The sequence below is a fragment of the Triticum urartu genome, chromosome 7A, assembly GCF_056163025.1.
Source record: "Triticum urartu cultivar PI428250 chromosome 7A, HENAU_Tu73, whole genome shotgun sequence".
NCBI lineage: Eukaryota > Viridiplantae > Streptophyta > Magnoliopsida > Poales > Poaceae > Triticum > Triticum urartu.
In genome coordinates, this window is record NC_141879.1 from 750,356,684 (window position 1) to 750,645,041 (window position 288,358).

The window sequence follows — 288,358 nt, forward strand, 5'->3', positions numbered from 1 at the left end:
CATAGATCCCAGGCTCCAGAGGGCGCCGGCGGATCTCCCCTCTCAACGCGCCAGACTGGCCAGGGATAACGCCCCGCCGCCGCCTTCCTCGGGGCCGGCCCGGGCTTCGCCGGCGAGCGCCCTCTGGCGGCGGCGAGACAGGTGGGGGAGGGGGCGGGGACTGTGGCGGTGCTAGGGTTTCTACCCCCGGGTCGCCAGAGCTAGGCGACGCGGGGGTCACACGGGTCTTTTGTCCGTTTCTAGATGGCTCTCGACCTTACGCAGCTGATTCAAACTTGTAGTAATCCAACATCCATGAGAACACATTTGTTGTTTATGTTTGGGTTTGCTTATGGCCCAATATAATAGTTATCTAAAAACAATCCAGACTAGTAACGTGCATGTAGTTATTTTAGTTCCATTTTTTTCCATCGATAAGCCAGCAGGGCACGAACGATCCAGGCCCAAATATGCTGCCGTGCTCCATGCGTGCGAGCGAAGAAAACACACTACGATTCAACCCTACATCGATGCCTCCATCCCCACATCTACTCATGACCGGTGGCGAGCAATGATTCCCCATCGCGGCTGGTCCCCGGTGGCGCTGGAAGATGATGACCTGCTGGGGGAGATCCTCCCCCGTCTCCCTCCTATGCCGTCCTCCCTCCCGCGCGCCTCCAATGTCTCCAAGCGCTGGCGGGGCCTCGTCACCAACCATGGATTCCTCCGCCGCTTCCACGCGCACCATCAGGAGCCGCCCCTCCTCGGCGCCTTCTTACATCATCCCGGTGATAAGCTCAAGTTTACTCCTATCCTGCCCGCTCCGGACCGCATCCCTCCTCCGTACCTCGACAAAGGGTCCCGCTTGCTCAGTTTATTTCCATTTTTTTTACTTTTATTTCCGCCAAATCCTATTTGGCGCTTAAGCGCCCGATTTAGTTCATTTTACAATCGGGCGCATACCCCCTTGCCTTCCTTCGCTACTAATGGGCCCGGCCCATCCCCCCCTTCGATTATATGTTTATAAGGCAAAAAAAGGGCGCTGGAGGAGAATCAAAACTGGGACCTTCAACATGGAGGAACGATGCAATTACCACTGCGCTAGCTCTCCTACTGTAATCTTTTACATCTTTTTCCTGCCTTTCTTCTTTCATCTTTCCTTTTCCCCTTTTTCCAAAGTTTATTTTTCAAATTCGAGAATTTTTATTTTTCATCATGTTTTTTTCTGCAAAATGGATGAACATTTTCTGTTCAAATTCAATGACCTTTTTTCCATTTTTGATGAACTTTTTTCAAAGTCGATGAACTTTTTTTCAAATTTGATGAACTTTTTTCAAATTTGATGAACTTTTTTTCGAATTCGATGAACTTCTATCAAATTTGATGAACTTTTTTCAAATTTGATGAACTTTTTTTCAATTCTGGTGAACTTTTTTGAAATTCATTAAACTTTTTCAAAACCGATGAACTATTTTCAAAAGTCGATGAACTTTTTTCCGAATTTGATGAACTTTTTTCAAATCCGATGAACTTTTTTTAGAATTCGATGAACTTTTTTCAAATTCGATGAACTTTTTTCAAAATTGATGAACTTTTTTTCAATTTTGGTGAACTTTTTTGAAATTTGATTAACTTTTTTCAAAACCGATGAACTTTTTTCAATTTCGATAAAAAAAATTTAAAATTCGATGAACTTTTTCAAAACCGATGAACTATTTTTCTAAAAACTGTAGTACATACTGTAGTAAACCGGTTGGGTTTTTGTAAGAAAATCAGTACCTAATGTAGCAGTTTTTGGCGAGAGGAAAAAAATGATCGAGCTGGGACCAGCGATCGAGCGGGAGCCAACGAAGGGAAGCGAAGAGGGAGCGATGGTTTAATGGGCCGGCCCAGAAGGAGGCGCGCGCGGGCGCCACGATAGCTTGCTGGCGCTGAAGGCGCTGACGAGGAGGACTCTTTATTTCCATCGTTAAGCTAGCAGGCGACGAACGATCCAGGCCCGTTCTGTCAAGGCCCAAATATGCTGCCGTGCTCCATGCGTGCGAGCGAAGAAAACCCACTACGATTCACCCCATCCCCGTGCGTCTGTGCGTGTTGCTATCCGCCTTCAACCCTACATCGACGTCTCCATCCCCACTTCTACACAAGCCCGGTGGCGAGCAATGATTCCCCACCGTGGCAGTTCCCAAGAGACGGCGCTGGAAGATGACGACCTGCTAGGGGAGATCCTCCTCTGTCTCCCTTCTTTGCCATTCTCCCTCCCGCGCGCCTCCGCCATCTGCAAGCGCAGGCGAGGGCTCGTCATCGACCACGGATTCCTCCACCGCTTCCGTGCGCACCATCGGGAGCCGCCCCTCCTCGACGCCTTCTTACATCATCCCGGTGATAAGAACATCTCCACCCGTTGAGCCCCCAAGGAGGCATTTTTTTTCGCCTCCTCGGGGGCTACCGACGAAAAATATAGTCTGGGAGTGGAAAGCTATCCACTCGTTGCGTCCCCCCCAACCACCACGCGAACCACTAGTGGCTAGCGAAGCCGGACGGGGCGAGCAGGCAGGGAGCAAGGTGGGCGCTGAGGAAGCCGCGGGAGGCGGAGCCGGCGCGAGCCGACCAGCCGGCGTGCGGGAGGCCAGCCGGGTGAGGAGGCGAGCGGACGGGGCCAGACCCGGCGCCACTGCTGGAGCCGGACAGGGCGATGGTGAGGTACGGCGCAGGCGCGCGCACCACGGTGTCCCGCGAGGTCTCGGACGAGCGGAGACGCGGTGTCCTCCCCGTGAGCTCCGTCGCCCGCCCCGTCCTTCCTCCTCCGCCATGGCCGTCGGGGGCACGAATACGTCGACACCACCCTCCTCCTCGTCCGGCTCTTCCTCGTCGGCGGGTGCTTCTTGGGCGGGGGCAGGAACTCCAGTGGCCGCGCCCTCCCGTGGCCGCCCCGGCCTTGCCTGCTCCGGCCTCGCCCGTCGCAGCCTTGCCTTCTCCGGCCACGGCCCCGCATCTCCCGCTCCGGCCAGCGCCCGCCCCGGCCACGCACGGCGAGCTCCGGCCTCGCCCGCCCGTACTACATGGAGAGTAGAACCGGGAGAGAGAGGGAGTGTGGGCGTGGAGAGGAGATAGGGAGTGTGCTGCACGTGGGTGGGCCTGGAGAAGAGAAAGGGGGGAGAGAGAGGCTGGCAAGTGGGGCAGCACTTGCAAAAAGCTAATGCCGGCGTCCCCAGCTGCCCTCGGCGGGCTGGGTGTGCCGGCGCTAACTTTTGCAAAATCTGGCGCAAAACAAAGTCTTGGGGGCCTGGTTGGGACGTTTTTTACCCGCCGGTGCTAAAAAAAGGTGCCTGGGGGGCATCCTGGGGCCCTAGTGGAGATGCTCTAAGCTCAAGTTTACTCCTATCCTGCCCGCTCCGGACCGCATCCCTTCTCCATACCTCGACAAAGGGACCCGCTTGCTCAATTGCCGCCATGGCCGCTTCTTCATCATACACCGGGAGCGCGTGGATGCCTTCCTATGCGCGACCACACCACCAGCAACCAGCATCGTTTGCTAATACCACCCGGGTTCAAGGAGAGGTACATCAATGGGGCGGTGCTATGTGCTTCCCGCGAACCGGGCCACGTGCACGGCGATTGCCACTCCACCCCCTTTAAGGTGGTCTTGCTGCTTGTATGTGCTAAGAATGGTTGACCTCTCACCTCTGTTTATTCCTCTGAGACCAACACCTGAGCTGATCTCATCTCAACAGAGTTTCAATATCATGGTTGTTTTGACGATTATTTTAGCACCCTTGTTGGTAATGTACTTTACTGGTCATTTAAGTATGTGATGAAGGGTATACTTTGGTTTGATTTGGAAAGTCAAATCCTTGATGTGCTCGAGGGGCCTCCCCGTATGTATCATTCAGGCAACCATCAGATCATTCAGGCAGAGGATGGCACAGTTGGTCTTGCCACGATGTCTCGCCATTACAACAACATTCAAATGTGGCAGAGGAATATGAATTGCCACGGTGTATCCACATGGATGTTGTGGAAGACCATTGAGATGCATAACATTCTTGGGATCCCTCCTCAGGCCGAGGGACAGAAGACCTGGCTGAAATTTATACCAGGATATGCTGAGGATACCGATGGGATATTTTTATATATGAACAGGAGTGTCTATATGGTTGAACTAGAGTCTATGCAATCTAGGAAGCTTTGCGAAGCCCGTAATACTATTACTTACTGCCATTCTTTTAGGAGTTTCTATGCACCAGGTGATTGTTCATTCCTAGTCCTCATATTGTATGAGTGATCTAATCTTGCTATATTTTGTTTGTGGATTCTCGAATACCTTTACTAGATAGATGATTATAGCGACTGTAGTGTTTAATATATGTCATCATTCATATAAAATGCTAAATGAGTAACTGGAAAATCAGATGTCAAATGTTTAACTCATTAGGCATGTTTGAAACCTCGGAGCTAATTTTATTCTTCTATCCAGTATCTCTAATGTTGTTGTTCAGAAATTGTTTAATCCCTCGCTAATGTGTGAAAATACTTTGAAAGAAAGTGAGCTAATCGATACAACTATTAGTTATGTGTTGGTATTACCTATTGATTGACTGGCTGTTATGTAATTATTGATTTGGTTGTTCATTCATTCGATAGCATGGATGATTTGGACAAATAATTTACCAGCTATGCACAACTGTATACTCGATGATAGCAATATATTGTATAGCTCAATTGTATGAATGCATAATCGTATATGGTATCTCACATACATTAATTCTTGATGTGAGCAGGTGGAAGGGAATTAAAGTAGCCAGCAGGCCCTGTAGATTTAGAACATGGATCTCTATCATCCTGCTGCACAACTTGGTTACATCTGATTGCAAGCATGATTGCAGCGCAGGCCCTTGATGGCAGTGGAGCCAACCAAAGGCTAACATCTGTGTTGTTGCATATCCTGCAGAGACAAGTATTGTAGCTGTTGGAGGCAGAAGCGATGCTGGATCAGAAGTTTGTTTCTTAGAATTTTTTCTCTCCATATCTTTGGCAAGGACAAGTGGTGTGTATTTTATATCATTGCTACAAACTTTGATGCAGTTGATAGAATAATTAATGATGTATCCACATGGGGACTGCAGACTATTTGTGATTTCTATATATCTTCCAGTTGCTTGGTGTAACCTGAAGAATTCGCAAACATTCATTCCGTTGTAGGCTTGCAGCAGGTTAGTGATGTATGCATGTTTATACATGACATGGTGTCTGGACATATTCATTCAGTTGTAGCAGCTGTTAGTGTTGGTTGTGCTTAATGAGTGTGGACATGAATGTGTAGAGTGTTTGTGATAGTAGTTTAATTGATTTGGGACCTGGAGGAAAACCCAGCATTTTTTTACCTTGCCAAGTGGTTGTGGATGAGAATTGAGAACAGGTTAGTCCCGTCGAAAGTCTCATGCCAAGATCAGCTGCAGCAATTCGGACTAGTGATCCAGGTAATCCAACCTGAGAACAAAACCAAGGCTTGATGCCATTTGGCTTGCTGCAACTTCCTCGGATGCCAGAAGTCCTTATCACATACATTGCGTTGAACCTTATGGACATGCCATTCACTCTAGGTAAAGTTCTCGGCACCTCTTTGGTGTATCAATAAGACCCCAGTCACCATCGTTGTTAGCTTGATCAGGTACTGTTTTCCTTTTACATTTATGATATGATATATTCTTTATCGATAATGGTCATGACCGGTATTTTCCAGTTTCTCACTATGTATGGATGTTCACGACGAGTATTTGTCGAGAATTGTCACAACCAGTGTTTAGAATGAACTGGGTGATGCTGTTCAAGTTGGCATCTTGCTTGTTGGATCATATGGATGGAGACTGAATGTATGCACAGTTTACACCCATGGAACTGGATTCAGAAGAAAACACAACTCTTCCCTGAGGACTCAACTATGTAATAGTGCCATGAACATATGGCGTCGACCTTATTCCTCAATGGTCTTACTCTGAATTAAGCAAACTATATACTCGATGATAGCTATATATTGTATAGTTCAATTGTATGAATGCTTAATCGTATATATCTCATGTATATTAATTCTTGATGTGAGTAGTTGTAAGGGATTTAAATTAGCTGGCGGGCCCTGTAGTTTCAGAAGATGGATCTCTCTCATCCTGCTGCATAGCTTGGTTACATTAGATTGCATGCGTGAATGCAGTGCAGGCCCTTGATGGCAATGGAGCCAACCAAAGGCTAACATCCGTGTTGTTGCATATCTTGCGAAGACAAGTATTGTAGCTGTTGGGGGCAGAAGCAATGCTGGATCGGCAGTTTGTTTCTTAGAATTTTTTCTCTCCATATCTTTGGCAAGGACAAGTGGTGTGTATTTTATATCATTGCTACAAACTTTGATGTGGTTGACAGAATAATTAATGATGTAGCCGCATGGGGGCTATAGACTATTTGTGATTTCTATATATCTTCCAGTTGCTTGGTGTAAGCTGAAGAATTCGCAAACATTCATTCCATTGTAGGCTTGCAGCAGGTTAGTGATGTATGCATGTTTATACATCACATGGTGTTTGGACATATTCATTCAGTTGTAGCAGCTGTTAGTGTTGGTTGTGCTTAATGAGTGTGGTCATGAATGTGTAGAGTGTTTGTGATAGTAGTTTAACTGATTTGGGACCTGGAGGGAAACCCAGCATTTTTTTACCTTGCCAAGTGGTTGTGGATGAGAATTGAGAACAGGTTAGTCCCGTCGAAAGTCTCATGCCAAGATCAGCTGCAGCAATTCGGACTAGTGATCCAAGTAATCCAACCTGAGAACAAAACCAAGGCTTGATGCCATTTGGCTTGCTGGAACTTCCTCGGATGCCAGAAGTCCTGATCACATACATTGCGTTGAACCTTATGGACGTGCCATTCACTCTAGGTAAAGTTCTCGGCACCTCTTTGGTGTATCAATAAGACCCCATTCACCATCGTTGTTAGCTAGCTCAGGTTCTGTTTTTCTTTTACATTTTATGATATGATATATTATTTATCGATAATGGTCACGACCGGTACTTTCCAGTTTCTCAGTGAGTATGGATGTTCACGACGAGTATTTGTCGAGAATTGTCACAACCAGTGTTTAGAATGAACTGGGTGATGTTGTTCAAGTTGGCATCTTGCTTGTTGGATCATATGGATGGAGACTGAATGTATGCTCAGTTTACACCCATGGAACTGGATTCAGAAGAAAACACAACTCTTCCCTGAGGACTCAACTATGTAATAGTGCCATGAACATATGGCGTCGACCTTGTTCCTCAACGGTCTTACTCTGAGTTAAGCAAATTGTATACTCGATGATAGCTATATATTGTATAGCTTAATTGTATGAATGCATAATCGTATATGGTGTCTCACGTACTTTAATTCTTGATGTGAGTAGGTGGAAGGGAATTAAACTAGCTAGCGGGCCCTGTAGATTTACGACATGGATCTCTCTCATCCTGCTGCACAGTTTGGTTACATCAGATTGCATGCGTGAATGCAGCGCAGGCCCTTGATGGCAATGGAGCCAACCAAAGGCTAACATCCGTGTTGTTACATATCTTGCGAAGACAAGTATTGTAGCTGTTGGTGGCAGAAGCAATGCTGGATCGGCAGTTTGTTTCTTAGATTTTTTTTATCTCCATATCTTTGGCAAGGACAAGTGGTGTGTATTTTATATCATTGCTACCAAACTTTGATGCGGTTGATAGAATAATTAATGATGTAGCTGCATGAAGACTGCAGACTATTTAATTCAGAGTTTCAGACTGGTGATCTAAGTAATCCAACCTGATAACAGAACCAAGGGTTGCTGGAACTTTTTTGGATGCCTTGAGTCCTTATCACATACGTTGCGTTGAACCTTATGAACCAGTATTTGTCGAGAATGGTCACAATCATTCTTTCGAATGAACTTGGTGATGCCTTTGAAGTTGGCATCTTGCTTGTTTGCAAGTGCAACGGTTGTACATACATGCTGGTTGGATCATATGGATGGAGACTGAATGTATGCTCAGCATACAACCATGGAACTGGGTTCAAAAGAAAACACCCACTCGTCCCTGAGGCTTGAACTATGTGTAATAGTGCCATGGACATATGGCGTCGACCTTGGCCCTCAACATTCTGACTCTGAATTAAGCAAACATGCTGGCATGAAGTGTCTTACCGTCATTTGCCGACAGCTCTGCGATCGTGTTTGCACCGAAAAACTTCCTTCTTTCATTCATTCATTCAGAAGAAGAAACGAGATTGTTATGATCTCAGAAGAAAGAAGAGAGCAGAGTTGAAGTTGCCTGTTTACTTGCAGCTACACACATATTGGTGTTCTTCGCAAAACCAAACAGGGATTCAGTTGAGAGGAATACTAAGTTTTAGTAAATCTAACAATTTGCCGGTCGTCCAACCACAATTATTTATTCAGAGAGGTGAGATTAGCAAGTTCGTGACTAAGATGTATCTGTTCTTTGTGAAAACACTAAAGGAATTCAATTGAGAGGGAAGAGATGCTGTTGATTAATCTAAGGATTTGCCAATCCTGCAACCACAACTCTTAATTAATTCAGCAAGGTGGGATTAGCATGTTGATGACTAAGTTGACTCTGCTCTGCAGTCAGTACAACTCTTATTATTTTTAGACGTAACTAACATCGTTATAGCTCGCGCATTCTAGATGTGTCATCTTTATGGATGTGTGCTGCATTTTGCATATATGCTAAGTTCTGACTTTTCTCAAGTCCCCTGCATCCCACGTGTCAAAGTTAATTCCTTCATTTTATTTTTTTTCCAGAAAACGCAAAAGAGTTTGTGTTTCATTGCATTGAACAGGAAGATATCAGGGGTACAAGCTCCAGGAAGGAGGGACACATACACACACGACCGTCCTCACCAAGCGACGGCAACTAGGTAAGGAGGTGCCCTCAACAACAACACACAACGACATTAAGCCTCGCCCAGCAAGACCTCCAGCAAAAGATGGCGAGGCGCCGAGACTCGGAACAACATGGCAGCATCACCGCCATTGCTAGACACCACCAGGGACGATTGCAGCTCCAGAACTGCCCAGACCAACGTACCACACACCCATATGCCTAGGGTCGGCGGGTGAAAGGCAGGGCCCGATAGGAACTGGCGTAACATTCGTTGGGGGAGCACCGGCGATGGCATACGTTGTGCCCTGCTCCCTGTGCAGCTGTCGACGCCAGAGCGATGCATCACCAGCCACCATCTGTTGCCCGGTCCGGGAGGCGGGACCTAGGATGTCTCCCGGTGCTCTAGGAGGAGGTCCGGTTAGGGTCAAGCAACGCCTCCAAGGAGGTGACGGCACCCTAGGGCGTCGCCGTTGACAGTGCAGGCCATCGCCGCGCGGGGATTTCACCCCGCCCCATGAGCAAGGACCTCAGATGCAGATTCAGACTGGACATGGCAGAGAACGCCGGAGAAGACAGACACACATGGAGGAGGGAAGCCTAGGAACGTCGACAGTCGCAGAAGTGGGCACCAGCCAGCGCAGCGCCAGCAGGCCAGCCACCGCCGGGAGCTCATCCAGAAGGCCACAGCAGTCACCTGCACCGCGCCGCTGCTGCGACGGCGCGCAGCCTCCGTCACCAGGATCCGTCGGGGCACAACATCGCAGCAACCGTCAGGGTTGTCGCGCGCGTGCTCACCAACCCAGCGGCGACCACTGGCGGCGGCAGGGAGGGGTGGGAGGAGGGAGAAGGGTGGCAGGGGCAGAGTGGTTGATGCGGGCCAGGGCGGGCCCGCGCTGCCCAGATCTGGGCGCCTGCAGCTCTGCCACTCGCTGCAGCGGCCAGCCGTTGCCAGGTAGCTCCACCACGCGCGCGCACCGCGCCATCTCAACCTCCCCTGCGCGCAGACCGCCGTCCGCCGCGCCACCACACGCTCCCGCCGTTCCAGCGCGCCCAACACCTGCGAGCGAGCACACGAACAAGCGCCCTGCCGCCGCCATCCATCGACGTGGGCTTCGCCCGCCGGCATCCTCTGGCAGCGGAGAGGGGAGGGAGGGGAGGGAGGGGGCTTGGGTGGCGGCTAGGTTTTTACCACCCGAGTCGCCCCTGGGAGCTACGCGGGGGCTTGGAGGGGGGGGGTTAATTTTTTATATCACTGAGGATCAATATTGTCAACTTCTTTGGAAAGTAGTTGATAATACACGTAGATATACTTGTTTCCAGCTAGTGCTTCCACTTGTATGCATGATTTGGACAACTATGTTACTAGCTTTTCAACTATATGACACTTCTCTACCTGCTCGTGCACTAACATTTATATATAGCAGCCATCATCAGTTCATGGTCATCTCCAGCCTGAGTACTGTAGTAGCACTACCCAATGTTTCAAACTGTACTGGCACAAAGGTGCTCGACTAATGAGGCAGTCTACATGGAAAGTGAAGATATGTTGTGAGGAAACAATTTAGAGTATGTTGCAAACATGATGAGAGGTGAGTGAGTCTTATATGTTGTTTATGCATGACAGGTGTTCGGGCATGATTCATTCATTCGGATTCAGTTGCAGTAGCTGTTAGGAATGAAATTTAGAGAAGAACAGAGTTGTTAGCATGGATAGTAGTATCGATGTACTAGTGTTCTGTGACTGTTGAAGGTCAACTGATTTGGCATTCACCTGGAAGAGCAGCCAGGGTTCCGTTTTGTACCTTGGCAACTGCAGAGTGATCGGTTGCAAAGATGACTTACTCCCAGCAGCTGACGCTCTGAAACTTCCAGAAAAACCGGATGTCGGTGTCAAAACCGGCGGATCTCGGGTAGGGGGTCCCGAACTGTGCGTCTAGGCGGATGGTAACAGGAGACAAGGGACATGATGTTTTTACCCAGGTTCGGGCCCTCTCGATGGAGGTAAAACCCTACTCCTGCTTGATTAATATTGATGATATAGGTAGTACAAGAGTAGATCTATCACGAGATCAAGGAGGCTAAACCCTAGAAGCTAGCATATGGTATGCTTGTTGTTCTTGGTCCTACAGACTAAACCCTCCGGTTTATATAGACACCGGAGGGGGGTAGGGTTACACAGAGTCGGTTACAATAGTAGGAGATCTAGATATCCGTATCGCCAAGCTTGTCTTCCACGCCAAGGAAAGTCCCTTCCGGACAAGGGACGAAGTCTTCAATCTTATATCTTCATAGTCCAGGAGTCCGGCTGAAGGTATAGTCCGGCTATCCGGACACCCCCTAATCCAGGACTCCCTCAGTAGCCCCCGAACCAGGCTTCAATGACGACGAGTCCGGCGCGCAAATTTTCTTCGGCATTGCAAGGCGGGTTCTCCTTCAAATTCCATGTACCAGATAAATAATGTCCGGTTTTTTGCGAATACAGCACTCCTCGGCCTTTATGCCCAATAATGGTCGTCTTCCACGTGTCAAATGAATACGAAAAGTCTGGGTGTTTTTACATTCACACCCCCAGCCGTGTAGATGAGCCGCCTATTAAAGGGACAGGGATTTAGATCCAAGCCACACCTTCTCCCCTCCGCGAGTTTCATCAGAGCGCATCCGACAAAGTACCATCCCACCATGGCCAGCCGTCGCAGCTCCTCCTCTCACCCTTCCAGCCCTCAGCCTGGAGATTGGGAGAGATGCTCCATCCCGCACAGCGAGCTAGTGTCGCTTCAGACCAAAGGATTTCTTCCTCCGGCCTATATGGTCCCGGTTCGAGCCGGACTTGCCACCTATAATGGCGGAGAGCAAGCGGAGAGTGCCCCCAATCCCTCCAAAGGAGAGCGGGTATGCCTTGTCCCTTATTTGATAAGAGGGCTTGGATTTCCAATTCATCCGTTTCTCCGGGGGCTCCTGGAGTTCTATGGCCTCCAGCTGCACAACCTGACGCCTGCCTCCATATTGCATATCGCGGGCTTCGTAGCCCTTTGCGAGCTGTTTTTGGGTGTTAAGGCCCATTTCGCGCTGTGGAAGAGGTTATTCTGCCTTTAGCCCCGTTCTTAGGAGGAGTCAATATACACTACACCACAACACTGATGTAGGGACAAAAAAACTGCCGGGAGAAAGCACTTTATAGGGCAGACAAACTGCCGGGACAGGTTTTCTCCCAGCAGATAGAACCGCCACGAGAACGGCTGCCGGGGATTACTTCTCCCGGCAGATAAATATTTCCCGGCAGTTGCATTGCCGGTGCCCATCTATTTGCCGGCAGTCCACTTTCTCCTGGCAGTTTGGTCAAGGCACGTCTAACATTATTTACCGGCAGTCTTGCTGCCTGCAGAAGCTCATTTTCCTGGCAGTTCTTATGCCAGCACATAGATTTCACTTTTTATTTTTTTAGGCATCCCTTATGTAATATCCATTCATTCTGTTCAAACCATCAGTACACATCACACGATTTATACATACATTTCACTTCAATCAGAGTATTATGTAGCCCTCACCCAGAACCTTAAAGTTGATTCGATAAATTAACATAACAACCATATGTATAAGTTGGTCGCGCCACAAAAGGTACAGTACATCACGTTTCTAAATGTGTGCCACAAAAGGAGTACATATGTTTCTAGGGTGCGACACAAGCAAAATGAGCATATACTGGCTTAACAACCAGCAAAATGAGTAGAGCAGGTGTCATAATCACTCTACGAACTTAATTATAGGTCTACCAAATCTTCGCTGGCTTGAAGATCTTCCAAATCTCCCAACTCTTCAGCAGATTGAAGATCTTCCAAAGCTCCATCAACTCTGTAGGGAAATCTGCAACAAATAGAAAACTCAAAATGGAGTTCTCGTTTCAGATTTCAAATTAGCACATTAAAGATTTTGACATGCTTCAGTTTTTAACTCGTCGGCATAAATAAAACTCTCATCATCACAGCAAGCAAGGTTACATGATTAGATCAAGCAAGATTTGTTTGAAGTACACATACACAAATCTTCATGTGCAAATAAGCAAAACAAAAACCTGTACAATGAACTTGCAAAAGCTCCTTAGTCTAAAAAAATACAACTTACTAGTGAAGGCTATGACTAAACCTGAGTTAAACATGTATCAAACATGTATCTCTGGAGTTAATATAGTACTCTGAGTTCGAATCTTTTTTTGCACCGAGTTAAACTCGACAAATAGGCAAAACTCTATACAGTACTATATTGAACAAATAGTTAAAACTGTGTACACATAGGCAAAACTCTGTACTATAAACAGTACAGTAGTATACAAGTAGGCAAAGCTATGTACTATACATAGTACAATAGTACAAATAGGCTAACCTCTGTACAAATAGGCAGGGGCAGGCCATTGGTTATTGGTTTCTCTGTATCATAGGAAAAAAGAAACTGATGAAATAACCATTGGTTACAAATTTCTCTGTCTATCTCATGCATCTTAGCTTGTTTTTAATAGATTTCATTGAAGAGAATACCCTCTAGCAGACTAGCAAGCCAAAACTGGTATGAGGATCAGTTTTATACGCCAAAACAAGTCTGAAATTCTGTACCGTATAGTAGAGCTTAACACTGAGTTCTAACTCCAAGGCAAAAATCTTTCATGTGCAAATAGGCAAAACATGCTCAGTTTTAATCTTTCCTTTTTTTTACTGAGATAAACATTTGTACAGAGTCTCCAGGAATGACGTAAAAGATTTCAGCACAGTAGTTACTCTATGAAATATTTTTATTTTGTAAACTTTAGTGTTGTACAGAGTCGAGGGCATGAAATTTCTTGGAAACATACAAACATAAAAACAAAATATGATTATGTCGCCTACCACTCTACCTCAATGACCCACCTAGCATGCTAGAATAAGATTCTATCTCAAAGAAACATGCATATTACCTCAGCTTGCTTGTGGTCACATTCCTGCTTTCATCATGGACTTGTCCATTTCCAACTGCATACATAGAACGAAAGCTTCTTAAGCAATCAACCATGATAGTAATTGTTAAATTCAATCATAAGAACAAAAGCTTGCATGCTTGTATGGCCATGCGAGCGCTTCCCATTACCCAATCCTTCAATTTGCCATCCACAACATAGTGCATCTACTTTCAAGCAAGTGTAAATGGAGAGTGTAAGGGTGATGTATTAGATAAAGGGGAAAGTTATACTACAAGTCATCGAGAGATAAAGGGGCAAGTTATACCAGAAATCATACACATTGTGCATTCTAGTGCTTTTTCCCCCTTCTTCCCCTTCGTTTCTTGATCCAACTCATGGTCTAAACATGGAAAATAGTTACTAGGCTATCATCCATTTAACTAACAGTCTATATACATGGATTTTAGAGCTACACACCTTCATGCTCTTCAATGCTGTCACTTGGCATGTCATCAACATCTCTAGTCATTTGGGACCTAAGAACTCGAGCATCTCATCGTAATCTCATCTAGGTCGATCTCCTCTTGAACATCATCAGGTTGAACCTCATCATGGTCATTAAGATTGAGCATCTCATCGTAATCCCCATCCAACTCTTGTCCATTCTTGACCAATTTCACTAAGATTGCCTAACATGAGAAAGAAAGAATACTTCTATTAAGGAAAAAAATCTAGTAACAAAACGCATATCGTCCGTATCTAGTACAGGCAACAAGAAATACAATATGGTGAAGGAATGCCATCACACAACGGAATATAATTAACTGAAACATGTCATTTCAGAAAATACAATAACCAAAATAGCAGTAAGAATGTCATCATCTATATCATAAAAGCATAGCACCTATTCTGTCCACATATGGTATTTCACAAAACACAAACAAAGATGGTAGTAGGTGCATCAACTAAACAAACAAACACTTAAAATAATTAGCTTTGTTTCATCTCAAATTGAAATGACCTCCAAAGCTCAACTAAACAATCAGGTGTCAACGAATTTAATTACGTTATGCATTTGTTAATCACCAACAGTACCTGTCCTTTGATGTAAAGGGCTACTAACAGTAGTAGTGATTGTTTTTAGACAACCAAACAACCTTCAAACCTGTCTGGTTCATGGTTTTTTCGCTGTTATCATATCAAAGCAATTACAAATTGTTGATTTGTTCTAATTGCCGGAATAGTTCAGTGCTGAAGTACAGGAGGGCGCATTCAGAACAAAAAAGGGCACAAAAATTGCAACATCTCACCTGTCAAATGAAGTATAGGAGGCAGTAAAGTCCACAAAAAGGATGTTGAGGAGAGGGTCGATGACCTGCTGCTTCGGGGGCACATGTGGAGGAGGCGGACCCGCGGCTTGGTGCTCGGTGAAACTTCCGGGGAGGCCTGCTCGAGGAGTAAGTGCGCGAGTAGGTTGGTGGCAAGGATGGTGGCCGCCGGTGGGGTGGCTCCGCGACGACGGTGCTCCTCTGTGTCAATCAGGTGCTCGGCGGCGCCGCTATGGAGTGGGGCGACGACAGTAGTGGTCGACAGTAGTGGGTTGGTTGTTGGGGGCGGCGGAGGGGCGGAGGGGCGGCCGTGATGGAGGGCGACGGCGGAAGTGCTCGTTTGGAGAGCTTCCGTCGGTGGTGGGATGGTTGGGGGCGGAGGTCTTGCAGTCCTGTGGAGGGTCTCGATTTGTGGGCGACAGAGGGGTTGCGGTGGTGAGGGGCTATGCCGGCGGTGGACTGAGTGGAAGGCGGCTGCGCGGCGGCGGTGGGAAGCTTTGGGGGCGGCAGCGCGCGACGGCGGTGGGAAGATTTGGGGCGGCAGCGCGCAACGGCGGTGGGAAGGTTTGGCGGCAGCGGCGGTCTGGTGGAGGGGATAGGGCGTGGATTTGGGGGCGGAGATGCGGTCTGATTTTTTTAGGGTTATGCGGTCTGGTGGAGCAGGAGGGCTGGCGCGTGTATTTCTTCTTGGGCCTAAATTTTCACCAAAGCCACGCGCTTCTTTTTTCTCGTTGGCGTGCTCTTAGGGCCGATTTTTGGGTCTCGTGTCAAAGGCGGTCTCCGGCAGACTATGGGCCGAAATTTAGTTCTCCCGGCAGTTTTTGGGCCGACGGTTACAGTGCTGTTGTTGTTCAAGTTCTCCCGGCAATTCATCTGCCCTAATGTGATTTTAGCTGCAGAAACTGATGTCCCGGCAGATAGTTTGCCCTTAGATAGGTTTTTCTCCCGGCAGTTAACTGCCCCCAATCAAGTGTTGTGGTGTAGTGATATCAAGTGGGCGGAGCCGAAGTATGGCGCATCGCCGGGACCGGATATCTATCCGGAACCCCGAAGAAGGCGTCCGAGGACTGGCCTTCGGAATGGTTTTACATAGAGGACGTCCCGTTGCCGGATCCTGTTTGGATCGGCCTCCCTGAGTTCAGCAGTGCTCCCCTGAAGAAGCGCCTAAGCTGGCGCCCACGGAGCCCTCACAGAGAAAGTGACAAGGACGTCCTTTACCTGATGGGCTGGATAAGATTATTAGCTCATTCCGGACTAACCATGATCGAAGTCATGGCCGTATGCATCATGCGGGGGGTGCAACCACTTCAGTATAGAGGCCACCCCATGTGGGACTTCAACGGGGAGGATGACGCCGCCCGTCACGGCCGTAAGGGGCCGGACTCGTCTGCCGCTCTAATAAAGATCTTGTCCACTTTATACAAGGGAGAAGAGGAGGAATTTCTCCGCGTCAACCCACAGGGTGGATTTACTATGTACAATCCTCCAAGTTGGGTAAGTGGAAAATTTTGCTTGCCCATCCGTTTTATATTCCCATCATGAAATATATAGTCTAACGACTCCGACGTAGGAACTGCGCCAGGAAGTAAAGGAAATAAACAGCCCGCCTCCACAGCCCGGGGATCCGGAGCGGTCCCTCGATCCGGCCTCCGAAGAGGATCCGGACATATCTGTGGAGCTGATTGATGGGGGGTTTTATCAGTTGAGCAAGGACAATGCCTCGATGGCCATTATGGCCGATTACCCAGGGCTACTCCCGGCCTCCCCGGTAACTGAGACCGGAGTCCCAGCACTTCGAAATGGGATCCACCCTCGCATGTTTTCAGTTTCCTGACAACAACCGTGTTTTTGCAGGGGAGGTTTTTGAGACGGGAGGCCGAGCCCGCAGCAACTAGCCAACGAGGGGCTGCAGGGCCCCGTGGGATGAAAAGAAGTGCAGTCCGGACTGAGGCGTCGGCGTAAAGGTATAGCGCGCCTTCTTATTCCGGGTGTTATCCCTTCAAGGCATATTAACACTCGTGCTCTTTTCAGGACAAAAAGACCTCGTCGGACTATATCCGGAGAGGCTGCCAATCGCGCCTCCACTAGCCAGGCTCCAAAGCCTGGTCAGGAGGCGGAGGCGACCACGAGGCGCGCACCGGACGCTCCACCGACAGAGGATGTGGATAGGCTGTCTGCAGCCAATTCCGAGGTGGAGAGTGCCATGAACCACAGGCGTCGCCGGACAGTTCTTCGCGACGCTTGTTTCTCCCGAGAGGCATTGGACGCCTTCAATTCGGGAGATGTGTATCTCCGTGCCACTCAAGATGGTCTAGCCAGAGCCACGGAGCAATATGTAAAAGACGTACGGGTGAGAAAATTTAATGGTTATATATATCAGTAGCCCCCGAGACTTGAAACAGTTAGAAGAACTGATTTAAGGATCATTTATAATGCAGGTTCTTGGAGAAAAGAATACCCAACTGTCCCAGGAGCTAGGAGAGTGCCGAGCCCAACTTGAGGCCGCACTAGCCGCGGCAGGGGAGCCCAAGGAGACCCCATCTGGTAATCATATGCTTCAACAAGATAAGTTTTTTGTGAAGTGCGGCGTGTGCGCAAATCTGACAAATGAAATTGCAGATGGCGCCGGATTAGATCTGGAAAAGCAACAACTCCTACGCCAGCTAAAGGCTGGTGAGAGCGTGCTGACAAAGGTGAGACATGAGAAGAACGATCTCCAAGATGCCAACACCAAGATGGGCGTTGAACTAAAAGATGTTCGTGCCCAGCTGTCGGACTCCGTTAAGGAGAATCAGCGGCTTCGGCGCGGCATATTTAGTAAGTGCTTGAACGAACCTTTAAAAAAAGAGTTCGGCGAGGAAGTCGACTAACAGAGTAATGTCTGTAGGTATGCTAACAGGTCGTCCTGCAGAGGAGATGCCCGGTTCTACGGGTGACCTTCTTCCCGAGCTCTCACAATTGCACGAACGAGTCCGGCAGGTGATGCAAGGCGTCGCCCAGGCCTTATGGCCATCCGTCTCCATGCTCGTGGGCCTTGGAGAGCTTGCAGAGAAGCTGAAGGTTGCGCGGCGGCGCTTCCGTCTGTGGAAGATATCGGCTTGTCGTCAAGGCGCCAGGGAGGCCTGTGCCATGGTGAAGACGCGGTACACGAAGGCTGACCCCAACCACATGGTCGCGGTCGGACCGGTGGGGCCTGATGGGAAGGAGATCCTTGTAAGCTTAGTATACGGCCAAGTAGAATTGGCCGCAAAGTATTCCCAGCAGGACTGTAAACTAGACAGCCTGTTAGATGGTATTGAAGAGGAATACAGCCTGCCATGGTGCTTTGTTGGCAACTGTGTTAATTAAAGAACTCGTGATGTTCTTCCTGATGTTGGGGATGTCTTTCGGACCGAAGTTTGGCAAGTTCCTCGCTTCCCACACACTTGCTATTGTCGAAGTGAAAATGCCGCAATCATAACTCTCAAAAACATATAGAAAACATGGGTGTAAACTTCTGACCATTTTATGAAAAAGCATATATAGAAGTACGAAGAAGTCATGTTTCTGTGATGGAGACAGTGCAACGATGAAAGGAACTCACTCATTATCTTGTTTTGGAACATCAATTTCATTCAAGCGAAAATCATCCAAGCTTATGCGTGATTCGTGGTAGTGCTGGTCCCACAATGAACGCACTGTTGCAGCAATCAATCTAGCGTTGTCGTCAAGAGTTTTGCTCTGTGCCAGACTCCTCCATGAATCAAACACCTCGAACCTGCAGTCCCTAATATTGACATTGAAAAGCAAGTAGTGGTTCGCTGATACAAGATTTGCTCTGTCTAGATTCTCTAGAATAGGGAACATGATCTACATGACAAGTGTGTGATCAAAGAAAAAAGAGCAATTCAGGAAACATTTTGCTATATATATGCCAAATGTAAACAAGACAACAACATTGTACTTGGTACTGACCATATCCTTCCGATCCAAATGATTTGATTTGTTGAATCTGGCATTTATCTCTTGAGTGTTCCAAATCATTTCCTGCAGCCTTATCTGCCATAATTATGAAGAATAAAAATAAACTAAAAATGCAAATGCACATCGTAAGAGGGCAACTTGTTTGTTAATTAAGGTTCTAGCAAAATGGAGCTACCGGCCAATTTTTGTTGAGCTTGTTGGTGTTGTGGGCAACTTGTTAGTAAAAGTCTAGCAAAAAATGAGGGTTTTTTTGATATCCTAAGAAAATTGGATGGTGTATGTAAAGATAATAAGAAAGGGGTTATAGCACTTCTTACAAAAGAAAGGAGTTATAGCAATTTTTGTTTACTTGTAGAAATTCTTACAAAATGCAAAAAAAGAAAGGGTTATAGCAATTTATAATTAAAAAAAGTTGGTTTAAGTGGAAAAATGCTGCTCAAACTACTTAAGAGCAAAAGGTGGTAGTTCTACCAGCGAAAAGAAGAGAAAGATGTTATGTACCGAAAATCTGACGGGCATGATTATCTTCTTCGAATTTGCAGGCAAGTCCCACATTATAGCATTGATAATTAGTTCAAACACGTGCGACTTGACAGGACCGGTCTTATTCATTGAGTCAGCGATTTCTCTGAGTGAAACATGGTAACCATCGTAATCAACAATAGTAGGGCTGCATGAAAAAAAGCAACTCATATAAGTCATATAGAGTATGGGTAATTAGGTGTAGTAAAGAACAAAAACTACATAAGAATTGTGATTTCACTATCCCTTTTAGCTGCCTATGTTTCATTCATATATGGTGTGCATAAAAGTTGCCTACAGTTTACACATCACTTGCCTAGAATTTTGGTTGGTGTTTGATTGCAACATATATTTGTTTTGCTTGCCTTCCCTTAAAATAAAAAGGAATAGTGAGTGTAAGACAGGCAGTGATAGCACTGTACCTCATGTCTTTAAGTCCAGACTCCTCCTCACTCAATCTTGCGTGTAGAAGAACTGCAACATACAGCCTGTTTACTACTGGGGTGCAGTGAGACAGCCTATTCTCGTTGTAATCCACAAAAGGTGACCTCTTGCATGCTGGTGGCTTGATGATGCGTCTCTCAAATTTGTTCGTGATTTCTCCTGAGCTGCTACTGGAACCAACTTCTCCATCCTTCCCACATGTTTTCTCTGGCGTTTGGAAGTTGGTAGGTGATAAGTTCTCCATACTATACTGTGTCCTTCTGCCTTGAGCCCTTTTCTCTGCTTCTTCACACGCTAAGTCAATTTCTTCTGAGTCCCAAAGCAAATCATCATCAGGGATTTGGATGACCATGGATGTTTTTTCCTTTGCTTCCGGGTACATGTCAACAATGCTTCTGCTTGCCCTGTTGATTTGCTGTGACAGTTGAACTTCCAACACACCTTCATCAGGGATTTTGATGACCACGGGTGTTTTCCCCTTTGCTTCAGGACACGTGTCAACATTGCCACTGCTTGCCCCGATGATTTGCTTTGACAGTTCAACTTCCAACACACCTTCATCGATGCTTGTTCCCGGAATATCAACAGACCCCAACTCATAACCATTTGGTTGGCAACAGTCGTCAAAAATCCCTGCAGGCCTTGCCAATTCTTCAACCATGCTTGATCCAAAAATTTCATCAAGCCCTATACTGAAAGGAGGTGCAGGGCAATATTCATCCCACGAGCTTTGCGGCCTTTGAGCATGTGTTTGATCAGGTGCATCATGATCTTGGTGTGCAACTGGTATTTCTGGTTGTTGGCATCCAGATTTGCTATCCCCCATTCCTATGGTACTGCCCAGCTGACCTTGATCCAACTTGCTACTTGTAACAATGCACTTTGTACGGATATCATCGATTTTTGCTGCTTCACTCAATTCTACCCTAGGCATTTCTGGTGGCTGGTTTTCCTTGTTTGCTGGTGTTCTTGTAATATTCTTTTCCTTCTTCTCGATGGCATGTTGTTTTTGTTGGCCACAACCATTGAGATCCCCAAGTGTTTCCCTCTTGTGTACCATTGCTGGGTGATGCTTAGTGCTTGGTGACTTCTTCAAAATAGTAATTGGGGCAGAGGCAGGTTGTTTCACTGTGGCCTTTGGTTGAATGTGCCCCTCACTGGCCTCATTATTTCCCTTACTTTCCAAAACTGGAAGGAGTGTTTCATTTGCAGTTTGCTCTAATATATGTGTGTGAATTTCCCTTAAGTGTTCCTTTCCTCCATCATAAGGTTTGTTTTGAACCCCGTTTGCTGTAACAAGTGGGCCAGCTGACTTCCCTGGCAGACTTGCCTGTATATGGCAATGAGTTGCACTACTCTTGTTCTGCATTGCCCAGTCTGCACTCGTACTTGACTGCAACTGCTTTACATATGATTCCTTTGCATCAACGGACAATTTCCTTGCATCTGGTACTGAGTTTCTTGAATGTGCAACTGGGTCCTCCCTTGGCATGCTTGGTTTTCTTGAATGATCAAACCCAGGGGTTGTCTTGCTGTTGGTAATGGTTGCTTGCATTTCAAAGGTGGGTGCCTGATTCTCTACTGTAGTTGCCTTCTGACTTATACCCACCTGCCTGGTTCCTGACATTTGCATGCTTTGACCTCTTGCTTCATTCCTACTCATGTACTCAGCTCCCAGCTGATCCAAAACATCACATGTTACAACGGTTGGTTGATCTATGAAGGTCACCTTCCTTTGCTTCTTCGGTGGCTTTGGTGGGCGGCCTTTTGCTGCTGCTACAGCGACTTGATGCACAGGTCCGGCTGCTGTGGCCATGTGACTTAAACCACAAACTTGTTGCATCAGTTCGATTCGTGTCTTCCGGCGGCAGATATCTTCCAGTCTGAATTCAAATGTTTCGTTAAATTCCAGACTGTCAATCAGCTCTTTAAAAATCCATTTCATTTCCCAACGAACAGGTAAACCATCTGACACATAGGCAACTTCTAGCATCGGGATGTCGGGAGGGGTGCCCTCCTTTTTGACATCTAGCTTGACAAGATCCAACAACGAAAATGTTCTGGGCTTTCAATCTCTTGACTGTTTTGTTTCCTCTTAATCCAATACTGCATAGATGCACCCTCTTCGCTTTCGGAGTCGTTTTCAGCTGGCTCATGACTCCCATCCTTGGCCCGATCTTCATTAGTGCCACCACTATGACCTCTGCCAGTGGTCTGGTCACCAGACCCCCCATTCCCACCACCACCATCGTTGCCATCGTCGCCCTCCTTGTCCTCCTCATGTTTGTTCACGTCATCCTCCTCCTCATCTTCTTCTTCCCCATCTTCATCCTCCTTCTCATCTTCCGTCTCAAGGTCTCCAACATCTACCTCTGCTTCCTCCCGTCGTGTTTCTTCTTCCTCATCCTCCTGGTCCTGGGCATCATCGCCGCCACTGTTGGTCTCTCCATGCATGTTCCCATCACCATCATCATCATCGCTGTCGGGAGTCACCTTCAGCACCATCTGATTCTTCACTCTCGTCTTCTTGGCCATCGTCTGTGTCACTCCCTGACTGGTAAGATTCTTCATCGTTGGGAAGTGTGTGGGGGTCATTTCCACCGTCGTCGCACCTTTCCCGTGAACGTGAACTGCTTGGACGAGCAACATTGTCAGCTGCTGGCACACTAGTTGTGCCGCCATCGTCGTCAAGTTTCCCAATTCCCTGTACGAGCTTGCCCATTGAGTGTGATATTTCAGAACATATTTCATGCACCATCCCGACAAGCTTCTTTTGTTTATGCGCATACCAGAAGAGAGAGATAGAGGACATTGGGGTCACGTATATTAGAACAGGTACAAAAAAGGCAAGCGAAAAGAGGAATGTATAAGGCAACTCACATTTGAGTCATATGAGTTGGGGAGCCTTGCTGCCACGAACTTTGTGACGTGATCAAGACTGCCAAATAAGCTTTCATCGGCAAAGCGAGCGAACTCGGTCTTGAGCTATAATTTGAAGTGTGAGAAAAATGCAAACAAAAAGAAAAAGCCAAAAAAGGAAAAAAAACCTGGTGAGTATGCAACTATCTCTACTCAAGCTATTTGTGAGTTGCCAAGCATTACATGTATGGTTGCCTGAAAGTATAAGTCTGTATTGCCTATGATTGGTTTAACAAAATAACAACACATGTTTTTGCCTTGGGTAACACACATGTGGTGAGTTGCTTAGGAAGAGTTGCCTGCTAATTACTTGGCAAGTTGCCTGACTTCTATATGACCTCCTTACAAAACTGAAAGAAAACTAAAGTGATTGAATGATCGTGTGCTTCACAAACATAAGAGGAAACTTACCCGCAACTTCCCAAACTCCCCCCGGCCCTTTTTGTCCTTCTTAATGACCTTGGAAATAAGATCAGAATCCCAAACCGACACTCTTGGAACCATGCTTGCGATCGGTTCGTCCACATCCAAGGAGTCCAGGTATAACAGCTACATGAGGCAAATCAAACACAAAACGGAAAAAATGAGTAGATGAACAACAAGAGCAGGAAGATGAAAAACTATGGAAAAAAGGACAAAGAGCAAGATAGACTTACAACTAAATGCATGATGCAACAGCAGACTACGTTTTTATCACCTGCTCCCGCGAATGCCAATTTTAATTGATCAACTACAAACTGGCATACATTCGTCTCCGTTATCGCATCCACATGCATCACAGCAGGAAAACACCGTGGGGATATGTTCAAACTTGTGGTAGGAGCAAGGAAACAGGAGAAGGCGACTGCCAACCAAGCACGCAGGAAATTGTTATCTGCTGCCCCAGCCATATCCTTGATCATTTTGCACCAAGATGTTAGTGTTGGTGAGCCTTTCGTATTGATCTTGAAGATTTCGTACATTTTGGATGTGAAATCTGCTCTATTCTCATAGCAAACCTTCTTCCCCCTGTTTGGCAGACCCCATATCCTGTGAACACTTGCTGCATCTACTGGAATCTTGCCCCTCTCTGGGATGACAAGTTGGGAAATTTCGGGGTCGTAATGCTTCATAACCCACTGACTTAAGTCTCCTGGCATGCTACATGTTGCAATCTGCAACAGACCTCCAAACTCAATTCAAATTACCTCGTCCTTCTGAAATTGCACTAAATCCTTGTTTAGTTTGAACAACCTTGCTGGTGATGCCCTGTTCCTGCGACCCTACAAGTGTGTAAAAATGGGCTAAGTTAAACTTTGTGTGACAGAAATTAGCAAGTATCAATATTGTTTCCATGACGATGCGATGTTTGTCCTATACATAATACCATCATTTCTTCTTACAACTTCAACATGATCAAAACTGCTAGTGGCCTTGCATACGCACGATTTAACAGCCAAAAACCATACCTAGAATTGCTATTAAATAACACATTCATCTCGCAACTTCTAAAAAGAATGCACAAAATCCATACTGCCTTGAAAAAAATGGAATCTGAAAACTACGATTCATGATGAATGAATACCTCATTTCCGCATGTTTTTCGGCGTTTTGGCTTTGATTCACCCTCCACTGTGACCTCCTTGCCTTCTGTCTCATCATCTTGTGCACTGGCATTGCTGTCTATGTCTGACGGGCGACTCCCACGACAAATTATTCCTTTAGTGCGCATACGCTTGTAGCCAATTATAGTTGGGTTTTGTTGCTGTACTGAGTGTGCCTGCATTGGGGGGAAAATGTGTTCATCTGTTGCGCATTGGAAAAGGTCACGGAACTCGAACATGGCAAACATAACAGACACTCCACCGTGCCACACTCAGAACTCTTACCTCTGCTCCTCGTACACCCTCTTGGTTTGCTTGTAAACCCTGACCATCACTTTCCTTCCTTGCCTCGGACATTTTGGACACTGCAAACACATAATACAGTATTTTCAGGTTGCTGATAAAAAAGACATTGTAACACTGTAGGTTGCTTATAATAAACATGAAAAAAGACATTTCCTAGAGCTCGCTGATGAACCATTAAAGCAACACAAACTTGATTTAGGCAACGAAAACAAACTTACACAGGTGCTGAGTAGGCAACTTTGGTTCAGGCTAACAAACAACTTCTATGCTGATTTGTGGCAAGTTACTAGGAAAAAAAGGGCCTGACAAAAATCTAGAAAAACAAGTCCAACAAATTCTGTTTCAAATGCTGCCCCAACAATCTGTAAATTTCAGCAAACTACACAATCATTGATCAGACATCTTATATATTAAGAAAAGTTTGGGCATCTTAAAGCTTGTAATCCTCTTATATATTAAGAAAAGTTTGGGCATCTTAAAGCTTGTAATCCTCTTATACAATTGGCAATTTTGCAGTTTGGAAAAATTGTGATGGAAATATAAAACACAGTAATAGATGTCCATAAGAGATACATGCAGAAAACAACAAACAAAAACACTTGTCAAAACACAGCTATGAATTGTTATCATGAGTATAATGGGAAGACACGGTTCAGGGAGCACCATGTGTCGTGCCAAACACAAGGCTAAACAAAAAGCAAACAATCAGGCGATTCATATAGCCACAATCAGGCAACTCATGCACAAAGTCGAAGCAACTCGGTTAACAGCCCTAGTACAGGTAGTTCAGACAGTTCTAGCAAAGTTTTGGCGACTTAATCAACGCTGAACAGGCAACTCATGCACAAAGTCGAAGCAACTCGGTTAACAGCCCCAGTACAGGTAGTTCAAACAGTTCTAGCAAAGTTTTGGCAACTTAATCAACGCTGAACAGGCAACTCATGCACAAAGTCGAAGCAACTCCATAAGCTGTTCAAAGCAACTCTTCAGACAGCTCTATTTCGCCACCTCAAAATAGCCTCAATCAGGCAACTCTTGCGCAAAAATCGAAGCAACTACTCAAAAAATCCTAAACGAAGTTCACCAAACATCTGCCAAAAGCAAATGCCCATCTCAAACGAAACAGATCTGGCACGAGAACTGACAGCACACCACAAAATCCCTCACGGCATGACCCCGAGATTCAACACCACGAGGCACCACGATTCATCCCTAACTGAAGCAAAAACCACTACAATCTATGGGTGCGTGATTAAATCCACCTCCATGTTCGCATGAATCCCCGCTAAATCCAAACCCTCCGCAACCGAGCACACGAGAAAGCAGAGAGAACGGCGGCGATGGGTGCATACCTCAGGATTCCAGAATCATCCAGAACACTAGGCCACCGGACACGCAGCGCCGTCTGCGACCTTCAGCACGCACCCTTTTGGCCCTGGGCGCGACGAGATTGAACCTGTTCCGCCTTATTCTCCGGGGGCCGCGCGCACCTACGCACACTCGTGGAGCTCTGTCGCTCAAACACCGCCGCCGCGCACGCCCTCTGCTCTCCGGCAGCCATCGGCGGCTTGGGGGTCGCGGTTGAACTGCGGCTTGGGTGGCTTGGCGTCGAGGAGGGAGGGAGAGAAGGGGAGAGAATGGGGAGCGGATTGGGAGGATTGGGGCGGTGGTCTCGGCAATTTCGAACAGTGAGCCAACCCAACAGACGGGGCGTGTGAGTAGTGGTGGGCCTCCCAGGTGAATACGTGTCCGCGGGGGGAGGACGCACCGTTCGTCCCGACCAGGAATACCTGGGCTCGATTGCGCCGATCGGACGGTGATAAAAGGTGAGTGCTGAAACGTGACAACCAGCACTTAGTTACTTTTTAGCATTTAGGCACAAATAAACTTATGCTTTTGATGTTGCAATTATTTTATGCACATCCCGTGTAATATCATGAGTGAAAAGCACATTCCATTCATGTTCGACGAGACGGAGCTCGCGATCCGGTCGTGTACTTTCCGCTTCCGGCCGTCCACAAACTATACGTAGCTGGAGACGAAGGTGCGCACACAAGTACTCCCTCCGTTCCTAAATATAAGTTTTTCTAGTGATTCCACTAGGTGGACTACATATGTAGAAAAACGAATGAATCTACACTTAAAATGCATCTATATACATTCGTATGTGGTTCATAGTGAAATCTCTACAAAGACTTATATTTAAGAACGGAGGAAGTATTAAGCAGGCCCATTGGAGACATGTGACCCTGCGTCGCCTCCCTGGCGGCTCAGGACGAGAATCCTAGCCACTGCAGCGTCCTCCCTCCCCCCCCATTCCTCGTCGCGCCGTCACCGGAGAGCATCCCTGGGAAGCTCAGGCCGGCCCAAGGAAGCCGCAGGGTGGGCACTTTTTTAGGTCGGTGCTGCACGGTCAACTTGCAGAGAGCGATTTGGCTTGCGCTGCTAGGCATGTTGTGCGGGTGTGGCCGGCCATTATGTGGTGCTGCCCCTGCAAGCGACATAGTGCCGCTAGGCTGCGCAGATGACGCCTAGTCAGGACTTGTGTGGCGCCGAGTGGGTGCGGGCGGCCATGCCCTTGCACCCGACGCACTGGGTTGCGCGCGTGGCTGGGCACGGGCTAAGAGGCGTCGCGGCTTCGCTTGGAGGCAACATCCAGCTCCGGCGGCGAGATCTAGCAGGCTCTCTGCCAAGATATCTGCTCTTTGTTGGGAAGTGGACCGCGATGACATGATGCGGGCCTTTCGGACTGGCGGTGCTACGGTCCACGGCTTGGTGGTGGTGATCTAGATCCGGCCGGCCGGCTGGGGTGTCTGCAGACTTTGTTGCGGCGACCTCCTACGGCTTCACCGCGGCGGTGGTCATCGAAAAGAATTTTGGAGTGCCTTTCTCTCAAGATCTAGCTGTTGACTATGGCGGTGAGATGCAAATTATGGATCGGGATTTGAATCGGAGGGATGGTTGTGCAGCAGCGATGATCGTATCACATATAGCTGTTGGGATTGTGCAAAAGTGATGGTGACAACACTTGTGACTTTGACGATGGTGCTACCCGAGCACCTGGTCTCGAGCTCAGGGCAAAAGCCTAGGTCTAACTGAAGATGGTTATACCTAACAATGACAATGTTTTTTAGGTCATTATCTTGTTGAAGTCATTGTTCGAATACACTCGGTTGATTCTTCAGGGCGAAAACCTAGATTCTGACCTAGGTTGTTGAATCCAGTGATGACGAAGCTTGAATGTCACTCCCTTCCTATAGACGTCACTATTGAAGAATCTCACCATCAGTTTGGTGTCATGATATGGTTGGTGCGGATATGTTCATAGATCTAGTTGCCGATTGTGTATCTAGTCGCTTTAGGTTTTTTCCCACGGCTACGCAAAGCTTTGGTCTTATATGATTTTACTTAGTTGCCGGCGAGTTTTCGTGTGTGTGTGTTATGGGTTGGGTGCATTTTAATTATGCAGAGGCAGGATATGTGCTCATTTTGTTATGTACCAGGCAGGCACACTGACAGCAGGATGGATTGGCAGCTAGCTAGCTATGCACGTATAGCTAACGATCAGCCGCCGGGAGATTGATCGACTATAACTAGCACAACACGGCGGAACACACGGAACACATAATTGATGGAAAATAGGGTCGTGCCGGTCCTATGTTTCGTATTGCTTTGATCTGGTGATTACATTTACAGGGGGAGCTATGTACATATATATAGTATCTATAGTCTACCTAATACATAGCCGACTCGGCCAGGGCTACAAATGCATTCGGACTCTAATGGTCTAATGGTATCCGTGTTTACCGCGGCTGCACCATTGTCATGAAGAAAAAAATAAGTTCACAAAGTGGATGAAACCAACTTATTGAGTAATCCAAGCACCACTATATCAAGGTGGTAAATACTGTACATTGGTAACCTGCCCAACTCACTTGGCTAGGTAGCTAGTTACGAAAACACTTTCATACTTTGTAGGTGAGATGGCAGGTCGATCTCCAGCAACGCGGAGCACCATATATGCCTATGTATCTCCATCATCTCAAAATCAAGAACTACGGTACCTCGACCATGTACCCGCAACAGGACCACGTCAGTGCCCTTCTTCCCGGATGCCTTAAACTCGACTGGAACATCATGACAACCACTAACGGGGAGGTTTGGGTACAATGACTGCAGCTTCTTCTCTATGTCAATCACAGTTTCCAGTGCCCAGCCACCACCACCGGCCAGGACTGTAGGGAGCTGTAGCCACACGGATATCTTGAACCCAACTATGGCGAGGAGTTTTAGTAGTTTCCCGTCCAGCGATGTTGTCAAGTGGAGTTGGCTTGCATTGCAGTTGGTAGGTGGGAGCTTCACCAGTCCTGACATCCCCGTTCTCACGTCATTGGCGAGGATTTGGTTGCCCTGGTCCACTAGCCAGTGAACAATGCCACCATGGAGGATGGCAGGATCACTGTAGCGACCGACCGACCTCCATGGAGAGCTAGAATGGCTTGCACAAGTGATGGTCCTCCAACCTCCAGAGGAGGATGTGGTGGTGTGTACTTTGATGCTCCACATGCTAATATAGATGATAAGCAGCATGAAAGAGTAGTCGATGCCATCAGCGGCTGTGAGCAAGACATACTCATGGGTGTAGGGAGCGCTAGTTAGGACATCATGTGATTTTGAGAGGAAGGTCGGGTGACCTGTCATGGTATTGTACACACACAGGTCAAAATTGTGCATCTGTTTGGGTCGCATTACTTCTACATGTAGACGGCAGAGGACGATGAAGCTACCGCTTGATGTCACTGAACTGTACTGACGAAAGAGGTTGCCGATGCGGCGTGACATGAAAGGTGAGAGGTTCTCACGGGGGGTTACTAGTCCGAGTCTGGTGACGCGGCAAAGAAACGGCTGGCTTAGGATGTCACGGCGAAGGTGCTTACAAGCCGCAGCACAACGGATAAGGGTGACAAGGTCGGTGCGTGCCATGATCTCGAGCATGAGATCGGCCGGGAGCAACAATGGTGCCATGGTCCCTGGCGCTGGGGTGGCCGCACATATGGTGTTTCGATGGTGATTCTGTGGCGTAATCAATCGTGTCTATTTTGAGTTGGAGGCCTCGGGTTGGTATAACCAGATAGCTAGGAGCGCTTTTAATATGTGTTTAATATTACGGCTAAAGACCACGGCGTTGATATTGACAGAGATCCACCAAACCGACTTTGTGTGGACAAGGGAATCCGCTAGCAGCTGTGATCGGACACGGGAAGCCATATCAGCAGGATCGTGCTGCATGAATTGAACACGCGAAGAAGGAACCAAATGCAGTTCGAGTTTTAGTTTGCCTGAGAAACGATACAAAATCGACTCCGTTTGACTGATGCATCGTGCCGTGCGCGGATAATTAACTAAAATAACTTGAAGGTCGACTAAGCTGAAGGAAAGCCGGGGGTGTCACACGCAGCCATACTTTACAAACATGAAAGATCATTGGAGACCACTTCCTCCGTCATCGTTTGCGCCAACGTGTTTGCTTCCCGACTTACCCAGTCAACCTTCCATTCAAGCTGCTTGCTCAACAATAGCTTCATCTCCTAAACAACCGGGCCCAGCACAGATAATTTTTTTTTTGCGAGAAAGCACAGATAAATTCTTGTGTTGATCATTCAGCGGATAAGCTACAGCCATGCAATCCGTTTCCACGTGAAGTCGCTGAATGTCCAGCTCCTCTGCCAGTTATGCCGCACGTCTACACGCCATCAGTTCAAGAGTCTCCTGATTGGATATCGCCGGGTACCAGTGACATGCTGCTTGATGGGGACATGTACTAAGGGTAGGGTAAACATACCTAACCTACAGAGCCTGCCCTAGGACTCCATACACATTATACTGGGCCCCAGGGGCAGGCCAGCATTCAGATGCTCTATAACCAGACTTTCGTATAGTAGCTCACTGTACCAGTGATATAACGACGGATGAGAAGCTTTCGCCTATGTGTACTGGTTACTAGTACTACAGAGAGCCACTAACGCGTTCGTGTTGTACGTGCAAAAGACTGACGGTGAATGGCTGAACCTCTAAACAATATTCGTCCGATTCGAACAATCGTCGGATGCTTGACATGTACATCGTCTTCTATAACCAGCACATGATCCGGGTCCAACCCGTGCGAACGAGCGCCCGATGTATGTTCGTCCGGCCTTATTGAAGACGGTGTGCTCGGATGCTCCGGTGAAGAGGTAAATGGGGGATGTTGTTGGTGGGAGCTGGTTTATCCAGATGTTGTGCGCTGCTGGGGAGCTGGTTTATGGGGGATGCCTGCGTATTGTTTTCTTTGACGGATGCATGTATGTGTTACGCGGCTGGTTCTGATGGTTGAGGCCATTTTCCACGAGGAGTGTGGCTGGTTTTCTATAACCCGGCTATTGAGTTGTTCAACGGTGCCTCACCGAGCGATCTGGTCACCGACCACTGAAAATGCACCCGAAATCGTAGTGAGGTCGTTTGATTTTTGCATCGCGGGTATAAAGGAGTAGCATTGTACATAAGCGGGTGGCATGTGGTAACACTCTGATTTAAAGACAAGGTTATTTTCGTAGTTAGAAAAACAAAGAAAAGCTTGAAAAAATAATCTTAATAGTCCATTCACCTCTTCGGGTAGAGAGCTTTTGTATCGCCAAAGATATTCATGGGCAATGATCATCGATGTCTATCACTGGTACATAAAATACAAATACAAACGCCGTAGGAACATAATTATTTGCAGACCATTCAGAAAAAAAAACATCCTTCAAATAGTTCACCTAATTTCTCAGTTGCATTTGTTGTTGCCCCCTTGAATCATTCACAGAACATGTTGTACATATGTCTCAACGTGTCTTTAGTTGGTCTTTTGTTTTTGGTGACCTGTTGCTTACTTCCTTTTTGATGACCCATTGTCCGGCCTTTGGATACGACCGTGTTGCTTGCTTCGTCCAGTTTGGTGTTACCTTGGTAGGTATGAGGTCATGTGGTGCTCCTTAAAGGACTACCCCAACAAATGTTGACCGTATGAAATACATCCTTTTGTTCTTAAATATAAGACGCTTTGGCAACATCTTATATTCCGAAGCAGTAGCTTTAAATGAATGCAGCTTGTGAGTGAGGAACCAGACACACTTCAATTATATGTTACAATGTAATGTTCGTTTGGCATACCATCACTAGTTGGAGTGAATCTGGCATCACCATTGCTTTGCAATGAGGAAATTCATAACAAGAGGGGAGGCAAATGCTAACCTCTTCCAAAACATTTAAGGTGCTTGTTAATTTGACTAACCACGTCATCTGAATTTTCTATGTCACATGTCTGCAAACTCGATACTCATCTACCTGAAACAATGAAAGTTGAATATATAAGAAACATAAATAAGTAACCCAAAAAGAAGCTGGAGCCGCATGTATTCATCTTTCAAGTTTCTACCTAGGGACCCTCTCCCATGCTCTTCCTTCTATTGTTGCTTCTGGTTCCCTTGTCAGATTCATAACCAGTGACACCCCCGGAAGTGTTTTGTTTTCAGAACATACACCAGTAGATATCATTTCGCATCAACATAATAAAAGCAATAAGAAAAACAAGATAATGTTAACGGTGATGACGGAGTAGCAGCAGGAGAAATATTGGCTGGTGTGGGAGTGTTAGGAATGCCAATCCCATCAATGCTAACTGTTAAGACAAGAAATCGCATCTGCGCTTTCAGATTTATTGCATGGTATAGATAGGTTCCTGATAGGTTCAAAAACACCATTGATATTTTTCTCATAATACTGCCCAAGGTAAGCAAAATAGTCTTCGAAAAGAACATAATCAGATGTCCACGGCACCAGCCTGTGCCAGCCCCATGTGGCATTCACAAAATCTTAACAGAGAAGAAAGATAGGTCAGACGGTCAAGTCTAACATTAAGGTAGAGCAGAAAATCGCACAGAAAATCACAGGATCAGGTATAAAATTCCTAAATTAGAGTAGATCGCAGGCCTCAATCTTAACCCGAGGAAAGCATATAGATTCCTCTTACCTTTGTCCTTGTAGAGAATGACTGCAGCAAAAAAAAGAAAATAAATAATGCAAAAAACAAAACAAAAAAACTGGAAAAAAGAAATGCCGCCTACAGGGCCACCATGGCCTGAATACGACTAGAAACCCAATCATAAAGGTGGGCCAGGATTTAGGCCCGCAGAAAGCCTAATAGGCCCACAGGCATGCACAGAGAGGTTAGGCCCGTAAGTCTGCTTTAGAGAGGAGCTTGGCAACTCAGGCGCACCGCACCTTATAAACAGGTGCGGCTCTCTCTCAGCTAGCGAGGTGGGACTAAACTCCCAGCACCATGCTGCCGTTGGTCCCGATTGGTGGCACGAACCGGGACCAATGCCCACCTTTGGTCCCCGTTTGTGGCACCAACCGGGACCAAAGTTCTCTTTTCAGCAGCCCAAAGGGCGGGAAACAGACACACCAACCGGGACTAAAGGGGGGCATTGGTCCCGGTTGGTGCTACGAACCGGGACCAATTCTTCGTGTATATATAGAAAAGTCTTAGCCGTTTCTGCAGATCACTTCTTCTTGGCCCGACGCCCCAACGCTACTCCTCGTCGCTGTCGCTGCCGAGCCCTGCTCCACCGCGTCGTCGTCGATGCTGTCAGGCTGCTCCAGCGCGCCGCGCCCTTGCCCTGCCCCGCCGCCGCCTTGCTATTTTTTGTTATATATGCTTTTTGTTATATATGCTTTCTTTTTATATGTATTGATGTATGTATGTATGGATGTATTTTTTGTATGTATGCATGTATTTTTTAGACTTTTTATATGTATGAAATGAGGAAGAAGGAAGAAGGGATGAAAAATAAGGAGAGGAAAAAGGGGAGAAAAAAGAGAAGAAGAGGAGAAAAATAAGAAGAGAAAGAAGGAGAAGAAGAAGAAAAGAAGAGGACAGGAAGAAGAGAAGAAAAAAATAAGAAAAGGAAGAAGAAGAAAAAAAAGTGGAGAAGAAGGAGGAATAGAGGAGAAGAAGAAAATTTTCTTCTTCTCCTCTATTCCTCCTTCTTCTCCTTTTTTTCTTCTTCTCCTATGTTTTTTTCTTCTTCCTCTTCTTAATTTTTATCTGGAACGAGGGTGTCGAGGATCGCCGAGCGGTCGAGGGTCGGGAACTTGGGTAGAGGGTCGAGGGTCACCAAGGGGTCGAGGGTCACCGAGGGGTCGAGGGTCGCTGAGGGTTCGAGGGGCGATGGTCGTCGAGGGGTCGAGGGTCGAGGAACGCCGAGGGGTCGAGGGTCGCCGAGGGTTCGAGGGTCGAGGTTCGTCGAGGGGTCGAGGGTCGAGGATCGCCGAGGGGTCGACAGGTTGCCTTGTGTCAAAGTATTGAACAAATCCATGGCTTCATCATTAGCCAGAAGTAACCGGGGCAAGATGGTACGAAGTTCTCCAAAGTTATTTTGGAACGGAGTCCCGAATAGGATAATTCGCCTTTTGGTACGCATTTCAGCAAAGGCCTTCCAAATAGCGATATTCGGAAGGCTCTTGCTGAACTTTGTACCAAAAAGCGAATTATCCTATCTGGGACTTCGTTCCAAAATAACTTTGGAGAGCTTCGTACCATCATGCGCCTATTACATTCGCCTAATGATGAGGCCATGGTTTTGTTGAATCCTTTAACACTAGACAAACGTGACATATAGAAGGGTAGATGAGATCAGGAAAAATAGGGACCATTTTCTTCACATCTAGAATGGCGCCATTTTGTTAAATCCCTTGTCGGTCCGGACGTCGGACATGATATGAGGGGGGACGTCAGACATGACATGAGGGGGTCGAGGGTCGGGAACTAGGGTAGAGGGTCATGGATCGCCTAGCGGTCGAGGGTCATGAACTAGGGTAGAGGGTCGAGGGTCGCCGAGGGATCGAGGGTCGAGGGTCCCGATTTATCAAGAATGCCCCCATTATGGATGTGCACAAGTTGATCCAATTTTTTTCTGATCTCATCCAGAATGTCACGTTGTCTGTCAAAGTACTGAAGAAATCCATGGCTTCATCATTTGCCAGAAGTAACAAGCATATGATGCTACGAAGCTCTTCAAAGTTGTTTTTGAACGGAGTTCCTAATAGAATAATTCACCTTTTGTTACGAATTTAAGCAAAGGCCTTCCAAATAGCAATATTCGGAAGGCTCTTGCTGAACTTTGTACCAAAAAGCAAACTATTCTATCGGGAACTCCGTTCCAAAACAACTTCAAGAGCTTCGTACCATTATGCGCCTGTCATTTCCGGCTAATGATGAAGTCATGGTTTTGTTGAATTCTTTGACAGTAGACAGCGTGACATATAGAAGGGTAGATGAGATCAGGAAAAGTATGACCATTTTCTACACATCCAGAATGGCGCCATTTTGTTAGATCCCTTGTCGGTCCGGACGTCGGACATTCACGAGAGAGGCGGTCCGGCCCAAACCCTAGAAGTGTTGCCGAGGCCATCACAAATCCTAGAAGCATTGCCGAGGCCACCCAAATTTACCAAGTTAAAAGAGCGTTGTCGTTGAGGCCACCCAAAACCCTAGAAGCTGTTGGGGAACGTAGTAATTTCAAAAAATGTGCTACGCACACGCAAGATCATGGTGATGCATAGCAACGAGAGGGGAGAGTGTTGTCTACGTACCCTCGTAGACCGAAGCGGAAGCGTTGACACAACGTACAGGAAGTAGTCGTACGTCTTTCCGATCCGACCGATCCAAGCACCGTTACTCCGGCATCTCCGAGTTCTTAGCACACATACAGCTCGATGACGATCCCCGGGCTCCGATCCAGCAAAGCTTCGGGGAGGAGTTCCGTCAGCACGACGGCGTGGTGACGATCTTGATGTTCTACCATCGCAGGGCTTCGCCTAAGCACCGCTATGATATGACCGAGGTGGAATATGGTGGAGGGAGGCACCGCACACGGCTAAGGAACGATCACGAAGATCAACTTGTGTGTCTAGAGGTTCCCTCCTGCCCCCGTATATAAAGGAGCAAGGGGGAGGGGCGGCCGGCCAGGAGGGGCGCGCCAGGGAGGAGTCCTACTCCTCCCAGGAGTAGGACTCCCTCCTTTCCTTTTCCAAGTAGGAGAGGGGGAAGGAAGGGAGAGAGGGGAGGAAGGAAAGGGGGCGCCGCCCCCCCTCCTAGTCCAATTCGGACTAGAGGGGGAGGGGCGCGTGGCCTGCCCTGGCCGCCCCTCCTCTTCTCCACCTTAGGCCCATAAGGCGCATTAACCCCCCGGGGGTTCCGGTAATCCCCCGGTACTCCGGTTTTATCCGAAACTTCTCCGAAACACTTCCGTTGTCCGAATATAGTCGTCCAATATATCAATCTTTATGTCTCGACCATTTCGAGACTCCTCGTCATGTCCGTGATCACATCCGGGACTCCGAACAAACTTCGGTACATCAAAAAGCATAAACTCATAATGAAACTGTCATCGTAACGTTAAGCGTGCGGACCCTACGGTTCGAGAACAATGTAGACATGACCGAGACACGTCTTCGGTCAATAACCAATAGCGGAACCTGGATGCTCATATTGGCTCCTACATATTCTACGAAGATCTTTATCGGTCAGATCGCATAACAACATACATTGTTCCCTTTATCATCGGTATGTTACTTGCCCGAGATTCGATCGTCGGTATCTCAATACCTAGTTCAATCTCGTTACCGGCAAGTCTCTTTACTCGTTCCGTAATACATCATCTCACAACTAACTCATTTAGTTGCAATGCTTGCAAGGCTTATGTGATGTGCATTACCGAGAGGGCCCAGAGATACCTCTCCGACAATCGGAGTGACAAATCCTAATCTCGAAATACGCCAACCCAACATGTACCTTTGGAGACATCTTAGAGCACCTTTATAATCACCCAGTTATGTTGTGACGTTTGGTAGCACACAAAGTGTTCCTCAGGCAAACGGGAGTTGCATAATCTCATAGTCATAGGAACATGTATAAGTCATGAAGAAAGCAATAGCAACATACTAAACGATCGGGTGCTAAGATAATGGAATGGGTCATGTCAATCACATCATTCTCCTAATGATGTGATCCCGTTAATCAAATGAAAACACATGTCTATGGTTAGGAAACGTAACCATCTTCGATTAACAAGCTAGTCAAGTAGAGGCATACTAGTGACGTTTAGTTTGTCTATGTATTCACACAAGTATTATGTTTCCAGTTAATACAATTCTAGCATGAATAATAAACATTTATCATGATATAAGGAAATAAATAATAACTTTATTATTGCCTCTAGGGCATATTTCCTTCAGTCTCCCACTTGCACTAGAGTCAATAATCTAGATTACACAGTAATGATTCTAACACCCATGGAGCCTTGGTGCTGATCATGTTTTGCTCGTGGAAGATGCTTAGTCAACGGGTCTGCTACATTCAGATCCATATATATCTTGCAAATCTCTATGTCTCCCACCTGGACTAGATCCCGGATGGAATTGAAGCGTCTCTTGATGTGCTTGGTTCTTTTGTGAAATCTGGATTCCTTTGCCAAGGCAATTGCACCAGTATTGTCATAGAAGATTTTCATTGGACCCGATGCACTAGGTATGACACCTAGATCAGATATGAACTCCTTCATCCAGACTCCTTCGTTTGCTGCTTCCGAAGAAGCTATGTACTCCGCTTCACATGTAGATCCCGCCACAACGCTTTGTTTAGAACTGCACCAACTAACAGCTCCACCGTTTAATGTAAACACGTATCCGGTTTGCGATTTAGAATCGTCCGGATCAGTGTCAAAGCTTGCATCAACGTAACCATTTACGACGAGCTCTTTGTCACCTCCATATACGAGAAACATATCCTTAGTCCTTTTCAGGTATTTCAGAATGTTCTTGACCGCTGTCCAGTGATCCACTCCTGGATTACTTTGGTACCTCCCTGCTAGACTTATAGCAAGACATACATCAGGTCTGGTACACAGCATTGCGTACATGATAGAGCCTATGGCCGAAGCATAGGGAACATCTTTCATTTTCTCTCTATCTTCTGTAGTGGTCAGGCATTGAGTCTTACTCAACTTCACAGGCAAGAATCCTTTCTTTGCTTGATCCATTTTGAACTTCTTCAAAACTTTGTTAAGGTATGTGCTTTGTGAAAGTCCAATTAAGCGTCTCGATCTATCTCTATAGATCTTGATGCCCAATATGTAAGCAGCTTCACCGAGGTCTTTCATCGAAAAACTTTTATTCAAGTATCCCTTTATGCTATCCAGAAATTCTATATCATTTCCGATTAGTAATATGGCATCCACATATAATATCAGAAATGCTACAGAGCTCCTACTCACTTTCTTGTAAATACAGGCTTCTCCAAAAGTCTGTACAAACCCAAATGCTTTGATCACACTATCAAAGCGTTTATTCCAACTCCGAGAGGCTTGCACCAGTCCATAAATGGAGTGCTGGAGCTTGCACACTTTGTTAGCTCCCTTTGGATCGACAAAACCTTCCAGCTGCATCATATACAACTCTTCTTCCAGAAATCCATTCAGGAATGCAGTTTTAACATCCATTTGCCAAATTTCATAATTATAAAATGCGGCAATTGCTAACATGATTAGGACAGACTTAAGCATCGCTACGGGTGAGAAGGTCTCATCGTAGTCAATCCCTTGAACTTGTCGAAAACCTTTTGCGACAAGTCGAGCTTTGTAGACAGTAACATTACCGTCAGCATCAGTCTTCTTCTTGAAGATCCATTTATTCTCAATTGCTTGCCGATCATTAGGCAAGTCAACCAAAGTCCACACTTTGTTCTCATACATGGATCCCATCTCAGATTTCATGGCTTCAAGCCATTTTGCGGAATCTGGGCTCACCATCGCTTCTTCATAGTTCGTAGGTTCATCATGATCTAGTAGCATGACTTCCAGAACAGGATTACCATACCACTCTGGTGCGGATCTTACTCTGGTTGATCTATGAGGTTCAGTAGTAACTTGTTCTGAAGTTTCATGATCATCACCATTAACTTCCTCACTAACTGGTGTAGGTGTCACAGAAACCGGTTTCTACGATGTACTACTTTTCAATAAGGGAGCAAGTATAGTTACCTCATCAAGTTCTACTTTCCTCCCACTCACTTCTTTCGAGAGAAACTCCTTCTCTAGAAAGTTTCCGAATTTAGCAACAAAAGTCTTGCCTTCGGATCTATGATAGAAGGTGTATCCAATAGTTTCCTTTAGATATCCTATGAAGACACATTTCTCCGATTTGGGTTCGAGCTTATCAGGTTGAAGCTTTTTCACATAAGCATCGCAGCCCCGAACTTTCAGAAACGACAACTTTGGTTTCTTGCCAAACCATAGTTCATAAGGCGTCGTCTCAACGGATTTCGATGGTGCCCTATTTAACGTGAATGCGGCCGTCTCTAAAGCATAACCCCAAAACGATAGCGGTAAATCAGTAAGAGACATCATAAATCGCACCATATCTAGTAAAGTACGATTATGATGTTCGGACACACCATTACGCTGTGGTGTTCCGAGTGGCGTGAGTTGCGAAACTATTCCGCATTGTTTCAAATGTACACCAAACTCGTAACTCAAATATTCTCCTCCACGATCAGATCGTAGAAACTTTATTTTCTTGTTACGATGATTTTCAACTTCACTCTGAAATTCTTTGAACTTTTCAAATGTTTCAGACTTATGTTTCATTAAGTAGACATACCCATATCTGCTTAAATCATCTGTGAAAGTAAGAAAATAACGATATCCGCCACGAGCCTCAACATTCATCGGACCACATACATCTGTATGTATGATTTCCAACAAATTTGTTGCTCTCTCCATAGTACCGGAGAACGGTGTTTTGGTCATCTTGCCCATAAGGCACGGTTCGCAAGTACCAAGTGATTCATAATCAAGTGGTTCCAAAAGCCCATCAGTATGGAGTTTCTTCATGCGCTTTACACCGATATGACCGAAACGGCAGTGTCACAAATAAGTTGCACTATCGTTATCAACTCTACATCTTTTGGCTTCAACATTATGAATATGTGTGTCACTACTATAGAGATTTAATAAGAATAGACCACTCTTCAAGGGTGCATGACCATAAAAGATATTACTCATATAAATAGAACAACCATTATTCTCTTATTTAAATGAATAACCGTCTCGCATCAAACAAGATCCAGATATAATGTTCATGCTCAACGCTGGCACCAAATAACAATTATTTAGGTCTAATACTAATCCCGAAGGTAGATGTAGAGGTAGCGTGCCGACCGCGATCACATCGACTTTGGAACCATTTCCCACGCGCATCGTCACCTCGTCCTTAGCCAATCTTCGCTTAATCCGTAGCCCCTGTTTCGAGTTGCAAATATTAGCAACAGAACCAGTATCAAATACCTAGGTGCTACTGCGAGCATTAGTAAGGTACACATCAATAACATGTATATCACATATACCTTTGTTCACGTTGCCATCCTTCTTATCCGCCAAATACTTGGGGCAGTTCCGCTTCCAGTGACCAGTCCGCTTGCAGTAGAAGCACTCAGTTTCAGGCTTAGGTCCAGACTTGGGTTTCTTCTCTTGAGCAGCAATTTGCTTGCTGTTCTTCTTGAAGTTCCCCTTCTTCTTCCCTTTGCCCTTTTTCTCGAAACTAGTGGTCTTATTGACCATCAACACTTGATGCTCCTTTTTGATTTCTACCTCCACAGCTTTTAGCATTGCGAAGAGCTCGGGAATTGTCTTATCCATCCCTTGCATATTATAGTTCATCACGAAGCTCTTGTAGCTAGGTGGAAGTGATTGGAGAATTCTGGCAATGACGCAATCATCTGGAAGATTAACTCCCAATTGAATCAAGTGATTATTATACCCAGACATTTTGAGTACATGCTCACTGACAGAACTGTTCTCCTCCATCTTGCAGCTATAGAACTTATTGGAGACTTCATATCTCTCAATCCGGGCATTTGCTTGAAATATTACCTTCAACTCCTGGAACATCTCATATGCTCCATGACGTTCAAAACGTCGTTGAAGACCCGATTCTAAGCCGTAAAGCATGGCACATTGAACTATCGAGTAGTCATCAGCTTTGCTTTGCCAGACGTTCTTAACGTCGTCAGTTGCATCAGCAGCAGGCCTGGCACCTAGCGGTGCTTCCAGGATGTAATTCTTCTGTGCAGCAATGAGGATAATCCTCAAGTTATGGACCCAGTCCGTGTAATTGCTACCATCATCTTTCAACTTTGCTTTCTCAAGGAACACATTAAAATTCAACGGAACAACAGCACGGGTCATCTATCTACAATCAAACATAAACAAGCAAGATACTATCAGGTACTAAGTTCATGATGAATTTAAGTTCAATTAATCATATTACTTAAGAACTCCCACTTAGATAGACATCCCTCTAATCCTCTAAGTGATTACGTTATCCAAATCAACTAAACCATGTCCGATCATCACGTGAGATGGAGTAGTTTCATTGGTGAACATCACTATGTTGATCATATCTACTATATGATTCACGCTCGACCTTTCGGTCTCCGTGTTCCGAGGCCATATCTGTATATTCTTGGCTCGTCAAGTATAACCTGAGTATTCCACGTGTGCAACTGTTTTGCACCCGTTGTATTTAAACGTAGAGCCTATCACACCCGATCATCACGTGGTGTCTCAGCACGAAGAACTTTCGCAACGGTACATACGCAGGGAGAACACTTCTTGATAATTAGTGAGAGATCATCTTAAAATGCTACCGTCAATCAAAGCAAGATAAGATGCATAAAAGATAAACATCACATGCAATCAATATAAGTGATATGATATGGCCATCATCATCTTGTGCTTGTGATATCCATCTTCGAAGCAACGTCATGATCACCATCGTCACCGGCGCGACACCTTGATCTCCATAGTAGCATCGTTGTCGTCTCGCCAATCTTATGCTTCTACGACTATCGCTACCGCTTAGTGATAAAGTAAAGCATTACAGGGCGATTGCATTGCATACAATAAAGCGACAACCATATGGCTCCTGCCAGTTGCCGATAACTCGGTTACAAAACATGATCATCTCATACAATGAAATATGCATCATGTCTTGACCATATCACATCACAACATGCCCTGCAAAAACAAGTTAGACGTCCTCTACTTTGTTGTTGCAAGTTTTACGTGGCTGCTACGGGCTTAGCAAGAACCGTTCTTACCTACGCATCAAAACCACAACGATAGTTTGTCAAGTTGGTGCTGTTTTAACCTTCGCAAGGACCGGGCGTAGCCACACTCGGTTCAACTAAAGTTGGAGAAACTGACACCCGCCAGCCACCTGTGTGCAAAGCACGTTGGTAGAACCAGTCTCGCGTAAGCGTACGCGTAATGTCGGTCTGGGCCGCTTCATCCAACAATACCGCCGAACCAAAGTATGACATGCTGGTAAGAAGTATGACTTATATCGCCCATAACTCACTTGTGTTCTACTCGTGCATATGACATCTACGCATAAAATCTGGCTCGGATGCCACTGTTGGGGAACATAGTAATTTCAAAATATTTCCTACGCACGGGCAAGATCATGGTGATGCATAGCAATGAGAGGGAAGAGTGTTGTCTATGTACCCTCGTAGACCGAAGCGGAAGCGTTGACACAACATAGAGGAAGTAGTCGTACGTCTTCCCGATCCGACCGATCCAAGCACCGTTACTCCGGCACCTCCGAGTTCTTAGCACACGTACAGCTCGATGACGATCCCCGGGCTCCGATCCAGCAAAGCTTCGGGGAGGAGTTCCGTCAGCACGACGGCGTGGTGACGATCTTGATGTTCTACCGTCGCAGGGCTTCGCCTAAGCACCGCTACGATATGACCGAGGTGGAATATGGTGGAGGGGGGAACCGCACACGGCTAAGGAATGATCACGAAGATCAACTTGTGTGTCTAGAGGTGCCCTCCTGCCCCCGTATATAAAGGAGCAACGGGGAGGGGCGGCCAGCCAGGAGGGGCGCGCCAGGGAGGAGTCCTACTCCTCCCGGGAGTAGGACTCCCTCCTTTCCTTGTCCAAGTAGGAGAGGGGGAAGGAAGGGAGAGAGGGGAGGAAGGAAAGGGGGGCGCCGCCCCCCCTCCTAGTCCAATTCGGACTAGAGGGGGAGGGGGCGCGCGGCCTGCCCTGGCCGCCCCTCCTCTTCTCCACCTTAGGCCCATAAGGCCCATTAACCCCCCGGGGGGTTCCGGTAATCCCCCGGTACTCCGGTTTTATCCAAAACTTCTTCGGAACACTTCCGGTGTCCGAATATAGTCATCCAATATATCAATCTTTATGTCTCGACCATTTTGAGACTCCTCATCATGTCCGTGATCACATCCGGGACTCCGAACAAACTTCGGTACATCAAAAAGCATAAACTCATAATGAAACTGTCATCGTAACGTTAAGCGTGCGGACCCTACGGTTCGAGAACAATGTAGACATGACCGAGACACGTCTTCGGTCAATAACCAATAGCGGAACCTGGATGCTCATATTGGCTCCTACATACTCTACGAAGATCTTTATCGGTCAGACCGCATAACAACATACGTTGTTCCCTTTGTCATCGGTATGTTACTTGCCCGAGATTCGATCGTCGGTATCTCAATACCTAGTTCAATCTCGTTACCGGCAAGTCTCTTTACTCATTCCGTAATACATCATCTCACAACTAACTCATTTAGTTGCAATGCTTGCAAGGCTTATGTGATGTGCATTACCGAGAGGGCCCAGAGATACCTCTCCGACAATCGGAGTGACAAATCCTAATCTCGAAATATGCCGACCCAACATGTACCTTTGGAGACACCTGTAGAGCACCTTTATAATCACCCAGTTACGTTGTGACGTTTGGTGGCACACAAAGTGTTCCTCAGGCAAACAGGAGTTGCATAATCTCATAGTCATAGGAACATGTATAAGTCATGAAGAAAGCAATAGCAACATACTATACGATCGGGTGCTAAGCTAATGGAATGGGTCATGTCAATCACATCATTCTCCTAATGATGTGATCCCGTTAATCAAATGACAACACATGTCTATGGTCAGGAAATCGTAACCATCTTTGATTAATGAGCTAGTCAAGTAGAGGCATACTAGTGATGTTTAGTTTGTCTATGTATTCACACAAGTATTATGTTTCCGGTTAATACAATTCTAGCATGAATAATAAACATTTATCTTGATATAAGGAAATAAATAATAACTTTATTATTGCCTCTAGGGCATATTTCCTTCAGAAGCGTTGTCGAGGCCACCCCAAACCGTAGAAGCGTTGTGATTAGCTAGCTAGGTCTATGTTTGCCACTAATATATCCATCTGTCATGTTTGTATATTAATTGTCATGTTGTAATATTTGCAGAACTATGGAGCACCGAGACTTGGAAACGGAATAGTTGTTGGGGGACATAATCCGCGACGGAGGTGATTTCTCATACTATCTCAACGACACTGATGGTCTGAAAGGAGAGGGTGAAGTAGGCTCCGGTGATCGAACAATGGAGGAGGAAGGACATGATCATGATGGCTCCGATGACCGAATGCCGGTGGAAGAAGGAGACCGTGATGACGGCTCCGGTGACCGAACGGAGTCCGGCCAGGTATATATATTAATTAAGCCCGTGCTGACTAGCTAATTGATGCATTAATTGTTTTGGTATGTGCACATATTAACTCTCTTCTTTCTTCTTTTCTAGCCCTCTGGATCAAGCCAAACTTCTGTAACGAGACGAGGCCCGAAGAAAAAGTTACGCCAGGATGAAAGGTTCATGATCAGAGCAATCAAGGGCGATGGCCAACCGATTGAACCCAGCCGGACCAAGGAAGCATTTTCTGCTCAGTGCGGGGTTCTTGTTAGACCAAACTTGTCAATGACCGATTGCAAGAGCCTAGTGGAGAAGCGGCACTTGACGAACAGGTGGATGCCCGTTTCTTGCTCCCTTTTGCAAAGAGGGCAAAGCCGACAATTTTCCCAACCGCGCCGCTCCAACCGATCCGCAGTCCAAATCCGGTCTTGCAAGGCCAGCCAAGCGAAGAATTTGACCTTTGAGGGGGGCCAAACTTTCCATACCATGAATTGGATGGGCGAGTGTGTCAGACCAAGGAATTGCGCCTTATATGCGGTGGACGCTGAGTATGTCCCATCAACCGCATGTTTCCGGACAATGTCGTCCTCAACCTGGTCATCAAGATGGACGTTGCGCAGAAGTGTCCAAGGTGAGAAAAGCTCCTGGACATGGCCGGCGGAGACAACTGTGTCATGCTTGAGCTCCCACCCAACATTCACAATCCAAGAAAGCACCACTTGGCAACATCACCAGACGGGAACCTATTGAAACTGCTCGCCATAAAGGGGTTTAAGATATCAGTGTGGCTACAACTACCTGCGGTCCCAGCAAGTTTGGTTGGTCGCTGGAAACTGTGATCGACATTGAGCGACAACTACGATTTGTGTACCCATACATCCCCCCATGGAAGTGCCGATGTAGTTGTCCATTTCGAGGGCTCAGGGAAGAGGAGCGGCGATGTGTTGCTGCAGCAGGTATACAGGAAAAACGAATGTACTCAGCCTGTAGTTGTTGATCTGCAGACGAAAGAGATGCATACGCATAACTGGGGCTTCTCATTTGTGGAGATCAATCTATCATCACGCCTAGAATATATGAAAGTATTTGCTTAGCTAGCTAGCCAAGTAAAGAGAGCAGTATGCAAATAAACAGATGTCCACGTGACTAAATCATTTTTGGGCCTAAGCTGTATGGAGTTATTTTTGTTACGGTTGGTAACTGAACATACCGATGCCCTACCTCAACAAAAGCAAAATGCTATGACAGACCAAGAAATCCAATACTCTTTAATTTCTAAAATTTAAATACGTAATTGTTTAATGTTTAATTTTCTTGTTATTGTTCTTTATTGTTCTCCGATGCAATAGAGAAACAGGTGATGGGTCGTATTTTCGTTGCCACAAAAGCAACATTTTTTACACACTTGCTATATGTTTTTTCCCCTAATTATTTCGCGGGCGAGGGAAGCTCCCGAGCGCCAACCAACGTCTCGAGACAGGCATGCCCTGGCATATTAGTACACCAACTTCTTCACCGACTTAATTAAGACACAAGGCCGGCATGTCCATCTTCACCGGCGAGTTAATACGTATTCCGACGTTGGAAGGGGATATGGCGCGAGTCTGGTTTGGATTCCGTTCTCGAGTCCGATCCGATGGAGGAGTCCGATCCAATTCAGCTTGGCTATTATTTCCGCAATATTAACACGAGGGTTCGTGATGTTTGTGGGCAGCCGACGATCGGAACGAGTCCCGCCGGACGGACACGACGACGCACGTGCCAGCGTTCCCTACATACAGGGCTTATGGCGCCACGGAAGAGCCATCAGAACGCCGCTAAATCCCCCGGCACCGGCACCAGCGCCTACGCTCCCGGCTGATCTCCTACTTGAGATTGTGGCAAGCACCGACGACTTTTTCGCGTTGGTCCGATGTGCCGCTGTTTGTAAGCATCTTCGCCGTGACATCCTCAATCCATTGTTCATCCGCCGCTTCAGCCAGCAGGCAGCTTCCACCATGCTGGCCCACTTCACCTTCAACGAGCAGTTCGTGAATCCGGTCCACCCTGTGACGGACGCAACCATACACTTCTGCCACGACTACCTCTCCCTCAACATTTCACGTCACGCCGCCAATCTCTGAGGCAGTTACTATCCGGTAACATCCCGTGGCGGCCTTGTTGTCCTCAGCATGTATGGTCAACCTGAATACGATTGCTCCTCTGGCCTATGCGTATATGATCCCGTGACAGGCAACCACGCATTCCTCTCAAGACCGACCGGTATCGAGAGTACCCAGGACGATTGTCAGGCATAGGTCCTGCTCACCGCCGCGGATGGCATCGGCTGCTCCTTCATGTTGCTCTTCTTCGATGTCATCGGATGGAGCATCAAAGTACTGGCTGCCACATCTTCCTCTGGTACCTGGGAGCCTGTGACTTCTTATGCGAGACACCCAGACTTTCCATGGATGGACACAATTGAATATAGCAGCCCTACTATCTGCCATGGTGGTACCATCCACTGGCTAGTGTACTATAGTGACCAAATCCTCACATATGATGTGCGCACGAGGGTGCCGGGATGGGTGAAGCTCCCGCCCACCAGTCGCAGTCTTAACAAGCTCCACTTGGCAACATCACCGGATCGGAACATACTGAAGCTGCTCGCCATAGAGGGGTTCAAGATATCAGTGTGGCTACAACTCACGACGGTCACAACCGGTGGTTCTTGGTCACTGGAACATGTGATCGACATTGAGGAAAAAGTACGGTCAGTGTGCCCTGACATCATCCACAGCAGTGATGATGTAGTCGTTGATTTTGAGGGCTCCGGGAAGAGGAGCGGTGACGTGGTGGTGCTGCAGGTAGACATGAAATACCGCTCTAGTGTTCTAGTAGTTCTTGATCTCCAGACAAAGGAGATGCATCTGCATAACTGGGGCTACTCATTTTTGGAGATCAACCTAGCATCCCGTCTGGAAACTATGAAAATATTTTCCTAGCTTGCTAGCCTAGAAAAGAGGGCATTACGCAAATAAACATATGTCTGTCCACGCGACTAAAACATTTTTGTGCGTAAGAATAGAGAATGGTTTTCGTTAATGTCGGTTACCAAACTTGCGGGTGCCCCACCTCAAATAAAGGGAACTGTTGTGGTCGAAACAAGATATGCAGTGATCTTTAAATTCCAATACCAATATATAATTGGTTGCTATCAATTTTATTGTTTTTGGTTTTTATGGCTCGCCCATAGCAAGAGAGAAACAGGTGATGGATTGTGGCTATATATGCTTTAACAAATGGTCTTTGGTTAATACCACAACTCTATGGAGATACTACCATTTTTATGTTTTTAATGGAACTTTAAGTTTCTAATTGAGTTTTCTCAATGGATGCTAGTGCATTACTGATATAAGGCCTGCTAAGTATATTTAACAAAGAAGACACTAGTAACAAATAAGATAGATAAAGTGTGACATCCTCTGGTGGCGGAGGCCATCTCCCCCCTGTAAAACCCTACCCTCCACCGTGCATATAACGGAAGGCTAGATGTCCCTCATCCCCGGCTCTACTCTCTAGTAAAAAAACTCGTGGTAGCAATCTCATCTACATCATTGTAACCCCTTGCATGAGGTATCCCACCATGAGTAACAACAACAAGTGGGACGTAGGTATTACTCTTCGAAGGCCCGAACCTAGATAAACTCACTGTGCGACCTCCCATATGTGACTTCCATCTATGAATGGCACCCTGCCGAGGGATCTTATTGTTTTCTGCACCATCAGAAGGTGACGTGGGCGTCATTCGGTTTTCAAGGAGAGGGCTCCAGCTAGAAATGTCCCACTATGACGCGAAACCAAGCTGGAATGGATGGGCCTGGCAGGAAAAGGGAAGACTGCATGGTGGGGTGGGTTTTTTTGTGTTGGGACCACGTGTTGAAGAAAACATGACAGATAGTCGGCAGAACAACGTTTCTCCTCGACAAATAGGCTTGATTTGTGGTAGTCCGGACTGCCCACATGGTTACATTTTGGGGAAACCGCTAGACGCCCGTTTGATGTACGAACAAACGCGGACATATGAGGGACAAATAATGTTAGACCTTGAAGATGATTTTAATCATTTGTTTGACTCATTTATATGTATTGTAGGCCATAGCAATCGCATGGCCATTCTGCTAGTGAAACTTAACATGTGTGTGGAAGAAAAAGGGAATGCATGGAACCGGCCCCATGCGGAATTTATAATGGCATGCTAGTCACTGAACAGACCAACTTTCTGCTGAATGCACGAGCACTTGACCCAGTTTTACCTCCAGCTCCAGTAGTCAGCCTGAAGCAGGTTAACAAGTGCTTTTGGGTACTCGTCAATCGCTATGGATGAATCTATGAGAAATGCAACACACATCCATCATATCTTCAAGAAAAACACACACACACATATCCATCCATCATTTGGACTCCTGCCACCGAAAGAAGATTCTATTTCACAAAAAGAACACGTAAGTGCACCTCTGTGACGTAGCCGATCGAGACTAAACCAAATTAGCCATATTGATCTGTACGACAATAAGAAAAGAAATTTTCTATCTAGTACAAAAAAAATATTTCCAATGACTACCAGGTAGGCACCGTGTACGACGTCCACAATTTATCTGTCATACGTCGGCCCAAGCATATATAGCTAAAATTCTTCACCCTGTGAGGCACCCCAAATCAATGATGGACGATGCAAAAAACAAACAGATTTGCTATTTCACATCTAGATGTGAAATAGTATCTCACATCTACTTTTCTAACCACATGATTTAGACATCAAGATTAGTATTCTTTATTTTTTTATTGATTGATACTTTTCCTGTACGCGTTACTCGCGGGGTGCCAGTCGTGCCAGTAAGCCGCTGTACATCCATTTGATTTTGTTCCTCGTGTGTGCCTCGTTGGCTGTTGTGGCTACAAGTGAACATTTTTCAATTTTCTGTTTTCTTTCTTTTTCCTTTTTCTTTTTTTTCATTTATTTGTTTCAAATTCGTTAAATTTTTAAATTCATGATTTGTTATTTGTTATTTTCTTATTTTCTTATTTTTCAATTTAATTTTTTAAATTTATGATTCTTTTCATCATTGTTAATTGATTGTCCACCATCAAACATGGGTTGTCCTTTTTTTCAAATTGCAACTCTACCCTCAACTTGCAACTCGGGCCCGTCTTTCTTTTCTCATAGTTGCAATCCCCCACCCTCGACTCGCAACTGGACTTTAAATTTTATTTGTCTAAGTGGAAGTCCATCCTCGAACCGCAACTAGGGCTCGAAACTATTTTTGTCCCAGTTTTAATTCCACCCTCGACTTGCAACTGAGGCTCAACTTTTTTTTCCTAGTTGCAAGTTTACCCTCAACTCACAACTGGAACCTGCTCTTTTTTCGTTCCAATCTCAAGTCGATCCTTGACTCGCAATTGGGACCCAACTTTTTTTGTCCCGGTTACAAGTCCACCATCGACTCACAACTGGACTCGATATTTTTCCCTGGTTGATATTCCAACCTTCACTCACAACTGGGTCAACATATTGTCCCAATTGCAAGTCTACCGTCGACTTGCAACCGGGCCCAACCTTTTTTGTCCCAGTTGCAAGTCCATCCTTGACTCGCAACTGGGGGCCCGACCTTTTTTTGTCCCAGTTATAAGTCCACCCTCAGCTCGCAACTGGGTCTAACATTGTTTGTCCTAATTGCAAGTCCACCCTCAACTCGCAACTGGAGCGCGACCTTTTTTTGTTCCAGTTCCAAGTCCACCCTTAACTCGCAACTGGGCCCCGATCTTTTTTGTCCCAGTTTCAAGTCCATCTTTGACTCGCAACTGGGGTCCAACCTTTTTTTCCAGTTGCAAGTCCACACTCGACTCGCAACTGAAGCACGACCTTTTTTTTTGTCTAAGTTGCAATCCCACCCTCCACTCGCAACTGGTGCCCGACTTTATTTTGTCTCAGTTGCATGTCCATCCTCAACTCACAATCTGGCCTGACTTTTTTGGTCTCAATTGCAAGTCCATCCTCAACCCGTAAATGGGGTCCGGCCCTTTTTGTCCGAGTTGCGACACGGTGGGTGCCTGACTTTTTCGTGCGCGACAAACAAAAAAAAGTAAGAATATATTCACCTCGTCCTAAAGATATATTCACCTCGTTCTACAATTTATTCACTGTTTTTTTTAAATGTTTACATTGTGACTTGAGTGCTTGTTAACATGTTAAGTGATCCCTAGTACAGGACATGTAGTACGTCGTTGACGCAAAATTCCTGTAGCAAATCGCACACTGTAGAACTGCGGCTCAATCGGATTGCGCCATGCATCAGCGACTCAATGCAGCAAATCACACACTGTAGCACTGCGGCTCAATCGGATTGCGCCATGCATCAGCGACTCAATGCAGCCTAGCAGTGCAGAAAATTAATCTTACTCAAGTACGGTTCGTGCATGGATGACAAGGAAAAATTAGAGACAAACAAAAACAAAAAAAGGTTACAAACAGTTGATGATGCCATCTTAGATGTGACATAATATGTCACATCTAGATGAGCTATAGACACACCCATATATATATATACGGAAACTTAATTTTGATCGAGGCTCAGTTTGTGCGTGGAAATTTTTGTCCTACCTTACTTACATGGCTAGCTATCTAGGAGAAAACTTTAATTGTCTCTAGGAGAGATGGTAGGTCAATCTCCATCAAAGAGGACCTCCCATTTCGGATATGCATCTTCTTGGTCTCCAAATCCAGAACTAAGCGACCTCGCATACGTTGCAGCACAGCGTCACTCTTCCTCTTCCGGGATCTCTCGAACTCAACTTGTAAATCAGGCCCAGCGCGAGGAGGGATGCATGGGCACAATGACCATAGTCGCTCGTCTATGTAGATCATAGTTTCTAGCGGCCAACCGCCACTACTTGTTGATAATATAACGAGTTGTAGCCACATAGATATGATGAGCCTGTCTGTGGCCAATAATTTCAGCAGGTTCCCATTAGGCGACATCACTGCGATTGGTGAATGGGAGACTCACGACTGGCGACGACGCAAGCACAGAGGATGACAGGATTGTTTTATTGGGGATCGACCAGCACGGTGAAGTGGTTCGCACAAGTACTAGAAGAGGACGTAACGGTGTGTACTTTGATTCTTGATCTGTTCAAAACGACTAAGAGCAGCATGAAGGAGCAGTCGATGTCATCCGTCGCGGTGAGAAAGACATAGTTGTGGACATTGCAAATGTTAATCTAGATATTACATGGTTTTAAGATGAAGGGCAGGTCACAAGAGGACTCAAACCAGCAGCAAAGGACGATGAGGCCGCCGCGGGACGTCAGTGGATATTACTGGCCAACGAGATCAGCGGCATGGAGTGACATGAAGGAATAGAGGTCGTGGAAGAAAGACATGGCGGCATGCTTGACCGGGTGGACTAATGTCAGGCGCCAATCGTGATAGGTGGAGGAGTGGGCGAGCATGCAGGGGCCGCCTTCTGGGTGACTCGATGGATGAACAGTTGGCTTAGGATGTCACCACGATAGTGCTTGTATATGGCACCGCAGCGGATGAGCATGAAAAGATCAATAAGCAAGAGATCAGTGGGGAGGGTCATTGGGATCTCCATTGCCGCCAGACATATGTTCTTTCACCAGTGTTTCCGTGGCGCCATGGGTCGTGTGCGTTTGAGTTAGATGCCTAGCTATAAGTAGCTATCTAGCTATATGAACCCTTGAAAGCGTATGTGGTCTCCGACTGCAGGTCCATCCATTAATATTGTATAATTACCAAGGATAGTCTGTGTGGAGAACGGAATCGGCTACCTGATGAGACACACGGACCCAAATCGGGCCACTTCGTTATGATCGAGCTTTCTTGATGTATATAGAATGCATCTGGGTGGACTTTATTCAGTAGGCCATGCACTCGTGTGCTCGTGTGATACTAAAAACTACAAACTAATCAAGCACCACTCGATCAAGGTGGTAAATATATTTGAACATGCCCTACCTACTTGACTAGCTTGGTAGCTACAAGAAAACTTTCATGGTTTTTAGGTGAGATGGTAGGTCGATCTCCAACAACGGGGAGCAGGAGCCACACTTTTGCCTATGCATCTCCTTTGTCTCCATCTCAAGAAACGTGCAAGCGCGATTACGTACCTGCAATTCAACCACGTCACCGTTCCTCTTGCCAGATCCGTTATTCTCAACTTGTACATCAGGGCCACCTACAACAGGAAGGTCTGGGTTCAAGGACCACAACTTCTCCTCTATGTCGATCACACTTTCCAGCACCAAACCACTAGCATCACCACCACTTGCTAGGACTGTGAGGATGTGTAGCCACATGGTTATCATGAACCCATCTATAGTGATCAATTTAAATACATTCCCGACTGACGATGTTGCCAAGTGTAGCTGGTTTTCATTGCAGTTGATAGGTGGGAGCTTCACCGGTCCCGACATCCTTGTCCTCACATCGTAGTTGAGGATTTGTTTGCCGTGGTCCGCTAGCCAATGGAGAAGGTCACCGTGGATGATTGTGGGGTGGCTATAGTCACGAACTTACCACCACAGGGAGTCACGGTGGCGGTCGTAAATAGTGAGAGTCCTTTATGGTCCTCCACAAGTTGCGATCCATGAAGAGCAGCAGGAGCAGTCGATGCCATCCGCAGCGGTGAGCAGGACGTACTCATGGAAGGAGGTGATGCTAATATGGACATAAGGCAATTTTGAGAGGAAGGTGGTGTGGCCTGTCATGGGATTGTACACGCACAAGTCCGAACGGTGCTTGTACTTGTGTCGCGTATTGACACGTAAGTGGCGGAGGAGGTCGAGGCCGCCGCGGAATGTAACTGGACTGTATTGGCCGAGTAGGCTGGCCATGCGGCATGACATGAAGGGCGAGAGGTGGTCATGACAGAAAGACGCACTATGGGTAGACCAGAGTCAGCGTTAGGGGCCGTTTTTGATCGGTGGAGAGGTGGATAGCCAGTCTCTGCTACTTTTCGCCATCATTATTTTCTCTTTCGACCAAGTCCTAGATTCATGTAACAAATCTTCCCCCATCACCCACCCCCTTTCTTCCTTGTTTGAACCAAGTACTACTAGATTCGAGTGCATGAACTAGTTTTACCTCTTAACAGTAAAAAATTAGGTGGTTTTCGAATAGCCGATCGATCCTCACTAGTGCAGAACCGGGCAATAGCACCGTTTCGTAAGGCCCTTTAGTGCCGGTTTCGGAACCGGCACTAACATTTCGGCACTAAAGGCCCCCCCCTTTAGTACCGATTCAACACGAACCGGTGCTAAAGGGCAACCACGTGGCACGAGCCAGCTCCGGGGGCCGGGAGCCCTTTAGTACCGGTTGGTAACACCAACCGGTACTAAAATGTTTGGGGTTTTTTTGGTTTTATGATTTCTTTTTAATTTAATTTTGTGTTTTCCATTTTAATTCTTTTTCGTTTGTTGGTATTTTACGGTACTACAGATTGTACACGTTATGCATATATATATATATATATATATATATATATATATATATATATAAATAGAATTTCTAGTAGAACCAATCATATATATATCATCAACGTCTCACAAACCACCATATTAATTTACACATACACATATGTATAGCTATATACAATTTCTCCTACATATGCATGTTGCCTTCGGAGCCAGTGGCATTAGCCTAATTGGTGCCTTCGGAGCACGATGACAATTGAAAGTGGTTCATGACCTGTTCGATGGGGGCGGTAGCGGGTAATAGTATTCTCCCTTCGGATTTATGACCTGGCCGAGCAAAAATCCCGCTATTTCGTCTTGAAGTGCTTCTACGCGCTCCGTTTCTAGGAGCTTGTCCCGCACCTCTTTGAACTGTTAAGAAGGAGATCAATATGCATGTGTATTAGTTGTGTGACTAGATATCGATAATGGTGTAAAAATTGTGAATAGTGTTCTGACAAGCGTACCCATTCCTGTCTTTGAGATCTGCTCCTTTCGGACGCCATCATGCGAATGTTCTCGCAAACGCAGAATGCACACAGATCAGTCCCCTGCGCCTGCTTCAGGGCCTTTATTACGAGAATGGAATTTAATTTGATCAGATAATAATTAATCAAGCATGATAATTAAAGAGATGGCAGCTAGCTAGCTAGCTAGTAATACTTAATTACTTACCTTGGATCGAAACCATTTCAGCTGTGGTTTCCATTCGCGTTCCGTGACGCTGATGAACCTTGCCCAAGCCCTGCCCGCCGACAAAGAAAATGAATAAAGGGGTTATTAAATAGTTCATATCATGAAATGACGAACTAAATAGGCCGAGATATATAGTTAATAATGATTGAAATTACCTGTTGACTATCCCATACAAGATGTTGTAGTCACTATTTGCTTTGATTAGCGAGTCCAGTATTTCAACTGTTCCGGTGTCAACTTTAATGATACACAAGATCCAGTGAAATCTGCATGCACACAAGTTTGCATGTCTTAATTAAGCGGGCATATGTAAGCAAAAACATGTAGCTAGCTAGTAGGCAAAAACAGAGAATTTGTAGTACAAAAAAGTGTGACTCATTGGAAGTTGTAAGGAAGTAGTATATCTTCATTGTATTTGAGGCGCTTCAAGAACTCTAGCATGCTGTCCTCTACCTGCTTTTCATAATACTTTTTCATTTTCCATGTGTATTCATTAACGGTGTTTGGGTCAACGAACCCAATGCCATAGCGTCCACCTTTTCTCATTTCATACATCTTCATCCTGCATAATACCACAGAAAAGAATATAGTGAGGATAATTACAGGTACTGATTGATCAAAAGGATCACTACAGCTAGCTTGAAACTTAAATTACAGAAAGAAATCACTTACAGACAATAGCAACTGACGATAGATTTGTCGAGTGCGTATTGATTGTATAACTGAAACAGTTCAGAATACTCAACGGCCACAGCTTTCTCATGGTAGTAATGATCCTTCTTGACATACACCATGAGAGACTCTCGATCGGATCTCTTGATAATGTCCATGTACCATTGATGCAATTCATACATTCTCGTTGGGAGCTTCTTGACATCTTCTGGCTCGACCAAAGGTTGGCCCCGGACATATTTCCGTTTTATTTCCTCCTCTGTAATCACAGGCATGTCATCGATCTCGAGGAGTTGTCCAAGAGTGATCTTGAGTTCTTCAGCCTGCATTATATACTCCTAGGTTATTACCACATCGCCCACCTCGGGAACGTAAACTGTTTGGCCACAATAATATTGGGCGCGCGTACTGTCATGTGTTGTTGGCGGCACAATAAGCGGGGGGGGGGGGGGGGGGGGTCGATTGCGCCGCCTGTTCTCCGAGCTGGGCAACGGTTTTCCCGCATTTTTCGACAGCTGCTTGTTGTTTGCTCAAGCTCGAGCTCGCCTCCTTCTGTAGACGTTGTCGATGTAACTTCCTGATGTGGCGCTCATAGTCTGTGTCAACAGGCTTAGGAGCTGGTGGTTGAGCCATACGAATGAAGTGGTCAACTACTTCCACAGGCACTTTCTCCCTTGGCGGCGGTGGCGGTTTCGGTCCAAAATGGCCGTCGACTTCTGCCCGCACTATGACATAGAGTAATTGTGACCATTCTTACAGCGAGCACATGGACAAGGCATAAAACCATCCGCCCGCTTGTTTGCCTCAGTCGCAAGCAGAAATGTATGCACGCCCTCAACGAACTGGGGAGAGCATCGGTCATCGTACATCCATTGCCGGCTCATCTTCATTACACAACACCGAATAGACCAAATTAATACAAGTTCATACATAAAGTTCATACAACACTTAAATGCAACAAACAAATAACTCTCTAGCTAAAGCATTTAAATGCAACAACAAATACGATCAAGATCGCAACTAAGGTAACAATGGATCCAACAGCATAATGATACCAAGCCTCACTATCGATGGCATATTTTCTAATCTTTCTAATCTTCAAGCGCATTTTCTCCATCTTCATCTTGTGATCATCGACGACATGGGCAACATGCAACTCCAATTCCATCTTCTCCCCCTCAATTCTTTTCAATTTTTATTTCAAGTACTCGTTTTCTCTTTCAACTAAATTTAACCTCTCCGCAATAGGGTCGGTTGGAATTTCCGGTTCACATACCTCCTAGAAAAAATTTCTATGTCAACTTGATGGGCATAATTTGTCATAAACATGAAATGCAACTAGTTTTAAAAGAGAATATACATAGCACATCCAAATCATAACAAGGACAAGGGCCGACGGGGACGGATATCAAAACCATGGCACTATATGTATAACAAACAACGTACGGGTAAGATAATTATACGAGTAACTATATATCCAAATCACACAAACATCAATTTTTATATAAAATTTCATGAACGAGAGGCTCACCACAAGGTGGTGCCGGCGACGGGACGGTGCGGGCGATCGACGGTGGCTACGATGGAGATTTAGAAGGCACTAAGTAAACCACACCTACATATGCAAACTAAGTGTTATTTTTGACCTCTAATTGCATATAAATCAAATACTAGCACATATATATATCCTCCCAAATTACTAAACTCACAAATTAATCACTATATAAAGCATTGCAAGAGCTAATCTAGCAATGAGAGATGAAAGGACAAAGTTGCTAACCTTTGTGATCATTTGAATGGATGGGGGCCTTCGAATCTTGACAAATTTTGGGCAAAATGTGTGATGAGCTCGAGAGGAAGAGGGGAAGAACAGAGAGGAGAGGGGAAAGGGGAAGAACAGAGTGAGCTCGGGTGGACGAAGGGTCTATGTAGGACGACCTTTAGTACCGGTTCGTGCCAAGAACCGGTACTAAAGGGGCTGGAGGGGCACCTGTCTGACCACATCCTACCACCACTCTCATTAGTACCGGTTCGTGGCACGAACCGGTACTAATGAAAGCGGCCCGGCTAGCCGTTGGAACCGGCACTAATGTATACATTAGTGCCGGCTCAAATACAAACTGGCACTAATGTGCTTCACGTTTGACCCTTTTTCTACTAGTGCCTATCTACACGAGGGGGCCTGAGAAATAGTAAAAGATACAAATGCAGCGACGTCAGGAGCTCGGGAAGTAGAGCAAGGCCGATTTTGAAGGAAGTTATACTTGAGGGTCGCCGGGATGTCGCTAGGTGGGCGGCGGGAGGCTGGATCTGCCCACACTACGGCAGAGAGGAAGAAGGGGTGGGAGGCCCTCCCTCGCCAGCGATGCTTGGGAGAGAATGGCAAGGCACGCTGATCGGGACGAACCGGCAGTGGGTAAGAGCCCTCGCCGAGGACGACCGCGTGAACGTTGCACCTTCTCACCTTCCCCGGCGGAGAGGATCCGGCTGGATCTATGACCAGCGCTGAGTAGAGAGAGAGAGAGTGGCCACCCCTTCGTGTTTAGATCTGGAGAGGACGAGACAGTGTGAAGAGAGCAACACAAGCAAGCAAGCGCGGAGGCTCCTGCCTATATAGTGGAGTACTGGTTTTCTTTTGTCTACCGGCCGGAGCCGGCTTGACCTCGGCAATGACTGTCGAGAAGTCATCATGCACGTGCCCCGGAGGCGCAATTGTCGTCATTTTGATCTGAAGCACCGGATTATAACATATAACACGAAAAAATGCCACATGACAAGAAATCATAACCTCACTGCCCAAAGGAGACAAGATGAATCCCGACGGACAAACTAGACGAGCATCAAAGCTCAAATTAAAGATAAACTCGTAGAAAAGGGGTCCGTCGATAGATGTCCTAATTAACATAGCTGGCTTGACCTAGATGGCAGCCGAGTAGTCTTCGTGCATGTGCCCCCAATGACTAGCCCAACTCAGTTGTCACTGTTTAACCCTCGAAGTGATCTGAAGAACATGACACCTAATTTTGCGAGATGACAAGAAACCTTTTTTTTAGATTTCTCACCAGAACTACAGCCCTGTACAACACAGCTTGCACGATATGTAGACGATAGCCAATCCAGGCATGTCTGCTGGAGTCTGGTCACATGCATGGACGAACTGATCTTCCGTGTCTTTGAGGGATCGTCACGGTACCAACATATGTACTTCTATTAACTCACCCGACTTGCGGGGCCGGGGAGTGTGCCTATGGTCGGTTCTCAGTTGCGGTCCCACATGTGTGTGCAAACGCAATTTGACGCGTGTTCCATTCAGAGAGCGGCGTGCCAGACCGACCGATCATCTAGGGTGCGACGCGAACTCGACGGGTGTGCTGTATACTCCGTACATGTGTACCGCCGTTTTCTTGAGGCTTTTCTCCATGACCCTATCCATGGATAAAAATTAGTATACTGTACTATTTAAAAGTCGAGGGCGGGGCTTTTCCCGCGCGGTACGCGGGGCAGTTCCGCCTAGTCGGTTCGACAGAGACGCGAGAAAATGAGGGAGTAGGCTGCTGCAAACATAGGGCTGTGTGATTTGACTGTGAGTTACTGCTAGACAGGCGGGGCCCGGTGATTTGACTTGCCATTATCATTTTAACTGCGGCGCTACGACCGGCTTGAGTCTCCCGATTCCTGACCAGCTCCATACAGGTGCCTCTCCCGATGCTCCACCACTCCTCCACTTTTTCCTTGCCTCTTTCCCCCATATATGCAAAAATGCCATGTAAAGCGGGCTTATAGCCCACTATTGTACTTGATCCTACAGGTGCTAAGCCTGCCACATAGGCACAAAGTCTGATGTGGCAAGTTAATTAAGAAGAGAGAGACTAGTTTGGTGACCCCAGGAAGAAACGGTGACAAGCACGTGTACCTAGATGAAGCAAACTTAGCAAACAAAAAACTAAGCACCTATGCATTGGGGACTTGAGTTGCTAAGCCATTTAATGCCCATAGCACCTCATCTAAGCACCATTTCATTGGAAGAGGTCACTCCTTGTCAAATGCAATAAATACTACGAAGAAAGAGATAGAGAGAAGTTAACAAAAAATACTCTTATAGCCATCCTTATAGCTAACCTTGTTGTATGAGTGACTAAGTAATGACTATGTATGACATGCCAACATCAGATAGCCTAACGCGCCGTGTTAAATCTCCAAGGGCGCGACCACGCGAGCGAGGCGACGGTCGTGGTAGGCGCGACCATGATACGGGCTGCTAGCAGCCCTTGGATCTGAGATCGAACGGTCGCATGCTAAGTTGCTGAAAATTTGCAGAATAACCCTCCAGGATAGGATATTCACCCATAGGTCTAGAATCACGCCATGTAACCATTCGATCATAGATCCAAGGGCTCTCGGAAGCCCGTATCATGGGAGAATGGAAAGCTTCGTATCACCTGTAATTTTCCCGACGCTTGACATGACACCGAAAGCCATTTAAGTGGGCGTCGAGTAGACATGACATCTAATTAGGCCCCCATAGTAATGTGCATGAATCCATTTATCCACCAGGCAAGCCACTACCCTGCCATTCGCACGCGCCCCCCACTCGACATTTTTACAATCGATAAACCACTCCTAGTCGTCCCGTCCTTTCACATTACGGTAGTTCCACTAATCCTAACCCTCCTCCAATCCATGGCGTCCCAAATCTCCATGATCGGCGGTGAGTACAAGGTTAGAACCATTACCGGTGATGAGTTCGACGTCATCTACACCCGTTCTTCCGCAACGGTGAAAGAATGCCTTGCTCGCTTCAAACGCATGTTCGAAAACTCAAATGACGAGTGGGTCGCTGGGCTAGATGTTGAGTACACCATAGTCCTGGGAAGCGAGAACAAACTAAAGGAGGCAGAGAAGAAGAAGCCCGCCGTGATCCAGGTTTGCGTGCATTACTTATGCTTACCACATATGCCATGCCGACGTTGAATGCGAGGAATTTAAGAAGTTCCTCAAGGGCGGCCAAGTCAAATTCTTACTGTTGAATTTAGGAACGATAAGGAAATCCTGGGTCGGATAGGCCTCGTTGTAGGCGACCCCTTTGACCTCCAGAAGGAAGGGCTAGTACCCTCCCTTGATCAGCCTTCAATGCTGACCCTGGCAGGAGCCATGGTTCATCCTTCGTATGGAGAACTGAAGAAACGTCCGCACACATTTCATCGTGCATGGCAGTGGACTATACTAGATATAGACCACATCTACTATGCTACAATGGATGGCTACCTTTGTTTCAATATCTACAAGGGTGGATGAAGAGCAAGAGCCAAGTGTGCGGTTCAAGCAAAGAAGTATCACCCAAGAGGAAGAGGGACAAGGACGAAGTCGAGAACGTGGACGAGGACTCCGAGTAAGGTGGCAGTGTCGTTGCTCATGGTGGTTCTAATGCAGTGTCTACAGGATTAGTTGCTTAATTTAATTTCTGGTGTGCTTAGTTTTATTTGAGGGGTGTGTTGTGCTGAGCCCCCAGCAGAACTATGTTATGTTTCTTCTCGTTATATTTCATACATTTCATCTTTTAGTTGGTATAGTACTACCACTCGTTTCTTGACATTATATACGTACAATATATATGGCCAACATACTGCCACCCTGGAATTCTTTGACAATATCTAAGCACCCTGGTATAGCCAGCAGTTTAGTTGTCAAAGAATTTTAGGGTGCTTAGTTTTGTCAAAGAATTCCAGGGTGCTTAGTTTTATTTGAGGGGTGTGTTTTGCTGGACACCATTAACTTTTGGAATTATTCCGGGTTCGTTTGGCCTTTTTTATACATTAATTGAGTTTTTGGTCATTTAATGTGCATAATTCAAATTTGAATTACAAGCACATGCTCCTGTGCACCAAAGTTGACTGAAAAATCACATGTGTGTCCTCGGTGAATTTCTAGGTCCCATGCAAGAAATGGGAATGCAATTCAAATATCTGGGCATCGTGGTTCGGCCGAGAACATTGAGAAGCTTGGTTTAAAGTTCTTGTAAATCCAAAACATGCCTGAAAATCATGGCATGGTGTCATGTCATGGTACTACCATGCTGTGGTAAAAAAATTTGCAGAATAAGAACAAGTTTTGGTATAAGTTTCTTGCAAACCGGAGCTTCTCTCAAGAAGGCTCGTGGTTCTGAGAGGGAACGTGTCACCTTTGTGTGCATAATTCAAATTTTAAATACAAGCACATGCTCCAGTGCACCAAAGCTGGTTTAAAAATCACATGTGTGTCCTCGGGTAAATTTCTAGGTCCCATGCCAGAAATGCGAATGAAATTCAAACATCTGGGCATCATTGCTCAGCTGGAAACATTGAGAAACTTGGTTTTTTAATTCCTGTAAATCCGAAACACACATGAAAATCATGAAACTTGGCTTGGTGTCATGACATGGCACCAAGATGTTGTGGTAATTTTGCTGTCCGATTTGCGAAGGCGCACACATTAACATTCAACAAAGTCATTTTGGAACAAGTGCTGTCATGTTACAATCGGAAACACAAGTATTATTAAAACCATGGGCGTTCTACTTACCATTTACGTGTCGTCACGTGTCCCTATTTTTTATTAGCTAGGAGGCGCCGTGCAGGGTAGCTATTTGAGTAAGGGAGGCGTGCGATCAGACCCCTACGCGTGCTTATCGGGAGGCGAGCTCTTTGACCTCCATCTGCTGTCCACCTCTCTCCCAAGGTCTCCATTAATGGCGCCTAAGCCTCTGTTTAATGGCGTGGCAATGTCTCACTTGACTGAGATTTAAGAGAGAGAAAAGAAAATCTAAAAAGAAAATTTTGCACGGATCTTGATGTAAGATCCGACAGACCTATATAGCATCTACTGCGACTTATAGCAAGACTGATGAATATATATAAGGACGACGAGAGTTGATAATAATTGTCTTACATAACTAGGAAGATAATTAAAAAAGCCACATGCGGCTATGCCCGAAATACACAAGGGCAAAAGAAGAAGGAAGATGCATACAACGTTCTGGCTCGCTGATCTCTACTTTCTTTATGCGATGCTGGTCGCGGAGACTAGTTCTCGTGGCGGGCAATGATCTCTTTCATCAGTTTCATGTCTTTAATACGCTGCTTGGCAGCATCCATAGATTCCGCCACCAAACTGTTGCGCTCGATACGGAGCATGGCATTCTCGTCCATAAGTTTCTTGATGATGACGCCCGTCCTCTACAACAAGGCAGCGGTCTCCTCCTCCTGCCTCGTCCTTCCGGCGATCTTCGCCCTCAGCAGGTCGCGCTCGCCCCGGAGCTTCACATTGCCCTCCCCTAGTTGTCGGATGACGTCGGTAGCCTCGTCCTGCATCCTCGCCCAGTCGGAGATCTGATCCATCTGGCTATGGACTATCGCATGCATGCGCCTGTAAGAGTCCTCGCCTGCTCGCGAGAAATTTTCCCAGGCCACCGCGGCGTGGCGGGACCTCCCTGCTGCTTCGGCGGTGCAGCGGGACATCTCTGCTGCTTCCGCGGCGTGGCCGAACCAGTCTGCTACATCGACGGCCCGGCGGGACCTCCGTGCTACTTCGGCGGCGCAGCGGGACCTCTGTGCTGCTACTGCTGTGCGGCTGGACATGTCGGCTGCTTTCGTGGCGAGGCGGGACATCTCTCGTGCTTCCTCTTCCATGCTTACCTCTCCCTGGTGGAAATCTGTCGACCCAGAACTCACGCTGGCTATGGCTTGATTGACTTGATTGTTTTTTGTGGATGAGGAGTTGAGAAGGAATGTGCAGTCATCTTAGCATAGTAGTATTTATAACCGAGTACTACTAATACGCTCCTAAGTGGGAAACCGTTTAGGTTGTGATCGGTGTGAACAGATTTGCAATTAAATATAGCGTGGTAGTAGTAGTCATTTGGAATGTGACGAGATGCGCTCAAAATTTATTGACGGTTCTAGTTTCGAAGTGCGGCACTATTCCCGGATGGCGTAACGTCGGCACGTTTTCTCGGCCGTGGTGTAGCATATGCCATGGTATTAGTTCTTTTTCTGCGGCTGTGTACGTGCAAAAACTGGCACTGTCGGATACATATCTTACGCTTGGCGTTCGACAGGAATAGCCTCGTGGCGAGCTATAGACTAGTCTTTTTTTCAGACGCATTACACCTATCTCTTGGGACTTCTCGCACGCACCATCACTGCTCCCTAGGTCGATGCCACCCACATATAGTTGTACTCTGAGAAGAGGTGCACGCACACACTCGTCCTCTCTCACACGCGCATCTGTAGCTACGAATTGTAGTGTTCTCAACCATCTGATTGGCTCTATCATAGGTTTCATGTTGCTCCTCGGCCTTGAGATTGAGAAGTTAAAAACGCGGAGGTTAAGATGGAGGCGCGAGGTTTTGGTGAATGTGTGGGCCGCACAGGGCACTAACACGACACGAGCTTCATCTGCCTGGTGCGCATGCAGTCGGGTGAGTTGTCCAAGTATAGACACAACCATGCCCTCGTTGGTATCCGCACCTTGACTTTGGCTGGTCATAGTGGAGAGTAGCATAGACTAGTTACTAGTCTATGTTACTAGTACCTTCATAGTGGGTAGTGTCATATAGTATATGCATAATTTGGCGACAAGCGCTCTCTATATGTACCACCTTTTTTCTTTAATTACATCTTGTTAGTTTTGCTCCATGGCGCAATCCATCGATACTACTACTGTACAAATGTATACATTTTTTAAAAGGCTAGATGGCGGGGCAGTCTAGCTTGGTCCTTTTCACAAGAGGCGAGTGCCTTTGTGATTTGACGGCTCATTACTGCTGGAAGGCGGGGCCTTGTGATTTGACTGCTCGTATAAATGTGCCGACGACCTGAGGAGGAGCAAAGAACCTTGCGGTATACTCAAGTTTTCCACTGGAGTACGACGGAGGAGCACGAAACACGGCAGCCCAGTGCCATATCCTCTACTCTCTACTCTTATTACTATATTACTAGCAAGAGGCATTGTTCTACTGGCGATAAAGAATGATCTAATTTGCTAGTCATCTCATTTTTAGCATTGTTCTATTCATGCCTCGCAGAGAAGGTGACACGTGCGGAGAAACACCCGAAGCAAAATAAGAAACATAGGAGCAAAAGAAGGAGGATTATCACCCCCAAAAAAGAAGGAAGACGCACACACAAGTCTGGGGCGCTGCTCTCACTACATGAAGGGTTGCTAGCTGCGGAGTCGTAACTGCTTCTTCATCGCCTCCACGACCTCCATCTCCTTGCGCGTCTCCTCCGCCATCTTCATCATTGTGTCCATGACGCGGGATTTCTCGACGCGAGCCTTCATCATTTGTTCCACGGACGCATTACGTACCTTGACAGCAGCCGGGTGCTCGATGTCGAACTTCGTCAACTCCTCCTTCTGTTCCATGACGAGGGGCTGCAACATCTTCATCAAGGAACTACTATTCTCATGCAGCTTCTTACAGCCGGCGTTCTCCTCCTTCAGCAGGTCGAGCTCGTGGCAGAGCTCGTCTTGTCCTCCTGAAGTTGCAAGATTTTGTCGGTCGCCTTCTTCTCCGAGGCAATGCTCTTCTTTAGCAGCATCACCAAGCCGGCGGTCAACTCCCCCTGCTCATTGAGCTCAGCGGGCATGTCGTTGAGGCTCTCCTTCAGCAGCTCCACCAAGCCGTGGATGAACTCCTTCTGCTTATTGAGGTGCTTATTGAGCTGATCGGGCATGCCGTCGAGAGATAACGACTCCTGCGCCGCCAGCTCGACATGTTCGCCTCCGCGTCTAGGGCACTCCTGGGAGCCATCGCCTGCCCGTGAGAGATCTTTCGAGGTCTCTGCATGGCGGCGAGCCCTCTTTTTTTTCCGCAGCCTTGGTTGCCACTCCCTTGATACGAGTAGTTCTCGACCCAGAGCTCTGCACACCGGCCATGGCAAGGATGGACGAAGAAGGAGGACTTATGAGGAGGAAGGTAGAGTAATTTTTGGTTCGGTAGTACCCCTTTTAATAACCTACTCCTGCATAGTGGGAACACGTTCAGGTTTGGTACGTACTGGTAGGTGTGAGTAGGCGTGCACTTAATTGTAGAACTAGTACTTCCAGATGTGATGGGAACAAGGTAAAGATTAATTGATGGTTTTTGGTTTCGAGGCCCGAAACGGCTCCCGATGTGCTTAGTGGAACATAAATTTCAAGTAGACTACACTGCTCAGATGCGTAAATAATATGTTATTGTAAAAAATTGGCACAAAATACGAAGGAGACCAATGGAAGTACTACTAGCTACCCATGATTAACTACTCGCATGCGCGCAATGGAGTAGTAATGTCTTTCTTCCGCCCTCACGCCCACTCAATTTGCATGCGCTGTATTAATTGACCATCAATGAAGTGAAGGACTTTACATGCGTCAAATTATCACCTGGGATGGATCTTACTACAAAATTGCGTCCGCCCGTGTACCCGCATGTGCGTGCGAGGGAATGAGTGTGTGTGTGTGGCGTGCGTGCACATCTTCGCTTCGTGCATGTACCGCCAGTGCGGCTTAGGGAGGACGAGTACATTCTTCTGGAACCAGCAGCACGTCACTATGATCAATCCACACAAGGATGTCGCGACAACGCCTCCACATGTGCCATGGGGATTCATGAACTGTAAGAGAGACACTGTGTAGCGTGCCATTGTGTTTTGCACATACTCGAAGTATTAGTAAGGTACACGTGCATTGCACGCGCCAGATTTTGCAACCAAATTATGAATAAATACCACACTGTAGCATGTAAGCTTTGATTCATATATGCCTGATCTAGACCTTCGTTTAATTCTTATAGTTCATCTCATTCACAATCAATTAGTTTTTATAAAAAACCTAGGGCCTCTTTGATTCGTAGGATTTCCAAAACGCGGAAATAGGAAGAACATGGGATTAGAGTGGAATGTCGTCTTGAATCCTACAGGATGGTACAAGTGTTTGATTGTGCATAGAAAAAATGCAGAATTCTTTCAAAGAGGTTTGAGTGGATGGGATGTTTCCTATGAAATCTAGTGCAAATGAATCATATGGAAAAATTCCTATGGTTTACTATCCTACAAATCAAACAACCATGATAGGAAAAATTCCTAAGGATTAGAATCCTCCAAAATTCCTTCGAGAATACTTTGAATCAAAGAAGGCCTTAATTGATTTTATGATTCATGGAATTGTGCGTTGTAAAGAATAAAGTTAAAACAAATAATGACAATTCAACTAGAAAAAAAGTTTGGGCAGTTATGATACAGTAGATTCTAGAACAAAGGAGAACCACTGTTGTTTTGAGATTTGTGCATTATGCTTAAGTTCAACCATGGAGTCTGCTAGATTGTACATGTGGCAAAATCCGATGGGGAGCTAGAAGATGGTGCGAGGGGCCGAGTGGAGGGACACTATGAAGGAGTGCACAACTGCGAGATCGATATCTAGAGAGAGGGGGCGAGAACGTGTGCTGTTGCGCGCAGTGGCAGAGCCATAAAAATGTCCCATGAGCTAGGGGCCAAGCATTGCTAATCCTTTACAAGGAGGGCCAATTCATCAACTTAAACCATTTTTACCAGCAATTGTCTAATGATCACATTCATATTAGCCTCGATATATAGTGATGTTAGGGGGGGCGGCAGGGCCCTTGCTGCCCCTTGTCTTCGCCATCGTGAGCGCATCTGAGAGATGAAGCGGAAGGCATCGATGATGAGAGGGGGGGCGTTGGATATATAATTAATGTAGGTGTATTAGCTATATATGTAATCCTATATAGAGAGGTTTAGATTGATCGATGTGGATGTGGGAAAGAGGGTGAGACGTCACTAGATATATAGATTGATCGGTTCATGTGGAAAACTATGAAAGACCTAGCTATATACACACACACACACATAGAGGAATATCGATCGTTACGCATGCACGTGAGAGATAAAGAATGCCCGATATGATGGAGAGGAGGATGTGTGTGTGTGCCTTCATGGGAGACCGACCTGAAGAAAAAGATTGCATGTGTGCGATGGATAATACCGACTGGTAGTTTGTGTGCATGCATGCACGAGAAAAAATTAGTGGTACAATTATAAAGAGAAGACCAATGTGGGTGTAAAAGACTAGGTGAGGTCATAATAAATGAAAAGTTGAATTCAAATATTTGAATAAGAGATCATGATGTTTGAAACCCATGCATGCATGAATATAACGGAGATCTGCGCGGTGTGGTTTGGAAATGAGCATGTTGTAATGTATACACATTGAACAAGGTCAGACTGGTTTGAATTTGAGATACCGATGGCAGACATCGTTTGGCCACATTGCATCTGTGCATGGACACACTATTCTAATTGGAGATGATGGGTGGCTTTCGCATCACATATCTATATCTATACCCCTATATATATATATTATATTTTATATTTTTTATATAGTGTGCGGATAACTTTAACTTTGAAAGATGGTCGTTGGATGAGGCCAATCCGATGGTGCAGAGCTGGCAAATTTGAGCACTACTGGCCGTTGGATATCATCTAGATTCCACCAGATTTTGCCACATGTACAATCTAGAAGACTCTATGGTTGAACTTAAGCATAATGCACAAACCTCAAAACACAAGCACTTCTTCTTTGTTCTAGAATCTTCCGTATCAGAATTGCCCAAATGTTTTTCTACATGATTTGTTTTTACTTTATGCCTTACAACGCACAATTCCATGAATCTTATAATAGATTAGCTTTCTTATAAAAACTAGATGATTTTGAATGAAATGAACTATAAGAATTAAAGAAACATCTACATCTTGCATATATGACTCAAAGCTTACATGCTATAATGTGGTATTTATTCATAATTTGGTTGCCAAATCTCATGCGTGCAATGCACGTGTACCTTACTAGTCTAAATGGTGTTTGTTTGTGTGTTGTGCGTGTTAAACACATTGTACGTAGTATATCATACTAGTCTAAATTGTATTTTTTGGGTACATATGTTAAGCTTGTTCTCCCGAAATTTCAAGCCGCGACTTGTTATGCCGAAATTTCAAGCTAGCGTCTCTGTCTATCGTGCTGCGGAACTCCCGCCTCTTCAACCTGCGCCTCGTTAGCCCGAAATATTTAAGATAAATCTTTGTCTCGTTGTGCTTCGACAACTCCCTCCATCTCAACCCGCGCCTTGCTATTCCAAAATTACAATGCGCGCGAAAACTTCCACCTCATGTGAAATCCCGACACGCAAAATGCCTGTGATACCCCTGAATCAAAAGAACCGCCTCAAATCGGTGGTGGGACTTTCGTAACTTACCCCACATTTCGGACAAGCGCGTCCCTAAGGCATGGTTCCCCACTCCCATCCCATCCCATCCGCCCACCCATTCGTACACCGAGGTCGGGAAAACCCGCGAAGCCCCACACCCTCCTCCGTCTGCCACCCAGCCGGAGCCTCTTCCCCGACGACGTCGTCCACAGCAACACCTCGACGTCCCTCATCCACCGTACTGGATGAGGATCCGTCGTCGATCTGGTTGTCCCGCCGGTTCAGTCACCCGTCCATCACCTCCAAGGAGCTGCCCCGACGTTCCCCTCGTCTTTTGCGCCACCTCCATTCGCACACTGCCGTCTTCACCTGCACCACCGGAAGAGCATCATCATCACCATTTCCTCGGATGAAGCTGCGGCCTAATCGGCGCCACCAAAGAGGTTGTAAACTAATCGCCACATTTTCTTCTTGATTCGATCTCACGGTGCTGTCGGCGCTCGGTCCCGAGCCGACAAGGCGCGGCTCCATCCACGGCGGCGTCGCCGTCCACTTCCTCCACGATGTCGCTCCCTCGGCGTCAACGTCCACGTCAGTAGGAGCTGCTGCTGCTTTAGCTCTCGGTCGCGCTGCTGCTCTGCTCTTGCTCTTGGTCCCCTGCCTGGTCTGGTCTTGCTCGCAATGTTGCTCTCGCTCTTGCTCTTGCTTGCGATGCTTCTTCGATTTAGCTACACTTCAGGGGGTGGGGGGGCTCGCCGGAGTTAAGGAAGAACTAGCCGCAGTGGGGAGAGGGGCTCGCCGGAGAGGTACCCCACTATCTATCTTAGGGTTCAGGGTGGGGGCGGTGGTCGCCGGCGGTGGTGGGGCGGTGGCGTGGGGATCGTTGGAGAAAAAACTCGGCACGGGGGGGCCTAGAGGGATGGCCGGGGCGGCGGCGGACTGGCGGTGGGGAGTGTTTTCGGGGCGGGCAGGGTGGCGCACCACCGGCCGCGGGCGGCGGGTGGCGGCTGTTTGGCCGGTGGTGGCTGGCGGCTCAGGGGGGTGGAGGTTGAAGATGAACTGCAGGCCCTTGATTTCGTATCCAACGGTTGCAAAATCGACTGACCAGAGATGAAAAAGTCAGTCGACTGACGTGTAGCCTCACCCCTAGTGCGTTTAGTTTCGATAGTAAAATTCAGTTTCGACAGCAAAATTCAGTTTCGACAGTTAAGTTCAGTTCCGACAGTTAAGTTCAGTTTTGACAGATAAGTTTAGAGATGAGCGGCTGATGTATACATCTAGCACTTTGTGGTTATGTATTTTACATCATCTATTGGAGATGCTATTAGAATTCCACTCAGGTTAACGTTGCCTCTCTTGTCCTGCTTTAGCCTCAGCGTCGTACAACTCACCGGAGCTGCTCCAACGACAAAACCCTCCATCACAGAGGAGCAATACCTCGGGCTCCATCTCTAGACGCCTAAGATCTTCTTCCCCTCCTCCGACAGCCAAGTCAGCCGGAGCGTCCTCACCGGCCAACCCAATCACGCTGAGATCGACATGGCTTCCGCAAAGAGGTTGTACACTTCTTCTTTGCATCCTGTGATCTTCCAATTCTTGTGAACCAAACACCCAGATTGGCAGAAATCCTGTGTTTTTTAATTCTCTGTTTTGCACATGCATTATGATACGTCTCCAATGTATCTATAATTTATGAAGTATTCATGCTATTGTATTATCCATCTTGGATGTTTAATGGGCTTTACAATGCACTTTTATATTATTTTTGGGACTAACCTATTGACCCAGAGACCAGTGCCAGTTTTGTTTTTCCCCTTGTTTCAGTGTTTCGCAGAAAAGGAATATCAAACGGAGTCCAAACAGAATGAAACCTTCGGGAGCGTGATTTTTGGAACGAACGTGATCCAGGAGACTTGGAGTTGAAGTTAGGGAAGCTTCGAGGTGGCCATGAGGCAGGAAGGCGCGCCTGCCCCCTGGGTGCGCCCCCACCCTCGTGGCCCCCCCGTGTCTCCCCTTACCGACTTCTTTCACCTATATATAACCATATACCCTAAAATCATCATGGAACAGAATAGATCGGGAGTTCCGCCGCCGCAAGCCTCTGTAGCCACCAAAAACCAATCGAGACCCTCTTCCGGCACCCTGCCAGAGGGGGGATCCCTCACTGATGGCCATATTCATCATCCCGGCGCTCTCCATGACGAGGAGGGAGTAGTTCACCCTCGGGGCTGAGGGTATGTACCAGTAGCTATGTGTTTGATCTCTCTCTCTCTCTCTCGTGTTCTTGATTCGGCACGATCTTGATGTATCGTGAGCTTTGCTATTATAGTTGGATCTTATGATGTTTCTCCCCCTCTACTCTATTGTAATGGATTGAGTTTTCCCTCTGAAGTTATCTTACCGGATTGAGTCTTTAAGGATTTGAGAACACTTGATGTATGTCTTGAATGTGCTTATCTATGGAGACAATGGGATATTCACGTGTTCTACTTGATGTATGTTTTGGTGATCAACTTGCGGGTTCCGTTTGTGAACTTATGCATAGGGGTTGGCACACGGTTTTTTCTTGACTCTGCGATAGAAACTTTGGGGCACTCTTTGAAGTACTTTGTGTTGGTTGAATAGATGAATCTAAGATTGTGTGATGCACATCATATAATCATACCCACGATACTTGAGGTGACATTGGAGTATCTAGGTGACATTAGGGTTTTGGTTGATATGTGTCTTAAGGTGTTATTCTAGTACGAACTCTATGATAGATCGAACGGAAAGAATAGCTTTGTGTTATTTTACTATGGACTCTTGAATAGATTGATCAGAAAGGATAACTTTGAGGTGGTTTCGTACCCTACAATAATCTCTTCGTTTTTTCTCCGCTAATAGTGACTTTGGAGTGACTCTTTGTTGCATGTTGAGGGATAGTTATATGATCCAGTTATGTTATTATTGTTGAGAGAACTTGCACTAGTGAAAGTATGAACCCTAGGCCTTGTTTCCTAGCATTGCAATACCGTTTGTGCTCACTTTTATCATTAGTTACCTTGCGATTTTTATATTTTTAGATTACAAAAACCTATATCTACCATCCATATTGCACTTGTATCACCATCTCTTCACCGAACTAGTGCACCTATACAATTTACCACTGTATTGGGTGTGTTGGGGACACAAGAGACTCTTTGTTATTTGTTTGCAGGGTTGTTTGAGAGAGACCATCTTCAACCTACGCCTCCCACAGATTGATAAACCTTAGGTCATCAACTTGAGGGAAATTTGCTACTGTCATACAAACCTCTGCACTTGGAGGCCCAACAACGTCAACAAGAAGAAGGTTCTGTAGTAGACATCACATTCCTATCCTATTCCTGTCTATTTCCTATCCCTGCATTGTTAGAATCCTCAAATTCAAACAAGCCCTTACACAATTACTTCTGTTATAGATATGTGTCAAAGAAAACCTTGTGTGGTTTGTCCTGCTCCTGCGGTGCTGTGTTCCACCCTAGCTTAGCTGCTCCAACAACGGAAGGGTTCACCACAGCAGGGATCCACTCTCCAGACTGTCTTTCACCGCCTCAGATCTTTTTCCCCGCCGTTGGCAGCCACGACAACTGCATTACCATCATCAACTGAGCAAATGACCTTGAGGACTACATGGGTCCGCAAGAGAGGTCGCACTCTTCCGTGTATGCTTACGTTATGCATCGCTTAATATGATGACATGCTACTTTATCGTTGTGTTCACCTATTAGACTCCGACTCAGGTCCAAACTTATGCTGAAACTTGAGTTTTTAAATGGTTGTGGGGTACATATTGGGGCAGCAATCGTACTATCTGTCTACTATCTGGTTAATCTCGGGTGTCTACTATGAGTTTCATGTTGGGTGCAAACAAACATTAAAGGAGCCATTATCTGTATTTTCTAACTACAGCTATTATCTACCTGCTATCATTTGTTTTGGGTCTATCCACAGTTTGCTACCATCACTCTGGATTTGTGCACGCACTCCTTACATAGTCTCACTATGTTTTATTCCTATATGTCGGTGGGAAACGACACCTATGGGATCATGAGAATCCCTTTCTGCGGTTGTGGGGCGCGGGGGTCGTGAGAAGAGCGGATCGAGCAGGCAGTACACGATTCCTTTACCCAGGTTCGGGCCGCGAAGATGCATAAAACCCTACTCCTGCTTCGGTGGATTATATGTTTGTGTTCTTGAGCTAGCTATGGGGCGTGAGGAGCTCCAAAAAGCCGAATCCTCTTCCTGGTCGCCTGGGGCCTCCTTTTATAGGGAAGGGGCTGCCACAGTCGCACACAGGAGGTGGAAAGGGTACAGTGATGCGAGGTTATCCCTCGCATTACATGACAAGGTGCATTTAATGCGCCTTGCTTACGTGTCCTTGCTTTATCGGGGGCGAGGAAGAGCCCTGTCCCGTCCGTCGCCGCTCTCTCTCGCGTCGGCACGCGCCCTGGCCAGCGGTGCCTCTGATGCCATGTAGGCGGGCAGGCAGCTGAGGTGGCGCAGCGGCGGGTCTCCACGAGGATCTGCATGCCGCCACGCAGGTGCTTGCCCAGCTGGTTGGGTCGGCCGCTGCATGCGAACGGTGGTGGAGGTGTGGCTGGCGCGGGTCCGATGGTGGCCCCGCGGGTGTCCTTGGCAAGGGCCTTGCCGCGGCCCCGGCAAGGGTCTTGCCATGGCGCCTGCTGTCATCCCCGACAAGGCTCTTGCCGGGGGCCTTGTGGTTCTCCTTGGCTGGGATCCCGCCAAGGACCATCATCTTCTACAGTGTGCATCTGATCTTGAATGTCTTCACAAAGATCTGCATACCACCATGGGGATGCCTCCCGAATCCTTGCCCCATCGGGGCAGTGGACTCAAGGGTGACCCGCTCCGTAGGTGTGGGGCGAGCTGCCACGGCAAGGGTCTTGCCGGGTTGGCAAAAACCGCCTCCCGGCAAGGATCTTGCCGGGGGGCCGCTTCGTCCCCTTTGCTCTTTGTGGTCTTGGTCTTGGCGTCGTTCTGCTCCTCTTTGGCTTCGGCCTTACCTTGGCTTACCTCCCTTACCTTGCTCAGTGTGGTGGTGCCCGTGGCTCAGACTGCCCGTGCACAGTTATAGGGGTACAAAAAGTGTACCCCTCTTTTTGTACACCGACACTATGCATGTCAGTTATTGTACATAATGGAACTGAACATGTAGAGCAAAAGAGACGAGCCTTGCCTGGCAATAAAATTTCATGCAGACGTCGCTCCATGGTGGGCGCAAAGGCAGCCCCCGCTCCACCCATTTCGGATCGTAATCAAGAGGAAGATAACTGTTTTGAGGGGGATTCAGAAGCAGAAGACCACTCCTATTTACCCCATGAGGTCTTCGCTCTAACTTGGCATGCTGATGTTGGTAATATCATGCATATGGTTCCTTGCATTGCTTACTGTATACATCAAAGATGTCATCTTCTTATTTTAGACATGCTTTGTGTCAATGCCATCTGTTTAGTTTCTTTACCGTATATGTGAATCATGCAATGCCATCTTGTTTAGCCAAGCATCATATATGTGAATTTTGCAATGCCACCATGGTTAGCCAGTCATCTTATATGTGAATTATATCATGACATCATTTTTTTATTACGTGTTAAATTTGTCGACAATTTTAGTACATTCAATTACTCTCCCTATGCATCAGCCGTTCTGCACGGTCATGGAAAAATCTGGAGTGGAAACAAGGTCTTCAGAGCAGACAATGCTATCTGACGAAGCGCATGTCTTGCTGGTTACAGATAGCTCCTCAGAGGAGGATTCAGAGACAGGTGACCATTCTGACGAAACAAGGTCTTCAGAGCAGACAATGCTATTCCCTCCCCCCCCCCCGATGTGCATGTTCTAACTTGGCAGGGTTATGTTGCTCATATCGTGCGTATGGTATCTTGCATTGCTATGCCATTTGCTTAGTTTAGACATGCTTTGTGTGAATGCCACTTGTTTAGTGGCTAATTACAATATATCACTAGTAGAAAAGGGGCAACGGTCCAGGCCGGGTCGGCCCATTAGTCCCGGTTCAATCTAGAACCGGGACCAATGGGGGCATTGGACCCGGTTCCTGAGCCCAGGGGGCCGTCGGGCCACGTGGGCCATTGGTCCCGGTTCGTCTGGACCTTTTGGTCTCGGTTGGTGGGACAAACTGGGACCAATGGGCCTGGCTCCTGGCCCACCACCATTGGTCCCGGTTCGTGGCATGAACCGGGACCAAAGGCTGCCCTTTAGTACCGGTTCATGCCAGGAACCGGGACTAAAGGTTTGGCCCAGAGTTTAGTCCCACCTCGCCAACCGAAGGGCGCCCACACCTGTTTATAAGCCCGTCCCTCTCTGCGTTGTTGAGCTCCTCTCAAAGTGAAAATAGATGCACCTATAGAGGAAATTGGACCTAAATTCATAAATAGAAATTAATTATGAATTTATGTTTAATTTTCTCTATAAGTGCATCTATGTTCACTAAAAGAGAAGTTTTTATTTTTTTTGACCTAAAAGAAAAAAGAAATCACTAAAAAACTATAAGTATTTAGTTCTAAGTAGAAATGAAAAAATAAATAGCAAAAAAGAAAAAAAATGCCTATAATATTTGTTATGACTAACTAAAATTACCAAATTGAGTAAAGTTATTCATAAACTAGTGATTCACACAAATTTTCAAAAATTCAAATTTAAACTATTCAAATTTTAAAACTAATGGCACTAACAGAAAGTTTATAATTTTTATGACGTAAAATAAAAAAGAAATCACTACAAAAAAAAGTGCCACCTACTATTAAATAGCCGGAAAAAGATTGACTCAAAAATCAATTTGAACTATTCTAATTTGACACTAATGGCACTAGTAAAGTTAATCACAAACTTGAGATTCACACAAATTTCATAGAATTCAAATTTTAACTATTCTAATTTGAAAACTAATGGCACTAGCAGAAAGTTTATAATTTTTGTGACCTAAAAGAAAAAAGAAATCAATAGAAAACTATAAGTATTTAGTTCTAAGTAGAGACAAAAAAATAAATAGAAAAAAGAAAAAAATGCCACCTACTGGGCCAGCACGGCCTGAATACGACTAGAAACCCAACCATGGGCCAAGATTCAGGCCCGCAGCAGGCCCAGTAGGCCCACAGGCATTGCAGTGTCCAATCAGGCCCATAAGCCTGCATTTCAGAGGAGTTCGAGAGGGAAGAGGCAGCGGAGCTTATAAACAGGTGCTGGTCACTCTCAACTAGCGAGGTGGTACTAAACTCCCACCACCGCGCCAGCGCAAGGCCATTGGTCCCGGTTGGTGGCACCAACCGGGACTAAAGGGTGGAATTGGTCCCGGTTCGTGACGGAAACCGGGACGAATGCCCCCTTTAGTCCCAGTTGGTGCCACCAACCGGGACCAAAGGCCGCCGCTTCCCGCCCTTTGGGCTGCCAAAAGGTGGCCTTTGGTCCCGGTTGGTGGCACCAACCAGGACTAAAGGCGGCATTCATCCCGGTTTCTGTCACGAACCGGGACCAATGCTTCGTCTATATAAGTAGCACTTGTGAAATTTTTCATTCTGTTCGTTCTTCCCCACCCCACGACGCCGCCAGTCTGCGCCTTGCCGTCGCACCTGCCTCCGACGCCGTCCCGCGCGGCCGCAGACGCCGTCGCCGCCCCGTGCCCCCTGCCTCCTTGCCGCCGACGCCATGCCCCTCACCGTCGCTGTCGCCGCCCCTGCCTCCTCATCGCCCGTCGCCTCCCCGTGCCCCCCTGCCTCCTCGTCGCCGACGTCGTGCCCCCTCACCGTTGCCGTCTCCACGCCCATCACCGTCGCCGTCGCCGTCGCCGCGCCCCTCACCGTCGCCCCCGTGTCCTGCCGGCCTCCTCGTCGATCGCCGCCCCGGCCCGTTTCGTAATTTCCTAATTTAGATGTGTAGTTAATTTAGATGCATAATTTAGGATGTAGAGTTAATTGAGTTGTTGTAGTTAATTTAGATGCGTAGTTTAGATGTATAGTTAATTGAATTGTTGTAGTTAATTTAGATGTATAGTTTAGATGCAAAAGTTAGAATTTTTTACTATTCATACATTTTTTGGTGATATTTGTTGCATATGCAAAAGTTTGTGTGTTCATATATATGCAAAGAATATGTCAATTTTTTCATAGAATTTTTATCAATTTTTTGTTGTAATTTTGTTCATAGAATTTTTATGATTTTTTTTGTTCATAGAATTATCTTTGTCAATTTACGTATATGTTCATATTTAGAAGAAAAAGAAGGAAAGAAAAAAGGAAAATAAGAAGAGGAAGAAGGAGAAGAAGAAGAAGAATAAGAAGAAGAGGAGAGGAATAACAGGAGAAATAAATAAGAAGATGAAAAAGAAGAAAAAAACGAGGAGAAGAAGAAGTAAGAGAGGAGAAGAAGAATTCTTCTTCTTCTTCTCCTCTATTATTCCTTCTTCTTCTCCTCTTTTTTTCTTCTTCTTCCTCTTCTATTCCTTTCTTCTTCTCCTCTTTTTTTCTTCTTCTTCCTCTTCTAATTTTTGTTATCGGGTATGTCGTTGTCGATATACCCCCTCCCCGATAACTTTTAGTAATTAGTACTACTTAGAAAGTGTTTAATGGAATTAGTTAGAACTAGGTAAAGTTGTTTATTTTTAGTAAGTACTACATTATTCTATTTATAGTAAGTGCTTAGTAGTTGAACTAGTTGATTTAATAAAACTAGTTTATTTTACTATAGAAGTAGTTTATTTTTAGCAAGAAAATTGATAGAACTAGTTTATTTTTTCAGTTAAAGCAATTATTCCCGCATCGACGTAGACGATGCCTATTCCGCATCCTCGTCGTCGAGTCGGTGGAGGACGACACCTGCTTGACCAGATGGGCCATGTCCGGGACTGGGCTCCACCGGGGTGGTACTGGGAGGCGCTACCTTCCGGGGGGCGTAGCTTGGTGAGGAGCCAGCCCGTCGTTGACCCGATCCTTGTTTGGTGGCGGTCGCGTGGGCCAGTGACGGTGCCGAGGCTTCCGGACACCGCGGAGGTGGTACGTCACCGTGTCAGCGAGGAGGACCAGCACGTCCGTCGCTACATGGTTGCGTTGGAGGGCAGGTTCTTCAGGGATCTCACTGTAGCTATGATCCTGTGATGGTTCCTTCCCTTTGGGTGTCCACCGCCCGCGCCGATACCCGTCGGGTGCTACGGTTCTAGCTGTACTGGCAATATGTATGATAGTATTCGACGTGTATTAGTGATAATATTTGATGTATAGACACATGGAGATGATGTAGTTTTTCTTATAATTGAATGCATCCTAATTTGAATACTACTTTATTTTGCGATTTGATTTTTCTTATTGAATGCTAAAATTGGAGAGTACTATGCAAGGCATATGCATATGATTAGTTGAATAATAATGATCTAATTTAGTCTTTGAATTATGAACATATAGGAAATGTCATCATCGGACGACGGAAGTCTCCCGGGGGAGTGCGACTGGTGCCACGACGACCAAGGTCAGTGCGACAGGCCTCACCTGGACGATGGTCGGCGCTGCAGCATTAAGCTCGAGGAGACCTTCGAAGTTGAAATGGTACGCAACGACGACAAGTGTTTTTTTTTCATAATTAAGCATGACTTCAACTATTTCAACGTGTAATTTTCATTTTTTACAATTCGAGTATAGTTTATCCCATGCCATGCAAGACGCTATGTCTTGGAGAGGATGGATTTTGAAGACCATGAAAATTTTGAAACGAAGAAAATTCACCTAAGGACCCATCATGATGTGGATTTTGAAGTAAAGTTGTATAATGCTGAGAGCGTAACCCATTTTGGTTGCAAAAATTGGGAAGCATTTTGCAAATTGTATGGTTTTGATGAGGGTATGCTTGTCACCATGGATCTTGGTGATCCTGAAATCGAGCAAGACAATATGGACATTTGGGTCCTTGTTGATACGCCTCTAGTTCTACCGCTATGTGAGTTTCTCAAACATAGTTAATTATTAACTAATTTATTTGTTCATTTCAAAATAGTTGACAGCTTATTTCCATTGACAGCTTATTTTGAAGTATCAAAGAATGTGCAGAAGATGGTAGATAGAACTTACTACACCGATGGCTCTGAGTTAACTTACAAGGAGAAAACTCATCTGGTTGGATTTTGTAATGATCTTGAGAATTACAATATCTACAATCGAACTCCTCAACATTATGGTCAATACGTGCCACTAGTGCCCGTGTTGAACTACGGTAACTACCATGGAGATACCCTGGTAAGATTTTTTACTATTACGACATCCGTGCATCTTTTTGCATACTTCTAAAACTACGTTATTACTATGTTTTTCAACAGAGAATCCCAGAGGATTGTGTGCCTAATTTGATGTATCAGAATGGTGGCAGCCTTCGTGTTTTGAACATATATCCAGGTCATCCTACGAATCTCAACTGTCCATATCAGATTTCTAAAAGAATTGGAGACATGACAATCAAAGAATGGAAAAAATGTATGGACAGTCGTAAGGAGCTTCTTGGAAGCAAAAGGAAGCGAGGGGCAAGAATTGGAGACAGGATGATCTCCATTCTTCATAATGGAGAGTCAGGGTCTATATTGTTTTATGCTATTTTACCTTAAGTGTGTTTAGGTCCTACCTGATACTGATGATCATGTGCTAAGAACAATTATGTAGGGTTGCGTTCGATGACTATGAGGATGATGATCATATGACTTATTATTAATAACGAGTAGAAGTTTTATGATGATGCTTAATTAGTAGGACTTGTTATTATATATGATGATGTATGATGTGAGCATGCATGAGTTATATTATATATATATATATCTGCGGCTGAAATGAACATAGTAGTAGCGTTAGTAAACCAAGGATAAAGATATAAGAGAGGACACCTCTCTCTATTAGCTAGCTAATAACAACCTAAAAATAACCCCCTAAACCCCTAAAACACCCACTTTTTAAAAAAAAGAAAAACCTCAGCTCCAGCCAGCTGCTGACGCGTGGAAGCCTTTTGGTCCCGGTTTATGTCATCAACCGGGACCAATGCCCCCCCTGCCTGGGCTGCCGGCAGCGGCCACGTGGGGGCCCATCTGTCCCAGTTCTGGTTTGAACCAGGACTAAAGGGGGGACGTATTAGTAACGACCCTTTAGTCCCGGTTTATGAACCGGGACTAAAGGCCCTTACGAACTGGGACAAATGCCCTGTTTTCTACTAGTGTATGTGAATTATGCAATGCCATCTTGTTACAAGACATTATATATGTGAAATATGCAATGCTATCTTGTTGCAAGGAATTATATATGTGAATTATGCAATGCCATGCTGTTTAACCAAGCATCATATATGTGAATTATATCATGCCGTCCTTCTTTTTGTATTTCTCATTGCTTTTGTCGACAATGTTTGTATATTCAACTGCTCTTCCTGTGCATCAGCCATTTGAATTGGTGATGGAGAAATCTGGAGTGAAAACAAGGTCTTCAGAGCAAACAATGCTACCTGGTGAAGCAGATATCTTGCGGGTTACAGATAGCCCTTCAGAGGAGGATTCAGAGGCAGATGACCAGTCCTATTATCCCCCTGAGGTGTATTCTCAAACTTGGTAGGGTTATATTACTCATATCATGGATATGTTGTATTGCAATGCTTAGTTTTTAGATCATATACACGATATTGAATGCCATCTCCTTAGTTGACACATCATATATGCGATTGCGCTCTGCTCACTTCCTTAGTATATAAATCATATATTTGAATTATATCATGCCATGATGTTTACATAGACAGCATGTATCTGAATTATGGCATGCCAACCCATTTTCTAAAGACATAATATAGTTATATCATCTCATCCTGTTCACATAGTCATCATATTTTGAATTATGTCATCCTATCTGTGAATTATATCATGCCATCATGTTTCCATCGATGGCATGTTTGTGATTTATGGCATGCCAACCACTTTAATAGACACATCGTATAGTTATATCATGTCATCCTGTTTACATAGTCATCATATTTTGAAGTATGTCATTCTATCCTGTTTAGTTAGCCATCATACATGTGAAATTGTGTCATGCTATCCTATTTAATTAGCCATCATCTATGTGAAATTATGTCCTGCTATTCTGTTTGGTTAGACAACATAAATGTGAATTATTTCATGCCTTGTTTTCTTCCCTACTATTCATTGCACCTGTCTATCTTACAATGTCTGTACATTCAACTACTTTTCTTGTTTATCAGCCATTTCAATTGGAGGGGGTGATGGCAGTATCTGTGGGAGTAAAAACACAGTCTTTAGAAAAGATCGTGCTACCTGTTGATGGAGATAGAACCACGGTTGTACTTTCCCAAGAACCAGCTCCACACACATAACCCAGACTCACGCAAATTGTACCCCTACCCAGTTCGACAGAGAACCAGCTACACCACTTCTAACCCCAACCCCAACAGATAGTAACCCAGTTGCCGTTGACACAACACCGTCTCCACCATAGAGCACCCAAACACGAGCAGTTAATAAGGCAACTGCAGTGCCCAAAGCACGAGGACCACCACTCCGAACCCCAAGTCAACGCTTAAAGTAGAAGAAGAATTGTTCTCAGGTCAGGTTCCGTAGCTGTGGTTCATACTACTTTGCTCTTTGCATCACTGTATTTACTCATACCAACTAATTTCAAAATTGAAGGATGCAATTGAAACTCCAATGGCGCAACAAGTATGTTTTAAACCTGTTCCTTTAACGTGTTTGCCATTATAACTTGCTCTATGTTGATTTCAGTTTCAATTGAATAAACAGTTATATTCTCATGCCATGCACCTTACAAGTGTTTTTATTGCTGTGTAGTTTCCCACACTTATATTCTGTCTAAACTGCTTTGCCTTAAATAGATATGATTCGAACTGTATCTGTCTTGATTTGGCAACAGAACCTAGAATGATATAGCCATACAGTGACCATACTACATACATATATATTTTTTCATGTTGTTATCCTGTCCACCTTACTACTGAACTGGTTTACCAAAATGAGTTTCATATACTACATTGTAAACCTGTGATGTGTTTGTTTGTTTCTCTTTTAGAATGCGGATAAAATATTGGAGAAGAGTACCCCGTTATGCAATGGTACAGGAAGTAATGCAGATAAGGTTCAAGATAGTGAGACATCCCTGTTGGGCTCCAAGAAAGCTAATAAAGACTATATTGAAGACACTAAGACAACCCCAAAGTCCTGTCTTGATGTAGTGTTCGAGTTACGGGCTACTACTGCTGGCACCAGCTCTTCGAACTCGTTGCCTGAATCAGTTCGGCTTCTTGAGTCTGAACTTTAAGTTGGAAGACATTGATCAGATGTTATGTGATAGGAAGCCGAAGGACTAAGGAAGTCCCTGCAGAATTCAGATGCATACTTTCTGGTGCAACAACAAGTGCTGGAGGATTTGAGCGCCATACAAGAGAAAGTTAATAAGCTTGCTAAGAATCTTGCCAGCATTATGGGTACCCAGGATATTGTTTCTTGAGCTCTTCTGAAGTGGTTTCTGTTCTGGACTTGTTTTACTGTGGCGTTTATATGCTGCTTTGTTCCCTATATTTGTACTGGTGGCGAACTTTGATGCCCAGTGGATGTAATATGTGTAATAGCCGTGATAGCCTAGCGTAAGTTGCTTGCCTATTTATTTCCTTATTGTCTTGTTTATTTGTTTTGTTGTAGTCAGTGCAGTTCTTTTTCCGCGGTTTGCTAGTGGCCACAATAAACTATTTTTTAAAACTAGGCCACATTATCCATGGGCTACTTATTTACTGTAGTTAACATGGGCCTCCTACGGGCCGTAGAAACAATGGGCCTTCTAAGGGCCGTAGTGTTGGGGATCGTAGCAGAAATTCAAAAAATTTCTACGCATCACCAAGATCAATCTATGGAGTAATATAGCAACGAGGGGAAGGAGAGTGCATCTACATACCCTTGTAGATCGCTAAGCGGAAGCGTTCAAGTGAACGGGGTTGATGGAGTCGTACTCGTCGTGATCCAAATCACCGATGATCCTAGTGCCGAACGGACGGCACCTCCGCGTTCAACACACATGCAGCCCGGTGACATCTCCCACGCCTTGATCCAGCAAGGGGAGAAGGAGAGGTTTGGAAGACTCCGTCCAGCAGCAGCACGACGGCGTGGTGGTGAAGGAGGAGCGTGGCAATCCTGCAGGGCTTTGCCAAGCACCGCGGGAGAGGGGAAGGGCTGCGCCAGAACTTGGGTGTCGGGCTGCCCCTTTGCCTCCACTATATATAGGGGGAGAGGGAGAGATCCGCCCCCACCTAGGGTTTCCACCCTAGGGGTGGAGGCAGCCCCAATCCCCATCTAGGGTGGCGCCCAAGTGGGGGGGGGGAGGGAGGCGCACCAGGCATGGGCCTTAGGGCCCATCCGTCGTTAGGGTTTGCCCCCTCTTCTCCCTAGGCGCATGGGCCTTGGTGGGGAGGCGCCCCAGCCCACCTAGGGGCTTGTCCCTTCTCACACTTGGCCCATGTATGCCTCCGAGGCCTGTGGCCCCTCCCGGTGGAACCCCGGACCCCTCCGGTGGTCCCGGTACACTACCGGTGATGCCCGGAACACTTCCGGTGGCCAAAACCATACTTCCTATATATAAATCTTTACCTCCGGACCATTCCGGAACTCCTCGTGACATCCAGGATCTCATCCAGGACTCCTAACAACATTTGGTAACCACGTACATCTATTCCCTATAACCCTAGCGTCACCGAACCTTAAGTGTGTAGACCCTACGGGTTCGGGAACCATGTAGACATGACCGAGACACCTCTCCGGCCAATAACCAACAGCGGGATCTGGATACCAATGTTGGCTCCCACATGTTCCACGATGATCTCATCGGATGAACCACGATGTCGAGGATTCAATCAATCCCGTATTCCATTCCCTTTGTCTAGCGGTATTGCACTTGCTCGAGATTCGTTCGTCGGTATCTCGATACCTTGTTCAATCTCGTTACCAGCAAGTCTCTTTACTCGTTCCGTAACACATCATCCCGTGATCAACTCCTTGGTCACATTGCGCATATGATGATGTCCTACCGAGTGGGCCCAGAGATACCTCTCCGTTACACGGAGTGACAAATCCCAGTCTCGATTCATGCCAACCCAACAGACACTTTCGGAGATACCCATAGTGTACCTTTATAGCCACCCAGTTACGTTGTGGCGTTTGGTACACCCAAAGCATTCTTACGGTATCCGGGAGTTGCACAATCTCATGGTCTAAGTAAATGATACTTGACATTAGAAAAGCTTTAGCATACGAACTACATGATCTTTGTGCTAGGCTTAGGAATGGGTCTTGTCCATCACATCATTCTCCTAATGATGTGATCCCGTTATCAACGACATCCAATGTCCATGGTCAGGAAACCGTAACCATCTATTGATCAATGAGCTAGTCAACTAGAGGCTTACTAGGAACATGGTGTTGTCTATGTATCCACACATGTATCTGAGTTTCCTATTGTTGGGGAACGTAGTAATTTCAAAAAAATTCCTACACACACGCAAGATCATGGTGATGCATAGCAATGAGAGGGGAGAGTGTTGTCTACGTACCCTCATAGACCGAAGCGGAAGCGTTAAAGCAACGTAGAGGAAGTAGTCGTACGTTTTCCCGATCCGACCGATCCAAGCACCGTTACTCCGGCACCTCCGAGTTCTTAGCACACGTACAGCTCGATGACGCTCCCCGGGCTCCGTTCCAGCAAAGCTTCGGGGATGAGTTCCGTCAGCACAACGGCGTGGTGACGATGATGATGTTCTACCGACGCAGGGCTTCGCCTAACCACTACAACGGTATGATCGAGGTGGAATATGGTGGAGGGGGGCACCGCACATGGCTAAGGAACGATCACGAGGATCAACTTGTGTGTTCTACGGTGCCCCCCTGCCCCCGTATATAAAGGAGCAAGGGGGGGAGGCCGGCCGGCCCTATGGGGCGCGCCCAAGGGAGGGGGAGTCCTCCTCGTAGTGCGAGTAGGACTCCCCTTTCCTAGTCCAACTAGGAAGAAAGAGGGGGAAGGAAAGAGAGGGAGAGGGAGAGGGAAAGAGGGGCCGCGCCCCCCTCCCTAGTCCAATTCGGACTCCCAATGGGGGGGGGTGCGCCACCTCCTGGGCTGCTGCCCTCTCTCTCCCCTCAGGCCCAATAAGGCCCATTACTTCCCCGGGGGGTTCCGGTAACCCCTCCGGCACTCCGGTTTTATCCAAAATCACTCGGAACACTTTATGTCTCGACCATTTCGAGACTCCTCGTCATGTCCGTGATCACATCCGGGACTCCGAACTAACTTCGGTACATCAAAATGCATAAACTCATAATAACTGTCATCGTAACGTTAAGCATGCGGACCCTACGGTTCGAGAACAATGTAGACATGACTGAGACAAATCTCCTATCAATAACCAATAGTGGGACCTGGATGCCCATATTGGCTCCTACATATTCTACGAAGATCTTTATCGGTCAGACCACATAACAACATACATTGTTCCCTTTGTCATCGGTATGTTACTTGCTCGAGATTCGATCGTCGGTATCCAATACCTAGTTCAATCTCGTTACCGGCAAGTCTCTTTACTCGTTCCGTAATACATCATCTCGCAACTAACTCATTGGTTGCAATGCTTGCAAGGCTTATGTGATGTGCATTACCGAGAGGGCCCAGAGATACCTCTCCGACAATCGGAGTGACAAATCCTAATCTCGAAATATGCCAACCCAACATGTACCTTTGGAGACACCTGTAGAGCTCCTTTATAATCACCCAGTTACGTTGTGATGTTTGGTAGCACACAAAGTGTTCCTCCGGTAAACGGGAGTTGCATAATCTCATAGTCATAGGAACTTGTATAAGTCATGAAGAAAGCAATAGCAACATACTAAACGATCGGGTGCTAAGCTAATGGAATGGGTAATGTCAATCAGATCATTCACCTAATGATGTGATCCCGTTAATCAAATAACAACTCTTTGTTTATGGTTAGGAAACATAACCATCTTTTATCAACGAGCTAGTCAAGTAGAGGCATACTAGTGACACTCTGTTTGTCTATGTATTCACACATGTATTATGTTTCCGGTTAATACAATTCTAGAATGAATAATAAAGGTTTATCATGATATAAGGAAATAAATAATAACTTTATTATTGCCTCTAGGGCATATTTCCTTCACCTATCAATACAATTATAGCATGGATAATAAACGATTATCATGAACAAGGAAATATAATAATAACCAATTTATTATTGCCTCTAGGGCATATTTCCAACAGTCTCCCACTTGCACTAGAGTCAATAATCTAGTTCACATCGCCATGTGATTAACACTCACAGGTCACATCGCCATGTGACCAACATCCAAAGAGTTTACTAGAGTCAATAATCTAGTTCACATCATTATGTTATTAACACTCAATGAGTTCTGGGTTTGATCATGTTATGCTTGTGAGAGAGGTTGTAGTCTACGGGTATGTAACATTCAGATCCGTATGTATGTCATCTTGTGGATGCAGCTACTATGCTATATTTGGACCCATTTCAAATAACTGTTCTACGATACGAATCCGGTATCACTACTCAGAGCTATCCGGATAGGTGTTAAGCTTGCATCAATGTAACTCTTTACGTCGAACTCTCTATCACCTCCATAACCGAGAAACATATCCTTATTCCTCTAAGGATAATTTTGACCGCTATCTGGTGATCTATTCCTAGATCATCTTTGTACCCTCTTGCCAGACATGTGGCAAGGCACACATCAGGTGCGGTACTCAGCATGGCATACCGTATAGAGCCTATGACAAAAGCATAGGGGATGACCTTCGTCCTTCCTCTTTCTTCTGCCGTGGTCGAGCTTTAAGTCTTAAATTCATAACTTACAACTCAGGCAAGAACTCCTTCTTTGGCTGATCCATCTTGAACACCTTCAAGATCATGTCAAGGTATGTGCTCATTTGAAAGTACCATTAAGCGTTTTTGATCTATCCTTATAGATCTTGATGCTCAATGTTCAAGTAGCTTAATCCAGGTTTTCCATTGAAAAACACCTTTAAAATAACCCTATATGCTTTCCAGAAATTCTACATCATTTCTGATCAACCATATGTTCACAACATATACTCATCAAAAATTATATAGTGCTCCCACTCACTTCTTTGGAAATACAGGTTTCTCATAAACTTTGTATAAACCCAAATCTTTGATCATCTCATCAAAGCGTACATTCCAACCCCGTGATGCTTACTCCAGTCCTTAGAAGGGTTGCTGGTGCTTTGCATACTTGTTAGCATCTTTCAGGATTGACAAAACCTTCTGGTTGTATCACATACAACCTTTTCCTCAAGAAAATCGTCGAAGAAACAATGTTTTGACATCGTATCTGTAAGATTTCATAAATAATGCAGTAACTGCTAACATAATTCCAACAGACTCCTAGCATCGCTACGAGTGAGAAAGTCTCATCATAGTCGACTCCTTGAACTTGTCGGAAAACATCTTAACGACAAGTCGAGCTTTCTTAATGGTGATACATACCATCATTGTCCGTCTTCCTTTTAAAAAATCCACATGTACCTAACAGCCTTACGAACATCAAGTAGTTCTTCCAAAGTCTACACTTTCTTTTCATACATGGATCCTCTCTCGGATTTTATGGCCTCGAGCCATTTTTCGGAATCCGGGCCCACCATCGCTTCTCCATAGCTCGTAGGTTCATTGTTGTCTAGCAACATGACTTCCAAGACAGGATTACGTACCACTCTGAAGTAGCACGCATCCTTGTCGTCCTACGAGGTTTGGTAGTGACTTGATCCGAAGTTTTATGATGACCATCATAAGCTTCCACTTCAATTGGTGTAGGTGCCACAGGAACAACTCCCTGTGCCCTGCTACACACTAGTTGAAGTGACGGTTCAATAACCTCATCAAGTCTCCACCATCCTCCCACTCAATTCTTTCGAGAGAAACTTTTCCTCGAGAAAGGACCCGATTCAAGAAACAATTCCTATTGCTTTCGGATCTGAGACAGGAGGTATACCCAACTGTTTTGGGTGTCCTATGAAGATGCATTTATCCGCTTTGGGTTCGAGCTTATCAGCCTGAAACTTTTTCACATAAGCGTCGCAGCCCCAAACCTTTAAGAAACAACAGCTTAGGTTTCTCTGAACCATAGTTCATACGGTCGACTCAAACGGAATTGCGTGGTGCCCTATTTAAAGTGAATGTGGTTGTCTCTAATGCCTAACCCATAAACTATAGTGGTAATTCGATAAGAGACATCATGGTATGCACCATATCCAATAGGGTGCAGTTATGATGTTCGGACACACCATCACACTATGGTGTTCCAGGTGGTATAAGTTGTGAAACAATTTCCACAATGTCTTAACTGTGTGCCAAACTCGTAATTCAGATATTCACCTCTATGATCATATCATAGATATTTTATCCTCTTGTCACGATGATCTTCAACTTCACTCTGAAATTACTTGAACCTTTCAATAATTTAGACTTGTGTTTCATCAAGTAAATATACTTAGCATCTACTCAAATCATCTGTGAAGTAAGAACATGACGATATCCACTACATGCCTCAGCACTCATTGGACTGTACACATCAAGATGTATTACTTCCAACAAGTTACTTTATTGTTCCATCTTACTGAAAACAAGGCCTTTCAGTCATCTTGCCCATGCGGTATGATTTGCATGTCTCAAGTGATTCTAAATCAAGTGAGCCCAAACGATCCATCTGTATGGAGTTTCTTCATGCATATATACCAATAGGCATGGTTCGCATGTCTCAAGTGATCCAAAATCAAGTGAGTCCAAAGATCCATCAACATGGAGCTTCTTCATGCGTTTTATACCAATATGACTCAAATTGCAGTGCCACAAGTATGTGCTAATATCATTACTGTCTTATATCTTTTGGCATGAACATGTGTATCACTACTATCGGGATTCAATAAACCATTCATTTCAGGTGCAAGACCATTGAAGGTATTATTAAATAAACAGAGTAACCATTATTCTCCTTAAATGAATAATCGTATTGCGATAAATATAATCCAATCATGTATATGCTCAACGCAAACACCAATCCCGATGGTAGACGGAGCGTGCGATGTTTGATCACATCAACCTTGGAAACTCTTCCAACACATATCGTCGTCTCACCTTTGGCTAGTCTCCGTTTATTTTGTAGCCTTTTATTTCGAGTTACTAACACTTAGCAACCGAACCGGTATCTAATACCCTGCTGCTACTAGGAGTACTAGTAAAGTACACATTGATTATATGTCCAATACATACTTCTGTCAACCTTGCCAGCCTTCTCATCTACCAAGTATCTAGGGTGGTTCTGCTTCAGTGACCATTCCCCTTATTACAGAAGCACTTAGTCTCGGGCTTTGGTTCTACTTGCCCTTGCCCTTCTTGAAACTAGTGGTTTTACTAACCATCAACAATTCATGCTCCTATTTGATTTCTACTTTCGCGGTGTCGCGAATAGCTCAAGGATCATATCTATCCCTGATATGTTATAGTTCATCACGAAGCTCTAGTAGCTTGGTGGCAGTGACTTTGGAGAACCATCACTATCTCATATGGAAGATCAACTCCCACTCGATTCAAGCAATTGTTGTACTCATACAATCTGAGCACATGCTCAACGATTGAGCTTTTGTCCTTAGTTTGCAGGCTTAAGAAACTTGTCAAAGGTCTCATACCTCTTGACGTGGGCACTAGCCTAAAATCTCAATTTCAGTCCTTGGAACATCTCGTATGTTCTGCGATGTTTCAAAAACGTCTTTGGTGCCTCAATTCTAAACCATTTAGCATTACGCACTGAACTATCATGTAGTCATCAAAACGTGTATGTCAGATGTTCGCAACATCCAAAACCGACGCTCGAGGTTCAGCTCACTGAGCGGTGCATTAAGGACATAATCCTTCTGCGCAGCAATGAGGACAATCCTCAGTTTACGGACCCAGTCCGCATAATTGCTACTATCAACTTTCAACTAACTTTTCTCTAGGAACATATCTAAAACAGTAGAATTAAAGCGTAAGCTACGACATAATTTGCAAAGTCCTTTTTACTATGTTCATGATAATTGAGTTCATCTGATTATTTCATGAACTCCCACTCAGATAGACATCCCTCTAGTCATCTAAGTGATACATGATCTGAATCGACTAGGCCGTGTCCTATCATCACGTGAGAGGGACTAGTCATAATCAGTGAACATCTCATGTTGATCGCATCTTCTATACGACTCATGTTCGACCTTTCGGTCCTCCGTGTTCCGAGGCCATGTCTGTACATGCTAGGTTCGTCAAGTCAACCTAAGTGTTTCGCATGTGTTCCGAGGCCATGTCTGTACATGCTAGGCTCGTTAACACCCGTTGTATTCGAACGTTAGAATCTATCACACCTGATCATCATGTGGTGCTTCGAAACAACGAAACTTCGCAACGGTGCACAGTTAGGGAGAACACTTTTCTTGAAATTTTAGTGAGGGATCATCTTATTTAAGCTACCATCGTTCTAAGCAAATAAGATGTAAAAACATGATAAACATCACAAGCAATCAAATAGTGACATGATATGGCCATCATCACTTCGCTCCTTTTGATCTCCATCTTCGGGGCTCCATGATCATCATCGTCACCGGCATGACACCATGATCTCCATCGTCATGTCTTCATGAAGTTGTCTCGCCAACTATTACTTCTACTACTACAGCTAACAGTTAGCAATAAAGTAAAGTAATTACATGACGTTTATGTTGACACGCAGGTCATAAATAAATTAAGACAACTCCTATGGCTCCTGCCGGTTGTCATACTCATCGACATGCAAGTCGTGATTCCTATTGCAAGAACATGATCAATCTCATACATCACATATATCATTCATCACATCCTTTTTGGCCACATCACATCACACGGCATATGCTGCAAAAACAAGTTAGACGTCCTCTAATTGTTGTTGAAAATTTTTACGTGGCTGCTATAGGTTTCTTAGCAAGAACGTTTCTTACCTACGCCAAAACCACAACGTGATATGCCAATTTCTATTTACCCTTCATAAGGACCCTTTTCATCGAATCCGATCTGACTAAAGTGGGAGAGACAGACACCCGCTAGCCACCTTATGCAACTAGTGCATTTCAGTCGGTGGAACCTGTCTCACGTAAGAGTACGTGTAAGGTCGGTCCGGGCCGCTTCATCCCACGATGCCGCCGAATCAAGATAAGACTAGTAACGGCATGTAAATTGACAATATCGACGCCCACAACTGCTTTGTGTTCTACTTGTGCATAGAAACTACGCATAAACCTGGCTCATGATGCCACTGTTGGGGATCATAGCAGAAATTCAAAAAAATTCTACGCATCACCAAGATCAATCTATGGAGTAATCTAGCAAGGAGGGGAAGGAGAGTGCATCTACATACCCTTGTAGATCGCTAAGCGGAAGCGTTCAAGTGAATGGGGTTGACGAAGTCGTACTCGTCCTGATCCAAATCACCGATGATCCTAGTGCCGAACGGACGGCACCTCCGCGTTCAACACACATGCAGCCCGGTGACGTCTCCCATGCCTTGATCTAGCAAGGGGAGAAGGAGAGGTTGGGTAAGACTCCGTCCAGCAGCAGCACGACGGCGTGGTGGTGAAGGAGGAGCGTGGCAATCCTGCAGGGCTTCGCCAAGCACCGCGGGAGAGGGGAAGGGCTGCGCCAGAACTTGGGTGTCGGGCTGCCCCTTTGCCTCCACTATATATAGGGGGAGAGGGAGGGCTGCGCCCCCACCTAGGGTTTCCACCCTAGGGGTGGCGGCAGCCCCAATCCCCATCTGGGGTGGCGGCAAAGTGGGGGGGAGAGGGAGGTGCACCAGGCATGGGCCTTAGGGCCCATCTGTCCTTACGGTTTGCCCCCTCTTCTCCCTAGTTGCATGGGCCTTGGTGGGGAGGCGCCCCAGCCCACCTAGGGGCTGGTCCCTTCTCTCACTTGGCCCATGTATGCCTCCGGGGCCCGTGGCCCCTCCCGATGGACCCCCGGACCCCTCCGGTGGTCCCGGTACACTACCGGTGATGCCCGGAACAATTCCGGTGGCCAAAACCATACTTCCTATATATAAATCTTTACCTCCGGACCATTCCGGAACTCCTCGTGACGTCCGGGATCTCATCCGGGACTCCTAACAACATTCGATAACCACGTACATCTATTCCCTATAACCCTAGCGTCACCGAACCTTAAGTGTGTAGACCCTACGGGTTCGGGAACCATGTAGACATGACCGAGACACCTCTCCGGACAATAACCAACAGCGGGATCTGGATACCCATGTTGGCTCCCACATGTTCCACGATGATCTCATCGAGTGAACCACGATGTCGAGGATTCAATCAATCCCGTATTCCATTCCCTTTGTCTAGCGGTATTGCACTTGCCCGAGATTCGATCGTCGGTATCTCGATACCTTGTTCAATCTCGTTACCAGCAAGTCTCTTTACTTGTTCCGTAACACATCATCCCGTGATCAACTCCTTGGTCACATTGCGCATATGATGATGTCCTACCGAGTGGGCCCAGAGATACCTCTCCGTCACACGGAGTGACAAATCCCAGTCTCGATTCGTGCCAACCCAACAGACACTTTCAGAGATACCCGTAGTGTACCTTTATAGCCACCCGGTTACGTTGTGACGTTTGGTACACCCAAAGCATTCTTACGTTATCCGGGAGTTGCACAATCTCATGGTCTAAGGAAATGATACTTGACATTCGAAAAGCTTTAGCATACGAACTACACGATCTTTGTGCTAGGCTTACGATTGGGTCTTGTCCATCACATCATTCTCCTAATGATGTGATCCCGTTATCAACGACATCCAATGTCCATGGTCAGGAAACCGTAACCATCTATTGATCAACGAGCTAGTCAACTAGAGGCTTACTAGGGACATGGTGTTGTCTATGTATCCACACATGTATTTGAGTTTCCTATCAATACAGTTATAGCATGGATAATAAATGATTATCATGAACAAGGAAATATAATAATAACCAATTTATTATTTCCTCTAGGGCATATTTCCAACACGTAGAAACAATGGGCCTTCTATGGGGCGTAGAAACAATGGGCCTTATACGGGCCGTAGACACAATGGGCCTTCTACGGGCCGTGTCATCAATGGGCCTTCTACTGGCCGTATGATCGGGTGGCCAAACATGGGCCAATAATAGACCACATTATGACCGTAAATGGGCTAGAGTTGAAATCGTCCGTTGATGGGCCGACCATAACGGGCCGTCGTTAATTAGCCGTATTTGATGACGCTATGAAAACGGCCCAACGTATTAACGGGCCACAAATGGGCCGACTATAACCACGGGCTGAATTTGGCCCACAAGCAGTAACGGGCCGAAAGTAAACGAATGCTGGAAAGGAGCCCACGAATAAATGGGCCCTCAGAAGGCCGAAAGATAACATGGGCTACAAACGGCCCAACGGAATAATGGGCCGTTAATGGGTATAAAGTGATACACTGTTCATTACGGGCCAGTTTTACCACGGGCCGTTAATGGGCCGAGGGTTACTAAGGGCCTCATATGGGCCGAAAGACGTCATGGGCCATACATGGGCCGGAAGTTAAAACGGACTGGAAGTATCACTACTAGGAGAAGGCATGCTAGTGGCGCACCGATTTTGCCTTATAATGGCGCACTACTGGTGCGCCACTGGCATCACACCATTAAAATTAAATTCTAATGGCGCATGTCTGGTGCGCCATTAGTATCTGGTGTTCTAATGGCGCACCGCCTAGTGCGCCATTAGTATAGCCTTCAGTGCGCCATTAGTGTCTTGTGTGGTGCGCCACTAGTATGAATATTAGTGGAACGGAAGTTAATCGACATTCCGGCAAACTCAAGGGCCTCTCGGGGTACAGCAGCAACATCACAAGTTCACAAAATTCCCAAGTAGTACAGCAGCAGCATCACAAGTAGTACCAATGAACATATAGTCCAGCACATTCTGAATTTGTTTGTCAAAGTGTTAGTAAGCATCACCCCCACAATGTGCATCCCTTGATTCCCTTCTCACCAGCAAACCACACTAATGCTCTAACTAGTGTACATAATTCATTCACCATGATCACATTTTCTTTTCTTTATACAGAAGCCTTTCACTATAACTGTCTGATCCTAGCAAAGACATGCATGACACATAACCACTCCCACAAAACCTGCAGAAGTGAAATAACTGAAAAAGCTATAGTTCTCAGCATGAAGAATCACACAACACAACACCTACATTATGATGATACATTATCAACTGCAGACCTGAATGCATGCAATTCGGCCTTTCCCAAGCAGTGATGGTAACTGAAAGTATAACAACTAAAAACGCTGCTCTACTGTATGTGTCCAATAGTGCCATCATAACAGAAATTGGAAAACTTTTCCCAAGGAATGAGAGAAACTGAAAGTAGCAAGTAAAAACTCTGCTCATCATAACAGAGCTTGGACAATTTATAGGTCAGATTACACAAAAGTACTGATGCAAGCAGTACAGTACACAAAACTTGCAAACTTACAAGCACTACTGCAACTTAATTAAGCTACTGGAGTAAGTGAATCAACTGCACTTATTTAAGCTACTAGAGTAAGTAACTCCAAGGAGTACTCACTGGAGTACGGCTAAATTTTCACGAGTACTTCTCTAGCATAAGCAACTGCTGACAACTTTCATACTCCAATGAGCAGTGGGTACACAATTCATAGTTTGTACAACACAATTCATACTTACTATTAAGTGGCAGTTCTTCATACATACTCCTATATTATACAGTAGCGAGCATCACATATTTCAGATGGTTTTCTAGCAAGTATTTTCCAGAAAAGTGGATTGGTGGCACACAATTGCTACACTCAGTCGATCTACCTAGCATTCTCAGCATGGATACCATTGAGACATGAATAGAAACTGGCGTACCTGCGCTGTCCTGCGGTGGTTGAGGAGTTGGATCCGGCAGCGGAGCCCAAGGGGGGTCGTCGGAATGGCGCCTGCGGCAGCGCCGGAGACGAGGAACTGGGGAAGGGAAGGGAAGGAGTCACCGACGGCGGGCGCGGGGGCGGGGGCGGTGGGGGTGGAGTCACCGACGGCGTGCAGGCGCGGCGGACGGAGGAGGTCGAGTGGGGGATCTGGCGAGGGAGGGAGGGAGGCCACAGTGCGAGGGGAATAGGTGGAGTGGGGGAGGGTTCTAATGGCGCACCCCCCTGGTGCACCATTAGAATTTTGTTTTAGTTACTAGCTCGACTGGTCAGGTTATATCCCACCTAACCCTATCTCCATCAGAACATGCCCACTAGCTTGATTGGTCAGCACGCAGCACACACAGTAGGAGGTCCTGGGTTCGATTCCCAGGCTCCCCAATTTTTGTTTTTATGCATTTAAAGTGCTGTTTCATATTTATTTGTGTTTAAATATGTTCAAACTTGTTTAAATCATAACAGTAATATTTTTTATAAAGATAGTAATAATTTTTTAAAAAATATCATCAAATTTGTTATTTGAAAATATTTATGAATATGAAAAAATATCATCGAATTTATTATTTGAAAATATCATGCGTTCATGGGTCGGCGGCGGCGGCCGGTGGAGCGGGGGAGGGTGCGGTGGGTCGTCGACGGCGGTGGAGTAGGGGAGGGTGCGGGGGGTCGGCGGCGGCGGCCGGTGGAGCGGGGGAGGGTGCAGTGGGTCGTCGGCGGTGGTGGAGTAGGGGAGGGTGCGGGGGGTCGGCGGCAGCGGCTGGTGGAGCGGGGGAGATGGTCCGGGGCCGGGTGCTCGGCGGCGAGGGGGATCGGATATAAAAAAATAAAAAGAATAAAAAAATAATAAAAAAGCTATATATTCTAATGGCGCACCGTGGCACAGTGTGCCATTACTGGTTTAAACTAGTAATGGCACACTGTGCCCCGGTGCGCCATTAGTAGTTTTGCAAAAAAAAGAATAAAAAAACCAGTAGTGGCGCACTGTGTGGCCGGTGCGCCATTCCTATTTAGCACTAGCAATGGCGCACCGCGCCATGATGCGCCATTAGTATGTTCGGAAAAATAAAAAAAACTTTGTTACTAGTGGCGCACCTTGTGCCAGGTGCGCCATTAGTGTCTTCCACTCTAATGGCGCACCAGCACATGGTGCGCCACTGCTATATAGTAGTGGCGCACCACATGACAGGTGCGTCATTAGTGTCCATTCCATCTATAGCCTTTTTCCTAGTAGTGTATATTGGGCGGCCCAGATGAAGCTACTGGGCCTAACTCGAATAGGCCGTAAACGGGCCCTGGGTTAGCGGGGTGTAAATGGGCTATATGCGAACAGGCCGTTAACAGGCTTGCCGTGGGCCGGCCCGCCACCTTTTTACCAAGTCAAACGGGCTGGCCTTTTAACAAGAATGGGCCTCTGTTGGGTTGTGCCACGTGTCGACGTATCATAGGCATTTGGGTCCAATGAGTGGATGAAAACTGTCCCAACGGCGAGCCGACACGTGTTCCCTCCAGCCAATGATGATTTTACACATGGAAAATCCCCATTGGTCGGGGCTATTAACAGGTTATCGGATCCAAAACCGGACCCGATAGTTTAACGACGTTCCGTTACGGTGGATACCACATGTCGGTCACCCTTGACGAAAGCACTTTTGTGACGCACGATTTATCGTCATGGAAGTGGACACTTCCGTGATGATAATTTTGTTAATGTCATGGAACACTTCTACAACAACACAGGTATGACTATCTTGATTCTGTCATAAAATTGTCATGGATGTACATGCTTGACATAAAACGTGACCTACTGTGACAAACACATATCATCACGGAAGTGTATTTTTTTTATAGTGGCGCATCGCCAGAGGAGGAGGCAGGGGCGAACCGCGCCGCGGGAGACGCCGAGGGTGACCGTACCTGCTGAAACGGACACCAGCTCATCAAAGTACACATGCCGCAAAGTGAAAATGCGGTTGGACACTAGATCATAGCACCGGCAACCTTTGGTGTTGGGAGGATAACCAAGGAAGATACACGGAAGCGACCGGGGAGCGAGTTTGTGAGGAGCAGTGGATGCGGTGCTAGGATAACAGAGACACCCGAAGATGCGAAGGCCATCGTAAGATGGAACCGCGCCGAAGAGGAGCTGGTGAGGTGTGTAGTTCCAACGCAAACGACACGGGCGAATGTTATTAAGGAGACTGGCGGTCGCGAGCGCGTCCGGCTAGAACCGAGGAGGCATGTAGGAGTGAAAGAGTAACATGCGGACACCGTCATTAAGAGTGCAAATGTCGCGCTCGGCGCGGTCATTCTGCTATAATGTGTAAGGGCAAGTTATATGAAAGATGGTGCCGTGGGACGCAAGTAGATTGCAGACGGCGATGTTGTCAAACTCCTTGCCGTTGTCAGTTTGCAAGGCGAGAATAGGACGACCGAACTGTGTGGTGACATATGAATAAAAAGCAGTGAGTGTGGCAAGAGTGTCGGACTTGCGACGGAGAGGAGAGGTCCACACATAATGGGTAAAATCATCCAATATCTCCAAATAGTATAAGTTGCCCGTGTTGCTCGCAACCGGGGACGTCCAAACATCACTATGCAATAACTGAAACGGAAAGGTGGAAATGTTTGTACACTCGCTAAAGGGAAGACGAACGTGCTTGCCAAGACGGCAAGCCTCACAAGTGTGGTCGTCAACCTTATTACATGAGAAAGAAAAACTCAGAAGAATCTGATGCATAACGGTGGAGTTGGGATGGCCAAGGCGGGCGTGCCAAAGATCGACACTAGCAGCGAAGGCGGCGGGACGACGGGTGCTGGTGGCGCCGGAGGGATGCACCGGGTAAAGCTCGTCCGGGCTGTCACATCGGTGGAGTACCATCCGTGTACAGGCGTCCTTCACAGAAAAGCCAATACCGTCAAATTCAACAGTGATAGGGTTCTCACGAGCAAGGCAACGAATAGAAACAAGATTGGTAACTAAGTTAGGAGACACAAGAACATTAGACAGGTTAACGGGAGTAGAACTAGAAGGAAAATACATATGACCGACATGTGTAATGGGAATGGAGGAACCGTTACCAAGGGTGATGCGAGTGGGAGTATGAACAGGAGTGGCGGATGTGAGGTTACCGGGATGAGTTGTTGTAACATCCCAAATTTTCAATTTGGAATGTTATACATAGATCATCCATGCATATCATGATTTATTGCATTTCCGTTCCGCAATCCTCGAAATCCTAAGCAACTCAAGGACCCATGGAGAGAGTTGGGGATTTTTCGTTTTTCATATTTGATTTTTATCAAATAATGAAACGAGGATTTTGATTTTAATAACTTTTCTCTCCGAAAAATATTTCATATTAAATCAAATGGTGGAGATAATATGACTTCTCCAAAATAATTGAAATATTGGAGGAAAAATATTAAAATCATTTATTGGATTTTATTTGGTATTATTCGGATCTTATTTGCATTAGAAAAAAAATTGCACGTTTTCAAAACTTCATTTTAGGGCCAAGAAAATGTTCACCTCGTCCTAAATATTTTATTTAGACGGTGAAATTTTTCTTTGGCATTTTTAGATTTTTATTTATTTTTCTAGGATTTTTTTTCTCTGTCAGCGGAATTTATTTTTAAAAAAAATCCCGTGCCCGACTGGGCCTATGGCCCAGCCGAGCCAGGCCGGCCCAGCCGCCGCCGCCTCTGCCTTGCCCCCTCCTCCAAGTCGCCGCCCCCGCCCCCTTTATATACGCCGCCGCCCGAACCCCCACCACCACCGCCGCCTCCCGCAGCCTGCCTCGAGCCGCGCCGCGCCACCCGCTGCCGCCGCGCCTCGCCGCCGCCGCTACAGCACCGCCGCCCGCCGCCCGCGCGGCCGCCGAGCCCCGCCACCCCGCGAGCTGCCGCCCAAGCCCACTTCGCCGGAGCCCATCGCCGGAGGTAGCCGCCGGATCCGGGCCGCCGGTTTTTCTTAAAATCCGTTCGGTTTTATTTTTTTTCAAAACCCTAGTTCTCGTTTTTTTAAATAGATCGGTTTTTTCTCCGGTTTATTTATTTAGCGAGCGTTCGCTCGTTCGTTCATTTTAACAAACGCGTTCTTCGTTTAGATCCAGATAACGAACGTTCGTTCGTTAATCTTAGTTTCTCGGATTTATTCCGCGATTTTTCCGATCGTGATTTCTGATCCAATTTTAGTTTCTGTTTATCTTTTCGCTCGTTTATGGGAATCAGGCGATTCAAGCGCCTGGAGTTCCGTCTCGAAACCCTCCTTTCGATTAATCAACTCAAACAAGTTTTTGCTACTGTAAAATTTGACCTAAGTTCAGATTAGTAAACGAAGCTTCTTTCGTTCGCCGTTTGAGTTTTGTTGCTTTGTTTGATTTGATTCTTTTTGCGTACCGGAGTTCTTATGTTGAACTTTCTGGTCAACCTCTCTTATTTGAGTTTTGCTTGTGCATCGTTGCTTGTTACTTATGTATGTTATTGTTTGCTTGCGATAGAATTCCCGGAGTGCAAAGCGTGTTACTACGAGTCTCTAGGATTCGTGTATCGTCAGCAAGGCAAGTTACACATTGATCATACTCTTTTCATACCCAGTTTTTATGCATTAGTTCCACCCCTCAAACATTGCATGATTAGGATGTCATTAACATGTGGGTTGGGAAGTAGTTATTGAGGTAGAACCTATTGCCCTGTTATATTCAAACCCTTGGGAGTTACTTCTCCGTATTGCTTATGTTGCTATGCTATGCTCGTAGACGTGGTTCGGGTTTGAGTGAAATCCATGACAGATGTGAGTTTGTTAATTAATGGTTCAACTTAAGGTGGCAACTTAAATTAACATCTGGGTGGATTGAGGCACCTGGGGAACCCAGTGTTGTCTGTTTTTTTGGAAATCCCGGGGTACCCGTGTGATCTTCCTATGGACCGCCACCCAGGCTCAAAGGGAACTGAGATGATTCATGCTAGAAACTACTGTGTGCAGCCACAAGCTATTATGGGCTCTAGCATAGTTGAGTAAGTTACGTGAAGCTCTTGAAGAGGTGGATCAGCAGGTAGTGGGTTTTGTAGGTTTGGTATGGTCTACCCGGAGTAGAGAGTTAATGTTTCTGAAAGACTGTGTCTCGGTCATCCGTTTCTCAAACACCATGTAGAGCGAGAAATCTAACGGAGGCGATCGAGTATTGTGGGGAAAAGTGTGCAAACCTCTGCAGAGTGTACAATCTAATCATGGTTAGCCGTGTCCCCGGTTATGGACAATTTTGAGTATCCAGTAGTTGGGTTATCACATGTATCTCACCATGTTTAATTAATACTATTGGGTTATTAATCACTTTAATTGGGATTGAGTTGGGGGTACCTTCTCAATGATGTTTCAACCACCACGATAGTTAAATTAAAATCTATTCCTTTGTTGTAGGGAAAAATTGGCTTTTCACAAAAACTATAACCATACAGCTTTCCACCAGCCATTTATGCATGTAGTGATATCTTTATTCTGTTCTTGCTCTACTGTGTTACATTGCCAGGATATTCCATGTGCTAACCCATTTTAGGGCTGCAACGTATTATGTTGCAGACTTTTCAGACGAGGAGTAACGTTCGTTAGGTCATTGCCGTGCAGCTCAGCTATGCCGTTGGAGTTGATGGACTCACTTTATCTTCCAAGCCTTCCGCTGTTATCGTATTAGATGGCCTTAAGCCATATTATTGTAATAAGTTCTCTCTTGAGACATTCGATGTAATAAGTGTGTGATTGCTACTCTGTTATAAATCCTTCGAGTACTGTGTGTGTCAGCATTACCGATCCAGGGATGACACTGAAGCACAGAGACTTGACCATCTGAGGTCGGGTTGCTACAATATGGTATCAGAGCACACGCTGAGTGTAGGACACGACAACTAAGATAAACCCTAGGCCACACTTCTCTACTCATTTCTGACTCCTCTCCATTTTCTACTCTTTAGGATGACGGAGATGAAGAACAAGTTTGCACAACCGGATGAAGACACACCTTTTGGACGTCACCTGAAGGAAGTCACTAGGTACTTGAACATTGGAAAAACAAGCTTCACCGGGACATACAACGCCACTTTACCTGAAGAGGAGTGCTGGATGATTCAAGTACAAGTTTCAGGAAGGACGTTCTCGCTAACTTCTAAACCCATAGAGTTTTCTTTCGAAGCACCAACCTGGAGTCTAGGCCAGAGCATGGCAGCCCACATTACCATGGGACGCATTAGAGAAGTTTACAACAGGGAGCTTAAGGACACTATCTACCAAATATGTGGGCGCCGAGACGAGCAATGGGAAGTAATTAGCACCTGAAGGATAGATCCATTGCAGCTTTCATCCAGGAGTTAAACCAGCACATTCGACGTCAGGAGAACCAGATGTGCGCGGACATGATGGACCTGAAGAAGGCGAAGACTAGGATCATCGAGCCGGAGGAAGAACTCAAGTTTACACTCGATGGATATGAGGAGGAAATCAAGACACTACTGGAGAAGAATGACGACCTAGTCAAGAAGATCGGAGTATTCATGTGTGGACGAGCACTGGGAGTAGAAGATGATGATTCCACTTGCCCGGACAACTACATCATCATCGATGACACCGACTCCGACCCTAGTGATGATGACTTTGAAGACGAAGCTGGAGCAGACATCATGGAGTCTTCACCGATCAAAATTTCTAGATGACCACCAACTATTAGTAGTATTTCCCCCCTGTATATAGTAGTAGTAGAGCACTTTTGCGATAGTTCTAGACCATTTGTATGCCCTTGCTTGATTGATTGAGTGAAATGATTCTGTTCGTCTCATGTGCATATGGGTAGTGCTTTCTCATTAGTCCCCTTTTCTATTCTAATCTCTTCCATCTAAACCCATCAGATGCCTCCGAGACGTGACACCGGTTTCGCTTTCCCACCAGAACTCACCCAGTTGATCCAGCAGCAGAATGCCTTGATGCAATTGCGAGTTCAGAACCAGGGCAACAACAACGACAACCCACCGCCAGTCGACAACCTAGCCCGTTTTCTAAGGTTATAGCCGCCAGTGTTTTCCAGTAGCACCGAGCCTATAGGTGCTGATGATTGGCTACGTCGTATTGGAAGGGAGTTGACCAACGCATGTTGCAAAGATGCTGAGAGGGTGCGCTTTGCCGCACATCAATTGGATGGACCAGCAGCCTCATGGTGGGAGAATTACACAGCCACTTTTCCTGTAGCCAATGTCACTTGGGACCAATTTCAGCAGGCTTTCCGCACAGCCCATGTCTCAACTAGAGCTATGCAGATGAAGAAGCGGGAGTTCCGCAACCTACGCTAGGGGAACCGTACTGTGGCTCAGCACGTGGATGAGGTTAGCAAGTTATCACGCTATGCGCCTGATGATGTGGCCACAGATGCCGCGAAGCAGGAGAAGTTTATGGAAGGGCTGAATGATGAGATGAGTATGCAGTTGATGGTAGCAACCTTCAACAACTACCAGGAGTTGGTAGATAAGGCTCTTATGATTGAAGGGAAGCAGCAGCAGATTGAGAGCCGCAAGAGGAAGTATGGACAAGGGAAGTATAACTCAGGAGCTCAGCAGAAGCCTCGCCTAACCCCGGACTCGGGAGGACTTGTTCATAACCATGGAGGTCATAACCACACTGGAGGAGGAACACATAACCACAGTGGTGCTAAGAATGGGAATGGGAACAGAGCTAACAACAATCAGAACCGCTCCAACCTGTCCACACCCACCAAAAGAGACCTAAGCCAGGTTACCTGCTTTAAGTGCGGGAAGACAGGGCACTATGCCAGTGATTGCCCTGAAGGATGGAATGGAAACGGAAATGGAAGCGCGGGGAAGAAGCCCAATCCATTCAACAAAGGACAAGTGAACCACGTTAACATGGAGGAGGTTGAAGAGCAGCCGGACGCGGTAATAGGTAAGTTTTTGGTTAAGTCATTTACCGCTCTTGTTCTTTTCGATACTGGTGCATCGCATTCATACATATCAAGGGGATTCATGGATAAGTTTAAACCGCCAACCCAAACCCTTAGGACCCCTCTTTTAGTGAGTTCACCCGGAGCAGAGTATATGGCTAGCCGATGGTGTGACCAGATACCCTTAACCATTGGCACACATGCGTTTTCCGTCCGACCTAATTATCTTGGAGTCGCAAGGATTGGATGTGATATTGGGTATGGACTGGATGTCAAAGTATGGAGGAAGCATTGACTGTGCTAGTAAGTCGATTTATCTCACCACCTCGGAGGGAAAAATGATTAAGTATGTGTCTAGGCCTGTGCCTAGGAGGAGCCAAGTGAATGCCCTTACGGGAGTTGTTTAGGAGGAAGTACCGGTAGTAAAGGATTACCCGGATGTTTTCCCAGAGGAGTTACCAGGCATGCCACAGGATAGAGACATTGAGTTTTTGATAGAGCTGTTGCCAGGGACAGGACCAATATCCAAGAGACCCTATCGGATGCCCGCAAATGACCTGGAGGAAATTAAGAAACATATCAAGGAGTTATTGGAGAAAGGATACATCCGAAGGAGTTCATCACCTTGGGGAGCCCCGGTACTTTTGGTTGAGAAGAAGGATAAATCCCTGAGGATGGTTGTTGATTATCGAGCCTTAAATGAAGTGACGATAAAGAACAAGTACCCAATTCCGATGATCAACGATCTGTTTGTCAGCATTACCGATCCAGGGATGACACTGAAGCACAGAGACTTGACCATCTGAGGTCGGGTTGCTACAAGATGGTATCAGAGTACTGTGTGTGTCAGCATTACCAATCCAGGGATGACACTGAAGCACAGAGACTTGACCATCTGAGGTCGGGTCGCTATAGTTGTCTTGTGAGCGGTGGCGCCCGAGTCGATGTAGCAGTCACTGCCGCCACCGTAGGAGCTTGGAGATGCGGCGGAGTGCAGAGCAGCGAGAAGGGCCGGGTCCCACGGCGGCGGCGCCTGGGGAGGGAGAAACCCTCCGTCGCGGTAGGCGGGCGCGGGCGCGGCGCCGTAGCCGCTGTAGGGGGCGGCGTTCTGCATGGTGAAGAGCCCCTGGTGGCTCGCTTGCCGAGGCCCATGGATGCCCGGAGCGGGAGCACGAGGAACCAGCATTAAGCTCGGCTAACACTTTTTTGAACCAAGGTGGTCTATGACACCTCAGACATAGTCCGGCGTTGGAGCTCAGATGCAGTTCGGCGTTGGAGCTCGACTATAACAATACTATTCGGATACAGTCCGGCGTCGGAGCTCGCATACATTTCGGCGTTGGAGCTCGAAAGCGGTCCGGCGTTGGTGCTCGGCTGCAAAAGAGGACACTGTCGCCCGGGAAGAACTTCAAACCCGTGGTGTGGCGTCAAAATAATAGGGCATTGGTAAAGGCCAGAAACTTAAAGGGACTTCTCGGATACCTGACGTCTAAACTCCTCGGATGCACTTCGGCGATCCTCAAGATCGAAGATGAGAAGATTTGTTGAACCAGTTTTCAAGACCGACGACCGAAGATGAAGAAAAGTTCGGAAGAATCGAGGAGCGTCCCCAACTTGAAGACCAGTTGAGGGGGCTACTTAGGGTGTCCTGGACTAGGGGGTACTCACCATGTCGTCTCCCGACCTGCTGGATCGGGCCGAGGACCCCCATGGCGGTTCACCATTGGGCCAGTTCGGACAGCCCATGCCGCATACAAGGAGGACTCTACAAGACCTGGCGCCCAAGACAAGGACTCCTCTAAGCCCTAGGCCTACGGTGCATATATAAACCGAGGCCAGGCTAGTCAATAGACAATCTCATATTCATTACTACAATCTCGTGGTAGATACATAGACTCTGTACTACAGCCATATGAATACAATCAAAAGCAGCATGTAGGGTATTATCTCATCAAGAGCGCCGGAAGCTGGGTAAAACCATGTGTCCATGTTATCATCGCTCCCAGACGCCTAGCTTAGGACCCCTACTACGAGATACGCCGGATATTGAACCAACATTGGTGCTTCCATTGAGAGCCTGCTGGCTGTCGCCACAAGGCGATGGCAATTCGAAGCATCTCCGACACGATCTACGCGTCGGAGCCGAGCTTTATGGTCGATGTCGGCATCTTTTGTCGCCGGCTCGACTGGCCACCTTGGCTTAACCAATGACTGTGCCCTACCTCCGGTCATCATGTTCAGGCGAGGGCCTTCCTCAACATCAACTCTGATTTTATCATGATCATGGAAGAATCATCCATGGAGCTCGAGGGCTCAACGTCAATATTACCCTCGGGCAACCGTGCTGTTTTTTCCGAACAACAAACTTGTATCCGCTGCCACCACCTCCTCGAGCATCGCTTTGACGACTCCTTTGGTGGAATTGTGCGGAATTAAGTGTACATCAACTATGATGGCGTCCTGAAAGGTGCCCGCCTTGTGGCGGATGAGTGTTCCAAGGATGTAATTTTTGAGTGAACTTGCATTTGTGATCCTGTATGCCGAAAACTTTTTTCATATGCGCTATGCAACGCTTGTTTGAATTTAAAATATTACCTTCCGTGCGGCCGTTTGTTAAATCTGAGAGATGGCGAGTCGTCGGCTTCTGCCCCCATGCCACGAGTGCTGGGGTGTTTGGGATAAACCTGAGAACTCGTTTTCCCATTCTTGGATCCTTCGAGGGAGGTGCTCAGCACAACGAACAAGGCAATCAGACTATAATTCTTTGTCACTCTCACTTAGCCAGAGAATTCTATGATTTTAAATTTTGGCGAAGCCCCTAGTGTTCGGAAGACCGAGTTCGGGGCGCTATACACGCCTAGGCCGGACAAAGCCGACTCCTCGCCCTAAGAGGCATGAGTCTTTAGGGACTTGAAAACATCTCGAACAGCGACCAGCTCTCGCCGTATCATGACAGTTAGTTTTAGCTTTCTCTACTGAGGTGCTTAGCCTAGCTGAACCGGGGCACAATCGCAGTAGTTCTCCCAGTGCTACCTGAGCCGATATAGCGGAACGTAAGGTACCAAAACATGGGAGCCAGGCAAACCCAACTATTGACCAAAGACATGATTCGGAGCTGATGCATATAATGCTATAAGTTCGGAGTGCCGCACTTGTGAAAGTGTTCGGACTTCTCACGCCTTGTTATGGGGTGCTAGAGCCCCTGGCGTATTGGCCGTACCAAAGTGTACAGATGCTAAATGTCATGAATGAACATATATGCATAAAAAGGGATGAATAGAGAATGCAATAATAGGCTGAAGCCAAGCATTGTTTATTTGAAAAAGGTGCATTAAAAGCGGAACGATACAAGTAGTGCGATAAGCAAAGGGTGGGACTATTTGACATGTCCCCCTCCAGGGGCGAGCTGCGGAATGGTATTTAAGACAGGTGTTTTGTTCGTTATAGAGACCACCTAAGAGTTCAATGATGTGACGTAGCCTCCGGCCCCCCTGGTCCTTGCATCGTGTGTTCGGCGATTATATTGCGGGACAGGGCTTCTAGAGAATTAAGTCCTGGGATTGAGAAAAAATAACAAAGTAGCAAGCCCCTAGTGCGGTTGAGCCGCGCTTCGGGGCGTGCCATAGTCGTGCACCTCCCCTGTGCCGATGGTATTTTTAATGCGTAATTATGTACGTGTAGCACATGTTCCGCAATTTGGATGGGGCTGGGGTAGGGGCCGCATTGCTATGCGAGCTCAGAACGTGCCAAGCGGTCCTGTTGCAGATTACTTCGGGCACGCTTGACGGTGTCCAGACGTCTGATCACCGGACTGGGGAATTGCCTTGATAGGCTGCTTTGCACTTCTGCTGCGAGGGCTGTAGTGTGCTCCTCTGTTCAGAGCGAGCGCTCTGTGTTTCCATTGACTGTGATGCCCCCCAAGGTCCTGGCATCTTGAGCTTGAGGTATGCATAGTGCGGGACCGCATTGAATTTTGCAAATGCGGTTCGCCCGAGCAGTGCATGGTAGCCACCGCGGAATGAGACTATATCGAAGATTAATTCCTCGCCCGGGAAATTATCCGGGGATCCGAAGACCACTTCCAGTGTGACTGAGCCTGGTCAATGGGCCTCTACACCTGGTATGATGCCTTTAAAGGTTGTTTTGTGGGTTTAATCCTTGAGGGATCTATGCCCATTTTGCGCAACGTGTCCTGGTAAAGCAGGTTTAGGCTGCTGCCACTGTCCATAAGGACTCGAGTGAGGTGAAATCCGTCAATGATTGGTCCTTGGACCAATGCGGCAAATCCGCCATGGCGGATACTAGTGGGGTGGTCCTTGCGATCGAAAGTGATCGGACAGGAGGACCATGGGTTGAAGTTTGGGGCGACCGGCTCCAACGCGTAGACGTCCCTTAACGCACGCTTCCGCTCCCTCTTGGGGATGTGGGTTGCGTATATCATGTTCACCGTCTGCACCTACGGGGGGAAACCCTTCTGTCCTCTGTTGTTCGGCGGCCGGGGCTCCTCCTCGTCGTCGCTATGTAGCCCCTCGTCTTTTTGTTCGCCATTTAATTTCCCGGCCTGCTTGAACAACCAGCAGTCCCTGTTGGTGTGGTTGGCTGGCTTGTCGGGGGTGCCGTGTATCTGACACGAGCGATCGAGTATACGGTCTAAACTGGACGGGCCCGGAGTGCTTCTTTTGAATGGCTTTTTCCGCTGACCGGGCTTAGAGCGTCTTAATCCGGCATTAACTGCTGTGTCCTCCGTATTGTCGTTGTTAATACGGCGCTTATGCTTGTTGCGACGTGACCTGCCATTGCAGTCGTTGGTATCCGAATTACCAGGGCTCTTTGACCTGTTATTGCTGCGAGCCAGCCAGCTGTCTTCTCCCGCACTAAAGCGGGTCATTAGTGTCGTGAGGGCTGCCATCGATTTTGGCTTTTCCTGTCCAAGGTGCGGGCAAGACATTCGTCGATCGTGGATGTTATGTTTGAAGGCCGCTAGGGCCTCTGCATCCGGATAGTCGACGATTTGATTTTTCTTGGTTAGGAACTGTGTCCAGAATTGTCTGGCCAATTCCTCTAGCTGCTGAATTATGTGGCTCAAGTCATCGGCGTCTGGTGGTCGCACATAGGTGCCCTGGAAGTTGTCGAGCAATGCGGCTTCCAGGTCTTCCCAACACCCAATGGATTCTGCTGGCAAACTGTTGAGCCAATGTCGGGCTGTTCCTTTAAGCTTGAGTGGGAGGTATTTGATGGCGTGTAGATCGTCGCCACGGGTCATGTGGATATGAAGGAGATAGTCTTCAATCCATACCGCGGGATCTGTCGTACCATCGTATGATTCAATATTCATGGGTTTGAAACCCTCTGGGATTTGATGATGCATTACTTCATCTGTGAAGCATAGCGGGTGTGCGGCGCCTCTTTTATTGGGCTATATCACGACGCAGCTCGAATGAGCTTTGTCTATTGTATTCGGCCTGGCCGGATTTGCTTTTAATGTATCCGGCATGACGGCTATCGTCTCATGTTGTGGGGCGCCCACGCGATTCGTAGATCGATCTTGTTTGCTTTGCTTTGTCCTCCAATATATCTCGCAGGTCTAACGCATTTCCCCGTGCCTTTGTGTTTTTTGAGTTACGCCGGGGTGCGGCTTGAGTTGTGTGCCGAGAGGCCTCTTTGTCACGGTCGCAAGGTGGCCGGTCAGCCGCTGGAGATGTGGGTTTAGATGCTTCCTCCTCTAATCGGGGTAGCAGCCTGCGCTTTGGTTAGCTGTTGGAGCGTCATTCGAGTTCGTATTCCTCGGCCGCAAGGACTTTAGTCCATCTGTCGGCTAGCAAGTCTTGATCAGCTCTAAGCTGCTGCTGCTTTTTCTTAAGGCTGCTCGCCGTGGCCATAAGCCTGTGCTTGAAGCGCTCTTGCTCGGCGGGATCCTCACGCACGACAAATTCATCGTGGTCGAGGCTTGCCTCGTCTTCGGAGGGAGGCATGTAATTATCATCCTCTTCCTTTCTATCTGCCGCTCTCTCAGGAGGGTTGGCTTCTCCATCCTCATGTGCTGAATCTTTCTGGAGGGGGTTCTCTTCGGCACTATCCGGGGTGTTATTATCTCCTGTGCCGGAATCACCATTTTTGCTTTGGCGGGACTTAGAGCGGCGCCGCTGACGCCGGCACATAGGTTGCTTCTTGGAGGGGTCATCCTCCGCCGTTCCATCGCCATTGCCTTCTTTGGGTGTGTCCACCATGTATATGTCATACGACGAGGTGGCTTTCCAGTGCCCTATAGGCGCTGGTTCCTGGTCGTCTCCTGCATCGTCATCCATACTATCGATGTCTTCGGAGTCGAAGTCGAGCATGTCGGTTAAGTCATCGACAGTAGCTACGAAGTGGGTGGTGGGAGGGCGCCGAATTTCTTCGTCATCCGCATCCCAACCTTGCTGGCCATAATCCGGCCAGGACTCTCCTGAAAGGGAGAGAGATCTTAGTGAACTTAGTATGTCCCCGAAGGGTGACTACTGAAAGATATCCGCGGTGGTAAACTCCATGATCGGCGCCCAATCGGATTCAATCGGCAGGGGCGCGGGCGGCTCGGAGTCCGGAGGGGAGTCCGGCGGTTTGGAGTCACGGGCCTCGCGAAGGGTATTCGGCTCGATCGCCATTGAAACTGGGGCTTCCATGGAGGGGCCCAACAACCCGTCCATGGATGGCGCAGTTGGCTCCGAATTGAAGGGCGGAGCGGTTGCAGGTGCGACTTCCTGAACATTGTCCGGCGGTAGAGCTAAATCATGCCCATCGGGACAGTGCGGCGCACTCGGCAAGGGCTCGAATCCGTCGAAGATCAAGTCTCCGTGGATATCGGCCGTGTAGTTTAGGCTTCCAAAGTTGACCTGATGGCCAGGGGCGTAGCTTTCAGTCTGCTCCAGATGGCCAAGCGAATTTGCCCGCAGTGCAAAGCCGCCGAATACAAAAATCTGTCCGGGGAGAAAAGCCTCACCCTGGACTGCATCGCCAATGATAATCGAAGGATCCATCAAGCCTGGCGGTGACGACACAGAGGAACTCTCAATGAAAGCACCAATGTCGGTGTCAAAACCGCGGATCTCGGGTAGGGGGTCCCGAACTGTGCGTCTAGGCGGATGGTAACAGGAGACAAGGGTCACGATGTTTTTACCCAGGTTTGGGCCCTCTCGATGGAGGTAAAACCCTACCCCTGCTTGATTAATATTGATGATATGGGTAGTACAAGAGTAGATCTACCACGAGATCAGAGAGGCCAAACCCTAGAAGCTAGCCTATGGTATGATTGTATGTTGTCCTACGGACTAAAACCCTCCGGTTTATATAGACACCGAAGAGGGCTAGGGTTACATAGAGTCGGTTACAATGGGAGGAGATCTAAATATCCGTATTGCCAAGCTTGCCTTCCATGCCAAGGAAAGTCTCATCCGGACACAGGACGAAGTTTTCAATCTTGTATCTTCATAGTCCAACAGTCCGGCCAAAGGTTATGGTCCGGCTATCCGGACACCCCCTAATCCAGGACTCCCTCAGTAGACCCTGAACCAGGCTTCAATGACGACGAGTCCGGCGCGCAGATTGTCTTCGGCATTGCTATGCGAGCTCAGAACGTGCCAGGCGGTCCTGTTGCAGATTACTTCGGGCACGCTTGACGGTATCCGGACGTCTGATCGCCAGACTGGGGAATTGCCTTGTTAGGCTGCTTTGCACTTCTGCTGCGAGGGCCGTAGTGTGCTCCTCTGTTCGGAGCGAGCGCTCTATGTTTCCATTGACTGTGATGACCCCCCGAGGTCCTGCCATCTTGAGCTTGAGGTATGCATAGTGCGGCACCGCATTGAATTTTGCAATGGTAGCCACTGCGGAACGGGACTATATCGAAGATTAATTCCTCGCTCTGGAAATTATCCGGGGATCCGAAGACCACTTCCAGTGTGACTGAGCCTGTGAAATGGCCTCTACACCTGGTATGACGCCTTTAAAGGTTGTTTTTGTGGGTTTAATCCTTGAGGGATCTATGCCCATTTTGCACACCGTGTCCTTGTAAAGCAGGTTTAGGCTGCTGCCGCCGTCCATAAGGAATCGAGTGAGGTGAAATCCATCAATGATTGGGTCTAGGACCAATGCGACAAATCCGCCGTGGCGGATACTAGTGGGGTGCTCCCTGCGATCGAAAGTGACCGGACAGGAGGACCATGGGTTGAACTTTGGGGCGACCGGCTCCAACTCGTAGACGTCCCTTAACGCACGCTTCCGCTCCCTCTTGGGGATGTGGGTTGCGTATATCATGTTCACCGTCCGCACCTATGGGGGGAAAACCTTTCCGTCCTCTGTTGTTCGGCGACAGGGGCTCCTCCTCGTTGTCGCTATGTAGCCCCTTGTCTTTTTGTTCGGCATTTAATTTGCCGGCCTGCTTGAACACCCAACAGTCCCTGTTGGTGTGGTTGGCTGGCTTCTCGGGGGTGCCGTGTATCTGACAAGAGCGATGGAGTATACGGTCCAAACTGGACGGGCCCGGAGTGCTTCTTTTGAATGGCTTTTTCCGCTGACCAGGCTTAGAGCCTCTGAATCTGGCATTAACTGCCGTGTCCTCCATATTGTCGTTGTTTATGCGGCGCTTGTGCTTGTTGCGACGTGACCTGCCATTGCTGTCACTGGTATCCGAATTACCAGGGCTCTTTGACATGTTATTGCTGCAAGCCAGCCAGCTGTCTTCTCCCGCACAAAAGCGGGTCATTAGTGTCGTGAGGGCTGCCATCGATTTCTTCTTTTCTTGTCCAAGGTGACGGGCAAGCCATTCGTCGCGGATGTTATGTTTGAAGGCCGCTAGGGCCTCTGCATCCGGACAGTCGATGATTTGATTTTTCTTGGTTAAGAACCGTGTCCAGAATTGTCTGGCTGATTCCTCTGGCTGCTGAATTATGTGGCTTAGGTCATCAGCGTCTGGTGGTCGCACATAGGTGCCCTGGAAGTTGTCGAGGAATGCGGCTAGCAAGTCTTGATCAGCTCTAAGCTGCTGCTGCTTTTTCTTAAGGCTGCTCGCCGTGGCCATAAGCCTGCGCTCGAAGCGCTCTTGCTCGGCGGGGTTCTCAGGCACGACAAATTCGTCGTCGTCGAGGGTTGCCTCGTCTTCGGAGGGAGGCATGTAATTATCATCCTCTTCCTCTCTATTTGCCGCTCTCTCAGGAGGGCTGGCTTCTCCATCCTCATGTGCTGAATCTTGCTGGAGGGGGTTGTCTTCGGCACGGTCCGGGGTGTTATTATCTCTTGTGCCGGAATCACCGTTTTTGCTTTGATAGGACTTAGAGCGGCGCCGTTGATGCCGAGGCTTAGGTTGCTTCTTGGAGGGGTCATCCTCCGCCGTTCCATCGCCATTGCCTTCTTTGGGTGTGTCCACCATGTATATGTCATACGACGAGGTGGCTTTCCAGTGCCCTATAGGCGCTGGTTCCTGGTCGTCTCCTGCATCGTCGTCCATACCATCGATGTCTTCGGAGTCGAAGTCGAGCATGTCGGTTAAGTCATCGACAGTAGCTACGAAGTGGGTGGTGGGTGGGCGCCGATTTTCTTCGTCATCCGCATCCCAACCATGCTGGCCATAATCCGGCCAGGACCCTCCTGACAGGGAGAGAGATCTTAGTGAACTCAGTATGTCCCCGAAGGGTGAGTGCTCAAAGATATCTGCGGCGGTAAACTCCATGATCGGCGCCCAATCGGATTCAATCGGCAGGGGCACGGGTGGCTCGGAGTCCAGAGGGGAGTCCGGCGGTTTGGAGTCACGGGCCTCGCGAAGGGTATCCGGCTCGATCTGTTGGGGAACGTAGGAGAAATTCAAAATTTTCCTACGTGTCACCAAGATCTATCTATGGAGAAACCAGCAACGAGGGGAAGGAGAGTGCATCTACATACCCTTGTAGATCGCTAAGAGGAAGCGTTCAAGAGAACGGGGTTGATGGAGTCATACTCGCCGTGATCCAAATCACCGATGATCCTAGTGCCGAACGGATGGCACCTCCGCGTTCAACACACGTACAGCCCGGTGACGTCTCCCATGCCTTGATCAAGCAAGGAGAGAGGGAGAGGTTGAGGAAGACTCCATCCAGCAGCAGCACAACGGTGTGGTGGTGGTGGAGGAGCGTGGTGATCTAGCAGGGCTTCTCCAAGCACCGCGAGATATGAGGAGAAAGAGAGGTAGGGCTGCGCCAAGAGAGAGATCGAATCGTATGTATGGCAGTCCCAAAACCTCAAGTATATATAGGGGGAGAGGAGGGGCTGTGCCCCCACCTAGGGTTCCCTCCCTAGGGGCGGCGGCATCCCCCAGATCCCATCTGGGAGGCGGCCAGAGGGGGAGAGAGGGGGGGCGCACCTAGGGTGGACCTTAAGGCCCATCTGGACCTAGGGTTTGCCCCCTCCCAGTCTCCTTGCGCCTTGGGCCTTGGTTGGGGGCGCACCAGCCCACCTGGGGCTGGTCCCCTCCCAAACTTGGCCCATGCAGCCTTCCGGGGTTGGTGGCCCCACTTGGTGGACCCCCGGGACCCTCCCGGTGGTCCCGGTACGTTACCGATAAAACCCGAAACTTTTCCGGTGACCAAAACAGGACTTCCCATATATAAATCTTTACCTCCGGACCATTCCGGAACTCCTCGTGACATCCAGGATCTCATCCGGGACTCCGAACAACATTCGGTAACCACATACAAACTTCCTTTATAACCCTAGCGTCATTGAACCTTTAGTGTGTAGACCCTACGGGTTCGGGAACCATGCAGACATGACCGAGACGTTCTCCGGTCAATAACCAACAGCGGGATCTGGATACCCATGTTGGTTCCCACATGTTCCACGATGATCTCATTGGATGAACCACGATGTCGAGGATTCTATCAATCCCGTATACAATTCCCTTTGTCTAGCGGTATTGTACTTGCCCGAGATTCGATCGTCGGTATCCCGATACGTTGTTCAATCTCGTTACCGGCAAGTCTCTTTACTCGTTCCGTAACACATCATCCCATGATCAACTCCGTGATCACATTGTGCACATTATGATGATGTCCTACCGAGTGGGCCCAGAGATACCTCTCCGTCACACGGAGTGACAAATCCCAGTCTCGATTCGTGCCAACCCAACAGACACTTTCAGAGATACCCGTAGTGTACCTTTATAGCCACCCAGTTACGTTGTGACGTTTGGTACACCCAAAGCATTCCTACGGTTTCCGGGAGTTGCACAATCTCATGGTCTAAGGAAATGATACTTGACATTAGAAAAGCTTTAGCATACGAACTACACGATCTTTGTGCTAGGCTTAGGATTGGGTCTTGTCCATCACATGATTCTCCTAATGATGTGATCCCGTTATCAACGACATCCAATGTCCATGGTCAGGAAACCGTAACCATCTATTGATCAACGAGCGAGTCAACTAGAGGCTTACTAGGGACATGGTGTTGTCTATGTATCCACACATGTATCTGAGTTTCCTATCAATACAATTATAGCATGGATAATAAACGATTATCATGAACAAGGAAATATAATAATAACTAATTTGTTATTGCCTCTAGAGCATATTTCCAACAGTCTCCCACTTGCACTAGAGTCAATAATCTAGTTCACATCGCCAAGTGATTAACACTCACAGCTCATATCGCCATATGACCAACATCCAAAGAGTTTACTAGAGTCAATAATCTAGTTCACATCACTATGTGATTAACACTCAATGAGTTCTGGGTTTGATCATGTTGCTTGTGAGAGAGGTTTTAGTCAACGGGTCTGCAACATTCAGATCCGTATGTACTTCGCAAATCTCTACGCTATATTTGGAGCCATTTAAAATACTTGTTCTACTTGGAGCTATTCCAAATTGTTGCTCCATTATACGTATCCGGTATCTCTACTCAGAGCTATCCGGCTAGGTGTTAAGCTTGCATCGACGTAACTCTTTACGTCGAACTCTTTATTCCTCTAAGGACAATTTTGACCGCTATCTGGTGATCTACTCCTAGATCACCTTTGTACCCTCTAGCCAGACATGTGGCAAGGCACACATCAGGTGCGGTACACAGCATAGCATACTATGGAGCCTATGTCTAAGCATAGGGGACGACCTTCGTCCTTTCTCTCTGTTCTGCCGTGGTCGAGCTTTAAGTCTTAACTTCGTACCTTACAACTCAGGCAAGAACTCCTTCTTTGACTGATCCATCTTGAACACCTTCAAGATCATGTCAAGGTATGTGCTCATTTGAAATTACCATTAAGCGTTTTGATCTATCCTTATAGATCTTGATGCTCAATGTTCAAGTAGCCTAATCCAGGTTTTCCATTGAAAAACACTTTTCAAATAACCCTATATGCTTTCCAGAAATTCTACATCATTTCTGATATACTCATCAGAAATTCTATAGTGCTCCCACTTACTTCTTTGGAAATACAAGTTTCTCATAAACTTTGTATAAACCCAAAATCTTTGATCATCTCATCAAAGCGTACATTCCAACTCCGAGATGCTTACTCCAGTCCTCAGAAGGATTGCAAGAGCTTTGCATACTTGTTAGCATTTTTCCGGATTGACAAAACCTTCTAGTTGTATCTCATACAACCTTTCCTCAAGAAAATCGTCGAGGAAACAATGTTTTTGACATCCTATCTGCAAGATTTCATAAATAATGCAGTAACTGCTAACATAATTCCAACAGACTTTCAGCATCGCTACGTGTGAGAAAGTCAACTCCTTGAACTTGTCGGGAAACACCTTAACGACAAGTCGAGCTTTCTCAATGGTGACACTTACCATCATTGTCTGTCTTCCTTTTAAAATCCATCTGTACTCAACAACCTTACGACCATCGAGCCGTTCTGCCAAAGTCTACACTTTGTTTTCATACATGGATCCTCTCTCGGATTTTATGGCCTCGAGCCATTTATCGGAATCCGGGCCCACCATTGCTTCTCCATAGCTCATAGGTTCATTGTTGTCTAGCAACATGACTTCCAAGACAGGATTACGTACCACTCTGAAGTAGTACGCATCCTTGTCGTCCTACGAGGTTTGGGAGTGACTTGATCCGAAGTCTCATGATCAATATCATAAGCTTCCACTTCAATTGGTGTAGGTGCCACAGGAACAACTCTTTGTGCCCTGCTATACACTAGTTGAAGTGATGGTTCAATAACCTCATCAAGTCTCCACCATCCTCCCACTCAATTCTTTCGAGAGAAACTTTTCCTCGAGAAAGGACCCGATTCTAGAAACAATCCCTATTGCTTTCGGATCTGAATTAGGATGTATACCCAGCTGTTTTGGGTGTCCTATGAAGATGCATTTTATCCGCTTTGGGTACGAGCTTATCAACCTAAAACTTTTTCACACAAGCATCGCAGCCCCAAACTTTTAAGAAACAACAACTCAGGTTTCTCCAAACCATAGTTCAAACGGCTTTGTCTCAACGGAATTACGTGGTGCCCTATTAAAGTGAGTTCGGTTGTCTCCAATGCCTAACCCATGAACGATAGTGGTAATTCGATAAGAGACATCATGGTACGCACCGTATCCAATAAGGTGCAACTATGATGTTCGGACACACCATCACACTATGGTGTTCCAGGCGGAAACAATTTCCACAGTGTCTTGTTTGTGTGCCAAACTCGTAACTCAGATATTCATTTCTATGATCATATCATAGACATTTTATCCTCTTGTCACGAAGATCTTCAACTTCACTCTGAAATTACTTGAACCGTTCAATAATTCAGACTTGTGTTTCATCAAGTAAATATACTCAGTATCTACTTAAATCATCTGTGAAGTAAGAATATAACGATATCCACTGTGTGCCTCAGCACTCATTGGACAGCACACATCAAAATGTATTACTTCCAACGAGTTGCTTTCTTGTTCCATCTTACTGAAAACGAGGCCCTTCAGTCATCTTGACCATGTGGTATGATTTGCATGTCTCAAGTGATTCAAAATCAGGTGAGTCCAAACGATTCATCTGTATGGAGCTTCTTCATGCGTTTTATACCAATATGACTTAAATTGCAGTGCCACAAGTATGTGGTAATATCATTATTATCTTATATCCATTGGCATGAACATGTGTATCACTATGATCGAGATTCAATAAACCATTCATTTTAGGTGCAAGACCATTGAAGGTATTATTCAAATAAACAGAGTAACTATTATTCTCTTTAAATGAATAACCGTATTGCTATAGACATAATCCAATCATGTCTATGCTCAACGCAAACACCAAATAACAATTATTTAGGTTTAACACCAATCTCGATGGTAGAGGGAGTGTGTGATGCTTGATCATATCAACCTTGGAAACACTTCCAACACATATCGTCAGCTCACCTTTAGCTAGTCTCCGTTTATTCCGTAGCTTTTATTTCGAGTTACGAACACTTAGCAACCGAACCGGTATTTAATACCCTGGTGCTACTGGAGTACTAGTAAAGTACACATTAACATAATGTATATCCAATATACTTCTATCGACAGCCTTCTCATCTACCAAGTATCTAGGGTCATTCTACTCCAGTGGCTGTTCCCCTTATTACAGAAGCACTCAGTCTCGGGTTTGGGTTCAACGTTGGGTTTCTCCACTAGAGCAGCAGCTGATTTGCCGTTTCATGAAGTATCCCTTCTTGCCCTTGCCCTTCTTGAAACTAGTAGTTTCACTAACCATCAACAATTGATGCTTCTTCTTGATTTCTACTTTCATGGTGTCAAACATCGCGAATATCTCAAGGATCATCATATATGTCCCTGATATGTTATAGTTCATCATGAAGCTCTAGCAGCTTGGTGGTAATGACTTCGGAGAAACATCACTATCTCATCTGGAAGATCAACTCCCACTCGGTTCAAATGATTGTTGCACTCAGACAATCTGAGCACAAGCTCAACAATTGAGCTTTTCTTCCTTAGTTTGTAGGCTAAGATAATCGTCGGAGGTCATATACCTCTTGACGTGGGCACGAGCCTGAAATCCCAATTTCAGCCCTCGAAACATCTCATATGTTCCGCGACGTTTCGAAATCGTCTATGGTGCCTCAACTCTAAACCGTTTAACTGAACTATCACGTAGTTATCAAAACGTGTATGTTAGATGTTCGCAACACCCACAGACGACGTTCGAGGTTCAGCACACTGAGCGGTGCATTAAGGACATAAGCCTTCTACGAAGCAACAAGGACAATCCTCAGTTTACGGACCTAGTCCGCATAATTGCTACTATCAACTTTCAACTAAATTTTCTCTAGGATCGTATCTAAACAGTAGAATTGAAGCACGAGCTACGACATAATTTGCGAAGATCTTTTGACTATCTTCAGGATAATTAAGTTCATCTTATGAACTCCCACTCAGATAGACATCCCACTAGTCATCTAAGTGATTACATGATCCAAGTCAACTAGGCCGTGTCCGATCATCACGTGAGACGGACTAGTCATCATCGGTGAACATCTTCATGTTGATCGTATCTACCATACGACTCATGCTCGACCTTTCGGTCTCTTGTGTTCTGAGGCCATGTCTGTACATGCTAGGCTCGTCAAGTCAACCTAAGTGTTTCGCGTGTCTAAATCTGGCTTACACCCGTTGTATGTGAACGTAAGAATCTATCACACCCGATCATCACGTGGTGCTTCGAAACGACGATCTTTCGCAACGGTGCACAGTTAGGGGGAACACTTTCTTGAAATTTTAATGAGGGATCTTCTTATTTACTACCGTTGTTCTAACACTAGTAGAAAAAGGGTCAATCATGAAGCACATTAGTGACGGTTTGTATTTGAGCCGGCACTAATGTATACATTAGTGCCGGTTCCAACGGCTAGCCGGGCCGCTTTCATTAGTACCGGTTCGTGGCGAACCTTTAGCACCGGTTCGTGCCACGAACCGGTACTAATGAGAGTGGTGGCAGGATGTTGTCAGACTGGGGCCCCTCCAGCCCCTTTAGTACCGGTTCTTGGCACGAACCGGTACTAAAGGTCATCCTACATAAACCCTTTGTCCACCCGAGCTCGCTCTGTTCTTCCCCTTTCCCCTCTCCTCTCTGTTCTTCCCCTCTTCCTCTCGAGCTCATCACACATTTTGCCCAAAATTTGTCAAGATTTGAAGGCCCTCATCCATTCAAATGATCACAAAGGTTAGCAACTTTGTCCTTTCATCTCTCATTGCTAGATTAGCTCTTGCATTGGTTTATATAGTGATTAATTTGTGAGTTTAGTAATTTGGGAGGATATATATATATGTGCTAGTATTTGATTTATATGCAATTTGAGGTCAAAAATAACACTTAGTTTGCATATGTAGGTGTGGTTTACTTAGGGCCTTCTAAATCTCCATCGTAGCCACCGTCGATCGCCCGCACCGTCCCGTCGCCGGCACCACCTTGTGGTGAGCCTCTTGTTCATGAAATTTTATATAAAAATTGATGTTTGTGTGATTTGGATATATAGTTACTCGTATAATTATCTTACCCGTACGTTGTTTGTTATACATATAGTGCCATGGTTTTGATATCCGTCCCCGTCGGCCCTAGTCCTTGTTATGATTCGGATGTGGTATGTATATTCTCTTTTAAAACTAGTTGCATTTTGTGTTTATGACAAATTATGCCCATCAAGTTGACATAGAAATTATTTCTAGGAGGTATCTGAACCGGAAATTCCAACCGACCCTATTGCCGAGAGGTTAAATTTAGCTGAAAGAGAAAGCGAGTATTTGAAAGAAAAATTGAAAAGAATTGAGAGGGAGAAGATGGAATTGGAGTTGCATGTTGCCGATGTCGTCGATGATCACAAGATCAAGATGGAGAAAATGCGCTTGAAGATTAGAAAGATTAGAAAATATGCCATCGATAGTGAGGCTTGGTATCATTATGCTGTTGGATCCATTGTTACCTTAGTTGCGATCTTGATCGTATTTGTTGTTGCATTTAAATGCTTTAGCTAGAGAGTTATTTGTTTGTTGCATTTAAGTGTTGTATGAACTTTATGTATGAACTTGTATTAATTTGGTCTATTCGGTGTTGTGTAATGAAGATGAGCCGGCAATGGATGTACGATGACCGATGCTCTCCCCAGTTCGTTGAGGGCGTGCGTACTTTTCTGCTTGCGGCTGAGGCAAACAAGCGGGCGGATGGTTTTATGCCTTGTCCATGTGCTCGCTGTAAGAATGGTCACAATTACTCTACGTCAAGAACCATTCACGTCCACCAGTTTAAGACCGGTTTCATGCCCCATTATAATTTTTGGACCAAGCACAGAGAAAGAGGGGTTATGATGGAAGACAATGAAGAAGAAGAGGACGACGACAGCTATCTTGGCCATGGGTTCCCTGAATACGATGATACAACAATGGGGGAAGAAGCTGAGCCGGTAATGCGGGAAGAAGCTGAGCCGGCAATGCGGGAAGAAGCTGAAGAAGAGGCATCAGATGAGCCCGTTGATGATCTAGGTCGGGCCATTGCCGATGCAAAGAGAAACTGCGCAAGTGATTTGGAGAAGAAGAAGTTGCAGCGCATGTTAGAGGATCACAAAAAAATGTTGTACCCGAATTGCGTAGGTGACAATAAAAAGTTGGGCACCACACTGGAATTGCTGCAATGGAAGGCCGAGAATGGTGTATCTGACAAGGGATTTGGAAAGTTGCTGGTAATGATAAAGGATATGCTTCCAAAGGACAACGAATTGCCCGAGAGTACGTACGAAGCAAAGAAGGTTGTCTGCCCTCTAGGGTTAGAGGTGCAGAAGATACATGCATGCCCTAATGATTGCATCCTCTACCGCGGTGAATACGAGGATTTGAACGCTTGCCCGGTATGTGGTGCATTGCGCTATAAGATCTGCCGCGATGACCCTAGTGATGTCGAGGGCCGGCGCCCCAGGAAGAAGATTCCTCCCAAGGTGATGTGGTATGCTCCTATAATACCACGGTTGAAACGTTTGTTCCAAAACAAAGAGCATGCCAAGGCGATGCGATGGCACAGAGAAGACCGTAAGAAATACGGAAAGTTGAGAGTACCCGCTGACGGGTCGCAGTGGAGAAAAATTGAATGAAAGTACGGGAAGGAGTTTGCAGATGACGCAAGGAGCGTATGGTTTGGTCTAAGCGCAGATGGCATTAATCCTTTTGGGGAGCAGAGCAGCAACCATAGCACCTGGCCTGTGACTCTATGTTTGTATAACCTTCCTCCTTGGTTGTGCATGAAGTGGAAGTTCATTATGATGCCAGTGCTCATCCAAGGCCCTAAGCAACCCGGCAACGACATTGATGTGTACCTAAGGCCATTAGTTGAAGAACTCTTACAACTGTGGAATGGAAAAGGTGTACGTGCGTGGGATGAGCACATGGGGGAAGAATTTGACCTAAAGGCATTGCTGTTCGTGACCATCAATGATTGGCCTGCTCTCAGTAACCTTTCAGGACAGACAAACAAGGGATACCGCGCATGCACGCACTGTTTGGACGGTACCGACAGTATATATTTGGCTAATAAGAATGTGTACCTGGGACATCGTCGATTTCTTCCGAGCAGGCATCCCGTAAGAAAGAAAGGCAAGCATTTCAAAGGTGAGGCGGATCACCGGACGAAGCCTCGCCACCGTACTGGTGCTGATGTACATGATATGGTCAAGGATTTGAAGGTGGTCTTTGGAAAGGGTCCTGGTGGACAACCTGTTCCGAATGACGCTGACGGACGCGCACCCATGTGGAAGAAGAAATCTATATTTTGGGACCTGCCCTATTGGAAAGACCTCGAGGTCCGTTCCGCAATCGACGTGATGCACGTGACGAAGAATCTTTGTGTGACCCTGCTTGGCTTCTTGGGCGTGTAAGGGGAAGACAAAAGATACACCTGAGGCATACATCAGGGTCATGCACGGAAAAGACGGCATACATCAGGGTCATGCAAGCTACGCTCTTACCAAAGAAGAGAAGGAAATCTTCTTTGAATGCCTGCTCAGTATTAAGGTACCGTCTGGCTTCTCGTCGAATATAAAGGGAATAATAAACATGGCAGAGAAAAAGTTCCAGAACCTAAAGTCTCATGACTGCCACGTGATTATGACGCAACTGCTTCCGGTTGCATTGAGGGGGCTTCTACCGAAAAACGTTCGATTAGCCATTGTGAAGCTATGTGCATTTCTCAATGCAATCTCTCAGAAGGTAATCGATCCAGAAATCATACCAAGGTTACAGAATGATTTGGTGCAATTTCTTGTCAGTTTGGAGTTGATGTTCCCACCATCCTTCTTCAACATCATGACGCACGTCCTAGTTCACCTATGTGAAGAGATTAACGTTTTGGGTCCTGTATTTCTACACAATATGTTCCCCTTTGAGAGGTTCATGGGAGTCTTAAAGAAATATGTTCATAACCGTGCTAGGCCAGAAGGAAGCATCTCCAAGGGCCGTCAAAATGAGGAGGTTATTGAGTTTTGTATTGACTTTATTCCTGACCTTAAGCCGATTGGTGTTCCTGAATCGCGGCATAAGGGCAGACTGGATGGAAAAGGCACGCTAGGAGGGGAACAAATAATATGTATGGACGGACATTCTCTCACTGAAGCACACTACACAGTTCTACAGAATTCCGCCTTGGTGGCTCCGTATATGGATGAACACAAGAATTTGCTACACTCCAAACACCCGGAGCGGTCTGATGACTGGATTACACGTGAACAAACCAGGAGTTTCGCCAGCTGGTTGCAAGCACGTACCATGCATGACACCTCTATTGAAGATGACCTGTACTTGCTGTCCTAGTTACCATCTTCGAATATAATGACTTTCAAAGGGTACGAGATAAATGGTAATACATTTTACACGATCGCCCAAGATAAGAAGAGCACCAACCAAAACAGTGGTGTCCGCTTTGATGCAGAAACCGAGATGGGAAAGGAAACATATTATGGTTATATACAGGACATATGGGAACTTGACTATCGACGTGGTTTGAAGGTCCCTTTGTTTCGGTGCAAATGGGTCAATATGACATAAGGCGGGGTAACGGAAGACCCGCAGTAAGGAATGACAACAGTGGATCTCAACAATCTTCCGTATGCAGACGAACCATTCGTCCTAGCCAATGATGTGGCACAGGTTTTCTATGTGAAGGACATGTCTACCAAGCCAAGAAAAAGAAAAGATAAGGAAGCGAATGCATCGTACGATGAGTCAAAGCGTCACATAGTTCTTTCTGGGAAGAGAAACATCGTGGGAGTGGATGACAAGACAGATAAGTCAGAAGATTATGAAAAGTTTGATGAAATTGCTCCATTCATAGTGAATATTGACCCGAGCATCCCGTTAAATGATGAAGATTTTCCATGGCCACGACGCAAAGGGACACACGCGAAGAAAAAGTTTCACACCCAAAGATCTGGGATGTGATCGACTTAACTATCATCACTTTCTTCTGTGTTTCACACCCAGGAGGGAATCTCTGTAATAGTTAGGGTATCTAGTTATGTGTTTTGGCATTTGAAACGCGAAGAAATTTTATGTGCAAGCAAATTCTTTCATGCATTTATTCATTTTTTCAGCTAAATGACCCTGAAATTGAAAAGCATTTCAAATGAACTCAGAAAAGGATGAAAGTTGGCATGGTATCATAATTTCACCCACATAGCATGTGCAAAAAAGTAGAGAGGGTTACCGCAAAAACTGGATGCACTTGGTGTACAAAATGGACAATCTGTTTCGAAGTATCAGGGTTTCGGACGAAAACTCATCCGTTACAAAGGCATTTCATTTTGAAATAACTTAAGCATTACCAAATTGAATATAATGATAAAACACACTAATATTAAACATAAGAAAAAAGAATCACTGGAAAATGTATTTTTAAAGTTAAGTTATTCACAAACTAGTGATTCACACAAATTTCAAATAATTCAAAATTTAAACTATTCAAATTTAAAAACTACCGGCACTAACTGAAAGTTTCTAAAAACTATCAAAAATATTCACAAAGAAACTCTAAATACAGCAAAAAACAACTAAAAATAAATAGAACAAAATAAATAAAGCAGAAAAGAAAAAACTAAATGAAAAAAGCCCACCTACCGGGCCACAGCGGCCTGCATACGACTAGAAACCCAACCTGTTGTTGGGCCAGGAGGCAGGCCCGCAAGCCCAATAGGCCCCACAGGGCAGAGGTAGGCCTAGAAGGCCTGCTTTAGAGAGGAGCTCGAGACAGCAGCGGTGGCGGGGCTTATAAGCAGGTGTGAGCGCCCTTCGGCTAGCGAGGTGGGACTAAACTTCTGCGCCCCTCGCCTGGCAGCGCACCCCCTTTAGTACCGGGTCGTGGAACCAACCGGTACTAAAGGGGGGGCCTTTAGTACCGGTTGGAGCCAGGAACCGGTACTAAAGGGGGGTGCTTCCCCCCGCTTGGCCTGGCCAAAACAGGCCTTTAGTACCGGTTGGTGGCTCCAACCGGTACTAAAGGTGTCCCCTATATAAGAAACACTTCGAAAATTTTCAGTTTCTCATCTCCCACTTCTCTCTGCCGCCGCCCCGTCCCGCACCGTCGCCGCCCCCGTCGCGCCGTCCCCGTCGACTCCGCGACGCCCCCGTCCTCGTCGCGTCGTCCCCGTCAACTCCGCGGCACCCCCGTCGCCGTCCCGGTCGCCGATCCCCTTGCTTTGCCGTCACCGTCGCCTTTGGATCGACCTCGCCTCGCCGTCGCCGTCGCCTCGACCTTGCCCGCGCGCGCTGTGAGCCCCTCCCCCGGCCCCTCTCCTCCCTCCAATCGATCGTAGCGCACACCGGCGCCGGCGCCGGCGCCGACCGTAGCGCACACACACGCGCGCGCACACACACACACACTACATGCACACACACACACACACACACTACACACAAACTAGACGCGCACACACACACAATTTTTCTGTTTTTAGCTTTTAGTTTTTTCTGTTTTTCTGTTTTTCATACAAAGTTTTAGATGAATTAATTAATTAGATTAGATTAATGTCAAATAGTATGTAGAAATGTTAGTTATAATATATATAATGTCAAATGTTATAGAAATGTTAGTTATATAGAAATGTTAGAAATTTTGGAAATTTTAGTTTTTGCTAGCTAGATGAATTAGATTAATTTAAAATTGTTAGACGATGATCGATGTTTTTTTAGTTTCTTATATTTTTAGTTATAAAATTTAGAATTTGCATCTATGAAATCATCACAATCCATCATTTAAAAAATGTTACTTTACTTTTGCGGCATATAGTATTTTGTTGTCGATGATGCCCGGCCCGCATCCTCGCCGTCGACACGTCCGCGATGACGTCCTGCTTCAGAGGACCCATGTCCGGGACTAGGCTCCGCCGGGCTGGCACTGGAAGGTGCTACCTTCAGGGGCGCGACGCTTGGTGAGGAACCCGGCCCCGGGTCCCGTCGTCGACCCTCATCTCCTTTGGTGGCATTCGCGTGGGCCACTTTCGGTGCGAAGGGAGCCGGCCCCGCCGGAGGTGGTACGTCACCGTGTCAGGGAGGAGGACGAGCACGTCCATCGCTACATGGCTGCTATGGACGTCAGTACCTGGCAGGTTCTTTGGGGAGATCACCCGAGCTATGATCCAGTGATGGTTCCTTCTCTTTGGGTGTCCACCGCCCGCACCTCAGGAACCGCGAGTGGCCTAGATTACTCTCTAGTATTCGATCTTTATTAGCTTGCTAGCTAGCTAGCTAGTGATGTATTCAATATTATATCTATTATTCGAGATGATGTATTCGAGATTATATCTATTATTCGAGATGATGTATTCGAGATTATATCTATTATTCGAGACGATGTATTTGAGATTATATCTACTATTCGAGATTATACTAAATTGTTTTATATTTCTTTTGGCATAGTTAAATAAAAGCTATGGCGGACAATACCGACAGAGAGAGAGAACAGACCATGTTCGATATCATACGCGGGCCAGATGATGATCAGAATGAAGAAGATTTTGACGGCTCCGAATTTCTAAACAACACCGGAGAGGGTGATATGATATTTGATCGCGACGACCGAGAAGATGAAGTCATGAACTACGACGAAGAACATGTTGATCCTGAAACAACAAACACCGGCGAGGTATATATATTTATATAAGCACGAATCTGGTGATCATCACATGTTTTAAATGAGTTGAAGATATATTAACGAATCGATCTTTCTTCTTTCAGCCATCCGGATCGAGCAAATCTTCAAGCAAAAGGACGAAACGAGGCCCGAACAAAAAGTTGAAGGAGGGCGTAAAGTACAATATCGAGGCATTCAAACCTAATGGCGAACCATTAGCGCCTAAGAAGATTGCGGACAAGTTCGTTCGCCAGTGCGGAGTTCTTGTGAAGGACCAACTCCCGATCTCCCTTCGAGAATGGAGAAAGACAGCAAATCCACGTCCAGATGTTTCTTTTTTCTACGAGAATCAAAAAAATCTGCTGTGGGATACTCTCATGGAACATTTCACCCTACCAGATAATTTCCTAGAAGCAGATGTGCGGAAAGTCGAGGACGTTGCTTTTAGGAAGATGGCGGTTGCATTCAAGAACCACAAGAGAATGACGTGGGAGAAATACGTCAAGGGAGGAAGGAAGACTCCAGTATTCGAGGGGATACTAGAGAATCAAAGTTCATTGGGACGATTTCGTGAAATTCGAGGATTCAGAATTAGCTAAGGAACGGTCGAGAATAAACAAGAAGAATGCCGAAAAAAGGATAAGTTCCATAAGCTGGGGCTAGGTGGCTACGCGGTGGCAATGCCTAAGTGGGATAAGTCTGAGAAAGAGATGGAGGATGCAGGTGTCACTCCGGTTACTAAGAGCTGGCCCCCCAGGTGCAGGACTTGGTTCTATGCGCACCTGGGGCCAGGTGGCTACGCGGTGGCAATGCCTAAGTGGGATAAGTCTGAGAAAGAGATGGAGGATGCAGGTGTCACTCCGGTTACTAAGAGCTGGCCCCCCAGGTGCAGGACTTGGTTCTATGCGCATGGGGGGGAGTTGGACCCAAAGACAGGCAATGTTTCGACGAAGGCATGTCTGAACGGAGCCGGCGATGCGCTACTTGTTGCAATAGAAGAGGCTCGATCGGGGGTGTTCCAGCCCAACAGAGAGAACGACGAGCTTACGCGTGCCCTGGGAAATCCTGAACACCCGGGAAGAACATGAGGCTAGGGCGCTATTCCGTGGTATGAGGGGTTTCCGGACTGGAACGCCGACTACAGAACCCGTGCGAGAAAGAAGATTGCGGAGGAGAAGAAGAGGAAGATGGAGGAGGAGCAGAGGAAGCTCAACTATGAACGCCTTCAAGGCCTAGAAGCAAGTCAAACGGAATTGGCAGCTAAATTCCAGCGGCAGCAGGAGAAGATCGACTCACTTAGCCAGCAAAGGGGGTCTCAGCAGCTGCAGCAGCTAGCGGATGATCCAGCATTGGATACCACCGCCCCATCCATGCCGAGAAGCAGCGTGGGTTCCGCCCCGGGCGACGCAGTAGTGCTGGATAGATACCCCGTGGATGACATCACGGAGAACACTAACTGCGAGCTACACTTCAAAATGAAGAACATATCCATGAAGGTGGCGGACGCCGTTGCTTTTTCAAATTCCCCCGAGGCAACCTTCCATTGCAACCTGATTCCAGCGGGCTATGCTCGTGTCTTGGTTGATGAGGTGGTGGACCAATATTCGGGGCTAGAGCTTGACATTCCTGGAGGTGACGAGGAGCACACACTCGGAGATACCAAACATCGTATCATCCTATGGAGAAAGGATTGCATCATTTTTCGAAGGCCACCGACATCGCGTCACCCGACTCCTCGTCGAAGTCCGCCACCGAGTCAGCAGACTCCCGCTCCTCCAAGTCCACCAACGCGTCAGGCCACTCCTCCTCCAAGTCCGACATAGCGTCAGACGTCCACTCCTCCTCCAAGTCCGGCACAACCTCAGGCCACTCCTCCTCCAAGTCCGGTACAGCTTCAGGCCACTCCTCCTCGTCCAACTCGGCCCCGTCAGCCGTCTCCTCCGCCGCAGCAATCGCAGAGGAGACACCCCGCAGCTATGGTGCGTAGCGGCACCAGTCGAGGTCATAGTACAGGAAGTACAGGCGGAGGCAAGCGATATAAATATGGTCCAAACCTCACTACTCCTCTTCCTGTGAGGGCTTACGACAGGACCGAGGAGCAAACCAATGCCATAGTGCGGGCAGAAGTCGACGCCCATTTTGGACCGAAACCGCCACCGCCGGCAAGGGAGAAAGTGCCTGTGGAAGTAGTTGACCACTTCATTCGTATGGCTCAACCACCAGCTCCTAAGCCTGTTGACACAGACTATGAGCGCCACATCAGGAAGTTACATCGACAACGTCTACAGAAGGAGGCGAGCTCGAGCTCGAGCAAACAACAAGCAGCTGTCGAAAAATGCGGGAAAACCATTGCCCAGCTAGGAGAACAGGCGGCGCAATCAACCCCCCCCCCCCCCCCCCCGCTTGTTGTGCCGCCAACAACACGTGACAGTACGCGCGCCCAATATTATTGTGGTCAAACAGTTTACGTTCCCGAGGTGGGCGATGTGGTAATAACCCAGGAGCATATAATGCAGGCTGAAGAACTCAAGATCACTGTTGGACAACTCCTCGAGATCGAGGACATGCCTGTGATTACAGAGGAGGAAATAAAACGGAAATATGTCCGGGGCCAACCTTTGGTCGAGCCAGAAGATGTCAAGAAGCTCCCAACGAGAATGTATGAATTGCATCAATGGTACATGGACATTATCAAGAGATCCGATCGAGAGTCCCTCATGGTGTATGTCAAGAAGGATCATTACTACCATGAGAAAGCTGTGGCCGTTGAGTATTCTGAACTGTTTCAGTTATACAATCAAGACGCACTCGACAAATCTATTGTCAGTTGCTATTGTCTGTAAGTGATTTCTTTCTGTAATTTAAGTCTCAAGCTAGCTGTAGTGATCCTTTTGATCAATCATTACCTGTAATTATCCTCACTATATTCTTTTCTGTGGTATTATGCAGGATGAAGATGTATGAAATGAGAAAAGGTGGACGCCATGGCATTGGGTTCATTGACCCAAACACCGTTAATCAATACACATGGAAAATGAACAAGTATTATGAAAAGCAGGTAGAGGACAGCATGCTAGAGTTCTTGAAGCGCCTCAAATACAATGAAGATATAGTACTTCCTTACAACTTCGAGTGAGTCACACTTTCTTGTACTACAAATTCTCTGTTTTTGCCTACTAGCTAGCTACATGTTTTTGCTTACATATGCCCGCTTAATTAAGACATGCAAACGTGTGTGCATGCAGATTTCACTGGATCTTGTGTATCATTAAAGTTGACGCCGGAATAGTTGAAATACTGGACTCGCTACTCAAAGCAAATAGTGACTACAACATCTTGTATGGGATAGTCAACAGGTAATTTCAATCATTATTAACTATATATCTCGGCCTATTTAGTTCATCATTTCATGATATGAACTATTTAATAACACCTTTTCATTTTCTTTGTCGGCGGGCAGGGCTTGGGCAAGGTTCATGAGCGTCACGGAAGGTGAATGGAAACCACAGCTGAAATGGTTTCGATCCAAGGTAAGTAATTAAGTAGTACTACCTAGCTAGCTGCCATCTTTTTAATTATCATGCTTGATTAATTATTATCTGATCAAATTAAATTCCATTCTCGTAATAAAGGCCCTGAAGCAGGCGCAGGGGACTAATCTGTGTGCATTCTGCGTTTGCGAGAACATTCGCATGATGGCGTCCGAAAGGAGCAGATCTCAAAGACAGGAATGGCTACGCTTGTCAGAACACTATTTACAATTTTTACACCATTATCGATATCTAGTCACACAACTAATACACATGCATATCGATCTCCTTCTTAACAGTTCAAAGAGGTGCGGGACAAGCTCCTAGAAACGGAGCGCGTAGAAGCACTTCAAGAGGAAATAGCGGGATTTTTGCTCGACCAGGTCATAAATCCGAAGGGAGAATACTATTACCCGCTACCGCCCCCATCGAACAGGTCATGAACCACTTCCAATTGTCATCGTGCTCCGAAGGCACCAATTAGGCTAATGCCACTGGCTCCGAAGGTAACATGCATATGTAGGAGAAATTGTATATAGCTATACATGTGTGTATGTGTAAATTAATATGGTGGTTTGTGAGACATTGATGATATATATATGATTGGTTCTACTAGAAATTCTATTTATATATATATATGCATAACGTGTACAATGTGTAGTACCGTAAAATACTAGCAAACGAAAAAGAATTAAAATGGAAAACACAAAATTAAATGAAAAAGAAATCATAAAACCAAAAACCCCCCAAACATTTTAGTACCGGTTGGTGTTACCAACCGGTACTAAAGGGCTCCCGGCCCCCGGAGCTGGCTCGTGCCACGTGGTTGCCCTTTAGCACCGGTTCGTGCTGAACCGGTACTAAAGGGGGGGGGGGGCTTTAGTGCCGAAACGTTAGTGCCGGTTCCTAAACCGGCACTAAAGGGCCTTACGAACCGGTGCTATTGCCCGGTTCTGCGCTAGTGTAACGACGATCACATGGTGGTTCGGTAATGGACTTCGACAACGTCACTGAAGAAAATATGCCCTAGAGGCAATAATAAAGTTATTATTTATTTCCTCATATCATGATAAATGTTTATTATTCATGCTAGAACTGTATTAACCGGAAACATAATACATGTGTGAATACATAGACAAACATAGTGTCACTAGTATGCCTCTACTTGACTAGCTCGTTGATCAAAGATGGCTATGTTTCCTAGCCATAGACATGAGTTGTCATTTGATTAACGGGATCACATCATTAGGAGAACTAGTCGTCAACCCGTGCATCTGCACGGGCTAGCACTTTTAATATTTAATATGCCAAAGTTGTTAAGAATTAGAAATGTCAGACAATAATATAAATATGTTGTTATGGATTATTATTATACTGGTAAACTATATGGTTACAAATTGAAAGAAGTTTCATGTATCATGTACGTGACCTATAAGTTTCTGAAAGGCATAATATACAATTCCCTATTCTAGCATATATCTTCCATTCTATCACCTATTGAAAAAACATACGTCTTCCCTTTTGCAACAGAAGATGGTATAATTCGATCTTAAAACCCTTCGTAGATTATATTTTATATATACATGACATCTAAGCAAAAGTCCTCCCTTTGGAACAGTGGTGAGCCGAGAATTGACTATTTTCTCATGCCTTAAGAGCCATAGATTATTCAGATTTGATGTTCTATAATTACTTTTATTATTAACGTGGCTGGGAACTGTGTAGTAGATTATCGGATTTAAGTTCTTCGTACCAAAACATTCTTTAATAATTTCTTTTATGAGTGTTCCTAATTTCTAATACTTACTATCGATACCATGCAAAATATTAATATCCCATATATAATCATGTGTTAATATGAGATATTTGTGGCGAATGATATATCCAGATTTTGTTTCTGTTACTGTAGTAATTAGGTGTTATTTTCAAGATATTTTAAAAGCTACAATTTTCTCTTATAAGGAAAATAAAGTCATGCATAGACGTAATATACACATATATAATATGTATTGGTAATCCGCACATGTAAAGAATCAAGTCTTTCCTTGCGGCACACCGCCTGGATCATCTAGCCGCCAGCTTCGAACAACTCCACATCCCGAATCCGTAGTTGAGTAAGTTCAAGAAAATACTGAATCTACAAAACATGAGATTTATTTTTTTAGCTAGCATATAGAAAAATATATTAGATATATGATATTGAATTGTGTGAAAAAAGGAACATATAAGTGCGAAACCCCTCTCTTGCGGCACTTGGCTCTTGCTTCAAACTTCAAACAGCCAATATAGCTCCTTCTACTAAATCGGTCATTGTGACATTAGAACGTACGCATACTGTAATATACTCCCTCCATTCCGAGATATAAGTCTATTTAGACATTTCAAATAGACTACAACAACATACGGATGTATGTAGACATATTTTAGAGTGTAGATTCACTCATTTTGCTCCATATGTAGTCACCTATTGAAATCTCTAGAAAGACTTATATTTTGGAACGGAGGGAGTACATGTTCTCAGAACTTGGAAACTGATATTGAAAGGTCAAAGAGTAACACGATCAGAATATCCGTACATGAGTTTTTGAGTGGATCGGACCTGCCAAATCAACATATCATGGGATAAAATCATGTACTGGAATATACATGCTAAATTTCTTGATTCAATCGTACCTGGTAAATCAGCGTCGTGGGATACACATGATGGCTTTACTACATGGATATTATGATTCAAATGTTGAGATGGGTCACGCTTAATATGCATGATGGTTGCTGTAGTTGGCAAGTGAGATTAAAATATCACCAGCCATAGGTAGGAGAGCAGGGTTAAGAGAGAGGAGGAGGCAGAGACCACGTATAGGAGCCAACCTAGATTTTACTCAGCCAACTATTTTATTCATGGACGTAGGCAATTAGCAGCATCGGGGAGAGCCTAAAAAAAAAGCAGCATCGGGGAGTTTTTCCCCTTTTTCCGTTGGACTGGACTCTTTATGGTTGGAGACTTTCTTTTTTTGTGGAAACGGATGGACTTTTTTCCTTTTGTTTTACTACGGCTGGACGTGTCACATAGGTTGGACGTGTCACATGCCTTTTTTATGGGACATCGGGACCATCTATGTTACGTATTCTTTTCCTTTTATCTTGAACATACATTCTACGATCCAACGGTGTAATTAATATTAATGATGTGGATTAATGAGAGTACTTGAAAGGTGCCTCCAATTAGTAAATATAAGATATAAGATAAGATATAAGATGATGTGATTGACTTGACCCATTCCGTTAGCTTAGCACTTGATCGTTTATTATGTTGCTATTGCTTTCTTCATGACTTATACATGTTCCTATGGCTATGAGATTATGCAACTCCCGTTTACCGGAGGAACACTTTGTGTGCTAACAAACGTCACAACGTAACTGGGTGATTATAAACGTGCTCTACAGGTGTCTCCAAAGGTACTTGTTGGGTTGGCGTATTTCGAGATTAGGATTTGTCACTCATATTATCGGAGAGGTATCTCTGGGCCCACTCGGTAATGTACATCACTATAAGCCTTGCAAGCATTTTAACTAATGAGTTAGTTGCGGGATGATGTATTATGGAACGAGTAAAGAGACTTGCAGGTAACGAGATTGAACTAGGTATTGGAATACCGACGATCGAATCTCGGGCAAATAACATACCGATGACAAAGGGAACAACGTATGTTGTTATGTGGTTTGACCGATAAAGATCTTCGTAGAATATGTAGGAGCCAATATGAGCATCCAGGTTCCGCTATTGGTTATTGGCCGGAGACGTGTCTCGGTCATGTCTACATAGTTCTCGAACCCGTAGGTCTGCACGCTTAAAGTTTCGGCGACGATTGTATTATGAGTTTATGTGATTTGATGTACCGAAGGTAGTTCGGAGTCCCGGATGAGATCGGGGACATGACGAGTAGTCTCAAAATGGTCGAGATGTAAAGATCGATATATTGGACGACTATATTCGGACATCGGAAAGGTTCCGAGTGGTTCGGGTATTTTTCGGAGTATCGGGGAGTTACGGGAAAACGGGGGAAGAAGTATATGGGCCTTATTGGGCATTAGGGGAGAGAGAGAGATAGGCAGGCCGCGCGCCACTCCTTCCTTCTCTTCCCTCTTCCCCTTCCTTGTCTCCTACTCCTACTACTTGGAAGGGGAGGAATCCTACTCCCGGTGGGAATAGGACTCCTCCAGGGCGCGCGATAGGGGTCGGCCCTCTCCCCCTCCTCCACTCCTTTATATACGGGGAGGGGGGCACCCCTTGGAGACACAACAATTGATCTCTTGATCTCTTAGCCGTGTGCGGTGCCCCCCTCCACCATCTTCCACCTCGATCATATCATAGCGGTGCTTAGGCGAAGCCCTGCGTCGGTAGCAACATCATCACCGTCATCATGCCTCGTGCTGACAGAACTCTCCCGTGAAGCTCTGCTGGATCGGAGTTCGCGGGACGTCATCGAGCTGAACGTGTGCTGAACTCAGAGGTGCCGTACGTTCGGTACTTCGATCGATCGGATCGTGAAGACGTATGACTACATCAACCGCGTTGTGCTAACGCTTCCGCTTTCGGTCTACGAGGGTACGTGGACACACTCTCCCCTCTCGTTGCTATGCATCACCATGATCCTGTGTGTGCGTAGGAAATTTTTTGAAATTACTACATTCCCCATCAGTGGCATCTGAGCCTGGTTTTATGCGTTGATGTTATATGCACGAGAAGAACATAAGTGAGTTGTGGGCGATACAAGTCATACTCCTTACCAGCATGTCACACTTTGGTTCGGCGGTATTGTTGGATGAAGCGGCCCGGACTGACAGTACGCATACGCTTACGCGAGACTCGTTCTACCGACGTGCTTTGCACACAGGTGGCTGGCGGGTGTCAGTTTCTCCAACTTTAGTTGAACCGAGTGTGGCTACGGCCGGACCTTGAGAAGGTTAAAACAGCACTAACTTGACGAACTATCGTTGTGGTTTCGATGCGTAGGTAAGAACGGTTCTTGCTCAGCCCGTAGCAGCCACGTAAAACTTGCAACAACAAAGTAGAGGACGTCTAACTTGTTTTTGCAGTGCATGTTGTGATGAGATATGCTCAAGACATGATGCTATATTTTATTGTATGAGATGATCATGTTTTGTAATCGAGTTATCGGCAACTGGCAGGAGCCATATGGTTGTCGCTTTATCACTAAGTGGTAGCGATAGTCGTACAAGCAATATTTGGCGAGATGACAACGATGCTACGATGGAGATCAAGGTGTCGCGCCGGTGACGATGGTGATCATGACGGTGCTTCGGAGATGGAGATCACAACACTAGTGCAGAACCGGGCAATAGCACCGGTTCGTAAGGCCCTTTAGTGCCGGTTTAGGAACCGGCACTAAAGTTTTGGCACTAAAGGCCCCCCCCTTTAGTACCGGTTCAGCACGAACCGGTGCTAAAGGGAAACCACGTGGCACGAGCCAGCTCCGGGGGCCGGGAGCCCTTTAGTACCGGTTGGTAACATCCAACCGGTACTAAAATGTTTGGGGGGTTTTTGGTTTTATGATTTCTTTTTCATTTAATTTTGTGTTTTCCATTTTAATTCTTTTTCGTTTGCTGGTATTTTACGGTACTACACATTGTACACGTTATGCATATATATATATATATATAGAATTTCTAGTAGAACCAATCATATATATATATATCATCAATGTCTCACAAACCATCATATTAATTTACACATACACACATGTATAGCTATATACAATTTCTCCTACATATGCATGTTGCCTTCGGAGCCAGTGGCATTAGCCTAATTGGTGCCTTCGGAGCACGATGACAATTGGAAGTGGTTCATGACCTGGTCGATGGGGGCGGTAGCGGGTAATAGTATTCTCCCTTCGGATTTATGACATGGTCGAGCAAAAATCCCGCTATTTCCTCTTGAAGTGCTTTTACGCGCTCCGTTTCTAGGAGCTTGTCCCGCACCTCTTTTAACTGTTAAGAAGGAGATCAATATGCATGTGTATTAGTTGTGTGACTAGATATCGATAATGGTGTAAAAATTGTGAATAGTGTTCTGACAAGCGTACCCATTCCTGTCTTTGAGATCTGCTCCTTTCGGACGCCATCATGCGAATGGTCTCGCAAATGCAGAATGCACACAGATCAGTCCCCTGCGCCTGCTTCAGGGCCTTTATTACGAGAATGGAATTTAATTTGATCAGATAATAATTAATCAAGCATGATAATTAAAGAGATGGCAGCTAGCTAGCTAGCTAGTACTACTTAATTACTTACCTTGGGTCGAAACCATTTCAGCTGTCGTTTCCATTCGCCTTCCGTGACGCTGATGAACCTTGCCCAAGCCCTGCCCGCGGACAAAGAAAATGAATAAAGGGGTTATTAAATAGTTCATATCATGAAATGACGAACTAAATAGGCCGAGATATATAGTTAATAATGATTGAAATTACCTGTTGACTATCCCAAACAAGATGTTATAGTCACTATTTGCTTTGAGTAGCGAGTCCAGTATTTCAACTGTTCCGGTGTCAACTTTAATGATACACAAGATCCAGTGAAATCTGCATGCACACACGTTTGCATGTCTTAATTAAGCGGGCATATGTAAGCAAAAAACATGTAGCTAGCTAGTACGCAAAAACAGAGAATTTGTAGTACAAGAAAGTGTGACCCACTGGAAGTTGTAAGGAAGTATTATATCTTAATTGTATTTGAGGCGCTTCAAGAACTCTAGCATTATGTCCTCTACCTGCTTTTCATGATGCTTGTTTATTTTCCATGTGTATTCATTAACGGTGTTTGGGTCAATGAACCCAATGCCATAGCGTCCACCTTTTCTCATTTCATACATCTTCATCCTGCATAATACCACAGAAAAGAATATAGTGAGGATAATTATAGGTAATGATTGATCAAAAGGATCACTACAGCTAGCTTGAGACTTAAATTACAGAAAGAAATCACTTACAGACAATAGCAACTGACGATAGATTTGTCGAGTGCGTCTTGATTGTATAACTGAAACAGTTTAGAATACTCAACGGTCACATCTTTCTCATGGTAGTAATGATCCTTCTTGACATACACCATGAGGGACTCTCGATCGGATGTCTTGGTAATTTCCATGTACCATTGATGCAATTCATACATTCTCGTTGGGAGCTTCTTGACATCTTTTGGCTTGACCAAAGGTTGGCCCCGGACATATTTCCGTTTTATTTCCTCCTCTATAATCACAGGCATGTCCTCGATCTCGAGGAGTTGTCCAACAGTGATCTTGAGTTCTTCAGCATGCATTATATGCTCCTGGGTTATTACCACATCGCCCACCTCGGGAACGTAAACTGTTTGGCCACAATAATATTGGGCGCGCGTACTGTCACGTGTTGTTGGCGGCACAACAAGCGGGGGGATCGATTCCGCCGCCTGTTCTCCCAGCTGGGCAACGGTTTTCCCGCATTTTTTTACAACTGCTTGTTGTTTGCTCGAGCTCGAGCTCGCCTCCTTCTGTAGACGTTGTCGATGTAACTTCCTGATGTGGCGCTCATAGTCTGTGTCAACAGGCTTAGGAGCTGGTGGTTGAGCCATACGAATGAAGTGGTCAACTACTTCCACAGGCACTTTCTCCCTTGCCGGCGGTGGCGGTTTTGGTCCAAAATGGGCGTCGACTTCTGCCCGCACTATGGCATTGGTTTGCTCCTCGGTCCTGTCGTAAGCCCTCACAGGAAGAGGAGTAGTGAGGTTTGGACCATATTTATATCGCTTGCCTCCGCCTGTACTTCCTGTACTATGACCTCGACTCGTACCGCTACGCACCATAGCTGCAGCGTGTCTCTTCTGCGATTGCTGAGGCGGCGGAGACGGCTGACGGGGCTGAGTTGGACGAGGAGGAGTGGCCTGAAGCTGTGCCGGACTTGGAGGAGGAGTGGCCTAAGGTTGTGCCGGACTTGGAGGAGGAGTGGACGTCTGACGCTGTGTCGGACTTGGAGGAGGAGTGGCCTGACACTTTGCGGACTTGGAGGAGGAGGAGTGGCCTCACGCGTTGGTGGACATGGAGCGGGAGTCTGCTGACTCGGTGGCGGACTTCGACGAGGAGTCGGGTGACGCGGTGTCGGTGGCCTTTGAAAGATGATGCAATCCTTTCTCCATAGGATGACATGATGTATGGCCTCTCCCAATGTGTGCTCGTCGTCACCTCCAGGAATGTCAAGCTGTAGCTCCGAATATGGGTCCACCACCTCATCAACCAAGACACGAGCATAGCCCGCTGGAATCGGGTTGCAATGGAACGTTGCCTCAGGGGAATTTGAAAAAGCAACGGCGTCTGCCACCTTCATGGATATGTTCTTCATTTTGAAGTGTAGCTCGCAGTTAGTGTTCTCCGTGATGTCATCCACGGGGTATCTATCCAGCACTGCGTCGCCCGGGGCGGAACCCACGCTGCTTCTCGGCATGGATGGGGCGGTGCTATCCAATGTTGGATCATCCGCTAGCTGCTGCAGCTCCTGAGACCCCCTTTGCTGGCTAAGTGAGTCGATCTGCTCCTGCTGCCGCTGGAATTTAGCTGCCAATTCCGCTTGACTTGCTTCTAGGCCTTGAAGGCGTTCATAGTCCCGCTTCCTCTGCTCCTCCTCCATCTTCCTCTTCTTCTCCTCCGCAATCTTCTTTCTCGCACGGGTTCTCTAGTCGGCGTTCCAGTCCGAAAACCCCTCATACCATGGAATAGCGCCCTTGCCTCGTGTTCTTCCCGGGTGTTCAGGATTTCCCAGGGCACACGTAAGCTCGTCGTTCTCTCTGTTGGGCTGGAACACCCCCGATCGAGCCTCTTCTATTGCAACAAGTATCGCATCGTCGGCTCCGTTCAGACATGCCTTCGTCGAAACATTGCCTGTCTTCGGGTCCAACTCCCCCCCATGCGCATAGAACCAAGTCCTACACCTGGGGGCCAGCTCTTAGTAACCGGAGTGACACTTGCATCCTCCATCTCTTTCTCAGACTTATCCCACTTAGGCATTGCCACCGCGTAGCCACCTGGCCCCAGCTTATGGAACTTATCCTTTTTTCGGCATTCTTCTTGTTTATTCTCGACCGTTCCTTAGCTAATTCTGAATCCTAGAATTTCACGAAATCGTCCCAATGAGCACTTTGATTCTCTAGTATCCCCTCGAGTACTGGAGTCTTCCTTCCTCCCTTGACGTACTTCTCCCACGTCGTTCTCTTGTGGTTCTTGAATGCAACCGCCATCTTCCTAAAAGCAGCGTCCTTGACTTTCTGCACATCTGCTTCTGTAAAATGATCTGGTAGGGTGAAATGTTCCATGAGAGTATCCCAAAGCAGTTTTTTTTGATTCTCGTCGACAAAAGTAACATTAGGACGTGGCTTTGCTGGCTTTCTCCATTCTTGAAGGGAGATCGGGAGTTGGTCCTTCACAAGAACTCCGCACTGACGAACGAACTTGTCCGCAATCTTCTTAGGCGCTAATGGTTCGCCATTAGGTTTGAATGCCTCGATATTATACTTTACGCCCTCCTTCAACTTTTTGTTCGGGCCTCGTCTCGTCCTTTTTCCTAAAGATTTGCTCGATCCGGATGGCTGAAAGAAGAAAGATCGATTCGTTAATATATCTTCAACTCATTTAGAACATGCGATGATCACCAGATTCCTTCTTATATAAATATATATACCTCGCCGGTGTTTGTTGTTTCAGGATCAACATGTTCTTCGTCGTAGTTCATGACTTCATCTTCTCGGTCGTCGCGATCGAATATCATATCACCCTCTCCGGTGTTGTTTAGAAATTCGGAGCCGTCAAAATCTTCTTCATTCTGATCATCATCTGGCCCGCGTATGATATCGAACATGGTCTGTTCTCTCTCTCTGTCGGTATTGTCCGCCATAGCTTTTATTTAACTATGCCAAAAGAAATATAAAACAATTTAGTATAATCTCGAATAATAGGTATAATCTCGAATACATCGTCTCGAATAATAGATATAATCTCGAATACATCGTCTCGAATAATAGATTTAATCTCGAATACATCGTCTCGAATAATATATAATATTGAATAGTACATCACTGGCTAGGTAGCTAATACATCATAGCGTGGGCGGTGGACACCCAAATAGAAGGAACCCTCACAGGATCATAGCTGAAGTGAGATCCCTGAAGAAACTGCCAGGTATTGGAGAACCTGCCACCCTCTAACGCAACCATGTAGCGATGGACGTGCTCGTCCTCCTCCGGCGGGGCCGGCTCCCTCCGCACCGAAACTGGCCCACGCGAACGCCACCAAACGAGATCAGGGTCGACGACGGGACTCGGGGCCGGGTTCCTCATCAAGCGGCGTGCCCCTCCAGGCAGCACCTCCCAGTGCCAGCCCGGCGGAGCCCAGTCCCGGACATGGGTCAGCTGGACGTCGTCGCGGACATGTCGACGGCGAGGATGCGGGCCGGGCATCGTCGACAACAAATACTAGCTATATGCCCGCAAAAAGTAACATTTTTTTAATGATTGGATTTTGATAACTAAAATTTCTAACATTTCTATAACATTTCTAACAATGCTATATATAACTAACATTTCTATAACATTTCTAATATTTCTATAACTAAAAAAAAGAAAAATTTCTAACTTTTTTATAACTATTTCTATAACTAAAAAACAGAAAAATTTCTAACAATTCTAACTTTCTTATAACAATTTCTATAACTAAAAAACAGAAAAATTTCTAACAATTCTAACTTTTTTATAACTATTTCTATAACTAAAAAACAGAAAAAATTCTAACAATTCTAACATTTCTAACTATTCTAACATTTCTAACATTTCTAACTATTTCTAAAAAACAGAAAAATGTCTAACAATTACTAAAAGACAGAAAAATCTATAACTAAAAATGTATGTGTGTGAGTGCGCGCGCTCACCGGCCGGCGAGGCGAGAGGCGACGGGGGGCGCGCGGCGACGGGGACGGTGACGGGCGCGGCGACGACGGGGCGGCGACGACGGGGACGGGGACGTACGGGCCGGGGCGGCGACGACGACGGGGACGGTGACGACGCGGCCGGGACGGGCCGGGACGGGGCGGCGCTGATGACGGGGACGACGGGGACGGGACGACGGGGCGGCGACGACGGGGACAGGGCGGCGATGGGGGCGGCGACGAGGGATATGGAGACGGCGGGGGCGGCGGGCGACGGTGCAGAGGAGAAGAAGCAGAGGGAGAGATGAGAAACTGACGAAATTTTGAAGTGTTTTCTTCTATAGAACCCACCTTTAGTACCGGTTGGAGCCACCAACCGGTACTAAAGGTCTGTTTTGGCTAGCCCAAGCAGCGGGAAGCGACCCCCTTTAGTACCAGTTGGTGGCTCCAACCGGTACTAAAGGCCCCCCTTTAGTACCGGTTGGTGCCACGACCCGGTACTAAAGGGTGTGCGCTGCCAGGCGAGGGGCACAAAAGTTTAGTCCCACCTCGCTAGCCGAGGGGAACTCGCACTTGCTTATAAGCCCCGCCATCGCTGCTGTCTCGAGCTCCTCTCTTAAGCAGGCCTTCTGGGCCTACCTCTTCTGCGATGCCCTGTTGGGCCTACTAGGCTAGCGGACCTGCATCCTGGCCCAACTTGAATTTGGGTTTCTAGTCGTATGCAGGCCGCTGTGGCCCAGTAGGTGGGCTTTTTTTTCTTATTTTTTTTGCTTTATTTATTTTTGTGAATAACTTAACATTGAAAATAGATTTTTCAGTGATTCTTTTTTCTTATGTTTAATATTAGTGTGTTTTATCATTATATTCAATTTGGTAATGCTTAGGTTATTTAAAAAATGAAATGCCTTTGTAACGGATGAGTTTTCGTCCGAAACCCTGATACTTCGAAACAGATTGTCCATTTTGTACACGAAGTGCATCTAGTTTTTGCGGTTACCCTCTCTACTTTTCTGCACATGCTATGTGGGTGAAATTATAATACCATGCCAACTTTCAACCTTTTCAAAGTTCATTTGAAATGCTTTTCAATTTCAGGGTCATTTAGCTGAAAAAATCAGTAAATGCATGAAAGAATTTTCTTGCACATAAAATTTCTTCGCGTTTCAAATGCCAAAACACATAACTAGCTACCCTAACTATTACAGAGATTCCCTCCTGGGTGTGAAACACAGAAGAAAGTGATGATAGTTAAGCCGATCACATCCCAGATCTTTGGGTGTGAAACTTTTTCTTCGCGTGTGTCCCTTTGCGTCGTAGCCATGGAAAATCTTCATCATTTAATGGGATGCTCGGGTCAATATTCACTGTGAATGGAGCAATTTCATCAAACTTTTCATAATCTTCTGACTTGTCTGTCTTGTCATCCACTCCCACGATGTTTCTCTTCCCAGAAAGAACTATGTGTCGCTTTGGCTCATCGTACGATGCATTCGCTTCCTTATCTTTTCTTTTTCTTGGCTTGGTAGACATGGCCTTCACATAGAAAACCTGTGCCACATCATTGGCTAGGACAAATGGTTCGTCTGCATACGCAAGATTGTTGAGATCCACTGTTGTCATTCCGTACTGTGGGTCTTCCGTTACCCCGCCTCGTGTCATATTTACCCATTTGCACCGAAACAAAGGGACCTTCAAACCACGTCGATAGTCAAGTTCCCATATGTCCTGTATATAACCATAATATGTTTCCTTTACCGTCTTGGTTTCTGCATCAAAGCGGACACCACTGTTTTGGTTGGTGCTCTTCTTATCTTGGGCGATCGTGTAAAATGTATTACCATTTATCTCGTACCCTTTGAAAGTCATTATATTCGAAGATGGTAACTGGGACAGCAAGTATAGGTCATCTTCAATAGAGGTGTCATGCATGGTACGTGCTTGCAACCAGCTGGCGAAACTCCTGGTTTGTTCACGTGTAATCCAGTCATCAGACCGCTCCGGGTGTTTGGAGCGTAGCAAATTCTTGTGTTCATCCATATACGGAGCCACCAAGGCGGAATTCTGTAGAACTGTGTAGTGTGCTTCAGTGAGAGAATGCCCGTCCATACATATTATTTGTTCCCCTCCTAGCGTGCCTTTTCCATCCAGTCTGCCCTTATGCCGCGATTCAGGAACACCAATCGGCTTAAGGTCAGGAATAAAGTCAATACAAAACTCAATACAAAACTCAATAACGGCCCTTGGAGATGCTTCCTTCTAGCCTAGCACGGTTATGAACATATTTCTTTAAGACTCCCATGAACCTCTCAAAGGGGAACATATTGTGTAGAAATACAGGACCCAAAACGTTAATCTCTTCGCATAGGTGAACTAAGACGTGCTTCATGATGTTGAAGAAGGATGGTGGGAACACCAACTCGAAACTGATAAGACATTGCACCAAATCATTCTGTAACCTTGGTATGATTTCTGGATCGATTACCTTCTGAGAGATTGCATTGAGAAATGCACATAGCTTCACAATGGCTAATCGAACGTTTTCCGATAGAAGCCCCCTCAATGCAACCGGAAGCAGTTGCGTCATAATCATGTGGCAGTCATGAGACTTTAGGTTCTGGAACTTTTTCTCTGCCATGTTTATTATTCCCTTTATATTCGACGAGAAGCCAGACGGTACCTTAATACTGAGCAGGCATTCAAAGAAGATTTCCTTCTCTTCCTTGGTAAGAGCGTAGCTTGCATGACCCTGATGTATGCCGTCTTTTCCGTGCATACGTTGTTGGTCCTCCCGTGCCTCAGGTGTATCTTTTGTCTTCCCATACATGCCCAAGAAGCCAAGCAAGGTCACACAAAGATTCTTCGTCACGTGCATCACGTCGATTGCGGAGCGGACCTCGAGGTCTTTCCAATAGGGCAGGTCCAAAAATATAGATTTCTTCTTCGGAACAGGTTGTCCACCAGGACCCTTTCCAAAGACCACCTTCAAATCCTTGACCATATCATGTACATCAGCACCAGTACGGTGGCGAGGCTTCATCCGGTGATCCGCCTCACCTTTGAAATGCTTGCCTTTCTTTCTTACGGGATGCCTGCTCGGAAGAAATCGACGATGTCCCAGGTACACATTCTTATTAGCCAAATATATACTGTCGGTATCGTCTAAACAGTGCGTGCATGCGCGGTATCCCTTGTTTGTCTGTCCTGAAAGGTTACTGAGAGCAGGCCAATCATTGATGGTCACGAACAGCAACGCCTTTAGGTCAAATTCTTCCCCCATGTGCTCATCCCACGCACGTACACCTGTTCCATTCCACAGTTGTAAGAGTTCTTCAACTAATGGCCTTGGTACACATCAATGTCGTTGCCGGGTTGCTTAGGGCCTTGGATGAGCACTGGCATCATAATGAACATCCGCTTCATGCACAACCAAGGAGGAAGGTTATACAAACATAGAGTCACAGGCCAGGTGCTATGGTTGCTCCTCTGCTCCCCAAAAGGATTAATGCCATCTGCGCTTAGACCAAACCATACGCTCCTTGCGTCATCTGCAAACTCCTTCCCGTACATTCTTTCGATTTTTCTCTATTGCGACCCGTCAGCGGGTACTCTCAACTTTCCGTCTTTCTTACGGTCTTCTCTGTGCCATCGCATCACCTTGGCATGCTCTTTGTTTTGGAACAAACGTTTCGACCGTGGTATTATAGGAGCATACCACATCACCTTGGCAGGAATCTTCTTCCTGGGGCGCCGGCCCTCGACATCACCAGGGTCATCGCGGCTGATCTTATAGCGCAATGCACCACATACCGGGCAAGTGTTCAAATCCTCATACTCACCGCGGTAGAGGATGCAATCATTAGGGCATGCATGTATCTTCTGCACCTCTAACCCTAGAGGGCAGACAGCCTTCTTTGCTTCGTACGTACTCTCAGGCAATTCATTGTCCTTTGGAAGCATATCCTTTAACATTACCAGCAACTTTCCAAATCCCTTGTCAGATACACCATTCTCTGCCTTCCATTGCAGCAATTCCAGTGTGGTGCCCAGCTTTTTCTTGTCACCTACGCAATTCGGGTACAACAATTTTTTGTGATCCTCTAACATGCGCTGCAACTTCTTCTTCTCCAAATCACTTGTGTAGTTTCTCTTTGCATCGGCAATGGCCCGACCTAGATCATCAACAGGCTCATCTGATGCCTCTTCTTCAGCTTCTTCCCGCATTGCCGGCTCAGCTGCTTCCCGCATTACCGGCTCAGCTTCTTCCCCCATTGTTGTATCATCGTATTCAGGGAACCCATGGCCAGGATAGCTGTCGTCGTCCTCTTCTTCTTCATTGTCTTCCATCATAACCCCTCTTTCTCCGTGCTTGGTCCAAACATTATAATGGGGCATGAAACCGGACTTAAACAGGTGGGCGTGAATGGTTCTTGACGTAGAGTAATTGTGACCATTCTTACAGCGAGCACATGGACAAGGCATAAAACCATCCGCCCGCTTGTTTGCCTCAGCCGCAAGCAGAAAAGTATGCACGCCCTCAACGAACTGGGGAGAGCATCGGTCATCGTACATCCATTGCTGGCTCATCTTCATTACACAACACCGAATAGACCAAATTAATACAAGTTCATACATAAAGTTCATACAACACTTAAATGCAACAAACAAATAACTCTCTAGCTAAAGCATTTAAACGCAACAACAAATATGATCAAGATCACAACTAAGGTAACAATGGATACAACAGCATAATGATACCAAGCCTCACTATCGATGGCATATTTTCTAATCTTTCTAATCTTCAAGCGCATTTTCTCCATCTTGATCTTGTGATCATCGACGACATCGGCAACATGCAACTCCAATTCCATCTTCTCCCCCTCAATTCTTTTCAATTTTTCTTTCAAGTACTCGTTTTCTCTTTCAACTAAATTTAACCTCTCGGCAATACGGTCGGTTGGAATTTCCGGTTCACATACCTCCTAGAAAAAATTTCTATGTCAACTTGATGGGCATAATTTGTCATAAACACGAAATGCAACTAGTTTTAAAAGAGAATATACATACCACATCCGAATCATAACAAGGACAAGGGCCGACGGGGACGGATATCAAAACCATGGCACTATATGTATAACAAACAACGTACGGGTAAGATAATTATACGAGTAACTATATATCCAAATCACACAAACATCAATTTTTATATAAAATTTCATGAACAAGAGGCTCACCACAAGGTGGTGCCAGCAACGGGACGGTGCGGGCGATCGACGGTGGCTATGATGGAGATTTAGAAGGCACTAAGTAAACCACACCTACATATGCAAACTAAGTGTTATTTTTGACCTCAAATTGCATATAAATCAAATACTAGCACATATATATATCCTCCCAAATTACTAAACTCACAAATTAATCACTATATAAAGCATTGCAAGAGCTAATCTAGCAATGAGAGATGAAAGGACAAAGTTGCTAACCTTTGTGATCATTTGAATGGATGGGGGCCTTCAAATCTTGAAAAATTTTGGGCAAAATGTGTGATGAGCTCGAGAGGAAGAGGGGAAGAACAGAGAGGAGAGGGGAAAGGGGAAGAACAGAGCGAGCTCGGGTGGACGAAGGGTTTATGTAGGACGACCTTTAGTGCCGGTTCGTGCCAAGAACCGGTACTAAAGGGGCTGGAGGGGCCCCAGTCTGACAACATCCTGCCACCACTCTCATTAGTACCGGTTCGTGGCATGAACCGGTGCTAAAGGTTCGCCACGAACCGGTACTAATGAAAGTGGCCCGGCTAGCCGTTGGAACCGGCACTAATGTATACATTAGTGCCGGCTCAAATACAAACCGGCACTAATGTGCTTCACGTTTGACCCTTTTCTACTAGTGCAAGCACAAGATGATGATGGCCATATCATATCACTTATATTGATTGCATGTGATGTTTATCTTTTATGCATCTTATTTTGCTTTGATTGACGGTTGCATTATAAGATGATCTCTCACTAAATTTCAAGATAAAATTGTTCTCCTGAGTATGCACCGTTGCCAAAGTTCGTCGTGCCCAGACACCACGTGATGATCGGGTGTGATAAGCTCTACGTCCATCTACAACGTGTGCAAGCCAGTTTTGCACATGCAGAATACTCAGGTTAAACTTGACGAGCCTAGCATATGCAGATATGGCCTCGGAACACTGAGACCGAAAGGTCGAGCGTGAATCATATAGTAGATATGATCAACATAGTGATGTTCACCATTGAAAACTACTCCATTTCACGTGATGATCGGTTATGGTTTAGTTGATTTGGATCACGTGATCACTTAGATGATTAGAGGGATGTCTATTTAAGTGGGAGTTCTTAAGTAATATAATTAATTGAACTTAAATTTATCATGAACTTAGTCATGGTAGTATTAGTGTATCTATGTTGTAGATGAATAGCTCGCGTTTAAATCCCCTGTTTTATTTTCATATGTTCCTAGAGTAAACTAAGTTGAAAGATGTTAGTAGCAATAATGCGGATTGGATCCATGTTCTGAGGATTATCATGATTGCTGCACAGAAGAATTATATCCTTGATGCACCGCTAGGTGACAGACCGATTGCAGGAGCAAATGCAGACGTTATGAACGTTTGGCCAGCTCGATATGATGACTACTTGATAGTTTAGTGCACCATGCTTTATGGCTTAGAATCGGGACTTCAAAGACATTTTGAACGTCATGGACCATATGAGATGTTCCAGTAGTTGAAGTTAATATTTCAAGCAAATACCCGAGTTGAGAGATATGAAGTCTCCAACAAGTTCTATAGCTAAAAGATGGAGGAGAATAACTCAAGCAGTGAGCATGTCCTCAGATTGTCTGGGTACTACAATCGCTTGAATCAAGTGGGAGTTAATGTTTTAAATAAAATAGTGATTGACAAAATTCTCTAGTCACCATCACCAAGTTAGTAGAACTTTGTGATGAACTATAGTATGCAAGGGATGACAAAAACGATTCCCGAGCTTTTCATGATGATGAAATCGATGAAAGAAGAAATCAAGAAAGATCATCAAGTGTTGATGATTAAGAAGACCACTAGTTTCAATAAAAGGGGAAAAGGAAAGAAGGGGAACTTAAAGAAGAACGGCAAGCAAGTTGCTGCTCGAGTGAAGAAGCCCAAGTCTGGACCTAAGCCTGAGACTAAGTGCATCTACTGCAAAGGGACTGGTCACTAGAAGCGGAACTACCCCAACTAATTGGCGGATAAGAAGGATGGCAAAGTGAACATAAGTATATTTGATATACATGTTATTGATGTGTACTTTACTAGTGTTTATAGCAACCCCTCAGTTTTTGTTACTGGTTCAGTTGCTAAGAGTAGTAACTCGAAACGGGAGTTGCAGAATGAACATAGACTAGTTAATGGTGAAGTGACGATGTGTATTGGAAGTGGTTCCAAGATTGATATGATCATCATCGCACACTCCCTATACTTTCGGGATTAGTGTTGATCCTAAAAATAAATGTTATTTACTATTTGCGTTGAGCATGAATATGATTGGATCATGTTTATTGCAATACGGTTATTCACGTAAGCTAGAGAACAATTGTTGTTCTGTTTACATGAATAAAACCTTCTATGGTCATACACACAATGAAAAATGGTTCGTTGGATCTCGATTGTACTGATACACATATTCATAATATTGAAGCTAAAAGATGCAAAGTTAATAATGATAGTGCAACTTATTTGTGGCACTGCCATTTAGGTTGTATTGGTGTAAAGCGCATGAAGAAACTCCATGCTGATGGGTTTTTGGAATCACTTGATGCTTGCGAACCATGCCTTATGGGCAAGATGACTAAGACTCCGTTCTCCGGAACAATGGAGCGAGCAACTGACTTATTGGAAATAATACCTATTGATGTATGCGATCCGATGAGTGTTGAGGCTCGCAGATGATTTGAGCAGATATGGGTATATCTACTTGATGAAACATAAGTCTGAAACATTTGAAAAGTTCAAAAATTTCAGAGTGAAGTGGAAAATCATCGTGACAAGAAAATAAAGTTTCTATGATCTGATCGCGGAGACAAATATTTGAGTTACGAGCTTGGTCTTCATTTGAAACAATGCGGAATAGTTTCGCAACTCACGCCATCTCGAACACCACAGCGTAATGGTGTGTCCAAACGTCATAACCGTACTTTATTGGATATAGTGCAATCTATGATGTTTTTTACCGATTTACCACTATAGTTTTGGGGTTATGCATTAGAGACAGCTGCATTCATGTTAAAAATGGCACCATCTAAATCCGTTGAGACGACACAGTATGAACTGTGGTTTGGCAAGAAACCAAAGTTGTCATTTCTTAAAGTTTGGGATTGCGATGCTTATAAGAAAAAGTTTCGTCCTGATAAGCTGAAACCCAAATCAGAGAAATGTGTCTTCATAGGATACCCAAAGGAGACAATTGGGTACACCTTCTATCATAGATCCGAAGGCAAGATATTCATTGCTAAGAATGGATCCTTTCTAGAGAAGGAGTTTCTCTCGAAAGAAGTGAGTGGGAGGAAAGTAGAACTTAATGAGGTAACTGTACCTACTCCCTTATTGGAAAGTAGTTCATCACAGAAACCTGTTCCTGTGACTACTACACCAACTAGTGAGGAAGCTAATGATGATGATCATGTAACTTCAGATCAAGTTACTATTGAACCTCGTAGGTAAACCAGAGTGAGATCTGCACAAGAGTGGTACGGTAATCCTGTTCTGGAGGTCATGTTACTTGACCTTGACGAACCTACAAACTATGAGGAAGAGGTGATGAGCCCAGATTCCACAATGGCTTGAGGTCATAAAATCCGAGATGGGATCCATGTATGAAAACAAAGTGTGGACTTTGGTTGACTTGCCTGATGATCGGCAAGTGTCGGTGTCAAAACCGGCGGATCTCGGGTAGGGGGTCCCAAACTGTGCGTCAAGGCCGGATGGTAACAGGAGACAAGGGACACAATGTTTTTACCTAGGTTCGGGCCCTCTCGATGGAGGTAATACCCTACTCCTGCTTGATTAATATTGATGATATGGGTAGTACAAGAGTAGATCTACCATGAGATCAAGGAGGCTAAACCCTAGAAGCTGGCCTATGGTATGATTGTTGTGTATGGAGTTGATTTTTCTACGGACTACAACCCTCCGGTTTATATAGACACCGGATAGGGTTAGGGTTACACAGAGTCGGTTGCAATGGTAGGAGATCTTGAATATCCGCATCGCCAAGCTTGCCTTCCACGCCAAGGAAAGTCCCATCCAGACACGGGACGAAGTCTTCAATCTTGTATCTTCATAGTCCAGGAGTCCGGCGAAGGTATAGTCCGGCTACCCGAACACCCCTTAATCCAGGACTCCCTCAGTAGCCCCTGAACCAGGCTTCAATGACGACGAGTCTGGCGCGCAGATTGTCTTCGGCATTGCAAGGCGGGTTCCTCCTCCAAGTTCTTCATAGAAGATTTGCAAACACCGAGAATAGTGTCCGCCTCTGCAAAATAAGTTTCCACATATTGCCGTAGAGAGAATAATATTAACACAAATCAAATCTGCTGACGTATTCCGCAGTGCGTCATCACACTATGGCCAAGTTCTTTTACTCGGATCACTTTTACTTTTCCACCTCAGCACATTTTGCGAGGCGGTTTCCCACGTCCTGTCAAAGCAGAGATCGTGTGCCCTTTTTACGGGATTCTCATCAATACGGACGTGGGTAACCCAACCGCGCCATTTACCATGGCGCTTGAGAGGCAAGCGAGTTTTATTAGGCAGGTGGGGACGCATAACCGCATCCGCCCATATAAGGGGATAAGGATCCACCTTTTTTACCTATGCCTTCTTCCTCCTTTGCCTATCCATCTCCCGCATTTCTCACCTCGACCTTCTCCAGCGTTGTCCGGAGCGGGAGGCAAGCGGAAGGTCTCCTGCATCACGGAGGGCGACGTCAAAAAGCTTAGGAAGGCCGGATACTTGTCCAAAGACATCGCGCACCGGCTTCCCGAGAAGGGGCAGCTCCTCCCCTCCCCAAGACCCCATGAGAGGATTGTATTCCTTCCCCACTTCCTCCGCGGACTGGGTTTTCCACTTCACCCATTCGTCCGGGGGCTCATGTTCTACTACGGCCTAGATTTCCACGATCTGGCCCCGAACTTCATCCTCAACATCTCGGCGTTTATCATCGTGTGCGAGGCCTTCCTCCGCGTCCGCCCCCATTTCGGCCTCTGGCTCAAGACCTTCAACGTCAAGCCCAAGGTGGTGCGCGGCAGCCAGGCGGACTGCGGAGGCGCCATGGAGGGCAAGATTGCCAACGTCCTATGGTTTGAGGGCTCCTTTGTGGAGACCCTAAAGGGGTGGCAAGCCGGGTGGTTTTACATCACCGAGCCATGCGATCCGAAATGGATCGCAGCCCCCTAGTTTCGATCCGGACCCCCCAAGCGGCTTATGTCCTGGAAAGAGATGGGTCTGTCGTGGGGTAACGAAGAAGAGGTGACTGGACTGAAGACATGCATTCAGTCCCTGGTAAACAAGCCAATCGGGCTTGTCAATGTAGTCCAGGTCATGCTCGTTCGCCGAATTCTCCCATGCTAACAACGGGACTTTACTCTGTGGGAGTTCGACCCGGCGCAGCACCGAACCCTTAACAGGCTCTTCGACACGACGTATGAAGACGTCTGGAAGGTGCTAATCAAAGGCGCCGAGGCTCCCGCATCCGCTTCCGAGGACCGCGGATACAGCTCGCAGCGTCACGCTAGCGACGTAAGCTATTTTCACCTTTTACAGGATGTTAAGTTTTTTCATAGTTTGACTCTATGCGGGATTTAAACACCCTCACCTTTAACAGGCTTGGTGGGCGATATCCGGACCGATCAACTATCCGGCTCCCCTGCCCGAAGATCCAGCCCCTGCTCTCTTAGTGAAGCTGCTGGTTCCAGCGCCTTATGTGGTGCCGGAGAAGAAGGCCAAGAAGAAGAAGGCCACGGGGACTCGAAAGAGTGCCCGTAATGTGGTGGTCTCGGACTCGTCATCCGACGAGTCCGAGACGCCCTCTTCCCGTGAAAACGAGGAGGAGGAAGAAGAAAACTCTCCCCCCCAGCGGAGGGAGGAGAGAAGAGGAAGGCCACCCCAACGGGGGAGGCTGAGGGGTCTAGGAAAAGGAAGACCCCTCCGCCGGACTACTCCCCCGACGCCGAAGAGGGCGAAGAGGAGCGGCCGAACAGGGCCAAACATCCGGCGAAATCGTAAGTCCGGATATCAGAGTAACTCATGATGTTCCTTTGTTGCATAGCTTTCCCTAATGTCGAACGTAATTATGTAGCCCGCCCCGGGCCGAGCTCGACGATTCGTCGAGCGGCTTCCTGGATTCGTCGGACATGAACTCAGTTCCGCCCGCTGTCTCCCCCCGCACTGCTGACGACGCCGAAGTGGCGTCGCGACAAGCTCCGGGGAGGAGGAGGTGGTCCTGGAGGAGCCGCAAGGCGACCTCCCGGACTCCAGGAGTAAAGGGGACAAGACCCCCTAGGGCTCCAAGTACGGCTTTGAGCCGGACACCGCGCCGGAAACTTCTACAGTTCCGGACCGCGGTAGGCGAACTCCTCCCAAGAGGAGCAAGCCTTCTGAGCCGGCGGCCTCCGTCCAACCGGAGGCGCCAGACAATCTGCTAGAGGTGCTTGACGGCGCCTCCATCGACGAGGAGCACCGTACTATTATGAGTACGGTGATCTAGAGGGTTCAGTCCGCCAAGAGCGGACTGACTGAAGCTTGCGCTAGCCTTCTAACAGGCTTCGAGGTAAGTAAAAATGTATAAAAATATTATCGCATAGACAGTAGCCCCTGATGCTCTGTTTGGCGTTCGGAAAGAAAAGCCGAATAGAGGATCTATTGAATTTCGCAGGAGTCTAACAAAAAGGAGTCAATATGCGTGTGCAGGCTTCGCTGCTATCCACCGCCGCACTGACTGCGGAGGTGGGTGTCCTGAAAAAGGACCTCGAGCGGACCGAGCAAGAGCTCGGCCTTGCCAAGCGGCAGCTCGAGGAAAAAGAAGGTAGGAAATACCTTACAGAAAAAGTGCCTATAGAGAGGCGTGATTGCAAAAAATAACAGGATTGTACTGCTTATTGTAGGGGCCACGACAGAGGTGGCGACCCTCAAGCAGGCGCTGTCTGAGGCCGAAAAGAAAGCGGCTGCGGAGCGCACCGAGCGAGAGAAACTTGGGGCACAGGTCGGCGAGGTGCAGCAGGAGCTTTAGACTCTCATGAAAAAACATGAGAGTTTGGAGCTTGAGTCAAAGACGCAAGCGTCCGAGCTCACGGCGGCCCTTGAGACTGCCAAGTCCGCCAAGGCCGAAGCCCAAAAGGCCCTCCAAGAGTTGGAGGAGATGAAGAAGATAGCAGCGGGTAAGGCATTCTTTATGCAGAGCAGAAATATAAAAGTAAACTACTTGTTACTTACCCAAATCTGGAGCTCTCCAGGGGCATTCGCAGATCTTCCCCGCAGCGTATCCGATGCCACCGCATTCTACCGGGCTGAGGAGGGCAGCTCGACGGAGAAGGTGTTCTGGTCTCAGTATTCTGAGGCCAGACACCCTGTGTCCTTGGGCGACCAGCTGAAACAGCTGGTCGAGCTCCACAAGTTGGCCGAATAGGCCATGAAGGGCTTCATAGTTCGGCTGTGGCCCGGAGAGGCCCTGCCTGTGAGCTATTTCGGGCTGGTGCGGCGGCTGGTGGAGGCCTGTCCAAGGCTCGAGGTCATCAAGCGCTCTGTCTGCATTGAAGGTGCCCGGAGGGCCCTTGCCCGTGCAAAGGTGCACTGGGGTAAGCTGGACGGTGAGAAGCTTGTGAAGGACGGGCCGCCGACAGGGAAGGAGCATTGCAAGCCCGAGAACTACTACAAGGATGTTCTTGCAGGTGCCCGCCTTGTGGCGGATGAATGTACCAAGGATGTAATTTTTGAATGAACTCGCTCGTGTTTATCCTGCGTGCTGAAAACTTGTTCATATGCGCTAAGCAATGCTTATTGAATTTAAAATATTATTTTCTATGCGGCCGTTTATCAAAAATTGAGAGATGGCCAGTCGTCGGCTTCTGCCCCCATGCCACTAGTGGTGGGGTGTTTGGGATAAACCTGAGCGCTCTTTTTCCCATGGTTGGGTCCTTCGAGGGAGGCGCTCAGCACAACGAACCAGGCAATCGGACTATAATGCATGAACACTCTCACTTAGCCATAGAACTTTATAATTTTAAATTTCGGTGAAGCCCCTAGTTCCGAAGACCGAGTTCAGGGCGCTATTCACGCCTTGGCCGGACAAAGCCAGCTCCTCGCTCGAAGCGGTATAAGTCTTTAGGGACTCGAAAAACCTCTCGAACAGCGACCGGTCTCTCGCCTCATCATGACAGTCAGTTTTAGCTTTCTCCACTGAGATGCTTAACCCAGCTGAACCGGGGCACAATCGCAGTGGTTCTCCTAGTGCTACCTTAGCCGATATAGCGGAACGTAAGGCACCAAAACATAGGAGCCGGGCAAACCAAACTATTGACCCAAATCACGATTCGGAGCCGATGCATATAGTGCTATAAGTTCGGGGTGCCGCACTTGTGAAAGTGTACGGACTTCTCACACCATAATGAGGGTTACTGAAGCCCCTGGCGTGTTTGCCGTACCATGGTGTACGGGTGCAATCATGTCATAAACATATATACGAAAATAGGATAATGCAGAAAATAGACAAAAAGCTATGCATTGTTTATAGAGAGGCTATTTATCAAAGCCGAACGATACAAGTAGTGCGATAAGCAAAAAGATATTGGACTATTTAACATGTCCTGACCAGGGGCAGGCCGCGGAATTGTATTTAAAACAGGTATACTGCTCGTAACAGAGACCATCTGGGAGCTCCATAATGTGGCATGGCTTGTCTGCCTCCCTGGATCTTGCATCGTTTGTGCGGCAGTCGAATTGCCCCTAGTACGTTTTAAGCCATATTCTGGCCGTGCCGTTATTGTGCCCCTTCCCCTGTGCCCATGGTATTTCAAGGGCGTAATTATGTACGCGAGGCACTGGTTTCGCTATGTCGCGAGGGCTGGGGTTGGGGCCGCATTGCTACGCATGCTCAGAATGTGCCAGGCGGTCTTGTTGCAGGTTACTCCGGGCGCGCTTGGCAGTGTCTGGCTTTTTGACGGCCGGACTGGAGAATTGCCTAAGAAGGCTTCTTTGTACTTCCGCTGCGAGAGCCGCCGTGTGCTCCTCCGTACGGAGGGAGCGTTCGGTGTTTCCGTTGACCGTGATTACTCCTTGAGGGCGTGGCATCTTGAGCTTGAGATATGCGTAGGGCGGCACCGCATTGAACTTTGCGAATGTGGTTCGTCTGAGCAGGGCGTGATAGCCGCTGCGAAACGGGACTATATCGAAGATTAACTCTTCGCTTCGGAAATTGTCCGAGGATCCGAAGACCACGTCAAGTGTTACTGAGCCTGTGCAGTTGGTTTCTACACCTGGTATAACACCTTTAAAGGTCGTTTTTGTGGGCTTAATCCTTGAGGGATCTATGCCCATTTTCCGCACTGTATCCTGGTAAAGCAGGTTCAGGCTACTGCCGCCGTCCATGAGGACTCTTGTGAGATGAAATCCGTCGATGATTGGGTCGAGAACCAATGCGGCAAAGCGACCATGACGGATGCTAGTGGGGTTGTCCCTTCGATCAAAAGTGATCGGGCAGGAGGACCATGGGTTGAACTTTGGGGCGACTGGCTCCATCGCATAAACGTCCCGTAACGCGCGCTTCCACTCCCTCTTGGGAATGTGGGTTGCGTATATCATGTTCACCGTCCGCACTTCTGGGGGAAAGCCCTTCTGTCCATTGTTGTTCGGCGGCCTGGGCTCCTCCTCGTCATCTCTATGCAGCCCCTTGTCTTTGTTTTCGGCTCTTAACTTGCCTGCCTGCTTGAACACCCAACAATCTTTGTTGGTGTGATTGGCTGGCCTTTCGGGGGTGCCATGGATCTGGCACAAGCGGTCGAGTATTCGGTCCAAACTGGACGGGCCCTGAGTATTCTTTTTGAATGGCTTTTTCCGCTAACCGGATTTATAGCCTCTGAATCCAGCATTAACTGCCGTATCTTCATTACTGTCGCTGCTAACACGGCGTTTTTGCTTGTTCCGACGTGTCCTTCCACTTTTGTCCATGGTATCCGAATTACCAGGGTTCTTTGCTAAGTTGTTACTACGAGCTAGCCAGCTATCTTCTCCCGCGCAAAAGCGGGTCAGGAGTGTCGTGAGGGCTGCCATAGATTTCGGCTTTTCCTGTCCCAGGTGCCGGGCAAGGCACTCGTCACGGATGTTATGCTTGAAGGCTGCTAGGGCCTCTGCGTCTGGGCAGTCGACTATCTGGTTTTTCTTTGTTAGGAACCATGCCAGAATTGCCTGGCTGATTCCTCTGGCTGCTGAATTATGTGGCTTAAGTCATCGGCATCCGGTGGTCGCACGTAAGTGCCCTGGAAGTTGTCAAGGAATGCGGCTTCCAGGTCCTCCCAAGAACCGATTGAGTCTGCTGGCCAGCTGTTAAGCCAGTGCCGGGCCGGTCCTTTAAGTTTGAGCGGGAGGTATTTGATGGCGTGTAGATCATCGCCGCGTGCCATGTGGATGTGAAGGAGATAATCCTCGATCCATACCGCCGGATCTGTTGTGCCATCGTATGATTCGATGTTTACGGGTTTGAAACCCTCTGGGATTTTATGATCCATTAATTCATCTGTGAAGCATAGTGGGTGTGCGGCGCCCCTGTACTGGGCTATATCACGACGCAGCTCGGAGGAGCTATGTCTGTTGTGTTCGGCCCGGCCGGATTTGTTGTATCCGGAGTGAAGATCATCGTCACGTGCCGTAGGGCGCCTACGCGATCCGTAGATCGATCTTGTTTGTCTTGTCTTATCCTCCAGTACGTCTCGCAGGTCTGGCGCATTTTCCCGTGCCTTAGTTGAGCGGCGTCGGGGCATGGCTTTGGTGGAGTGCCGGGAGGCCTCTCTGTCGCGGCCGCGAGGTGGCCGGTCTGCCATGTCGTGCGCTGGTGATGTAGGTGCTTCCTCCTCTGATCGGGGTAGCGGCCTGCGCTTTGGGTAACTCTTGGAGGGGCGTTCGAGTTCATACTCTTTGGCCGCAAGGACTTCAGTCCATCTATCAGCTAGCAAATCTTGGTCAGCTCTAAGCTGTTGCTGCTTTTTCTTGAGGCTGCTTGCCATGGCTAAAAGCCTGCGTTTGAAACGCTCTTGTTCGGCGGGGTCTGATGGTACGACGAATTCGTCGTCATCGAGGCTTGCCTCGTCTTCGGAGGGAGGCATATAGTTATCGTCCTCAACCTCCCGGTCTGCCGCTCTCTCGTGAGGGCTGGCTTCACCATCTTCCCGCGCCGAATCTTGCTTGGGTGGGTGTTCTTCGGCGCTATCCGCGGTAGTATTATCTCCCGTGCCGGAATCACCATTTTTGCTTTGGCGGGATTTAGAGCGGCGCCGCCGACGCCGGCGCTTTGGCTGTTTCTTGGAGGTGTCATCCCCCGCTGTTCCAACGCCATCTCCATCTTTTGGAGTATCCACCATATATATGTCATATGACGAGGTGGCCTTCCAGCGCCCTACAGGTGCTGGTTCCTGTTCGTCTCCTACATCGTCATCCATACCGTCGATGTCTTCGGAGCCGAAGTCAAGCATGTCGGTTAAATCGTCGACAGTGGCTACAAAGTGGGTGGTGGGTGGGCTTTGAATTTCCTCATCGTTCGTATCCCATCCTCGCTGACCGTAGTTCGGCTAGGGCTCTCCTGATGAAGAGAGAGACTTGAGAGAATTAAGGATATCGCCAAAAGGCGAGTGCTGAAAGATGTCCGCGGCGGTGAACTCCATTATCGGCGCCCAATCGGATTTGATCGGGCTGGCGTTCGGCTCGATCGCCTTTGAGATCGCAGCCCCCGAGGTGACGTCCAACCGCTCATCCTCGACCAGCGCAATAGGCTCCGAGTTAAGGGTCAGAACCGATGCGGTGCGGCCACCAGGACACAGTTCGGAGGTAGAGCTAGATCATGCCCCTCGAGATAGTGCGGTGCGCTTGGCTATGGCTCAAATCTGTCGAAGATCAAATCTCCATGGATGTCTGCCATGTAGTTTACGCTTCCAAACCTGACCTGATGGCAGGGGCGTAGCTTTCGATCTGCTCCAGGTGGCCAAGCGAATTGGCCCGCAGAGCGAAGCCGCCGAAGACGAAGATTTGTCCGGGGAGAAAAGTCTCACCCTGGACCTCATCGTTGTTGATGATCAATGGAGCCATCGGGCCTAAAAGGCGACGACACAGAGGAACTCTCAATGAAAGCACCAATGTCGGTGTCAAAACCGGCGGATCACGGGTAGGCGGTCCCGAACTGTGCGTCAAGGCCGGATGGTAACAGGAGACAAGGGACACGATGTTTTTACCCAGGTTCGGGCCCTCTCAATGGAGGTAATACCCTACTCCTGCTTGATTAATATTGATGATATGGGTAGTACAAGAGTAGATCTACCACGAGATCAAGGAGGCTAAACCCTAGAAGCTAGCCTATGGTTTGATTGTTGTGTATGGAGTTGATTTTTCTACGGACTACAACCCTCCGGTTTATATAGACACCGGATAGGGTTAGGGTTACACAGAGTCGGTTGCAATGGTAGGAGATCTTGAATATCCGCATCGCCAAGCTTACTTCCACGCCAAGGAAAGTCCCATCCGGACACGGGACGAAGTCTTCAATCTTGTATCTTCATAGTCCAGGAGTCCGGCGAAGGTATAGTCCGGCTACCCGAACACCCCCTAATCCAGGACTCCCTCAGCAAGCCATAGAAAATAAATGGATTTTCAAGAGGAAAACGGACGCTGATAGTAGTGTTACTATCTACAAAGCTAGACTTGTTGAAAAGGGTTTTTGACAAAGTTCAAGGTGTTGACTATGATGAGATTTTGTCACTCGTAGCGATGCTTAAGACTGTCCGAATCATGTTAGCAAATTGCCACATTTTATGAAATCTGGGAAATGGATGTCAAATCTATGTTCCTTAACAGATTTCTTAAAGAAGAGTTGTATATGATGCAACCAGAAGGTTTTGTCTATCCTAGAGGTGTTTACAAAATGTGCAAGCTCCAGCGATCCATCTATGGACTGGTGCAAGCATCTCGTAGTTCGAATATACGCTTTGATGAGTTGATCAAAGCATATAGTTTTATACAGACTTGCGGTGAAGCCTGTATTTACAAGAAAGTGAGTGGGAGCACTACAACATTTCTGATAAATATATGTGAATGACATATTGTTGATCGGAAATAATGTAGAATTTTCTGGAAAGCATAAAGGAGTATTTGAAAGGAGTTTTTCAAAGAAAGACCTTGGTGAAGCTGCTTACATATTGAGCATCAAGATCTATAGAGATATATCAAGACGCTTGATAAGTTTTTTCAATGAGTACAAACCTTGACAAGATTTTGAAATAGTTCAAAATGGAACAGTCAAAGAAAGAGGTCTTGCATATGTTAGAAGGTGTGAAATTAAGTAAGACTCAAAGCCCGACCATGGCAGAAGATAGAAAGAGAATGAAAGTCATTCCCTATGCCTCAGCCATAGGTTCTATAAACTATGCCATGCTGTGTACCAGATATACTGTATACCCTACCACTCAGTTTGGCAAGGGAGTACAATAGTGATCTAGCAGTAGATCACTGGACAGCGGTCAAAATTATCCTGAGTGGAATAAGGATACGTTTCTCGATTATGAAGGTGACAAAAGGTTCATCGTAAAGGTTTACGTCGATGCAAGTTTTTTACACTGATCCAGATGACTCTAAGTCTCAATCTGGATACATATTAAAAGTGGGAGCTATTAGCTAGAGTAGCTCCGTGTAGAGCATTGTAGACATAGAAATTTGCAAAATACTTACGGATCTGAATTTTGGCAGACCCGTTGACTAAACTTCTCTCACAAGTAAAACATGATCACACCCTAGTACTCTTTGGGTGTTAATCACATAGCGATGTGAACTAGATTACTGACTCTAGTAAACCCTTTGAGTGTTGGTCACATGGCAATGTGAACTATGGGTGTTAATCACATAGTGATGTGAACAATTGGTGTTAAATCACATGGCGATGTGAACTAGATTATTGACTCTAGTGCAAGTGGGAGACTAAAGGAAATATGCCCTAGAGGCAATAATAAAGTTATTATTTATTTCCTCATATCATGATAAATGTTTATTATTCATGCTAGAACTTTATTAATCGGAATAATAATACATGTGTGAATACATAGACAAACATAGTGTCACTAGTATGCCTCTACTTGACTAGCTCGTTGATCAAAGATGGCTATGTTTCCTAGCCATAGACATGAGTTGCCATTTGAGTAATGGGATCACATCATTAGGAGAATGATGTGATTGACTTGAACCATTCCGTTAGCTTAGCACTTGATCGTTTAGTATGTTGCTCTTGTTTTCTTCATGACTTATACATGTTCCTATGACTATGAGATTATGCAACTCCCATTTACCGGAGGAACACTTTGTGTGCAACATGTTGGGTTTCGTCGTAATTTCAAAAAATTTCCTACGCACACGCAAGATCATGTGATGCATAGCAACGAGAGGGGGAGTATGATCTACATACCTAGTAGATCGACAACGGAAGCGTTTGGTTGATGTAGTCGTACGTCTTCACGATCCGACCGATCAAGCACCGAAACTACGGCACCTCCGAGTTCTAGCACACGTTCAGCTCGATGACGATCCCCGGACTCCGATCCAGCAAAGTGTCGGGGAAGAGTTCCGTCAGCACGACGGCGTGGTGACGATCTTGATGCACTACAGCAGCAGGGCTTCGCCTAAACTCCGCTACAGTATTATCGAGGACTATGGTGGCTGGGGGCGCCGCACACGGCTAAGGAATAGATCACGTGGATCAACTTGTGTGTTCTAGGGTGCCTCTGCCTCAGTATATAAAGGACCAAAAGGGGGGGAAGGCTGGCCGGCCAGATAGGGCGCGCCAGGAGAGTGCTACTCCCTCTGGGAGTAGGATTCCCCCCCCCCCCAATCCTAGTTGGAATAGGATTCGCGGAGGGGGAAAAGAGAGAGGGGGGGCCGGCCACCTCTCCTTGTCCTAATAGGACTAGGGGAGGGGGGAGGCGCGCGGCCCATCTTGGGCTGCCCCTTCTCTTTTCCACTAAAGCCCACTAAGGCCCATATAGCTCCCGGGGGGTTCCGGTAACCTCCCGGTACTCCGGTAAAATCCCGATTTCACCCGGAACACTTCCGATATCCAAACATAGGCTTCCAATATATCAATCTTTATGTCTCGACCATTTCGAGACTCCTCGTCATGTCCGTGATCACATCCGGGACTCCGAACAACCTTCGGTACATCAAAATGCATAAACTCATATTATAACTGTCATCGTAACCTTAAGCGTGCGGACCCTACGGGTTCGAGAACAATGTAGACATGACCGAGACACGTCTCCGGCCAATAACCAATAGCGGGACCTGGATGCCCATATTGGATCCTACATATTCTACGAAGATCTTTATCGGTCAGACCGCATAACAACATACGTCGTTCCCTTTGTCATCGGTATGTTACTTGCCCGAGATTCGATCGTCGGTATTCCAAATACCTAGTTCAATCTCGTTACCGGCAAGTCTCTTTACTCGTTCTGTAATACATCATCCCGCAACTAACTTATTAGTTGCAATGCTTGCAAGGCTTAAGTGATGTGCATTACCGAGAGGGCCCAGAGATACCTCCCCGACACTCGGAGTGACAAATCCTAATCTCGAAATACGCCAACCCAACATGTACCTTTGGAGACACCTGTAGTACTCCTTTATAATCACCCAGTTACGTTGTGACGTTTGGTAGTACCCAAAGTGTTCCTCCGGCAAACGGGAGTTGCATAATCTCATAGTTATAGGAACATGTATAAGTCATGAAGAAAGCAATAGCAACATACTAAACGATCGGGTGCTAAGCTAATGGGATGGGTCATGTCAATCAGATCATTCACTTAATGATGTGATCCCGTTAATCAAATAACAACTCATTGTTCATGGTTAGGAAACATAACCATCTTTGATTAACGAGCTAGTCAAGTAGAGGCATACTAGTGACATTTTGTTTGTCTATGTATTCACACATGTATTATGTTTCCGGTTAATACAATTCTAGCATGAATAATAAACATTTATCATGATATAAGGAAATAAATAATAACTTTATTATTGCCTCTAGGGCATATTTCCTTTAGTCTCCCACTTGCACTAGAGTCAATAATCTAGATTACACAGTAATGATTCTCACACCCATGGAGCCTTGGTGCTGATCATGTTTTGCTCGTGGAGGAGGCTTAGTCAACGGGTCTGCAACATTCAGGTCTGTATGTATCTTGCAAATCTCTATGTCTCCCACCTGGACTAGATCCCGGATGGAATTGAAGCGTCTCTTGATGTGCTTGGTTCTCTTGTGAAATCTGGATTCCTTTGCCAAGGCAATTGCACCAGTATTGTCACAAAAGATTTTCATTGGACCCGATGCACTAGGTACGACATCTAGATCGGATATGAACTCCTTCATCCGGACTCCTTCATTTGCTGCTTCCGAAGCAGCTATGTACTCCGCTTCACATGTAGATCCCGCTACAATGCTTTGTTTAGAACTGCACCAACTTACAGCCCCACCGTTTAATGTAAATACGTATCCAGTTTGCGATTTAGAATCGTCCGGATCAGTGTCAAAGCTTGCATCAACGTAACCTTTTACGATGAGCTCTTTGTCACCTCCATATACGAGATGCATATCCTTAGTCCTTTTCAGGTATTTCAGGATGTTCTTGACCGCTGTCCAGTGATCCACTCCTGGATTACTTTGGTACCTCCCTGCTAGACTTATAGCAAGGCACACATCAGGTCTGGTACACAACATTGCATACATGATAGATCCTATGGCTGATGCATAGGGAACATCTTTCATATTCTCTCTATCTTCTGCGGTGGTCGGGCATTGAGTCTTACTCAACTTCACACCTTGTAACACAGGCAAGAACCCTTTCTTTGCTTGATCCATTTTGAACTTCTTCAAAATTTTGTCAAGGTATGTGGTTTGTGAAAGTCCAATTAAGAGTTTTGATCTATCTCTATAGATCTTGATGCCTAATATGTAAGCAGCTTCACCGAGGTCTTTCATTGAAAAACTTTTATTCAAGTATCCCTTTATGCTATCCAGAAATTCTACATCATTTCCAATTAGTAATATGTCATCCACATATAATATCAGAAATGCTACAGAGCTCCCACTCACTTTCTTGTAAATACAGGCTTCTCCAAAAGTCTGTATAAAACCAAATGCTTTGATCACACTATCAAAATGTTTATTCCAACTCCGAGAGGCTTGCACCAGTCCATAAATGGATCGCTGGAGCTTGCACACTTTGTTAGCTCCCTTTGGATCGACAAAACCTTCTGGTTGCATCATATACAAGTCTTCTTCCAGAAATCCATTCAGGAATGCAGTTTTGACATCCATCTGCCAAATTTCATAATCATAAAATGCGGCAATTGCTAACATCATTTGGACAGACTTAAGCATCGCTACGGGTGAGAAGGTCTCATCGTAGTCAATCCCTTGAACTTGCCGAAAACCTTTTGCGACAAGTCACGCTTTGTAGACAGTAATATTACCGTCAGCGTCAGTCTTCTTCTTGAAGATCCATTTATTCTCAATTGCTTGCCGATCATCGGGCAAGTCAACCAAAGTCCATACTTTGTTCTCATACATGGATCCCATCTCAGATTTCATGGCTTCAAACCACTTTGCGGAATCTGGGCTCACCATTGCTTCTTCATAGTTCGTAGGTTCATCATGATCTAGCAGCATGACTTCCAGAACGGGATTACCGTACCACTCTGGTGCGGATCTCACTCTGATTGATCTACGAGGTTCAGTAGTATCTTGTCCTGAAGTTTCATGATCATTATCATTAGCTTCCTCACTAACTGGTGTAGGTGTCACAGAAACAGTTTTCTGTGATGCACTACTTTCCAATAAGGGAGCAGGTACAGTTACCTCGTCAAGTTCTACTTTCCTCCCACTCACTTCTTTCGAGAGAAACTCCTTCTCTAGAAAGTTTCCGAATTTAGCAACAAAAGTCTTTCCTTCGGATCTGTGATAGAAGGTGTATCCAATAGTTTCCTTTGGATATCCTATGAAGACACATTTCTCCAATTTGGATTCGAGCTTATCAGGTTGAAGCTTTTTCACATAAGCATCGCAGCCCCAAACTTTCAGAAATGACAACTTTGGTTTCTTGCCAAACCACAGTTCATAAGGCGTCGTCTCAACGGATTTTGATGGTGCCCTATTTAACGTGAATGCGGCCGTCTCTAGAGCGTATCCCCAAAACGATAGCGGTAAATCAGTAAGAGACATCATAGATCGCACCATGTCCAGTAAAGTACGATTACGACGTTCGGATACACCATTACGCTGTGGTGTTCCGGGTGGCGTGAGTTGCGAAACTATTCCACAATTTTTCAAATGTACACCAAACTCAAATATTCTCCTCCACGATCAGATCGTAGAAACTTTATTTTCTTGTTACGATGATTTTCAACTTCACTCTGAAATTCTTTGAACTTTTCAAATGTTTCAGACTTATGTTTCATTAAGTAGATATACCCATATCTGCTGAAATCATCTATGAAGGTGAGAAAATAACGATATCCGCCACGAGCCTCAATATTCATCGGACCACATACATCTGTATGTATGATTTCCAACAAATCTGTTGCTCTCTCCATACTACCGGAGAATGGTGTTTTGGTCATCTTGCCCATGAGGCACGGTTCGCAAGTACCAAGTGATTCATAATCAAGTGGTTCCAAAAGTCCATTAGTATGGAGTTTCTTCATGCGCTTTACACCGATATGACCTAAACGGCAGTGCCACAAATAAGTTGCACTATCATTATCAACTCTACATCTTTTGGTTTCAACATTATGAATATGTGTATTACTACTATCGAGATTTAACAAGAATAGACCACTCTTCAAGGTTGCATCACCATAAAAGATATTACTCATATAAATAGAACAACCATTATTCTCCGATTTAAATGAATAACCGTCTCGCATCAAACAAGATCCAGATATAATGCTCATGCTTAAAGCTGGCACCAAATAACAATTATTTAGGTCTAATATTAATCCCGAAGGTAGATGTAGAGGTAGCGTGCCGACTGCGATCACATCGACTTTGGAACCGTTTCCCACGCGCATCGTCACCTCGTCCTTAGCCAATCTTCGCTTAATCCGTAGTCCCTGTTTTGAGTTTCAAATATTACCAACAGAACCAGTATCAAATACCCAGGTGCTACTGCGAGCATTCGTAAGGTACACATCAATAACATGTATATCACATATACCTTTGTTCACCTTGCCATCCTTCTTATCCGCCAAATACTTGGAGTAGTTCCGCTTCCAGCGACCAGTCTGCTTGCAATAGAAGCACTCAGTTTCAGGCTTAGGTCCAGGTTTGGGTTTCTTCTCTTGAGTAGCAACTTGCTTGCCGTTCTTTTTGAAGTTCCCCTTCTTCTTCCCTTTGCCCTTTTTCTTGAAACTAGTGGTCTTGTTGACCATCAACACTTGATGCTCTTTCTTGATTTCTACCTCCGCAGCTTTCAGCATTGCGAAGAGCTCGGGAATAGTCTTATTCATACCTTGCATATTATAGTTCATCACGAAGCTCTTGTAGCTTGGTGGCAGTGATTGGAGAATTCTGTCAATGACGCAATCATCTGGAAGATTAACTCCCAATTGAATCAAGTGATTATTATACCCAGACATTTTGAGTATATGCTCACTGACAGAACTGTTCTCCTCCATCTTGCAGCTATAGAACTTATTGGAGACTTCGTATCTCTCAATCCGGGCATTTGCTTGAAATATTAACTTCAACTCCTGGAACATCTCATATGCTCCATGACGTTCAAAACATCGTTGAAGTCCCGATTCTAAGCCGTAAAGCATGGCACACTGAACTATCGAGTAGTCATCAGCTTTGCTCTGCCAGACATTCATAACATCCGGCGTTGCTCCTGCAGCAGGCCTGGCACCCAGCGGTGCTTCCAGGACGTAATTCTTCTGTGCAGCAATGAGGATAATCCTCAAGTTATGGACCCAGTCCGTGTAATTGCTACCATCATCTTTCAACTTTGCTTTCTCAAGGAACGCATTAAAATTCAACGGAACAACAGCACGAGTCATCTATCTACAATCAACATAAACAAGCAAGATACTATCAGGGACTAAGTTCATGATAAATTTAAGTTCAATTAATCATATTACTTAAGAACTCCCACTTAGATAGACATCCCTCTAATCCTCTAAGTGATCACGTGATCCAAATCAACTAAACCATGTCCGATCATCACGTGAGATGGAGTAGTTTCATTGGTGAACATCATTATGTTAATCATATCTACTATATGATTCACGCTCGACCTTTCGGTCTCCGTGTTCCGAGGCCATATCTGTATATGCTTGGCTCGTCAAGTATAACCTGAGTATTCCGCTTGCGCAACTGTTTTGCACCCGTTGTATTTGAACGTAGAACCTATCACACCCGATCATCACGTGGTGTCTCAGCATGAAGAACTTTCGCAACGGTGCATACTCAGGGAGAACACTTCTTGATAATTTAGTGAGAGATCATCTTATAATGCTTCCGTCAATCAAAGCAAGATAAGATGCATAAAAGGATAAACATCACATGCAATCAATATAAGTGATATGATATGGCCATCATCATCTTGTGCTTGTGATCTCTATCTCCGAAGCACCGTCATGATCACCATCGTCATCGGCGTGACACCTTGATCTCCATCGTAGCATCGTTGTCGTCTCGCCAAGCTTATGCTTCCACGACTATCGCTACCGTTTAGTGATAAAGTAAAGCATTACATCGTGATTGCATTGCATACAATAAAGCGACAACCATATGGCTCCTGCCGGTTGCCAATAACTTGATTACAAAACATGATCATCTCATACAATAAAATTCAGCATCATTCCTTGACCATATCACATCACAACATGCCCTGCAAAAACAAGTTAGACGTCCTCTACTTTGTTGTTGCAAGTTTTACGTGGCTGCTACAGGCTTAAGTAATAACCAATCTCACCTACGCATCAAAACCACAACGATAGTTTTTCAATTTGACTCTGTTTTAACCTTCGCAAGGACCGGGCGTAGCCATACTCGGTTCAACTAAAGTTGGAGAGACAGTCGCCCGCAAGCCACGTATGTGCAAAGCACGTCGGGGGAACCGGTCTCGCGTAAGCGTACGCGTAATGTTGGTCCGGGTCGTCTCGTCCAACAATGCCGCCGATCGAAAGTATGACATGCTGGTAGGCAGTATGACTTATATCGCCCACAACTCACTTGTGTTCTACTCGTGCATATAACATCAACATAAATAACCTAGGCTCTGATGCCACTGTTGGGTTTCGTAGTAATTTCAAAAAATTTCCTACGCACACGCAAGATCATGTGATGCATAGCAACGAGAGGGGGAGTATGATCTACATACCTAGTAGATCGACAACGGAAGCGCTTGGTTGATGTAGTCGTACGTCTTCACGATCCGACCGATCAAGCACCGAAACTACGGCACCTTCGAGTTCTAGCACACGTTCAGCTCGATGACGATCCCCGGACTCCGATCCAGCAAAGTGTCGGGGAAGAGTTCCGTCAGCACGACGGCGTGGTGACGATCTTGATGCACTACAGCAGCAGGGCTTCGCCTAAACTCCACTACAGTATTATCGAGGACTATGGTGGCTGGGGGCGCCGCACACGGCTAAGGAATAGATTACTTGGATCAACTTGTGTGTTCTAGGGTGCCTCTGCCTTAGTATATAAAGGACCAAAAGGGGGGGAAGGCTGGCCGGCCACATAGGGCGCGCCAGGAGAGTCCTACTCCCTCTGGGAGTAGGATTCCCCCCCAATCCTAGTTGGAATAGGATTCGCCGAGGGGGAAAAGAGAGAGGGGGGCCGGCTGATGAAGACATGTACCTAGGGTAGGGACACGGGCCTGACCCAAGAGTCCTATGATGAAGACATGTACCTAGGGTAGGGACACGGGCCTGACCCAAGAGTCCTACTCTAGGACACCCCTGGGAGAAATCACCTTTCAATCGACTTGAAGGCATTCCACTCAAGACACTCGACCAAGAAGCTATCACTCGACCAAGAAGCTATCACTCGACCACCAGGAGATCAGCAGTCGCTCTGTAGGCAAACGGTCAGCCGTTAAGTAGTCTTCATGGTCATTATAGCACTTTATTAGAGGCGTTACCAGTAACGCCCAATCTTAAATGTACTTTAAACCCTGCATTACTGAGGGCATGAAGGGGCCGGCGAAATCTATATAAGCCACCCCCCTCCTCAGTAGGAAGGGTTCGCACCCCTGTAACCTATACACGCATAATCCAGTCGACCGCCTCCGGGCCCCGAGACGTAGGGCTATTACTTCCTCCGAGAAGGGCCTGAACTCGTAAACCTCGCGTGTAACAACTTCCCCATAGCTAGGATCTCGCCTCTCCATACTCACCCCCCTACATCACTATCAGAGTTAGAACCACGACAGTTGGCGCCCACCTTGGGGCAAGAATCTTAGCGCTTAGTTGGAGAAGTTGTGATTTTTCTCGATCCCTTTGATCATGTTTTCTTGCGGAGTTTTGGTGGAGGACCGCGAGATCCGTCTCGGCGCGTTCACCTTCATCATCGACGACTCTGCCTGGCTTCAGGAGGCGCCGCTCGACATCGACGCGCTCCCCGCTCGCGGTGCGACACATTTCCGCGCATGCGTTCACGGCGTCCTCCTGCGGCAATCGTCGACCCAATATGGGTCGGCCCCCGTATCGTCTCCCCGCCCTGTCTCCCACCAGCGCAAGCGCTCCGGTCGGTCGAGACTTCAGCGGTGGGTGAGGCACTCCGTGGCCCGCCAATCGGCAGCCCCGCAAGTCGCGGCCATCGAGCCCGTCGAATCCCTCTACGGCCTGTTCGATCTGTCGACTGGCTCCATGGAGACCGCATCCGATTGGGACAGCAGCGATCCAGCGGCTGAGGTTCTGGCGGTCGATGGAACACACAGTCCCCCTGGTTTCCCTCGCACTGACGGAGGCGCGGGTGGGGGCGATCCGTCGCATCCCCACGACGAATATCTCCCCGAACCTCTCACGTCATTGCAGCGAGAGGAGCTTCGCCGCCGGAACATGGACGCGCTCCGCACTCCTATCGTCGGAGAGACCCCCGAGGCCCGGGCCTTGGAGGACGCGCGTTTGGCCAACCTGGCCGAGCGCACTCGACTAGAGAATCTCCAGCGAGCACTCGACGAGCAAGCGCGTCAGCGGGCTCCCGAGTCTAGTCGACGCCAGCTCTTCCCGCCGACGGAGGTATATCGAACCCCAGTTCAGAATCTGGCCGCCGCGGCCCGTATAGCAGAATCAATTCAGCCCTCCCAGTCAGAGGCGGACAGGGGCTTGTTACAGATCAGAGCATTGCTCCGGGCGGCGGGAGACCAGAATTCCACTGTCTCGCAATCGCGGAATAGGATCCACAGTTGGTCTGTCGCAACAGATACAGTTGAGTTAGCTCACAGCGCGAGATCGCCCCCGAGGCGTGAGGGACGTGGTGGCCAACATGATCAGTGCCGGAGGAATGAGCAGTATGATCACCGATTCGACCGTGATGGTCAACGTCGAGTGCCAACCCCTCCCCCAGGAGCGGGTCGTATGCGCCTCGACGGCAAGATGACAGACGCCCTCATAGTGTCGGGTAGAGGATTCCAGTCGACCCCAGAGACCCAGGCTTCGATGCGAGATCCATCCTCGTTCAAGGTTTGGTTGAGAGGAACAGAGCTCATCGAGGGGGCCACAACAGAGATGCGCCTGCCAGCAGCAGAGTACGCGCTTCAGGGCCAGATTGCTTCAGTCGAGCCATCAGAGCTGCAGTGATACCTCCCAATTTCAGGTTGGTGACTGGAATCAGCAAGTTCACCGGTGAATCTAAGCCTGACACCTGGCTCGAAGATTATCGAGTGGCTGTACAGATTGGCGGTGGCAATGACGAGGTGGCCATGAAGCATTTGCCTCTCATGTTAGAGGGCTCGGCCAGAGCATGGCTAAATCAGTTAGCACCCAGCAGCATTTACACTTGGGAGGACCTCTCCCGAGTGTTTATCACAACCTTTGAAGGAACATGTAAGCGACCCATGGGCCTAACCGAGCTGCGGTCTTGCGTGCAGAAGCCGAATGAAACTCTGAGGGAGTACTTCCAGAGGTGGATCATGCTGCATCACTCGGTTGAAAACGTGCCGGACCATCAAGCAGTTTGTGCCTTCAAGGAAGGTGTTAAATACAGAGAGTTGAATCTGAAGTTCGGTCGAACTGGAGAGATGTCTCTGAATCGGATGATGGAGATTGCCACCAAGTATGCTAACGGAGAAGACGAAGATCGACTCCGGAGTGGCAAGCAGAAAGCAGTCGCCCAGGAAACTGGAGGCAATTCTAGTCGGAAGCAGAAGCGGAAGGCCGAGCCAGCCGCTCCTGGAGAGGCCCTGGCCGTAGCCCAAGGAAACTTCAAGGGAAAACCCAAGGGCGCCTGGAAGCCCAAAAAAGTCAAGGATCAAGACGGAAATGATGTTTTGGATCTGCCATGTCACATCCACACCAAGAAGGATGAAGAGGGTAATTTTATTTACCCGAAGCATACCACTCGACAGTGCCGACTCCTGATCCAGCAGTTCCAAGGGAAGTAGTCCAAGGATAAGGAAAAAGAGTCGGACAGGGTCGAGGACAAGGAAGACAGTGACGATGGATACCCCCAAGTCAATTCCACACTGATGATTTTTGCCGATGTCGAAAGCAAAAGTCGACTGGAAGTCATTAACCGAGAGGTGAACATGGTTGCCCCGGCAACACCCAGTTACCTGAAGTGGTCCCAGACTGCCATCACATTCGACCAGTCTGATCACCCGACGCACATTGCCACCCCTGGGAGGCAAGCTTTGGTGGTCGACCCAATTGTTGAAGGTACTCGACTGACTAAAGTACTGATGGATGGAGGCAGTGGCCTGAACATACTGTATGCTGAAACATTGAAAGGAATGGGCATTCCGATGTCCAGACTCAGCACCAGTAACATGAGTTTCCATGGAGTCATTCCTGGGAAGAAAGCCCAATCACTCGGCCAGATCGCTCTTGATGTGGTTTTTGGTGATTCAAAGAATTACCGCAAGGAAAAGTTGACATTCGAGGTCGTGGACTTCCAAAGTGCTTATCACGCCATTTTGGGCAGGCCAGCTTACGCACGCTTCATGGCCCGGCCATGTTACGTGTACCTCAAACTGAAGATGCCTGGCCCCAAAGGTGTGATCACTATCACGGGCAATCGGAAAAAGGCGGAAGAGTGCTTTCAGAAGGGCTCAAAGATTGCAGATGCTCAGATGGCAGTGGTCGAGTTGCAAGAGTACCAAAAGACTGCCGACCCAACCGAGTTGCTACGAGTCAAGAAGCCTGCTTCAGAATCAGCTTTTCAGTCGTCCGGTGAAACGAAAACAGTCGACGTTCACCCGACGGACCCCGATGCTGCCCCGACTCACATCTCAACGACGCTTGACTCCAAATAGGAGGAAGCGCTCATCCAGCCCCTCCGTGAGAACTGGGACATCTTCGCATGGAAACCCTCCGACATGCCTGGAGTTCCCAGGGGGCTGGTTGAGCACCGTCTACGGGTCGACCCAAAATTCAAGCCTGTGAAGGAACATCTTCGACGGTTCGCCGTCCAGAAGAAGCAAGCCATTGGCGAGGAGGTGGCTCGGCTCTTAGCAGCAGAGTTCATCCGAGAAATTTACCACTCCGAGTGGCTCGCCAATGTCGTCATGGTCCCCAAGAAGGACAAGTCTCTTCGCATGTGCATTGATTTCAAACATATCAATCGGGCCTGCCCAAAGGATCATTTTCCTCTCCCTCGCATCGACCAAATAGTCGACTCAACTGCGGGGTGCGAGAGGTTGTCTTTTCTAGATGCTTATTCCGGGTACCATCAGATCCGTCTGTATGGACCCGGCGAAATCAAAACAGCTTTCATCACCCCATTCAGATGCTTCTGTTATGTCACCATGCCGTTCGGCCTCAAGAACGCCGGAGCCACGTTCATGAGAATGATCCAGAAGTGTTTACTCACTCAAATCAGTCGGAATGTGGAGGCATACATGGATGATATTGTGGTCAAGTCACGGAAAGGTTCCGACCTGCGAGCTGACCTTGCCGAAACTTTTGCCAACCTCAGGAGGTATGATATCAAGCTCAATCCATCAAAATGCACATTCGGAGTTCCAGGCGGAAAGTTACTCGGTTTTCTCATTTCCGAACGAGGGATCGACGCCAATCCTGAGAAGATTGGCACCATACTCCAGATGAAGCGTCCTATACGGATGCACGATGTCCAAAAGCTTATAGGCTGCCTGGCCGCTTTAAGTCGATTCATTTCTCGTCTCAGTGAGAAGGCATTGCCTCTCTACCGACTGATGAAGAAGTCTGACAAGTTCGAGTGGACTCCAGAAGCTGACGCAGCGTTTGCAGAACTCAAAGCTCTGCTCTCCACCCAGCCGGTGCTTGCTGCCCCAATCAGCAAAGAGCCTCTGCTGCTGTACATTGCGGCCACAGGACAAGTTGTCAGTACAGTACTCACGGTCGAGCGGGAAGAAGAAGGAAAGGCCTTCAGAGTTTAGCGCCCAGTCTATTATCTGTCTGAAGTTTTGACCCCTTCAAAACAAAGATACCCTCACTATCAGAAGCTTGTATATGGGATTTACATGACCACGAAGAAGGTTGCACACTACTTCTCTGACCATTCCATTATAGTCGTCAGCGACGCCCCACTGTCAGAGATTCTGCATAACAGAGATGCAACTAGTCGAGTGGCCAAGTGGGCGATTGAACTCCTTCCCCTAGATATCAAGTTTGAAGCAAAGAAGGCTATCAAGTCCCAAGCAATCGCAGATTTCATCGCCGAGTGGATTGAACAGCAACTGTCGACTCAAGTTCACTCGGAGCATTGGACCATGTTTTTCGACGGATCTAAGATTCTGAATGGTTCTGGTGCTGGGGTAGTTCTAGTCTCCCCCCGAGGAGATAAGCTCAGATATGTTCTCCAGATTCACTTCGATTCCTCCAACAATGAAGCAGAGTATGAAGCACTTTTGTATGGGTTGCGCATGGCCATTTCACTCGGCGTCCGTCACCTCATGGTCTATGGCGACTCAGATTTGGTGGTTAATCAGGTGATGAAGGAGTGGGACGTCAGAAGTACAGCTATGACTGGTTATTGCAATGCAGTGAGAAAGCTAGAAAAGAAATTCGAGGGGTTAGAGCTTCATCACATCCCCCGACTGAAAAACCAAGCAGCTGATGACCTGGCAAAGATAGGCTCCAAGCGAGAAGCCATTCCCAGCAATGTGTTTTTGGAGCACATCCGCTCGCCATCAGTCCAGGAAGATCCTTTCACAGAAGAAGCCCCACAATCGAAAAGTGCCACAGATCCGACTGAAGTCGAAGTTCCTGCTGTGATCGACCTGATCATGGAAGTCTTGGCCGTCACTCCCGACTGGACGATACCATACATCGCGTATATCCTAAGGAAAGAACTCCCAGAAGACGAGGGAGAGGCTCGACAGATCGTCTGCCGATCTAAGGCCTTCACAGTCATAAAGGGGCAGTTGTATAGAGAAAGCGCGACTGGAATCGGTCAGAAGTGCATTACACCAGAAGAAGGTCGGATAATCCTTGATGATATCCACTCGGGAACCTACGGCCACCATGCGTCCTCTCGGACCATTGTGGCTAAAGCATACCGAGCGGGATTCTTCTGGCCTAGAGCAAATGAGATGGCAAAAGAGATAGTCGACAAGTGCGGAGGCTGCCAGTTCTACTCCAACATGTCACACAAGCCTGCATCGGCCCTGAAGACCATTCCTCTCGTCTGGCCATTCGCTGTCTGGGGACTGGACATGGTCGGTCCACTGAGAACAGGCAGGAGTGGGTTCACGCATGTGCTTGTGGCAGTCGACAAGTTCACCAAATGGATCGAAGCCAAGCCTATCAAGAACCTCGATGCTGGCACTGCTATCAGTTTTGTCAAAGGACTAACATTCAGATATGGAGTCCCTCATAGCATCATCACCGACAATGGGTCAAACTTCGATTCGGACCAGTTCAGAGCTTTTTGCGCCGCTCAAGGCACACGAGTCGACTATGCGTCGGTCGCGCATCCTCAGTCGAATGGGCAAGCTGAGAGAGCAAATGGTCTGATTCTTAAAGGACTGAAACCTCGGCTGATGCGTGATCTCAAGCACGCGGCAGGTGCTTGGGTCGACGAGCTTCCGTCAGTTCTGTGGGGATTGAGGACCACCCCCAACCGGTCGACTGGAAGAACTCCATTCTTTCTGGTTTATGGAGCCGAAGCGGTTCTGCCAAGTGATCTTCTTCACAACGTGCCCCGAGTCGAGCTTTACACCGAAGATGAAGCAGAACAGGCCCGGCAAGACGTAGTCGACCTCCTCAAAGAAGAGAGGGAGATGGCCATGATCAGATCGACCATTTATCAGCAAGACTTGCGTCGATTCCACGCCCGGCATGTGAAGGGTCGAGCCTTCCAAGAAGGAGATTTGGTCCTCCGAGTGGATCATCAGAAACCACACAAGCTTGCTCCTACTTCGGAAGGCCCCTTCATCATCACCAGAGTCCTCCACAACGGAGCGTATCACCTCTACAATGTTGATCGCCAGATCGACGAGCCGCGAGCTTGGAATGCGGAACTACTCCGCCCCTTTTACACTTAAGTTCCTTCCCATAAAGATGTAATAAGAGAAACTTCCGCACTTCATTTCTATCAAGGTTAAGAGTGTTCCAATGATTGTTGTCGCTTCTGTTTACATACGAGAACCCCCAGTGGGTGACTTAGCTGCGAGTCCGGCACTCGCCTAAGTTTCAAAAAATCCTACCGAGTGGAGAGCGATCCTCCCACTCGGCGGCTTAGCTGCGGTTCAGCACTCGCCTAAGCTCTCCTACGAAGAGACTTAGCTGCGGTCAGCACTCGCCTAAGTTTAAAACATCCTACCGAGTGGAGAGCAAACCTCCCACTCGGGGGCTTAGTTGCAGTTCAGCACTCGCCTAAGCTCTCCTACGAAGAGACTTACCTGCGGTCAGCACTCGCCTAAGTTTAAAAAATCCTACCGAGTGGAGAGCAAACCTCTCACTCGGGGGCTTAGCTGCAGTCCAGCACTCGCCTAAGGTCTGCTACGCAGAGACTTAGCTGCAGTTAGCACTCGCCTAAGTTTAAAAAATCCTACCGAGTGGAGAGCAAACCTCCCACTCGAGGGCTTAGCTGCAGTTCAGCACTCGCCTAAGCTCTCCTACGAAGAGACTTAGCTGCGGTCAGCACTCGCCTAAGCTTAAAAAATCCTACCGAGTGGAGAGCAAACCTCCCACTCGGGGGCTTAACTGCAGTTCAGCACTCGCCTAAGCTCTCCTACGAAGAGACTTAGCTGCGGTCAGCACTCGCCTAAGTTTAAGAAATCCTACCGAGTGGAGAGCAAACCTCCCACTCGGGGGCTTAGCTGCAGTTCAGCACTCTCCTAAGCTCTCCTACGAAGAGACTTAGCTGCGGTCAGCACTCGCCTAAGTTTAGAAAATCCTACCGAGTGGAGAGCAAACCTCCCACTCGGGGGCTTAGCTGCAGTCCAGCACTCGCCTAAGGTCTCCTACGCAGAGACTTAGCTGCGGTCAGCACTCGCCTAAGTTTAAAAAATCCTACCGAGTGGAGAGCAAACCTCCCACTCGGGGGCTTAGCTGCAGTCCAGCACTCGCCTAAGCTCTCCTACGAAGAGAGTTAGCTGCGGTCAGCACTCGCCTAAGTTTAAAAAAATCCTACCGAGTGGAGAGCAAACCTCCCACTCGGGGGGCTTAGCTGTAGTCCAGCACTCGCCTAAGCTGTCCTACAAAGAGACTTAGCTGCGGTCAGCACTCGCATAAGCTCTCCTACGAAGAGACTTAGCTGTGGTCAGCACTCACCTAAGTTTAAAAATCCTACCAAGTGGAGAGCAAACCTCCCACTCGACGGGTCATCCACAAAGAGATTCAACGACAAATCAAGTTCAAATAAAGCCTAAAAGATCCGAGAGACCTCAGATCAAAGTACTCGAGCCCATAGCTCGGCAGAGTCAAAACTGTTACACTTCCACTCGGCATTCCGAGGCGAATTTAAGGCAGAGTTCAACGTATTACAAAATACACTCGGCATCCCGAGGCAAGTTTTTTCATTCCTCAGGAGGAGGAGGACTGGCAGGGGCGACGAACTCATCCGAGTCGATCCCATCTGCGATGCGGGTAGCAGCAGCAATGAATGTCTCCATGAAGTCCTGGAAGTTGTGCTTCCTCGTGTTGGCGACTTGGATGGTGTCCAGCTTCTCCTCCCGCACCTCCTTACAGTGGACGCGGACCAGGGCAGAGCCACGTCAGCGCCACACCGAGCTGAAGACTTCTACCACTCCTGCACTCGGTCAGAGATTCCATTGAGTCGAGTCATCAAAGACTCGAGATCATTCTGGAGCGTAGATTCTGGCCAAAGTGTCGGGTCGATCCGCGTCATGGCAACCTTCAGTCGAGCCAAGTAATGCACGACGCCGTCAACACGAGACTCCTGACGGAGCACGTTCATTGCGGCCTCGTCCTTCACAACAGAGTTAACAGGGTCCAAGCTCGGCTCCACTCGACTGGTCTCCTCTTCAAAATTCTTGCAAAGCTCTGCATACAAGATTCAAGGATAAGACAATTTTCACAGAATGAGTCGACTCAAAAACCAGTCGGAACTGAATGCGCACCTTCAAGCTTAAGGTACAACTTCTTCGCGAGGTCCCCCAAGTAGCTCTCCAGGTCGTTTCTCCCGCGAGCGAGGCCTTCCAGCTTCTCGCTCAGGGTGAGGTTCTCCTTCTTCCAACGTGAACACTCCCTGTTGGCTTCATTCAGAGCAGTCTTGAGCTTGGTATTTTCTTGTTCTAAGTGGTCGACCGAAGATAGCTTCTGTGCGGCCAGAGCGGTCTTGTCTTCAGCCTCCTTGCGGGCAGCAGCCAAGTCCTGATCCTTCTTCGCCAGAGCTTCTTTCAGTGTTTCTGCAAAAATGATGGTTGAGTCGGAGAAAGCAAAGAAATACTAACCAGTTGACAAAGGCGTCTTACCTGCGGCGCCATCTCTGACCGTCTGCAGTTCTGTCCTGGCCAGCTCCAGATCAAGTTTCATTTGAATTTGCTGCTTCTCCAAGTCAGCCAAGTGGGTTACAAGATCACAAGATTTCTGAAGCCAGAGAGGAGGAGTTACAATTTCAGTAAAAAGGAAAAAGCAACAAAGGCAGTAAACACTAAGACTACGATCGACTGCCAGCAGTCCACCATAGTCTCGGGGACTACACCCAGTGGGTGCACTTAGCGTGCCCCCACTGGTTCTTATCCCACCCGACCGACCTCTGAAGTCGAGTCAAAGGCCACCCGACCGACCCCTGAAGTCGAGTCAAACACAAGTTGCTTCCGAGCAGCTAAGAGATAATAAGCCTACACCCAGTAAAAAAAAGAAGAGAGAAAGCCGTCGACTGCCCGCAGTCGACGGGATACCGTTCCATTCGACATGGCCCGATCAGACAGAGCGAAGAAACTCAACTATGACTCAATTTAAAGACTACAGCCGACTGCCAGCAGCCGACCGTAGTCTCGGGGACTACACCCAGTGGGTGCACTTAGCGTGCCCCCACTCGTCAAAAAAAAACACACACACCCACCCAGTGGGTGTACAAACTTAAAGACCTTCGGGAAAGAGAATCTTCAAAGGACATACCAAAACAGACCAAGTGTTGAAGTCGACTGACCTGGACATTGCTCTGAAGAGCTGAGCTTGCGTCGTAAGCCGCCTGGCAAGCCTCCCGAGCCACTTTTACCTGTTCCATCATGACTCCAGCCTGGCGTACAGCCTCCTTCGCAGCAGCCACTTGGTCCTCAAGGACGGGGTACGCAGCAAAAAGCGAAGACGGATCTGCAGTCGACGCTGAAGGCTGCACACTCGTCAAAGGAACAACGAAGGTCACGGAAGCCCGAGTGGGTTCACCATCATCCCGAACTGCAGCCTCAGGCGCGGGAGTGGATTGCGGAGTCTTGCCAGCCAACACCTTCTTCTTCCTCTTCACCCTCAATGGTGCGTCGTCGTCGTCGTCCGGGAGGTCGATAACATGAGGAGGAGCTGCAAGGACAACATTCAATCGACCAACACTTCAGTCGACTCGTAAGCAGGACGGCAGTAATCGTACCAGGGTTGGAGGTGACAGCGTCCTCCATCTCTTGGTCGTCGTTCCTGGCAGAGACCTCAGAAGTTGCTCCACTACAAATCAGAAAAGATTAGTCAGTTGGCCCAGGGAATCGACCAAGGATCCGTCCACAGTCGACAAAGGAAAGCAAGTGTTGTTGTTACCCCGAAATGGTGGGAACAACTATCTTCATCTTGGGCAAAGCCTTGGGCGGCTTAGATGGCGCCGTTCGTGGGTGCTTGGGAGCCTTCCCGGTCGGTGGAGGAGAAAAAGTCTGAGGGCGTTTCGACGACTGCCCGACAGGAGCGGTCGCCTTGCCACGTTCCTGCGCTGGATCGTGGGCGAGCTTGGATCGTCCCTCCGGGCGGGAGGGTTCAGCTTCCTCCTCCTCTTCACTGGAGAAGATGTCATCGCCCTCCTCCCCCTCACCGTCGGACTCCCACTCGACCTGGTCGTCCCGCTCTCGCCTCCGCTCCCCTCGCCTTCCTCGGTCGGCCCTTGGGCTCCGTTGGGCGTCGAGTACATCTCAGTGGTAGCCTGGAAGACAATGGACAGGACTAAAGTCAGTCGACTTACACAAAGAAGACTAATACAGAAGATGAGATATCCGACACAAAAACATACCTGATCCACTTCATATGAGTGGTCGAGTGGAATCACCCTTCTGGCTCCTCGGGGGCTGTCTTTATTCCCCATGATGCTTGACAACCACCCCTCCAGCATCTCATCGGTGACCTCCTCCGGGTGGATCCGAGTGGTGTCGTCAAGGCCAGAATACAGCCACATCGGATGGTCTCGCGCCTGGAGCGGTTGGATGCGCCTCTGGAGAAAGACCTCTAACAGGTCCATCCCAGTCACCCCCTCACGGACAAGTTCAACCACTCGACCCGCCAATACCTTGACCTGGGCGCTTTCCTCCGGCGTGACCTTCAGAGAGATAGGCTTCTCGGCTCAGTCGAGTGAAAAAGGAGGAAGACCGGTCGACTGCCCGGAGGTCGCCTGGTCCTGGCAGTAGAACCAGGTCGACTGCCAGCCGCGGACCGACTCCGGGAAGGTGATAGAGGGGAAACAGCTCTTCCCCCTTGTCTGGATCGCCAGATCCCCGCACAACTGGATAACTTGCGTCTTCTCGTCACTCGACTTGGCCTTCCTCACCGACTGGGAGCGGCAAGTGAAGATATGCTTGAAAAGCCCCCAATGCGGACGGCAACCCAGGAAAGCCTCGCACATGGAAATGAACGCGGCAAGATAGACTATGGAATTGGGGGTAAAGTGATGGAGCTGCGCTCCGAAGAAATTCAAGAAACTCCGGAAGAACGGATGGGGAGGCAGAGAAAACCCTCGGTCGATGTGGGTGGCGAGGAGCACGCACTCACCGTCGCGGGGTTGCGGCTCGATTTCCCTCCCCGGGAGACGCGCGGCCTCGTGGGGAATGGCTCCTCCCTCGACCATGTCGTCGAGGTCTTCCTGTCGGAGCACCGATGGCATGCAATCACCCTGAATCCAACCCTTGGGCAGGGTGGTCCGGGACGACGATCCACCTCGCGAAGACTTCTTCCCCTTCCCCGCCGCCGCCGCCTTCTTCGCGTGCTCCAAAGCAGTGGTCTTGCCCTTCACCATTGTCGTCGGGGAGATCTCGCACGGGCTCGCGGCGCTAGGGTACGGCCGAGGGTCGCAGGAGGGCTGGCGAAGGAAGAGAGGAAGAAAGAAAGAAGGAAGCAGAAGAGAGCGCACGGCTTAGAAACCCCGAGCCGGCAACTTATAAGGGGCCGCTTCCGAGTGGCTGGCCGGTAGGCCCAGGCCATCCAGTCAAATCCCGCAACAGACGCGCGCGCAGTACGTGGCGAAAAAGGCGACGCGGAGATCGAGGAACTTCCGCTTTATCGCTTCCGATTACTGCGGCCGCTCCCGTCCCGCGCGCTTCCCAAAATCCAAATCCCGCGACATCCGCGGGCCGCAGAACAACTTGCTAAAAAACAGAAGACCCCGATCGCGCCGGCACTCGGTATGGCACAAACAAAGAAATTCACTCGACGGAAGGCCTGGAATGGATCAAGGCGACTGAAAAAGGTTGGCAACGTCATCCGTGACGATTGTCCCGAAACGAGGCGCTCACATAGCCCGAAGAACCAGTCGGAAAGATCTCCAACTCTTTCCCCACTCTAACCTCGATCCATTCGGGGGCTAATGATGAAGACATGTACCTAGGGTAGGGACACAGGCCTGACCCAAGAGTCCTATGATGAACACACGTACCTAGGGTAGGGACACGGGCCTGACCCAAGAGTCCTACTCTAGGACACCCCTGGGAGAAATCACCTTTCAATCGACTTGAAGGCATTCCACTCAAGACACTCGACCAAGAAGCTATCACTCGACCAAGAAGCTATCACTCGACCGCCAGGAGATCAGCAGTCGCTCTGTAGGCAAACGGTCAGCCGTTAAGTAGTCTTCATGGTCATTATAGCACTTTATTAGAGGCGTTACCAGTAACGCCCAATCTTAAATGTACTTTAAACCCTACATTACTGAGGGCAGGAGGGGGCCGGCGAAAACTATATAAGCCACCCCCCTCCTCAGTAGGAAGGGTTCGCACCCCTGTAACCTATACACGCATAATCCAGTCGACCGCCTCCGGGCCCCGAGACGTAGGGCTATTACTTCCTCCGAGAAGGGCCTGAACTCGTAAAGCTCGCGTGTAACAACTTCCCCATAGCTAGGATCTCGCCTCTCCATACTCACCCCCCTACATCACTGTCAGAGTTAGAACCACGACACCGGCCACCTCTCCTTGTCCTAATAGGACTAGGGGAGGGGGGAGGCGCGCGGCCCATCTTGGGCTGCCCCTTCTCTTTTCCACTAAAGCCCACTAAGGCCCGTATAGCTCCCGGGGGGTTCCGGTAACCTCCCGGTACTCCGGTAAAACCCCGATTTCACCCGGAACACTTCCGATATCCAAACATAGGCTTCCAATATATCAATCTTTATGTCTCGACCATTTTGAGACTCCTCATCATGTCCGTGATCACATCCGGGACTCCGAACAACCTTCGGTACATCAAAATGCATAAACTCATATTATAACTGTCATCGTAACCTTAAGCGTGCGGACCCTAGGGGTTCGAGAACAATGTAGACATGACCGAGACACGTCTTCGGTCAATAACCAATAGCGGGACCTGGATGCCCATATTGGCTCCTACATATTCTACGAAGATCTTTATCGGTCAGACCGCATAACAACATACGTCGTTCCCTTTGTCATCGGTATGTTACTTGCCCGAGATTCGATCGTCGGTATTCCAAATACCTAGTTCAGTCTCGTTACCGGCAAGTCTCTTTACTCGTTCTGTAATACATCATCCCGCAACTAACTTATTAGTTGCAATGCTTGCAAGGCTTAAGTGATGTGCATTACCGAGAGGGCCTAGAGATACCTCTCCGACAATCGGAGTGACAAATCCTAATCTCGAAATATGCCAACCCAACATGTACCTTTGGAGACACCTGTAGTACTCCTTTATAATCACCCAGTTACGTTGTGACGTTTGGTAGTACCCAAAGTGTTCCTCCGGCAAACGGGAGTTGCATAATCTCATCGTTATAGGAACATGTATAAGTCATGAAGAAAGCAATAGCAACATACTGAACGATCGGGTGCTAAGCTAATGGGATGGGTCATGTCAATCAGATCATTCACTTAATGATGTGATCCCGTTAATCAAATAACAACTCATTGTTCATGGTTCGGAAACATAACAATCTTTGATTAACGAGCTAGTCAAGTAGAGGCATACTAGTGACACTTTGTTTGTCTATGTATTCACACATGTATTATGTTTCCGGTTAATACAATTCTAGCATGAATAATAAACATTTATCATGATATAAGGAAATAAATAATAACTTTATTATTGCCTCTAGGGCATATTTCCTTCACTACCAAACGTCACAACGTAACTGGGTGATTATAAAGGTGATCTACAGGTTTCTCAGAAGGTACTTGTTGGGTTGGCGTATTTCGAGATTAGGATTTGTCACTCCTATTATCGAAGAGGTATCTCTGGGCCCACTCGGTAATGCACATCACTATAAGCCTTGCAAGCATTTTAACTAATAAGTTAGTTGCGGGATGATGTATTACGGAACGATTAAAGAGACTTGCCGGTAACGAGATTGAACTAGGTATTGGGATACCGACGATCAAATCTCGGGCAAGTAACATACCGATGACAAAGGGAACAACGTATGTTGTTATGTGGTTTGACCGATAAAGATCTTCATAGAATATGTAGGAGCCAATATGAGCATCCATGTTCCGCTATTGGTTATTGGCCGGAGACGTGTCTCGGTCATGTCTACATAGTCTCGAACCCGTAGGGTCCGCACGCTTAAAGTTTCGGTGATGGTTGTATTATGAGTTTAGGTGATTTGATGTACCGAAGGTAGTTCGGAGTCCCGGATGAGATCGGGGACATGACGAGGAGCCTCGAAATGGTTGAGACGTAAATATTGATATATTGGACGACTATATTCGGACATCGGAAAGGTTCCGAGTGGTTCCTGTATTTTTCAGAGTACCGGGGAGTTACGGGAATACGGGGGAAGAAGTATATGGGCCTTATTGGGCTTTAGGGGAGAGAGAGAGGCAGGCCGCGCCCCCCCTCAATGACTAGTCCGAATTGGACTAGGGGGAGGGGCGGTGCCCCCTCCTTCCTTCTCTTCCCTCTTCCCCTTCCTTGTCTCCTACTCCTTCTACTTGGAAGGGGAGGAATCCTACTCCCGGTGGGAGTAGGACTCCTCCAGGGCGCGCCATAGGGGCCGACCCTCTCCCCCTCCTCCACTCCTTTATATACGGGGATGGGGGCACCCCTTGGAAACACAACAATTGATCTCTTGATCTCTTAGCCGTGTGCGGTGCCCCCCTCCACCATATTACACCTCGATCATATCGTAGCGGTGCTTAGGCAAAGCCCGGCGTCGGTAGCAACATGATCACCGTCATCACGCCGTCATGCTGGCAGAACTCTCCCATGAAGCTCTGCTGGATCGGAGTTCGCGGGACGTCATCGAGCTGAACATGTGCTGAACTCGGAGGTGTCGTACGTTCGGTACTTGGATCGGTCGGATCGTGAAGACGTACGACTACATCAACCGCGTTGTGCAAACGCTTCCGCTTTCGGTCTATGAGGGTACGTGGACACACTCTTCCTTCTCGTTGCTATGCATCACCATGATCCTCTGTGTGCGTAGGAAATTTTTTGGAAATACTACGTTCCGCAACAGTCACGTGTTCTCTTTGACAAGCCGACCCCGTCGTCCCAATAGGCGTAAATCGGCTCGCGTGATCACCTTGTTGGTCGTGTTGCCATACCGATTTGTTCGGTTGCCTCGGGGACTTCGGCATCGTTGAGAGAGCTCTACCTCATCGAGTGTTCAGCACACAAGCCATATGTCTTTTATTACTCACTTTGCACAAAGTATGAATTATGCAACATTTTTTAAAATTTATTATTATTCATATTATCTCCGGCTTGCACGATTTTCTGTGCACAGATAAAGGATCTGGATTGGGCAGCGCTGTCATCTCTGCGTACCGATGTACCACGTCATCTCGGCTGGACCGAGGGCTTCGTAATCACTTCATTAACCCACGCCGGGGACTTCGGCGTCACACTACGGGCCTGCATTGGCCGTTCTATGTTGCCACTTCAGAGTGTCGAGCTCTTCGCTCCGCCACCTCGGGACCAGCTAGGGGGCTGGACCCTGTCCCACCGTCTGCTCGGGCCGTGCATCGACACCGAGCACATTAACTAGCTATGTAACTTTTATGCTCAGAATTTTCAATATTAAATTTTGTTCGGTTCGACCAAGCATTATACTTTTTTTGGTAAAAAGTTGTTTGTGAAAACTTCCTTGTCAAAACTTTGTTTGTGACACACAAATTGAAATACCCCGTTTGCTTGGGGGCTTCCTTTATGAAGCCTTTCCTCTTGCATATGATTACACTTGTATGGCTTCATTCCTTGTTCGTGTATTACGCCACAATATGCAGCATGTTGACTTAAGTGTTCCGCAAGCTGGGTTGCCTTGCTCCTGTGTTTACCCCTATGTTCCCGATTGTTCGACTAGGGAGTAAAGGGAGCACCTCTGCTCCTGTATTACGACCGGGTCATCCGAGCTCGGACCTCAGACTGGGTGAAGCCGAAAGCTAGCGCTCTTATTGTTTTCAATTATGGTCGGCACACAACGGAACTCATGAGTACAAAAAATCAATTGCACAAGTCTCATAGTAACAATGAGCAACCGAAGAAAGGTATCGGTGGAGATACTATTTTCTTTGAAGATGCTTCTTACACTTCATTAGTAATATAGCATAAGTTCCCTGAGCGCGCTTTGTCTGTTACAGCCTTACGGCCTGATTGCCTGGTTATCGGAAACACCGTCGATATTCTTGACATGTGGAGTACATAACACTTTTTGGTCCTTGACCGAAGAGGCAGAAGCCGACGGTCGCTTAAGACGCGTTTAAAGTTCGGGTGGACACAGATATAATATATGTACTTCCGTACATATAATTATTATACATAAAATTCTTTTGCCCAAGTCACTCGGGGGCTCTTAAATTAGTATGAGCCGTTTTATTATAAATGTTTTCTTCTTGGTCATTGCAAAATCTTTTTCTATCACTCCTTTTTTCGACGCGAGTGTGTGGTCAATAGCCAGGGAGCCTAGTCTCTCTCTCAAAGTTGTTCGAGTTTAGTTCGCTAAACTGGCCTAACGAGCAGTACTCCACCTTCGGGATAGGAGGTTACATCCGTGTGCTGACCCGCTTGAGGTCTTGAGATCGGATGTGTCATATTAATGCACGAGAGAAGCACCCCTTTTTGACCAATTTTCAGATTGGCACCGAACACTTGATCTAATTCGGACATCGAGTTTTTACTAAATTGTTGGGTTTTCCAAGCCTATGGCACTTTTAAACTATTTGTGTGTTTCCCGCATAACTCTCGCAGTGCAACGGCGCCGGACACCTTTAGAGATTCGGCAAAAACATTCTCGGATATTACTATATATGCATCGGTTTCGAATTGTGTCTTCGATTAATAGTTGGGTTGCCCGACTCCTGTGCTTGCCTCTTATGTTCCGCTTTGTTCGGCTAGGTGTGCAAAGGAAGAACCACTGCGATTGTGCTTCCAGCTCGCATGGTTAAGCACCTCAGTGGAGAAAGCCGAAAACTGACTGTCACAATAAGCATAAACTGGTCAGCGATCCGACGACTATGTCAAATGACGGGCCATTCATAAAATTGGCCGAAGTGTTTATGGCTTGACCTCGGCTGTCGTCGAACACTATCCAGGGGCTCGTAGCTAGCTTCCCCAGTTTAAAGCTCCTATGACTAAGTGAAAGTTATAAAGCCCGCATATCTGATTGCCTCGTTTGTGCTAACACAACTGCCTTCGGGCACCGAGACGTCGGCTAATGGTTGTTTTGTTATTGCGAAAACACCCTGCGTAGCATCTACAATGGGGCCGAAGCCGACGATGGGCCACTTTCAACTGATAAACAGACGCAACAGAGTCAAAATAAACATATCATCGGCGTTTGTATTTAATATACAAAGGCTGCCTTCCATAATCATCGTTATATAGCCATACATATGCATCAATTTGACTTAAGATTTTGTCCAAGCTGGGTTGCCTGGCTCCTGTGCTTACCCCTACGTTCCCGATTGTTCGGCCAGGCGGTAAAGGGAGCACCTCTGTGATTGTTACTACCGAGTCATCCGAGTTAGTACCTCAGACTGGGTGAAGCCGAAAACTGGCAATCTTAAAGGATCACAATTGTCGGCAACGACGGAAGTAAAAATTTTGGTTCACTAATACCATAGAGTTTGGGAACTTTCGCCGAACTAAATCCTCAATACTTTCCTCCCATATTGATCGGAGGTGAGTTTTCATGATCATGATAAGCATGACGACCCAAAGAAAGAACCGATAGCGGGATGATACGTCTCCAACGTATCTATAATTTTTGATTGCTCCATGCTATATTATCTACTGTTTTAGACTATATTGGGCTTTATTTTCCACTTTTATATTATTTTTGGGACTAACCTCTTAACCGGAGGCCCAGCCCAGAATTGCTGTTTTTTGCCTATTTCAGTGTTTCGAAGAAACGGAATATCAAATGGAGTCCAAACGGAATGAAACCTTCGGGAACGTGATTTTCTCACCGAACGTGATCCAGGAGACTTGGACCCTACGCCAAGGAACAAAAGAGGCGGTCACGAGGGTGGGGGCGCCCCCCCTCCCTAGGGCGCGCCCACTGCCTCGTGGGCCCCCTGTTGCTCCACTGACGTACTCCTTCCTCCTATATATACCTACGTACCCCCAAACGATCAGATATGGAGCCAAAAACCTAATTCCACCGCCGCAACTTTTTGTATCCACGAGATCCCATCTTGGGGCCTGTTCCGGAGCTCCGCCGGAGAGGGCCGTCATCACGGAGGGCTTCTACATCATCATAGCCTCTCCGATGAAGTGTGAGTAGTTTACCTCAGACCTTCGGGTCCATAGTTATTAGCTAGATGGCTTCTTCTCGCTTTTTGGATCTCAATACAATGTTCTCCCCCTCTCTTGTGGAGATCTATTTGATGTAATCTTCTTTTTGCGGTGTGTTTGTTGATACCGATGAATTGTGGGTTTATGATCAAGATTATCTATGAACAATATTTGAATCTTCTCTGAATTCTTTTATGTATGATTGGTTATCTTTGCAAGTCTCTTCGAATTATCAGTTTGGTTTGTCCTACTAGATTGGTTTTCCTTGCCATGGGAGAAGTGCTTAGCTTTGGGTTCAATCTTGCGGTGTCCTTTCCTAGTGACAGAAGGGGCAGCAAGGCACGTATTGTATTGTTGCCATCGAGGATAACAAGATGGGTTTTTTATCATATTGCATGAAACTATCCCTCTACATCATGTCATCTTGCTTAAGGCGTACTCTGTTTTTAACTTAATACTCTAGATGCATGCTGGATAGCGGTCGATGAGTGGAGTAATAGTAGTAGATGCAGGCAGGAGTCGGTCTACTTGTCTCGGACATGATGCCTATATACATGATCATACCTAGATATTCTCATAACTATGCTCAATTGTGTCAATTGCTCAACAGTAATTTGTTCACCCATCGTAGAATACTTATGCTCTTGAGAGAAGCCACTAGTGAAACCTATGGCCCGCGGGTCTATTCTCATCATATCAATCTCCATCACTTTATTATTGCTTTTCTTTTTACTTTGCCTTTTACTTTTCACTTTGCATCTCTATATCAAAAATACCAAAAATATTATCTATCATCTCTATCAGATCTCACTCTCGTAAGTGACCGTGAAGGGATTGACAACCCCTAATCGCGTTGGTTGCGAGGAGCTATTGTTTTTGTGTAGGTACGAGGGACTTGCGTGTAGCCTCCTACTGGATTGATACCTTGGTTCTCAAAAACTAAGGGAAATACTTACGCTACTTTGCTGCATCATCCTCTCCTCTTCGGGGAAATCCAATGCAGTGCTCAAGAGGTAGCACGGGACTATTTTCTTTGGAAGATGTTTCTTACGTTAAACCGTAACATAACATATCTCTCCGTGTACCTTTGTTTATAAAACCATATGACCGGATTGCCTTGTTTGCCGTAAAACTTTGCCCTTATAACGGCTCTATAAAGTAGGACAAACACTCCCCGGCTACTGGCCGAGGATGTTGAAGCCGATGGTCGGTCAACAAAGTTTTGTACAATGCGGATTTGAGCATTAATGATGAAAAGTACTAGGATACATAGAATCATTACACATAAAAATTGCGAGTAACATCCATTTACTGCAATCCATCTTTTAAACCCCTTGGGGCCTACCTTGGCGAGCTCGGATTTCGACCAGTTCTAAACTCTTTTAAGAGATCTTTATTCTCGTTCCGAGAAGTTTGTGTTAAACACAACAAAATTTTCTGTCAAACGGATATCGATCCTTAATTCGGCCACCTGTGCCCACATTAAGGCTCGGGGGCTATAGGGCTAAGCGCTCATTATTTACAAATATTAAAGGGGCACACCGATCCCCTAATCTGGTGTTGCCACCCGACCAGTCTCTCGGGGGCTACTGCATTGCCTATTCAATGCAGAAAATTCAAAGTGCTCGGTGTTCGGCATAACCGAACTATGGACAAGCGCGTCTTCGGACGACAATAAGTACCATATGGGACTTATCCGGCATCAAGCTGATATATCACGGCGACTTCTCACGACCCTCTCTCAGGGGCCCGTCCGCTGATCACTATTACCTCTAGTATATTACACTGCGTTTCTATTCCTATGTGTTCGGCCGAGCTAGGAGTTGATCCTCAGGCCGATTTCACGACCTGGGTCTCAGAGGCTACCAGGATCAGTAGTTCTATGTTTTCCTTCAGGTGCATCTCGGATTTTAGGCCGATAGACACCTTGAGGGCTACTGGCAATACATCTCGTCAGCAAATAAATTTATACGCATCGGAAATGGAATCCGCAAACAATCAGCCAATGACTGAGGTGCTGAGCCACATCGAAAGCAGTTCAGCATATAGCTCGGATGCAAGTGGCTGGCTCCTTAGAGGGCATTTCCGGCATTAAGCTCGGCTAACACTTTTTTGAACCAAGGTGATCTATGACACCTCGGACATAGTCCGGCGTTGGAGCTCGGATGCAGTTCGGCATTGGAGCTCGACTATAACAATACTCTTCGGATATAGTCCGGCGTTGGAGCTCGGATACGTTTCGGCGTTGGTGTTGGGGAACGTAGCAGAAATTCAAAATTTTCCTACGTGTCACCAAGATCTATCTATGGAGAGACTGGCAACGAGGGGAAGGAGAGTGCATCTACATACCCTTGTAGATCGCTAAGCGGAAGCGTTCAAGTGAACGGGGTTGATGGAGTCGTACTCGTCGTGATTCAAATCACCGATGACCAAGTGCCGAACGGACGGCACCTCCGCGTTCAACACACGTACAGCCCGGTGACGTCTCCCACGCCTTGATCCAGCAAGGAGAGAGGGAGAGGTTGAGGAAGACTCCATCCAGCAGCAGCACAACGGCGTGGTGGTGATGGAGGAGCGTGGCAATCCTGCAGGGCTTCGCCAAGCACCACAGAAGAGGAGGGAGAGAGGGATGCAGGGCTGCACCAACGAGAGATTGAATCGCATCCATTATGGGCAGCCCTAGGCCTCATATATATAGGGAAGGGGAGGGGCTGCGCCCCCTCTAGGGTTCCCACCCCCTAGGGGGGCGGCACCCTAGATGGGGATCAAGGATGGCGGCCAAGAGGGGGAGAGGAGAGGGAGGCGCACCAATATGGGCCTTAAGGCCCATATCCCTTAGGGTTTGCCCCCTTTCCACCTCTTAGGCGCCATGGGCCCTTGTGGGAGGCACACCAGCCCACTAAGGGGCTGGTCCCTCACCACTCTCAGCCCACGCAAGCCTCCGGGGTTGGTGGCCCCACTTGGTGGACCCCCGGGACCCTCCCGGTGGTCCCGGTACATTACCGATAAACCCCGAAACTCTTCCGGTGACCAAAACAGGACTTCCCATATATAAATCTTTACCTCCGGACCATTCCGGAACTCCTCATGACGTCCTGGATCTCATCCGGGACTCCGAACAACATTCGGTAACCACATACAAACTTCCTTTATAACCCTAGCGTCATCGAACCTTAAGTGTGTAGACCCTACGGGTTCGGGAGACATGCAGACATGACCGAGACGTTCTCCGGTCAATAACCAACAGCGGGATCTGGATACCCATGTTGGCTCCCACATGTTCCACGATGATCTCATTGGATGAACCACGATGTCAAGGACTTAATCAATCCCGTATACAATTCCCTTTGTCTAGCGGTATCGTACTTGCCCGAGATTCGATCGTCGGTATCCCGATACCTTGTTCAATCTCGTTACCAGCAAGTCTCTTTACTCGTTCCGTAACACATCATCCCGTAATCAACTCCTTGATCACATTGTGCACATTATGATGATGTCCTACCAAGTGGGCCCAGAGATACCTCTCCGTCACACGGAGTGACAAATCCTAGTCTCGATTCGTGCCAACCCAACAGACACTTTCGGAGATACCTGTAGTGCACCTTTATAGTCACCCAGTTACGTTGTGACGTTTGGTACACCCAAAGCACTCCTACGGTATCCGGGAGTTGCACAATCTCATGGTCTAAGGAAATGATACTTGACATTTAGAAAAGCTTTAGCATACGAACTACACGATCTTTGTGCTAGGCTTAGGATTGGGTCTTGTCCATCACATCATTCTCCTAATGATGTGATCCCGTTATCAACGACATCCAATGTCCATGGTTAGGAAACAGTAACTATCTATTGATCAACAAGCTAGTCAACTAGAGGCTTACTAGGGACATGGTGTTGTCTATGTATCCACACATGTATCTGAGTTTCCTATCAATACAATTATAGCATGGATAATAAACGATTATCATGAACAAGGAAATATAATAATAACCAATTTATTATTGCCTCTAGGGCATATTTCCAACAGTCTCCCACTTGCACTAGAGTCAATAATCTAGTTCACATCGCCATGTGATTAACACTCACAGGTCACATCACCATGTGACTAACACCCAAGAGATTACTAGAGTCAGTAGTCTAGCTCACATCACTATGTGATTAACACTCAATGAGTTCTAGGTTTGATCATGTTGCTTGTGAGAGAGGTTTTAGTCAACGGGTTTGAACCTTTCAGATCCGTGTGTGCTTTACAAATCTCTATGTCATCTCCTAGATGTAGCTACCATGTTCTATTTGGAGCTATTCCAAATAATTGTTCTACTTGGAGCTATTCTAAATTGTTGCTCCATTATACGTATCCGGTATCTCTACTCAGAGCTATCCGGATAGGTGTTAATCTTGCATCGACGTAACCCTTTACGACGAACTCTTTTACCACCTCCATAATCGAGAAAATTCCTTAGTCCACTAGTTACTAAGGATAACTTTGACCGCTGTCCTGTGATCCATTCTTGGATCACTCTTGTACCCCTTCACTGACTCATGGCAAGGCACACTTCAGGTGCGGTACACAGCATAGCATACTGTAGAGCCTATGTCTTAAGCACAGGGGACGACCTTCGTCCTTTCTCTCTATTTTGCCGTGGTCGAGCTTTAAGTCTTAACTTCATACCTTACAACTCAGGCAAGAACTCCTTCTTTGACTGATCCATCTTGAACACCTTCATGATCATATCATGGTATGTGCTCATTTGAAAGTACCATTAAGCGTTTTGATCTCTCCCTATAGATCTTGATGCTCAATGCTCAAGTAGCTTAATCCAGGTTTTCCATTGAAAAACACTTTCCAAATAACCCTATATGCTTTCCAGAAATTCTACGTCATATCCGATCAACAATATGTTAAAACATATACTCATCAGAAATTCTATAGTGCTCCCACTCACTTCTTTGGAAATACAAGTTTCTCATAAACTTTGTATAAACCCAAAATCTTTGATCATCTCATCAAAGCATACATTCCAACTCCAAGATGCTTACTCCAGTCCTTAGAAGGATGGCTGGAGCTTTTCATACTTATTAGCATCTTTCAGGATTGACAAAACCTTCCGGTTGTATCACATACAACCTTTCCTCAAGAAAATCGTCAAGGAAACAATGTTTTGACATCCTATCTGCAAGATTTCATAAATAATGCAGTAATTGCTAATATAATTCCAATAGACTCTTAGCATCGCTACGAGTGAGAAAGTCTCATCGTAGTCAATTCCTTGAACTTGTCAGAAAACATCTTAACGACAAGTCGAGCTTTCTTAATGGTGACATTTACCATCATTGTCCGTCTTCCTTTTAAAATCCATATGTACCTAACAGCCATACGACCATCCAGTAGTTCTGCCAAAGTCTACACTTTGTTTTCATATATGGATCCTCTCTCGGATTATATGGCCTCGAGCCATTTTGGAATCCAGGCCCACCATCGCTTCTCCATAGCTCGTAGGTTCATTGTTGTCTAGCAACATGACTTCCAAGACAGGATTACGTACCACTCTAAAGTAGTACGCATCCTTGTCATCCCACGAGTTTTGGGAGTGACTTGATCCGAAGTCTCATGATCAATATCATGAGCTTCCACTTTAATTGGTGTAGGTGCCACAGGAACAACTCTTTGTGCCCTGCTATACACTAGTTGAAGTAACGGCTCAATAACCTCATCAAGTCTCCACCATCCTCCCACTCAATTCTTTCGAGAGAAACTTTTCCTCGAGAAAGGACCTGATTCTAGAAACAATCCCTTATTGCTTTCGAATCTGAGACAGGAGGTATACCCAACTGTTTTGGGTGTCCTATGAAGATGCATTTATCTGCTTTGGGTTCGAGCTTATCAACCTGAAACTTTTTCACATAAGCGTCGCAGCCCCAAACTTTTAAGAAATGACAGCTTAGGTTTCTCTAAACCATAGTTCATACTGTGTCATCTCATCGGAATTACATGGTGCCCTATTTAAAGTGAATGTGGTTGTCTCTAATGCCTAACCCATAAACTATTGTGGTAATTCGATAAGAGACATCATGGTATGCATCATATCCAATAGGGTGCAGTTATGATGTTCAGACACACCATCACACTATGGTGTTCCAGGCTGTATTAGTTGTGAAACAGTTTCCACAATGTCTTAATTTTGTGCCAAACTCGTAATTCAGATATTCATCTCTATGATCATATCATAGATCTTTTATCCTCTTGTCACGACGATCTTTCAACTTCACACTGAAATTACTTGAACCTTTCAATAATTCAGACTCGTGATTCATCAAGTAAATATACTCAACATCTACTCAAATCATGTGTGAAGTAAGAACATAACGATATCCACTACATGCCTCAGCACTCATTGGACTGCACACATCAAAATGTATTTCTTCCAACAAGTTGCTTTCTAGTTCCATTTTACTGAAAAACGAGGCTTTCAGTCATCTTGCCCATGTGGTATAGTTTGCATGTCTCAAGTGATTCAAAATCAAGTGAGTCGAAACGGTCCATTTGCATGGAGTTTCTTCATGCATATATACCAATAGACATGGTTCGCATGTCCCAAACTTCTCAAAAACGAGTGAGCCCAAAGATCCATCAACATGGAGCTTCTTCATGCGTTTTATACCGATATGACTTACGTGGCAGTGCCACAAGTAGGTGGTACTATCATTACTATCCTATATCTTTTGGCATGAACATGTGTATCACTACGATTGAGATTCAATAAACCATTTATTTTAGGTGTAAGACCATTGAAGGTATTATTCAAATAAACAGAGTAACTATTATTCTCTTTAAATGAATAACCGTATTGCGATAGACATAATCCAAACATGTCTATGCTCAATGCAAACACCAATCTCGACGGTAGAGGGAGCGTGCGATGCTTGATCATATCAACATTGAGAACACTTCCAACACATATCGTCAGCTCACCTTTAGCTAGTCTCCGTTTATTCCGTAGCTTTATTTCGAGTTACTAACACTTAGCAACCGAACCAGTATCTAATACCCTGGTGCTTCTAGGAGTACTAGTAAAGTACACATCAACACAATGTATATCCAATATACTTCTATCGACCTTGCCAGCCTTCTAATCTACCAAGTATCTAGGGTAATTCTGCTCCAGTGGTTGTTCCCCTTATTACAGAAGCACTTAGTCTCGGGTTTGGGTTCAACCTTGGGTTTCTTCACTAGAGCAGCAGCTGAATTGCCGTGTCATGAAGTATCCCTTCTTGCCCTTGCCCTTCTTGAAACTAGTGGTTTCACTAACCATCAACAATTGATGCTCCTTCTTGATTTCTACTTTCGCGGTGTCAAACATCGCGAATATCTCAAGGATCATCATATATGTCCCTGATACATTATAGTTCATCACGAAGCTCTAGCAGCTTGGTGGTAATGACTTCGGAGAAACATCACTATCTTATCTGGAAGATCAACTCCCACTTGATTCAAATGATTGTTGTACTCAGACAATCTGAGCACAAGCTCAACAATTGAGTTTTTCTCCCTTAGTTTGCAGGTTAAGAAAATCGTCGGAGGTCTTATACCTCTTGACGTGGGCACGAGCCTGAAATTCCAATTTCAGCCCTCAAAACATCTCATATGTTTCGTGACGTTTCAAAACGTCTTTGGTTCCTCAACTCTAAACCGTTTAACTGAACTATCATGTAGTTATCAAAATGTGTATGTCAGATGTTCGCAACATCCACAGACAACGTTCGAGGTTCAGCACACTGAGCGGTGCATTAAGGACATAAGACTTCTAAGAATCAATGAGGACAATCCTCAGTTTACGGACCTAGTCCACATAACTGCTACTATCAACTTTCAACTAATTTTTCTCTAGGAACATATCTAAACAGTAGAACTGAAACACGAGCTACGACATAATTTGCAAAGACCTTTTGACTATGTTCAGGATAATTAAGTTCATCTCATGAACTCCCACTTAGATAGACATCCCTCTAGTCATCTAAGTGATTACATGATCCGAGCCAACTAGGCCGTGTCCGATCATCACATGAGACGGACTAGCCAACGTCGGTGAACATCTTCATGTTGATCGTATCTTCTATACGACTCATGCTCGACCTTTCGGTCTTCTGTGTTCCGAGGCCATGTCTGTACATGCTAGGCTCGTCAAGTTAACCCTAAGTGTTTTGCATGTGTTCCGAGGCCATGTCTGTACATGCTAGGCTCGTCAACACCCGTTGTATGTGAACGTAAGGATCCATCACACCCGATCATCACGGCGTGCTTAGAAACGACGAACTGTAGCAACGGTGCACAGTTAGGGGAGAACACTTCTTGAAATTTTAATGAGGGATCATCTTATTTACTACCGTCGTTCTAAGCAAAATAAGATGTATTAACATGATAAACATCACATGCAATCAAATAGTAGTGACATGATATGGCCAATATCATATAGCTCCTTTGATCTCCATCTTGGGGCTCCATAATCATCTTGTCACCGGCATGACACCATGATCTCCATCATCGTGTCTCCATGAAGTTGTCACGTCATCTATTACTTCTACTACTACAGCTAACGTTTAGCAATAAAGTAAAGTAATTACATGACGTTTATGTTGACACGCAGGTCATGAATAAATTAAGACAACTCCTATGGCTCCTGCCGGTTGTCATACTCATCGACATGCAAGTCGTGATTCCTATTACAAGAACATGATCAATCTCATACATCACATATATCATTCATCACATCCTTTTGGCCATATCACATCACATAGCATACCCTGCAAAAACAAGTTAGACGTCCTCTAATTGTTGTTTGCATGTTTTACGTGGCTGCTATGGGTTTCTAGCAAGAACGTTTCTTACCTACGCAAAGACCACAACGTGATATGCCAATTGCTATTTACCCTTCATAAGGACCCTTTTCATCGAATCTGATCCGACTAAATTGGAGAGACAGACACCCGCCAGCCACCTTATGCAACTAGTGCATGTTTGTCGGTGGAACCGGTCTCACGTAAGAGTACGTGTAAGGTTGGTCCGGGCCGCTTCATCCCACGATGCCGCCGAATCAAGATAAGACTAGTAACGGCAAGCATATTGAAGAAAATCAACGCCCACAACTACTTTGTGTTCTACTCGTGCATAGAATCTACGCAATAGACCTAGCTCATGATGCCACTGTTGGGGAACGTAGCAGAAATTCAAAATTTTCCTACGTGTCACCAAGATCTATCTATGGAGAGACTAGCAACGAGGGGAAGGAGAGTGCATCTACATACCCTTGTAGATCGCTAAGCGGAAGCGTTCAAGTGAACGGGGTTGATGGAGTCGTACTCATCATGATTCAAATCACCGATGACCAAGTGTCGAACGGACGACACCTCCGCGTTCAACACACGTACAGCCCGGTGACGTCTCCCACGCCTTGATCCAGCAAGGAGAGAGGGAGAGGTTGAGGAAGACTCCATCCAGCAGCAGCACAACGGCGTGGTGGTGATGGAGGAGCGTGGCAATCCTGCAGGGCTTCGAGAAGCACCATAGAAGAGGAGGGAGAGAGAGATGCAGGGCTGCACCAACGAGAGATTGAATTGCATCCATTATGGGCAGCCCTAGGCCTCATATATATAGGGAAGGGGAGGGGCTGCGCCCCCTCTAGGGTTCCCACCCCCTAGGGGGGCGGCAGCCCTAGATGGGGATCAAGGATGGCGGCCAAGAGGGGGAGAGGAGAGGGAGGCGCACCAATATGGGCCTTAAGGCCCATATCCCTTAGGGTTTGCCCCCTTCCACCTCTTAGGCGCCATGGGCCCTTGTGGGAGGCGCACCAGCCCACTAAGGGGCTGGTCCCTCACCACTCTCAGCCCACGCAAGCCTCCGGGGTTGGTGGCCCCACTTGGTGGACCCCCGGGACCCTCCCGGTGGTCCCGGTACATTACCGATAAACCCCGAAACTCTTCCGGTGACCAAAACAGGACTTCCCATATATAAATCTTTACCTCTGGACCATTCCAAAACTCCTCATGACGTCCGGGATCTCATCCGGGACTCCGAACAACATTCGGTAACCACATACAAACTTCCTTTATAACCCTAGCGTCATCGAACCTTAAGTGTGTAGACCCTACGGGTTCGGGAGACATGCAGACATGACCGAGACGTTCTCCGGTCAATAACCAACAGCGGGATCTGGATACCCATGTTGGCTCCCACATGTTCCACGATAATCTCATCGGATGAACCACGATGTCAAGGACTTAATCAATCTCGTATACAATTCCCTTTGTCTAGCGGTATTGTACTTGCCCGAGATTCGATCGTCGGTATCCCGATACCTTGTTCAATCTCGTTACCGGCAAGTCTCTTTACTCGTTCTGTAACACATCATCCCGTAATCAACTCCTTGATCACATTGTGCACATTATGATGATGTCCTACCGAGTGGGCCCAGAGATACCTCTCCGTCACAGGGAGTGACAAATCCCAGTCTCGATTCGTGCCAACCCAACAGACACTTTCGGAGATACCTGTAGTGCACCTTTATAGTCACCCAGTTACGTTGTGACGTTTGGTACACCCAAAGCACTCCTACGGTATCCGGGAGTTGCACAATCTCATGGTCTAAGGAAATGATACTTGACATTTAGAAAAGCTTTAGCATACGAACTACACGATCTTTGTGCTAGGCTTAGGATTGGGTATTGTCCATCACATCATTCTCCTAATGATGTGATCCCGTTATCAATGACATCCAATGTCCATGGTTAGGAAACCGTAACCATCTATTGATCAACGAGCTAGTCAACTAGAGGCTTACTAGGGACATGGTGTTGTCTATGTATCCACACATGTATCTGAGTTTCCTATCAATACAATTATAGCATGGATAATAAACGATTATCATGAACAAGGAAATATAATAATAACCAATTTATTATTGCCTCTAGGGCATATTTCCAACAGTTGGAGCTCGGAAGCGGTCCGATGTTGGTGCTCGGCTGTAAAAGAGGAGACTGTCGCCCGGGAACAACTTCAAACCCGTGGTGTGGCGTAAAAATAACAGGGCATTGATAAAGGCCAGAAACTTAAAGGGACTCCTCGGATACCTGACGTGTAAACTCCTCCGATGCACTTCAGCGATCCTCAAGATCGAAGATGAGAAGATTTGTTGAACCAGTTTTCAAGACCGATGACCGAAGATGAAAAACAGTTTGGAAGAATCGAGAAGCGTCCCCAACTTGAAGACCGGTTCAGGGGGCTACTGACGGTGTCCTGGACTAGGGGGTACTCACCACGTCGTCTCCCGACCAGCTGGATCGGGCCGAAGACCCCCATGGCGGTTCACTATTGGGCCAGTTCGGACAGGCCATGCCGCATAAATGGAGGATTCTACAAGACTTGGCGCCCAAGACAAGGACTCCTCTAAGCCCTAGGCCTACGGTGCATATATAAACCGAGGCCAGGCTAGTCAATAGACAATCTCATATTCATTACTACAATCTCGTGGTAGATACATATACTCTGTACTACACCCATATGAATACAATCCAAAGCAGCATGTAGGGTATTATCTCATCAAGAGAGCCCGAAGCTGGGTAAAACCCCGTGTCCATGTTACCATCGCTCCCAGACGCCTAGCTTAGGACCCCTACTACGAGATACGCCGGATATTGAACCGACAACGGGCGGGAGGGGGTAAAACCTCGGAGGTGCGCAGGGCGCCGGCTGGTGACGGGGTGCAGGCGCGAGCGGGGCGGACAGTGGAGGGGCACCACGCGAGGTGCCGGCAGCGAGGGCGTGGTGCTGCACGCGCTTCTTGACCCCCTTCATCCGGCGCTCCTCCAACCGCAAGTATGCCACGAACTTGGGGAAGGAGGGCTCCGGTATGAGAGAGAGGTTGAAGGCGGCGTTACCGAAGTCCTCGTTGAGGCCGGAGGTGAGCGTGCTAAGGGGGAGGTCGTCATCAACCTTGGCGCCAATGTCACGAAGCTCATCCGCCAACGTCTTCAGGTGGCGGCAGTAGTCATCGATAGACTGATCATCCTGATGACAGTCAAAATATTCCTGCTGCAAAAAAATGCGGCGCTGAAGCTTGTTGTCGGTGAAGAGGCCGTTGAGCTTTACCCACATGGCGCGGGCGTCATCACCATCGCTCACGACCGTGTGAAATAGGTCCTTCGAGATGGTGGTGAAGAACCACCGGATGAGCGTGGCGTCGATCGCGGTCCACTCGCAGTCGCCCACCATGGTGTGGGAGTCGACGGAGCCGTCAACGTGATCCACGAGGTTGTTCTTGCGGAAGAGCAGCGAGAAGTACATCATCCACGCGAAGTACGTGGCGTAGGTGGCGTCGAGGATGACAGGGACGCGATCGTGGATGTTGATGTCACGGATGTCAGCGGGGTCCGTCCTGGCGAAGGGGTTGGAGTAGTAGGAGGCGGAGGAAGATATGGCGGCTCGGCGATGGTGCGGCACGCGATGCAGGGGTGCGATCGGGCGGGGCAGAAAGCGAGCGGGGCGGGCGTAGTAGCAGGCGCACGGCGCTGGTGGCTAGCAGGAACAGCTGCAGTCGTGTGGCTAGCGGGAGTAGCAGCAGGCGCGCAACGCGGGCGGGCGTACGGTACTGGGTAGCGAGCGGGGCGCGCGGGAGTTGGCGGCTAGCGGACGCGCGAGACTTGGCGGCGAGCGGGGCGCTGTGCTGGGCAACGAGCGATGCGCGGTGTGTGGCGGCTAGCGGGATCAGGCAGATCGAGCGACGCGGGAAGGGAGCTGAGTGAGCGCACGGCACGGGCGGAGCAAAGAGCGAGGGAGCGCACGGCGCGGGAGGCGTGGCGTGGGGAGGCAGCGGCGGCGTGGGGGGGCGGCTAGGGTTAGGCGGAAGCGGGAGAGAATCGACTTGCGATAGATATCATGTAGAGTATGATTTGGTGCGTCGATAATAATTGATCGTGCACTAGACACATATATATAGGTACAAGGGTGCGACCGGTGTCTTATCTCCCAAGATACAAGTACATATACGAGGAAAGAGACACTACAGGTGCGGCATACAAGATCCAGACGTACGTACATGTACACATGTTCAACACGAAGGAAAGGCTTCACGCAGGCTTATTGTTCAAGAAAGAAAGTGAGTCCACTGTCTATCAACCCTGCTACTGAATTTGATCTACGAGTCTGAAGTGTAGAGGTTCCTTGAAAATTGTGCTACTGAATTTGACCAGTGTGCCACTGCAGCGTTGACTTCGTGTAAGTACGACGGGTTGGCATTGCTGTAAAATCCCTGTCAGTTCTTCACGTTCTCTGGGATTTGAGATCAGACTGAAGCTAGCTTCTTTGGAGGGCGTCCGGAGATGTGTCTCTGATGAATCTTGCGAGATTCAGTCGGTATTGTTATTTGGTCGATCTACTTAGATCCAGTCTTTATTCATGTGTCTATAGGTATCATTATTTTGATCTATACATCTCTTCATCAATGGTGGTATACTGATGTGTTAGACTTGTGGGGCCTTAGTGCAACGATTTCCCGACTGTCTATTACAATAAGTTCGACCCAGCTCTGATGAGGGTGGGGTGATAGCAGCAGCGCGTCGTCGGGTCACTCCGGTTATTATAGTCGTTCCTAGGTTATCTACAGACATGAATGTAATTTTTGTTATTTCCGTGTTCTTTGTGTTGTCATGGCATGATGAATAGATCAAATGTTTTCCCCATAAAGGCTATATGCATGAACCAATTTGTTGTTGGATGATTAGGAGGACAACTATTGTACCTACGTGAAATTTTGACACCCTCGGATGGCTTTTTCACAAAATGCTCAAGAGCTCCCGAGAGCCGTCGAATCTGGTATCACCTGATATCTACTCCAGGTCCTTCATAGATATTTTGTATACTCTAGAATCTGCTACTCCCTTTGTCCCAAAAAAATTTACCCACCACTTTGAACTAAAACAACACCACTTTTTTTTACGGAAGCAGTATTTAATATACCCATAAGTATCATTTCAATCTACTCAGATATCTAGAAACCTTTCTTTTTTTTTTGAGGGGAAAACCTTTCTTAACTACCGGCCTCTCTTCCATGCTGTTTAAATACACTAAAATAGAAATATATAATATATATATGCTTATAGTTCAACCAAGAGGAAACAATCTCTAAATACCTGTGACTTTGTTTCTATTGTTATTTTCCTATTAGCCCCAAGCCTTGGTTTAACCCATAAATCTTATGTGTCAGTACCACTGAGTAGAAATGAGAAACTTCAATTTACAAAGCAATATATGTTTAAAATTAGTGCATGCACATTTTCCAAATATCAAGCTAATATCGTATCTTAATATTTGATGCAACACTATGGTTAGTTTTAGTTAACATCATGGAAAAATTTTACTTGTTAAGTTCGCATGATAAACATAAATAATTTAAAAAGATTGGTATAAATAATTAAAAATATTTTGCATTAATCTTATATTTACTAATTGGAGGCATCATACGAACCTCCATGTTAATCCACATCATCAAAAATATCTTAATCATTCTTGGTCGTTTGATCTATGTAATTGATCTATCTTAACCATCCAATGTACGTTACCCCAGTCGCGGAAAAAAGGCCTAATCTGAACGTAAACCTGACCCAACCTGCACATAATTTGCATCAGAAAAAAAACAATAGTTTCCTTAGAAGAGACCATGTCTCACAAGAAACAGGAATCTATCTTAACCATCCAATGTACGTCACCCAGTCGCGAAAAAAAAGGCCCAATCTGAACGTAAACCTGACCCAACCTGCACATAATTTGTATCAGAAAAAAAAACAATAGTTTCCTTAGAAGAGACCATGTCTCACAAGAAACAGGAACATCAACACGTTTCCTAAAAACAAGACCATCACCACGTTCCTCTCTTTCCCTTGAAAAAAAACCACGTTCCTATCCTTTCACGTATAGATTCAATCTGGTGTGCCCCTGCCAAGCCTGTTTCCACTACTAGAATACATGGTACTTCCTCCTCTTTTCTTCCTCCAATACAACAAAGATCCAAGTCTCATCCAAGAAAACCAGTGGCAGCTGACGCAGTTGATGCTGCAGATGTGTGTGCAATGTGGGAACTACACAGAGTCATCCGTGACCGGGTTCCACGAGAGCAGTTCGACCGTGTTGCATATGCTCGAAGCTGGGCGGGCCGTAAGCATCGCAAAATCTTGCACGCAGCGGCGACGGTGACCACGCTCCAAGCCTCCTACTCTGGAACAATTAGCTTCCTTTACTGCCTTTGTCCAGGTGAGGGGCTTAGCTACTTTCGATGTTAGTTTCGGACATGAGAAGGGAAGCACCAATAGCGAGCACCAATGGGATCGAATAGGGTACCAGGGGTGCCGAGCAGGCAAGCAGCAGCTTCCCCACGTCCGCCCCTTCAATATACTCTCATGGTTCTTCTCTCTCTCTCTTGATATTTCATCAAGTGCACTACTTCCATATGCTAGCCATGCTTGCACGATTTACCCAACCTGGCATGCCATATCCTGGGAAAGGAGGGTCTTGATGGAGGCATCTCACAAGAAAGTGCTAGCATAGGAAAGAAGCTAAAGTCAGGAGGAAAAACACAAGAGCAATGCACTAAAAAATATTGGATTATCTAAGGATTTATTTCAATTGGATGAAAAATACGAAGCACTGATCATCCATTCTCCCAGGTCGTCCATGATGAAGAGCAGCATGCATGTGTCACGGAGTGTTGAGTCCGAGGAGTCGATTACAAGTATCAAAATATGTAGTATAATCATACCGAGCAGCGGATCAAAAATGCTAGAAAAGACTTGCTTCTCATTAGTTGCTTGGAATTGACTACTATATGCAAGCTAGACTGCATAAACAGGGCAGGCCATGGGTATGACAGCGTTCAGAATAGTTGAGGAACGGACAAGCAGTAGTTGGAGTAAATATATTGCATGACGAGGCATGTAGGACTACAAGAATTACGAAATGAAGTGTTGCTAATCATGATGACGGATGGATTGTAAGAAGAAATGAATAACTTGATTCCGTTAATAAAGAAACAACTGTATAATTTAAAGATCACTTGGATTTTTTTATTATCAGTCCATGACCATCATTGAGGAAATACATGACTGCCCTGCCCATAAGAGAAGGAAATTGTGTATCATCGGCATGATTTTTGCTCTTTTCTCGGTCCATATGTATAAACAGGGCAGGCCATGGGTAGCAGTTCATGTTTATGTCGGCCAACATGGTTGTGTTAGAACTTAGAACCTAGATTCACATGGGAATTAGAGTATAGCTAGTCGTCAACCCGTGCAGCGGCACGGGCTAGTTATGTAGATAGTAGCTTAGTTGTTTGATAAAACATTCATTATATTAGAAAAAGTGCTAATTATAAATTGAGGTACTATATGTATTATTTTACATAAACCACAAAAGTTGTTCGGGTAGCCATACACACATATAAAAACTTAATTTATTTAAAAGCCTGATAAAGTTATATTTTTACCCCAGATAATATGAATATTTTCTGTGACATATGCCAAAACATCATGCATAAAGTAAATGTAATTAAAAACTTAGCCTTACGATGAACTTTTAAAAACTGCCCAAAGTATATTAAATATATATGTGTTGAAAAAAAATACAATCTATAATTCTACTACAAAAAATACAATTATGGGAAAATATAATATTTAGATATTTACATACAGCCACAAAGAAAAACTTTACACTACTTTCTTAAATACAGGGAGTTATTGTTGAGCGACTAAGAGAGAAGCATTGTGTATATAATCATGCCATTCTACCAAATAGCTAAATAAACATGAGACCATGAGTTTCTACCGTCTTCGTAAGTTCAGAAACACATGGGTGCTTCATGCATAATCAGTCTATATTTTTCAAGTGTTATTACGCAAAGGATGTACGTCCCTGTTTTTTTCTTCTAAATTAATTGACTAAAGTACACTGTCTTCAGCTCTGGCAGTTTTACCTGCTAAAGTGATATAAAAAGAATCAAGTGCAGAAAAGTTGTGCATTTATCAAAACCTTTCCTAAAAAGATACAAACTTCATCAGCAAACCTTTACTATCATACCTTCTCTATTATTTCTCTAATCCCAAAGATTAAGTGGAAGTATTACCAAATATTGAAATTATTATACAGCTGAGAAACATCACAGTGGATAAAGGAAATTCAACCCACTTTACAAACTATAAAACAAAACTGCATTATATAGTAGTGAAAAAGAGAAACTGGGCAAAGATTAATATAATAATTTTTCTGAATGACGTCTACAGATGGCTAAAAACTTAAAAGTAATTTGACAAACTTGTTTCTCTTTCACTGGCACCCAAACACGCTTCCTTTTCTTCAGAAGAAAAATGTGTATTCTTTTTTTTACTAGAGGGCGAATAAAAACCTTGGAGTAAAGGTACATTCGATGTTGCTTTATAAACCAAGAAATAACATTCTAAAGTAAATATATAAAAAGGTACAAACATACAAATCCTCCCTAAGTCAAATGTAGCAATAGCTTCCATCTACTGGCTGCTATGTATTCTAGTATTGCATTGCGATGTTGATGAATCCTGCTAGGAATCAAATGGGCATTTACAAACGAATTTATTCAACTATAATTATATGATATGAAAATAGAATAAATGAGTAGTTTACTTAATGTTTGGGCTGAACATAATTACATTTCATTCGGGTGCTGCAACATAATTTGTGGGACAAAAGAGGTAGCAACACACGTACATTAGAAACGAAGATAGAAAGATTTCTTCATGAACAAATATACCTCAGTTTTAAGAAATACCTCTCTCTGTGTCAAAGAATTATGCCAATCTGGAGCATTATAGAACAACCAATCATATAAAAGATTAGACCATAAACTCCTCTGAACAAAATATAATCTGGACTTCTGAAGCCTCCAGTCCTTTAAGAGATTGCCATATAATACACACAGGAGTGAATCCAAGATTGTTCTCTCAAAAATTGATGGGAAAGTTGAGTGCTAATGATTGGAAAGAAAATAAGCCAGATCATAAAAAATATATGATCTCACCAAAGACGGAATTAGTATCATCTAAGCTAGAACTTTTTGACTTCAAATGCACATTCCAACGTACACCTTTATGCATGATCTTTTGGCATTGTTGCACTGCTGTAACCTCGATTGATGCATCATTGTCCCCGGCACCTTTTCATGCAAGGAGCGATCAATACACATACATACAAAAGATCAATAATGAAACCTTGTTGAATATCCACAACAAACTATTTTGTAATCCTTCTTCCTTAAATTGCACTGGTGCTGACTTATCTTTGTTCTTCAAGATTTGAGCAGATAAATAAACAAACAGGGTTGGCAACATCTGCAGCAACCACTACGACTAAACTTGTACAACTGACATTGGTCGACTCGAACCATGATGTCAACTGTACATGTTTCAGGCATATCAAAAATAGAACTACATACTGTTTTGTACTGTTTTTGTTGTGCCGTTCTATACTGAAGATTTCAAGTAAAAGAACTTATTGGAAGAACTCAAATTAGTTCATCCAAATATTTCAGTACGCTAAGCACTCACAAAAGATCTAGCTTTATGAAGTTTGCATGTAACATCAACCTTTAGGATTGAGTATTAGAGATAATTAGAATTTAACGACGTGGAGTTACTTGCCTGCTGAGTGGGCCTTGGAGCGAATGTCAACGAATATCAAGGATGTCAGCAGATTTGCCAACAACCCATCGTAGGTCCTTCACCGGCAGCCTCACGGATGCCAGCGGCCACCAAATCTAATTGAAACTGCAGTCTGTAGTACATAACATCTCCTACTTTGCTTCCTCAACCATCGTGGGATAGTTTCATCTACAGGAATAAGAACAGATGATGGATTGCACTTTCAGCTTCACTGGGTCGTATCCTTTTTAGATCCCTTCAAGTGTGGATGGAGCATGGCATAGTTTTGGCAGGCTACGTGATATTCTGATCCATCTCCTTGTAGTTATTGTGGCCGCCGCAGGCTACCATATCTAGCTTCATATTCTGCAAGTTCTTGTCCCCTGATGTCCCGTTCTTCCAGCCAGAACTTTCTCCTCGAGCTGGTATGGCAAGGCAACCATAGCTCTTCTTCCGTGACTAATATGTCTCATCTCAAACTGGCGATGTTGCTTCCCTACGTAATCAGCGCCGGCCGGCCGTACATGGCAAGAGATGCAAAGTAGGATGCCGAGAAGAGTGGATCAATAGGGAAGTTAGACGGGAGCAGGGCGTCCAATCGAGGACGAAGGACCAACACCGAGCCAGATGTGGATGGGCTTGTGCATAGGCCGGCAGGATTAGGGAGATTTTTTTTCTTCCTAAAAGTGATGCACGTGGGACAATAACCTAGGACTCCTAAGCTACCACATCCGATGGCTGTAGACAATTAATCTAGAGATCGAACGGACAATTTGTTGAGTTGTTTAGGATTACTGTGGAGTCTCGTATGGTGCCTCCAAATAGTAAATATAAGATATTATGACCAAGTTATTAAATTTACATATTTTTTAAACTGAACAGAACTTACAGAACTATTGATGGGCTTACACAATTAATTTCAAGCAATTACTTCTAAGGAGTGGCCATGTATTATACTTAATTTTGTTTCCTCTAAAATTTAAATAAACAGTAGCATGTTGAGAGCCATCGCAAATGTCTACGATACTTTATCTAAAACTCTTTGACAAGCTGTTGTGGTATTTGCATGAATAATGTGATAACTAGATAGATAAATGTAATAAATTTTCCAGTTGTGGTATTTGGATGAATAATGTGATAAGATGCGATTTTATCAAATCAAATTAATTTTTTCGGGCACTTCGACAAAATAAATCAGGAGCTTGACTTAGATGGAGATTTAAAATTTATGAAAAATACATTGTATACTAATTTAGTATAAGAAAAATCTCATAGGCTAGACCGTGCGGATGCACGGGTTGTCGACTAGTAATAATATAATTGAAATGATTAATTAAAACAAATTGAAATGGAAGTAAAATGTGAACAACATGTGTCAAACCCGTCAACTGGTGTGTGTTTTTGTTGCAAATGATCGAGTAATATGGGCTAGACAGGGTGATAAAAGAGCATTGTTCAGGCTAAAACTATGGCTTTGGAATCTTTCTCAAGTCAATTTACTGGGACCATGATAAAAGTGTTGATTGTATTGCCGCTACACCATCCAGTCTCATTGTGGACACGGTTTTCGAGAAGCATCTACTAACTATACCGGATGGACCGCAAGAAAAGCTAGATGAGTTGCGTATCGAGCATGAGCACCCGGCAGCAGGCATCATCTTGGATGTGGACCCTCTGTTGGCATCATGGGACGCCAGCCGTCTTCACCTGTTTCAAGTTGAATATAATGTATGGATGTGCATTTTTCTGAAGCACACGCAGAATATCACCGTCTAGGCTCCTCTACCTCCTCAATGTAGATAGACAAATCGTCAATGCTAACAGGCAATGATATGTGAGAAAACGAGTTGTTTCTATGAGGAAACAGGCGTTCGTTACCGCTGCTAGTCCCGATCTACTTCACAATACTGATTATGTTGTTGATGATGACGACACAGTCCAAGCTCCCCAGGTGTTAACAATTAATTTCTCCATTGGACAAGGTACGACAATGGAGTACCCACCAGGCATCGGGACAATGAACTCCTACATGCCGCCCTGATGGCTTGAGCCGCTGCCAACTGAAACCATCAATGGCCATTGCACCTAGGTTCATATGCAATACCAATCCATTCTATTATGGAAAACTATTGAAATCAACCGGTTGATTTGTGGTTCCATCCGTCGCCTCCAGAACTTGACGCGTGTCTCCTGGGGCTCGCCATCCTATCGCCTCATGGAGCGTTATCTCCACGCGAAGCCTATCCACACACTTTTTTGGAGTCCTTCGTGCAAATCCTTCTCACCACCGTGTAGCGCATTTCTGCTGCAGCCCACCGCTGCTATTTAAACCCTCTCCGATGACCATGAGAAAGTTCCGCCTCCACCACGGCCGGCAGCCACTATTACTACAACCAGTTGGCGACCACGCCTGCCTCCAGGGGGCGCGGCTACGGCCTGTATTGTTTACTACTCCATGTGCAAAATTTGTATGCTAATCTCGATCAGTGCTGCAAACCAACTGCCCCATGTGCTGGTGGCGAGCTCCATGTTCTGTTAACGTGAATGAAGGACACATCGATCCATGAGCTTCTTAATTACGACCTCAATCTGTAACAAGTCTTCTCACAACAAGCAAAGTACAACCCAAGTTTATGCCATTTAACAATGTGTCAATGTCTGTATCATGTTCAGACCTGCAGGCTCCGTTAATTAATTAGTAGGATGGGACTCCATTCATCCCCAAGTCTTCGCACAGCTAGGACTAGGTACGCCCTGTTTCACAGTTAATTAATGGTCTGCCTGTTCTGAGAGTTCAAATAAATGGCTATGCTGCCTGATCGATGGAGTATACACGCACAGTAGCTGCTCAATGGAATGCCGCAACGGATGGATACCCTCTCGCTTGGTCCGTCCTTGTGGTCTACCCACAAACAGTACCAGGGTTGGATCTAACCCTATCCTCCATCGCCGCACATGCTCATCCTAGCAGTTCTTTTCAGGGCTATTAGTTCCGTCTTCCTTCTCTGTAGCAGGAATTTCAACTATGGACCGAATGCATATGGACAGTGTGTTGTTCACGAGCAACATCAACTAAGTTCTGCAGCTGGAAGATGTGCAATATCGCGACGCAAGTCAATGTCACTGTTTTGGCCTCTTGCCAACAAGACACAGTCCAGAGTCTAGAGTCTAGACACTGTTTTGGTCAGACAAATTTGAGTCAGGCATCACCCCCAAATTTACTCCTTCCTGCATCTGGTTAAAATTTATGCGAAGGTGCTCGGGCAAGGTAGCACCTACTACTAGCTCCTATCGTAGTCTAGCTAAGACAAGACATCTTACTCTTCAAAATCAATTAAGAAAAACTCCACTTAACCCCTTAATTATGAAACCAAACAGTCAAACTCTCTGAGCCATTAGAAACGATGCTTGTAACCCTTGAAGATGGTTTTGGTGTAATGGTATTGCCACGGTGATGGTGGTTTTGCTGAATTAGTTGCAATCAAACATGGGAAATCTCTCTCCGTAATCTATTTCTCTGTCCTATCAAAACTGATTTTGGTGTAATGGTATTGCCACGGTGATGGTGGTTTGTTCCCAGAAATGAAAGACTTAACCAGCTGCTTTCAAGTCCTTTTGTCGGACAAGATTACAACTTCATTTACCACCCTGGCTAGTGTGCTTGGTCACTCGATATTTGGTTTTGTTTTATCATATCACATGAATACACCAATAGAATGTCTACTACAGAATAAAGTCATTGACAATAAACACTACAGTGACAGACAATTTTGATGGTTGTCCAATACGTTGCACCTTTGCGACATGAAACAGTCGTCAAATCTATGAAATTCATATGATACACCAGAGATATGAATACTCCACTATCCATACATCCCAAGCGAGATCTCTTGGATGAACAAGTCCGGTGCCGTAGCTTGGTCCATCCCAGAATAACGCCGTAGTCCGGTTTCGGAGAGAAATCTTGTACTTGTTAGCTTCTTGTTCCCGGCCAGCGACGCAGTCAAAATAGTGACGTTAAAGCGAGGATGAATTGAATAGAAATGCGATGTGTTTGTAGCGCTTTCGTAGGCCTGATAGGTAATAGCTTATATAAACATTGCACCCCAGATGCCCACGCCATGAGAAATAGCACAAGCCAAGCACGCCGTCCAACTCCAAATCCAACACCAGGGAGACCTTGAGCAACCAAGACAATGCCTTCATGAACAGGAATGACGGCGTGACGTTGCAGCTGTCCGATCCGGTGAACTAGACCTAGGGGTGACTACCTGTGCCCAAATAGGGTACGAAAGACAGGCCATGATACTGCCTCCAACAAGGGGACGTCACCCGTAGGTGTCGCCACTACGAGCACAATCATGTTGAGCAGGGATTTCGCTCTGGCCTATAATCGAACAATCCCAAAGCCGCTACTTCTAGAGCTGGAGACATGACAATGTTGGTTGAAACGGCTGTCGGACGGCACCCGACACCAAAGAAGGCACGTGCACTGTCGGAATCACTGCAACCAACGCCGACCTCGCAGCAAAGAAGGCCACCGAGGCCGCCCATGGCCGCGGGCTAGATATGGGCAGGGAGGCCCAAATCCGCCAGCCAAGACTAATAAATTTGGTTCATATAAATACTTGCCATCATTTTGATTTCACATCATGCACAAATGAAAGAATTATGTGTTCCTCAAAAAAAAAGGAAGATGCACACTTTATACTGTATTAAAACGATATGAATTGAGATTGGAAACAAACACGAATGTGAAGTTGTGAACAAAAACACGCTCAATTTGGTATGCGCAAGCTATTTTGTGACGAAACGTTGAAGCACTTTATTCATTTGGGCCTGCCGAGCAGATGCGTCCAGAGAATCAGATCTAGATGAAGTACTCTCTCTGTACGGTATCTGTACAGTTAATGGAAAAAGTTAGAAACATTATAAACATGCTCCCAGATCGCAAGATATATGCTGAAAACTATGAAGAAATATAATTTAGTCCAAATTTGGACGCGGCAGCATCCCCACTCTATGCATGCAAGAGGAACTTACAGGAAGGGCGCAGCAGGTCCAACACGGCCCGGTGTAGTGCTGCTTCACAAGGTCATGCCCTGGATCGGACAAGTGGCTAATAACGGCTGGTGTTGGGCTATCTCTCGGTTGTCTGGCTCGTGTACTCTACGTGTTTATGTGTTTGCTTTGGATGACATTGGAGCTGCATCCGCATGGGTACTTAAAGCTCTCCAGGGTGACAAATATAGTGAAGCTGAGGTCCTTTGTCAAGTAGCGCAACAGTTCTTTTTGAGTTAAAATATAATGTATAAATGTATACCCCATTATTGGTTATGCCAGGCTGACATTTTGTTCGCCGCTATAGAGCATCCTTGAATCAGTCCACTATTCATTGATGTCTTTGTGAAATTGCAAGTCAACTGGATGAAAGCCTAATCGTGCATAGAGGGCCCTTCTCAATAAATCAATAACGGTTCATGCTTTGAAGAAATTGCGACTCAATTGGATGAAAGCCTGATCGTGCATAAAGCATCGCTCTTAATAGATCAACAGCCGTTCATGTTTTTATGAATTCCAAGCCAACTGGACGAAAGCCTAACCATGCATCGTGTCGTTCTTGATAAATCAAGTAACTAGCTCCTCGTCAGCAGTGGTTGGTAACAGAAAAAAAGGCTAGCAGACACCTATTGACAGAATAGACATTTAATGTAGACATGTAGCTCTATACTATATACTCCCTCCGACAGGAATAAGTGTACATCTAGGTTTTATCCTAAGTCAATGTTTTAAAATTTTGACCAACTTTATAGGAAAAAGTAGCAGTATTTATGGCACTAAATTTATCACCTGATTCATTTTGAAATGTAGTTTCATAATGTACCAATTTGATCTCATATATGCTACTACTCTTTTCTATAAAATTGGTCAAATTTTAAATTTTTTACTTAAGGGAAAAGCTAGATGTACACTTATTCACGGACGGAGGGAGTATGGGAGTAGTGACCTATTGATATTCACTTTGGCTTATAGGTGTATATCCACCCATTGTCAAATGAACATTTTAAAAAGTTAAAAAATTCAAGAAATAATCCCGTGTGTAAATGCAGCCATTATATCAGCGTGCACCAAGTTTCCATGAAAAAGGCGAACCAACCTGTGGTTGGATGGTTAGAGGGACAGTGGTATCCCCAGCCCATCAGGGTTCAAGTACTGGTGCTCGCATTATTCCTGGATTTATTTCATGATTTCCAGCAATGCGCTTTCAGCGGGAGGATACGTTCCCATCGACGACGAGGCGCCTACGGCGATTTCGTAAATTTCAAGATGACATGCCGGCTCAGTCTCTCGAAGGTGCTCGCAGGGGTAGATTGTGCGTGTGTGTGTTCAAAGGGATGAGTGTATGCGCGTATGTATGGGCGCTTGCATCTGTACTGATGTTCAAAATAAATAATTTCGATGAAAAACTACATTTTTAACGGCTTGTGTAATAAAGACAATTTTCGATACTTGATTACAGCTATTCATGAGGCATTCTTTAAATTTTTTATACATGCCACAAAAAATGTCTTTTTTCATCGAAATTTTGTGTGCGAACATTAGATGTCTGGATGTACATGCGAGATTTTTTCTTGAATTCTTTTAACATTCTGAAATGTGTTTGTTATACATATTTCATAATAGGTGTATCTACACATCGGAGCCAAAACTCCACTCTCGCTTATGGGTGTGTTTAGATGTTGCATGGAGTGTGGAAAGAGTGTAAAATCATGCGGAAAATCTTACATTTTCATTCTGATGATGGACCCGGACAAATCTTGTGGTATTGGGAGGGCTGGATGTTGATCCATGGTAACACATTATACACATAGAATGTGCTAGCAAACGAAAAGTTTGTGTAACGCCCTCGATGCGGCTATAGCTCCCACGTGTCGAGGCACGACTTAGAGACATAACCGCATTGAAAGCAATGTCGCAAGTTAGGCAATCATTACAACATCCCATGTAGTATATATATAAAAAGGGGGGAGATACATAGTTGGCTTACACTCGCCACGTCACATCAGAGTACATGAATAACATCCATCAAACAATCACTCATGGCCCGACTACGGCGCCAAAATAGAAAAGAACCCCACATGCGACAAGGCCCTGAATCAAACCCCAACTAGGCACCACTACTGATCATCGGGAAAGGAAACATAATAACGCTGAGAGTCCTCGTCGAACTCCCACTTGAGCTCATAGTCGTCACCTGAAGCGGAATCACCTGGACCTGCATCTGGAATTATAGTATCTGTGAGCCACAGGGACTCAGCAATCTCGCACCCTCGCGATCAAAACTATTTAAGCTTATAGGAATGGATAAGGCAAATATATGTGGAGCTGCAGCAAGCGACTAGCATATGTGGTGGCTAACTTATACGCAAAAGAGAGCGAGAAGAGGAGGCAAGGCGCGAGCGAGAATCTAGAGGAACAACCTGCGCAAGCATTACTCCAACACCGTGTCCACTTCCCGGACTCCGCCGAGAAGAGGCCATCACGGTAACACACTCAGTTGATTCATTTTAATTACTTAAGGTTCAAGTTATCTACAACCGGACATTAACAAATTCCCATCTGCCCATAACCGCGGGCACGGCTTTCGAAAGTTCAATCCCTGCAGGGGGTCCCAACTTAGCCCATGACAAGCTCTCACGGTCAACGAAGGAATAGACCTCCTCCCAAGACGTTCCGATCAGACTCGGTATCTCGGTAACTCAAGACACTTCGACAGGTTAAAACAAGACCAGCAACACCGCCCGAATGTGCCGACAAATCCCGATAGGAGCTGCACATATCTCTTTCTCAGGGCACACTCAGATAAGAAATCCGTACAACTAAAACCAGCCCTCGAGTTTCCCCGAGGTGGCGCTGCAAGGGGCTCTAGTTTGGGCCAACACTTAGAGGAGCACTGGCCCGGGAGGGGTAAATAAGATGACCCTTGAGTCTGCAGAACCCAAGGGAAAGAAAAGGCTAGGTGGCAAATGGTAAGACCAATGTTGGGCATTGCTGGAAAAGCTTTATTCAAGGCGAAATATCAAGGGGTTCCCATTATAAACCAACCGCGTAAGGAACGCAAAATCCGGGAACATAACACCGATATGACGGAAACTAGGGCGGCAAGAGTGGAACAAAACACTAGGCGAGAGGCCGAGCCTTCCACCCTTTACCAAGTATATAGATGCATTGAGATAACATAGCAATATAATGATATCCCAACAAGTAAATAGATGTTCCAACAAGGAACGGCTCCAACCTTCACCTGCAACTAGCAACGCTATAAGAGGGGCTGAGCGAAGCGGTAACATAGCCAATCAACGGTTTGCTAGGACAAGATGGGTTAGAGGTTTGACATGGCAATTAGGAGGCTGACAAGCAAAAGGTAGGCATCATAGTATTGGCATAGCAAGAGCGAGCAAACTAGCATAGCAAAGATAGTAGTGATTTCGAGGGTATGATCATCTTGCCTGCACAGTTGTCAAAGTTGACTGGATCCTCACAAGCAAACACAACGGGCTCCTCGGTAGCGAACTCGTCTCCCGGCTCTACCCAACAAGACAAACAAGCAACAAGGATACAATCAACCACGTGCAAGACCAAGCAATAAGATGAAATGATGATATGCTATGCGGGATGCGATGCGGGATGCAAAATGCAAGATATGACAGGAAATGCATGAACCTGGCCTCAACTTTGAATTCCAAGGGTGCCACTGGATAGAGGGGATGAAATCGCTTGAAAACGATATAAAGATCATTGGAATCGGAGTTACGGTTTGGAAATGGCAAGCGTTTCAAGAATGACACCGGTCTGCGATTTACAGCAAGTAGGCATCTAAATGCAACGAAATGAACATGCTACAGCCACCAAACATGACAACAAAATACATGGCAGGGATGCACACAAGATGCTTAACAAAATACTAGCACTGAGCCACGGCCAATTCATCCATTAAGAGGTTCAAACAAGCATGGCAAAAACGCAAATGCAAAACAGATTCCAGACTTAGTGAAATTAACACTAGTCTGAAATTTCAGATCACGAAGCCCTCTTCGGAGCAGCAAAACAACATGATACATGACCTGATTAGGACAAGTAAGAACATGGCATGGAGCTACTCAACAAGCTTAACAAAAGCCCAAAGTGACCTCGGGCCAAAATGGATCACAAAATATACTAACGGGCACACGAACATAGCTAAAACACAATCAGTTTTCAGACTTAGTGAAAACTGAGACATGCTGAAATATAACTCACGAATGCATGTAAACGAGCTCGATGCACTCACCACGGTGCAATTCATGGCAAGGCAAGCATACATACATTAAGAAGGCACAAAATACAAGCTACACATGGCAAGAACAATGGCATAGCATGCACGGATCAACTACAATAACATCGGCAAAATGGCAAACGAGTTGACGATCTGCCCAGATTCACCACGAAGCAAAAGTAGAGCTCGATTGACTCAAGCTAGGTTGCTCCATAATTGCAAACAAAGACATGGATGGATATATCATAACATGATTAACAAAACTCCTTTACTGATCATCCTCAAAAGAGGCACGGATCACTAGGATACAAGCTGAACATATGGCATCATGAACTAAAATATCCCAGACTTAGTGAAAACAACTAAGTCCCTGAAAACAGATTACCGGGTGCCTCACTTTGCAAGCTTGCACAAGTCACCACACAAATTCTAAAAATTCATGGGTTGCACCTTTGGAAAGAAGACAAAATGCTTAACAAAACATATGAAGGACTCACAGGCATAGCATGCACACAATAATCATGGCAAAAATGACAAAAGACTAAGATGAACTAGCAGATCTGACAATTAACTCACGAAGCCTCCTTCTAGCAGTATTTTGGGCATCAAGATGGGCTCAAATTAAAACGATGCAATGGAATGAAATGATGTACTCGTCGAGGCGAACATTTCGATATATCGTATGCCCAAATCGGAGCTACGGATGCAAAGTTACGGGCGGTCAAAGTAGGCATAAAAATACTGGGAGAGAAAAGTCAACCGAGATTATGGTTTTGGATCTAGATCTGGCCGGCTGCACTGTTCATCGACGCGGAAACCGAGGACGGCCGGCGTTGAGGACGGCGGCGACCGGAGTAGGAGGGGTGCCGGCGAGGAGAGGCCGGGGCGCGCCGGCCGGAGCAAGGCGGCGCCGACTTGGACGGGGGCGGCGCCGGCTCGGGCGAGGCGGGGTCCGGCGCGGACGGCGAGGGGCGGCCGGGCGCGGACGGCGTGGCGGCGAGGCGGCGCCGGCAGCGGTAGGCGGCGGCGGACGGCGAGCTCCCGGGCGGCGGGGCAAGTCAGCTGGGCCGCGGGGGCCCCGCGCGGGCTCGGGCGGGCCTCGGCGGCGGCGATGTGGACTGGGCGGCGGGGCGAGTCACGACGTGACACGCGGCGGCGGCGGGCTATCCGGACATGTCCGTCTCGGGTGATTTCGTCCGGCGGCGGCGGGAGAGATGGATCTAGGGTTAGGGAGGAGAAGAACCGTGAATTTCGGAGGGGGTGTATATATAGGCATAAGTGGAGCTAGGAGACTCCAAATGAGGTGCGGTTTTCGTCCACCCGATCGTGATCGAACGCTCTAGGACATGGAGCAGAGTTTGGTGGGTTTTGGGCCAAAATGGAGGGGTGTTGGGCTGCAACACACACGAGGCCTTTTCGGTCCCTCGGTTAACCGTTGGAGTATCAAACGAAGTCCAATTGATACGAAACTTGACAGGCGGTCTACCGGTAGTAAACCAAGGCCGCATGGCAAGTCTCGGTCCAATCCAGAAATGTTTAATCCCCACACACAAAAGAAAGCTAGAAATGGCCACCGGAGGAGAACGAAGCGCCGGAATGCAAAACGGACAATGGGGAAAATGCTCGAATGCATGAGACGAACACGTATGCAAATGCAATGCACATGATGACATGATATGAGATGCATGAAAAACGAAAACAACACACGGAGACAAAGACCCGAACCCGAGAAATAAATATAACTTAACGCCGGAAACGGCAAGAGTTGGAGTACAAATTGGGAAAGTTACATCCGGGGTGTTACAACACTCCACCACTACGAAAAGATCTCATCCCGAGATCTAGGACTGAAAGAACTCCGGGAACTCAGAACGGAGGTGATCCTCGCGTTCCCAGGTAGCTTCACGGTCAGAATGGTGAGACCACTTGACTTTGAGAAATTTGATTGACTTGTTGCGAGTCTTGCGTTCAGTCTCTTCAAGAATAGCAACTAGGTGCTCACGATAGGAGAGATCTTCTTGGAGCTCAATGTCCTCGAAGTTGACGGTGCGGTCAGGAGTCTTGAAGCACTTTCGAAGCTGAGAGACGTGGAACACATCATGAACATTTGCAAAGTTTGAAGGAAGCTCGAGTTGATAGGCGAGTTCGCCTCTCTTGTTGACAATCTTGAAAGGTCCCACGTATCTAGGGGCAAGCTTCCCTTTGATACCGAAGCGACGAGTACCTTTCATAGGAGAGACACGGAGGTAAACATGATCTCCGATCTCGAAAGCCAAATCACGGTGCTTACTATCATAGTAGCTCTTCTGGCGGGATTGGGCTGCTTTGAGGTTATCGCGAATGACTTTGCACATTTCTTCTGCTTCTGTGATTAAGTCATTACCCAAAAGCTGACGTTCACCGGTTTCAGACCAGTTGAGAGGGGTACGGCACTTCCTGCCATACAGAATTTCAAAAGGGGCCTTGCCCGAACTTGCTTGAAAACTGTTGTTATAGGAGAATTCAGCATAAGGAAGACAATCCTCCCATTTCATGCCGAAGGAGATCACACAAGCCCTGAGCATATCTTCAAGAATCTGGTTGACACGCTCGACTTGATCGCTTGTTTGAGGATGGAAAGCAGTGCTGAAGCGGATGTTAGTGCCCATGGCCTTCTGGAAAGAATCCCAAAACTTCGAGGTAAAGATGCTGCCACGGTCTGAAGATATCACTTGAGGAATACCATGCAGAGAGACAATACGAGAGGTATAGAGTTCCGCCAATTGAGCTGCAGTGCTCGACTCTTTGATAGGCAGAAAATGAGCCACTTTGGTGAGCTTGTCGATGACAACAAATATAGCATCATTGCCACGCTTGGACTTTGGAAACCCAGTCACGAAGACCATTTCAATGTGGTCAAACTTCCATTCTGGAATGGCAAGAGGTTGGAGGAGACCAGCTGGCCTTTGGTGTTCTGCCTTCACTCTTCTGCAGACATCACATTCATTCACGAATTGAGCGATCTCGCGCTTCATTTGAGTCAGCCAATAAGCTTGCTTGAGGTCCTGATACATCTTCGTGCTCCCAGGGTGGATGGAGAGGAGAGAATTGTGAGCCTCGTTCATGATCACTTTACGAAGTTCTCCTTTGGGCACAACAATACGATCCTCGAAGAAGAGAGTGTCCTTGTCATCAAGGCGGTAGCACTTGTACTTGGACTGACTCTTGGCAATCCCAATCTTCACCTTTTTCACCATAGCATTAAGAAGCTGGGCTTGGCGAATCTGGTCTTCTAAGGTAGGAGAGACTTGAAGGTTGGCGAGGAAACCTTGAGGAACAACTTGCAGATTAAGTTTGCGGAAAGCTTCACAAAGCTCGGGTTGATAAGGCTTGAGAATCAGACTGTTGCAGTAGGCCTTTCTGCTCAAAGCGTCAGCAATCACATTGGCCTTGCCTGGAGTATACTCGATACTCGGATTATACTCTTGAATCATTTCGACCCATCGAGTTTGCCTGAGGTTGAGATTAGGCTGAGTGAAGATGTACTTGAGACTCTTGTGATCAGTAAAAATGTCCACTTTTCTTCCCAATAGAAGATGTCTCCAAGTCAAAAGAGCATGCACAACTGCCGCCAACTCGAGATCATGAGTGGGGTAGTTCTTCTCATTAGGCTTCAACTGGCGAGATGTATAAGCAACAACTTTCTTCTCTTGCATCAAAACTGCGCCAAGACCTTGGAGAGAGGCATCACAAAAGACCTCGTACGGCTTGGATTCATCAGGCAAAGTCAGAACTGGAGCACTGATCAACTTCTCTTTCACAGTGTTGAAAGCAATATCACACTCCGGAGACCAATAATACTTGACGTGCTTCTGAAGAAGATTTGAGAGAGGCTTCGCGATCTTGGAAAAGTTTTCAACGAATCTTCGGCAATAGCTTGCGAGACTGAGAAAACTGCGGAGTTGCTTCACATTCTGGGGAGGTTCCCAATTCACAATTGCGGATACCTTCTCGGGATTCACGGAAATGCCCTTGGCAGAGATGATATGACCAAGATAAAGAACCTCATCGAGCCAAAATTCACACTTGGAGAACTTGGCATAGAGCTGATGTTCCCTGAGCTTGTCAAGAACCAAACGCAAGTGCTTGGCATGATCTTCCTTGTTCTTCGAGAAAACCAGAATGTCATCGAGATAGACCAAAACGAAGTCATTGGTGTAGGCGTTGAAGATGAAGTTCATCATGCGAGAGAACGTCGGAGGAGCGTTGGCGAGGCCAAAAGACATGACAGTGTATTCATATGAACCCAAGCTTGTTCTGAATGCTGTCTTGGGAATATCTTCTTCACGAATGCGAATCTGGTGATAACCCATACGAAGATCAAGCTTGGAGAATACTTGGGCACCTTTGAGTTGTTCGAACAGCTCATTGATGTTGGGAAGTGGGTATTTGTTCTTGATGGTCTTCTTGTTCACCGGACGGTAATCAACACAAAGTCGGTCCGTTCCATCCTTCTTCTTCACATAAAGAACACCACAACCCCACGGAGAAGTACTAGGCCGAATGAGACCCATTCTTTCTTGCTCATCGAGTTGCTGCTTCAGCTCCTTCAACTCTTCAGGTCCGAGCTTGTAGGGACGTTTGCACACAGGTTCCGTGCCAGGCTCAAGCTCAATAACGAATTCAACTGGCCGGTGCGGAGGCATTCCTGGGAGCTCTTCTGGAAAGACATCTTGATATTCGCAAACGACTGGAATTTGAGAGATAGCATCCAGTTCACCCTTCTCATTGAGAGAAAACAGACGGATGGTATTATCCCGAGCGGCAAAGACAATTACATCCTCAGATGAATGAGTCAATTGAATCTGCCTGGCTGCACAATCAAGCTGAGCCTTGTGCTTAGAAAGCCAATCCATCCCGAGAATAAGATCAATATCCGAGTCACCAAGAACATTTGGAGAGGACAAGAACTTATAGTCACCCAGAGTGATAGTAACATCCGGAATGCATACTCGAGATGTCATTTGACGGGCCGGAGAGACGATAGCCAACGGCTTCGGCAACACTTGAGTAACAAAATCATGCTTAGATGCAAAAGGTCTCGACATGAAACAATGCGATGCACCAGTGTCAAAAAGAACTCTTGCAGGAATATCATTAACAGGAAGGTTACCCATGATCACATCTGACGAGTCCTCTGCCTGAGCTGCATTTAGCAAATTGACCTTGGCGTGCTTGGGGTTATGCTTGACCACAGCTGTACTTGCCGATCTCACAGGAGGAGGAGGAGGAAGACGCCTCTGGTTGAAACACTTGTTGGCATAGTGACCCTTCTGTTGGCACTTGTTGCACGTGACCTCTGAAAGCGGACGGTGATACGGAGCACTCGATCTTGGAGCTTGAGACGAAGCCTTGTTCTGAAAGCCTGGGTTGGGTGGGTGGGAAGAACCACTGCCACCTTTGCTCTTCTGCTGGTATGGCTGACGGAACGGAGGAGGAGGAAGCCAAAACTTCCGCTGCTTGGCCACTTGAGTAGAGGAAGAAGGAGTAACATCTCTGACTCACTTCCTGGAAGCATCACACCTCAACTGAGCAGCCTCTTGCTTCAGTGCCATGTTGTAGAACTCATCGTATCTCAAAGGCTCAAAGAGAACAAGAGCGAGCTGAATATCTTCTCTGAGACCACCCCTGAACTGATATATCATGCTCTTCTCATCAGGCACGTCCTGCTTGGCAAAGCGGGCAAGCTTCTGGAACAATTTGTTGTAGTCATAGACAGACAAAGAGCCTTGCTTCAGATTGCGGAATTCCTCACGCTTGCTTTCAACCACGCTCTGCGGAATGTGATGAGCTTGGAAATCTCGACGGAAATCATCCCAAGTGATAACACGTCCACCTCTGGAATCCATGTACTGCTGGAACCATTCTGCAGCTTGATCTTTGAGTTAGAAGGAAGCGAACTTGACAAAGTCCTCAGGCCTGACGTTGCTGCACTCGAAATGCTTACACAGATCCACAAGCCAATCGTCAACATCGGTTGCCTCGACACAATTGCTGAAAGTCTTTGGCCCGTTAGCAAGGAACTGGTTGAGTGTAGCAAAGTGACTCTGATTGCTTCCTTGATTCCCTTGACTACCTTGATTGCGCTCTTGAAGAATTTGCATGATCAGCTGAGTGTTTGCATTGGTTGCGGCCATCACAGCTTGCCATGCCTCTGGAGGAGGTGGAGGTGGTGGCGGATCTTGATTCTGGTTCTGACTGGTGCTCTTAGCGGGAGCCATCCTGAAGAGGTTGACCACCGTTAGCACATAGACAGATAAATATTGAAGCTGAATCCAACGGAATGAAAATTGCAACATATAGTCTTCACATCTGAACAAAATGAACGAATGTATTCCTCTTCAAATGGTCACATATCCATAAATTGAGAAGCCACGTAGAATTAAGGTAGAGAAATAAATCAACAAGGTACGGATCAAGAGCGAATAATCGGTAAGAAATCCCAATCTCAAACCAATATCCGTGGAAGAAGAACTAGAGCTACTAGAATTCCCACCTATGAAACTCCCGAACCTTTCCGGTTATGCAATCAGGTGTTGGGGATACAGGGGAAGCATAATATCTCACCCAAACTAGCAAATCCTACATCCAGCTGTATCCATCCTTCAACACATAACCAAGAAAACTTCGGAAACCATCTACCTCAACCTTCGAAAAGCATCCGTTATACAAGTTATGGCGATACTCCCGAACTCCCGCCCCAGTACTGGGTGGCGTCGAGGTTATCTCACCAACGAACTGCATAAAAGAGATTTTCGATGTCGGCGAACATATCTCAAGTACTCCAGAATTGCAACGATAAAATTATGATGACAACACCTCAGAGCTCAACTCCCCGGGACACTTCCACTAAACCCCTGACAGGAGGCACCAAGACAGTGTTCTCATCATAAGCCATCAGAACGATTCCAAGATACTCACGTGATCCTAAAATTTTTTTAGTGAAATTTGAGAAGAGAAGAGTCAAAACTCTACGTCAGGATGCCTTACCAGAGCGATGAGGAGACTGGGAAGTAAAAAGAATTCCTAAGCTCTCCGATATATAATTCCTAAGTGACTCAAAACATTTTTCTAGACACAACTCGGCTGCTAAGACGATCAAGCAATGGGGCTCCTAAGGTCGGGGAAGGCTCTGATTACCAACTTGTAACGCCCTCGATGCGGCTATAGCTCCCACGTGTCGAGGCACGACTTAGAGACATAACCGCATTGAAAGCAATGTCGCAAGTTAGGCCATCATTACAACATCCCATGTAGTATATAAAAAAAGGGGGAGATACATAGTTGGCTTACACTCGCCACGTCACATCAGAGTACATGAATAACATCCATCAAACAATCACTCATGGCCCGACTACGGCGCCAAAATAGAAAAGAACCCAACATGCGACAAGGCCCTGAATCAAACCCCAACTAGGCACCACTACTGATCATCGGGAAAGGAAACATAATAACGCTGAGAGTCCTCGTCGAACTCCCACTTGAGCTCGTACTCGTCACCTGGAGCGGAATCACCTGGACCTGCATCTGGAATTATAGTATCTGTGAGCCACAGGGACTCAGCAATCTCGCACCCTCGCGATCAAAACTATTTAAGCTTATAGGAATGGATAAGGCAAATATATGTGGAGCTGCAGCAAGCGACTAGCATATGTGGTGGCTAACTTATACGCAAAAGAGACTGAGAAGAGGAGGCAAGGCGCGAGCAAGAATCTAGAGGAACAACCTGCGCAAGCATTACTCCAACACCGTGTCCACTTCCCGGACTCCGCCGAGAAGAGGCCATCACGGTAACACACTCAGATGATTCATTTTAATTATTTAAGGTTCAAGTTATCTACAACCGGACATTAACAAATTCCCATCTGCCCATAACCGCGGGCACGGCTTTCGAAAGTTCAATCCCTGCAGGGGGGTCCCAACTTAGCACATGACAAGCTCTCACGGTCAACGAAGGAATAGACCTCCTCCCAAGACGTTCCGATCAGACTCGGTATCTCGGTAACTCAAGACACTTCGACAGGTTAAAACAAGACCAGCAACACCGCCCGAATGTGCCGACAAATCCCGATAAGAGCTGCACATATCTCTTTCTCAGGGCACACTCAGATAAGCAATCCGTACAACTAAAACCAGCCCTCGAGTTTACCCGAGGTTGCGCTGCAAGGGGCTCTAGTTTGGACCAACACTCAGAGGAGCACTGGCCCGGGACGTGTAAATAAGATGACCCTTGAGTCTGCAGAACCCAAGGGAAAGAAAAGGCTAGGTGGCAAATGGTAAGACCAATGTTGGGCATTGCTGGAAAAGCTTTATTCAAGGCGAAATATCAAGGGGTTCCCATTATAACCCAACCGCGTAAGGAACACAAAATCCGGGAACATAACACCGATATGACGGAAACTAGGGCGGCAAGAGTGGAACAAAACACTAGGCGAGAGGCCGAGCCTTCCACCCTTTACCAAGTATATAGATGCATTGAAATAACATAGCAATATAATGATATCCCAACAAGTAAATAGATGTTCCAACAAGGAACGGCTCCAACCTTCACCTGCAACTAGCAACGCTATAAGAGGGGCTGAGCGAAGCGGTAACATAGCCAATCAACGGTTTGCTAGGACAAGGTGGGTTAGAGGTTTGACATGGCAATTAGGAGGCTGACAAGCAAAAGGTAGGCATCGTAGCATTGGCATAGCAAGAGCGAGCAAACTAGCATAGCAAAGATAGTAGTGATTTCGAGGGTATGATCATCTTGCCTGCACAGTTGTCAAAGTTGACTGGATCCTCACAAGCAAACTCAACGGGCTCCTCGGTAGCGAACTCGTCTCTCGGCTCTACCCAACAAGACAAACAAGCAACAAGGATACAATCAACCACGTGCAAGACCAAGCAATAAGATGAAATGATGATATGCTATGCGGGATGCGATGCGGGATGCAAAATGCAAGATATGACAGGAAATGCATGAACCTGGCCTCAACTTTGAATTTCAAGGGTGCCACTGGATAGAGGGGATGAACTCGCTTGAAAACGATATAAAGATCATTGGAATCGGAGTTACGGTTTGGAAATGGCAAGCGTTTCAAGAATGACATCGGTCTGCGATTTACAGCAAGTAGGCATCTAAATGTAACGAAATGAACATGCTACAGCCACCAAACATGACAACAAAATACATGGCAGAGATGCACACAAGATGCTTAACAAAAGACTAGCACTGAGCCACGGCCAATTCATCCAATAAGAGGTTCAAACAAGCATGGCAAAAACGCAAATGCAAAACAGATTCCAGACTTGGTGAAATTAACACTAGTCTGAAATTTCAGATCACGAAGCCCTCTTCGGAGCAGCAAAACAACATGATACATGACCTGATTAGGACAAGTAAGAACATGGCATGGAGCTACTCAACAAGCTTAACGAAATCCCAAAGTGACCTCGGGCCAAAATGGATCACAAAATATACTAACGGGCACACGAACATAGCTAAAACACAATCAGTTTTCAGACTTAGTGAAAACTGAGACATGCTGAAATATAACTCACGAATGCATGTAAACGAGCTCGATGCACTCACCACGGTGCAATTCATGGCAAGGAAAGCATACATCCATTAAGAAGGCACAAAATAAAAGCTATACATGGCAAGAACAATGGCATAGCATGCACGGATCAACTACAATAACATCGGCAAAATCGCAAACGAGTTGACGATCTGCCCAGATTCACCACGAAGCAAAAGTAGAGCTCGATTGACTCAAGCTAGGTTGCTCCATAATTGCAAAAAAAGACATGGACGGATAGAGCATAATATGATTAACAAAACTCCTTTACTGTTCATCCTCAAAAGAGGCACGGATCACTATGATACAAGCTGAACATATGGCATCATGAACTAAAATATCCCAGACTTAGTGAAAACAACCAAGTCCCTGAAAACAGATTACCGGGTGCCTCACTTTGCAAGCTTGCACAAGTCACCACGCACATCCTAAAAATTCATGGGTTGCACCTCTGGAAAAAGACAAAATGCTTAACAAAACATATGAAGGACTCACAGGCATAGCATGCACACAATAATCATGGCAAAAATGACAAAAGACTAAGATGAACTAGCAGATCTGACAATTAACTCACGAAGCCTCCTTCTAGCAGCATTTTGGGCATCAAGATGGGCTCAAATGAAAATGATGCAATGGAATGAAATGATCTACTCGTCGAGGCGAACATTTTGATATATCATATGCCCAAATCGGAGCTACGGATGCAAAGTTACGGGCGGTCAAAGTAGACATAAAAATACTGGGAGGAGAGGGAAAAGTCAACCGAGATAAGGGTTTTGGATCTAGATCTGGCCGGCTGCACTGTTCATTGACGCGGAAACCAAGGACGGCCGGCGTTGAGGACGGCGGCGACCGGAGTAGGAGGGGTGCCGGCGAGGAGAGGCCGGGGCGCGCCGGCCGGAGCAAGGCGGCGCCGGCTTGGACGGGGGCGGCGCCGGCTCGGGCGAGGCGGGGTCCGGCGCGGACGGCGAGGGGCGGCCGGGCGCGGACGGCGTGGCGGCGAGGCGGCGGCGGACGGCGACCTCCCGGGCGGCGGAAGGAGCCGGGCGGCGGGGCAAGCCAGCGGGGCCGCCGGGCCCCGCGGGGGCTCGGGCGGGCCTCGGCGGCAGCGATGTGGACCGGGCGGCGGGGCGAGTCACGATGTGACACGTGGCGGCGGCGGGCTATCCGGACATGTCCGGCTCGGGTGATCTCATCCGGCGGTGGCGGGAGAGATGGATATAGGGTTAGGGAGGAGAAGAACCGTGAATTTCGGAGGGGGTGTATATATAGGCATAAGTGGAGCTAGGAGACTCCAAATGAGGTGCGGTTTTCGGCCACGCGATCGTGATCGAACGCTCTAGGACATGGAGCAGAGTTTGGTGGGTTTTGGGCCAAAATGGAGGGGTGTTGGGCTGCAACACAAACGAGGCCTTTTCGGTCCCTCGGTTAACCGTTGGAGTATCAAACGAAGTCCAATTGATACAAAACTTGACAGGTGGTCTACCGGTAGTAAACCAAGGCCGCATGGCGAGTCTCGGTCCAATCCAGAAATGTTTAATCCCCACACACAAAAGAAAGCTAGAAATGGCCACCGGAGGAGAACGAAGCGCCGGAATGCAAAACGGACAACGGGGAAAATGCTCGAATGCATGAGACGAACACGTATGCAAATGCAGTGCACATGATGACATGATATGAGATGCATGAAAAACGAAAACAACACACGGAGACAAAGACCCGAATCCGAGAAATAAATATAACTTAACGCCGGAAACGGCAAGAGTTGGAGTACAAATTGGGAAAGTTATATCCGGGGTGTTACAGTTTGTGATCGCCGATACATTGGGCACGATTTTGAGAAGGGAACTGTATGTTTCGTGCATCGCAACATGTGTAAGAGCATCAAAGTACACACCACCACATCATCCTCTGGTACCTAGGGGCCTCTCATTACTTACAACAGGCACCTTGACTCCCTGTGGTGGTCAGTCCGTGACTATAGCCAACCCGCAATCCTCCACGGTGGTGTTCTCCACTGGCTAGCAGACCACGGCAAATAAATCCTGACCTATGATGTGAGAACGAGATGTCGAGACTGGTGAAGCTCCCACCTACCAACTGCAATGAAAAGCAACACCACTTGGCAATGTCGTCAGGCGGGAACATATTGAAATTGATCACTATAGGTGGGTTCATGATATCCATGTGGCTACACCTCCCCACAGTATTAGCAGGTGGTGCTGCTAGTGGTTGGGCGCTAGAAGGTGTGATCGATGTAGAGGAGAAGCTGCGGTCGTTGTACCCAGACCTTCCTGTTGCAAGTGGGTCTAATGTACTAGTTGAGCTTAATGGATCTGGAAAGAGGAACGGAGATGTTGTTGAATTGGAGACAAAGGAGATGCATCGGCAAAAGTATTGCTCCTGCTCCCCGTTGTTTGAGATCGACCTGCCATGTCACCCATAAACCATGAAAGTTTGCTCGTAGCTAGCAAGCTAGCCAAGTAGGTAGGTTATGTTACAAATGTATTTACCACCTTTGTTGAGTGGTCCTTGAGGTCTACTTAGTAATAAAGTCAACCTGACGTGGGATGCATGGGCTAAAGAGACCACATACGCTTCAATGGTTCCTAGAGCTAGATAGCTACTTGTAGCAAGGTACCTAACTCAAACGCACATGACCCATGGCGCCACAAATAACCCAGCGAAAGAACATATGTCTGGCGGCATCGAAGATTTCGATGACCCCCTCAACTGATCTCCTGCTTGAGATCATAGTACACATGACCTTTTCATGCTCGTCCACTGCGCTGCCATATGCTAGAAGGTGGCCCCTACATGCTCGCCTACCGCTCCTAGTGACATCCTAAGCCCACCAATCATCGATCCAGTCAGCCAGAAGGCAGCCTCTGCATTCTCGCCTACCGCTCCTAGTGACATCCTAAGCCCACCAATTACCGATCCAGTCAGCCAGAAGGCAGCCTCTGCATGCTCGCCTGTCGCTCCACCTATCAGGATTGGCCCTAGTCCATCCGGTCCCTACCGCCACATCTTTGTGTCGCTGCCTCTAACCCTTCATGCCACGCTATGCCGCCAATCACGTTGGCTAGTAATATCACGCAGAGACGGAGCCAGCGTGCTAGCGTTGGGTTGAACCCAACGATTTGTCCCGGGCTAGTACTGTGAAAAGATGAAATCCCTAGAATTATATGTTGTATTGATCTGACCCTCGTAGGGGTATATATAGAGTACAACGTAGAAGAGGCTTGGAGTACAAGGCGAGATATTGTGTGTTTAAACTAAGTCTATCTCTATCTTCTTATCTCAAGCTAATCACGTTTATACTTCTAACATCCCCCCTCAGTCGTAGCGGGAGTGAAGCGGACGATCACGACTGAATTTGAAGTCTTGCTCTTTTGTCGTCTTCTCCGCTGCGCCATCATCAACTGCGTCTCTGACGGGTCGGCAGTTAGGGCGGTGACTACGTCCCTGCCTTCCTGCCTTCTCCTCTATTCCCTCCCGCTGTCACAGCGAGAGCGTCGTGGACGCAAGTGATGAGGCGGACGCTGTTGATTGGAGTTGTTGCCGATGAGTAGCTGTAGACGTTGTCATGTATGTCAATGTCGATGTAGCCGATCATGATGATGTAGCCATGGTCGAGGTAGTCATGGTCGATGGTGTGGTCGTCGTGGATGATGAAGCCGCATAAAGCCTGGAGGCGCAAAAGAAAAGCGCTATGACGGAGCTGCAGACATGGACGATGCACCTTGCGGATGTCAGAGGGTGTCGTCGGCGACGAGTCCGCCGGTTTTGCCAAGACCGGAGGAAGCCTATCGAGCACACATCAGTTTTGCAAGAACCGTGTGGCCGTGTAGGGTCGTCACTATAGTGACGCCATGTTGATGCAGTCGTGTTGTCGTGGATGACGCGGTCGATACCGTCGTCGTGACGCGGTCATTGCCGTCGTCGTGGTCGCGTCTTGCCGAAAAGTCTGTCAGAGGACGCTAGGTGTCCATTTGTGGCGATCGCTAACTGCAGGCCGGCCCCGACAACGCTCGCTAACTGCCCGCGGCGATCGCTGCGATGCCACGGGCGACACGGGCGTTTCCCGCAGTGATCGCGGCGATCCGGACGCCGGCGCTCGTTGCTCCTGGCGCTAGGCAAGTCGGGGGGACATTCTGGGCTCTCGCCGAATCTGATGAAGAGGAGGACGACGATGTAGACTGCTCCGGCGACCCGTCCGACGGTTATTCGCCGACGACGTCGGACGTAATTTGTGAAGCTTTCAACCCTGGGTATTCGGAGGAGGAAGTGGCTACAATCGTCCAGGGAGTCATGCCGATCGACGATCCGGCGCGGCAAGGACTTCATCCGGACGACAACGTGGAGGTGGTGCGCCGGATTGTTCATCGGAGGACGGCGGCTTCCATGATCCGGCCGTGGAAAGGTCCCATACCTAAGGTAAGTCTTCCAAATTTGACTGTTTTTGATTTGATTCGACCGGATTCTTGGACCACGGTTACTAGAAGAAAGATTCCTCGCCGGACTCGGGCTCGATCGGCGCCGGAGGTGACCGCGGCGGCGCAGCCGCCGGTCACGGCGTCCCAGATCGGTGCGCTCCGCCAGGAGCGTTTGAATTCGTTCCTGGGCCGCGAGGGGGGCTTTTCGGTTTGTTGGGCCGCGGGGTGTTGCTGGGCTGGGATCGGCTGGGTATGAGGCCCAGTCAGATCGGGCCCTGGAGTACGTACAGGGCATCGGGGAATGCAGCCAGTTACGTACGTCGCTCCAGCAACAGCCGCCGCGACCTAGGTTTCTTGGCTCCTAGCCGTCGCGCCGATCTTTGCTGCCGGGGAACGGCCGGGCTCGTTGTATTCCGCCACTCGGGTCAATGGCCGGGCGCGGTGGGCAGCCGGTGCTCCCTAAGGCCTCTTCTGGCGGGGGGGCTGGCCGTGGCGGGAGTGCGCCGCCGCCTGCGGCTGCCGGTGGCCGGGCCGCACTGCCCCGGCCTGTGCATGGATCTGGTCGTGGGGGGTGCCACCCGTGCCAGTGGGTCGGGGCACCGAAGCTCCTGCTGCTGCGGCTGTAGCCTCGATAGGTCGGGGACTTGGCGCTCAGCCCGGGGTGCGGCCGCCAATCTCGTTGGCCGCTGTGGGACGTGGTGCGCCTCCGCCGAGGCCTCCGTCTACTTCGGCTGTGGCGCGTGGAGCTGCTCCGCCAAGGCCGTCGGTGCATAATGGCCCTAGACCGGTTGGCCACGTCGATGGGGTTTGGCCGGTGGCTCAGGCAACCCATGCCGGCGTTCAGACTCGAGCAGCACCGCCGCCTCACTACGTGGCGAGGCCGATGCAAAAACGCTCGGGTCCTACGCAGATAAGACAAGACAACGTCACTACTGAGTCGTCGGATCCGCCCCGAGGACAGTGGGGGGATGATGGCTATGATGTGTATGGGGATGGTCAATACCGTGGATTGTCATCTACGGGAGGTGGCCGAGGTTATGCCTGGCAGAGTGATGGTTCTGCTGAGAGGCCCTTTCTTGGCCCTCCGGGCGGTTTTGTCGAGGGCGCTTCTGGACCAGACTCACGACAGAGAGGTGGCTTCCGTGGTCATCGTGGTGGTCGAGGTGGTGGTCGTGGTTTCCACAGACAGAAACCGCCACAGGCCACTACAAACCATCAGGCGTCCGGGGTGGAGAATCCCACTCAGGCGACCGCCCTGACTAGTGAGGTTATGGAGGCGGTCACGGCTCTGGCTAATACGGATGTTGATATGACTGGCGCTTCAGGTGATGCGGGTATCAAGTCTGAGTCTGAGAGGGCATACAAGTGGGCGCGGAGGAAGGAGAAAATGCTTTGTTACCGTTGCGGTGAGAAAGGGCACTTCATTGTTGAGTGTGTGGCTGAGTTGTGTGATACATGTGGTAAGCCAGCACATGCCTCGGGGGATTGCCCGCTTCTTCGTGAGCAGGCTCCGGCTCTTACAGTGTATGGAGTATATTGTACCGAGCTGATGTTCTTTGAGTCCCCAGCTGCGAGTGAGATTCCGGTTGTGACGCAGAGCCTGACTACTGGTATTGTGAAGGTTACCCAGGGAGTTGTCTCTCACTGGTAGAAAAAGGGCCTATAGTCCCGGTTCGTAAGGGCCTTTAGTCCCGGTTCCGGAACCGGGACTAAAGTGTCGGTACTAATACCTCCCCCCTTTAGTCCCGGTTCAATCCAGAACCGGGACTAAAGGCCTCCACGTGGGCAGTGCGCAGAGCCCAGTCAGGAGACCCTTTGGTCCCGGTTGGTGGCACCAACCGGGACCAATAGGCATCCACGCGTCAGCATTTCTGTGGCCGGGGTTTTTTTTTTGAAAGGGGGGGGGGGGGTTGGGGGTTTTGGGGGGTTAATTTAGGTGTTTCATATATTGTGTTAGCTAGCTATAATTAATAGAGAGAAGTGTCCTCTCTTATGTCCGTGCTTGGTCGACGCTACGTACTATACATACGTATAGAGAGGACTAGACACGCTGGCTAGCTAGTAAGCAAACGAAGGAAACAGAAGATCGTCATGAACATATATGCATACAGAGAGAAGTGATATCGACCACCTCTCCTTCTCCGAGAGATTGGTCGAACAACAAGTTCTCGTATATCTATCTGACACTACCGGCTACATATATACAATAATTATCTCTTACAAATATAAACATAAGGACTCAGGGTCCACATAGAATTCTCCGTCTTCAGGGATCACGTGGTCAAGAAAGAATGCCGCCAATTCCTCTTGAATTGCTCGCATGCGAGCTGGTGCTAGGAGTTCATCCCGGTTCCGAAACATCTAATTTGAAGAAGGGGGTCAATACATATATATATGTATGAATGAATGAAACTCAACACAAATGATGGTAATAAAATAAAATTGTGAATGTTGTTATTTACGTACTTCATATTGTTCGTTAGAGTACCCGCCCCGCTCACAGGTCGTGTGGCGGATGGACTCGCAGATGTAGTATCCACAAAAATCATTCCCTTTGTTCCTGCCACAACCACTTTACAAGAAATAGAGGTCAATCAAACTGATAAGCAAGAATGCTAAATGGTATTGATGAAACTAGCGCTTGAATCACTAGGAGATGCGCGGAACATGCTACTATAGTACTTAGTTTCGGGTGTCTTAATTCCAGCTCCTTCGGCAGTCCCGGAACTGTTTTGGTGAATTTTCTCCAAACCCTGCCGGACAAAGAAAACAATTACTTGATATCAGGAAATTGTAATTTTTGCATATATAAAACTTTTCTAAAATTGTAACTTTCTATATAAAACATTCCTATCGGGAGGGGGAGAAGATCGAAGAAAAAAAAAGAAGAAAAAAAAGAGGAGAAGAAGAAAGGAATAGAGGAGAAGAAGAAAAAATAGAATTCTATTTTTTCTTCTTCTCCTCTATTCCTTTCTTCTTCTCCTCTTCCTTTTCTCCCTCTCCTCGTCTTCTCCTTCTTCTTCTCCTTCTTTCTCTACTTATTTTCCTTTTCCTTATTTTACTTTTTCCTCTCCACTAACATAAAATGCACTAACCTAAAATGCAACAAACATAAAATGCACTAAAGAGGCTCAACTAACCTAAAATCAGTGATAAAATGCACTAACCTAAAATCGATATCTACTAACAACTTAAAAAATTAATACATATATGAAAAAATGCATATATGAAAAAAAACATCATCATATCATCAACAGAAAAAAAAACATCATCATATCATCAACATCATCAACCTAAAGGGTCGGCGCCGGCGCGGGCGACGACGGGGCGGGGCGGCCATGGGCTCGGGGCGGCGACGGGATCGGGGCGGCGACGGGGCGGGGCGACGGCGGCGGGCTCGGGGCGGCTACAGGGCGGGTCGACGGCGGCGGGCGCGGGGCGACGACGGGCTCGGGGCGACGGCACGGGGCGACGACGTACGGGCTCGGGGCGGCGACGGGGCGGGGCGGGGCGACGGCGGGCCTGGGCGGGGCGATGGCGGGGTGGGGCGACGGCGGCGGGCGTGGGGCGACGGCGCGGGGCGACGACGGGCTCGGGGCGGTGACGACGATGACGAACGGCCTGGGACTAAAGGGGGGCATTGGTCACGGTTGGTGCCACGAACCAGGACCAATGCCCCCTGTAGTCCCGGTTGGTGCCACCAACCGGGACCAATGGCCTTGTGCTGCCCCGCGCCCAAAAGTTTAGTCCCACATCGCTAGCTGAAGGGCGCCGGCACTTGTTTATTAGCGCTGGTGTGCCTCCCCATTCGAGCTCCTCACTAATGCAGGCTTTCGGGCCTAAACTTGCTACTACCTGTGGGCCTATTGGGCCTTCTGCGGGCCTGAATCCTGGCCCATGTAGGTTTTCTAGTCGTAATCAGGCCGTGGAGGCCCAGTAGGAGGCATTTTTTTTGGTTTTTTCTTTTTTATTTCTACATTTTTTTGGTTTTTTATTTTTTTTATTTCTACTTACAACTAAATACTTACAGTTTTTTAGTGATTTCTTTTTGCTTTTAGGTCACAAAAATTATAAACTTTCTGTTAGTGCCATTAGTTTTAAATTTTGAATAGCTTAAATTTGAATTTTTAAAAATTAGTGTGAATCACTTGTTTATGAATAACTTTACTATCATAATAGAATTTTTTTTCTTCTTTGCTATTTATTTTTTATTTATACTTACAATTAAATACTTATAGTTTGATTTTAGGTCACAAAAATTATATTCTTTTTGCTATTGAAGAATATTATAGTTTTATTTTAGTTGATCATAACATAATATTTTAATTGATTGTTTTTATTTTCATAAAAGTTTTGTAGTTCATTTTGTTTGCTATTAATTCATTATTTGAGCTAAATGACTCTGAAATTTGAAAGCATTTCAAAATGAACTTTGAAAAGGTTGAAAGTTGGCATGGTATCATCATTTCACCCACATAGCATGTTCCAAAAAGTAGAGAGGGTTACGACAAAAACTTGATGCACTTCGTGTACAAAATGGACAATCACTTTCGAAGTATCAAAGTTTCGAACCATAAGACATGAAAGCATTTCAAATGAACTCTGAAAAAGTTGAAAGTTGGGATGGTATCATAATTTCACTCACGTAGCATGTGCATGTACAAAACGGACAATGGTAGCATGTTCGTCTGTTACAAATTTGGCATGATATCATCATAATAGTTGCAGGAGAAAGTCTTCACTTTTTCTTCGCTTGTGTCATTTGCTTATTGCGCAATAACCATGGATAATCTTCATTGTTTATCAGGATGCTTGGGTCAGCCTTGACATTGAAGGGAGGAATTTCATGAAACTTTTCATAATCTTCAGACATGTCTGTCTTGCCGTCCACTCCCAGGATGTCCCTTTTTCCTGAAAGAACTATGTGGCGCTTTGGCTCATCGTATGATGTATTCGCTTCCTTATCTTTTCTTTTTCTCGGTTTGGTAGACATGTCCTTCACATAGATAACTTGTGCCACATCATTGGCTAGGACGAACGGTTCGTCAGTGTACCCAAGATTTTTTAGATCCACAGTTGTCATTCCGTACTGTGGGTCTACCTGTACCCCGCCGCCTAACAGATTGACCCATTTGCACTTAAACAAAGGGACCTTAAAATCAGGTCCGTAGTCAAGTTCCCATATGTCCACTATGTAACCATAATATGTGTCCATTCCGCTCTCGGTTGCTGCATCAAAGCGGACACCGCTGTTTTGGTTCGTGCTCTTTTGATCTTGGGCGATCGTGTAAAATGTATTCCCATTTATCTCGTATCCTTTGTAAGTCAATACAGTCAAAGATGGTCCCCTTGACAACAAGTACAACTCATCACAAACAATGTTGTCACCTCTGAGACGTGTTTCCAACCAACTGCTGAAAGTCCTGATGTGTTCACATGTAATCCAGTCGTCGCACTGCTCCGGGTGTTTGGAGCGCAGACTGTTCTTGTGTTCATCGACATACGGGGTCACCAAGGTAGAGTTCTGTAGAACTGTGTGGTGTGCTTGAGACCAAGAATATCCGTCCCTGCATATTATTGAGTCTCTTCCAAGAGTGCCTTTTCCAATTAGTCTCCCCTCATACCGCGATTTAGGGAGACCTATCTTGTTAAGGCCAGGAATGAAGTCAACACAAAACCCGATAACATCCTCTATTTGATGGCCCATGGAGATGCTTCCTTCTGGCCTAGCGCGGTTACGGACATATTTCTTTAGGACTCCCATGAACCTCTCAAAGGGGAACATATTGTGTAGAAATACGGGCCCCAGGATGACAATCTCGTCGACTAGATGAACTAGGACGTGCGTCATGATATTGAAGAAGGATGGTGGGAACACCATCTCGAAACTGACAAGACATTGCGCCACATCACTCCTTAGCCTTGGTACGATTTCTGGATCGATCACCTTCTGAGAGATTGCATTGAGGAATGCACATAGCTTCACAATGGCTAATCGGACGTTTTCCGGTAGAAGCCCCCTCAATGCAACCGGAAGCAGTTGCGTCATAATCACGTGGCAGTCATGAGACTTTAGGTTCTGAAACTTTTTCTCTGGCATATTTATTATTCCCTTTATATTCGACGAGAAGCCAGTCGTGACCTTCATACTGAGCAGGCATTCAAATAAGATTTCTTTCCCTTCTTTCGTAAGAGCGTAGCTGGCAGGACCTTTATACTGCTTCGGAGGCATGCCGTCTTTTTCGTGCAAATGTTGCAGGTCATCTCGTGCCTCATGTGTATCTTTTGTTTTCCCATACACGCCCAAGAAGCCTAGCAGGTTCACGCAAAGGTTCTTCGTCACGTGCATCACGTCGATTCACTAGTAGAAAAACGGTCAAACGTGAGTGCCGGTTTGAATTAGAGCCGGCACTAATGTGTACATTAGTGCCGGTTCGTGGCGGCGATCAATAGTACCAGTTCGTGGCGAACCTTTAGTACCGGTTCATGCCACGAACCGGTACTAAAGAGGCTGCATCAGCCTGCGGTCAGGCTATGGCCCCACCATCACCATTTAGTGCCGGTTCTTACCACGAACCGGTACTAATGAGGTTATGGCAAGCTGTTTTTAGTCCCACCTCACCAAGAGAGAGGCAGTATGAGCGGTTTATAAGCCGTGAGTGCACAGACAATGACGAAGAGTTGCAATGCTCACCTACATGTTGATTAGCTTCAAGCCTTGCGGAATAGCATAGATTGCACTGAGCTATGTGCAGTGCAGTCTACACTATTCCGAATGGCTTGAAGCAAATTAACCAGCATTGCACCTCTTTTTTATTTTTAATAACTTATTTAAACTTCGGACTTCTTTTGTGTTCAGTATGCAGCATTTAAAGCGACGTCATCAATTTCCAACATGTTCTGACATCATTTGTTGTTTTTCGGTCATTTACCTAATTGTTGAAAATCAGTACAAAATGACCGTGAAATTGAAAATCAGTACAAAATGAATCCTGAAAATGTTGAAACTTGGCATGGTATCATCATATCACCCGCATAGCATGCGCGAAAGAGTAGAGAGGGTCACGGCAAAAACTGGACGCACTTCGTGTACAAACTGGACAAACTCTTTCCGAGTATCAGGGTTTCGGAGTCCGGAGTGGGTACTAATGTGCATCCCACCAATCAGGAAGAATCACACGGATCGTGTGTTTCTTTCTAGCTCTTGCGAGTCGTTGGATCAAGGGTGTGTTTCTTCCTAGCTCATGTGAGTCGTTGGATCGAAACTACCACAATCACTTTGTGAGCCAGACGACCCTATATATAGCTACCCCACCTCTCGCCTTCCCTGCATAAGTCTTTCAGTTCATCAACTACATACATCTACCAGTTCATCGACTGCATACATCTACCAGTTCATCGACTGAATACAAATCATTCGGATTCGCCATCATACGTCCAACCGTGCATTTGATATGCATATATATGCATCACGAGCCACGGTTGGGCTGTATGATGGCGATACCGATTGGTTTGTTCTAGATCCGACATAAAAGGTTTGATACAACTTCTTTTTTGTGACATAAGAGCAATCTCTCCTCCTACCTATTTTAGTTACACAACTACCTATTTGTGCCAAATTTAAACTTTTGTTGTTGCTCTTGCATCATAAGCATCCATGTTAACTGGACTTACAAGTAATGCAATTTAACCAAACTATCTTGTGATCTTCACCAAGAGAGAGGCAGTATGAGCGGTTTATAAGCCGTGAGTGCACAGACAATGACGAAGAGTTGCAATGCTCACCTACATGTTGATTAGCTTCAACGCTTGCGGAATAGCATAGATTGCACTGAGCTATGTGCAGTGCAGTCTACACTAATCCAAATGGCTTGAAGCAAATTAACCAGCATTGCACCTCTTTTTTATTTTTAATAACTTATTTAAACTCCGGACTTCTTTTGTGTTCAGTATGCAGCATTTAAAGCGGCGTCATCAATTTCCAACATGTTCTGACATCATTTGTTGTTTTTCGGTCATTTACCTAATTGTTTAGAGAGCTAAATGACCGTGAAATTGAAAATCACTACAAAATGAATCCTGAAAATGTTGAAACTTGGCATGGTATCATCATATCACCCGCACAGCATGCGCGAAAGAGTAGAGAGGGTCATGGCAAAAACTGGACGCACTTCGTGTACAAATTGGACAAACTCTTTCCGAGTATCAGGGTTTCGGACTATACAAAAATAAATAATGCAGAAAATAAAAAAACCATACAAAAAAATTACTCAAAAATAAATAGAAGAAAATAAATAATGCAGAAAAGAAAAAACTATATAAAAACTACTCAAAAATAAATAAAAGAAAATAAGTAATGCAGAAAAGAATTGTTTAGAGAGCTAAATGACCGTGAAATTGAAAATCACTACAAAACGAATCCTGAAAATGTTGAAACTTGGCATGGTATCATCATATCACCCGCATAGCATGCGCGAAAGAGTAGAGAGGGTCACGGCAAAAACTGGACGCACTTCGTGTACAAATTGGACAAACTCTTTCCGAGTATCAGGGTTTCGGACTATACTAAAATAAATAATGCAAAAAATAAAAAAAACCATACAAAAAAATTACTCAAAATAAATAGAAGAAAATAAATAATGCAGAAAAGAAAAAACTATATAAAAACTACTCAAAAATAAATAAAAGAAAATAAGTAATGCAGAAAAGAAAAAACTATATAGCAAATTTGTTGGCACACTGCCCTGTGGGTCTACCAGACCTAGGGTGTGCAAATGCAGGCCCAGGAGGGCCAGCAGACCCACAGGGCAGCGTGCCCTAATTAATTAGGCCCAGAAGCCTGCTATATAATGGAGTTCGAAGAGGTAGCCGCGGTTGGGTTTATAAACCAGTGCGGCTGCCCTTCGCCGGGCGAGGTGGGACTAAACTTTGGGGTGGCAGCGCAAGGCCTTTAGTACCGGTTGGTGGCTCCAACCGGTACTAAAGGCCCCCCCTTTAGTACCGGTTGGTGGCTCCAACCGGTACTAAAAGCCTTCGTTTCCCGCCGCTTGGCCTGTCGAAAATAGGCCTTAGTACCGGTTGGAGTCACCAACCGGTACTAAAGGCCCATCCTATATATCTAGCTCTTACGAAAAATTCAGTTTCATCCCCACTTCGTCTCCAACCTCCGCCGCGCGCGCCGCTCGATCCCGTCGTCGCCGCCCGTCGTCCGTTGTCATCGTCGCTGTCCCCGCCGCCGCCCGTCATCGTTGTCGTCTCGCGCTGCCGCCTCGAACGCCGCCGCCGTTCGTCGCCATCGCCGCGGCTGTATGTCTCTCTCTCGCTCCCGCACACACATACACACACATACATACACACACATACACACACACACCGGCGCCCCCGCTCGTACGTACGGGGCGGCGGTGTACGGGGCCGCACACACACACACACATATACCACACACACACGCATACACACACATACACACATACGTACACACATATACGTATATATACACACACATGCATACACACACACATACACACACACACACATTTTTTTACTTATTTTCTGTTTTTTAGAAAAGTTAATTAGATGATTGAATGTTAGATTAATGTTGAATGTTAGATGAATTATAGCTAGCTAGATAGAAAAATTGTCGAACTAGAGATTAGAACTAGTTGAATAATTAATATAACTAGTTTATTTTTTGTAAGAAAATTTAGGTATATGAGATTAGAACTAGTGGAATAATTAATATAACTAGTTTATTTTTAGTAAGAAAATTTAGGTATATGAGATTAGAACTAGTTGAATAATTAATATAACTAGTTTATTTTAGTAAGAAAATTTAGGTATATGAGATTTGATGATCTAATTAAAATATTATTTGTTAATGAGTTTTTCTGTTTATTTAATTTTTTATATATTTTGATTTAATATAAATGTTAGATTAATGTCGAATGTTAGATGAATTAGATAGAAAAGTTAAATATATAGTAATGTCAATTGAATATATAGTTAGATATATATTAATGTCAAATGTTAGATGAATATATATTTGGCTAGATATAGGTGTTTAATGTTTCACCTATATGAACATAGGAAATGTCATCTGACGACGAAAAAGATTTTATTTTATGCGAACACTGTGAAGACCAGCGCGGCCTGTGCGACCAAAATTTCCTTGTTGATGGTAGGCGCTTCAGCATCAAGCTGGATGAGACATTCGAAGTTGATACAGTAAGTCACTTTGTCAATTATTATTTGAATGCAAAACTTATGCTTCATTTGCTTCAACTTATAATTTTAAATTTTCACTATTCTACTAGCGCATCCCCTGCCATGCAAGAATTTTTGTCTTCGATAAGATAGGTTTTAGTGCTATAGATGATATGGAGGTAAAGAGAGTTTACTTGAAGACGCAGCATGGGTATACTTTCAACGTCAAATTATATAATGGAGACACATACGCCCATTTTGAATGCAAAACTTGGCAAGCACTATGCAAGGCTTATTCATTTGAGCATGATATGGTTATCACCTTTGATATTCGTCTGGAAGATGATATTGAAGGTAATATAGACATCTGGGTCGATGTGCAAACGCCTCCAGTTCTACCATTTGGTGAGTTTTTCTCAACCATGCATGCATATGTTTATGTCTTTCATACAGTTTATTCAAAAATAGTTGACAACTAATTTGTATTGTCAGCTTATTTCAGTTCAAGCAAACATGTCCGGCGCTTGGTAGACAGGACCTACTACTGCCCCGGGGCTCAACTAAACTGCGAGGAGATAAGTCATTATGTTTCATGGCTTGAGGATCTTAATACTGTCAAGACAATTTTTTTTCCTAAACTTAGAAATGTTAGTACTCAAAACGTGCGACCAATGGTGATTGTATTGAACTACGGTCACATCTATAATCAAAAGATGGTAAGATTTTAAATATTTGTCCTTAATTAGTGCATCTTTTGCATACATTACTTTTGAAGCTAAACTTTCATTGCTTAGTATATTAATTACTATACGATGTTGTTCAACAGGGACTTCCGATGACAGTTGTGCCTCAGTGGATCGAGACAAAAGGTCGCATGTCAATGGTTAGCTTACGACCAAGATTTCCTACATTGCACATGAGTGCATTCGGGATTTCTAAAAGCGAAGAATGCTTAATAGTGAAAGATTGGAGCAAAATTGTTAACGATCGCAGAGAAGTACTAGGGGGCAGTAAGGTGAAGCGCAACCCAAGATTAGGAGACAGATTCATCTGCATGCTCCAGTATGATGAATCAGGAGAGCTATACATGTTCTATGCTATTCTACCTGAGAGGGAGCAGCAGGATCAGTAGCTACTAGTTCATGCTCTTAATTAGTACTTGTCTCATGTCCGTGTCCTGAACTTCGATCTTGGTGACGATTATGTTGAACTTGATGATATCTTTGCTTCTGTTACAAAGTGAATGTTTCCTCTTTAAGCTAGCCAGCGTTGATGATGATTAGATAGCTAGCGCGGTAATGACTATGATGATTAAATAGTGGTAATTAGACGACTACGATGATTTTTAGCTAGCTAGAGTTTATTTATTTATTAATATGCGATGATGATGATGATGATGATGATGACGACTACAACTCATTATAACGTAAAACAATCCTAAATTAAATTGGTAACACAAATTTAATTGAAAAATACAAAATAAAACAAAAACCCACAACCATTTAGTACCGGTTGGTGGCCCCGGAGCTGGCTCATGCCACGCGGTTCCCCTTTAGCACCGGTTCGTGCTGAACCGGTACTAAAGGGGGGGGCCTTTAGTGCCGAAACGTTAGTGCCGGTTCCATAACCGGCACTAAAGGCCCTTACAAACCGGTGCTAATGGCCCGTTTTCTACTAGTGATTGAGGAGCGGACCTCTAGGTCTTTCCAGTAGGGTAGGTCCCAAAATATAGATTTCTTCTTCCACATGGGTGCGTGTCCCTCAGCGTCATTCGGAACAGCTAGTCCACCGGGACCCTTTCCAAAGATTACGTAGTGTAAATCATTAACCATAGCAAGCACGTGATCACCGGTGCGCATGGCGGGCTTCTTCCGGTGATCTGCCTCGCCTTTGAAATGCTTGCCTTTCTTTCGACATTGATGGTTGGTCGGAAGAAATCGACGATGGCCCAGGTACACATTCTTCCTGCATTTGTCCAGGTATATACTTTCAGTGTCATCTAAACAGTGCGTGCATGCGTGGTATCCTTTGTTTGTCTGTCCTGAAAGGTTACTGAGAGCGGGGCAATCGTTGATGGTCACGAACAGCAACGCCTTAAGGTTAAATTCCTCCTGTCTGTGCTCATCCCACGTACGTACACCGTTTCCATTCCACAGTTGTAAAAGTTCTTCAACTAATGGCCTTAGGTACACATCAATTTCGTTGCCGGGTTGCTTAGGGCCTTGGATGAGAACTGGCATCATAATGAACTTCCGCTTCATGCACATCCAAGGAGGAAGGTTATACATACATAGAGTCACGGGCCAGGTGCTGTGATTGCTGCTCTGCTCCCCGGAAGGATTAATGCCATCCGCGCTTAAAGCAAACCATACATTCCTTGGGTCCTTTGCAAACTCATCCCAGTACTTTCTGTCGATTTTTCTCCACTGCGACCCGTCAGCGGGTGCTCTCAACTTCCCATCTTTCTTTCGGTTCTCACTGTGCCATCGCATCAACTTGACATGCTCTTCGTTTCTAAAAAGACGTTTCAACCGTGGTATTATAGGAGCATACCACATCACCTTCGCAGGAACCCTCTTCCTGAGGGGCTCGCCGTCAACATCACCAGGGTCATCTCGTCTGATCTTATACCGCAACGCACCGCATACCGGGCATGCGTTCAGATCCTTGTATGCACCGCGGTAGAGGATGCAGTCATTATGGCATGCATGTATCTTCTCCACCTCCAATCCTAGAGGGCATACGACCTTCTTTGCTGCGTATGTACTGTCGGGCAATTCGTTATCCTTTGGAAGCTTCTTCTTCAATATTTTTAGTAGCTTCTCAAATCCTTTGTCAGCCACAGCATTCTCTGCCTTCCACTGCAGCAATTCCAGTACGGTACCGAGCTTTGTGTTGCCATCTTCGCAATTGGGGTATAACCCTTTTTTGTGATCCTCTAACATGCGATCGAACTTCAGCTTCTCCTTTTGACTAATGCATTGCGTCCTTGCATCGACAATGACCCGGCGGAGATCATCATCATCGGGCACATCGTATGGTTCCTCTTGATCTTCAGCAGCTTCACCCGTGGCAGCATCATTGGGCACATCGTCTGGTTCCTCTTGATCTTCACCAGCTCCCCCCGTTGCAGCATCACCGTATTCAGGGGGCACATAGTTGTCATCGTACTCTTCTTCTTCGCCGTCTTCCATCATAACCCCTATTTCTCCGTGCCTCATCCAAACATTATAGTGTGGCATGAAACCCTTGTAAAGCAGGTGGGAGTGAAGGATTTTCCGGTTAGAGTAAGACCTCGTATTCCCACATTCAGTGCATGGACAACACATAAAACCATTCTGCTTGTTTGCCTCAGCCACATCGAGAAACTCATGCACGCCCTTAATGTACTCGCGGGTGTGTCTGTCACCGTACATCCATTGCCGGTTCATCTGCACGCATTATATATAATTAAGTGTCCAAATTAATAGAAGTTCATCATCATCGAGAGGAGAAAGCTTAAGTAGTGTGGCTCAGGCATTCCATCGAACACCTCATGTGCATAGGAGGTGAGCTAGAGCACCACAAAGCCCTCTCCCCCTCGGCCAGAAAAAACAGAGCACTGTGCTCTGCTCTTGCGCGAGGGGGTATATATAGGCACCTCATTGGTCCCGGTTGATGACATGAACCGGGACTAAAGGGAAGCCTTTGGTCCCGGTTCAAGCCACCAACCGAGACCAATGGTGGTGGGCCAGGAGCGAGGCCCATTGGTCCCAGTTCGTCCCACCAACCGGGACCAAAAGGTCCAGACGAACCGGGACCAATGGCCCACGTGGCCCGGCCGGCCCCCTGGGCTCACGAACGGGGACCAATGCCCACATTGGTCCCGGTTCTAGACTGAACCGGGACTAATGGGCTGAGCCGGCCTGGACCATAGCCCTGTTTTCTACTAGTGCTGAAGCTCAGATTGTGTAGAGGCTTCAAGAACTGGCTCCTGGAGACTTTCAGTGGGAGCTTCTTCCCATTGAGGAGCGTGTGTTCAGGGTTGACCTCCCGTCGGAAGAGGACTTGAGGCGGTTGCTGAGCTTTGGGATGTGTAAGGTGCCACGTACTAATGGGATTCTTGAGTTTCAAGAGTGTAAGAAAGTGGAGCCTAAGGGAAAGCCCCTTACTCAGGTGTGGCTGCGTTTTTCTGGGGCACCCTCTGAGGCTCTGACAGATGTTCGTGTTGTGGCTATTCTGGGTATCATGGTTGGCAAACCTGAGAAAGTGGATATGACATTCACCCGAGCCCATGGGGTGGCCAGATTGCGAGTGAGTGTTCTGGACATCGAGTTCGTCCCGGATGTGGTTAACTGGACTTACAGTGGAGAGGTATTCCCTCTTGACATTGAGTTTGAGGATGCTGAGTTGTTTGCCGAGGCGGGTTTTGGTGCTGATGTGGATATGCACGAGGGAGACGATAATGCGGGTGCTAGGGAGGATCCGACTGATGAGGCTGGTCGAGAGAGGCCCAACGGACAGGGACCAGTTGCTCAGACCGAGACTGGATCAAGGGTAGAGCCGGCCCCATCTCCGTCGGTACCTAAGAGCACGTTGAGGTTTGGGTCTTTTGAGCCTGCGTCCGCTCCTCCTAGACTTTGGAGCGACCGGGTGGAGTCTGAGGGTGCGTTCGAGTGCTCGCTCCCGGTGCTGGATCTTGTGTCTGCTGTTCGTCCCGTGGTGGGTGACTATGTGACGGGCCACTTGGAGACGACCTTGGGGGGGAGGACTGTGGAGCCTCAGATGGTCCCTTTCCTCCCTGGGATACCTGCGGTCTCGTGCAGACTGATTGGGGCGGAATCGGTGGATCTGCCTGGCGGGAGTTCGGGGCAGGTGGCCATGACGTCCTCTCCCTCTACTCTGACGCCGGTGATGCCTGCGTCGCTGTCGCTGGCCGACCGTGAGGGAGAACATCTGGGGCAGGTGGCCTTGGACCCTTCCCTTCCGGCAACGGTGGCTGCAGCTTCCCCTGTGGTGCTCGGCGGTAGTCTGGGGCAGGTGGCCCCGGCGACGCCAGCTTCGTTGTAGCTGGCCGGCCGTGAGGGAGGCCGTTTGGGGCAGGAGGCCTCAAACCCTTCCCTTTCGGTACCGGCTGTAGCGGCGTCTCCGGTGGTGATCGGCAGGAGTCTGGGGCAGGTGGCCCCGGTCTTTCCCTCGCCTTCGGCTGTCGGGACGGTGACGCCCTTAGGCTTGAGGGTTGGGGAGGGTGCTCGGGCAGGTGGCGCCGACACCTACCTCCCCCGGCCTCCTGTCCGTTCGGCGTGAGAGCCCTCCGACGCTGCCTCCTCCGAGTGGCGCTACTCGGGAGGAGGTTATTGCCTTCGGCGGGATCCCCGACCCGGTCTCTGAGGGGAGACGGATGAGCTCTCGTCTCCGGGACCACACGGAGGTTGATGACATGCAGCAGAGGTGCGCTATGAGGGCGGCCAAGCTTCGTGACATTGAGGTCACTACTGTTATGTCAGTCAACCTGTCCAATTCTATTTTGCATTTTTCTCCGGATGAGATTATTATTAATGCAAATCAAGTAGGGGTTTCGCTAGGGAATACTAATTCTGAAATTTCCAACTCGGTTAATGATCTCCTTGATCTGGAAGCGGAACGTGCTTTAGAGACCATTTGAAACCTAGCGGCAGTGAGACCTATGAATGATGCTGGGATTGATGCGTTGGGGGTGAGAGTGCTTGACAATTTGTGTGCGGACCTTGCACCATCCACTACTAAGTCTGACGAGGAGGAAGGTAGTGTAGAGGGTGTAGTAATTCAACCACAAGAGCCCGGTTATGAGGACCGGACGGTGGACAATAGTAAACCCAAACGTAAGTGGAAGCGGAAGGTGTATCCCGCATCCACGGTACGTAGGAGTGCTAGGATTCGTACGGCAAAAAAATTCCATGATGACTTATGAAAGGAATCTTTTGGAATAGCAGAGGTCTGAAGGACTTGGCTAAACGAAGGTTTCTCGCTGAGGCGTCTCTGGAGCATCGATTAGATTTCATTGCCCTCTCTGAAACTGGTAGAGATAATTTTGCACCTCAGTTTCTTTCAACTCTTGTGGGTGGTGTTGATTTCGATTGGCATTGCCTACCTCCGCGAGGACGATCGGGAGGTATCTTGCTGGGAGTGAGATGCGATTCCCTTGAAGTCCGGAGTGTAGTGATGGGCGACTTCACGGTTAAGTTTCGAGTTAGGTCTAAAGTTGATGGTTTCAACTGGGCTTTGGTGGCGGTTTATGGTGCCGCACAACCGGAACTTAAACCGGAGTTTCTGGCAGACCTTGTTCGAATTTGTGGGTCCGAGCAGCTTCCGATGTTGGTCGGGGGTGATTTCAACATCATTAGGAGGAGAGAGGAGAAGAATAATGATAACTTTGACGACAGATGGTCGTTTATGTTCAATACCATTATTGAGAGCTTGGATTTGAGGGAGATAGAGCTTGCTGGTAGAAAGTTTACCTGGGCTAATGCTTTGCCAAACCCGACATATGAAAAGCTTGATCGAGTCCTCGCGAGCGTGGAGTGGGAACAGAAGTTCCCTCTAGTAACGGTTCAGGCTCTCCCGCGGGGAATATCCGATCACACACCACTGTTCGTGGACTCAGGGGAGCCGAACCATGTGGGAAACAAAAGCACCTTCTCATTCGAGATGGCTTGGTTCGAACGTGAGGGGTTCTTAGACCTTATTGCCAGGGAATGGGCTAAGGGTGTAGGAGGTAGGACGGCGGTCGAGCGTTGGCAGAATAAGATTAGGCATTTGAGAAGTTTCTTACGGGGTTGGGCTAAGCACCTCAGTGGGGTGTATAAGATTGAGAAGGATAGGCTCCTTTCTCTTATACAGGCCCTGGACATTAAAGCGGAATCTGCGATTTTGTTGCCCGCGGAGCTCCAGGTGAAAACTAAGGCAGAGAAGAGGTTGAAAGAACTTCTCCGCGAAGAAGAGTTGAAGTGGGCTTTGCGAGCTAAGGTCCGCAAAGTGACCCAAGGGGATGCCAATACTCAATTCTTTCACCTGATTGCCAATGGTAAGCACAGAAAGAAGCGTATCTTTCAACTTCAGCAAGATGAGGGTACTATTTTGGGGCAGGATAATCTCAAAACATATATTACCGAGTATTATAGGCAGTTATTTGGACCTCCGGGGGATAATTGTGTGTCCCTCGATGAGTCTAGGACTGAGGATGTTCCTCAATTGTCCGCGGCTGATAACGATATCTTGGTTGCCCCGTTCTCAGAGAAAGAGGTGTTCGATGCTATTGCACAAATGAAAAACAATAAGGCTCCCGGACCGGATGGGTTCCCGGCCGAGTTCTATAAAAAGTGCTGGCACATTATTAAAGGGGATTTGCTACCTATGTTTCATGATCTTTTCTCTGGACAGCTTCAATTGTTTCACTTGAATTTTGGAACTATCACATTGCTTCCTAAGAGAACGGAGGCTGTGAGAATTGAGTAGTTTAGGCCGATTTGCCTACTCAATGTTAGTTTCAAAATCTTCACCAAGGTCGGGACCAATAGGCTCACACAGATTGTGCATTCTGTGGTGCAACAATCCCAAACTGCTTTCATGCCGGACATAAACATCCTTGAAGGGGTGGTGGTCCTTCATGAAACGCTCCATGAAATTCACTCCAAAAAATTAGATGGGGTAATTTTTAAGGTGGATTTCGAAAAAGCGTACAATAAGGTCAAGTGGCCATTCCTCCAACAGGCATTGTGTATGGAAGGTTTTGATGATGCCTGGCACCGGCAGGTCGAATCATTTACGCAAAAAGGGAGTGTGGGAATCAAAGTGAATGACGATATAGGTCATTATTTCCAGACTCATAAAGGTCTCAGACAAGGAGATCCGATGTCCCCTATCATGTTTAACATTGTGGTGGATATGTTAGCAATTCTGATAGGAAGGGCTAAGGAGAATGGTCAAGTGGGTGGCTTGGTACCTCATCTTGTTGATGGAGGTGTATCCATCCTTCAATACGCTGATGATACAATCATCTTTATGGAGCATGACTTGGCCAAGGCGAGAAATATGAAGCTGTTGTTATGCCTCTTCGAACAATTGACCGGGTTAAAGATTAACTTTCATAAGAGCGAGTTGTTCTGTTTTGGTAGAGCCAAGGACGAACAAGATTCTTATAGGCAATTGTTTGGGTGCGAGTTGGGGAATTTACCCTTCTCTTACCTTGGTATTCCGATACACCATCGTAGGCTGACAAACAGAGAATGGAAGTGTATCGAGGACCGATTTGAGAAGAAACTGAGTTGCTGGAAGGGTAAGCTCAAGTCATACGGAGGCCGGTTAATCTTGATTAATTCGGTACTCACGAGTATGCCTATGTTTCTCTTATCGTTCTTTGAGGTCTCAGTTGGTGTTAGGAAAAGACTAGACTTCTATCGATCACGTTTCTTCTGGCAGGGTGATGATCTTAAAAGAAAATACCGGCTTGCTAAATGGGATATTATCTGTCGACCCAAAGACCAATGAGGTCTTGGTATTGAGAATCTTGAAGTTAAGAACAGATGCCTTCTTAGTAAGTGGTTGTGGGAGCTCTCATCCGGGACTGAGGCCATGTGGGCGCAGATCCTTCGGAACAAGTACCTCCAGACTAGAACACTGTCCCAAGTAACAGTCAGGCCGACAGACTCGCTTTTCTGGAAAGGACTAATGAAAGTCAAACAATCTATGTTCAATAGGACAAGAGTTGTCATTGGAAACGGTGCTACAACAAGGTTCTGGGAGGATACTTGGCTTGGCAACTCACCCTTGGCCATTCAATATCCGTCTTTATATCGTATTGCTCAACGACGTGAGGTGTTCGTTGCAACGGTATTTCAATCTATCCCCCTTAATATTCAGTTTAGACGGTCGCTAGCGGGCAATCGTTGGGAAGTTTGGCTCCATTTAGTTAGGAGACTAATGGAGGTTCAACTTTCTGACCAACCTGATGAATTACGCTGGAGGTTGACTAGGTCTGGAGTATTTACAGTTAAGTCAATGTATATTGATGTTATTAATTCGAACTACATTCCAACTTCCAAGAATGTCTGGGATGTCAAAGTTCCTTTGAAAATAAAAGTGTTTATGTGGTTTGTTCATAAACAAGTTATTTTAACAAAGGACAACTTAATAAAGCGTAATTGGACAGGACCTACTAGGTGTAGTTTCTGTGATCGAGATGAGACGATTAAGCACCTCTTTTTTGATTGCCCGTTGGCCAAGGTCCTTTGGCGGACGGTCCATATTGCTTTTAATATTACTCCACCGACTACTGTTAACGCTTTATTTGGGACTTGGCTTAATGGGATTGAGTCTTCCTTAGCAAGACATATTCGGGTTGGAGTTTGCGCTTTGCTGTGGACCATCTGAACTTGCAGAAATGATTTGGTTTTTAACAGAACATCACGGATTCATTTTTTGCAGGTTATTTTCCGAGCTACGGCAATGATTCGTTCGTGGTCGCTACTCACTCCGATGGAGGCCAGGGAGCATTTGGTTACTGGGTCTATCCGTTGGGAGATGGTAGCTCGGGATATTTTTCAACCGGTTTGGATGGCGGTCATGTAATAGGATAGGCAATTAGTTTACCTATCTTTTTTAGCCAGCCGGTTGTGGCGTCTTTTCCTGACTAGTTTGTGTATCTAGCCTTTTGCGCTCTGTGTGAGCTGCTTTTTCTTTCATTCAGCTTGAGACTTTGGAACCTTGTTGGCACAATTTGTTTTTCGGTTAATAAGATGGCTGTATGCATCACCCTTGATGCAGAGGCCAGGGAGCCCCCCCTTTTCGAAAAAAAAGGTGTCCATCTGTGGACAAGGAAGCGGCGGTGTGTTGACGAAGATGTTGGGGAAGACCTTGGCGATGAAGAGTCGGCGATGCAGCAGCGTGTCGACGATGATGCGTCGCTTGGAGGCGTTCCTTGTGGCGACGGGTGTCGATGCCGTGTCATGCTGAAGAAGTCGATGAAGAATTGCACTATTTCCACACCGGCTTGGCACGTGGATGGTGCATGTCGGGTCCGTAGATGTGCTCGGCGAAGATTTGTTTCTTTTCTTGATGTAGTCGTACAGCTTGATGATGTGGTTTGGCCTGCTGCAGTTCGGCTAGATGCAGTGCAGATGGGTCGGTGCAGTCGCTCGATGGAGCGCTTGATGTATCCGTGCAGGTGCAGCGGTTGGTGTAGATGACCCGCTCCCAGCTGGCGCGGGCATCACGGACTCGCGTACCATAGCCTCGTAGGAGTTGCGTCGCGTGGAGATGTCGAAGCCGGCTCGTAGCCGGTGCGTGTCGTCAAAGGATGCGTAGCCGGATCCCGCCAGAGCCCTGTAGTCGATGCAGTTGCAGATCGGTCGGTGTAGATGTTCGCCTTGAGGTAGATGACGGCTGGCGATGGAGGCCCGTCTGGCCGTGGGTACCGGTCTTGTGTCGCCCGTGGAGTACAAGTCTTGCTGTATGTATCTCCTCGTAGGAGATTGATTCGTGTAGCCATGTGCATGATTCCTGGATGAATACGTTAGCATGCATGGGCGTACCTACGCATGGCTGGATCCTGGATGGAGACTCTGCTGGTGGCTGCACAGGGACGCTTGGTGGAGCTTGATGTCGAGGGGCCGGCAGATGTTGTGGCGTTGATGTAGATCCGATCGCATCCCTGTTGGAGAAGCCGCCGGGAACGGGGAGATTAATCTTCTCTCCCCGGGGGCGCGGCATCCGATTTGATCAAAGATTAGATCGATACATAGATCAGTTCCACAGATTAGGTCAATTCAATTTTCAAAATTCTATTAGATTAGGTTTTCTTTAGCCACCAAATAAATCTTGAAAGACCCAAATTCCGGTGAGAAAGATCCTAGCAGATCGGTGCAGTAATCTTTATCCCAGACGGCGGCCAAATCACTCCACCCGGCGTGCTTCCTGGATCCTCGCTCCAACAGGCGATGGTGCACGGGCACCTGCACCACCGCGCCCGCCTCTGCATCAACAACTCCGTCCGCGCGGAACACGCAGCATGTACGGCGACGTCAACGACGACACCAACCAACCACAACTCAGCAGAACCGGGCCGTACACCAAGACTGGATCACGGGAGGGAACTTCACGGCCAGTACGCGGCGAGCCCCACGCAACTAGCTTGCATCCACGTACAGATCGGTTTCCAGCCGGTGCCCACGACGTTCATCGTCGAAGCCCCAGCCTCGCCAGGGGATTCCACAATGTAGCGCCAACCAGCTGTCCGCGTACGTCTTGCACCAGTAGGCAGCGCACGAGCGCGTTAGAGCGCTTAGTAGGTCATCAGAGCCCTTCCTCTCGTACGTCTAGCCCTCGAGAAGGAATCAATCTAGTTGATCGAGAAAAAGAGAGGAACCGAGATCGAGAGAGAGGTAATCATGTCAGGCACCGCGCCGTCCACTGCCACATCCACCACGCCCGCATCCACCATGAGCACTTTGTCCACCTTGTCCGCATCTTCCACCTTTGCATCATCCTCTACCCATAGCAGCTCGCCCTCTCTCGGTCCGCCTCCATCAGAGAAGCTCACGAGGACGAACTTCCTCCTCTGGAAGGCTGTCGTGCTACCCCAGATCAAGGGGGCACAGATGGAGCACTTCCTCGATGCCGCAAGTCCGGCACCCCCTGCCACCATCACCGTCACCAACGATGGGAAGGAAGAGCAGGTCTTCAACTACGCCAGGTCGATCTGGTTTGCGCAGCAGCAACAGGTCCAAGGGTACCTCATGGGGTCTCTGTCTCGAGAGGTTCTCGCTCAAGTTGCAATGCTCCAGACGCCGGCCGAGGTATGGAACTCCATCCATGCCATGTTCGCTGCGCAAACACAAGCCCAGAAGATCAACACGAGGATGGCGCTCACCAATCTGCAGAAAGGTAATCTAACCATGGCAGAATATCTTGGGAAAATTAAAACCCTTACAGATGAAGTTTCCTGCGCCGATGCACCGCTCGGAGACGTCGGGATCATCTCCCACGTCATAGCCGGCCTCGACATCGACTACAACCCCGTGATCTCGGCTCTGGCTGCGCGGGTCGAACCTGTTACGGTTCAGGAGCTGTATAGTCAGCTCCTGAGCTTTGACGCCCGCCTCAGCATGCTTCAAGGAGGAAACATGCGCCAGTCTTCTGTCAACGCTGCCTCCCGCGGACGTGGCGTTGGGCGTGGACAGCAAGGGCGTGGATGCGGGAACAGCAACGGCGGCAGGCGCGGTGGTAACCAGGGCCAGGCTTGCTCTGGTGGTGGTGACCGCGGCGGCGGTGATCGCGGCGGCAGCTACAACAGCGGCTACAACAACAACAACAGTCGTCGCCCTAGATGTCAGCTGTGCAAGAAACTGGGCCATGAAGTCATTGACTGCTGGCACCGGTATGAGGAGGACTTCGTGCCCGATGCACGACACGTTGCTGCAGCCATACGGGAGCACGGCGGAGCTGATGGTGACACGGTATGGTATGCTGATTCTGGAGCTACTGATCATGTCACAAACGAGCTAGAGAAGCTTGCTCTCCGAGAGAGGTATCACGGCAATGATCAGATTCACACCGCAAGCGGTGGAGGTATGGACATTCTTCATATTGGTCAATCTTCTATTAATTCCCCTAGTCTCAAACGTGATCTTGTCCTTAAAGATGTCCTTCATGTTCCACAAGCTGATAAAAATCTAGCTTCCATGTCTCGCTTAACCTCCGACAATAATGTTTTCTTTGAAACTCATCGTACTTATTTTTTCATAAAGGATCAGGCAACGAGGGAGCTCATCCATCACGGTAGATGCATTGGAGGATTATACCCCATCACATCAAGAGTCTTTGATCGAAAGCGTCATCGTCAAGTTCATTCTTCTATCAAGCCCTCCTTAGCTAAGTGGCACCAAAGATTAGGGCATCCTTCTTTAAATATAGTCAAGCAAGTAGCCAATAAAGGCAATCTTTCATTGTCACGTAGTTCGGAAAGTGATTCAGTTTGTGAAGCTTGTCAATGTGCAAAGAGTCACCAACTTCCTTATCCTTTGTCAAATAGTGTGTCTCATGCTCCTTTAGAGCTTATTTTCAGTGATGTATGGGGTCATGCAAGAGATTCTTTTGGTAGAAAGAAATACTATGTCAGTTTTATTGATGATTATAGCAAATTCACATGGATATACTTGCTTAAATTCAAATCTGAAGTCTTTTCTGTTTTTCAAGAGTTCCAAAAACTTGTTGAAAGACAATTTGATAGAAAAATTCTTGCAGTCCAAAGTGACTGGGGAGGAGAGTATGAGAAACTCAACTCTTTCTTTCGTAGCATTGGCATTATTCATCATGTTTCTTGCCCCCATGCCCATCAACAGAACGGTTCAGCCGAATGAAAACATCGTCATATTGTGGAAGTTGGTTTGTCTCTTTTAGCTCATGCATCAATGCCACTCAAATATTGGGATGAGGCTTTTATCACAGCTACTTATCTTATCAATCTTGTGCCTAGTCGAGTCATTGGCAACACCACTCCTTTGGAACGTTTGTTTCATCAAAAACCAGACTATAGTTCTCTCAAAAATTTTGGGTGTGCTTGCTACCCAAATTTGCGTCCCTACAATCGTCATAAGCTTGAGTTTAGGTCCACACAATGTGTGTTTCTTGGCTATAGTAATCTTCATTAAGGATACAAATGTCTAGAAATCTCATCAGGCCGTATCTATATTTCTCGTGATGTTATTTTTGATGAAACATTGTTTCCATTTGCTAAACTTCATTCTAATGCCGGAGCTCTTTTGTGTGCTGAAATCTCCCTTCTTTCCGATCCTCTGTCTTCTTCTGATCATGGGGGTGAATTAATTAGAACTGATCATGTGGAAAATTCCATGAAAATTTTGAATCTGGTGTTGATTGTGCAGCAACAGGGCGTGATTTTATGTGTCTAGATACAGCCAAGACAGGATCCGGCGCGGGATCCCAGGCCGATTCGCCTGCAGCCGCGCGATCCGAGGTGGATTTGCGCCGCAGACTGACGGACGCGGGATCCCAAGAGCATCGCCTCGCGTCTCCCGCGGCAACCGACCGGGTGGCCGACAGCTCCCCAGGCGCGGAGCCCGCGGCAACCGACCGGGTGGCCGACAGCTCCCCAGGCACGGACCCCACCAATTTGCATGGGAGCGATTGCCCCGTGCCACGAATCCCGATGCTGCTAGCGAGGGGGAGAGCGCGCCTGCTTCTGATGAGGATCCGGCCGGATTTTCTGTGGACGACACTTCTGCTGCAGAACCAGAATTTTCGGGATCTTCTGCGGCTAGACCTGCAGCAACACCAGTTCCCCTCCGTCATACACGGTCTCGGTCAGGTACTGTCAAGGAAAAGAAGTATTCATATGGTACAATCAGGTATGGTAAACTTAAGCATGCTTTTCTCACAAGTATCGGTGAACCAACAAATTTGCATGATGCTCTTGCACACAAGGATTGGAAGAAGGCTATGGATGTTGAATATGATGCACTCATTCAGAACAAAACCTGGCGGTTAGTTCCACCAAAGAGAGATGCCAATGTGATTGATTGCAAATGGGTATATAAAATAAAGAAAAAAGCTGATGGAAGCATAGACAGATACAAAGTTAGACTAGTTGCAAAAGGGTTTAAACAAAGGTTTGGTATAGATTATGAGGATACCTTTAGCCCTGTTATTAAATCAGCTACTATTCGACTTGTGTTGTCTATTGCTATTTCCAGAGGTTGGAGCCTACGACAGCTAGACGTTCAGAACACGTTTCTTCATGGTGTTCTTGAGGAAAAAGTGTTCATGCGGCAGCTACCAGGATATGAAAACAAAAATACACCACATTATGTCTGTAAGTTGGACAAAGCATTGTATGGGTTAAAACAGACCCCAAGAGCCTGGTACTCAAGGCTAAGTACACAGTTACAAAAGCTTGGGTTTATACCATCAAAGGCAGATACCTCATTATTCTTTTACCATAAGAACAATATTACTATATTTGTTCTTGTCTATGTTGATGATATAATTGTTGCCAGTTCAAGCCCAGATGCCACAACTTGTCTTTTTAAGGATTTAAAGCTGGAGTTTGCTCTTAAAGACTTAGGAGATCTACATTACTTTCTTGGAATTGAGGTCAAGAAGGTAAAGGATGGCATACTTCTTACACAACAAAAATATACCACTGATATTCTCAGAAGGGTAGGTATGGAAAAGTGTAAGCCAGTCAGTACACCTATCTCTACTTCAGAAAAGCTTACTGTTGAAAGTGGAGAAGCACTTGGGTCAGATGATGTAACAAATTATAGAAGCATTGTAGGTGCATTACAGTACTTGACTCTTACACGTCCTGATATTTCATATTCTGTTAACAAAGTATGTCAATACTTGCATGCTCCTACTACTTCTCATTGGACAGCAGTCAAAAGGATTTTGAGGTATCTCAAGTTTACAGAGGGACTTGGTCTTCAGATTGTCAAGTCTTCATCTATGCTTGTGTCAGCCTACTCTCATGCAGATTGGGCAGGGTGTGCTGATGATAGAAGGTCAACAGGTGGTTTTGCTGTATTTCTGGGAACAAACCTTGTGTCATGGAGTGCAAGAAAATAGGCAACAGTCTCAAGGTCAAGCACTGAGGCTGAGTATAAAGCTTTGGCTAATGCAACAGCTGAAGTAATGTGGATTCAGACATTGTTACATGAACTTGGAATTAAAGTTCCACAGGCTGCAAGATTATGGTGTGATAACATTCGTGCAACCTATCTTTCAGCTAATCCTGTTTTTCATGCACGGACAAAACATATTAAAATTGATTTTCACTTTGTCAGAGAAAGAGTGATGCGCAAACTGCTTGATATAAGGTTCATTCCAACAGGTGATCAAATTGATGATGGATTCACAAAGCCTCTGACGATGAGGAGGTTAGATGATTTCAAGTACAATCTCAACCTTGGCAAATAGTGTTTAGATTGAGGGGGAGTGTTAGAATACAAGTTGTATAGGGATAGGAAAGTGGTTTAACTTGTATCCCTGTCTATCTCTTCTTCTCTCCCGTATCTCCTGTAACCTCTCGAGAGGATCATGATCGATCTCTCAAACGTGTACATCAAGCCATTGGCCATATATATACATTGCGGCACGAGACAAAGGGTTCTACGCGTACCCTCGTAGGGGTATATATAGAGTACAACGTAGAAGAGGCTTGGAGTACAAGGCAAGATATTGTGTGTTTAAACTAAGTCTATCTCTATCTTTTTATCTCTAGCTAATCACGTTTATACTTCTAACAAGTACACGTACATAGATATACGCACTCCAATGAACCCAATGCAAAACAGGGGATCAACCCATCGTTCCATCGCCGAGAGAGCAGCCCAGTAAAAAAAGAACATTGCTTCTGTTCCTAGCCTGTTCGTCGGCCAATCCTATTCTTCTCGGCAGCTGCAGGACACAGGCCACGACTTGTCTTTCCTGTATGCTCTGCTCCGTTGTTTCTCCTGTTCGCCCTCAATCAACCATCACTTGCCAGACGCCATGGTAGGTCGACAGCATAAACCCGGGGGTGGTTGTCCAAAACTCCATATTCGAGGTATTGAAATTGCATCACCACATCGCCTCTCTCCAACCGTAATTTTGTAAGTCCTTACTGCACATACTTTTGCTGATTTAGAGTATGGAACGATGTCCCTCAAGGGAAATCAATTACCAAATCTAAATAATGATGCAGGCACTTCAAGGCCAAGGCCACATGTTAGACATAGGAAAAGTGCATCATATCTCGATCAATTTCTATAAAGCGTATAACATTTATGACAAGGGTGGAGTACCTAAATCGTATGTTTAGATTTTTTTTAATTTCAAATGATTTGTTGTTAATTGGAATATTTTGACTTGTCAATTTCTGGGAGCGATTAACATATGTTTGGGACTTTGGGTTATTCTTTGACAGCTAGACCCGCCACAACCAGGTTAACTCCTTAATCATACAATCTAATCAGATGCTTTAATAGTTACTAGCTATAAATACCGTTGTGTTGGTTATACATAATAAAAAATGATAACATTTCTGCATTTGCACAAGTGATATCATATTTCTATCTCTTTTGCTTTTTGCAAGCGCTACATTCTTTTTTCTTCTTTGAAATGGAGTGTTTTTTCTTCTTCTAATAAAGGCCAATTTTCTTAGCTCAGAATGTAGCATTAAGTGGATACAAAGCTTGGTGAGCAACATCCGACCTCTGCATAACTAAGATACACACAACAATTTAAACAAAATGCTATATTGTTGATGTAAGTTGGTGGAAAATTAGACTGTACACTTAGACCAAATCCTCACAATAAGTCAATGAATGAACCCATCGGCTAAATTTTCTGGCTCCGCCCCTGATATTAGGTGATGTCCCGCGGCGGCCTCGTCGTGCTTTGCCATTGGTTTGAGTGCTCTTGTGGCCGATGTGTGTGCGGCCCCCTGATGGGCCACATCACCTTCATGTTAAAACATAACTGGCATCATACCTGCTTAGTACTTACTTGCAACTAAAGAACAATAAGAGTGAGGCACTTGCAGACACAAAACTGTTCAAGCGAGTCTGTCCATTTTCCACTTTTTGAATGACCATTAGGACTGCCGCAATTGTTCTCCATCTCCACGAGAGCTTATAAAGTATCAAACTGACCACCACTCTCTCTTTCCTAATTTAGATTGTGTGTGGCCGAAAATTGATTCTTGGCTAGCTCTTTTCAGAGTTGCCATGAAGACTTTTGATCATGTTGATGCAGGGCACCTTAGTACTCATTTAGATAAACGTAAATAGTGTAAACTATGAACGGAGGGGCTTGCATTGGTAGGTGGCTGGTGTCCTGGGGTATGTGGCGCCCGAGCACCTTGATGGCAAAGAGCGATGTTTGAAGTCATCGTTGACGTGTGGAGGCATGCCAGATCGAACATGGACCATTCGATCCATCTCAATATTATCCTTTGCCTTGAGCCATCCATTGGCTGACCCAATGGCGCTCTGCATTCGTTAAAAGACTGAACTCACACGTGAGGGCTCAGGTTTCAAAACTGAATGGATCTAGCAGCTTTCACTGCACGGTCACGCTTTCGTTCATCTGTCTAACATGACCTGTCGATGCACATCACTTAAAGGGAAATGAGTTGGGATTATTTCTTGCCCAAATTAGCCATGTTAGAGAAAAAGAGAAATATAGCTAGTTCGTTAGAGCCAAAGCCACAGTGCATACAAGTTAAGAAAAAAAAAACCTCTTGGCTTGTAGTTGTTGGAAATATAGTAGGTCGAATTCGAATGAGAAAAAGTTTGTCTTGACTCCATTCCAGTGTGCACTGGATAATTATTTGGAGGAGATTATAGGACGTGAAACTCAAAAAGTTAGCAATATTTCCAGATTTGTATGAAATTAGAAACAACTAAGATTCTAGAAACCTCCCCTTTGGACGGGGTGGCGTACCGGCAAGTCCTTTTGGAGACCAACATCGAAAATCCAAGGCGCGATGTACACTATATATCCACCAATAAATACCATTCTAAAAGCAATGGGATGACTTACGTAATAACAAAACAATATCCGGTTGACACAATAATATCCATTTGTATCGTTCCCTACTTACTAGGCCTACGAGCTAGCTAGGAGAACACTTTCATGGTTTGTAAGCAATATGGTAGGTCGATCTCCAACATCGAGGAGCGCTCCTTTTGTGTATGGATCTCCTTCGTCTCCAAATCAAAAACTACGAGCGCACCATAGCAACCTTTCTCGCATACCCATAGCAACACCACGTCCCCGCTCCTCTTCCCGGAGCCCTGGAACTTAATGACTACATCGGTGCCACACTCAGGAGGAATATTTGGGCAGACTGACCATAGGTTCTCCCCTATGTCGATCATATTTTCTAGTGACCAACCACCACCACCACCTGCTGGGACTGTATGGAGCTGTAACCACACTGATATCTTGAACCCCTCTATGGCGAGCAGTTTGAGCAGGTTCCTATCTGGAGACGTTGCCAAGTAGAGGTTGTTTCCTTTGCATTTGGTAGGAGGGAGCTTCACCATTCCGGGTGACCCCATGCACACATCGTAGGTGAGGGTATGCATACCATCGAACACTAGCCAGTGGATGACACCGCCGCGGAGGACGGCCGGGGCGCTTCTCTCCCAGACATACATCCATGGAAAGTCCGGGTCGCTCGCATGAGTCGTGACGGGTCCCCAGGTACCAGAGGATGCGGCGGCCTGTACTTTGATGCTCCATCCATAGAGGTCGAAGAAGAGTAGCATGAAGGAAGAGTCGATGTCGTCCGCTGCGGTGAGTAGGATGTACACTTGCAAGTTGTTCTTGGTACTCTTGATACTTGTCGGTCTTAAGAGGAAGGTGTGGTTGCCGGTCATGGGATCATAAACGCACATGTCAGAGGAGCGCTTGGATTTGGGTCGTGCATTGGTGTGCTCTCGGCGGAGGACGACAAGGCCGCCGCGGGACGTCACCGGTTCGTACCGCCTGAAAAGATTCGTGGCGCGACGCGACATGTAAGGCGAGAGTTGGTTGCGGCATAAGGACACGACAGTGGGCATGACCGGGTGGACCACGGTTAGGGGCCAATCGTCGTAGGTGCTGTAGGCGAGGATGCTTGGAGCCACCTTTTGGGTAATGCCGTGGATGAACTGCGGGCTGAGTATGTCGCGACGCAGGTCCTTGCAAACGGCGGCGCAACGGACGACCGTGAGAAAGTCAGTGCGCGCCATGATCTCGAGCAGGACATCAGCAGGGAGGGTCGTCAGATTGAAGAAACAGAAAACAGTTAACAACAATACAGCATTCGGATTAGAAGACATGTTTGAAACTTTTGAACCCTTTTTTAAATATTGAGATTTTTTTTCAAATGATGCATATTTTTGAAAACACAAAGAATTTAAATTTCGAAAATTATTTTTCAAATGTGAACAAACATTATAGTTTTCATTTCATTTTTGAAAAATAAAAACAAAATTTGGTATTCTGAATAATTGCTTCGCGAACAAATTTTGAAACATGGACAATTTTCGAAAATCCTCGAAGAGTTTTTGGAGTGTGGACACTTTTGAAGATTGCAAACATTTTCTAAAAAAATGCGAATGAATTTATTCTACTTTTAATTTAATAATAAATTTCAATATTTTTTGCACCATTTAAAATTTCAAAATAACATTTTCTGTTGTTTAAAGAATGTATTATACAATTGAAAAAATCGGAACATTTAAAGAAATGTTTGTGACAATTTTTTAAAAGAAACTTCATGCATTTTAAAAAGGAACGACATTTTCTAGAATTTTCTTATGCAATGTAAATAAAATGTTTACATAATTTTTTTGAAAAAGTTTCATGCCATTTAGGAAAACGATAGGTAGGAATTTAAAAAAAATTACTATGTATTCTAAAAGATGCTCAGGCATGTATTTTACAAAAAAGTTCAATGTTTGTTAAAAAAAATGTTCCCCATGCATACAAAAAAATACACAGTGTGTATTGCAAAGTGGATATGTTTGAAAAAAAATACAACTATGTAGGGGTACTGTGTTCGAAACGAGTTGCGTGCTGAGAGAGGACATACAACTATGTTAGGCATGAGTTGCATGTTTGGCTTGGAAATGCAACTGGGTCGAGCGAGTTTACATTTTGGGGTTGGACATGGAAGTAGAGGTCGGGGCAAGTTGCGTGTTAAAAACAAAGCACAAGCCTAGTTGCGAGTCAAATGGTGGGCTTGCAACTAGGAGAACTATGAGCTGAGTTATGACTTGAGGATATACTTACAACTGGGACAACTACAAACTATGAGACCAGTTGCAAGTCAAGGGTCTGACTTGCAACAAGGATAAAACAAATTACGGTCCTAGTTGTGAGTCAAGGATGGACTTGCAACTAGGATGAAAGACAAAAACACAGGCCCTGTTGCGAGTCAAGGGTGGGCTTGCGACTAGGATAAAAATATGGGCCTAGTTGCGAGTCGAGGGTGTACTTGTAACTGAGACAAAGTATATAAAACTATGATATGAGTTGCGAGTTGAGGTTGGACTTGCAACTGAGATAAAAAACAAAACACATCCCAGTTACGAGTCGAGGGTAGACTTGCAACTGGGACATCAACAAACTATGGGACTAGTTGCGAGTCGAGGGTGGACTTGCAACTGGGACAACAGAAGACTATGATCCTAGTTGTGAGTAGAGGATGGACTTGCAATTAAGACAACTACGAAACAAATGACCCAGTTGTGAGTCAGGGGTCAACTTGCAACTAGGATGAAAGAAACTATGGTCCCAGTTGCAAGTCAAGGGTGGATTTGCAACTGGGATAAAAAAACGGGTACCTAGTTGCAAGTCGAGGATGAGCTTGCAACTGGGAGAACTATGAGCCCAATTGCGAGTCAAAGGTGGACCTGCAACTGGGACAACTATGAAACGACAAGCCCGACTACAAGTCAAGGGTCGACTTGCAACTAGGATGAAACAAACTACAGTCCCAGTTGCGAGTCAATGGTGGACTTACAAATGAGATGAAAGACAAAATATAGGCCCAATTGCGGGTCAAAGGGTGGGCTTGCAACTCGGAGGGTGGGCTTGCACATCAGACAACTACGAGCCCAATTGCGAGTCAAGGGTGGACTTGCAATTGGGACAAGTACGAAACTACGAACCCAGTTGCGAGTTAAGGGTCGACTTGCAACTGGGATGAGATAAGCTATGAGCCAGTTTCAATCAAAAGGTAAACTTGCAACCGGGATGAAAAACAAAGCACATGCTCTAGTTGTGAGTAGAGGGTGGGCTTGCCACTTGGACAACTACGAGCCTAGTTGTGTGTCGAGGGGGACTAGCACCTAGGACTACTATGAAACTACAAGCCAGTTGCGAGTCAAGGGTCGACTTGCAACTGGAGCGAAACAAGCTATGGGCCCAATTGCGAGTCATGGGTGGACTGGCAACTGGGATGAAAAACAAAAACATAGTTGCGGGTCGAGGGTGGTCTTGCAAGTTTGACAACTACGAGCCCGATTGCTAGTCGAGGGTGGACTTGCAATTCGGACAACTACGAAACTACAAGGCCAGTTGCAAGTCAAGGGTCGACTTGCAACTAGGATGAGAAAAACTACACGTCCAATTGCGTGTCAATGATGGACTTGCAACTGGGATGAAAAACAAAAATACATGCTTCGATTGCGAGTCGAGGGTGGGCTTGCAACTTGGACAACTACGAGCCCGGTTGTGAGTCAAGGGTGGACTATCAAGTGGGACAATTACGAAACTATGAGGCCAGTTGCGAGTCAAGGGTCGACTTGCAACTGGGATTAAACAAGCTATGAGCCAGTTGCAATCAAAAGGTAGACTTCCAACTGTGATGAAAAACAAAACACATGCTCTAGTTGTGAGTAGAGGGCGGGCTTGCAACTTGGACAACTACGAGCCCAGTTGTGAGTCAAGGGGGACTTGCACCTAGCACAAGTACGAAACTATGAGCCGGTTGCGAGTCAAGGGTCGACTTACAATTGGGATGAGCAAACTATGAGACCAGTTGCGAGTCAACCATGGACTTGCAACTAGGATAAAAACAAAAACAAATGCTCCAGTTGCGGGTCGTGGGTGGGCTTGCAAGTCTGACAATTACGAGCCCAGTTGCAAGTCGATGGTGGACTTGCACCTATGACAACTACGAAACTACGGGCCCAGTTGCAAGTCGATGGTGGACTTGCACCTAGGACAACTACGAAACTACGAGCTCAGTGAATAACCGGGGCCAAAGATAGGTCATTGAAGATGGGGGATAAGCTTCATAGTCGAGCCCCCCAAACAACACCATATATAGGCCCATGTGAAAACAAATGCAAGAACATGACAACCCAAAACAAACGGGACAAAGAGGACGCGCGACAAAAAAGAACAAGCTGACACAGGCGTACATGATCGAGTTTGTGCGAATATTAAATCAAACAAATCAGACAGTTATAGACTTAGATGAGCTAAATCTTATCTAGATTACACTCCTCTCTAGCTACACGGTCAAACCAAAAATAAAAGAAAACAAGGAATAAAAAGACACGTGTTGCTTCACAAAAAAAGCTAAGTCCCCCCAAAAAAACCAATACATAAAACATAATAACGGCCCACTAAAAAAATGTCATACCGGGTCTCGCTGCTACACGAGGGGAAAAAATAGAAAACACGACACAAGGACAACGAGTATGACTCAGAAGCACGTGTATTTACCGGTATATGAGCTAGATGAAACATTGTAAACTCTCATTTAGATAATAATTGGGAAACCAATCCGAATCAGGACCTTATACCGCATCGCGGAAATGGCCCAACAAAAGACACATGAGCGAACAAGTCGACAAGAAAATACCAAACACACGACGCGACACAGAGCGCGTGTGACAAAATAACCTGCAATCAAGATTTGCACAACATTTAAAGCGAACATATGACAGAGTGGAAACAAGTTCATGAATTTGAAACAAATAAATGAAGAATAAAAGGAAAATTATAAAAAAATGGCAAAGGCGAAAATAGAAAATATAAATAAAAAATCATGAATTTAAAATAGTTCATAATTTAAAACAAATAATGAAATAGAAAAGAAAAACAGAAACAAAAAAACAAATAGTAGGTGTCAAATGGGACATAAGAGTGTAGAAAAATGAGAGGAACTAGGAGTGAGTGTAGCACAGACTTTTGAAAAGAAATTGAAAAAGGCAGTCGAACACCTCGCACTAGCAAACGGCCTTCAGGAGCATAGGCGAAAAGCAACAACGTACCAACCTCGATCAGCAACGAGCCGGACACAGGCAGCGCGCGAGACAACGCGCCGTGAGCCAGCGGAGCAGCCAGATCGTTGTGTTTTGCACGAATATTAAAGAAAGATGATTCAATGGCTCTGGACTTAGATGTGAGATAGTTATTTCACATCTAGATGTGAAATAGCAAACCCGCATAAATTAAAGGGATGAAGAGATTTTAGATCAAGGGGGAGGAAGGATTGAAGGAAGGAAGAGAGAAGAAAGGAAGAACATGGGATCAAAAGGAGGAAAGAACGGCATGTCGCCCATCACCAGCAAATCACCAGAGCATCGCCACTCGGGCACTGTAGCAGGGGGGAAGTAAGGGACGTGCTAGATAGTCACCGGGGAAGATATATGGGAACGGAAAGGTGTGGCTACTTTCTGGTGTACTACACTCCAGTTAGCAAAAAACCAAAAAACCGGTATCAAACAAGCTTCAAAAAATCTAAAACATTGTGGCGTCAAACCTTGTCATATGTTTAAGGTTCTTGCAAATTTTCATCCAAAACTAACATTCGAGGAACTCTCACCAAAAAGAACAAAATCACCGGTCAAATGGTGCACAAAACTTGGAGGAACGATTTTTTTCTTTTTGGTGAGAGCTTCTCCGATGTTAGTTTTGGATGAAATTTTGCAAGAACCATGAACATATGATAAAGTTTAACATCGTAAAATTTCACATTTTTTAGGATTTGGTTTGATACAGTTTCTTCAAAAAAAAATTGCTAACTCAGGTGTAGTACACGTGAGAGTAGAAAATCCTTTTTCAGATTTTTCAAAATCTGTTAAAAAAATTCAAAAAAAAATCCGTGTATCAAAATTTGTTAAAAAATGTAAAACATTTCACAAATTTAAAAAATTTCTTCATTGTTTCAATTTTTTTCTCATATTAGAAAAAATGTCCGCCATTCAAAAAATCTCCATCAGTTCAAAAAAGATATTCTTTTAAAATTTAGTTCGGGAGTTAAAAAATGATCCAGATTTATTTTTTAGCCAATTTCAGAAAATATTTGTTTTTTTAATTTTTTCAGGAGTTTCAAAAAAATTCCATCTAGAAATTTGCTCGTCAATTTGAAAAAATGTTCCTCTTTCAAATTTTGTTTGTTAGTTTCACAAAATGTTCATGTTTTCAAATTGTTTTGGAATTTTAAAAATGTTCTAGTTTTCAAAAACTATGTTCACATTTTCAAGTTTTTGGGGAAGTATAAAAAAATGTTCCTGTTTCAAAAAATTGTTTGCATTTTTAAAATGTTTGAGTTTTTTCAAATTTTATTCACAATTTCTAAGTGTGTTTCGCCATGAAATCTAGAATCGAAGTGCCACGGCGTTGGGAGCTTTTTTGACATGGCGTTTTCTTGTTCAACTCAGAACACGTTTGGTGACGGTGCCTACTCAGTTCACCCCACAATGCAATCTTGTGTCTCCCTTCGGAATTTGACTCGAAGGCGATGGAGAATATGATGGCTGCCAACGATGTGTTCATGGACTTTGCTAGATTTGTACCAAGACATGCATGTTCTAACCTCTTGTTAAGAATGAATGCAGGAATGCACGGTAAGCATATGAAAAAAGGCCAGCCCTGGTGGGAACATGAAATGAAACAACGAGTTAAAGTCATAAATATTTATTTTATTAGGGAAACAGTGTTTTTTTACTGTGAAGGAAGTAACAAATTAAACGGCTAACTACTCAACAAAAGAAAGGAAAAGGCACCATTAGCGCATTGTGCCTTGGACCATTGATCCTCATGATTGAGATGTTGATCTGGAGCGGGACATCTCAGGAGCGCCGGGCGCCGCTGTGGCTGTTCGATGCCATGTGGTCGATCGATGCCATCTGATCGAGCTTCCGGCATCCACATACATGTTTTTCCTCTGTGCCCCATGTTTGTATGTTAAAGCGAATTGTAACACATAAGACTCATATAACAACTATTTCTGATTTGTATTAGAAAACGCTAGGATTTTCAAAAGGTTTCCATTTGGTCGGAGTGGAGTGCCGATAAGTCCTATTACTGGCCAACACCGGCAATTTAAGGCAACGATGTACACGGTATATTCATCAGTAATGATTATTTAAATGAAAGCAATTGTAGGGTTCACGGAATAACAGAAATAATTATCAACATGAAAGCAATTACAGGGTTCATGTGAGCCACCTTGACTTTCCATGGATGCGCACAATTGGGTACAACACCCCTGCCATCCTCGGCGGCAGCATCATCCACTGGATAGTGTACATCATGAACCGAATCCTCACATATGATTTGGGCAAAGGGGCGCTGGGACGGGTGAAGCTCCCACCCAGTATTCGCAATCCAAGAAAGCTCCACTTGGCAACATCACCAGATGGGAACCTATTAAAATGTGCTCGCCATTGAGGGGTTCAAGATATCAGTGTGGCTACAACTACCTGCGGTCCCAGCAAGTTGTGGTTGGTCGCTGCAAAATGTCATTGACATTGAGCACAAACTACGGTTTGTGTGCCCAGACATCCCCCACATAAGTGGGGATGTAGTTGTTGATTTTGAGGGCTCCAGGAATAGGAGTGGCGATGTGCTGCTGCTGCAGGTAGACAGGAAATACGGATGTACTCTGCTTGTAGTTTTTGATCTGCAGACAGACGAAGGAGATGCATACGCATAAGCGGGGCTTCTCATTTTGGGAGATCAATCTATCATCATGCCTAGAATCTATGAAAGTATTTTCTTAGTTAGCTAGCCAAGTAAAGAGTGCAGTGTGCCAATAAACAGATGTCCACGTGACAAAAGCATTTTTGAGCCTAAGTTGTATGGTGTGATTTTTGTTACGGTTGGTAACTGAACTTACCGGTGCCCTACCGCAACAAAAGGAAATGCTATGACAGACCAAGAAACCCAATAATCTTTAATTTGTAAAATATAAATATGTAACTGTTTGATGTTTACTTTTTTGTTATTGTTTTTTATTGTTCTCTGATGCAATAGAGAAAAATTAAGGTGATGGGTCATTTTTTCATTGCCACAAAAGCAACATTTTCTACACACTTGCTATATGTTTTTTTTCCTAATTATCTCTCGCTAAGACGTTACCTCTATCCACATAATACATAATATATATTTTTTGTATTTTTTACGGAACATTAAGTTTCCAAATGAATTTGCTGGGGTATAAGGTATGTTTAGTGAAAACTAAAATGCACTGGGGCAGCACAAAATCTTAACAGTCAAAATAAACAAAGTTGACTTTGCCGCCACGTCAGCCCTGACGGATGGGTCCCGCATGTCATAAACGTGTTTAAATCGCCTAAACCGGACATTTTTCAAAAGTGGTAGCTTTTAGTCACAAAATTAGATTTTTTTGGTAGTTATTAGTCGCTTTTTTGAATGTGGTAGTTCAGTGGGACGGCAACCCCTAATGTGGTAGTTTTTTTGTCAAATACTCTAGTACTCACTGTTAGAAAAAGGGCCTATAGTCCCGGTTCGTAAGGGCCTTTAGTCCCGGTTCCTGAACCGGGTCTAAAGTGTCGGTACTAATGCCCCGACCCTTTAGTCCCGGTTCAATCCAGAACCGGGACTGATGGGCCTCCACGTGGGCAGTGCGCAGAGCCCAGTCAGGAGACCCTTTGGTCCCGGTTGGTGGCACCAACCGGGACCAATAGGCATCCACGCGTCAGCATTTCTGTGGCTGGGGTTTTTATTTTTATTTTGAAAGGGGGGGGGGGGGTTGGGGGTTTTGGGGTGTTAATTTAGGTGTTTCATATATTGTGTTAGCTAGCTATAATTAATAGAGAGAAGTGTCCTCTCTTATGTCCGTGCTTGGTCGGCGCTACGTACTATACATACGTATAGAGAGGACTAGACACGCTGGCTAGCTAGTAAGCAAACGAAGGAAACAGAAGATCGTCATGAACATATATGCATACAGAGAGAAGTGATATCGACCACCTCTCCTTCTCCGAGAGATTGGTCGAACAACAAGTTCTCGTATATCTATCTGACACTACCGGCTACATATATACAATAATTATCGCTTACAAATATAATCATACGGACTCAGGGTCCACATAGAATTCTCCGTCTTCAGGGATCAGGTGGTCAAGAAAGAATGCCGCCAATTCCTCTTGAATTGCTCGCATGCGAGCTGGTGCTAGGAGTTCATCCCGCTTCCGAAACATCTAATTTGAAGAAGGGGGTCAATACATATATATATATATATATATATATATATATATATATATAAATGAATGAAACTCAACACAAATGATGGTAATAAAATAAAATTGTGAATGTTGTTATTTACGTACTTCATATTGTTCGTTAGAGTACCCGCCCCGCTCACAGGTCGTGTGGCGGATGGACTCGCAGATGTAGTATCCACAGAAATCATTCCCTTGTTCCTGCCACAACCACTTTATAAGAAATAGAGGTCAATCAAACTGATAAGCAAGAATGCTAAATGGTATTGATGAAACTAGCGCTTGAATCACTAGGAGATGCGCGGAACATGCTACTATAGTACTTACTTTCGGGTGTCTAAATTCCAGCTCCTTCGGCAGTCCCGGAACTGTTTTGGTGAATTTTCTCCAAACCCTGCCGGACAAAGAAAACAATTACTTGATATCAGGAAATGAACAAAGTTGCTGATATGGTGGATAATGATCGATTTAACTTACTTCTGGAGTATTTGAGTCATGTCTGCATAGTCCTGGGGATCTTTTCGTTTTGAGTCTAAGACGGTTACTAGTCCCTGCTCAAGCTTAATCTCTAGGAGAATATAGTGGAAACTGCACACACATGCATAACTCATGAATTACATTACTATAACCTTGACTAATATATAAGGGAAACCGAATACGCACAAGACAGTAACACTCACCTGAAGTTGTAAGGAAAGAGTATTGTATCTTTGTTTTGATTTATTACGAACGATCGTAGCAAGTTGGCCTCGGTAGCTACGGCATGAAGTTTAACCTGAGTTGCATCTATGAGATATGTGTTAATGAACCCAATATCACCGACTTGTCTTTTCTTCAATTCGGCGATCTTCAATCTGCATAATATAGTGAGGATGATTATAAATACATGCAATGAAAGAGCTAAGCTATATAGAGAAACTTAATGACAGAAGTAGTACTACTTACAGACAGTAGCAGGCGACTGTTGTTTTATCGAGGGCCAATTGATTGAAAAACTGATAGAACTCCTCAAATGGAACAGGCAACAGATCAATTCCAACAGGTCATGCTCCTTTTTAACTTTCACATACAAAGTACTCCTCCCCCCAGAGTCTCTGCAGATTTTCAAGTACCAATCATGCAATCTTCGCATCATCGTTGATAGAGATCTTTCATCTTTGACGAGAGGCTTCCCGTACTCGTATCTTTGTATCTGCACGTCCATGGGTTCATAATGTACTTCGTCGGGCAGGTAATCTACAAGATTGCTATAACCGGGCACAATCCTCGGATCATTAGCGACGTTGTGGCTAGGAACCTTGAGCGGGGGGGCACGATTGCTTCGCTTGTTCGCCGAGCTGGGAAATTTGTTTCCCAGCTCGTCGTTCTTTCAGCCTTTGATCACTGACAGTACTTCCCGACCGCTCCGCTTGGGCAAATTCCTTTCCAATAATGCGGTCATAGTTTCCTTTCGGCGGATCAGACTTCGGTGGTTTTGTCAGGGCAGCCAGAGTGCGCTTCACTTTCACCCGATCTACCTTCTCCTTCGGAGGTGGATGTTTCTTTTCTTTCACCCCTTCAAAGAAGTTCCTCACTTCTTCTCGTGCGATCTTGGCGTTCTCCTCCAGGGTCCTCTCATATGGTAACTTCTCAGGAGTCTTCAGAGAAGGACCGAATCTGTATGTCCTCCCGCCTCTGATTGTACTGCTAGACGCCGAACGAGCAGACGGAGCGGTTGTCTTCTTTACTTGCTTAAGAGGCGGAGGAGAAGGACTACGACGCGCCGGAGCAGCTGGAGCGGCGGCAGGTCTCTTCCGCCCTTGCTGACGAGGCGGAGAAGGAGGAGGCTGGCTTCTCGGGCGCGTCGGCGCAGGCGTAGAAGGAGGCGGAGTGCCGCCACGCGCCGAAGAAGGAGCCGGCCGAGGGCCCTAATCGTCACTCGCCGGAGGAGGAGGCGGTGGAGGCGGAGTGCCCTGACTCGCTGGAGGAGGAGGAGGAGGCGGTGGCGTCCAGTTCGGAAGGTTGATGAGGTCCTTCCGCCATAGGCATGGAGTCTTCAGAGCAGACCCCAGCCGATTCTCCCCTTCACTGGTAGGGTGGTCAAGCTGGAGGTCCTCAAATCCCTCCGTTATCTCATCCACCATCACCCTAGCATATCCTTCTGGAATCGGCCGGCAGTGAAAAGTTGCGCCGGGTTCAGTAGGATAAACAGAGCCAACAGCCGCCTTGACCTTCAAATTCATCCATTGCATCATAAGGTGGCAATTTTGAGACTCCGTTATAGCATCCACGGGATAGCTGGCAGGAGCCATCAAGGCATGCTCTGGCTGAAGTAGCTCGGTGGAAGCCACGCTGCTTTTGCGCTGAGATGGCGGGGTAGCTTCGGGGGAGGCTCCGGTAGTACGTTTGCTGCGATTTGCTTCTCGTTCTTCTATCGCGTCTACCCTTGCTTGCAGCGCCTGTATTTGGGTCTGCTGCACTTTTTTCCTCCTCTCATGGGATTTGTAACCGCCTGCGTCCGGAAACCCAACCTTCCACGGAATGGAGCCTGGCGTGCCTCGTGTCCGTCCAGGGTGCTCAGGATTCCTGACGGCCATTGTGAGCTCGTCGTTCTCTCTGTCTGGAACGAACGTCCCTTCCTGCGCTGCTTCGATATACTGCTTAAGCTTACTGACTGGTATGTCCATCTGATCGTTCGTCCAAATGCACTTCCCTGTTACAGGGTCCAGGGTTCCGCCAGCCCCGAAGAACCAAGTCCGGCAACGGTCTGGCCAGTTAATTGTCTCTGGTTCGATCCCTTTATGAACCAGATCATTCTCAGTCTTGGACCACTTAGGCCGGGCTACGAGGTAGCCACCTGACCCCGTGCGATGGTGAAGCTTCTTCTTCGCAGCATTTTGCTTGTTTGTCGCCGACATCTTCTTACTCTTTTCTGATGTCTTGTGGGCCACAAATGTGGGCCAGTGATCTCTGATCTTCTCATATCTGCCCTTGAATTCTGGTGTCTCATTATTTTCGACAAACTTATTCAGCTCTTTCTTCCACCTCCTGAATAGTTCTGCCATCCTCTTCAGAGCAAAAGACTTGATTAATTTCTCTTTAACTGGGTTCTCTGGATTATCCTCAGGCGGTAGGGTGAAATTTGACTTCAGCTCAGTCCAAAGATCATTTTTCTGCATATCATTGACATAAGACACCTCAGGGTCTTCTGTAGCCGGCTTAAACCATTGCTGGATGCTTATCGGGATCTTGTCCCTAACCAGAACCCCGCACTGAGCAACAAATGCGCTCTTTGTCCGGAGGGGTTCAATAGGTTGGCCGTCGAGCGCGATTGCTATGATCTCAAACTTTTCATCCGAGCTCAACTTTTTCTTCGGGCCTTGTCTCTTTACCGAAGTTGTGCTCGATCCGGAGGGCTAGAAAAAAGAACAAAGACTTAATTAATATGTGTACATACCAAAACAATGAATGCATCAATCAGCTAGTCAGCATAGGCTTAACTAATATATATACCTGGCCAGACTCGGTTCGGTCACCGGAGCCGTCATCACGGTTTCCTTCTTGCACTGGCATTGGGTCACCGGAGCCGTCCTCATGTTCTTCTTCTTGCACCGGCATTAGGTCACCGTAGCCAGCTTGTTCACCCTCTCCTTCCAGACCATCGGCTTCGTTGAGAAACAACGAGATGGCATCACTTCCTTCTGCGATTATGTCCCTCAACAACGCTTCTTTTGTTGCTTCGTCTAGGGCGGTGTCCATAGTTTCTACAAATATTTACAACATGGAAATTATTATTCAAACATGACAGATGGATATATTAGTGCCAAACGTAGAACTAGCTACCTAATCATAGTAAGCTATCGGGAGGGGGTATATATCGACAACGACGACACTACATCTATGTCCCTCGACGACCCTCGTTCCTGATAAAAAAAGAGGAAGAAGAAGAAAAAAAAGAGGAGAAGAAAGAATAGAGGAGAAGAACTCCTCTATTCTTTCTTCTCCTCTTTTTTTTCTTCTTCCTCTTCTTTTTTTATCCTCTTCTTCCTCTCATGTTCGAGAGGATCGCCGAGGGGTCGGGAGGTTGCCTAGTGTCAAAGGATTCAACAAAACCATGTCTTCATCATTAGGCGAAAGTAACATGTGCATGATGGTACGAAGCTCTTCAAAGTTGTTCTGGAACGGAGTCCCAAATAGGATAATTCGCTTTTTGGTACAAAGTTCATAAAGAGCCTTCCGAATATTGCTATTTGGAAGGCCTTTGCTGAATTCGTACCAAAAGGCGGATTATTCTATCCGGGACTCCATTCCAGAACAACTTTGCAGAACTTCGTACCAACATGCCCTGGTTACTTCCGGCTAATGATGAAGGCATGGATTTCTTCAATACTTTGACACTAGGAAACCTCTCTCGACCCCTCGGCAATCCTCGACCCCTCGAACCCTCGACGACCCTGGAACCCTCGACCCCTGGACGACCCTCTTCTTCCTCTCATGTTCGAGAGGATCGCCGAGGGGTCGGGAGGTTGCGTAGTGTCAAAGGGTTCAACAAAACCATGTCTTCATCATTAGGCGAAAGTAACATGTGCATGATGGTACAAAGCTCTTCAAAGTTGTTCTGGAACAGAGTCCCAGATAGGATAATTCGCTTTTTGGTACAAAGTTCAGCAAGAGCCTTCCGAATATCGCTATTTGGAAGGCCTTTGCTGAATTCGTAACAAAAGGCGGATTATTTTATCCGGGACTCCATGCCAGAACAACTTTGCAAAACTACTTACGGCTAATGATGAAGGCATGGATTTCTTCAATACTTTGACACTAGGAAACCTCTCTCGACCCCTCGGCGATCCTCGACCCCTTGAACCCTCGAACCCCCGATAAAAATTAAGAAGAAGAAGAAGAAGAAGAAGAAGAAGAAGAAGAAGAAGAAGAAAAAAGAGGAGAAGAAGAAAGGAATAGCTAGAGGAGAAGAAGAACTGACAAAGTCTTCTCCTCTATTCCTTCTTCTTCTCCTCTTTTTTTCTTCTTCTTCCTCTTTTTTTCCTTTTCTTTTTTTTCTCCTCTTCTTCCTCTTCTCTTCTTCTCCTTCTTCGGGTAAGCCCTAGTTTCCCGACCGCTCGATGACACTCTCGACATGCCCTCGTTCCCGATAAAAAAAGAAGAAGAAGAAAAAAGAAGAGAAGAAAGAATAGAGGAGAAGAACTTCTTCTCCTCTATTCTTTCTTCTCCTCTTTTTATTCTTCTTCTTCCTCTTCTTTTTTTCCTCTTCTTCCTCTCCTCTTCTTCTCCCTCTTCCCCACCTCTCTCATGAATGTTCGCCGTCCCCCCCCCCCTCGACCCCTCGACGACCCTCGTTCCCGATAAAAAAATAAGAGGAAGAAGAAGAAAAAAGAAGAGAAGGAAGGATAGAGGGGATCTTTTTTATCCTCTTATTCCTCTCCTCTTCTTCTCCCTCTTCTTCCCATTCTTCCCCGCCTCTCTCATGAATGTCCGACGTTCTTGACCCTCGACCCCCTAAACTAGTTCTCGACCCTCGACCCCCTAAACTAGTTCTCGACCCTCGACCCCCTAAATATCCATATATGAACAAAAATTTCTACAAATGAAAATAACCTAAAAAAATCATATGATCATCTATGAACAAAAAAAACATCATTTGATCATCTATCATCTATGAACAAAAAATTCATCATTTGATCATCTATCATCTATGAACAAAAATATTCCTAGGTACATAAAAAATTTCTACAAATGAAAATAACCTAAGAAAATCATATGATCATCTATGAACAAAAAAACATCATTTGATCATCTATCATCTATGAACAAAAAAATCATCATTTGATCATCTATCATCTATGAACAAAAATATTCCTAGATACATAAAAAATTTCTACAAATGAAAATAACCTAAAAAAAATTTCAAAGGGAGGGCACCGGCGGCCGGACCAAGCTAAGGAGAGGTCGGCGGCGAGGATGGCGTCGGGGCAGGGGTGCGGGCGACGGGGGCGGGCCGGGTGTAGGGTTTCGTAGTAATTTCAAAAAAATTCCTACGCACACGCAAGATCATGTGATGCATAGCAACGAGAGGGGCGAGTGTTGTCTACGTACCCACGCAGACCGACTACGGAAGCGTTGACGCAACGTAGAGGAAGTAGTCGTACGTCTTCACGATCCAACTGATCAAGTACCGAAACTACGGCACCTCCGAGTTCGAGCACACGTTCAGCTCGATGACGATCCCCGGACTCCGATCCAGCAAAGTGTCGGGGAAGAGTTCCGTCAGCACGACGGCGTGGTGACGATCTTGATGCACTACAGCAGCAGGGCTTCGCCTAAACTCCGCTACAGTATTATCGAGGAATATGGTGGCTGGGGGCACTGCACACGGCTAAGGAATAGATCACGTGGATCAACTTGTGTGTTTCTGGGGTGCCTCTGCCTCAGTATATAAAGGAGCCAAGGGGGAGGGGGGCGCCGGCCAGGAGGAGGGCGCAGGAGGAGTCCTACTCCTTCCGGGAGTAGGACTCCCCCCCCAATCCTAGTTGGACTAGGATTCCCCGAGGGGGAAAGAGGGAGAGGGGGGCCGGCCACCTCTCCTAGTCCTAATAGGACTAGGGGAGGGGGGAGGCGCAGCCACTTTGGGCTGCCCCTTTCTCCTTTCCTCTAAAGCCCATTAAGGCCCATATGGCTCCCGGGGGGTTCCGGTAACCTCCCGGTACTCCGGTAAAATCCCGATTTCACCCGGATCACTTCCGATATCCAAACATAGGCTTCCAATATATCAATCTTTACGTCTCGACCATTTCGAGACTCCTCATCATGTCCGTGAGCACATCCGGGACTCCGGACAACCTTCGGTACATGAAAATGCATAAACTCATAATATAACTGTCATCGTAACCTTAAGCGTGCGGACCCTACGGGTTGGAGAACAATGTAGACATGACCGAGACACGTCTCCGGTCAATAACCAATAGCGGGACCTGGATGCCCATATTGGCTGCTACATATTCTACGAAGATCTTTATCGGTCAGACCGCATAACAACATACGTTGTTCCCTTTGTCATCGGTATGTTACTTGCCCGAGATTCGATCGTCGGTATCCAATACCCAGTTCAATCTCGTTACCGGCAAGTCTCTTTACTCGTTCTGTAATACATCATCCCGCAACTAACTCATTAGTTGCAATGCTTGCATGGCTTATGTGATGTGCATTACCGAGAGGGCCCAGAGATACCTCTCCGACAATCGGAGTGACAAAACCTAATCTCGAAATACGCCAACCCAACATGTACCTTTGGAGACACCTGTAGTACTCCTTTATAATCACCCAGTTACGTTGTGACGTTTGGTAGTACCCAAAGTGTTCCTCCGGTAAACGGGAGTTGCATAATCTCATAGTTATAGGAACATGTATAAGTCATGAAGAAAGCAATAGCAACATACTAAACGATCGGGTGCTAAGCTAATGGAATGGGTCATGTCAATCAGATCATTCAACTAATGATGTGACCTCGTTAATCAAATAACAACTCATTGTTCATGGTTAGGAAACATAACCATCTTTGATTAACGAGCTAGTCAAGTAGAGGCATACTAGTGACATTTTGTTTCTCTATGTATTCACACATGTATTATGTTTCCGGTTAATACAATTCTAGCATGAATAATAAACCTTTATCATGTTTATAAGGAAATAAATAATAACTTTATTATTGCCTCTAGGGCATATTTCCTTCAGTCTCCCACTTGCACTAGAGTCAATAATCTAGATTACACCGTAATGATTCTAACACCCATGGAGCCTTGGTGCTGATCATGTTTTGCTCGTGGAAGAGGCTTAGTCAACGGGTCTGCAACATTCAGATCCGTATGTATCTTGCAAATATCTATGTCTCCCACCTGGACTAGATCCCGGATGGAATTGAAGCGTCTCTTGATGTGCTTGGTTTTCTTGTGAAATCTGGATTCCTTTTCCAAGGCAATTGCACCAGTATTGTCACAAAAGATTTTCATTGGACCCGATGCACTAGGTATGACACCTAGATCGGATATGAACTCCTTCATCCAGACTCCTTCGTTTGCTGCTTCCGAAGCAGCTATGTATTCCGCTTCACATGTAGATCCCGCTACGACGCTTTGTTTAGAACTGCACCAACTGACAGCTCCATCGTTTAATGTAAACACGTATCCGGTTTGTGATTTAGAATCGTCCGGATCAGTGTCAAAGCTTGCATCAACGTAACCTTTTACGGTGTGCTCTTTGTCACCTCCATATACGAGAAACATATCCTTAGTCCTTTTCAGGTATTTCAGGATGTTCTTGACCGCTGTCCAGTGATCCAATCCTGGATTACTTTGGTACCTCCCTGCTAAACTTATAGCAAGGCACACATTAGGTCTAGTACACAGCATTGCATACATGATAGAGCCTATGGCTGAAGCATAGGGAACATCTTTCATTTTCTCTCTATCTTCTGCAGTGGTCGGGCATTGAGTCTTACTCAACTTCACACCTTGTAACACAGGCAAGAACCCTTTCTTTGCTTGATCCATTTTGAACTTCTTCAAAACTTTGTCAAGGTATGTGCTTTGTGAAAGTCCAATTAAGCGTCTTGATCTATCTCTATAGATCTTAATGCCTAATATGTAAGCAGCTTCACTGAGGTCTTTCATTGAAAAACTCTTATTCAAGTATCCCTTTATGCTATCCAGAAATTCTATATCATTTCCAATTAGTAATATGTCATCCACATATAATATCAGAAATGCTACGGAGCTCCCACTCACTTTCTTGTAAATACAGGCTTCTCCAAAAGTCTGTATAAAACCAAATGCTTTGATCACACTATCAAAGCGTTTATTCCAACTCCGAGAGGCTTGCACCAGTCCATAAATGGATCGCTGGAGCTTGCACACTTTGTTAGCTCCCTTTGGATCGACAAAACCTTCCGGTTGCATCATATACAACTCTTCTTCCAGAAATCCATTCAGGAATGCAGTTTTGACATCCATCTGCCAAATTTCATAATCATAAAATGCGGCAATCGCTAACATGATTCGGACAGACTTAAGCATCGCTACAGGTGAGAAAGTCTCATCGTAGTCAACCCCTTGAACTTGTCGAAAACCTTTCGCGACAAGTCGAGCTTTGTAGATAGTAACATTACCATCAGCGTCAGTCTTCTTCTTGAAGGTCCATTTATTCTCGATTGCTTGCCGATCATCGGGCAAGTCAACCAAAGTCCATACTTTGTTCTCATACATGGATCCCATCTCAGATTTCATGGCTTCAAGCCATTTTGCGGAATCTGGGCTCACCATCGCTTCTTCATAGTTCATAGGTTCATCATGATCTAGTAGCATGACTTCCAGAACAGGATTACCGTACCACTCTGGCGCGGATCTTACTCTGGTTGATCTACGAGGTTCAGTTGTATCTTGATCTGAAGTTTCATGATCATTATCATTAGCTTCCTCACTAACTGGTGTAGGTGTCACTGAAACAGTTTTCTGTGATGTACTACTTTCCAGTAAGGGAGCAGGTACAGTTACCTTGTCAAGTTCTACTTTCCTCCCACTCACTTCTTTCGAGAGAAACTCCTTCTCTAGAAAGGATCCATTCTTAGCAACGAATGTCTTGCCTTCGGATCTGTGATAGAATGTGTACCCAACAGTCTCCTTTGGGTATCCTATGAAGACACATTTCTCTGATTTGGGTTCGAGCTTATCAGGTTGAAGCTTTTTCACATAAGCATCGCAGCCCCAAACTTTAAGAAACAACAACTTTGGTTTCTTGCCAAACCACAGTTCATAAGGCGTCGTCTCAACGGATTTTGATGGTGCCCTATTTAACGTGAATGCGGCCGTCTCTAAAGCATAACCCCAAAACGATAGCGGTAAATCAGTAAGAGACATCATAGATCGCACCATATCTAGTAAAGTACGATTACGATGTTCGGACACACCATTACGCTGTGGTGTTCCGGGTGGCGTGAGTTGCGAAACTATTCCACAATTTTTCAAATGTACACCAAACTCGTAATTCAAATATTCTCCTCCATGATCAGATCGTAGAAACTTTATTTTCTTGTTACGATGATTTTCAACTTCACTCTGAAATTCTTTGAACTTTTCAAATGTTTCAGACTTATGTTTCATTAAGTAGATATACCCATATCTGCTTAAATCATCTGTGAAGGTGAGAAAATAACGATATCCGCCACGAGCCTCAATATTCATCGGACCACATACATCGGTATGTATGATTTCCAACAAATCTGTTGCTCTCTCCATAGTACCGGAGAATGGTGTTTTAGTCATCTTGCCCATGAGGCACGGTTCGCAAGTACCAAGTAATTCATAATCAAGTGGTTCCAAAAGTCCATCAGTATGGAGTTTCTTCATGTGCTTTACACCGATATGACCTAAACGACAGTGCCACAAATAAGTTGCACTTTCATTATCAACTCTGCATCTTTTGGCTTCAACATTATGAATATGTGTATTACTACTATCGAGAGTCAATAAGAATAGACCACTCTTTAAGGGTGCATGACCATAAAAGATATTACTCATATAAATAGAACAACCATTATTCTCTGATTTAAATGAATAACCATCTCGCATTAAACAAGATCCAGATATAATGTTCATGCTCAATGCTGGCACCAAATAACAATTATTTAGGTCTAATACTAATCCCGAAGGTAGATGTAGAGGTAGCGTGCCGACCGCGATCACATCGACTTTGGAACCGTTTCCCACACGCATCGTCACCTCGTCCTTTGCCAGTGTTCGCTTAATCCGTAGTCCCTGTTTCGAGTTGCAAATATTAGCAACAGAACCAGTATCAAATACCCAGGTGCTACTGCGAGCTCTAGTAAGGTACACATCAATAACATGTATATCACATATACCTTTGTTCACCTTGCCATCCTTCTTATCCGCCAAATACTTGGGGCAGTTCCGCTTCCAATGACCAGTCTGCTTGCAGTAGAAGCACTCAGTTTCAGGCTTAGGTCCAGACTTGGGTTTCTTCTCTTGAGCAGCAACTTGCTTACTGTTCTTCTTGAAGTTCCCCTTCTTCTTCCCTTTGCCCTTTTTCTTGAAACTAGTGGTCTTGTTAACCATCAACACTTGATGCTCCTTCTTGATTTCTACCTTTGCAGCTTTCAGCATTGCGAAGAGCTCGGGAATAGTCTTGTTCATCCCTTGCATATTATAGTTCATCACGAAGCTCTTGTAGCTTCCTGGCAGTGATTGGAGAATTCTGTCAATGACGCAATCATCCGGAAGATTAACTCCCAATTGAATCAAGTGATTATTATACCCAGACATTTTGAGTATATGCTCACTGACAAAACTGTTCTCCTCCATCTTGCAGCTATAGAACTTATTGGAGACTTCATATCTCTCAATCCGAGCATTTGCTTGAAATATTAACTTCAACTCCTGGAACATCTCATATGCTCCATGACGTTCAAAACGTCGTTGAAGTCCCGATTCTAAGCCGTAAAGCATGGCACACTGAACTATCGAGTAGTCATCAGCTTTGCTCTGCCAGACGTTCATAACATCTGGTGTTTCCAGGACATAATTCTTCTGAGCAGCAATGAGGATAATCCTCAAGTTACGTAATTGCTACCATCATCTTTCAACTTTGCTTTCTCAAGGAACGCATTAAAATTCAATGGAACAACAGCACAAGCCATCTATCTACAATCAACATAAACAAGCAAGATACTATCAGGCACTAAGTTCATGATAAGTTTAAGTTCAATTAATCAAATTACTTATGAACTCCCACTTAGATAGACATCCCTCTAATCCTCTAAGTGATCACGTGATCCAAATCTACTAAACCATAACCGATCATCACGTGAGATGGAGTAGTTTTCAATGGTGAACATCGTTATGTTGATCATATCTACTATATGATTCACGCTCGACCTTTCGGTCTCCGTGTTCCGAGGCCATATCTGCATATGCTAGGCTCGTCAAGTTTAACCTGTATTCTGCGTGTGCAAAACTGTCTTGCACCCGTTGTAGATGGACGTAGAGCTTATCACACCCGATCATCACGTGGTGTCTGGGCACGACGAACTTTGGCAACGGTGCATATTCAGGGAGAACACTTCTTGATAATTTAGTGAGAGATCATCTTATAATGCTACTGTCAATCAAAGCAAGATAAGATGCATAAAAAGATAAACATCACATGCAATCAAATATAAGTGATATGATATGGCCATCATCATCTTGTGCTTGTGATCTCCATCTCCGAAGCACCGTCATGATCACCATCGTCACCGGTGCGACACCTTGATCTCCATCGTAGCATCGTTGTCGTCTCGCCAATCTTATGCTTCCACGACTATCACTACCGTTTAGTAATAAAGTAAAGCATTACATCGCGATTGCATTGCATACAATAAAGCGACAACCATATGGCTCCTGCCAGTTGCCGATAACTCAGTTACAAAACATGATCATCTCATACAATAAAATTTAGCATCATGCCTTGACCATATCACATCACAACATGCCCTGCAAAAACAAGTTAGACGTCCTCTACTTTGTTGTTGCAAGTTCTACGTGGCTTCTACGGGCTTAAGCAAGAACCAATCTCACCTACGCATCAAAACCACAACGATAGTTTGTCAAATAGACTCCATTTTAACCTTCGCAAGGACCGGGCGTAGCCACACTTGGTTCAACTAAAGTTGGAGAGACAGTCGCCCGCAAGCCACCTATGTGCAAAGCACGTCGGGGGAACCGGTCTCGCGTAAGCGTATGCGTAATGTTGCTCCGGGTCATCTCGTCCAACAATGCCGCCGACCAAAAGTATGACATGCTGGTAGGCAGTATGACTTATATCACCCACAACTCACTTGTGTTCTACTCGTGCATATAACATCAACATAAATAACCTAGGCTCGGATGCCACTGTTGGGTTTCGTAGTAATTTCAAAAAATTTCCTACGCACACACAAGATCATGTGATGCATAGCAACGAGAGGGGAGAGTGTTGTCTACGTACCCACGCAGACCGACTGCGGAAGCGTTGACGCAACATAGAGAAAGTAGTCGTACGTCTTCACGATCCAACCGATCAAGTACCGAAACTACGGCACCTCCGAGTTCGAGCACACGTTCAGCTCGATGACGATCCCCGGACTCCGATCCAGCAAAGTGTCGGGGAAGAGTTCCGTCAGCACGACGGCGTGGTGACGATCTTGATGCACTACAGCAGCAGGGCTTCGCCTAAACTCTGCTACAGTATTATCGAGGAATATGGTGGCCGGGGGCACCGCACACGGCTAAGGAATAGATCACGTGGATCAACTTGTGTGTTTCTGGGGTGCCTCTGCCTCAGTATATAAAGGAGCCAAGGGGGAGGGGGCGCCGGCCAGGAGGAGGGCGCAGTAGGAGTCCTACTCCTTCCAGGAGTAGGACTCCCCCCCCCCCCCAATCCTAGTTGGACTAGGATTCCCCGAGGGGGAAAGAGGGAGAGGGGGGCCGGCCACCTCTCCTAGTCCTAATAGGACTAGGGGAGGGGGGAGGCGCGCAGCCACTTTGGGCTGCCCCTTTCTCCTTTCCAATAAAGCCCATTAAGGCCCATATGGCTCCCGGGGGGTTCCGGTAACCTCCCGGTACTCCGGTAAAATCCCGATTTCACCCGGAACATTTCCGATATCCAAACATAGGCTTCCAATATATCAATCTTTACGTCTCGACCATTTCAAGACTCCTCGTCATGTCCGTGATCACATCCGGGACTCCGAACAACCTTCGGTACATCAAAATGCATAAACTCATAATATAACTGTCATCGTAACCTTAAGCGTGCGGACCCTACGGGTTTGAGAACAATGTGGACATGACCGAGACACGTCTCCGGTCAATAACCAATAGCGGGACCTGGATGCCCATGTTCGCTCTTACATATTCTACGAAGATCTTTATCGGTCAGACCGCATAACAACATACGTTGTTCCCTTTGTCATTGGTATGTTACTTGCCCGAGATTCGATCGTCGGTATCCATTACCCAGTTTAATCTCGTTACCGGCAAGTCTCTTTACTCGTTCTGTAATACATCATCCCACAACTAACTCATTAGTTGCAATGCTTGCAAGGCTTATGTGATGTGCATTACCGAGAGGGCCCAGAGATACCTCTCCGACAATCGGAGTGACAAAACCTAATCTCGAAATACGCCAACCCAACATGTACCTTTGGAGACACCTGTAGTACTCCTTTATAATCACCCAGTTACGTTGTGACGTTTGGTAGTACCCAAAGTGTTCCTCCGGTAAACGGGAGTTGCATAATCTCATAGTTATAGGAACATGTATAAGTCATGAAGAAAGCAATAGCAACATACTAAACGATCGGGTGCTAAGCTAATGGAATGGGTCATGTCAATCAGATCATTCAACTAATGATGTGACCTCGTTAATCAAATAACAACTCATTGTTCAAGTAGAGGCATACTAGTGACATTTTGTTTGTCTATGTATTCACACATGTATTATGTTTCCGGTTAATACAATTCTGGCATGAATAATAAACCTTTATCATGTTTATAAGGAAATAAATAATAACTTTATTATTGCCTCTAGGGCATATTTCCTTCACCGGGGCGGCGCGCGTCGGGGCAGGGGCGGGCCGGGGCAGGGGCCCAGGCGACGGCAGGCGACGGCGAGGGCGCGGGCGAGGGCGGGCGACGGCGAGGGCGCGGGCGCGGGCGACGGCGGGCGACGGCGAGGGCGCGGGCGACGACGGGCATGGGCGAGGCGACGGCGACGGCGGGGCAGCCTGGTGGCGTCGGCGTCGGGGCGGCAACTGCGAGAGACGAGAGTGAAAATTTCCAAAGTGTGAACTTATATAGCAAAGCCTTTAGTCCCGGTTCGTGGCACAACCCGGGACTAAAGGTTGGCATTAGTCCCGGTTGGGACCAATGGCCTTGTGTTGCATCGCTAGCTGAAGTTTAGTCCCACATCGCTAGCTGAAGGGCGCCGGCACTTGTTTATAAGCGCTGATGTGCCTCCCCATTCGAGCTCCTCTCTAATGCAGGCTTTCGGGCCTAAACTTGTTACTGCCTGTGGGCCTATTGGGCCTCTCCGGGCCTGAATCCTGGCGCATGTAGGGTTTCTAGTCGTATTCAGGCCGTGGAGGCCCAGTAGGTGGCATTTTTTTGGTTTTTTCTTTTTTATTTCTACATTTTTTTGGTTTTTTATTTTTTTATTTCTACTTAAAACTAAATACTTACAGTTTTTTAGTGATTTCTTTTTGCTTTTAGGTCACAAAAATTATAAACTTTCTGTTAGTGCCATTAGTTTTAAATTTTGAATAGTTTAAATTTGAATTTTTAAAAATTTGTGTGAATCACTAGTTTATGAATAACTTTACTATAAAAATAAAAAAAAAATTCTATTTATTTTTTATTTATACTTACAACTAAATACTTATAGTTTTTTAGTGATTTCTTTTTGATTTTAGGTCACAAAAATTATAAACTTTCTGTTAGTGCCATTAGTTTTAAAATTTTGAATAGTTTAAATTCGAATTTTATAAAATTTGTGTGAATCACTAGTTTATGAATAACTTTACTATAAAATTAGATTTTTTTTCTTCTTTGCTATTTATTTTTTATTTATACTTACAATTAAATACTTATAGTTTGATTTTAGGTCACAAAAATTATATTCTTTTTGCTATTGAAGAATATTATAGTTTTATTTTAGTTGATCATAACATAATATTTTAATTGGTTGTTTTTATTTTCATAAAAGTTTTGTAGTTCATTCTGTTTGCTATTAATTCATTATTTGAGCTAAATGACTCTGAAATTGGAAAGCATTTCAAAATGAACTCTGAAAAGGTTGAAAGTTGGCATGGTATCATAATTTCACCCACATAGCATGTGCATGTATAAAACAGACAATGGTAGCATGTTCGTCTGTTACAAATTTGGCATGGTATCATCATAATAGTTGCAGGAGAAAGTCTTCACTTTTTCTTCGCTTGTGTCATTTGCTTATTGCGCCGTAACCATGGATAATCTTCATTGTTTATCAGGATGCTTGGGTCAGCCTTGACATTGAAGGGAGGAATTTCATGAAACTTTTCATAATCTTCAGACATGTCTGTCTTGCCGTCCACTCCCAGGATGTCCCTTTTTCCTGAAAGAACTATGTGGCGCTTTGGCTCATCGTATGATGTATTCGCTTCCTTATCTTTTCTTTTTCTCGGTTTGGTAGACATGTCCTTCACATAGATAACCTATGCCACATCATTGGCTAGGACGAACGGTTCGTCAGTGTACCCAAGATTTTTCATATCCACTGTTGTCATTCCGTACTGTGGGTCTACCTGTACCCCGCCGCCTAACAGATTGACCCATTTGCACTTAAACAAAGGGACCTTAAAATCAGGTCCGTAGTCAAGTTCCCATATGTCCACTATGTAATCATAATATGTGTCCTTTCTGCTCTCGGTTGCTGCATCAAAGCGGACACTGCTGTTTTGGTTGGTGCTCTTTTGATCTTGGGCGATCGTGTAAAATGTATTCCCATTTATCTCGTATCCTTTGTAAGTCAATACAGTCAAAGATGGTCCCCTGGACAACAAGTACAACTCATCACAAACAGTGTTGTCACCTCTGAGATGTGTTTCCAACCAACTGCTGAAAGTCCTGATGTGTTCACATGTAATCCAGTCGTCGCACTGCTCCGGGTGTTTGGAGCGCAGACTGTTCTTGTGTTCATCGACATACGGGGTCACCAAGGTAGAGTTCTGTAGAACTGTCTAGTGTGCTTGAGACCAAGAATATCCGTCCCTGCATATTATTGAGTCTCTTCCAAGAGTGCCTTTTCCAGTCAGTCTCCCCTCATACCGCGATTTAGGGAGACCTATCTTGTTAAGGCCAGGAATGAAGTCAACACAAAACCCGATAACATCCTCTGTTTGATGGCCCATGGAGATCCTTCCTTCTGGCCTAGCGCAGATAGGGACATATTTCTTTAGGACTCCCATGAACCTCTCAAAGGGGAACATATTGTGTAGAAATACGGGCCCCAGGATGACAATCTCGTCGACTAGATGAACTAGGACGTGCGTCATGATATTGAAGAAGGATGGTGGGAACACCAGCTCGAAACTGACAAGACATTGCGCCACATCACTCCTTAGCCCTGGTACGATTTCTGGATCGATCACCTTATGAGAGACTGCATTGAGGAATGCACATAGTTTCACAATGGCTAATCGGACGTTTTCCGGTAGAAGCCCCCTCAATGCAACCGAAAGCAGTTGCGTCATAATCACATGGCAGTCATGAGACTTTAGGTTCTGAAACTTTTTCTCTGGCATATTTATTATTCCCTTTATATTCGACGAGAAGCCAGTCGTGACCTTCATACTGAGCAGGCATTCAAAGAAGATTTCTTTCTCTTCTTTCGTAAGAGCGTAGCTGGCAGGACCTTTATACTGCTTCGGAGGCATGCCGTCTTTTTCCTGCAAACGTTGCAGGTCCTCTCGTGCCTCAGGTGTATCTTTTGTCTTCCCATACACGCCCAAGAAGCCTAGCAGGTTCACGCAAAGGTTCTTCGTCACGTGCATCACATCGATTGAGGAGCGGACCTCTAGGTCTTTCCAGTAGGGTAGGTCCCAAAATATAGATTTCTTCTTCCACATGTGTGCGTGTCCCTCAGCGTCATTCAGAACAGCTAGTCCACCGGGACCCTTTCCAAAGATTACGTAGTGTAAATCATTGACCATAGCAAGCACGTGATCATCGGTGCGCATGGTGGGCTTCTTCCGGTGATATGCCTCGCCTTTGAAATGCTTGCCTTTCTTTCGACATTGATGGTTGGTCGGAAGAAATCGACGATGGCCCAGGTACACATTCTTCCTGCATTTGTCCAGGTATATACTTTCAGTGTCATCTAAATAGTGCGTGCATGCGTGGTATCCTTTGTTTGTCTGTCCTGAAAGGTTACTGAGAGCGGGGCAATCGTTGATGGTCACGAACAGCAACGCCTTAAGGTTAAATTCCTCCTGTCTGTGCTCATCCCACGTACGTACACCGTTTCCATTCCACAGTTGTAAAAGTTCTTCAACTAATGGCCTTAGGTACACATCAATTTCGTTGCCGGGTTGCTTAGGGCCTTGGATGAGAACTGGCATCATAATGAACTTCCGCTTCATGCACATCCAAGGAGGAAGGTTATACATACATAGAGTCACGGGCCAGGTGCTGTGATTGCTGATCTGCTCCCCGAAAGGATTAATGCCATCCGCGCTTAAAGCAAACCATACATTCCTTGGGTCCTTTGCAAACTCATCCCAGTACTTTCTCTCGATTTTTCTCCACTGCGACCCGTCAGCGGGTGCTCTCAACTTCCCTTCTTTCTTTCGGTTCTCACTATGCCATCGCATCAACTTGGCATGCTCTTCGTTTCTGAACAGACGTTTCAACCGTGGTATTATAGGAGCATAGCACATCACCTTCGCAGGAACCCTCTTCCTGAGGGGATCGCCGTCAACATCACCAGGGTCATCTCGTCTGATCTTATACCGCAACGCACCGCATACCAGGCATGCGTTCAGATCCTTGTATGCACCGCGGTAGAGGATGCAGTCATTAGGGCATGCATGTATCTTCTCCACCTCCAATCCTAGAGTGCATACGACCTTCTTTGCTGCGTATGTACTGTCGGGCAATTCGTTATCCTTTGGAAGCTTCTTCTTCAATATTTTCAGTAGCTTCTCAAATCCTTTGTCAGCCACAGCATTCTCTGCCTTCCACTACAGCAATTCCAGTACGGTACCAAGCTTTGTGTTGCCATCTTCGCAATTGGGGTATAACCCTTTTTTGTGATCCTCTAACATGAGATCGAACTTCAGCTTCTCCTTTTGACTAATGCATTGCGTCCTTGCATCGACAATGACCCGGCGGAGATCATCATCATCGGGCACATCGTCTGGTTCCTCTTGATCTTCAGCAGCTTCACCCGTGGCAGCATCATTGGGCACATCGTCTGGTTCCTCTTGATCTTCACCAGCTCCCCTCGTTGCAGCATCACCGTATTCAGGGGGCACATAGTTGTCATCGTACTCTTCTTCTTCGCCGTCTTCCATCATAACCCCTATTTCTCCGTGCCTCATCCAAACATTATAGTGTGGCATGAAACCCTACTGGAATAGTTCTGAGAGCATTGGACCATGTTTTTCGACGGATCTAAGATTCTGAATGGTTCTGGTGCTGGGGTAGTTCTAGTCTCCCCCCGAGGAGATAAGCTCAGATATGTTCTCCAGATTCACTTCGATTCCTCCAACAATGAAGCAGAGTATGAAGCACTTTTGTATGGGTTGCGCATGGCCATTTCACTCGGCGTCCGTCACCTCATGGTCTATGGCGACTCAGATTTGGTGGTTAATCAGGTGATGAAGGAGTGGGACGTCAGAAGTCCAGCTATGACTAGTTATTGCAATGCAGTGAGAAAGCTAGAAAAGAAATTCGAGGGGTTAGAGCTTCATCACATCCCCCGACTGAAAAACCAAGCAGCTGATGACCTGGCAAAGATAGGCTCCAAGCGAGAAGCCATTCCCAGCAATGTGTTTTTGGAGCACATCCGCTCGCCATCAGTCCAGGAAGATCCTTTCACAGAAGAAGCCCCACAACCGAAAAGTGCCACAGATCCGACTGAAGTCGAAGTTCCTGCTGTGGTCGACCTGATCATGGAAGTCTTGGCCGTCACTCCCGACTGGACAATACCATACATCGCGTATATCCTAAGGAAAGAACTCCCAGAAGACGAGGGAGAGGCTCGACAGATCGTCTGCCGATCTAAGGCCTTCACAGTCATAAAGGGGCAGTTGTATAGAGAAAGCGCGACTGGAATCGGTCAGAAGTGCATTACACCAGAAGAAGGTCGGATAATCCTTGATGATATCCACTCGGGAACCTACGGCCACCATGCGTCCTCTCGGACCATTTTGTCTAAAGCATACCGAGCGGGATTCTTCTGGCCTAGAGCAAATGAGATGGCAAAAGAGATAGTCGACAAGTGCGGAGGCTGCCAGTTCTACTCCAACATGTCACACAAGCCTGCATCGGCCCTGAAGACCATTCCTCTTGTCTGGCCATTCGCTGTCTGGGGACTGGGCATGGTCGGTCCACTGAGAACAGGCAGGAGTGGGTTCACGCATGTGCTTGTGGCAGTTGACAAGTTCACCAAATGGATCGAAGCCAAGCCTATCAAGAACCTCGATGCTGGCACTGCTATCAGTTTCGTCAAAGGACTAACATTCAGATATGGAGTCCCTCATAGCATCATCACCGACAATGGGTCAAACTTCGATTCGGACCAGTTCAGAGCTTTTTGCGCCGCTCAAGGCACACGAGTCGACTATGCGTCGGTCGCGCATCCTCAGTCGAATGGGCAAGCTGAGAGAGCAAATGGTCTGATTCTTAAAGGACTGAAACCTCAGCTGATGCGTGATCTCAAGCACGCGGCAGGTGCTTGGGTCGACGAGCTTCCGTCAGTTCTGTGGGGATTGAGGACCACCCCCAACCGGTCGACTGGAAGAACTCCATTCTTTCTGGTTTATGGAGCCGAAGCGGTTCTGCCAAGTGATCTTCTTCACAACGTGCCCCGAGTCGAGCTTTACACCGAAGATGAAGCAGAACAGCCCCGGCAAGACGCAGTCGACCTCCTCGAAGAAGAGAGGGAGATGGCCATGATCAGATCGACCATTTATCAGCAAGACTTGCGTCGATTCCACGCCCGGCATGTGAAGGGTCGAGCCTTCGAAGAAGGAGATTTGGTCCTCCGAGTGGATCATCAGAAACCACACAAGCTTGCTCCTACTTGGGAAGGCCCCTTCATCATCACCAGAGTCCTCCACAACGGAGCGTATCACCTCTAGAATGTTGATCGCCAGATCGACGAGCCGCGAGCTTGGAATGCGGAACTACTCCGCCCCTTTTACACTTAAGTTCCTTCCCATAAAGATGTAATAAGAGAAACTTCCGCACTTCATTTCTATCAAGGTTAAGAGTGTTCCAATGATTGTTGTCGCTTCTGTTTACATACGAGAACCCCCAGTGGGTGACTTAGCTGCGAGTCCGGCACTCGCCTAAGTTTCAAAAAATCCTACCGAGTGGAGAGCGATCCTCCCACTCGGCGGCTTAGCTGCGGTTCAGCACTCGCCTAAGCTCTCCTACGAAGAGACTTAGCTGCGGTCAGCACTCGCCTAAGTTTAAAAAATCCTACCGAGTGGAGAGCAAACCTCCCACTCGGGGGCTTAGCTGCAGTTCAGCACTCGCCTAAGCTCTTCTACGAAGAGACTTAGCTGCGGTCAGCACTCGCCTAAGTTTAAAAAATCCTACCGAGTGGAGAGAAAACCTCCCACTCGGGGGCTTAGCTGCAGTCCAGCACTCGCCTAAGGTCTCCTACGCAGAGACTTAGCTGCGGTCAGCACTCGCCTAAGTTTAAAAAATCCTACCGAGTGGAGAGCAAACCTCCCACTCGAGGGCTTAGCTGCAGTTCAGCACTCGCCTAAGCTCTCCTACGAAGAGACTTAGCTGCGGTCAGCACTCGCCTAAGTTTAAAAAATCCTACCGAGTGGAGAGCAAACCTCCCACTCGGGGGCTTAGCTGCAGTTCAGCACTCGCCTAAGCTCTCCTACGAAGAGACTTAGCTGCGGTCAGCACTC

General features: G+C 46.4%; 1 protein-coding gene and 3 pseudogenes across 1 annotated transcript; 1 reads left to right on the forward strand and 3 right to left on the reverse strand.

Annotated features, from left to right (window-relative positions):
- Positions 1–3,478: 3,478 nt before the first annotated feature.
- Positions 3,479–4,264, forward strand: LOC147962791 (uncharacterized; annotated as a pseudogene).
- A 5,020-nt stretch (positions 4,265–9,284) lies between these two features.
- Positions 9,285–10,008, reverse strand: LOC125519648 (uncharacterized; annotated as a pseudogene).
- Positions 10,009–28,822: 18,814 nt separating this feature from the next.
- Positions 28,823–29,896, reverse strand: LOC147962792 (uncharacterized). Its single transcript, XM_087534311.1, has one exon. The coding sequence runs from the start codon at positions 29,894–29,896 to the stop codon at positions 28,823–28,825; it is 1,074 nt and encodes a 357-aa protein (XP_087390437.1).
- Positions 29,897–52,554: 22,658 nt separating this feature from the next.
- On the reverse strand, positions 52,555–198,723 carry LOC147962793 (uncharacterized; annotated as a pseudogene).
- Between the last annotated feature and the right edge of the window lie 89,635 nt (positions 198,724–288,358).

Excerpts from the sequence above, each read along its gene's own strand:
- LOC147962792 (XM_087534311.1), bottom strand. The coding sequence starts at position 29,896 with ATGGCACCATTGTTGCTCCCGGCCGATCTCATGCTCGAGATCATGGCA.